Here is a 288,358-nt window from a genome sequence, read left to right on the forward strand (position 1 = left end):
CACAATTGGGGAACATGAGATTAGATAATAGCCCAAACTATAATTGCCCTAATTATCCATATAGAATGATTTTAGCATAAAAGTTAAATCCTATATCCTATATGGCATATAGAAAATTTCCATATCTATTAATAACACATTTTTTGAATTTACAATTCATACAGTGAAATGACCTCCCCCTCTTAAAAAAATGCTGCCTTATCCCAATCAAAAATATATTAGTCATACCTAAATCTTTTCAGTGGTTCAGTTTAATGGAATTGAAATGGGGAAAAAATTGGATTCCTTTTTCCTTAAAATTCCTTATGTTTGTTTCCAAAGATATATATGTATTTTTAGGGCTGAGTCAACTGTGTGGAGCTACTCAGATAACAGAAATTTTAATTATCCCACCAGTCTTACTAAAGTCTCAATGACTATTAAGATTTTAATGTTCTGATTATAATAATTCAGGTCAGGTCTCCACATAGTCAACATTGGGTTAAAAATAAGTTTAGCTAAATTATGTTTAAAACATAAGATATGCCAATGGTTGGTAATCAATAATTGTAGATTTATAATTAATAGGAAAGGTGCTGAACAGCTGCAGCTATGCACTACAATTTTTTCCAAAAGAGAGCACTTCACATAAGGTAACACTGTCTCTTACTGATAGATAAATATAACTACAGGATACTGGCAGTCTGAAAAGAAAAAAAGTGCAGGAATTTTCTGTCTGTCTATTCAAGTAATATCACAATGGTCTTACACCTGTCATCAATACTATTAGCCTCCACCCCAACAATTTTAATTTTAGTTCATAATATGTCAAAACTGTGCTTCAAAAAGAATTTTGTTCTGAGCTTTTTTTATGGCTAATGGAGTATATTGAAACTTACCTGGCACATACATATACGTCCACACTGCCAGTGCTAAATCCTTAAATCTCTATATATAATCAACCAGTCAAGAATGATCAGCTCTATACAATGGTCCTCTTAACAACACTGGCTAAGCAAAGAGTCCAGAACTAATTTCACATTTTTGCATTGAAGTTTCAGCACGACTACATTCCAGGGCAGAAGTGATTATTTTGAAAGCCCAACCTTTGTAGGAAAAAAACCCCAATAATGTCTCTTCATTTACAGCTTAAGCTGTCTAAAGTGACAAGTCACCACATAACGTATCTTACCTTTCTATGAGTTTCTGGTTTTTCCATCAATCAAGCTTCACATAGAATCAAGCTTGTTTTCACATAACATATCATTTTTATACCTATAGAGCTCAAATTTGCAATGGGGAAAAATGACATTTGTCACTTGTTTTACAGAGCTGCTTCAGCAGGAAAAACTAAGAAGCCCCACAACATAGTTCAGATCTGGGTTTTTTTTTGCTGAAGCAGCATTTTGGCTGCTTTAAAAACATGACTGTTTTTATTTGTCCTTTTAACTGTCTGTTTTTGCATCAGAATGCTTTTTTTTACCATGTCTCACCATTCTAATCAAAACTGATTTCCTCCAGCATTTAATGCCCCAGTTGCCTGTCTTTCTCACTTGCTTCATAATAGTGATCTCCTCAGGAGCAGAATTAGCTTCAGAAAAGTGTTGCTTTGCGAATACAGTTATCTCAAGTAAAAACATGTAGGAAGGAAGCTTCCAGATTTCTTTTTTAATATATAACACCAACATCATTGGCTTCTTAAAAATCTGAGTGAAAAAAGAACACATATCTTAAAAATCAAGCATAATATATATTTTTGATTCCTGGATTCTTCTTCAGAAGTCTTAACCATGTAGATTGGGTTTATAAATCTCAACGGAATCTTTGAAAGTCAGTAAAAGGCTGTAAAAATGTCTCTTTCTGTGTCTGTTTTTCCTTTCTCACCAAGCAACTTTCGGCCATGTTTAGCCAAAACAATAGGATGTGAAAAAAAAAATATCCTCCAAATCCAGGAAAATGTCATAGGTTGCAATGCTGCTGTAGTGATAGTTTTTTTGTTAAACAGCAACGTCGACTACTAATATATATATATATTGTAGATCCCTTTGGAATGGAAGTGTTCATGTGAGATTAAGGACAAAATTAAAAGTAACTGGAGTACTTTGGGCAGTTAGCCTATCAGCTCCTGCATCAGGCAAGTAAGCTGGCAAACACGGTAATTTATTGGTTTGGAAAATAAGAGAACTATCACGTGCCTACTCAAGAGACAGGACCGTTGTACAAAATTAAAACGGAGTAGGGCAAAATCTCTAGCATACTGACACCATCACGTTGGCACTGTTAATGGTAATTCTGTCAACTCGGCAACCTCCAACAGCCGACCTTGTGCACATACTTCATCTGTTCAGAGACGTCATCCTCAGATATTGCCTCAGCTGAGCTTCACCTTTGCAGCCTGGCAGCCAGGCACAAGTTCTGGAAAAAGGCAGCTCTTCTTCAGACAAAGGACATCCATGGAAGGAGTATACAACAATAGGAATGAGAAACGGAAAAAGGAAAGGGAAAGAGAGCAAAGCAAGAAGAATGCAGATTCCCTTTCAGGTCTTGTTCTCGTCGTAGATGTCCAAGACAGGCTCGATCGAAGAGAAATCATTCTCGTAGACCAGGCTCCGAGGGGAGAGAGAATTATGGTGGAAAAAATGGCCACCTAGAAAAGAAGCAATAATAAAAACTGTCAGAAACGAGAGAAATAAAAAGGAATGTGATTGACAATGTGTAAGCGCTGTTTTGTTTTTATTCTGTGTAAAATCATCCTGGAATTATGGTGTATTTAGTATTACTGGATACAAGAACTGGTGGAAAAACAGAAAACATTCAAACTACATTTGGATATATTCACCTGGAAACACTGGAAAATACAGCTTATAAGACAGTGATAGACATAAAGAAGTCTTATAATATTGTCAGTTAAATATCTTTAAAAAACAAATATGCTCATCACATCATAAGAAACCATTTTGGATTGATCAAGGTGAATAAGAAAATTCTTACATCAAGGCGGTATTATCCAGTCTACCACAACATACTTTAACAAACATTAATGTTAGATCAAAATATTTGCTTCATGTCTATTCTTCAAGAGATAATTAAAATAGTGTTTTTCCAACAATGGTATATAAAGGAGTCATACAATTCAAAACACCATTTTACCGGTAGTTACAACATTTATTCACCAGCTCCTTCCTTTTTTCTTCTTCTCTACAAATAGGTTAACTTTATAACTTTATAAAGGTGGTATTTGACTTACCACCATATGACAGACTCTGGGAGAAGCTAGTTGTTACATCAATCAACTGTTGTCTCCTTAAATTGATTACAGCATTGCACAATAGTAAGGGCATAAATTAGGGGAAATCTCAACGCTGGTAGAAATGAACCTAATCCTACCCCCAAAACCAAGGATATATTAATCAAGGATATATTCTTGTCCCTTGATTATTTGTGTATTAACAATATTGTTGAGCATTTTTGCCAAGCCAGAATTCCATCTTTCAACTTTTGTCCATTGATCCATTTTGTCATTCTTTATGCTGACAATATGGCCATCCTATCTCTGTCTCATGTGTGTAAATACGTTAAAATTCTATTGTCTTATTGCTTTAAGGTGGTACCTTTCGTTTAAATGAATTACACTTATCAATATTTACCATGTTAAAAATTAAACATGATGCATTCATATAATATGTATTGATAATGTAAAAATAACAAAGTTAAAACCCTTAGATATTAAAAAATATATATTTTTCATGAAAAAATCCTGACTTTCTAACAAAAAAGAGAGAAGTTTTTGAAAATATCTTCAATATCAGGCAAGTAATTTTGGTTTCATGGAGCCCCTGAGAGAGTGTTGGGGAACACCCAGGAGCCTTCAAATCATACTATAAGAAAAATTGCGCTAAGGAAGATTTTGGTAGTCTCAAGGAAGCATTTTAAGGATTTAATTGCTTGTAAATTTACCCAGAGATTTATTAAGCAGGTCAAAAACTTTAAATACTTAGGTGTTTTTTTCTTAAATCTTCTGCCTATTATACTACTCAAGAGAATGAGTTTAATCTAAGAGTTCAAACAGCAATGTTATTACTATTAAATGCACATATGGTATTAACTCAGTCACAGCAATTAAACTATTTAAAAGTAAAGTTCTGTATGTGATATGATATGGTACAGTACTCAGATATGCCTCTAGAAGCCATCCAATCAAAATTCCTAAAAGTTAACACATCCTTTTTTCAACTGTTAGTCCTCTCATATGGCTAGAACTGGGCTTCATCTGTTCTGGGCTTATCTGAAATTTTATCATCTCAGATTCTGGTTGAAGCTATTCCTTTTGGGAACTTCAAGTGTTCTTCAATTTTTATTTACTAATATTAATGATCTCCTGGGTTTAGCATCTTTCTGGATGGAAAGTTGAGCCCCAGGATAGTTTCCCTAGATTTACTTGCATACTTAATAGTGAATTTTCCTTGAGATCCCCTACCAAATGAAAAACAATTATATATCTAAGTATTCATATCTATTTGTTCAAATGTTGAAATGGGAGTATTTACCTACTTGGTTTAGCCATAATCTACCATATAGATCCTATTCTTAATCTTGCCAATACCTCCCCCCAGGTATTCCCCTCAAGTTTAGCCCCCACTATTATCATCTTCAATTTATTTCAAACACTCATTATGAAGATGGCTTCCTGGCATACCACTTGCTGCCAACTGACAAGAGGTTTATAATTGGAGGGATCAAATTTATTTCCTTCCTTATGAATGAGAAAAAAAATCTTGCTTTATATACCAATTGTCTGGTATTGATCTGGTTTTATTAATCTAAGTAAGGACGGCAGCCAGAAAAGGAGCCACCAGTCAGCATTAGCTTTAATTAATTTGGGCAGACTTGAAGACTTTCCAGGATTCAGTTGCTATGCAAGCTCTTAAGTTTTCAGAATGGAACTGGGGACCTATTCTGAGAAAAAAAGGATGGTGCCCTCTTCTGGTTTTGATAAAAAGACTTTTATATTATCGAAGATCTTCGAAAAAGGAAAAACAGATTAGATTGCAGTGATAAGGTTACCATGAATATTTTCTCATGCTTAAGCTAAACATTTCAGTCTTTGGTTTTGCTTCAGTATTATGCTTCCTACAAGCAATTAAAGGCTTATATTTTTAAGTGGAAAAAGGAATCTATGAAAAGTGGATGGATGGATGAATTTATATTGTCTGTATAGAACTAAAAAAATCAGACCCCACAATCTGGGGGAAAACGAATAAAAGGATGAATGCATTTATTTACTTATTTATTCTGTCTATATAGAACTAAAATAATACGCTCCAAAATCATTTGTGCAATCCTCATTACAGAGCAAGTTAAATCACTAGCCCTTTTGATATTAAAAATGAAGATTTATAGTGCCATACTTCAATTCTAATTTGAAGTGAATTGTTAAACTTAACATGAGTTTGGATGTACTGTACAACCGATCTTGGATCTGTTCACTTGGTTCAAATGACACATCAACCACTTTCCTGGAAAATTCTCTTATTCTCTTGCACTGACAGTATATAATTTGCTAATGTAACAGATAAACCAAACAGCCATTTATCCTGTTGACTTCTGTAAAGAAAGTTGAGTTTTCATTCCTGATTTTTTTTTCCCCCCATGAACTTCGAGAAATCATGGAGGATGAATGAATAAATTTTGAAGGCTTAATTCTTCCAAAATCTGAAGATGATAATGCTTAACATTTTTTACATACTGTCACAAAGAAGGTATTCAATGCCTACTCTCTATCATCCGATAGGGCTTGACACAAAAGAATAGGTGGCAGATTCCATTTGAATAATTCAACAATCCAGCTAGAGATTGTTATTGTCACTGGATGCATTGACTGGGGAGGCATCGATCAGAGATGTTTTCATTGGATCCTCTTTCAATTTGCTTTCTATGCCACACATTTCTCCATTTCATTTATATTTCCTCTGTATATTATTTAAATAAACCATGACCTGTGACCCCTTAGTCTTTAGGTCATTGCATCTGCATCTTGATGTAGCATTAGTCCTTTAAAATATTGCCCCATACTCTCAGTATTTTACTGTGCCCCTAAAAAAGCTTTTTATTCAATTATAGGCAAAGCTGGAGAAAACAAATTTTTGCTGCAGTCAAATCTCAGATTGCCTGAACTAATTTCAGAGAATCATTTTTCACTGCCAAGAAAGAATCATTATGGGCAAAACTGCACCCTAGCCAAAGCTGTTTCCTGGTACTTCTGATGGATTATAATCCTACTTATGTAGGGCAGCATGAAAAATGTTTTCATTAAATCTTATAGGAACCCATTTATTGCTGCTATAAATATGCTTATTATCTTAAACTATCATCCTAATCTGGGATTTGACCTCCTCACAGCAACTTCAATTAACAAAATATACTAAATAGCTTAGTAAGGGAAATTTGTTTCATTTTCTTTAACACAATGATATAATCTAAGACCATCACATAAGCACTCATGAGGCTTAATCATTTTGCCTGTTTCTTTAAAATGTCTTAGCTGCCTCTTTTAAGTTTAAAATGTATAACAAACAAGATGGTTACTATTTCCAAGCAGCTGTTCTGAGATATTTATATATAAGCAGTATGCAATTTGAACCTTAGTCAAATTCTATGATCCAAGTGCCAAAATATATGTTATATTGCAAAACACTTACTTTTTTCTACAAATCATTAACTTACATTAGGTTTTATTTTTGCATCTTAGAAATTCTATTCCAGATAATTTGAATATCAATAGCCAATTTCTTGAGATCAGATATCCAACTCTGTCACAAGACAGGAGGAGAGGGATCTCGTCAACCGCACTTCATAAAGCCTTTAATTCAAGAGTTTCAAATTGTGTGTTGTGATTAATTTTGGAAGGTTCACTTTGGAGGATTTGCACAGAGAAAGCTGAAGCTGGATACCATGTTCTTGCTGTACCTGAACAAGTCACGTGTTCTATTCTCATACTGATTCTTTTGGTTATTGCAGGCCCTGTATTTTGAAGATCTATCAAACCTGCTACTGTCTATTTCGCTCACTCCATCTTTTCTTCTCCTATTTCTCTTTTTTATTCTCTCCCAATTATAGGCCCTAGGTTCTGGCAGTGTTATCCAGCCAGGGTGCTCTTACTTTTTCCTTCCCTAATTTGCCTCCTCTTGTTTTTCCTCCATTGACTTAAACTACAGGGCTGAAAGTGATTAAGGTAGCAGAAAGAGCAAAGAACTAACTTCAAAGTTCAGGACTTTGATATTTTATAGTGTCAGTGCCACAAGACTAGGGGTAGTATAAAAATACAGGTACAGTAATCTAAACTCTTGGTTGCTTCCTCCTTGATGTGGGAGAGAGAAGAAATGAGACAGAAGAAAAAGTGGCAGTGGGCAGAATGGGCAGTGGTGTGACAGATTTCAGAAATCTGGGGGGTGCACTCTAGACAGATGCTGCTATAGATAGACCTTGCCTGCTGACTGCCTTGTTCAGTGACTGTTCAGTTACAATGGTGCTGGGGAAAAAATAACTTACATTTACGACTTTTAGTGTCCTGCAGTGACATGATTGCCATTATGGTTACCACATGTTGTCCTGTGTCTGCCCTGTTGTTTTTCCCTCCCCACTGCCAAAGCCACTTGCAAACCAGAAAAACTGGAGAGGAAGGGATTACAAAAGAGTAAGCAGACATAAAATGGGGAATGCACCAGGCTGTTTGGGTAGTAACTGAAGGCTGCCACACCAGACCATTGTCCCCATTATTTCTTACTCTTGAGATACCTTCCTTTCCAACGAATGTAAATACAACCATTATTTCCTTTCTTGCTATTTATCCCAGAGCCAGGATGAGCTTCCAAAGGGCAGAAAAAAAAGGGAGGGGAGAAAGTACAGTTCCAATCACATGATTTCTCAATTAGCAACCACTTCACTTAATGACAAAACTACAGATCCCAATGAGGACTACTGTACTGTGAAAAACCAAAACGATGAACTATAAAATAGAACAGTCAGCCAGCTAGACCAGGCAGAGCAGGAGCAAATTCTGACAGGGTTGCAGTTTTGCATCTGTGCTGCTCTGATAGCTTGCACACAGAACTGCCTTATATAAACTGAAGAGAATTTAATTCTTCCAGTAGCTATTGATATATTACATTATGATTATCAGTATTATCAATATTCTGAAGGGAGTCTAACTTATTATTATTTTAAGAAGTCATGGCATCACAAAATTGAAAATTAATCACAAAATTGAAAATTAAATTATGCAAATCTCTCTATTATTGCAAGGTTCTTTGGAAGCATAACAGTACACTGAGATAAGCGTCTGAATTCTGTACGAGCTAATGCATTAAAGGTGATAAAAATAAAAAATGATAGTATGAAATGTGGGATTTTGCCCTCTCTTCAAACTCTGGGTGTGTTTGCTAGCACAGCTCCTATAGAACTCTTAGCAGTTTAAGACCAAACTTAGTGCTTTCTTTATCACACTAATCAGAATAGAAGAATGAAGCAGAATGTTCTGTGTCACCTTAACATTAACAGCCTTAATGAAGATGATGCAATTGCTATCAATAAGGCAGTACCACACATGCATGGCATGGAACAATTACATTGGTTACAGTTACATACACTAACAGCCATAACATACCTTGCACCTTAAAAACTCTTCAAACAACTAGGTGTATATTTAAAGGCCTATTATAACATGTTCAGAGGAGTTCAGTAGGTATCTTGGAGGTTTTCCACATAATGCTTTCTCTATAAATCATTGAGTGGTCTTAAATTACATTTAACATGACTAGTATTACATTTAATATTAAATTTATTAAGACTAACCTTCCTAACATGGTTGTTACAAGAAATCTAGGAAATGTGAAAATTATGGCCACATTAAGAGCTATATAAACATTTTTCTTTTATAAAAAAATATTCTTTCTCAATTTCCTCTATATAAATTTCTCAACTTTTCAAAACCAAAATCCCTGCCTCTACTTTGATATTTTTCTCAATAATTGCCAAGGACTGTTTGAAAAATTTGTATTAGTTAAACAAGATACTTCATTTTTAATTATAAAGCTTTCCCTTATCTGAAAGCTTTTTGACAACTGATAATAACTTTTTAACATTTGCTTTGACTGCTTTTCCAAGTTGAAGAAGTGTCTTGATGTCTCACTTTCTAATCTTTCTTGGAAAATAATTAAATCCCATTATTAATTAGTTTTTTATAGGAAAAATGCACAGTAATGTTTCAATAAATGAAACATTTGCAAATATTTGAACAATTGCACAAATGATTGTGAATCTTCCAATTCATGTCTTGGTGTCTGCCTAGTTCACTGGTCACTAATCCTAGATTATGACTGGAGATCAGTGCTCTACAACTGTACATTGATGAGGATGCTACCCTGGTGAGTGAACTGAAGGTCTGAAGAAGCAACTATCTGTTCCTGTGCTGAATGACCCAGAACTGTCTACATTTCAGAAATTAAGTATCTTGGATACGGACTTCCAACATTATTTAAAAGATAATAACTGGAGAGTTTCTCTTATGAAATTATATTTCACACTAAATTTGGAGATTCCAGATGCTAGGAAGATAACAGTATTAGCTATTTAGAGAATCATTTAATATATAGAAATATCAGAGAAGGAACAATTATATGGTATATATCAAAGCATAAAGACCAAATACACTAAATGAGAGCACTGTAAGAGGCAACTAAACATAGTTTGTTGAAATGGGTGGCTACAGAAATAAAATATATATATATGTTATTTTGGAGTTTAGTAATATAGTACTTATGGGCACATTTGTACCAGACAATCAGCCCCCCCCAAGTTTCTTATGTTAGAGGAATATAACATGTTATAGGAGTTACATGTTAACTCTGTTATAAGTTATTCTGAACTGTTTTTTGTTTGCAACAGTTTTTAAATGGATTTACATTTAAATGGATGTAGATGCAGCTAGTGCTGTTTTATGTAATTTCCAGGACCATGTTTTTAGAAAAATGTGTGCATAGTTCACTTTAGTAGAATCAGCCTGAAAGATTTACAAGGTAAGAAAAGACATTTCACTGCAATTGGGTTAAATAATAAAGAAAAGTCAACCTTGGGCTAATTTTTTCAAAAAATTTATTAATCCTTTTCTTAGTACAAAGCTTTAGCGTTAGTAAATTATGAAAACAAAATATACCAACAGATTCTTGTTACATTATCAAAAAATGATAATGATTATTTTTAATGAAATAAGTGCTTTCTTCCTGCAGCATCTGATTAGATTATATCTTCAATACCATTCAGCTCTGTAAGAAAAAAATAGAATCTTAGTAATAATATTGTACTGTTAGTAAAACTGTGAAATTTTCAAAAACAGTTATAAGCACAGTATTCTGAGCAACAGTGTTTTCAAATCAATGGGAAGGAAGATAAATCTATTCTATTCTGTAAATATAAACCTATAGACATTAGGAGATAGATATAAAAAGCAGCTTCAGAAGATAATAATACAAGTAATGAATTTTATTGTTTTTTTTATTTGACATATTGGTAATTTCCCCCAAGTATGAATGCAGTAAATCAAACCATCCCAGGAAGAGTGAACACAATGTTAGGTGGTTCTCCCATTTCTATGTTGTGTCATCATATCAAATGCAATCTCCTACGCCTATGAAATTGAAGATGGGAATATAAAAATCATCTTTACCCTATTTTAATATGTCATTGTAAGATCATAAAATCTTAGTGACATTAAATATTTTACAACTTTTTATTAGTTACAAGGAAGTATTATGTGAAACTGATACGCTTCTAACTGGATAAGGTCAAATGATGTATTCACATTAGTGGAAGTATTTTAATCAAGGAATATGAGATACAATTCTGTTTTTTATCAAAACTGAAAGGTATATGGGAAATTGCATTATTCATTTCTAATTTAATATATGTTAATACTTATTGCCATAAAATTAATATTGAAGTTGTTTATTATCAAAACAAAAATACAATGATAAAAGTAAAAATAATTATTATAAAAAGTATTCATTACAAAGTAGACAGAAAAAGTGATAAAGAAAAGAAAATCATTCATGATATGACAGCCTCAAATGAATTGGGAAGGACTTATTCTACAAAAGACTAACCCAGAGACCTTTTTAAAGGATTTTAGTGGTCATCCAACTATAATGATAGGCAATTTGCAAGATAACATTGCCAAATACTGTTGATTTTTAAATAGCAATAGGAAACCAGTAAACCTGGTTTGGTAATTTGCAGCAGAGCTGTAACATGTATTTGTAGTACTTGTCAAAATAATTATATTGCATGTTCACCAAATTTAATAATTAGTGGCTGAAACTTAAAGGGAAAATGTACTGGCCTAGATAATCAATTCTGATTTCTTACCAGAAATTCTACTGGACTATTTCTAAGACTACCTAATGAAAAATTTTCCACTATTTAAAAAGTGATAGTTTGTAAAGGAACATTTGAGAAAAAACATTTCTCATTCTCTGTTCATGTACTTTGTAAATATAGAGATGCTATGTGAACAAGCCTTTGGTTAATTGGAAACTGGACTTCTATAAGTAAATTGAGAACAGGATCAGTGAAAACTCAGATATAACCATTGATATATGTCCAATTGGAATAAAAGTGCTGAATAAAATGTTGCCCTTGCTGTTCTTCATACTTTCTATAGGTTTTCTGACAAATTATTTCTTTTGCTAGCATGATAAATAAAACTCAGTTACCTTCCTATGGAGCAAAACAGGTACTTGTATGTTTTCTTTCTCCCAGACTATTGTATTTTACAACTTATACTTAATGCTAAGCATGATAATACTGAACTGTCTGCTCTGAACTGAAACTGAAGGGTGTTTGTATACCCAACTTAAATGGTAGGAAAATACTATTTGGCTTAATATGCAAATTTACCAAATCTTCTACTTGATGCTTCTTTGCAAATCTGTCATGTACACAAATGCAGCAATTTGTACACTTACTCATTAGCATTTAAGCTTGCAGTGGCTTTGATGATCATGTAGCAGAGTGTCAGGGCACTTAGGAGGCCAAAGCTGGCAATAATAAACCATTCTTCTGTTGACAAAGGAAAGGGAGGAAATCACTCGTAAAACACAGCCCTCAAAGATCAGAAGCAGAAGATAAAAATTCTAGTCATGAAGCACCAGGAAGTGAAGCTCCAGAGGAAAGCAGAAGTTTAGCAATGGAAGATACTAGGTGAAGAAGGGTAGCCAAAAAGTTATGGGGAAAAGTGAAAAAGTAGGCAGTATACTTGTAGACTGGTTAGCAGACCCAAACAATTCGTTATAAAAGATTTGTTTAATTCAAATGGAAAGGAAAGCAGAAGCAAAAATTTTACCTGCAATTAAAGATTGACAAAATTGATCACTTCCAAGTAAGTATTTAAGAGCATACACACATGACATGGAACCTGTAACTGTTCTTTGTTTATTTAATCCACTGAAAGGCAGAATTTCATGCAGAACCAACAATGCACAAAATAAACCATAATTTTAGTCTAATGTAATGCAACTTTACATAACAGTGTCTCTATAACATTTTTAACTGGCTGGTACATGGCTGATTGACCATATTTAAAAAACAAAACCTGAAAGCTTTCAGATAGAAATAAAATGCTTCATGTTTTTAATTATTGTCATCTGTATGCCTGCATGTCCAGGGTAGCAAACAAAACTGAAACAGGTTACTATGGTTGCTTTTAAACATGTGTTTTGATTACCGTATATACTTGAGTATAAGCCGACTCGAGTATAAGCCGAGACCCCCAATTTCACCCCCAAAAACTGGAAAAAGTTGTTGACTCGAGTATAAGCCGATCCGCCGTTCTGCAAGCCTCTGCCGCCAGCAGAGGCTCGATCCGCCATTTTGCAAGCCTGAATACACAGGAATACCCTGTGTGGCCGCGGCTCTCGGGGAAGCCCTTGCTGTCAGCTTCCTCGCTCCACGCTGCCATTCGGGGCCCGCGCGTTCCCCGGGCAAATCGCGGCGCCCAGCAGGCGAGGAAACACGCCCGCTCCAGTCGCCCCCCCTTCCCTCAGGAGACGCGAAGCAAGTGACCGCCCGGAGCTTACCGAGGACTTGCTTCGGTGCTTCCAGGATCGCGCGCACCTCTCCCAAGCCGCCGCCGTCCGGAGACCTGCCGAAGTTTGGGGAGGTGCGCGCGCACCTCCCCAAACCTCCCCAAACGTTGGCAGGTCTCCGGACCTCTGCGCCCTGCCTGCCTGCTTCTTTCCGCAGCGGAAAGAAGCAGGCAGGCAGGGCGCGGAGGAACGGAGACCCGGCGACGTTTGGGGAGGTTTGGGCGCCTCCCCAAACCTCCCCAAACGTCGCCGGGTCTCCGTTCCTCCGCGCCCTGCCTGCCTGCTTCTTTCCACAGCGGAAAGAAGCAGGCAGGCAGGGCGCGGAGGAACGGACACCTGCCGACGTTTGGGGAGGTTTGGGGAGGCGCCCAAACCTCCCCAAACGTCGGCAGGTCTGCGCGGAGGAACGGAGACCTGGGGAGGTTTGGGGAGGCGCCCAAACCTCCCCAAACGTCGGCAGGAGGAACGGAGACCTGGGGAGGTTTGGGGAGGCGCCCAAACCTCCCCAAACGTCGGCAGGTCTGCGCGGAGGAACGGAGACCTGGGGAGGTTTGGGGAGGCGCCCAAACCTCCCCAAACGTCGGCAGGAGGAACGGAGACCTGCCGACGTTTGGGGAGGTTTGGGGAGGCGCCCAAACCTCCCCAAACGTCGGCAGGTCTGCGCGGAGGAACGGAGACCTGGGGAGGTTTGGGGAGGTGCCCAAACCTCCCCAAACGTCGGCAGGAGGAACGGAGACCTGCCGACGTTTGGGGAGGTTTGGGGAGGCGCCCAAACCTCCCCAAACGTCGGCAGGTCTGCGCGGAGGAACGGAGACCTGGGGAGGTTTGGGGAGGCGCCCAAACCTCCCCAAACGTCGGCAGGAGGAACGGAGACCTGGGGAGGTTTGGGGAGGCACCCAAACCTCCCCAAACGTCGGCAGGTCTGCGCGGAGGAACGGAGACCTGGGGAGGTTTGGGGAGGCGCCCAAACCTCCCCAAACGTCGGCAGGAGGAACGGAGACCTGCTGACGTTTGGGGAGGTTTGGGGAGGCGCCCAAACCTCCCCAAACGTCGGCAGGTCTGCGCGGAGGAACGGAGACCTGGGGAGGTTTGGGGAGGCACCCAAACCTCCCCAAACGTCGGCAGGTCTGCGCGGAGGAACGGAGACCTGGGGAGGTTTGGGGAGGCGCCCAAACCTCCCCAAACGTCGGCAGGAGGAACGGAGACCTGCCGACGTTTGGGGAGGCGCCCAAACCTCCCCAAACGTCGGCAGGTCTCCGTTCCTCCGCGCCCTGCCTGCCTGCTTCTTTCCGCTGCGGAAAGAAGCAGGCAGGCAGGGCGCGGAGGAACGGAGACCTGCCGACGTTTGGGGAGGTTTGGGGAGGTGCGCGCGCACCTCCCCAAACCTCCCCAAACTTCGGCAGGTCTCGGACGGCGGTGGCTTGGGAGAGCTGCGCGCGATCCCGGAAGCACCAAAGCCTCGGCCGCGCACAAGTCCTCGGCAAGTTTTTTTGTTGACTGGAGTATAAGCCGAAGTGGAATTTTTCAGCCCAAAAAGTGGGCTGAAAAATTCGGCTTATACTCAAGTATATACGGTAAGTGCTTTTGACCACTGAGATTTGACCTACATTTTAAAATACAAATTTATTCCATTTCTATTTTTTTTTAAATCAGAAAATGGTGCATTATTTTCTAAGTGTAATATAAACATCCAAAACATTTTAAAAAATATTAATATGGTAGACATAACTTGATTCTTCATTCTGAACTTAGCCCAGTCACATGATTATCATATCCCTATCTATGATTATAGAACTGAGACTACAGGAAGAACAAGCCTGTACTTTCAAGCTAGATATTGACCTTGCAAAAATGAAATGAAAAGACAAAAATTATAATGCCGTAAGTAAAGCTTTCCAGCACCAAATATCATATTTTTACAGAAATCCTCTATGACAAAGATGTTTGTAACCAATTTGCAAGAAATATAGAAACATAAGTGGAAGCAATACTTCTCAAATTACTTGGCTGTCTTTTTGTTTCTTATTTTTAATAGAGGAGAATATTTGTAGCTCAGTCAGACTGAATTGAAGACTCTATTCAAAGCTGATCTATACACTTGTATAAAATTCACAAAGTTGCCTAGCAAGAACTACAAAGATATTTAATGTATACTACACTTTCCTTGAAAACTGCACTATTAATTGGTAAACTGAAATAGAAACCATGTGTTACTGCTAAATTCATAAGGCTCATAAAATATTTGAACTTTCAGAAAGCAGAATGGGTGATCTTACTAAATAGTTGCCATAAAGGAAAAGACTTAGGGAACAAGAAGCATCCATTTTTCAGAAGGCAAAATATTACTATTACTATTATGATTAATTTATTGACCTGCTTAGGAGTATAAAAAAGTAACTTAGAGAAGAAATTACGTACAAGGGATGAATGGGTCCTGAACATCAAATCACCCTACCATGCATAACACCTTTTTGCAAAAAGCAAACTAGCAATGCTTTGAATACATCAGCTCACATCAAGATAATACAAATTCAAAGAAAGAACACTCAGAGAATATAGATAATATTTTGTCAATTCGGTTATTTGTTTTTACTTATAGATCTCGAGGATGTCAACAGATCACATGGAATATTAAATCCTTGTCCCTTTCAGATATTTAAATAGTCCAAAATGTGACTGATCTCAAGTTAAGGTATACAATAAATGCCTCTGTAGGAGTGATATGTTCCCCATCTTATTCTTAAGTCAAATCCCCAAATCATACTTTCCATTGGATGTAATTATTTCAGGGCTCATTTCTTTGCTGCCATTTTCTCCATTCTAACATCTGCAGAGCTTGTTCCAGCAATATAAAATGCATTGGATTTAATGGCTTCAAGCAAATTGTGATCATTTAGCACTTGTTGTTCAATAACTGGTCACATTTTGTTGAATGAGTGGCTTGTCAGTGTATAATCAACACTGAACTAGCAAAACCAAGACAGAGCATCTAATGTTTGTCTAGCTTTAATAATGTAACAAGGTTTATTTAGATTAAAAAGAGTGATACAAGTATTAGAAAAACTGACTACTTGTTAGGCTGGCAGTTAAATTAAAACACAGGCAAAGCTCAGGACATCCTCTTCCATTTGCAGAATCAAAATACAGATCAGAAATTAAATCTCAAGTAGAACGAGAGATGATTGAATCACTATACAAACCTATATATTTCAGAGTGACCTCAGATCAAAAAGAAATGGATAAAGGAGGTTGGTGTCTTCTTTTATCAGTGCCCCTGGGAGTTTTGGGGATAACAGAGCTCAAGGCACTCACTAATTTGACTGCGAGCATAATAGGTAGTCAGTTTTTCTAACACTTGTATCACTGTCTTTAAATACCGTAAACCTCCTTGTTACATTGTTAAAGCTAGACAATTATCAAAGATGAATCTTCTTCTATTTGAATGTATTAGCTGACCATTCACTTCAATATTAAAGAGGAATGGTGCCAGCACCTTTTCTTCTGATAAGGCATTCCACTAAATTTATGGATGGTTGCCTGTATTTGCCTCTAGGTTCTATACTTACAAGTGGCACTTTTGGCTCTGTGGATATTTTGTATTAGTTCAAAATCCTCTTGTCAAATTGTACAACTTGCAAAGTAATATGTGATGATTAACAGGCTGATGTGCTGCCAAGAGATCAAAACAGCATGCATGATTTGGCATAGGAGTCAGATTGGCTAAAGGTTCTTTGGAGCTGAAGGACCTTTTCCCAGTTTCAACAATGCTACAACACTGATTGTCTCCATGTCTTGAATAGTTGTTTCAGATGCTTCTGAACCATTCCGGCAACTATTTTATGATGCCCAATCCAAGATATTTGCTCAATTTCCAGATAATTAAGACCAGAAACTTTACCAGACTTCATATACTTCATGGAATTTGCTACTTCTACCTCTTAAAATACTCATTTGATTCATTTTCCTGCCATTTTTCTGTATTCTATTTGGAGACTTGCAAGTTGAAACACAGAGGCACGTAGCTACCAATGTTTCATCCTTGACACTTATCTCCTATAGAAGTAATGTCTTCTAGTATAGTATATTTTAAAAGTTATCTATAATGGGGTGAGCATAATGTAAGATCATGAGTATAAAGGTGCCACAGCTTCTTGAGAGGTGCCAAAGTTTAATATTTTTCTGGGCCAGATCTTAGATTATTATTGCTATGTCAAAACCAGTGATGAAATGCTCAATTCACAAGTGGCAACTGTAGCGAGAACTTTCCCTCAATTATGCCTGCTGTGCAGTAGCATCCCTGTCTGTGACAGATATCACATTTGGCTTCATTTTGACTACTGCTATTCATTGTATATGGGCCTACCCTTGAAAATGGTCTTGCAATTAGTACAAAATACAATAACTAAGTTGCTAATTGGTACAAGATACAGAGATCATATGAATTTATACTGAAAGGTCATTTGCTTCCTGGGCACCACCTAAGAAGCTGGTATTGACTTTGCCCATTAATAACCTATTGGTCAGTAACATCAAGAGGCCAGGCCCTTCTGAAGAAGCCCTGCGCCCAAAGGCTTGAATTTCTACCACAGGGGCAAAGATTTTTCTTTTTTGCATTGTTTTTAACCTACATTCCATTGGGATATGTAGTCTCCACTTTCTCAGCATTTAGGAATTCCATAAATATGAACCTCTTCTGCCAGACTTCTAATTAATTGATTTAATTATATTTTTAATGCTAATTTTAACTTATTCTCTTAAGTTTTTATGTTCTCCCTTTTGCTTTTAAAATTTTGGTAGCCAATTTGAACTTTTACCAGAAAAGAAAGTTGAGGTAAAACTAAATAATAAAAAGTATGCTCTGTTTGCTTTGATTGTTCTCCAACGTCACTTCCCTCAGTTTATTTTTCTCTTCCCCCTCCCCCATGTTGTTCAGCATTCATGAAATAAATTTTATATCAACCAGTGCCCATGTGGATCCTAGATGCAGAAGTAAATATAGGGCTAGAACTTTAGTTTCCAGTATACTAATCTCCCATTTTTAACTACAAAACATTAAAAGATATGGTACAGAAAGCCTGGAAAGCACTACCATTTACATCAAGGTTATCCTCACAAATTGTTTAGTTTTTCAAAGCCCAAGGTAGCAAAAGATGACATACTAGACAAAGTTCAACTTCAGATTCCATCAAGCCTAGCAAGTAAAGCCAAGAGTGACGCATGATTCAGTCCAACAACATTTGGGAAGTGACACCCTGCTGTCTCTTGACTTAAACAATAAGTCCTCCTTAATGATATGCAACAATTGTTGATTATTATATTTTGTCATAAATGTTTTTGAGTTCAATATTTTGAGATTGGTCCTATTAAGATTTAACTTTGATCATAATAAAATTTCATATTTTCCTTAATTTGGGGCATTCTATAAAATTATGTGTATTATGTTAAAGAGAAACAAGTCTAAAGAAACACAAGATCAATGATTCTCATATTAAGACAAATGTTACTTACTAGTTACAGCAATATTGATCTCGCCTGTCCTTGGAGTCAGCTCTCCATCCTGGGGAAATTGTGATATACCAGAAGTACGTAGGGGCTCAAGAGTGAGTGAGCTGTCACTGCTAAGGTCACCAAGTACTGATCTCCTGTTACCTAGCTGGCCTCTGGTTAGTCTTTCCATGTCAAAGGCCATATTGTCAGCACATGGTACATTTGTCTGAAAATAAGTATTGCCATATTAATGTATACCATTTTTACGCTGCCAGCAAAATTATACATTGAGATAGTATCATGAAATTTAAAACATAAATACCGACACCTAACCCTAACCCTTAAGAACTTGGTTCAAAATATTATCAAACTGAGCATTCCACCACCCTCCAATGTTTTATTCCCAGTTATGTGCATGTCTTTCTTCATTATACAATCTATTAATTAATCAAACTTTATAAATACATTATACAATCTATTAATCACAAACAGCAGTATACAAAAAATAACTAATGAAGTAGGTGGCATTAGATTCTCTTCAACTTTACTCATAATATCTCCTCCCCTCCCCAATAGAGATGGGCATTTTTTATGCTTTAATTTGGTGATGTCATAAATGTGACAAAGGAAAGAAATTCAGCCCATTTTTTAAAAAATCTGGGAGGTTTAACAATGCAGATCAGATTTAATCTCTTTAATCTTTTTTTCACTTTCTTTCACTTTTTTTAAGTGTAACATTTGTGTTGCCTGCCACAAATTAGCAGGTTGCGCCTGGATTCAGTTACATGATCTGAAAGTGCTCCATGAGCCATAAAATACGGTTTATACTGATTTAGGACGCTCATGTGCGATCTAAGATCAGTTAAATACTGCAAAAGTATTTATCTTAATTTAATTTGCCCCATTTAGTTCATTTGCAGTTTTTCATAAGAGTAAAGAACAAACATAGAATATATTAACCTCAGGCTAAGATAAATAATTTTCATTGGGAGCATTAATGAAGGTTGCCTTGGTTTCAATCACCAACAACCCAGAAATAATAAATAAATCTTTAAAGTATGGAAATTAGATTAAAATCTGTTTCTTTAATGGATTAGACTAGTTTAAAGATGTTGGAATAGAATAAATTTGTTTTGTGAAATAGGTATGTTATAGAAAATAGCAATTACTTACAGGTTTCTTATGTCAAGATAATCAAGTTTTACTTTGGCTTTTTCATGACTAAGGATTTTAGCAAAGAATGTCAAACTGTAACTAATAAAAACAATCCTGAATGATCAAAGGTTTTTTGAGTTATTACTTGCAAATGTACTGTTGGGATAGCATGGCTGTTTCACGCAAACAACTAACACATCTTGGAACTTCTGTCTCTTGTTAGGTGAATTTGTGATTTGAAGTATTTTAGAATGCATACTTCAATAGTATTAACTTTTTCTGTAAGCTTCAACTCACCACAATTCCCAAGGCCTTCAAAATATTCAGTTTACACATAGGACAGGTACAGTGCTCACTTAGCCATGGGTCTACACAGGTTTTATGAAAAACATGCCTAAAAATAAATGGGAATAATTGTAAACCATGAATATATGGCAGAGGTTTTAATACTGTTGATTAGAATTCTGAATAATTTGTCTGGGAGTTTTAATAACTGACATTTGTACTTTTAACTATCTTAGTATATTCATTATAACTTGTGCATTGCATATTTCAAATATATTTTTGCTTCTATTGTTATTTTTCTGAAAGAAAAAAGTAAACATGAAGAAAGAAGTAAATGAGCTAATACCTGGCTATGTAAGGCTTACTAATGAAAAATATTTCACAGCTGTATATAAATTGCTTTCTTTTACATTGCCCAAAATATGTATGGCTATATATAATAATTCATTTGTCTCTATCTTGTGTTTATTCTTCTGCCTTATCTTTAAGCAATAATCCCATTGCTAGATTGCCTCATTCTATTTCTTTTTTTCCTGCTCTCTCACTCACACTTAGCAATGAAGAACCATGTAACATAAGTGTAGATAAAGTACAAGAAACTTGTTCCTGGACCTTTATCTACAATAATTTTGTAGATCTCTATTTGCTTTATTTATGGAAATGATTTTGAGACTGTTATTAAGTGCTGTATTTTAATAATTTAATTGTCATCTCACAATATAGTCTCCATTTAATTCCCAGTCCAATCCAATCAGAAGGTACCATGGAGTTCCACTTAAAAGAAAAACTGTCTATCTGTGGCATACCAGTTGTTGAAGACTTTGCACATATCCTTTTGATTGCAAACTATAATCTGCAGAAAGGACTGCTTACTTAGATTCTGATTTAAAAACTAAAAGAAGCCTGGGGTATCCAGGAGAAATGGTTTTACATTTTGCAGGGAATGAACCTGTAATCAGGGGTGTCAAACTGCTGGCCCACGGGCCGGATGCGTCATGCGGAAGCTGCACCCACCCCATTGCTGGCAATGGCAAATCCGTCCCGATACGTTGCACGACATCACGTGATGTCGCGAGTTTGACATGTCTGCTGTATATCATTACCAAGACTTCTTCCATTTAACTTAAGCCAAGGGCTAAGAAAAGAAACTTGCACAAACAGATTCAAATATCCTGTTCACATTTATACCATCAGTAGTTAAAAGTCGTCAAAATGTAAGAGGGAGAATGTATTAGTTAAGTGTATTTGCTTTTGTAAATTATCACAGCTTTTGGGGTATGCAGGACTATTTTTACTTATATGGGATAATTAACTTTTATTCTTTATTATTTTATTATTATTTATTTCAATGTACTGGCCACCTAATTCTAGTGGACTGGGGCAGTGTACCAAAGTAGAAAAAAACATAAAAACAACCACTTTAAATATTGTAAAAGTGCAAGATAGAAGAAAGAACTACCTAAGAATGAAAAAGAAATATAAAAAAACAATTATTATCTGGATAAAATAGTCAACCTTGCATGTTTTGATAAGTCCCTATAAAGTTGAAAGCTCAAGTCTAACAGTAAATGGAGACTGGAATAGCAATGGAAGGTATGATATATAAAAGTTGACTTCAAACTTGAACAGTACACACACACACACACACACACACACACACACACATTTGGTGGTCCCTGAACTTGTTTGTTTTCTTACAGATATTTCATTACCCAAACTAGATAACATCATTAGTGCACTGATGAAAATAGTCATGCTCATCAGAAGAAAACTAAGGCCCCCTAAGCCCAGGAAGAGGACAGGAAGGTATGGAGGAACGTTGTCCGTAGGGTCGCGATGGGTCGGACATGACTTTGGAACTAACAACAACAAAGCCCAGGAAACTAATGATAGGAGCAGCAAAACAATTTTAAAATGCAATTAATTTATTTTGAAGAATAAAACAAATATCAAGAGAAAAAAAATTGGCTTACTTGCATGGCAGAATGCGTACAACATCATTTTGCTTATAGCTTTCAATGCAAACAGCACAGTGGTCAAAGTCTGGATCTGTTTCCTAAAATGAACAGAGTGAAAATTCCAGTAAGATCTACCTACAGCAGATACTTATAGCAAGCAGCCAATGAGTGGAAGGGCTAAAACTATTCCAGGAAGAATGTTTGTTTACTTACTAGATTTCTATCCCACCTTTCTTCCAGAAGCTCAAGGGAAATTATTTTAGAATCTCTCATTTTTATTCCTGTGTCAGATTTTGCCAGGCATAGCTATCAAGTGTTTAGACCAGTTACAGCCTTTAATATGGCTAAGAGTGAAAATGAACAGAGTGAAAATTCCAGTAAGATCTACCTACAGCAGATACTTATAGCAAGCAGCCAATGAGTGGAAGGGCTAAAACTATTCCAGGAAGAATGTTTGTTTACTTACTAGATTTCTATCCCACCTTTCTTCCAGAAGCTCAAGGGAAATTATTTTAGAATCTCTCATTTTTATTCCTGTGTCAGATTTTGCCAGGCATAGCTATCAAGTGTTTAGACCAGTTACAGCCTTTAATATGGCTAAGATAAATTCTTTACTGCAAGTAGGAAAAAGGTCTTATGTATGCAGAAAATCTGTTTACTGGAGAATACAGGATCAAGCCCTGTATGCATAAATCAGCTTCAAGGTTTAAATCTGAGACCTTTTCCTTCCTTCTTTTTGAAACCTGAGCATCAGCAACCACTCATTTTCAGGTTTATATATCAGCTCTGTTTTGCATGAAATTGCTGAGTCCTGCCTACTTCAGTTTTTCCATCCTGAGAGCCAGAATATGACCCAGAGAGATCATAAAAATAAATCATACGATTTTTATTTAATACAATCTGAATTAACTATCATCCTATTATTAAAGGGAAGTACTTCTCACACAAAACTGAAACATTAGTTAGACCCCTTACGAAAGTTCCAGTGATGCAACTACCGCAGCGGTAAAAAGGAACACATGTCCTAAACGCTAGGTTGTTCAAACAAATATCTTTCTGCTGCCCAAATCTGTATAATCTTAAATGTCTTTCCCGAGTTACAAAATTTATCAGTAGGAGTGTACAAATACTAGGACTCAAGAAAGAATTTCCCATTTCACGTATAAACAAATCTTTGTTTATACGTTAAATGGGAAAGCCTTTTTTTTGACAAATAACAGCTATGTACTGCCCACATCAATCTGCAATCATGTTTCTAAAACCATGATTTTATGATTTCAGGACCTTTATTTTAGATTATAATCTTCAATTGTGGCATACATAACGTGTACACTTTTTCCACTTAATATAAGGGGAAAAAACCTTTCCCCCTAAATGCCATAACATTAGTAACCTCAGTGTTGGAAATAGAGAACTACTATTTCATACTCTGAATTTTGATTGTTAATACTGACGAATGGCAGATATGTCTGCCAACAGTAAGAACATCTACTGCTGCTTCTTGCATGATAATCTTGATGTCTTTTTATCTAGGATTTATCTCCCTTTTAAGACAACTCCAAAACATGCATTAGCACATTTTTGCTATTAAACTTTCTTTTAACAAAGGGGCTACAGGACAATAAAGTTTGTGACAATTCAACAACAAAATCTAGAACTGATTTGCATGCACAGAGAAGTCTTACTTATTTATTTTCCAGAAAAACCACATTGGATCAAAGCCTGACTGGTATATTTCCTGATAAAACTCCTAGCAGTCTTGTATATGATAAATAAAAACAGAGCCATTACAAAAAGCAATTAGTAAGTAAAAATTATGAATGGTAATAAAGTACCGTGTTTCCCTGAAAATAAGACCTATCCCCAAAATCAAGCTATGGAAGGGGTACGCACCCCACACCCACTTACCTTACGACCACTGCAGCCAGGTCTCCCACGTTCCGACACCTGTCACGCCGCTGCTCAAGTTCTTTTGTGGCTGCTTGCGGCCGCATGCCAAGTGGCGCATTGCGCTGGTGCCTTTGCCTACAGCAGGATGCCGTGTGGCTTGTCGCACCAGTGCTGCAACTTGGGGCAGGCCACGTTGCATCACGCCGGTGCCTCCACTTGCACACGCCATGGCACAAAACACCACACAGCCTGTGGTGAGCGGCGTGACAAGCTACATGGCCTCCTACTGTGAGTGGTGGCACCGGCGTGATGTGCCATGCAGCTGCAAGAAGTTGCAGAAGAACTTGGACAGCAGCATAACAGGTGTCAGGATGTGGGAAGCCTGGCTGCAGCGGTCCTAAGTTATCTCCCCAAAATAAGACCTGGTGCCTCTTTTGGAGGCAAAAAAAAATTATAAGACCCAATCTAATTTTTGGAGAAACACAGTATAAAACAGTAAGTCAATATCAATTATATAAAAATTATTTCAAAATTAGCTTAATCATTTATTACTTTTGTGCCCACCTTTCCTTCACGAACTCAACGGGTTATACAAGGCACTCGGTGAACTTCAATGGCTGAGGATAAACTTGAACCTGACTCCCCAATGCCAATCTAACACCATAATTACTACACAACTTTGCTACCACAAATCAGCAAGAGCAAATGGGTGTATGAAAATTTAAAATAACCTTTCTGGCTGTAAAGGGCATAACTAGGGCAATAGGCTAGGAAAAATATACATAAGCAGAGGAGATAGCTCTGTGAATAATTACTGAAAAATGGACCAATCACTGAAGTTAAGTAAATAAACTGGAAAGAAGACACAGCCAAAGGCTAATGACAGATTTTCTAATAAAGTAACAGTGATACCTTATCACCTTTCTTTACAGTTCTTGCTGTTAGTTTACCAACAGCTTTTTTGGCAGCATCTCCAAGACGACGCTTTGAAGAAAAAAAAAGAAACAATAATGATTAAATATTACAAAAACTGCACTTCTTACATTTGCTTTGATGCCTACACTAGAGGGTACTTTATAATATTTCAGTTATTCTATCCATCCACACACAGACATACATTCTAGGGGTTTTTGGGAATAGTATGTGTACAACAAGGACATTTTTGTAATTAAAATCTCTTTAACCAAAAATGTGAATCTATTTTATGGAATCCAAATTAGTAACAATGTAGACTGCTCTGTGCAACATAGTCCTCAACATGCCATTTAAATACAAGTCCAAGGGAAGCTCCAGTTAGTCTACTATAGATAATGAAGAATCAGTGTAACGTACTTGAAACAAAAAAGTTGAAAAAGTTGGGAGAGCGCATTTGTTGTTATTTAGCTTGTGGTCTAAACAGTTCCTTGCTTCATTTCAGTCTAATCTTTCTGTGAAGAACTTTTTAATCTGTCAAATCTTTCTCTAAAATCTTTCCCTAAAAAAAAATTAAACCCTTTTATCCCAATTTTACTAATCTTTAATTTTTTGTATCTGGATTGTTGTATCTTGGTTATTATTGGGAATTTTTTTATGCCATGTCACTACCTATCAATCCGAGCCTAGCTAGTTAGGGTTGTATGTATTCCATATAAGTAGTATTTTTAAATCTGTGAACCTCAGCTAAAGAAATTATTGTGTGATCATTACATGCATTGTGTCCATGTGCATTAGCTACATGCAACCAGAGCATTAACAGCTGTTTTCTCCTTTAAAATGGCTAAACATTTTCAAGTTCTTTAGCTGTTGCTATTTCTTCATGAAAGTTTAATAAGACAAGCTTTTTAAACCATATAAAATTTTCATTATGTTACTTCAATCTTTATAAAATACTGGAGAAAGAAAAGGTCTTAAGTTTTTAACCTATAGAATAACTATTTGATATGGATATCTCAAATGTAGAATACTGTATATATGGGATCACTGCGTTCCAACTGCTTACATGGTACATTTTTCAAATGGCAAAGAGATGAAAAAAATCATGATGAATTTTGAAAATAGAAATAATTAAACACTATGAACATAGATATTTTAGTTAGACAAATTGACTTCATCGCTATTGAAATGGGTAATTAAATAAGATGAAAAACAGTATGGTACCTGACTTCCCACACCTTTCCAATACACACTTCTTGTAGCTAACCCATCACAGCTATAAACCAGTAAATCTTGTCAGAATAGATATTATTTTAAGGTAGTGATTATTTTTAGGTAATTGCACACTCCAATTACACGCATGTTGTAATTGGACAAGAGACACTAAAGACATAAGCTTCTGAAGTTCATGAAATATGAAACTCACATACTACCGGTTTCCCCTGTTTGCTTTAATTAATATTTGAAGGATTTCCGATGTACATCATGAATTCTGATGTAGGAAGATAGGTTTTATTTATTTGTTCCCTATCATGATGCTACTCTAGACAGCTTACAAAAAATAAAAAGGAAGAAATGAACAGAAGTAAGATGAATAAAATAAAATAAACAATGAAAAATAACTTAACTAAAAAATCCATCTCAGTTTCTGATGGAAACAATGAGAATTGCAAAGGATTTTCTAATATTATTAGTCTAGAATTTTGAACATGAACAAAGTCTACTGCTTTTCCAAGGGGGATGTTTTGCTGATAATTGACCGAATAAACAGTATTTTATTTCACAAGAGATCCTGGCTCTTCTGCCTGGGAGCGCTAAAGTTCTCTTATCTAATGTGAAAGACATGAAAAAAAGATACCCAGCTCAAGGACATAGAATGAAGCACAAGAGAGAATATATCTGCAATGATTGCTCAGGGAATGAGAGAAATAAGGTAGGGAAAGCCTATTCTGATGCCAATTAATGCTTTATGCTCTATAGCCTGTATCCATTGTGGTATGACTGCCAACTAGAAAGTATCTTCCCCAACTTCACTCCTGTGAAGGGAACCAGGGGAAAAAATTGCAGTCCCCTAAATCCCCTCTTTCTTCAGGATTGCAGAAGAAAGAGATTCTTCTCCTGAATTAAAATGCCTCTTCTGCCACAGCAGTTGTTATAAAGAATGCTTGGATATTTATTTTTAGGCAGCTAATAACATCATTGTATCCCACAACAGTTTGAATGACAAAGCACTTTTTCTCAACCAATAGTCTGATTTTGTTTTAAGTATTTTTCCAGCACTCTAAAGAATAAGTGAAGTTGACATAGAATAAACCAATTTTATGTTACTATTGTGTTTTTTTCTTTCTCTGCTGGTGCTCTTCAAATCTGTTCATCAAATTCCCATTCCTCAACTTACAACCACAACTGGGACCAGAATTTCCAAGGTGGTAGTTGTGAGTCACATCTTTTTTATGGCCTTTTTTGCCAAGGCTGTTAAGCAAATCACTGCAATTGTTAAGTAAATCATGTGGTTGGTTAAGTGAACCTGGGTTTCCTCATTGACTTTGCTTCTTGGAAGCAGGCAGGGAAGGTTGCCAATGGTGATTCCATGATCCTGGGATGGTGTCATAGATACAGATTGCCAAGTGCCCAAATGTTGGCCATGTGACTATGAGGATGCTGTGACTGTTGTAAGTGTGAGGACTGGTCACAAGTCACTTTTTTCAGTGCCATTGTAACTTGAACAGTTGCTAAATGAATGGTTGTTAAGTTGAGGAATACTTCTATACTAGATCAGAGGTCCCCAACCTTTTGGACACCAGGGACCGGTTCTGTGGAGAGAGGTTTTTCCCGCAGACAGAAGTGTGCATGGTTTTGTGTGCTGCCTGCATCCCATGGATGGGCCTTTGCTCATTTGTGCGGACTGGTTACTGGCATGCCACGGACTGGTACTGGTCCACGGACCAGGGGTTGGCGACCCCTGTACTAGATTAAGTATTAATGGCAAACAAGGGGAAAGTTATCCATTGTATATGGAGGGAATTGGCTAAGAGACCAAAAACTCATATTTTGTGGAAAAATGAAATGCCCAATTGGCCTATGCTAATGTAAACAGTTAATGTGCATTCAGTATCACATACGATTGCTAAGCTTTAAAACTAAGGAATAATAATTGAAAAAAATAAAAAAAACTTGATATTTGTGTATGTGTGCATGTAGAGACAGAGATCTATATACAGTCATGAATATATATTTATGTGCACATATGAAAAATAGTAATTACATTCTAGTAAGGAGCTTTCAAAACTAAGAGTTAACTCCTCTTCCTACCGATTTCAATATGCTCTTACTCGTAGTCCAATATGTTTGTGCAGTGTATTTTTAGATGGGAGTTCTATCAGTCTGAAATGCCTCAAATTTGTAGCTGACACTGTAGAAATTTAATAGAGGAAAGCTGCATACGCAATGGCAGATCAGTGCTTGTACATAACCATGTTTTATTCTCTTTCGTGAAACTGAATGGGTGCAGCTAACTGTTCTTGTTGGCATTCCAAGTGCAGACCTAGCTGATATTTGGAGAACACAAGAAAACCTCAGGATTTTCAGCTGGAGTGGGAAGTAAAAAACCAAAAGAAGACATGAGGAAATGAAAACCACTTTTATATTGTTACCAAGAAAACTATAGGGATAGTTTAATTCATGAAGTTTTATATCACAGAATTTGTTTAATGTTTGAGTTTTTAAAGTTCAACTCTAACTAAAGCAGCCATTCTAAATTGTCAGTTATCAGTGATCTTAGTATTCAAGCTCCTTTTAATTCTAGATATTCCAATTCAAATTAATTATCGTACTTTAACATAGAGCCATAGTTTCTCTGGGATACAAAAGAAAACTAAGCAATTGTATAAAAGAAAAGATCTTTTTTCAATATAGCTTTGATATTGCTAGCCAATACAGTATATTTACAACGTTTTTAATGCCAGACAAATGACACCTGCATTTCACATCCATAAAAGTAAAGACTGCATATTACAGTCCAACTGACACTAAATTAATCCTTAACAAATGGCATTGTACTTTTCAGAACAATTAACAGAATCTGCTCTGTCTTTAATAATGATTCTCTGTTTGTCCTTATCCCTTAAAAACGTCAGCTTAAAGTCCCATTTGAACTTCCTTACAATTTAATGGGCAAATATAGGAGCTTCCACTCTGAAAGTGGAATAGAAGTTTTCACGAGTAGGCTAATGCTATTCTTTCAAATCCCTTCAAAGGTAGCCCATCCAGAGTGATTATTTTTTGCCGAGCAACAATAATACATAGTTACTGTGACTGATTTCATTCTTTTTACCAGAAACAGTGATTTTATAACATTAAAAACAGAATGGAGAAATAGCTCACCTAAGCAGGAGACCTTTTAAAATGAATACATTTCCTGCCACAAAAGCTTTGTTTTTGTTTTATAAATTAAAAAAACTAAACATTCAGCAAAGCTCCTTTCGCATTCTTAGTATACATACATATTTTTATCAAGGCATTGATAAAATTTCAAATTCTTTATGATTAGAATGATTACCTGATTTCGATCACGCGCACTGGTATATCTGATCTTCTGAATGAAATAAAATATTAGCCATGCTGAAGAAATTATCATCAAAACTATAAATGATACGGATACAAAGACAAGGGAACTTCGGTTAACATTTTTGCTTGGATGGCGTGTTCCCACGGCTATTGCAATTAGGACGGACATATTTTTTTCTAAATAATTCAAGATTTCTTTAACCTTCATTTCAGTGATCATGACCGTAACAATGTCTCCAGTTCCTACAATAAAGAAATAAATATACAGGAGAAACCATTTGAGTGATATGCTAATGTACATACATAGTGCTATTAGAAACCAAGAACTCTTTATTAAATTTAGTGCCTTTAAAAAAAGCTATAATTAGTAACATAAGAAACTAAGAAATAATCAGAATCTTCTAAGTAATATATTCATATATGTCACAAGTATCTCCTTAGTATAATTTAATTTCATAATGATATATGGTATATCTTAACTGCTAATTATAATATCCTCCTTCTATCATTAGGGCCTTGACGAGGCGAAGGGGTTTGTATGGGTAAATGAAATAATGGACTATGTCTTCAGACATATATATGTTCAGAAAGGTAACCCAAGGTGAACAAGCCATGATAGATACCTCAGACTAACACCAATCACATCTGCCAACCCGCATTGGACCAGGGTGACAGATTATGGTCTATTCCTTCCACATGCCAGGAAACATGCAGAAGAGGCCATCATCCTGCATTAGACAATAGCTAAAATGATGATGAATTATAATACCAGGAAAAGATGAAAATAAAAAAATATTCATCTTCTTAGTTCTAAGATCACCATTCTTTAATCCCACCATCTTCAGGAAATAAAAATGATTGATGTTTTCAGTTTCTGTCTAAAAGACATGGAACTTACTCCAATGTAAGGCAGCACAGAAAAGAACAAATTAAACAAGAGGAATACTTTTGAAAATGCAACAATTTCAAAATATTGGCTTTATGAATCCCCATGTGAACAAGAATCAGAAATTCAGGAAAACTGTAGCACTGGGACAGTTAGCAGAAAAGAACTTTGATTATGGATCAAACTCTTCCTTACTGAAAAGGCCCAATGAAAGCATGCTTATAAATTATATACATTTATATTAATATATTAGTGTGTGAAAAGTCATAGGAAAAATTATCTTAAAAAGCCAGAATTCAAGGTCATCTGATAGTATTGACTGGAAAAAGGGTGAAGACCAACAACAGTAATTATTAACTAAGATATTTAATTATTACAAAATAAACTGACAATATAACCACTGTTAAACTTTCACTTCAAATCTGCTCCCATCAAGGTAAACTGGTAGGAATGGGGAGCAGGGCTATCTCGGGCATTACTTGGCTCAGAGTGACAACCAGTAACATTTATTGATATAACTGATCACAACCTGTAGTTTTAATTAAATCTACTTTTTTAAAAGCTCCAAGTAATAGATGAAATGGACTGAGCTGAAAGGAAGGTCTGATATCTTAGTTCTTACCTTGATGAGTCATGGTAACAGGCTCATTGCCAGATACATTGTTGTAAATTACAACAGCTGAAGCATTATGTGAAGCTGCTCGCAGAATTTTTTGTTTAAATGTACAATTTCCTCGCTGCAATAGAGCAATCCACTGCTTTGTATTTGGAGGAACCTGAAACCGTGTTCGTGGATCACATCCTAAACGATCTGGAACTAAAAATATAAAATACAGGTTCTAATTTAATGATGTAATTTAAAAGAAAGTCCCTTGATACACTAACCAAAATATTTTCTAATTACCAAACCACATCAATTAGCATAATTTCCAAAGAGAATGGGGGAGAATGTTCCAAAGGGCAGGGGTAGCAGCAGAGACGGCTCTCTTTCTGGACCCCACCAATTAAAATTCTTTAACTGACAGAGTCCACAACATACCCTCCCTGCCTGACTGCATGGGAGATGACCAGGGTGTGAGTGATAAAATGAAGAGCCTCCCTATCCAGGAAAGGCTATAACTGGTGCACAACACAAAGTTGAGCAAAGGTCCTTGTAGCCATGATTGCCAGCTGCTCTCTGAACAAGAGCTGCGACTCCACGATTTAACTGGATAAGTCCGCTCCCTGAGCATCTCTACAGAGCTTAAATCATGCTTGGCATCCAACAGAGTGGATCTGGGTGATTTATCCTCCAGATGCAAGGAAAATTTCTTCCTTAAATACAAATAATTATGAATACAAACGCATCCAGAGAAAGTTGGAAAAACCTTCCAAAACAGCCACAGAAGCTTGGGAAAGGGACATGATTGCTTTAATGATTAAAAAGAGGTTCTTTCTACAATAGGATTGGATTGGGTGAAAGTTCATGAGAAAATCATTGCTAAACTGGGGGGAAAAACATCCCAGAAGGCAATGACTTTCAAGCTGCCAAAAAACCAGCATAGATATGTCTGTGTAATCCATCAGAAAGCAAATTTAACCTGAAAGTACATATATAGTACATACATCACTATATTTTAACTAGTTCATAAAATGGCAGAATTATTGCAATAATCTACAACCTTCCAACTTCAGCTGAACTTTTATGTAAAACATTCCATATCATTAAACCTCCAAGTCTGACTTGAATACTAATGAAACACTGCATTAGCTCTTATTGAATACAACACTGTTGTTTTCCACGTTAAGACCAATTTTCCAAGCTTAAGATTTTCCTAATTAAAGGATTCCACTGAATGTATTATTATAAGGGTTCTTTATTGTGACACTGCTTTAAAATCATATTTATAGTGCAGTGTTTCAGCTACTTGCTTACTGTTATATTAAATCAGCAACAGTTTGTTGCCCTACAATTTAAAGAAACACAAGCAGATATTTTCTTGAAAATAAGACTTTGTATTGTGAACTTAGTAATAAAGGAAGTGGAAAAGTGAAAAACAAAGAAGGAAAAATACACTTATCACCGCTCATAATGATTTCAAGGTTGTAAATTCAAAAAGAGAAGATGAAGGACAGATTGAATCCCACAAAACTCATAAAAACACCCCATACCCAGCACCTGATATTATACCATGGTATACGTTTGGGATATAAACTGCATGATTTTATTCATTTATGCTATTTGAACTTCTGTTATTTGTGGCCTTAACTGATAAGCTATCTTTAGGCTTTATTGCCTGCAATAATCCTTTTCCTCTATCTTCTTACATTTGAAATAATCAATACTGGAGTTAGTATTCATCTACCGTATATACTTGAGTATAAGCCGACTCGAGTATAAGCCGAGACCCCCAATTTCACCCCCAAAAACTGGAAAAAGTTATTGACTCGAGTATAAGCCGATCCGCCGTTCTGCAAGCCTCTGCCGCCAGCAGAGGCTCGATCCGCCATTTTGCAAGCCTGAATACACAGGAATACCCTGTGTGGCCGCGGCTCTCGGGGAAGCCCTGGCTGTCAGCTTCCTCGCTCCACGCTGCCATTCGGGGCCCGCGCGTTCCCCGGGCAAATCGCGGCGCCCAGCAGGCGAGGAAACACGCCCGCTCCAGTCGCCCCCCCTTCCCTCAGGAGACGCGAAGCAAGTGACCGCCCGGAGGATCGCGCGCACCTCCCCAAACCTCCCCAAACGTCGGCAGGTCTCCGTTCCTCCTGCCGACTTTTGGGGAGGTTTGGGCGCCTCCCCAAACCTCCCCAAACCTCGGCAGGTCTCCGTTCCTCCTGCCGACCTTTGGGGAGGTTTGGGCGCCTCCCCAAACCTCCCCAAACCTCGGCAGGTCTCCGTTCCTCCTGCCGACCTTTGGGGAGGTTTGGGCGCCTCCCCAAACCTCCCCAAACCTCGGCAGGTCTCCGTTCCTCCTGCCGACCTTTGGGGAGGTTTGGGCGCCTCCCCAAACCTCCCCAAACCTCGGCAGGTCTCCGTTCCTCCTGCCGACCTTTGGGGAGGTTTGGGCGCCTCCCCAAACCTCGGCAGGTCTCCGTTCCTCCTGCCGACCTTTGGGGAGGTTTGGGCGCCTCCCCAAACCTCGGCAGGTCTCCGTTCCTCCGCGCAGACCTGCCGACCTTTGGGGAGGTTTGGGTGCCTCCCCAAACCTCCCCAAACCTCGGCAGGTCTCCGTTCCTGTTTGGGGAGGTTTGGGCGCCTCCCCAAACCTCCCCAAACCTCGGCAGGTCTCCGTTCCTCCTGCCGACCTTTGGGGAGGTTTGGGCGCCTCCCCAAACCTCGGCAGGTCTCCGTTCCTCCGCGCAGACCTGCCGACGTTTGGGGAGGTTTAGGCGCCTCCCCAAACCTCCCCAAACCTCGGCAGGTCTCCGTTCCTGTTTGGGGAGGTTTGGGCGCCTCCCCAAACCTCGGCAGGTCTCCGTTCCTCCGCGCAGACCTGCCGACGTTTGGGGAGGTTTGGGCGCCTCCCCAAACCTCCCCAAACCTCGGCAGGTCTCCGTTCCTCCTGCCGACCTTTGGGGAGGTTTGGGCGCCTCCCCAAACCTCCCCAAACCTCGGCAGGTCTCCGTTCCTCCTGCCGACCTTTGGGGAGGTTTGGGCGCCTCCCCAAACCTCCCCAAACCTCGGCAGGTCTCCGTTCCTCCTGCCGACCTTTGGGGAGGTTTGGGCGCCTCCCCAAACCTCGGCAGGTCTCCGTTCCTCCTGCCGACCTTTGGGGAGGTTTGGGCGCCTCCCCAAACCTCGGCAGGTCTCCGTTCCTCCGCGCAGACCTGCCGACCTTTGGGGAGGTTTGGGCGCCTCCCCAAACCTCCCCAAACCTCGGCAGGTCTCCGTTCCTGTTTGGGGAGGTTTGGGCGCCTCCCCAAACCTCCCCAAACCTCGGCAGGTCTCCGTTCCTCCTGCCGACCTTTGGGGAGGTTTGGGCGCCTCCCCAAACCTCGGCAGGTCTCCGTTCCTCCGCGCAGACCTGCCGACGTTTGGGGAGGTTTAGGCGCCTCCCCAAACCTCCCCAAACCTCGGCAGGTCTCCGTTCCTGTTTGGGGAGGTTTGGGCGCCTCCCCAAACCTCCCCAAACCTCGGCAGGTCTCCGTTCCTCCGCGCAGACCTGCCGACGTTTGGGGAGGTTTGGGCGCCTCCCCAAACCTCCCCAAACCTCGGCAGGTCTCCGTTCCTCCGCGCAGACCTGCCGACGTTTGGGGAGGCGCCCAAACCTCCCCAAAGGTCGGCAGGAAGAACGGAGACCTGCCGAGGTTTGGGGAGGTTTGGGGAGGCGCCCAAACCTCCCCAAAGGTCGGCAGGTCTGCGCGGAGGAACGGAGACCTGCCGAGGTTTGGGGAGGTTTGGGGAGGCGCCCAAACCTCCCCAAAGGTCGGCAGGAAGAATGGAGACCTGCCGAGGTTTGGGGAGGTTTGGGGAGGCGCCCAAACCTCCCCAAAGGTCGGCAGGTCTGCGCGGAGGAACGGAGACCTGCCGAGGTTTGGGGAGGTTTGGGGAGGCGCCCAAACCTCCCCAAACAGGAACGGAGACCTGCCGAGGTTTGGGGAGGTTTGGGGAGGCGCCCAAACCTCCCCAAAGGTCGGCAGGTCTGCGCGGAGGAACGGAGACCTGCCGAGGTTTGGGGAGGTTTGGGGAGGCGCCCAAACCTCCCCAAAGGTCGGCAGGAAGAACGGAGACCTGCCGAGGTTTGGGGAGGTTTGGGGAGGCGCCCAAACCTCCCCAAAGGTCGGCAGGTCTGCGCGGAGGAACGGAGACCTGCCGAGGTTTGGGGAGGTTTGGGGAGGCGCCCAAACCTCCCCAAACAGGAACGGAGACCTGCCGAGGTTTGGGGAGGTTTGGGGAGGCGCCCAAACCTCCCCAAAGGTCGGCAGGTCTGCGCGGAAGAACGGAGACCTGCCGAGGTTTGGGGAGGTTTGGGGAGGCGCCCAAACCTCCCCAAACAGGAACGGAGACCTGCCGAGGTTTGGGGAGGCGCCCAAACCTCCCCAAAGGTCGGCAGGAAGAACGGAGACCTGCCGAGGTTTGGGGAGGTTTGGGGAGGCGCCCAAACCTCCCCAAAGGTCGGCAGGTCTGCGCGGAGGAACGGAGACCTGCCGAGGTTTGGGGAGGCGCCCAAACCTCCCCATACAGGAACGGAGACCTGCCGAGGTTTGGGGAGGCGCCCAAACCTCCCCAAAGGTCGGCAGGTCTGCGCGGAGGAACGGAGACCTGCCGAGGTTTGGGGAGGCGCCCAAACCTCCCCAAAGGTCGGCAGGAGGAACGGAGACCTGCCGAGGTTTGGGGAGGTTTGGGGAGGCGCCCAAACCTCCCCAAACGTCGGCAGGTCTGCGCGGAGGAACGGAGACCTGCCGAGGTTTGGGGAGGTTTGGGGAGGCGCCCAAACCTCCCCAAAGGTCGGCAGGAGGAACGGAGACCTGCCGAGGTTTGGGGAGGTTTGGGGAGGCGCCCAAACCTCCCCAAAGGTCGGCAGGAGGAACGGAGACCTGCCGAGGTTTGGGGAGGTTTGGGGAGGCGCCCAAACCTCCCCAAAGGTCGGCAGGAAGAACGGAGACCTGCCGAGGTTTGGGGAGGTTTGGGGAGGCGCCCAAACCTCCCCAAACGTCGGCAGGTCTGCGCGGAGGAACGGAGACCTGCCGAGGTTTGGGGAGGCGCCCAAACCTCCCCAAACGTCGGCAGGTCTCCGTTCCTCCGCGCCCTGCCTGCCTGCTTCTTTCCGCTGCGGAAAGAAGCAGGCAGGCAAGGCGCGGAGGTCCGGAGACCTGCCGACGTTTGGGGAGGTTTGGGGAGGTGCGCGCGCACCTCCCCAAAGCTCCCCAAACTTCGGCAGGTCTCGGACGGCGGTGGCTTGGGAGAGGTGCGCGCGATCCCGGAAGCACCAAAGCCTCGGCCGCGCACAAGTCCTCGGTAAGTTTTTTTGTTGACTGGAGTATAAGCCGAAGTGGAATTTTTCAGCCCAAAAAGTGGGCTGAAAAATTCGGCTTATACTCAAGTATATACGGTATTCACTGAATAAAAAGAAATAAGAAAGAACAAGTTAATAGTGACAAAAAAGTCATAAAGTTCCATACATTATGTGAGGCTTTGGAGGAGAGTGGGCTTTGCAATAGTCAAGCTCTGTTATATATTTAGATTGGATTTTTTTTCTGATCTGGAGTTTGCTGTTTTTAATTGCATGAAGACTATTAATGACTTCCACTACAATTACTACTATTGTCACAAACAGAAGGGGCTCCAGAATTTGGCAGTACATGCCATCATGGAGAGACAAATGCTCTGTGCATAATATCTCTTATCTTCTACCGACAGAACGTTAGCACAATATACATTTTATGAACCTTGGGACTACCAGATCAGTTTCCACGCTAGAATAAGAAGTCAGGATAGTTACCATGTCATCTTCTTCTACTCCTCTTATTAGACGCGCAAGAAACAGTTAAACGTTAAGAAAAAGGAAACATAAATTGAGGTGTGTTACTTAACTCTTAATACTTAAAAATCACCCCATCAAAGTACACATATTCTTTGACTTATGACCACAACTGAGCCCAAAATTTATGTTGCCAAGCAAGGCAATTATTAAGTGAGTTTTTGTCTCATTTTACAATCTTTTTTTCCATGGTTCTTAAGTGAATCACTGCAGTTGTTAAGTGAACCATGTGGTGGTTAAGTGAATCTGGCTTTCCCCATTGACTCTGCTGGTCGAAAACCAGCTGGGAAGGTTACAAATGGTGATTACATGTGACAGTGCAACTGTCATAAATACATGCCGGTTGCTAAGCACCTAAATTTTGATCACATGACCATGGGTATATGTAGCAATAGTCGTTCAGTGTGAAACCCGGTCTAAGTCACCTTTTTAAACACTATTGCAACTTCAAACGATCACAAAACAAGTGGTTGTAAGTCAAGGAGTACCTGTACAGTCCCATAAAAATTATTTAAGCAATCACTAGGGTATTCAAAGCATATTCCAATAGTTACTGGAAATAAGGAAAATTACTATACACCTAAAGTGCCTGATTTATCAATCAGCATTTTAAGGGACATAGACAACTATGTCAGCAAGTTTAATTATCAATAGTTTTCCATTACCATCTGTCATCTATGATCAGTTATTCAGAATCCATTTGTAACGTATATTTTTCCCAAGCTAGAGATTCTAGATATCCAAGCTGGAAAGTCTCCATGATATAATGAAAAGCAATTTAAGAGTAATTCCAAACTTCTACAAATCACCTATTTAAAAAGATGTAATCTGATGTCATTTATATCATTTTTACAGAAAAGCTCAATATATACATTTTTTCCCCATGAGATGCCAATTCCATCACTTGGCCTATTCAATCCCTAAGCCTTTCTGCACAGCTACGCCTCTAGGTAAAACCCTTAACTTTTGGAAAGATCAATTTGGAACCGCTTTCTATCTTTCTATATGTAACCCTTGGCTTATGACAGCTGTTCAACAACCATCCAAAGTTAGGATGGATTTGGAAAGGGTGCTTTATGTGGCTCCAAATGTCCTTCTGGCTGTCATAAAATGTTGCATCATCCCCTGCTGCAGTTATATAGCAGTTATAGACCGCTTCACAGTGCTTTACAGCCCTCTGTAAGCGATTTACAGAGTCAGCATATTGCCCCCAATAATCTGGGTACATGATCGCAATATGGATGCTTGGCAACCTATTCTCACAACCAGTTACAAAGTGCCCCACAATCATGTTTACAATCTTCTTTGCCAGCTTCCCCAGAAAGTCAGTGGGGAAGCCAGGAGGAAAGGTTACTGCTGCCTGCCAAGAAGAACTGTCTTGTCTCTGGGGTCTAACTGAAAGACCTGCACTGCTGAGTGGAGCTGAACAATTTTGGCAGGGTGCAGAAACAGCACAGATTCCGAAGATCTGAGCTCTGTTCCTGCAGTCCACCTGAGCCGTAAATGCCGGAGAGTCCTAAGTGAAGGACTGGTCATAAGTCACTTTTTTCAGTGCTGTCGTAAGTTGGAATGGTCACTGAACGAATGGATGCAATTTGAGGACTACCTGTAATATATCTTTCCTTGAAGCTGCACCTATTATCTCTTGCAGTGACACAGACATTTCATGAAAACAAATGTCAGGAAAAAATAAAAAATGAACTTCCCAGTGATATATATGGCTATGAAAGTTGGGGGAAAAAGCAAGAGAAATGTGATACTTTACTAAGAGCCCTTTAAATTATGGATTTAGAGCTGATTATTAAGAGCAGTATACCTGATTTACAGAAAAGGAATCGTAATAGGAAACAGCAAGGGAATATATGTCCCTTCAGAAAGGGAAACCACAGATAGATAACAGGACCCATGGACTAGATTTTGCAATCAAAACTGCTCTGCTGAAGAAAAACTCTATTCCACAGACTGGAATAAATGGATGTATTCTGTTTTTCTCTCAGCAAATCTACCTTATCAACATTGTCATTGTCTATAAATCAACTCTCTCAGGTAAGAAGTGTAGGGGAGACCATGGGAGGCTTGCTCTGGCACTGAAAATCCTGCCTACAAATAGAGAGACACTCACATGTGGCCTATATTGGACTTCCCCCAAATGCCTGAGGCAGCCTACCAGTAATCTATAACTGAAAATGACATTAAGACTGTTAATGAACTGCAAAAGCAAATATTTTTTATATATTAATTCAAAATTAGAAGTTATGGACAAAAGATTTTAAGTCCTTTAAAAAAAGAAGTAGAAACTGAATTCAGGAAAAAAAATGAATACCTTAAAGATAAGCATTTTGCTCTTTTTGATCTACTCTCCCTTATTTTAAAGGTACAAATGGAAAGAATCAAGACAGTTTTTAGGTTCCAAAAGTAGCCTCCATTCATAAGCAGATTATAAATTATATTAATTACCTCAGTTACCCTGTCTGTATATCTTCGTAAGTAGTCATCGTGGGAATCAAAGGCTATTAGATTGGATGGCATTGCAACTTCCTCTGAAGGCCTAGGAGACTAGTGGGCTTTCTTTTGTATTCAGTTGACCATTGTTAGAACAGACTGCTGGACTAGATGGACCAGTGTCCAATTTTATATTCAGATTCAAGCCTCATTAAGCTACACAATGTGGAAAGATGTGTCCTATGCAGTGCTATCCATTTCCCTAATGTAGTTGACTATGTTCCTTATTTTGTAATATATGTATACAACCTTTGGGATACAACTACTGATACTGATATAGGTACAACATTACTTAGTTTAGAGTCATCTAGAATGCTAGACATGACTTAATCCCTATTTTGCAAACTCTGCAATTTGTATTATTTGATTTTTAAGGCTGGATACACAAAACTGATTACAACTAACTTTGTTTGACTATATTTACTCCTCCTAGAGGCACAGAGGATTCAGATTCAACTGCATCATAATTTTTAAAGTACAATGTGTAAAAAAAGTTAATTTGCAGAGTATGTGTTACAAATAATCTAGATGAATACTCAAAGATTCTATTTAAGAACATGTCATTGCTACCATTGACATCTAAATATCATAATAGCGAAAATATTGAAAAACTACATACATTGAAACATTGAAGATAAATTGTGAAACAATATAAAGAGGAAAATTGCTGAAACCACTGATAAGACATAGAAAGAACTGATTTTTTTAAAAAAAATATTAGCATGGTCTTTGCTTGATCTCAATATATATGCAATTTTTTTCCAGCACAATTTACATAAGGCCTTATGCTTACATCTAAGACAGGGGTCTTCAAACTTGGCCCTTTATGACTTGTGGACTTCAACTCCCAGAATTCCTCAGTCAGGCACGCTGTGTGAGGAATTCTGGGAGTTGAAGTGTACAAGTCATAAAAGGGCCAAATTTGAAGACCCCTGTTCTAAGATATACATTTTCTAAATAAGTTTTGAGGTGTGATAAAAATATTATATCATGGTTTCCTAAATATATATGAACTAAACTAAACTAAAAATCTCGAGCAACATACTATGATAGGAAAGTGCTTACTGTCCCTATTACTGTCCCTATTCCCTATTCCCTTCAAGCTGAAAAGTTTTATATATATATACATATACATATACATATACATATACATATACATATACATACATACATACATACATACATACATACATACATACATATATATATATATATATATATATATATATATATATATATATATATATATATATATATCTCCATCCCTCGGGACGGTCAGAACAGTAGTCTGTTTAGGGCAGACTCCTATTACATTTCTTCCCATGGAAAAATAACAGCCATAAGAAGATTCTTTATTAGATCATATATCATGCTGAGCTATAGTTTGCTTTAACTATTAATTTACTAAACACCAGAGTTTATTACTGATAATGAGTCACTTAGGGAGGTTACTCTAAACCTCTACGAAATAATCCTGTTCCCTTTTAAATTCTCAATTATTTGACAATACAGTCAAAAGAAAGAATTTTAGATTTGTCTGTCCCTACATTTAAATAGATGAGTTAAATTCTAAGATTGAGAGGGACAAAATATCATTAGCTACATTTTTTCACACCATGTATGACTTAATATGACTCATTAGAGATTTATATAAGGACATTACTATATTGGTAGCCTTATGTTCACTTACGTTAATTCCAAGCATGAGATTTATCTTTTTAAAATACCAACTGTACATTGGGTTGACATTTTCACTAAGTTTCCCATCGTGACTCTATGATCAGTCCTGATCAGTCAGACTGATCAGTCATTACCAGCACAATTCCCATTAATGTATATGAAACCTCTAGGTTCCTGTGCCAATGTGCATCACTTGGCATGTGCTTATATTAAATTGCATTTGCCATTTTTAAACCCATTCAGTTTATGCCTTTATGGAACTGTCAGAGACTTGGACAAAGAACAAAAACAAAGCAGAAATAATTGAGGAACCCACAAACAAAACATTAATCCATCACATGAAGCCAACAAGCCATAGTTTCAAATTAGTTTACAGCCCTAGAAGAAATTCTCACTTATTCACAGGCCCCATTATCCTGCCAAAATCTCAAGCCACCTTATGGCATACTATGATGTTAAACAACTAAGGATGCTATCCATTGTACAGTAGAAAACATACCAGCAGCAAAACAGTCCATTTGGCCCCTCTCATTCCAGAGTCTTCCCATGCTACCCCCAACTCTTTTCTGGAGGCTTGAAAGATTTTCTAGAGCAGATTTAGCACACAGAACATAGAATCATAGGGCTGGAAGGGACCTCAGAGGTCTAGTCCAATCTCCTGCTCAAGGCAAGAGACCTTATACCATTTTGGTAAAATGGTTGTTCTGTGTGCTAAATCTATTTTTAAAACCTCCAGTTATGGAGCAGTCACAACTCTGGGAGGCAAGCTATTTCTTTAATTGTTCTCATTGTCAAGAAATTTATCCTTTAAGGTTGGGTTCCTCTTTAACAAGTGCCCACCCATTTACTTCTTGTCCTGCCCTCTAGTGCTTTGAAGAATAGGTCAATCCTCTCTTCTCTATGACAGCTCCTCCAGTCCTGGAAGATAGTTTATTATGTCCTCCCCCCATCCTTCATCACACAATTTAGCCTCCAGACCCTTTATCATCTTTGTTGCTTCCCCCGCCCCCACTCTTTCTAGGATCTCAGATCTGGTGTAAGAGAGAAGCTGGTTGCTTTCTACAAGGGGATGTTTGCTTATGTGCAGTGAGTATCACAAGTGTGTGTAAAGACTTTGCCATCATGACCTACTTCAGAAGGGACTGCACTGATGCATAATTTCAGTTCTCTTTCCTGTTAAACTGGATTGGAGAAAGACTACTGATTTTGGCACAACTCCATTAACTGAAAGTTCTCTTTTCTTCCCTCCCCTCCCAATTTCTTGCTTCTGGTAATTATCATATTCCAAATGATCTAGATTTAGCATATAATAGAAATCTTCTGAAAACCATGGTAAATGACATTTAAGAATACAGAACAGCATTTCTTTGTACCATGCTATAGCACTTCAAAACATTCTCTAGCCATTACAGAGTTTAGACCAGACATGTCAAACTCGCAATGTCGCATGACATATTGGAACTTTTTCCCCATTGCCAGCAATGAGGCAGGTGCGGTTTCCTCGTGACGTGTCCTGCCGATGGGCCGGCAGTTTGACACCTCTGGTTTAGACACATGAAAACTTTACTTTTAATTCTTTGCAATTAACAGAAAAAGCATTATCGTGTACAGCTGTTTTATGAAGCAATAATTGATTTATATGATATGGCATTTTAAGACACTTTGACTACTGAATCCAAAAGTGCCCCAGATGAGTATTTCTAGCAGATTTTAAATACAAAAAATAGTATAATACCTAATAGTGAAACAAAACCAGAAGTCTCAAAAGAATAGGAAATGAAATTGAAGTTCAGGCAATTAAGATTTTGCAACCTATGTATGCATGTATATTTGTGTATGAATATGTGCATGTGTAAATAAAATCACCAGGCTAGAAAAGTAAGCCAGTTTGGCCTAGTGTTTGAGGCACCAGTTCTAGTCTTGCCATAGCCATGAAAACCAGCTGGGTGACCCTGGGTCAGGCATTCTCTTTCAGCCAACTCACTTCACAGGGTACTATTGTGGGGAAAATACGAGAACAAAGGTATATTGGATATGTTCATCATCTTGAGTTATTTGTAAAAATAATAAAGACAGGAAACAAATAAATGAATGTAAATATAAACTTATTTTCCAAATTAGCTCTGAAACAACCTAAGATACAACTTCATGGCACTTTCTCATCCTTCAAGGAAAAAAATTACCAAATACTTTCTTACACTTTCAAACCATATTTGATTCCACAATACATTTTTATTTTGGTCTCTCATTTTCCTTCAGCTCATATTAGAAGAATAAACAGCTTCTAAGTAAATGTCAACTTATACTTTTTTCTTGTGTGTGAGGATTCATAAGCATTTTTACAAGCAAGCTAAATAAACTTCCAGGATAATTTAATCATTACTGTTTCTAGAGGCAGTCAGGAAAAATATGACCGTGTTGAATACTATACAAAGTTTGTGTTACTGAAAACAGCATAATTATTTTTACCTATTTGATTTATATCTCTGTTCTTTTCAAACAAGGTCTCCCAATTTCTTACCTTCAAAGATAGCAATACAGTTGGTATTTTATTTAGATCAACTGCTGCTATGCACACCACTCATCCCCACATACATTTTAATGCTATGCTCTCCAAAATCATGACAGTCAGCAGCTATTCAACTTTTTTCAACAGCCAATTTGATTCTATGGTTTTATTTTTGAAAAAGCTTACTTAAAAATGTTCTTCAATGACCTTGAATACTCACTAAAATTCATTCCATACTTTCTATGAAAATAAATCAAGATTCTTCCAAGAAGCAATTTAACGGGAAACTATTACTTATTCCTCTCATTGATAACATTACCAATAAAATGCACCATTGTAAGCCTTCATTATTTATGACTTTTATCCCACCCCTTATTACTTTATAAGTATCTCAAGGCAGCAAACATACCTAATACTCCTTCCTCCTATTTTCCCCACAGTAACACCGTGAAGTAGGTTGGACTGAGAAAGTGACTGGTCCAAAGTCATCCAACCACCTTTCATGCCTAGGATGAGACTAGAAGTCACCATCTCCTGATTTCTAGGCCAGCACCTTAACCATTACACCAAACTGGCTCTCAAGAATCATAATTTCCATGATTCATGCTTTCATGATACCAACACGGATATATTCTAGGATTATGATACACTATTCCATTAAACACATTTATATGGCCACTAAATTCACACACAGGTGACTCTTACAGCATTAAAACCTACAACATATAATCTATAAATGTGGTTTTATATGTGCATTTCTACTGTTTTATACATGTACACCTAGGTGTCATCTTAATTTACCTTAGTCAGCTTCAAAATACATTTTTGTTACAGTAGATTACTTTAAAAAAGATATGTAAAAATGCTTCCTGAACTCTTGGATTCTGGAATGAAGAGAGACTTCTGCACATACTTTTAATCAAGCTCAATTGATTAAACTGCAACACATAGTAACATGAAAAGAAGAAAAAGCTACAAAAAACAAAAAAACCCTTACCTCCATTGATTGGCAAAGGTGCCAGAAGTAGGCCTTTGACACTTATTTTGGGAGAAGTTTGTCCATAGCGTGCACGCTCAAGTGTTATTGAAGCAGATGTTGAACGGTCAGGATTCAACACGGTGACATTTATGAGAGCTGTATAATACATTAGGTTGGAATTATCTGCACTAGCTCGGAGAGGGTAACAGTTAAACAGGACCAAAATGGGCACAGAGGAGAAGTAGCTCCAGTAAGGCAAAATCCACTTCAGAATCATTTTCAGCTCTTAAAAATGGCTATTTTATTCTTAAAAAAATTCTTCTCAATGAGATGATGATCGGGTTTATTACGGGCACGTATTCATATTAATCTGCTCTACAACGAAAAGAAGCCCAAAAGTAATCTCGCAGATCACTCTCCATCCAGTCCCACTTCAATACTGCTGAAAAGACATAAAATGGTGGGAGAGCGAAGAAAGAAATTGTCAGGTTTTTTTTTAAAAAAGAAGGGAATAAATCACATCCAATATGCCCGGAGATACGGCATACCGTAGGTTAGGGGCTACGGGGCCAGTTTATTCCCGGGCCGAGGGAGAAACCTTCGTATCCCGCCGTTTGGAGCCAAGGCCAAGCAGTCCTTCCCTTGGGATGGTCCAAAGGAGCTCCCCTGCGGCCTGCCCGGGTGCCTCTCTTGGGGCTCCCCCCAGAATCGCAGCCCCTCAAGCCTGGGGCAAAGAAGCGCAGCTGAGGGCAACAGCTCCTCGGGAAAGGCGAAGAGGAAAACGGGCGCTGGGAGAGACAAACAAGGAGAAAAACACGGAGGGAAAGGACGAGAGCCCCCCCCCTCCCAGGTTTTAGCGACGCCGTTCTGCTCGAAGCCCTCCTCCTCTTCGTCGTCGTCGCCGGCGCCGCCGCCACCTCCAGGCTGCTGGGGCTGGGGTTGCTGCAATCAGTGCGGGAGGCCGTTGAACGTCGCTCTCTGGATGGCGCCTGAGGCTTCGCAGCCGGCGGTCAACCTTAGACTTCTGGCTGGGTCCCGAGGCGGAGCCCTTCTACGCACGTAGCCTCCACGGACCTTTCCCAACCGCAGGCGAGCGTCCGCAACCGAGGGAGCGGGAGCTCCATGAAGCCTTAGCCGACCGCTCCGGACGGCCCCGGGTCGTCCTCGCGCCCCAAAGCTACAGGCAGGTTAGCTACAGGCGCGTGGCCCCACCCACCAAGCAACCGCCGGCCTCTCCTTTCCTCTCAAAGCAACCGGCGCTCCTCCGCTCGCCAGCCACTTTCTTATGGCGGAACCGCCAGGCTGCCGACTGTCGGTTGGGGTGTCGCGCCCGGTGCGCAGGCGCACTGCACCAACCCAACTCTTCACCTCCCCCTTCGACGAGGAAGTGGGATTGGAGTCAGGCCCCCTCCCCTCCGAAGGGGCGGGGGGCGGGAGAGAGGAAGAGGAGGAAGAGTTGGGAGGGGCTGCACGCGAGCTCCTGTAGAAAGCGAGCTCCTGTAGCCCCCCCCAAGGCGGTTTTTCACGAGTAGCGTAGCCTACCGATGTAGATAGGGTGTTACTTTGGGTGATGACTGCAGCGTAGCCCACGAGGAAGGAAGTTGCGGTCCAAGAATTTATGGAAGTATAGATTGCCCTTCACGCTGTCTCTCGCCCCCCCCAACCTCATCTGATTCCCCAGCTGGGAGTAGAGGTAGTCCTAGACCACAACTGAAGCGAGCATTTATGTTGTTAAGTGAGACATTTGTTAAGTGAGTTTTGCTCCATTTTATGACCTTTCTTACCTCAGTTGATAAGTGAATCACTGCATTTGATAAGCTAGTAACCCACTTGTTAAGTGAATCTGGCTTCCCCATTGATTTGCTTGTCAGAAGGTTCCAAAAAGTGATCACGTAACTCTGGGACACTGCAACCGTCATACATATGAGTTAGTTGCCAAGCATCTGAGTTTTGATCACATGATTATGGGGATGCTGCAAAGATGGGCACTGTGAAAAAAGGTCATAAGTCACAAAGTGCCATTGTGACTTTGAATGGTCACTAAATGAATTGTAAATCAAGGATTACCTGTAATTCCTTGCTTGGGTGAATCTTTGATCAAACTTGCACAATTCAGTTTCAAACTGATTGGACAGCAGCTATAACCTTTTCAGGATTTTTAGGCATCACAATGTGCCCGTTGCAATTAATGATAGTTTCAATAAACCGTTGGTAGAGTAGATTATTCTTTAGGTATGTATTTTTTTATTGTGACTGAGGAGGCAAGGGCTTTCATGGTACCAAATACTGCTTCAACCCTAGGTATTAATGTCTTTTTTGGCTCTTACATTTTTAGTCCTTGAGAAAGGCAGAATAAATGCTGGGAGGAGTGGGAGAAGCAGTAAATATATATATTTTTGCACATCATATGGCTCATTGAGCAAATTATGGCTGTTTCTTAAATATATTCTACCATAGTGTTGGTAGGTAGATTGATATTGTATGTATGGATGACGCTTGAAATACTGTATACCTTTTCAGTGTTTGTTGACAAACATATTTCCTGAATCCTAGTGGCAAGTGGAAGGCTCCAACATTATAAGCGATGATTAATGTTCAGTAACTTGCTTAAATCTTCCTTTATTGCCAGTGTGAGGCAGCTAAATGAAAATTGTATTGATTTAATTTTCCCTTAATGAAGGCCACATTTCTCTTCCTTGTAAGGCTTTACAGTGTGACTTTTCATAGTGGACATGAAAAGTCCACTAAAAATGGCAGCTTGTGGCTGTGTAAATTCTCAGAAATGATGTTCATGCAAAACACTGTAGAAATATCTGTATAATTCAAGAAGCATTTCTGAGCCAGTAGCCAAACATTCTGCTTTCACAGCATATCCTTCTTTTTGCAATGTGGGACATAATGGGTGACAACCACAAACATTCCACTTTCTAAGCTTTTTTTGAAACCTGTCGTAAGTCCTTTAAAAGGGTAGCAAAATGACAATTGTTTCCAAGAAATGTGATTGTGTTTCACCCTAAATAGATTGTAGATATTTGCTTCATTTTATGGGCACTTTGATGCTTTTTAAGACAAATGTGGAGTGCTAGTAATGTTGCTGCCTTGAGTTGACTAAATATATAAAAAAGGCAAGATAAAAATACAAATAATAATTCATGTGTATTAAAGTCTGTTCATACATATATTTCTGGATTCTTTTTTCTTAGGAATCTCAAGTTTGCATTTTCACATGAAAATTAAAACAGACTTGTTAATTTACAAATAAACTTCTCCGCTTACCTGAACCTCCTCTGACCATATTTATATTCATATTGGTTAGTAAAACAAAACATTTTGCCTGGGAGGACATCTCATAGTGAGCCATAGCACTTCATAGTCCCTGAACTATATAACATTTTTCACCAGATTTAAATAAGCCACACAGTAGTTTAGCTCAACGCACAAGTCCAGTAATTTTCACACTCATTTTAGAAGAAGCAAGTTTAAAGTGTCAACACACCTCTTTCTTGCTGCTATACTAGACAGAATATCATTAAAATTGAAATTAAAAAGCAGGGCAAAAGAACATTGAAGGGATGCAGTCTAGTTTTTGTTCATAATTGGAAGTTTTTAAATTTCAATTTTATTTAAATATGTAAGAACTATTTATCACGCTATTTATTTATTTATTTATTGAATTTATATACTGCCCTATTCCCGAAGGACTCAGGGCAGTTCACAGGGCAAGTTAAAAACAATACAAAAAGAAAGAATAAAATACAATTAAATTAATACAAGCCCACAAAATTAAGATAACATTAAAATTCAAAATCCAAGTACCCTTGGGTCCGGGGTACTTGAGGGAACACCTGCTGCCAGCATCAAGTGCCCTTCGTCCAGTGCGCTCCAACAGGGAGGGTCTGCTCAGGGTCCCACCGGTAAGAGATTGCCGGCGGGTAACGCCCAGGGATAGGGCCTTCTCAGTGGGGGCGCCTGCCCTCTGGAACCAGCTGCCAGTGGAGCTGAGGACTGCCCCCGACCTCCGTTCATTCCGCCGGGGCCTGAAGACCTGGCTCTTCGAGCTCTCTGGCCCAGGCTGAGGATTAATTTATTTTAATTGGGGTTTTAGTTGCACAGGGTTAAATTTAATATTTTTTAAACTGGTTTTAACTTTTGTATTTTTGGTTTTTAATTCCCTGTAAACCGCCCTGAGTCCTCAGGGAAAGGGCGGTATATAAATGTAATAAAATAAATAAATAAAAAATAAAATCCCTCAGTCCAGGCCAGACAATTCAAACAACCAAGTTTTTAAGTCCCGGTGAAACAAGCGAAGGTCGGGGGCAGTCCAAAGTTCCATCGGCAGTTCATTCCAAAGGGTGGGCGCACCCACAGAGAACGCCCTCCCCCTCGGAATCACCCGCCGGCAATCTCTAACCGGCGGAACCCTAAGGAGGCCCTCCCTGTGGGCGCGCACAGGACGATGGGAAGCTGATGCTGGTAGCAGGTGCTCCCTAAGGTAATCCGGACCCATGCCATTTAGGGCTTTATAGGTCATCACCAGCACCTTGAATCTCACCCGGAGGGCATCTGGAAGCCAATGCAGCTCGCGGAGAAGAGGTATTACATGAGAGTATCAGGAAACTCCCATTACTACTTGCGCAGCTGCATTCTGCACCAGCTGAAGCCTCCGAGTGGTCCTTGAAGGGCAGCCCCATGTAGAGAGCATTGCAGTAGTCTAACCGGGAGGTCATGAGCGCATGAGTGACTGTGCGTAGGGCATCTCGGTCCATATAGGGCCGCAACTGGCGCACCAGGCGAACCTGGGCGAAAGCCCCCCTGGTCACGGCTCCTATATGATCTTCCAAACTGAGCCGTTGCATTCTTTTTAGGATATGTAGGAAACTCATTTTGTTTCAAAGATCAGACTGGCTCTGGATTAATGTGTTAGTAGCCACATAACATCACTGGGTGGGCAGATATGTAGCCCTTGATATTCTTGTCTAGGCAACACACAGATATTCACATAGTCTCCTGAAAATACCTGTCACCAACATTTGTGGAAGTGATTTTAAAGGCTACTTTTAGAAGGAAAATTGGGGTTGTCCTGATTCAAAGCCTCCACCATATACCAATCATAGTTTTAAGTACCTTCATTGACATCAATATATGGTATTTTAAAGCAAGAGGCAAATGCTTTAAGAGATGTTGCAGTGTTAAAGAGGAGACAATTAGCTCTTCTAAGAGCTTTTCTCTTCCCCACTCTGGGGAATGACTGGGCCAAAGGCCTTGAGAGATGTTCTCCCCCAGCAAAGGAGATGCAGGTAGTATGACTGAGCAGATCCAGATTCTTGAATTTGCTCTACTCTGCTCAGTAGAAGCAGCAGCCTTGAAAATGTGTAATCAAGCTTTAAATCCCCTTCACCGTCATCACATGGAGTATATTTTTAAAACTTTTACAGAGTTGGAAAAAAGCTCTCATCTTTGAAGTATTTTTTGTTCCCAGGCCTGTGAAGGGAAATCCTTGCAATGAATCATGTGGGATGAATGGAGATCTCCACAGTCTTAAGTTTCCATGCCGGCTTGAAATAATGATAGATAATCTGTCATCATGAAAAATGGACATTTAAAGCAATTGAAATATTTATGGATTTATGAAAAATTATTTTCCCTTTAGCATGCCAACATCTTTCAATGCTTTCTCTGGTCCCATTCCTTGATAATTAGAATAGAATAGAGCTGGAAGGGACCTTGGAGGTCTTCTAATCCAGGCCCCTGGTCCAGCAGGAGAACCTATACCATTTCAGACAAGTGATTGTCTAGTTCAGGGGTGTCAAACTCAATTTCATTGAGGGCCACATCAGCATTGCGGTTGCCCTCAGGGGGCCGGGTGGGTGTGGCCAGGGTGGGCATGGCCTACTGGGTGGGCGTGGCTAGAGTGCTTATGGCCTAGTGGGTGGGCATGGCCAGCTCTACAACATTCGCATGAAGGGTGCCTATGGGGGCCTGGGCAGGAGTGGGACAGATCTGAGGGTCTCTGGCAGAAGGAGGGTCTCTGGGCCAGGGCCAAGGCAGTGGGGGCCGTTCCCTCACTGTTTCCAGGATGGCTTTGCGGGCCACATGAAACCACTTCGCGGGCCGGATCCGGCCCCCGGGCCTTGTGTTTGACATGTCTGGTTAGTCTCTTCTTAAAAACATCCAGTGATGGAGCGCCCATGATTTCTGAAGGCAGGTTGTTCCACTTGTTAACTGTCCTCAGTTAGGAAGTTTCTCCTTAATTCCAGGTGCTTCTCTCTTTTGTCAGTTTCCAACCATTGTTTCTTGTCTTGCCCTCTGGTGCTTTGGAGAATAGTTTGACACCCTCTTCTTTGTGGCAGCCCCTCAAATACTGGAATACTGTTATCATGTGACCCCTGTTTCTTCTTTTCTTTAGACTAGCCAAGCCCAAGACCTGCAGCCGTTCTTCATATGTTTTAGTCTCCAGGCCTTTGATCATTTTAGTTGCTCTTCTCTGAACTTTTTCCAAGGTCTCAACATTTTTTTTTGTAGTATGGTGACCAAAATTGGTTGCAGTATTCCAGGTGTGGTCTTACTAGTCCTGTGATTGTCAATTAAATTTGCTATTAGAAGGAATGGCTATTTAGATTGTGATTGGAACTACGAGGAATGTGTCACCTTATTTTTTTTTTACTGATTTTTGCCATATAAAAATTTGCAAGATGCCCTAAATGTGGATGAAAGTGTATATGTATGCATAATTACTGTCATAACTATTTCCTTCCAAAAGAATCAAAACCTCCATTAGCAAGTTCTGATGAGAAGCAGATACAGAATGTCAAGCTGCATTTGTACAAACTAAAGCAGTTCCTTTTGAGAAACTTTGATTATTCAAAGGTAAAAGTTTGTATAGAAAAATAAAAAAGCTATCATGAAGGGGCATCCATGTTTAAAACCTCAGTTATAAAACCTACTGGGTATCTTATGTTAGATACCCAGATTTCTCAGCTCAACTTCACAAATAGAAATAAGTGTTATTGTTTGTCATGGATCCATTCCCCCCTCCAGATGTGAGTTCAGAGGAGGAGGGTGAGTCTGCAGAGGAAGCGCAGACCTGAGTATTGGTCAGAGAGTGCTAGTCTGATGGAACAGCCTCAGCTGGGTCATGAGTGACCCGGCTGAGGGTGGTGAGCCACAGCTGCAGCAAGTTGGCCAGGAGGCTTTCACTGGTGGTCAAACATCACCCACAACTGGGTGCAGAACCCCGCATAATCATCCAGGTGTGGGCTGGCCTGCATGAGCAGCAGGATCCCCCAATGAGCAAGTCAAAATGCTGATGAATCCCACCTTTTTGGGGTCTGGCTGGAAATCATCTGGCCTCAAACTTATGAAGAGCTGGCATTGACCCAGCAATTCCAGAAACTGCTCCAAGGTTCTGTCAAACTTGTCAGGCACCTATCCTGGGCATTTCCATCAAGAGCTTGTGGGAGCGGTTGCCTGCATTTGGGCCAACTGGGAGAACAGGGTCACTTGCTGTGCCAACAGCGCCTTGTCCACTGGAAGTTGTTTCATGCTCCCGCCCGGCAAGCAGCATTATGGGTGTGTGTTTGAATGTAAAGGCTGGATCAAACTGTGCTTCCCCACTCCTGCCCCCTTTTCCCCCCACATCAGGAGATCTATAGGTGTTTATTTAAACCCCACAACAAGTCCTTGGAAACAACCCCCGATGTGCAGGTCCAGATTCTGACTTCAGCATGGCAAGTCACTGGATAACCAAGTCCAACAGGTACCCATAATGTCCAGGAAAGCAGTCAATGATACAAATGAGTCAGGGTACATGGCACAAGCACACAAGGCACAGAACTGGGCATGGTGCTCCAGCAACACTCACATCCTTGGGGCCGGATTAAGTAGGCAACGATGGTGCAGCCCTTCATGAGAGGTGAGGTTGCCTCCTCATGAGTAGACTAGATAACTGACCAGCGTTGTGCCTGTCTCCTTTCTGCTCTATGTGTCCTTGGATCAGAAGGACGTGTAGACTCCACCTTCTCCTCATTGCTAACGGGCAGCAGCTGCTTCTGGACCTCTCCTGGAGCCTCCTGACCAACTTGCCACAGCTTGCCTTCCTCAGCCTTCACTCCTTTGATCCATCAGGTTAACACGCTCTGAGCCCTGATCTTGACCAATTCTTGGCCCCAGACTCAAACTCACCCTCCTCCTCTGAACTTGCACCTGGAGAGAGGTCTAGGGGTGGATCCATGACACTGTTAGATTTTTATCCTATCTTTGGATGGATGGACAGACAGATGGATAGATAACCCCAGGCGGCAAACATAACTAATATTCCTTATTTTCCTCGTGACAATCACCATGTCAAGTGGGCTGGTCTTAGAGTGAGTGAGTAGCCCAAAGTCACCCAGCTGGCTTTCATGCCTAAGGGAGCCCTAGAACCAGTGGTGGGATTCAGCCGGTTCACACCAGTTTGGCAGAACTGGTGGCTGATTTTTTTGTTGCCCAGGCCCAGAACAGACCTCCAGAAGCAGCACAGAGAACCAGCTGTTCACATATTTGAATCCCACCACTGCCTAGAACTTATAGTCTCCTAGTTTCTAGGCTAGTACTTTAACCACTACATGAAATGCATTCTAAAAAAAGGGGGAACTCAATATTCCACTGTAAACATCTGCGGGGAAACTGTACACCATAAATCATGGTTGCACAAGCTGAAACTTTTGCCCAAAGGCTTCTTGTTTAGCTCTAGTCTCTGTGTTTTTTAATAATTCTTTGAAAGGCATAATCTGCACTAGAATAATTTGTTTCCCTGATAACGTCCTATAATATTATTCTTAATCCTACTCAAGCCTCACTAGTTCCAGTTGCTAAAAAAAAACTGATTCTAAAAGAAATTCTTATCTCTGGGTAATTTTAGACATAAGCCATTTCAGAATTTGGAAAGTGAGCAAAAAATGCAGAAAGCATTTCTTGGTGCTTTACTATGTTGGAGCAGGCAAAGCAACACTATTATCAAAACTTAATACTCACAAAAACCTAATACTAGTCCTCAAGCAGGGTTTTTTTTTTGAAGACCAGGAGGGTAAGGACATGCATGGGGAAGGGTAGGGGCCACTATCAACAAGGAGTACTACTTAGGTCATGTTCTATCTGGTATTTAAGGGAAATGACTGAAGCTGCATTCTGGAGCAGTTGGAGTTTTCAAAAGCTATCCCATCTTCAGTACATTCTTGTAATTCAACCAACATGTGACCATGGCATGAATGATTGTGCAAGGCATCCTGATCCAGGAGTGGTCATAACTGGTTCAGAGTCCCACTTGAACACAATTGCCATCTATTACAAACTGGGAGTGTGACCTATCCAGAACTAACAGTGATATATTCCTGATCTCAGAAGGGTCTCCAAACCAAAATCACTCAGTCATGTTGAGATAGACTTTAAAGCTGTTTATCCCTTCCAGATCCTAACAGCTCCAGGCCATGGGACAACATCTTTTTTAAATAAATATTTTATTAATTTTCTAATTTTACAATCACGAGTACTTAATAAACCACGTATCATCTGGGTCCATTGGTAATTCAGTGGTAAATATTAACTTTCTCAATCTAGTTCCAATACTACACCATCCAGTGCTTCCTTGATCCTCTATTCTTCCGGTGGTATGCATTTTTCCACACTGGGCAAATACAATTCTTGTTACTGTTAATACATATACAATTAAATATAGACATCTTCATCACATTTTTCTGATATTATAAATAAATAAATAAATAAATAAACAATAATAATAATAATAATAATGATAATGATAATGATGATGATGATGATGATGTTGGAAGTGACCTTGGAGGTCATCTAGTCCAACCCAATGCTCAGGCAGGAAACCCTATACCATTTCAGAGAAATGGCTGTCTAGTCTCTTCTTAAAAACTTCCAGTGTTAGAGCATTCACAGCTTCTGGAAGCAGGTTGTTCCACTGGTTAATTGTTCTAACTGTCAGAAAGTTTCTCCTTAGTTCTAGTTTCCATCTGTTGCTTCTTGTCCTGCCTTCAGGTGCTTTGGAGAATAGCTTGACTCCCTCCTCTTTGTGGCAGCCCCTGAGATATTGGAACACTGCTATCATGTCACCACTTGTCTTTCTCTTCATTAAACTAGACATACCCAATTCCAGAAACTGTTCCTTATATGTTTTAGCCTCCAGTCCCTAATCATCTTTGTTGCTCTTCTCTGTACTCTTTCTAGAGTCTCAACATCTTTTTTATATCGTGGTGACATAATATTGATAGTGTCAGTTTATAATATCTAAAATTTCCCTTTCCTCTCATCGGGGAGGGTTCTTGACTTTGGGCATTTGTTTTTCCAGGAAAGTAGTGTTAAGGTCATAAAAAGAGGATAAAGTCTCACCCAGTTCCATCCACATTGCTCTAAAATAGCTAGTTAGTGATTATCTTTGGTTGTCAGCAGCTTCTGACTGGCCACACGAATGTAGCCAGTCTTTCCCCCGCCGGTTTGGAGGGCTTCCTTGGATCCAGCAGAAGGGCTGCTGCCCCTTTGCATTCGATGAGGGTCCTCTCCTTCTTCATTGCCTCTCCGGGGCAACGTTTGACCCTTTTTTAGGGTCCCCAGTGGGGTGAAATCGAACATGGAAGATGGAGCCCCATCTTCCTGTGCCCATCACCCTGCGATGCCTAACCGGAAATCTGGACAACATCTTAACCCCATCTTAACATGTATAGATCAAAATGTAGAACTGAGCATTATCAGCATATTGATAAATTCTGATCTTTGTCAATAATTGATGTCCCTCAGTGGCTCCAGGAGCTCTACAAGGACCCTAGGATTCAGCTACTCCACTACCTACTGGAACTATTCTGACAGAAATTAGCAGAACCATTCTAAACAGTGTTTTTCACTCTAAAATTCTAGAATTCATAGAGAAGGACACCATGACTGATAGTATCAAAGGCAGCTGAGTGACCAAGGAGGTTCAAGAGGACCGCACTCCCGCTATCCTGCTTCAGCCACAAGACATCAACATGAGGGACCAGTATGATCTTGATACTCTATCCAGGCCTAAATCTTCTCCCAGAAAGGTCTGGGTAATCTCTTCCATATTCTTTCTTGGCTGTTATGAAAGCTATGAAAGAAAGTTGGTGACTAGTTGATGGTTTCCAAAGTACCTATGTCGAGTGATGTCTTCATGAATACACAATTGCCTCTTTGAGCGTTGGTGATATCATTTGCCACAGCTCTAAGCCAGGTTTTTATCACCTCCCTGGAGGTTTTTGCCAACAAAAAATATAATGTTCTGGAAGTAGGGTCATACTTATAAGATACTTGAAGCAGGTTATATTTTTAAGAGTAGAGATGTAGTGGTTAAGCATTAGGCTGAAATGAAGAGACTGTGAGTTATAGTCCTGCCTTAGACACAAAGTCAGTCTCTTCGTTCAACCTTAGGAAGGAGGACCTGGCAAGCTACTTTTGAAAAATGCTGTCAAGAAAACTGCAGGGAACAGTTGGCAGGACTCAAAACTGACTTGACAGAACAATTCTTTTTCTCTGTCACTGCTGCACTGATGCCAACCACCAATCAGCTGATTGGCACACAGGGAGCAGCCACTCAAGTCCATACCCACCACTAACTGCTTCATTATTCAGCAGCACTGCCCTTATTGCTTGTACCTGGGCAGAGTTAATGTCTTCAGGGCTAACAGATTCAAACCATTCTAAATAATCTCATAGGATGAGATTTTCTTCAGCTCAGTTTGAGCTACGCAGTTAGCGTCTAACCTTGAATGGACCTAAGCAATATCCACTGAATGCTCTGCTAAACTCTTTACAGCCACTCCGCTGATACTCTGGTGCATCCTTTCACCAAAAGTTCAAGGTTACTTTTTAAAGAAAGCTGCCAAATAGCATCTGAAAATGTAAAAAGAGTAGAGAAGTATCGACATTTCACTGCTCTTAACCCCACAGAACAGCTTGAATCTGAGCTCTTACTCATGCTTAGTAAATTTCATTCATTGTCTTCTGCCATCTGCCATTGTCACTCTAGGTGTTCCTTTGCAGCATCTACCAGAACTTCAGTAAACCAAGGAGCTCCTTTAAATCAGTGAGCTAGAAAAAGCTACTCAGGTGCATTCTTGTCCCAGGCTGCTGCTATCTCTGCATTCCAGCAAGCCACCAGGAGTCAGCACAATTGCCTACCAAATTCTTGGGAAATTCACCAAATTCACCACAGAACACCTGAAAAGGTTCTTTTCAGCTCCAGGTCAGCCAAAGAATGATTTAATCCTAACAAAAATGAATATTAATTCTCCAAATTCAGGTCCTGTTGCCTCTGAGGTAAAAAGCAAATCTATTCTGCATGTCTTATGAATTATTGGTGCTGGAAGGGATTGATTTATATAATTTAGAGGCACTCAACTCCAAAATGACCCTGGCTTACACTTCAAAAAAAAAAAAGGAAAAATTAAAAAAGCAGAGAAATGAAGGATACAGAGGCACATAACTTCTAACAAAAAAACAACAAAACAAAAACATCCAGAGGAGCTCAACCGCCACTCTGCCCCAAGGCTTGGGAGACAGCCAAATTTTCAGTCATTTTCTTAATGTCATCAGGATAGGAGCTGTCTAAGTCTCTCTGGGGAAATGCTGTTCCAGATGCAGGCACCACAACAAAGAAGCACGTTTCCTAAGTCCTGATAAAGATTAAACAGTTTAATCAAAGGTACCTGAAGCACATCCACTTCTGCATGAACACACTTTACTTTTTTGGAAAATCTGCAGGCTAACATATTGTATCTCATCAAATAGAAGGCATATATTTTGTACCTAGAAACACTCAGAAAATATTTTTACTCTTCATTTACTCTTTATTCCAAATAAGGAAGAAAAATGTCATTTTCTTGGATCCATTTTCTTCCGTGAATCCCTGTTCAACCTGCTGCTTCTCTCCTGCTTAGCCTGACTTTATATGGTATATATTTAAAATGTGCCATCCAAGAATCTGTCTTTAAGATCTTTTCTCTGACTTGCATAAGGTCAGATTCTCTGTGCCTCATCTTTAGTATTGTTTTCACGAAACATGAATGCATCAAAATATGCTGATATCACAATGTTGGGATACTTGGTAGTTATAAAAATGGTTTGTTTTCACCATGATTTGCTCAATATAACTGTGGCTGAATGGTCAAAAGCTATGGCTCAGAACCACATTGGGCTTAGCTGATTTTTATTTTATTTATTTATTTATTTATTTTTTTATTACATTTATATCCCGCCCTTCTCCGAAGACTCAGGGCGGCTTACAAGTTTAGCAGTAGCCTTCATTCTATGTATATGCCTGCTTATTAGGGCTTTCACACACACACCCCAAGCGGCATTATTACAAAGTCAGCTTAATTGCCCCCAACAATCTGGGTCCTCATTTTACCTACCTGGGAAGGATGGAAGGCTGAGTCAACCTGGAGCCTGGTGGGACTCAACCTGCACTAATCGCAGGCAGCTGGTGTTACTTAAGGAGGCATCAGCCCACTGCTCCACCAAGGCTCTTGTACAAACTACGCCACTAAGTTGGGTTATACTTGCCTAAATGCAGAAAGATTTTTAAAAATGAGTTTCAGTTCTTGCCTAATTATGGATAATGCATAACTCATTTTAACCAGGTGGTTGATCTCTGGTGGACAATCCCATTCATAGTGAAGCCACACTGAATTAGAGAAGCTTACCGTACTTACAAATATGTAGATTTATTATTGTAATCTGAAGCAATCTTGTGGTACATAAGGCTCACATAAGAAAAGTCTCGTAATGACATGGGATAGCTACCAGCCTGCAGCTTTATATCTGAAACAATTAAATGGCTATAAATATGCTTAAAAAACAGAATGCGTTAGTGTGGATTTTAAGGCCTTCCAGCTCCAGAAATTTCCCTTCTTTAACTCTGCCTGAGCTTCACTTCCATTTGGAATTGGTGCGTAATTTGGGAATCCTGCAGGACTCATTGCTCCTGCTGAAAGATGAGGTGGCACCTATGGCTAGGGAAGCCTTTGCACAGGTTCATGTTCATCTTATGTACTAATTGTGTCTGTTCTGGATTAAGAGGCTTTGCTTACAGTGTCTCTCATTCCTTAATCACTTCCCATGTGAGTCACTGCAGTGGACTCTACATGGGCCTGTCCCTGAAGAGAATTTGGAATCTGCAGCTACTATAGTCCAGAATGCAGTAGCAAGGGCAGTTTCTGTGAGCTGCAGTGGCTCACCGTAGCCTCTCAGGTGTGATTAAAATTGTGGGTTATCACCTATATTGTAAATCTTACATATGGGGTTTTGTATCAGACCAATCCATTTGCACAACCACTGTATTCCATTATCTCTGCCCAATCCATCAAGTCTAGCAGTGAGGGTATATTTCGGATCCATTTCATATAGATCCAGATTGCCCAGGTCTTGTTAGCTTTTGTAATGCTTTAAAACCTGACAAGCTTTACTAGTAATTTGTTCTTTTAGACATCGGGTTTTTTTTTGTTTTAACATTAGATATCACATATTATATCTTGTGGTTTTAATTCTTGTGCAGGTCCAGAGTCACTGTTGTGAAATAATAGAAATAATTTAAATAAATAATACATAAAATTCTTACTCTTTGGTTGGCCTCCCACATTGTGTTAAGTCAGAGTTTTCCAATTTTGGTTTAAATCAAAAGTAATCAAACTAATTTGCGGCTTATGAAATGTAAAGCCAGTTTTTAATTACACTTACCCAGCTAACAATGCAGAGAGCAGATTAAAATATGTTTAGAACAGGCTGTAGCTGAAACTGTCTAGACAGGTTTCAGAATAGAACAAAATCCTGAACTATAAAAAAATAGTAAGAAATAAGACAATTACAAAAAATATTTCTCCGCCTGGTTTGTTTAGGCTTTTTGTTTCAGGTATTTAAAATTATTTGTGCAAAACTTTCCCCCCTTTGCTTTTCTTTCACATTCCCCAAATGATTTTCTGTAACAACTTTCCTTCACTCCCAATGCAAGAAACCTACATTTCATGATGTCCCCTATTTTTTAACCCAGTTAAAACACTAATGTGCTTTCCTTGCTACTACCCATGCACCAGCAGCTTCTTTAATTCACATATAAAAGGGAAATATTGTACTTCTAGTTGATTTTGGGTAAAACCCTATACAATCTTCTGAGTGAAGTTTTTTTTATTAATAATTTGGATTGCCTTGTGAAAACATACTTAGGTAAAGCTGGCTTGCTGCATCTCTCACTAAAGTGTAGATTGAGTTGACTATGTGCTTCAGAATGCATAATGTCAGAATTCTGGTCAAGGAAAGCTAAAAGTATAGGATACATCAGCTTTCTGGAAGCAGCTTTCCAAGATTGCCCATAAGGACACCATGGCACTACATCTCTAAAATCATTCTGTTATTGCAGAGTTATCATTTATAACCCTGAAGAATTATTGTTTAAAAAACACATATGGAAGTAAATACAGAACATTCTCAAGTTGATCTTTGTGTTCTATTAAAATAAAGGTTTTAGACTGTGGATTGGTGCTTCATAAGAAAAAAGTTTTTAATTCAGAAGTCTTGGATAGTCACAAGCCTAATACAGGTAGTTCTTGACTTATGACCACGACTGAACCTAAAATTTCTGTTAAGTGAGACAGTTAAGTGAATTTTGCCTCATTTTACCACCTTTCTTGCCACAGTTGTTAAGTGAATCACTGCAGTTCTTAAGTTAATAACACAGTTCTGAAGTGAATCTTTGCTTTCCCATTGACTTTGCTTGTCAGAAGTTTCCACAGTGTCCCTGGGACACTGCAAATTTCATAAGTATGAGTCAGTTGCTAAGCATCTGAATATTGATCACATGAGAATGGGGATGCTACAATGGTCGTGTGAAAAATGGTCATAAATCACTTCTTTTTCAGTGCTGTTGTAACTTTGATTGGTCATTAAATGAACTGTGGTAGGTCAAGAACTACCTTTATCAGAAAGCGTTTCTTGTATATTTTATATTAGGACTTGAGACAAGAAGAGAATTATTTTTGTCAAAAGAGTTTCTGAAATCGTAAATGATAATGTGTAAATAGCTCATTATGCAAAAATAATTCTTGATTTATGCCGGTTCATATTTTTGTCAGGTCAAGGATCATTTATACATTTCAGCTGAATAAAAAACTATTATCCCAATCAGAGAATAAAAATTATTTTGGTGAGCTAAATTGATCTAGAACATTTTAAAGGATTTTTGTCATCTAAAGTGAGGTTGGAAAATTCATTAGTGAGATTTGGTTCCATATACAGTCCCCTTTTGTTTACTTTTCTATAAAATAAATGAATATTACCATTACATTTTATTTCTTGAATGTTTGGAATTTTTTTTGTCAAAGGAGAGTTTTACATAATGCAGCATTTTCTTTTTGTATCATTTGAGTTCTAGAGTCTGTAGAAAGTTTAATTATTTGCCTATGCAGTTCTCCAATTATCTCAAAATGATGTGAATCTGTTCAAAGAAAATGCAAAATGTAGAAATGCCACAGCAACTTTTAGTGACTCAATACCACTAAATTAAAAACTTGAAGCTGTACTTCATAGAAGAAACGGGCTGTTTCCTAGAATTAACAACAGCACAAGTGCATATCAAATAAGAGGTAAGTTACAAACCAATTATCCTATGCCATCTCATGCCTCCAAAAGATATACTTCTGCAAAATGACTCAGCCAACCAGCAACGTCATGGTTTCAAAATATATCAAAGCCTGGGGAAAAAATGATGTGGATCTGGAAGATTGTACAGGTAGTCCTTGACTTACAAATGTAATAGAGCCTGCCAATTACATTTGTAACCTGAGGAATTCGTTAATGAGATCATGTTAATTGAATGTGATCCCTCCCTGATTTACCCAATGCATTTGCTAATTGAATGCTCAGGTTGTTAAGTGCAAGAGGTATCTCAGGGTGGAGAAGATAATGGGGGGCCTAGTGCTTCTGCCCACCTAAGGCATCCCTCAACCCACTGAGATATTTCATGCTTCCCCCTCCCATCCTGCCCCACTGGTTCTCCATAGGCACTGGGACTGTGGAGACTCACCTTTTGAAGATCTCGATGATCAGGTGAGTTATGTCCTCTCCCGCCTCTCTGCCACGGTTTCTTTGCCGGTGTCCCTACAGGCTCCTGTCATCTTTGGTGCAAAGAATGGAGGCCGGGAGGGGCATGCGTGCTGCTTCTGGCCTCCATGCTTGGTGGCAAAAGCCTTGAGGAAAGCAAGCCGAAGCCTTCAGGGACACAATCTCTTGCCCTCCTGGCTTCTGCAAGCTTTTTGCTGAAAGTTTTTGCTGCCAAGAATGCAGGCAAATTTTGCAAAGACAACCGGAGCCTGCAAGAATGCTATCTGTCACACCTGCAGGCTTTGGCAAGGAAATGGCAAATGGATGGAAGGCCTGAAGAAATGTCTATGGAGATTCTCAGTCATGCAGGTCATAGTTATCCCAAAGATGTTTTTCACGAGGCAACTGGACTTTCTTGTTTTTCCTTGAAGATGTTTTGCTTCAAAGGGGTGGGGTGATGCTATAACTTCAAATGGTCACTAAGTGAACTGTTGTAACTCGAGGATTACCTGTATATTCTTTAAAAGTACGCTTTGAAGGACATAAACACACACACACTCACACAGAGACTTGTATATACTGTATGTATACAATGTAAACAATTGTAGAACTGAGAATTTGAACAGAATTATAACTAACAAAAATAATAAATGTAAAGAAAAGGATTTCTAGTTTTGGTAATCTCTGCATACTTTCATTTTTATAATTGTTTTAATGAGCTACTGTTCTGAGAGAAGTTCTTGAGAGTCAATGTATGTGCACCTAATTGCATGTTGAAGTAAAAATTGGATAAAGCAAAGCTAGATTAATTAATTGCATCAAGAGAGGATATAGGATTTTTATCCCTTTGGAGAATTCATAGATACGAATTACAGTTGTTTCTCAGTATTTGAATATTCTATATTGTTGTATTGTAATTTTTTTCAGTTTTGACTTTATTATTAGAGGTTTGCAAACTAGTTAAAGTCAGATTATTTGGAGCAGTATACAAGCCTAGTGAACCACCTCCTCCTCCTCCCTCATCTTTTTCAGTAAATATACAAAACGGGTATGTTCATAAACATATTGTTAGTACACAGTGAGGCAAAATTGAAGAGTAATGAATTAGGGAGGGTCAAGTCAAACTTTGTATTAACTATGTGCCACAGACAAGGAAAGAGATCCCTATTGGGAAGGGAGTTGGCAAGCAGATAAGGAACTTTGAAAATATTATGTTATGTATACTCTGCTTCTTTGTTCACAAATTGGTTGCAATAAGGGACATAGTTGTTACAAATTCCCAATTTATCAGGATTTTCCTTATCATGCAAAATGGCATGTTTGCTATCTCTATTATCTTACCTTTTTTTGTGTGTGGGCAGTAGGTTTGCTTCCAGACAAAGCACTTACCTGTCTCTACTCTTTTTTTCTTTACTGAAGAAGCTTATTTCAATCAGGCAATTTAATTATAGGCTTAATTTTTCTGGCTGCCCACGTTCCATGACTGAATTTTGGAAATGTAGTATACCAATTTCCCCCATTTTTAATAAACGTAAATGTCAGATAAAAAATGAAGTTTGACAGTCATGCATGACATCTTGGGTTCAGAGTGCTATTCAGCATTTTCTGCAATGTTTTGGGGTCTTAAAGAATGGTTTCTTGGTGTGCATGTGTGTGTGCAGATATACAGAGTATTGTATTCTAAAACAGGGCTTTTCAACCTTTTCACCCATTGTACCACTTTTAGGATATGGCAACATCTGAGTACCACCAGTTGCCTAGCTCCAGCCATCTCTCACTTAGGCTTGTGCGGTGCTACCACCGGTTCAGCTCATTCCCCTCCCCCACTACCACTTTTCTAGGATGGTCACGTACCACCTGCCAGGTGCCAATGTACCACAAGTGGTACCCGTACCACTGGTTGAAAAGCCCTGTTCTAAAACAAACAATAGTCCAATATTACATGGAAAGAGGTCTAAAGAGCACGATATCTAAAGCTAAGTGAGGGACGTCATTCACAAAGCGATTTTCTATAGTGGGAAATTTTCAAATAATTACACCGGGTAGCTGAAATTCCAAATGACTTAATCCTTAAAATTAGGTGAAACAGCGCCAATAATATAAGTTACAAATGAATTCTGAAAAAGCATGTAGCCCAGTAATTTCAAAATATCCTTCATTTGTACATTTTGAAGAAACATTAGTATTCAGCTAAATGAAGAAGCTGTAATCTCATCTTTCTGCTTCCCGTTACTGGGTGCTAGAGTAGATCAGATTATGAGAGTGTTTTTGCATGCAGGTTATGTACAGAAAACATAGGAAACTTTATTTGCATGTGAACATTACAGTGTTTGAAATGGATCTGTTCTGTGTTGCTGTCAACTGTTTAATTCAATGGAAATTCAGGTAACAGGAAGGAATTCTGCATTTCTTCAGTGACGTCTTTCCCACTGTATCATTTATATGACATTTTAAATTTCATAAACTCTTTGACAGAAAGTATTGTTTAAATCAATCTTTCTGTACAGAATGACAACCTTTTAAATCTTCTGGAAATAATTAAGGTCACAGTTATATTCTTGTATACATAAGAAATGTAATAAACAATATATCACTGAGAGAACTTGCACAAAATACAAAATGATGTAGAAAAGACATAGAGAAAAACAGTTACAAAAAAGTAAAACCATAAAACTGCCTTATGGAAGATACACACACACACACACACACACACACACACACTATCTACAAAAATATGCCCAATATGGAAAGTAAAATAAGCAAAATTCAGTTTTTTTTAAACAGAAGCCTGGCCTGCAAGCAGAAATTATTTGATGTTGAAACACTATCAAGAGTGGCAGAAAAGACTGTCCATGATTCAAAAAGGAAGTATACAGGCTGATCAAAACCCATTTATAATGCCTTCATTAATATTTTTGTAATGTTTTCTTATAGCAATATCCTTCAGAACTGGAGCATAGATAGGAAGACTGGTAGATTATGTAAGGCATCATGAACAAGCATATCAGATTGGATATATCCGCATTGTTCCTACAAATGTGAAAACAAAAGTGTCTAAGCAACAGCTTCCAAGTAAAAATAGGAAATTTAGCAGCGCTAAAGTTTGTGTCTTTGATAGCAGGCAAGCACCTGCATATGCTCAGATATTCCCAAATTCTAGTATCAGAATAAATAATGCAAATTAGACAAATCTACATAAATTAATGTTTGAAATATTTATTCTGAGTGTAAAATTTGGATTTTTCTGTCAGGAATAGGACATATTATTTTGGAAAGCATACATAAATGAACAGAAATAGGAAAGAAAACCTACAAATGACAAAGGAGGAGAGAATTACAAGTTCATAAGATTCCTGCTGAGTGCTGCCATATTTTTCCCTATTATCTTAACAAAGAACTATATCTCTTGTTCTTAAGTAATATATAGATTTTACAAGGACAATACCAACTTTTCGGTAGGATCATAGATTATATTAATTTTCTGATCCCTTAACAGAAGTTACAATTAAAGAAAGCAAAAGCATCAAACCCAGAAAGGTAGATGTTTAGATGACAAAGATCCAGTACAGAATACTTTAAAAGATTCAGATTTGGACACATAAATGGATTGTGAATTTTAAAAATTTCATTCTCTATTTTTAGATATATATCGGTTATGCAATTTCTGTTTCTCAGTGAAAGTTGTATAACTCACATCAGGCCTCAAATGTTATGTAAACTCAGACAATTGTATTTTATTCAATAAATAATGTTAAACAAACTATAGTTTCTTGCAGCATGTGAAACTAATGAATGAAAATAAAATTCCCTTAAATTACCAAATTTCCTAACACACATACATAAATGAAATATTTCCCTTTGGCATTGTAGAAGTTTCCACATGTCTAAAACAGGGAAAGTATGGAAAATATTCAAGCTGGGGGACTACCTTGGTGTCTAATATAAATGAAATAAGTCTATGGAAGACTTAAATATAGTTACACCTTGAGTTGTTTATAGGAATGTCTATATCAAGTGAAGGATTATCCAAATTTGGGAATGTTGCTGCTTCACCATTGCCTACATTAATTTAATGGTTCTTTATTCCACCTCTCCTAATAGAGGGAAAAACAAGAGCAGAAACAAACAAAACTGCATATCAGGAAAAATGCTCAGCTGAGACACATCTATTTTTATCTGACCTGAAATAAAGCTCATTATGGCAAACTATTTCAATGGAGGCTGAATACTGAGCAGTGATTGAAGCTCTCAAAACAGATCCCACAGAACTGCATCTGAGATCTCTTCCTTAAAAGATCATCGGAGCAAGGATTTTCATTCATGTCAAAGGCAAGACTAGTGTTTAGTATGAAAGGCACAGCATCCATCCATCCAAGGAGTTCTCCATCTGTTCCACAGGAATCACCCTTGTGGTTTCTTCTAGGACAAAAATATGTATTCTTCACTGAAGGGTATACTGGTACAGAAAGAGAAGAAGTTGTGTCTCTCAGCAAGGTGTGTCCATGACTGTCTTCCCCTTTAGCATTGGTCTGAAAAGAATGAAGCATGAAGGAGGGAGGGACTGGTGCCTTCAGCTGGTGGAGTGCAGCTGCCTTCCTCAGACTGTTCCGATAGTTCCCCGTATTCACTATTATAAAAAGTCTGACCCCGGAGCTCTGATTGATACAATGGCCGACCTCTGCCCCTTGGTTTGGATTGATCCACTGTTGGGTCTGCGCTTTGATTGGATCCTTTACTACTGTTGGAGAAAAAAGGCCAGGAAATCAGTTCCAACAAAGACATATTCTAACGTAAGCTTTCTCAAAAAGCTTCTGAGCAACAGAAAGGTCAAAACAAGAACAAACCATTTTGCAGACCGGTTGGTCTGGAAGATGTCTAAATTTAGGTAAGAAAAAGAAGGAGGTTACAAAGTACAAAGGTTATAAAGATCTTTCCAAAGCCATGCCGTAACAAGCCGTAACTGGAATATTTTTCCAGTTACATCCATGTCAGCTACAGCCTTAAGCAATATTCTGACAGCTTTTATGACTACCTTTTCATCATTTTTTTGGAGCATAACATTTATAGCATTTGTTTAAGTTCCACTCTTCAACAAATCAAAATCATTTCCATAAACATGCCATAACTTTTATCTCTAACTCCATGTATCCTGCTAGGTCTTCTTGTTTAGCCTTTTTTATTCACGATTCTTTCCATCAAAATTACTCTGCATTTTCTCTCTTTCTTTTTACTACATCTGTGCAATAATCTTTCCATGTTATGTATACCTTTCAACCTTATTTTTTTTGTAGCACTAATTCTTTTATATGCATGCTTTTTTAACTGCAACCTGTTTCACCAAATGGCCTTCTGCACCCTTCCCATTATCATAACTCCATGCACTTCTGTGGCATTCTGTAACTTTTCATGATTTTATTTTATGGTTTATGATTTTATTACTGGTTTTATTGTTAGCCACCCAAAGTTATGTTGAGGATGGACAGCCATACAAATCTTTTAAATGGAAAAAAAAATCTATTCCGGGAAGCTTCCACATCCATGGTCCTTACATCCACTATTCACTGTTGGGAGATTAATGCAGTTTCTGGTATTTTGATATAAGACTCAATTTACTTTCTACTTGTTTAATTTTACTCCTTTTCCCAAGAGCCATTCTTGACATTCCAAAAAAAAAAAAGCCTATCTACATTCTTACCAGCTCTTATCAGCCTGGTATCATTCACTAATTCTCTCACATTTTCATCATAAACTTATTTTGTAAATAAATCAAAACCTTAGATTTATATTCATTATCTTGCCATGTCTACGTATGAATAGACTTATGCTTAAGTCACACATTCCAAACAGACTTTTTTCCTAAGCACATACTCATCAAAGAATCACTATTCTCTTCATAAATGGCCCATTTTTTCTGTATCACAATAAATACTGTCTAAACAATTTTAGTAATGTATCACCACTTCTTAAAATAAAATCAATGATCTCTTCTTCCCATATCCCATCTCTTATCTATAAATACATCCCTAAAGCCTCATCATTTCAGTCCTGATCAGCAAAAATTCATTAAGTTGGTTGGTAATGAAAAATTGTGTACTTTTACTATGATCAAATAAACTAACATTATATTGCTTTGTTTTAGTTTTAACAATTTTGATCTTTAATCCCTTCAAATATCCTAGAATTTGATTTCTTTCCTTTTTTTCCCTTTGTCCCTTCTTACAAAATTCTTTAAAGCATTAACAATTATTATAAATCCAATATAAGGAAATTATCAAGGTCACTCTTGGTTTGTTATTAGTGTATCCCTTTTACTGTAAGTATTAAGATATCAGCCGGTGTAGTTTATATGTTCAGTGTAGCATCTTTTTCCATATCATTTTTAAATCCTATTTTAAATCAGTTTCAATCTTGTCAGGTTAAACTTGTTTCTCCTTCATACCTTCTTTTAAACAGAATATTATTCAAAGCAGACACTCTTAAAATTAACTTTAGATCCATTGTTCAAAAATATCCTTCAAAATATCTAATATTAAAATATTTTGCTTCATTCTCTATCAGTAAGTCAATTTTAATATTAGATATTTTGAGGGATATTTTTGAACAATGGATCCAGAAGTTAATTTTAAGAGTGTCTGCTTCTTCTCCAATTTTTTTAAAATTGTTCTTTTTTTATTACAAAAGTACAGAAGAAAACAGTGGAAAAATAGGAGAGGAAAAAAGGAAGGGAAAAGTGTGGGGCAAAGGGAAAAAAGAAAGAGAAGGCATTGACTTCCGACTCCCTTTGATGCAGTAGAATAAGATAATAACATCAAACCTCAACTTCTTACTTTTACATAATAATATAAACGAGCCATTTCTACAACAACAAATATTTGGAATTAAAAAGAACCGGTCTACTTGTTGGCTTTTCATTCCACTCCTCTCATCGGCTCTGCTTTTAATGGAGCTTTTCAGTTTGCCATTTCCCCCCCAAGAAATCACATCTTATACGTCTTTATCAACTTCATTCTACAGGATAGACTAGTTTATTCAAATACTTCACTATTTTCTTAGTGCCATAAGTATATAATTGCCCTGTACACCGCCCTGAGTCCTTCGGGAGAAGGGCGGTATATAAATCAAATCAAATAAAATCAAATATAAATAAATAAATAAATAAATAAATAAATAAATAAATAAATAAATAAATAAATAAATTTCTTTTCTCCCTCCCTCCCTCCCAACTTACAGTTTTTTTCATATGCCATAGTCATCACCAGATACACCAGTGGTTATTGACTTCCACTATCCACTATGGCTTTGATCCAAACCCAGAACAGGATCATTCCATTTAAAAATCATGCCTTTGCTTGTTGTGTAAATGGCATCGTTTTCTGAGATTAGGGTTTCTTTCTTTGATTCTCATGTTTGTCCACTTCTAGAGCTCTTCTGCTGAAAGCATTAGAACTAACTAGTGGAAAGGAAGTGGGTAAGCGGGAGAAATCAAAAGGATTTTGCACAGCAGTAGGGAATGGCACAAGCAAAGATGCCTAATTTCATTTCTGGTGAAAGAGTTTATGCAAACTCTTGTCAATTTTTAAATATCCCCTCTGAACTGTGTCCTTCAGTCCACAGGCCAGGGAGCTTCTAAGCTCTTCAGTTCATAAATAAGTCAGTGTCTCCATAGTATTCCATCAGTATTAACCCTGATTTCTTGCCCCTGGATAGGTTTTCTGTATTAATAAAGAGCCTGACTGCAGATGCAATAAACAGATCTGATCTTTTGGCCAGGATGAAGTTTTTCTATATTCCTGAGAAAGGAGAGCACTTGGGCTGCAAATATATTCTATTTTGTTATTATTGACTTGGTCAAATTAAACATGTTTAAAATTTATTTCAAAGGAATACTAATTCAATTATTTCTACTGAAAATACTGAGTCCAAAGAATATCTATATGCAGATAATGTAAATATGTGTGCGTGTATATGTGTATGCGTGTATAAAATTCTTTCTCCACACACACACGTATTCTGACTATATGTGCTTTGTAGAACAAGATCACGACTAGAAACAAAACTCTAATATACCCTAATATAAATAAAATCAACCGTCTCTAATCAAAACAATTCTAGTTTTCAAGGGCAGTGTAAAAGAATGGCGCCTTGGCAGATTACAAGCAGTTCAGAATATGAAAGATTGTTCCACAGGATGGGAACTACCTTGAGAAAGCTCTGCCTTGTGCTCTCACACCCAAGGATTTCAGTGCAGTAGTCATAGCTACTATCTAATCGGTTTGTTACATACACACAACCACACTGCACAAAGTACAGCAAAGGTGCTACTACCCAGGAAAAGTTCAACCTTTTCCCTGCGGTTTTATCCTGAGCACTGAAAACATGTCCCGTGTCCCCAGGAATAGCAGTGCCATCTGTGTTGCCTTTAAGCAGTATTCACGATGACTTCGTTTTCTTTGCAGAATTCAAATACCATAGCTCTTTTCAAAAACTGTTCCATTCAATCACAAGTTTGCTTTAAGTGCGCCTTTAGCAATGCTGCCACAAGCACCAGTTTTCAGGAGGACATATATTTTGGGTCTCTTAGTCCACTGGCAGAAAGCATCATCGAGCATTTTGGATTACCGAGAAGAGAGAGAAAATCAATTGGGAGAGCAAGATAATGAAGTACCTGAATGCACCTTCTTTTCTGTGTCTGTTTTCTATCCTTTCAAACTCCTCTGACGCCAAAACCATCCCACTGTCTGTCTGATTATCCTGCAAGAAGTAAAAGCAATTGTTAAATGCATACACAACATACAGTATGCAATTATCTGTTTCTTTTTGCACTTTTGCACATCTGCTAATGCAGTTCTCTCTCTCTCTCTCTCTCTCTCTCTCTCTCTTTTTAAAAAAAAACATATTAGGGAAATGTTATACACTGGGAAAATCATTCCCAATATATAACTTATCATATTTGTGCATATGCAAATGACACAGATTTCAATGCAGACTTTATAGAGAAATAAGATGGAATAATTTTGTTCTTAAAAACAATCAGAAAAAGTGCACAGAGTCTCCCAAATCTAGGGAAAAAACCATTTATCCCTAGAGATGCCCACATTGGTCTCTGTATATGTTTCCAAACTGCAGAAATGGCAAAGTGACTGGCTATAACTTGGTGGAACAATTGCTGATGGACATTGATGAATACTTGAGAAGAGCACATGATAAAAATTATACTGTAAATTTGTGATGCATGTACCATCATTTTTTCATCATTGTGGATTGTATCACACACTTAATGCTGATGAACAGGAGCAGAAGCTTAATTCTTCCATTATCTGTAATGTTGTGGGTCCGACGCAAGGAAGAGACGCCAGCCGGAGTACGTGTTCAGCTCTTTATTGGGGGGTGGGTAGCGTACTGGAGAATGAGGGTTACCTGGCCTCCTTAAATACCTAGCCAGGTAGGCGGACAGCCAATGGGGTTGGCCCTAGGTTTCCCGCCGAAACTAGGTTTCCCGCCAAAACCGTTCAGGCCAACGCCCCCTGGTGGCTGTTGCTATGCAGGTGCCTGCATACATAACACCCCTCCCCCCTTAGAGAAGAACCACATAACAACTATAGAACAATATTACAACTTGTTACATAACTATATACACTGTGTGTTAATACAATGCAACTGTGGGGTGGTCACTTGCACACATAGTCCGCTAGGTATGCCGGTGCCCTGTGGGGTCTGGTGGACCGTCTGGGTGTGGCTTGGCCCTGGACTTGGGTAGCGGGCTCGCGATGCCCTTGTGCTGGGTTGAGCAGCGTTGGTTGTAGGAGGCCATCCTCCTCTAGTTCTGGTTCTGAGTCATTTTCGGTTGGGCTGACCTGCCCTGGGGGGTGGACCTCCCCTGGGGTGTGGCAGTCCTGTTCACCGTGGTTGGTGTACTCATGGACCCTTCCTCTGAGCTGGTCAATATGTCTCCTTATGTGTCGATCCCCCTCCACCCCCACGATGTAGGAGAGAGGCCCAGTTTTCTCAACCACAGTCCCCGGAATCCATGGATGCCCTGGCCCGTAGTTCCTTGCCCAAACCAGGTCCCCCACGTTGAGAACCCTGTGTGATGATGCTGATGCTGAGGACCTCTTCGTCTCTGCTGTCACACGGTCGGGGTGCAAACGGTCAAGCTTGGTGATGAGGCGCCGTCCCCACCGTAGTTCTGCTGGGCTCTTTCCAGTGGCAACGCATGGTGTAGTGTGTTGGGCAAGCAGGAATTTCGCCAGTCTGTGGTGCCAGTCCCCGCTAATGATGCGCCGGAGTGCGTCCTTGGTCGCCCTTACCATCCGTTCAGTTTGCCCGTTAGTCGATGGGTGGAAGGGCGCGGAGGTGGCGTGCCTAATCCAATTCGCCTTCAAGAACGCCTGGAAATCAGTAGCGGTAAACTGAGGCCCGTTATCAGACACAATTACGTCGGGGAGACCGTGTGTGGCAAAGAGGGCTCTGAGCACCTGGATTGTCCTTGCTGAGGTCACGTTGGGGACAGGGACTACCTCCAACCACTTAGAGTGGCTATCCACTACCACTAAGAACAGTTGGCCCTGGAACGGCCCCGCATAGTCGATGTGAATGCGGGACCAGGGTGTGTGTGTGGCTTCCCACCTGTGCACTGGGGTGTGAGGCATCTCTGGCCTGGGTCTCTGGCATGTATAACAGGCCTTGACCCAATCCTCAATGTCCTTGTCCAGCCCTGGCCACCAGAGGTAGCTTCTGGCCAGTGCCTTCATCCTAACCACCCCCGGATGTCCCTCATGTAAGGATTCCAATACCCTGCCCCGGACTGCGGTGGGAATGATGACCCTGCTTCCCCAAAGGAGGCAACCCTGGTACGTGGAGAGCTCGTGTCGCCTGGTGAAATAGGCCTGGAACTCAGGCCCTGGAGACTTGTCCTGCCACCCAGTGCAAACCCATGAGTGTACCCTGCTCATGATGTTGTCAGCAGCTGTGCTGGTTGCAATGTCCTTAACATGTACTGGGCATTTTGATAGTTCCTGCAGGGCTAGGATTTGTGTTGCTGGTGCCGGGTCTGGTTCAGTGGTGTCTATGGGTAGCCTACTTAGGCCGTCTGCGTGGCCCATCTCCTTCCCTGGCTTGTGCACCAGCTTGCAATTGTAAGCTGCAAGGAAGATGGACCACCGGAGCATTCTGGGAAACAGTATTTGGGGGGTCTGCTTGTCCGTTGTGAATAGGCCTAGCAGGGGCTTGTGGTCTGTGTAGACAGTGAACTCCCTGCCGTACAGATAATCGTGGAACTTCTTGATTCCGGCCACGATTGCCAGGGCTTCCCTATCAATTTGGGCGTAGTTCCTCTCTGCTCCAGACAGCGTCCTGGAATAGTAGGCTATGGGGATTTGAGCCCCATTAGGCTCGAGGTGACTTAGTACTGCGCCCACACCATAAGGGGATGCATCACACGCGATGCATATGGGCTTTGTTTCGATGAAGTGGGTTACTGTGGACTTATCCGACAGTAGTGCTTTTAAGGCTCTGAAACTTTGGTCGTGGGCGGAAGTCCAGACCCATGCTGCCTGCTTTTCCAGTAACCTGTGAAGTGGCTCTGCAATGGCTGCCTTGTGTGGAAGGAATGTGTGATAGAAGTTAAGCAGGCCCAGGAATGCCTGTAGCTCTGCCTTGTTCTTGGGTGTGGGTGCCAGTTTGATTGCCCTCACTTTGGACTCTGTGGGGTGGATTCCCTTGGCATCTACCCTGAATCCCAGAAATTCCATGGATTGGACCCCTATGCTGCACTTCTCCCTCTTCAATTTGAGCCCAGCAGTGCGCAGCCTGGATAGGACCTCCCTCAGCCTACCTGCCAGTTCGTCCGTTGATGCTCCTGCGATCAGGACGTCATCAAAATAAGGACAAACCCCCGGAATGCCCCTGAGCGTCTTCTCCATGATCTCCTGGAAGATGCCAGGAGCTACGCTGATCCCAAACTGCAGCCTGTTCACCCTGAACGCTCCCCTGTGAGTCACTATCGTCTGGGCATCAGCTGTTGCCCGGGTGACCGTGAGTTGCTGGTACCCCTGCGCAAGATTGAGCCTTGCAAAGATGGCGCCGCCTTGGAGGGAAGCGAGAACGTGGCTGACCGTGGGGACCGGGTAAGCGTGCGGGTTTAGGGCGCGGTTCACCGAGCACTTGTAGTCGGCGCAGATCCTCGCCTCCCTGTTGGGTTTGAGTGGGGTGACTATCGGGGTCTCCCATTCCCCCATCTACGGGCTCTAAGATTCCCTGGGCCACCAGCTTATCCAGTTCACACTCGATCTTGTGCTTGAGCGCGAAGGGAACTCGCCGCGGCCTGACCCTAACGGGGGGAACGTTCGGGTTTAGTTTGAATGAGATGGGGGGCCCTGTGTACCTGCCCAGCGTTCCATCGAAGACGTCTGCGAACTCTTTGCAGACGGCCTCGATGGATTCTCCCTGGATCTGGTGGATCCTGGAGACAACGATTCCCAGGGCCTCAAACCAGTCTAGGCCGACTAGGCTGGCTCTCCGGCCCTCTACCACTACAACCACCAGGTGCTCTTCACGACTCTTAAACCCCACGGAAACGGTGGCCTCCCCCTTTACCTTGACCGGCGAGTTCTGGAAGTCGGTCAGGGCTAAATTTGTACACCGTAATTTAATCCGCTGCTTGCTCCGGCCATTAATGTAGTTAAGGGTCTCGTCCGAAATGATGGAGACCGCGGATCCGGAGTCAAGCTCCATGCTGCAAGGAATGCCTTGCAAGCGGATTGTTAGTCTAATTTTGGGTTTGAGCAGCCGGTGGCTACCCGTGTGGTGGATGGCCAGCCAGCTCTCAACGTAGCCAATTCGCGTTTTGGTCGGGGCCCCAGTACCTTCGAACGGCGATTCCTCCGGTTGCAGCTCGTGGATCTCCTCTCGGGGGCGGCGGCTACGACAGACCGCGGCTATGTGGCCTGTTTTCTTGCAGGCCCGACACGTGGCCGACCGGAACTTGCAGAGGCTGCGCACATGGGTTCCGCCGCACCCTGCGCACTTCTGCAAGTTGGTTGCGTTGCTAGGGGGCCTGGGCTTTTCCGGGCGTCCGCCTCGATGGTTGGGGGTCGACTTCCGCTGGAGGAGGTCGATGCTCTGTTCACCCTCGGCTGAGGCGACCTGCTGGTGGATGCTGGCTGCCTGGCTGCTGGGTTTGGCTTCCTGGACCACCTGGACGGCCCCGCAGGCCGCCTCGTGGGCCAGGATGGCGTCCTGGGCTTCCTGGAGCGAAACCTCCTCCTTCTCGAACAGGCGCTCCTGCAGCCTTGTGTCCCGTAGGCCGCAAACCAGCCTGTCTCGTAGCCGCTCCTACAAGTTCGAGAACCTGCAGGCGACGGCGGCTTCTCGTAAGGCGGTGATGAAGTTGGCCCCGGACTCGTCGGGACGCTGGTCCCTCTTCTCGAACTGGGATCGCGCAGCCAACTTGGACCGGCAGGGCCGGAAATTGGCATTCAGCTTAGCGACGAGGTCCTGGTACGAGACGGTATTGATGGCCTCTGGGGCGAACAGGTTAGCGGCGACCTCGAGGAGTGCAGGTCCGCCTAGGCAGAGCAGGGCTGCCGCTTTTGAGCCGTCTTCCGAGATTTGGTTAAACCTCATGTACAGCTCGACGTGCAACAGGTACCGGGCCCATTTCTCCGGATGGCGGGTGTCGAACTCGCAGGGTTGCCCAGCTCGTGCCATCATCCCGTCGGTCGTTGTGGCATGTGGTTCCGTTGCTCGCGTGGCGGCCTGGGCCGGTGTCTTGCGGTGGCCGGTTGCGGTGGCTGGCGGTCGCGTTGGGGAGGAAGGGAAAGATTCCTCTTTTCCTTCAGCGTGCGGTGCGTTCCCCTAGTGATTTCAGCTCTTCTGTCGGCAGCATCCCACCTTCGTCGCCACTGTAATGTTGTGGGTCCGACGCAAGGAAGAGACGCCAGCCGGAGTACGTGTTCAGCTCTTTATTGGGGGGGTAGCGTACTGGAGAATGAGGGTTACCTGGCCTCCTTAAATACCTAGCCAGGTAGGCAGACAGCCAATGGGGTTGGCCCTAGGTTTCCCGCCGAAACTAGGTTTCCCGCCAAAACCGTTCAGGCCAACGCCCCCTGGTGGCTGTTGCTATGCAGGTGCCTGCATACATAATATTATCTATTGATATTTCCTCCAAATTTATTTTTTGTAAGTATTCTATGAAAGGTGGCAACACATTACAGGACAGAAATTATAGGCACTGGAAGGAACAAGTACCTTTCATAGCTGTGATTCTACCTTATGAAAATGCCCTATCATTCCTCTATTCACATTGTCTTGGCTAAGCCTTTCAGGGGGAAAAAAATGTGAACCTTCCCAGGGTTTTTAATTCTCTGTCTAAAAGGAACCATTTTTTGCAGCTTTGGGATTACAAATCGGTGAGAAAACTCATTGTCTGAGGGTTTCTTGCAAGTAGGTGAATACACATGCACACATGCACATGTGCACGCACACACACACATTAATATTTAGATATATCCCTGCATATGCATTGTCACTGACAGACAAGACACATCCAAACATTTTGCAATTTCCACCACTCCCAAAGCACTTAAGATAATTTTGTGGTGCCAGAGGAGCATGTGTAGAATGGAAATGGTGAAGATGGACTCTTGTGCATCATCCTCTGCATGTAGATTATTCTCCCAACCAAATAGCTGTCAAGTGTGCCAGGAAACTGGCATATCAGTTTGGTCTAGAGCAGAGGTCCACAAGTTATAAAAGGGCCATCATTCCCCACTCTTGGTCTAGAGGTTAAGGCAACAGGCTAGAAAATGATAGACCATGATTTCAACTCCCTCTTTAGCCATGAAAATTGGCTGGATGACTTTGGCCCAGCCCAACCCATCTCACAGGATTGTTGTAGCATGGAAAACAGGAAGAGGAGGAGGGTGTGTTGAATATGTTTGCTTCTTGAATTATTTGTAAAAACAGTAAATACAGAACACAAGCAAAAGAACAAACAAATGGAGCAAAAGAACAAACAAATGGAGAAGAGTTATATATGTTTCCATCCCCATTTTCAATTGTGCTGTCTACTGAGGGAAGAGTCTACTGGGATAATGTTACCATGATACTCATAAACCAGAAAGGCATCCTGGAAGATGTGGGTCCTGAAGTTATTATTTCATCAGCACTGAAATCATATATTCCACGCTTTCTGGCCAAAAGTTAACTTTTTTTAATCCCCAAAGTGCAATTGTGTCTAGTTGAATATAATGGGCCTGGTTAATGCATCTCTTCTTTATTTAGAAAGCGTCTTGGCTACCCAGACAAGCTAGTTGCAATTTATTTGAATATTGCCTTATGGCAGAAAATGAAACGTGCGCATATATCATTTGAATAAATCTTTAGACTGTTGTACAAATATCTGTCACAGCAGATGGCAGCACCTAACTGATCTTGACTGATTTAGAGAAAGCTAAGCAGAGTCTGATCTTGGTTGTATTAGGATGGGATATCCCAGGAGTAAATTGGGAAGTCAAGGCCAGGAAGAATGCAATAGCAAGCTAATTTATTTATTGATTTGATTTGTATAGCTGCCCATTTCATATATGTGACTACATAAAATAGATAAATAAAATTCATAATGTAAAATTAAAACATATAGCAACTGAGCTTCATAAAATAATTGTCAACAAATCTAGGAAACGGGGATCTATCACAATTCAGTATTTAGGACCTTGTGAAAGTCCAACATGGTGGTGGTGGAGTAACATAATCTCAGGTGTAATGAGGTATCACAGGGCAGGCACCGTGGCAGAAAAGGACATCCTCTTAAGCACTACCAACTGACATTCCATTGTTGATGGCACCTGGAGCATGCCTCTTCTATTGGACCAGATGGGACGGGTAGAAACAGTTGGGGAAGAGATGGTTCCATAAGTAGCTGAGTCTAAAGCCAGCAAGGGTATTGTTGAATATTTCTATGTAGTCAAAAGGAGTCACTCAATTTGAAGACATCTTTACTTTTGCAGAAAAATAAGTACAAAGTAAATGGCTTTTGCATTTCTTTTTCTTACTTTTAAAAGTATCTACTCACCGGATGTGCTTTATACATAGTTTGTGTCATAGGAAATTCTTCAAAAGTCTTTAATCTGGATGGACATCTTATTTGATTCCCGCCAGTCAAACAGCCAGGGAAAGACACACAATTATAATATCTAGGAGAGGAAAATCAGAAAAGATATAGAGTTCAGCTATGGTAGCCTTCATTTTATGTTCTTCCTTTGAATCAAACGCTTAATTACAGATACTAACTCTGCAGCAAATTATCAGCTTGGGCTGAAGGAATTCTTTCTCCAGGTTGCAAGATGTACCTGTACACCACATAATTATGTTTGCGGCAATCCCCTTTTTATGAAGTATACAACCTTAATGTGCTTAGGATCAAGAAAGGAAGATCAGCATGGAAGAATCAGTGTTTAAACTTCCCAGCTTACCAGGAGAAGAGGAAAACATTTTGAGCAGAAAAATGAATGGCAGAGAAGTTTTAAAACCTCCCTCCTCTCCTAGCTACTCCTCCAAGGCTGCTTTTCATTTTAAAATATAGGAATATATGAATTAGTATTCCAACTCGTATTATTTGTCCATCTAATACTGAATTATCTATATGTAATTGTATAGATAAATGATATTTCAGTCAATTGATATCTAATATTGGATAGAGATACCAAGGATTTTATGTCATACTTTTGGCATGCAAAGGATTATTTTACTTGTCATGATCCCCTTCCTTATATTAGGACACTTTCATACATCTTTTCAGCACCTCAGGTGTCTCTTGTTGATCTTCTAACAAACGACATAGAAAATTAATTTCTTGGCACTGGGAACATATAATCCTTTGACTGGAAATAGTGAATTTCTTTTTCTGGTAATGATTCTTGTCACTTTGTACTTTCAGTTGGCAATTTCCTTCTTAGTGCTTGAGGTAGCCATCTTTACTAATACAGGGAAAATATTCAGTGTCCCACAGGAAGTAAGACATGATAACTGTTGACTTGCTACAAAAGCACCCCTCTGCATATACATAACCCAAGTAACTGTGGGGTGTATTTTAAATAAACAAAATTAAAAAGTCTCCTTGGAAATGTTTTAGATGTGATTGGTAGTATCGAGGAAAGTTTTAATGCTATGAGAAAGACACACAATCCTTCTAAAATCTTTGTTCAAATGTTGGCTGACTTCTGGCTATTTCTGATTTCCTGTCATTTTTTTCAAAAACCAGTACCAATTTACTTACCTTGCTGCTACATTGTGACAGTGTATCTTCATGTCAAATTCTTCTTCATCAGAATTCTGCTGGATGGAGGAAGCCACCTGGGAGAAGCCATCATCTTCAGAACTCTGAGAGTCATTTAATGGGATATAATCTTTCCCCTCCTAACAGAATCCAGATAAATGTTTATGAGCAATGAGGATAGAAGATTTTACAAACAGGAAGCACAATAATGGATATAAATACAATTTCAGTATCCTCTTAGTATCTTTAATAAGACGTAATTGAAGAACTTCTGAAGAAGAAAAGAGTTGCTTATGCTTCTGTGAAATATAACAGACAGAAGAATTTTCTGAGGAAAGTAATTTAAACAATAATTTATCTCATAAAAATGATATATAGCCTTTAAAATTTAACTATTTGTATAATTTGGTATCAATTCCTTGGAATTTCATTTCTGGGAGGGGCCATAATATAAAATACCTAAAAAAGCAAGACTAGAATATATAATGTATATCAATTTCTAGTTTTAAGCTTCGTAACATTTGAAACTAAGGCATTCCATCCCAACCTTGTATTAACTGCTGATGGAACAACTAAAATTTGTTGATAATGATCTTAGTTGACAGATTGAAAATAATTTTGCAAGAATTTATTCATGAGGACCAATGTGGTTGGTCTGGATATTTTGGAATATTTGGAACAAGATACCAAAAACACGCTGCACTGATCTTTTTAGATGCAGAGAAGGCTTATGATAATTTGAACTGGGCTTTTTGTTTACTTAATTTTTTAAAAAAATATGAATTTTGGAGAGAATTTTACAAAACGAGTGAAATTGATTTACATTTCCTGGACAGACAGCACAATAATTGTTAATACAGATTTAACCTGCCTTAAGTTGATTTAACCTGTTATTTTTATTTCAGATAGTATCTGTTTTGACAACTGATGTTTCATTTAAACAATGGCAGAAGTACGTATCTAAAATTGTATGGCGGTAGGGAACCCCCCCTCCTAAAATAAGGTATTTCAAGATGGAAAGGAAATAGGAGGATTTCTACCAGATTTAAAATTATAGATTCAAACTGTGCTGCTGAGAAATAGTAGGTATTGAAATTAGAAGCTGAGTTTTGAGTGGTATGGATAACTGTGAAATGACAAAGCTAAGGTTAATGTAGATTTTAAGAATTATTACATTACATGTACCATTTTGAGAAAACGGAATAAATACAAATTTAGGTCGTGCTCCAAAATATCTTTGTAACTCTCAATACAAAAAGCATTTTGTAGTCAAGAAACTATAAAAACATAAATGTTTAACTCACTGTAATACCAGTATTTTAGAATGTTCCCAAGGGGAATGTAAAATAAAATCAAGAGAAGACTTTATAATGAAAAAACATATTTGTCAATAGTTTTCCTATGTACAGATATCAAAAAGATTTAAAGTGAATAAAAGATCTTATGTTTTTGAACAATGGAAGCTGGAGTTTGAAAAGAAATTAGGTATTAATGAAGAATATGTTATTGCTAAAATGTACAAACTTTTGCCGAAATTTGAGACAGAAGAAGACGTGAAAGTATCTATGATAAAATATTATAATTTTTTTATTATAATATTCAAATGGACCAATGTGAAATATGTGGTTGAAAGGATTAAAATTCACAGTGTGTTTTAGTCTTAAAGAGAATTTGTATAAAATGGGGCATCATTGATTGTTTTCACCAGAGATTTTTTTTTAGAATGTGTAAAGGTACTCAAATTTATCTTGGAAATGTGAGCAACATGCAAGAAAATTTTATTATGTCGTTTGGATATATAAAAAAGCCAAAAAACAAAAAACAAAAAAGATACAAATGCATACACCAATTCAGAAGATTTTAAAGACCAATATACAATTAAAACCAGTGGCTTTTCTTTTGGGACTCATAGAAGACAGCTAGAAAAAAAGACATAGAACTAGGCTGTTATATATGACAACTTCAGTGAGATTATTAGATGCTCAAAAGTAGAAAGCCTTAGTATACCAACAACAAAACAACGGTTGGTGAAGATGATGGAATTTGCAGAGATGGCTAAATCAACTTAATTGATTAAAGCAGGGCTTTTCAACCTTTTCACCCATTGTACCACTTTTAGGATATGGCAACATCCGAGTACCACCAGTCGCCTAGCAAGGTGTCAAAAACTTGATGACCCAAAAAAAAAAGGAAAAAAGTGATGAAGTACAGGTAGTCCTCGACTTACAACAGTTCACTTAGTGACTGTTCAAAGTTACAACAGCACTGAAAAAAGTGCCCCCCAAGCCACAGCTGAGCAAGACATCTGCCTGCCCACACAGCGGCGCTCTTCCTCCTATCCGAGGTTTTCATTGTTGTGAACATTTCTGTTGAGGATTGGCAGCAGGGGTGGAGTGGGGGGTAGGTGGGTTTGGTTTTTATTCCCCCCATCTGCTGGGTGGTTGCAGCAGGTTTTGATCACATGACCCTGGGACACTGTGTCCGTCATAAATATGAATCAGTTGCCAAGCATCTGAATGTAAATCACAAGACCCTGGAGATGCTGCAACATTCCAGCTGATTGGTGCTTCTTCTTGGCTCAGAAGCGCCAGGATCAGCACCGAGGTCCAGCTGGAGCCTGGTGCTGATCCTGGTGCTTCCGCTGAGCCCTGACAGCCCTGCAGCTCCAGCCATCTCTCGCTCAGGCTTGTGCGGTGCTGCCATTGGTTTAGCTCATTCCCCTCCCCCGCTACCACCTTTCTAGGATGGTCGCGTACCACCTGCCAGGTGCCAATGTACCACAGGTGGTACCCGTACCACTGGTTGAAAAGCCCTGGATTAAAGAAAAGATAACATATACATTTATGACTGATTGGAAACCCCTTATAGGTTATTGCATGAAACGGAAAATGTGTACTTATGACTTGTAATTTTGATGATTAGAAAAAAGTTTAGATAATAGAAAAAAGTGAGAGGGTTTTTTTTGTAACCATAGAGTAAGAGATAATTTTGTAATCATACTTGTATTTGCTGCAAAGGAAATCAGAAGCTTCTTTCTATTTCATTTTATCTTTTCTTTCTGCATGTTTGTTTTTCTCTTTTCTTCTTTGTTTTCTTTATTCTTTATTATATTACTTTTTGTTAGCTTTTATTTTCTCTTTAAAACTTTTAATAAAATTTACATAAAATATCATCTATCAGTTGAGAAGGCTGGTAAAATCACAATGAAGAGAGAAAGCATGTAAATTCTTTTGTGATACAAATAAGCCACCCAGTATGATGACATATAGCATCTGGGGTGGGATGGGAAGAATATCAAAAACAGGGTCACAAAATCTGTGACTTGTAAGTCCAGGGGGTTATCACTAGAAAACATACTGCATGATCTGATGCAAATAAATATTGTGAGTACATGAAGAGGGGAGTGGAAAAAAACCCCCTACAAATAGTAGGCAGTCTTTTAAAATCATTTCCAAATCGCAGTATCCATGTAAGTGGCTCAGCCAGAAAGTAAATAGATTAAAATAATAAAACTATAAATTATACAACTGAACCTATTCAGAAAACCTGTCATCCATGGATAGCAATCTGGAATACTGTAACAATATCAAAAATAATACTAATAACTTGGGTGGGTTTATAAAAACGGAAAACTGTCTAGTAGGTTTCAGAGGCTTCAAAATAGCATTACTGTAGTATCATTCAACAGCCTAATGCAATTCTTATCCTCTGTCTGCTTCCAGTTGCACGTTCTGCAGTATATAATAAACAACTATAATCTGAAACTAAATATTGAGTATAGTCAAGATACAGTCAATGCATTTCTGGTCATGATATTCTTGCACACAATTTACTAATACAAGGTCTAATTGTTTTCTGACTTTCTTAGCATGGAAGGAATCAACCTAGTACTACCACGAGTTACTTTTTCACTTTGTGCTTGCCTTCTTTGCACAAATCATTTTAAAATATGTGTATTTTAAATACATATACTGTATATGTATCAATGTAAAATACGTATTTCTACCTGAGGTCTGCCTATGGCAAACAGCAGTCTAGACTGAATAGGATATTTGTGGGATATGATAAGCTGCATTTGTTAAAAGGGCCAGAGCAAAGAAGGTTCTATACCAGAATGGCTGGAGCATAAAGTGGTTTCTTCCAAACTGATGGTTTTGCCTAGTTTGCAGCAATATATTAAACAGTTTTTACTTCTAGCTTTTTTAAATATAAGGACTATGAAAACTTTATGTGTCTGTCCAGTGACATTTAATTGAGAGCTATAACATTGCATTGGAAGGTATGCCACATATTATGTAAAGACAGAGTCGCTTGAACATGGGAGGTTTCTAAATATGATAAAATAAAAATAAAATGTGTGTCATTCTCACAAACTAATAAGCAGCCTACATGCCACACCACACTAGGTACGTATGTTTACTCAGTAATAATAACATCTGCCTGCAAGCAAGAACAGGAAAGACCAAAAAATAGAAAAAGTAATGGAAAATGAAGATGCTGAAAATCTCTGAGACTTTAGAATTCAAGCAGATAGGCACCTGTGACATAACATCCCAGACTTAATTGTTGATAAGAAAGATAAAAAAAAGTCTTGATAGTGGATGGGGCGGTACTTGGAGACTGCAGAATAGAAGGGGGAAAAACTGGAGAAAATTAACAAAATATAAAGACCTGCAAATAGAAACAAAATGATTGTGGCAAAAGAAAACAAACGTAGTGCCAATAGTAATAGGTGCCTTGTGTGCAATCCCAAAACAACTGGAGCACCACTTGAATACCACCAGCACTGATAAAATACCATGAGTCAATTGCAAAAGGCAGAATTACTTAGAACAACTTACAACCTGTAATGACACCTTTGATACCATTAAACATCAACATAGGATCATCCCAGGTCCCTGAGAAGGACTTAATAGATGGAGAAAAATGCCAAATCCATTCTGAACATCTGGCTGACTGTGCGACAAAACCATAATAATAAACTCTTTCCAGATATTGCCTTTGTGTTCTGATAATAATTGGAGACTGACCTGCTGAACATTCTCTTGAAGAAGATCTCCCAGGATCTCAACCAAATCAGAGAACGTTGGCCTTTCTTTGGGATCTCCATACCAACAATTCAGCATTATTCTGTAACTGCAAAGAATCAATTTTTGCATAGGGTTAATCAGGTAGAGACGAAATGGAAAAGCTCTGTAAAGGAAAAACCCAACCATAAGCTGGATGCTATACTTGAGACCAGTTGTGTTACTACAAAAGAGATGTAAGCAGTTAAGACTATAATTCACCTCAGTCTCCCAAACAAGAAGCTCTGAAACCTCCTGCAGATCTATAATTTGTTGATTTAGTATCTTCATTGTTGGCTATATATTGAAGTACTTTGACTCACATTTCTGCAGTAGCATATTCTGGAGCTCTCATCCTGGTGCCATCTTTTAGTCTTTGGCAAAATTCCTCATTGATTTGTACTCCAGGGTAAGGGGAGGCTCCTGATGAGGACGCAGTGGTATAAAGAGAAAGAGGAAGAAAAAAAATATAGATGAATTCTTGCAGCTGTACCTATCTACTGTTTTGATACAATGCAGTACAGTAAAATACAGGCATTTTTTAAATTAGTTCTGTAATGGAACTTATTTCACAATGATCGTTTTGCAGCTACTCAGAAGCCATTAAACAAGCTAAAACATCCTCTATGAAAGGGTCAGAATCACAAGATTTGTTTGCGGTTGTTCAATAACTACTCAAGACATTTTCAAGCCTTAATTTCTAAAATTGGCATTATATGGGAACGTTACAAACATTCTCAGAATTAAAAGTAAAGTGCACTTCAAACTAAGTTTGACTCCTAATGACTTTATGGATTATCCATGTAATTTCCTTGGCAAGAATATTAAAAATGGCTTGTCCCTGTCTTGCACGATGTTTTTTAATTTCAAAATCTAGCTTATAGTGCTGGTACCTCTTGTTGGTCTCTCATCCAAACACTGCTTAGATTTTTGAGATCAGTTAAAATCAGGTTGCCATTTTAATTATAGCCGGACCATTATTAAAACCAGGCTTATTATTTTTGAGATAACAGATCATTGACATATGCAGCATCCAGTCATAAGTTTTGCAATTATGAAACAAGTAGACTGGCAGATGATTTTTGCAATTGATCACTTAACTGTAGGAAATACAGGTGGTGGAACACCCCCCCATCTCCGAAATATGGGGAATCTTGCAGTCTACTTTTAGAATTGTATGCTCATAAAAACCATAGCTAATACCATGAAGAGAGTCCAAATATTTAATACTTACCTAAAGAGAAAATCTCCCACAAGAGGACTCCAAAGGACCAGACGTCACTCTGAGTAGTGTAAACTTTGTCAAAGATGCTTTCTGGAGCCATCCACTTGAGTGGAAGACGGGCCTATAGGACAGCGATATCAAGGTACATTATATATTACAGTGCAAGAGAAACAATATTTTTTTTAAAAAAAACAACAACAGGAAAGTCTCCAGAGATTCTATAATAGTGTTTGAAGATGGACAGAAAATATGATAAATAAGAAATCTTCATTTTCAAATAACAGGAAGTTGCAATCTGGTATAATCTAATCTGCCTAGATACTATAGCTGCATTTGCTGTGAGTTCCAGAACAAGGCAAATTTGGCTCACATTTAAATTCAAACAGTACCGATTACAAAAAAACAAAACAAAACAAAACAAAAAAACAACAACCCAGAAGTATTTCAAGATGGATGTTTAAATGTTATTTACTTGTTCCCTCCAAGCAGTTTTGTAAACTATGGAGTTGCAAGAAAAAAAAGTCATATCTTCTACTTCGTCTTTTTTTTTAAAAAAAAAAGTTGTACCAAGAGGCTTTTATTGATAAATGGAGACCATGCTCGACTCCCAGACTGCATCGAAGCCCTGCTAAAGGCTATGGAGACTATTAGTGGTGGGAAGCAAGTGGCTTCCAGTTGATGTTGACTTCCAATTCACATCAGCCCCAAACTGCTGTGAATTGACAGTGGCCAGGAATTGTGGTATGGCAGCTCAGAAATACCCATGAGGGCTACAGATTCTTCAAAGCAGGCATATTTTCCATCTTGTATACAGAATCAAATATTTAGTTTATATCAAGAAGTTACACTAGATCAGGGGTCTTCAAACTTGGCCATTTATGGCTTGTGGACTTCAACTCCCAGAATTCCTTAGCCAGCATGCCTGGCTGAGGAATTCTGGGAGTTGAAGTCCACAAGTCATAAAAGGGCCACGTTTGAAGACCCCTGCACTAGATAAAACATTTGTCTGCCTCATTCCTTTAGGTATCGTTCTTGGGACAAACATTTCCTCTGCATTGGGATGCCCAAAGGTCATGGTAAAAAAAATAAATCCAACATCCATAGAGGCAATATCTTCATTGGTCTAATTAACTATCTACACAATAGTACTCATTCCACTATAAATTTTGGATTTTTCCCCTCTCGTGTTTGACATACCTATATTGATTTTCATACAATAACACTGAAAGATACTGACTAGCAACTAACTTCTGAAACCAGTTCCTTTTTATCCCAAGTACAATCCAGAACTCACACTGCCCTTCCTGACATAGTCAGGGTCCTTGTAGATATCCCGAGCCAGACCAAAGTCACAAATCTTCACCACATTGTTCTCTGACAATAAGATGTTCCGAGCTGCTAAGTCTCTGTGGATACACTACAGGAAAATGGAGAAGGGAGCAGGGAGAAATCCAAAATAAATTAAATTTTAATACAAAAGGAAAAGGACAGAAAAACTGAAAAAAAAAGAAAAATGTTTAAATCATTTTCAGGCCTCTACTCTCAATGAAGTATACTAGTAAAAGAAGAAGTAATCATTTCCAGAAAGTAGTAAACACCTTATGTTCTCTCTCATTTATTTGCAAAACCATAGATATGACTGTAAGAAAAAAAAGTAAGAAATGCTATTCTGGATCAGATCAAAGGAAATCTGGTCCAGTATCCTGCATCTCAGGGTAGAATGGCAGGTGCTTCCAGAACTGCATAAGCAAACATAAGTAAACCTTGCTCTTAATAGCTTTAGGCCAGGGGTAGGCAACCTCGGCTCTTTTATGACTCATGGACTTCAACTCCCAGAATTCCTGAGCCGCTGGCTCAGGAATTCTGGGAGTTGAAGTCCATGAGTCATAAAAGAGCCGAGGTTGCCTACCCCTGCTTTAGGCCACAGGTCTGCAACCCGCGGCTCCGGAGCCACATGCGGCTCTTTCAGCCGTCTCCTGCGGCTCCCAGTCCTCTGCCATGTGCAGTCCAAAAAAAAAGTGGGACTAAAAAAAGTTCAACCAATCAGTTCAAATATGCAGGGTAGGTGCATATCTCACCTTGGCTCCACTCTTCAGTCAAACCCTGTTCTGCACATGCGCGCATGTACGCGCATGCGCACACATTTTTTGCGGCTCCCAGTTTTTCCTTTTGTGAGGGAACCGGTTCTGAGTGGCTCTTTCACTGTTTCAGGTTGCTGACCCCTGCTTTAGGCTGTCTCTGCTTGACCAAGCAACTGCAACAAAGTGGCACAGGTGGGACCTATAATAACACTGCAGCATGAAGTACCCCTGTTCAAGCTGTGCATTTCAAGGATGTTCCATTTCCCACTGCTACTTACACATTCTAGAAAACAGCTGGACAAATGATAAAAAGTGCCCAACTGACTATTTCTATGGGAGAGCAGTGTTGGCTGCTCCTGCTTTAGGCATCAATGCTCCACCATGTGAACCAATAGACGCACAGAAAAATGTCCTGACACCTCACATGGATGGGTTTCATTGGTCAAGCTGTCTGCTGAGTAGTCACGTCTAAAAATGTATTTCCCAACTGAAAGTTATTTCAGAAGGGGGACCAATGTTGAACTGCAATTTACTGGTTAAGTTCTCTCACTTCATTTTGCGGATCCTGACCGGCTCAAGGTTGACACCATCCTCCTAAGGTCAGTAAAATGAGAAGATTGTTAGGGGCAATGTGCTGATGTGGTAAACTGCTCAGAGTCTGTAAAGCAATGTGGTACAGTATATAAGTCTAAATGCTATTGCTATTGCTATCAGGCCTTACATGTGATCTGTGCAGTGGGTAGGAAAACAGTGTCTCTCCTTTATTGGATAACTCCTACCCAATCTATAAATCAGTATTGGTTGAACAGATGGTTCAACCCATAGTCAGGCCTTTTGTCAAAATTTGCATCCTACTTTTGCTCCATTCCTGCTCTCACACCATAAGGAAAACAGATTTGCTTCCACAGACAGTGGAATCCTCTGCTTTCCCTATCTTTTCCCAAAGCTTCTCTATATTTGTTTTCATCCTGCATCATCCTGTGGATTATTGATATTTCTCCCCAATCATAATTACCAAGAGAAGAAACATATTGAGATGGATCACTTACCTTTCTAGAGGCTAGAAACTCCATTCCACGAGCAACCTGAAAGCTGTAGCAGATCAGATCTTCCATTGTCAGAGGGCTTTGCCATAAATCATCCACTATATAAAAGTGCAAGTAAGAAGGTTACATTCTGTAGGCTGGCAACGGAAAAGAAAAGGTTGCTTTTCCCCAGGCAACAGGATATACAGTATACTGTACCACTGCATTTGGAGGAGTGGGGGAGATGTCTCACAGAAATTTTGCTAAGTAGAAAAAGATAGTGCAGGGGTAGGCAACCTTGGCTCTTTTATGACTCGTGGACTTCAACTCCCAGAATTCCTGAGCCAGCTTGACTGGCTCAGGAATTCTGGGAGTTGAAGTCCACGAGTCATAAAAGAGCCGAGGTTGCCTACCCCTGAGATAGTGGAATAACTGGGATCAATGACTATTGTCCAGGACAAAGTTATTGTTGATTATTTGTTAGTTAAAACAAACTAGGTGGCTGACAACCAAAGAACAAAAGCATCCTGTCATACAGCATCACAGTCTGGTTTGGAAGCATCACTGCTTCAGACAGGAAGTAGGTGGAGAGAGTGGTGAGGAGTTATTAGATATCTATCCATTAATTTAGGTAGATCTTTTATCTGCCAGGACTCAACAGTTTAATTATGAGTTAAACATGAGTTCTGTCAAAGAAATTGAAACTGAATTGAGTATGTCTTTTGGGGAGGTTTTCGGCATCTGTTTCCTGATTGAAAAAAGAAATACATGAGCAGTGAGATAACAAAACTGCTTGCCTGCAGGAAAGCTGTGTGTTTCTTTTTGCCCAGGTGATGCAAATGATTAAGCCATGGAATGATACTGATCTTTTATAGAATCATATATCTTTGCCATGTGTCCTTAGCTAAAATGATAAATACTGTATTTCTGGAAAGTTTTTTATATTCATGAAGTAACAGAAAGTGGTGCGCCCGGAAAGACGGGAGACTGTTTTGATAAAAGAGAACTGTCTCATACAAAATATTTGGGTCTCTAAGAAAGAATGGGGAGGGGCAAAATGTTGAATTCCTATGTTTGAAACAATATGAAAGCAAATATATTTTTATGACTGCAAACCAGCTTCTTATTTAATGAGTATGTTAGCATAATGATTATAATTACTATTCATATTGGTGAAATTTCTCAAAGATATATTTGAATAAAGTTGCTTCAGTTCTACAACTAGTAATAATAGTATTCATTAATAAAAACTATTATCAAACATAATTATAAAACAGGATGAGCACAGAGGTCTTTGTCAACATTATGCATATACTCTGATCCAAATAAACACACACACACACACACACACACACAATTCTTTCTCAAATTAAGAATTCAGAAAGAAGCAAAGGATTATCCACAAGATATTTCTGAAACTACATTTAATACATACAGTATATCTTAAATTCATTCAGTGCTCAATATTCTGAATTAATCTGTTTTTTTCCTAATTCTGTCTCTTTCAAATACCTTGTTCAAATATTGTTTCTGGTTGTGCTGCCCCTGGAATTCTAAATCTTTTTCCTCTGAATTTTGAAGACATATTTAATAAAAAATAAAGAGGGCTTTCAAGGCCGATACTATCAAAAGCTCTGAGGAAGCACATGCAGTCAGTTTCATGAAATCCTCAATCCTATTACAGGCATATCTTCAGTCATTTTTATTTGACGGCATACACTATATAAATTACATAGCACATAAATCCTGGGTTTTTCTTGGCTTTATTGTGACCTAATTCTTATGAAGAAAATCTTTAAATAATGACTCACTATTTCTCCCTATCCTATAAACTGCCAAGAACTCATACTACAATCTACCCTGATGGTGAATAGTCCAGTTCTTCAGGCTCCCTATCCAAAGCATATAAAACATCGAGTTTCTTGCTTGCCCGTTTTTTTCTAATAGCTAAGGTTAGGATAAATAGTAACCACATTAATTACCATTAGCTTTCAAGATTCATTAGGACCATGATTTAAGAAACCCTCCACAATTAATTATAGTCCTCTGAAGGAAAAACAGTCAGACACTATTTTTTACCTTCTTGTATGAAATGTGTTGATGATGCGGTCTGACTCTTGCTCATTAGAAGTCTGTTAAGAATTGCACTGTCACGGGTGCAAGACCGGCTTCTTTTGTCTGCTCGAACTGCTTCCACAATGGAACGAACTTGGATGCGCAACCTTGGGGATTTTTCCTGGGAGGATGACCAGATGACAAAAGTTACTATTAGGAGACAAATTACTCAGTGATTCAGACACTAGGGAGATTTCTTCTTATATTAGATCAAACAGTCTAAACATGTTAAACTTTATTTAGCATATAGAAAGGTAGAGCAAACATGGGGATAGCAGATATACAAGTCACAATACAGACGAGCCATACAGCTTAAAAGGTGGTGGTGAAAATAAGAAATCCCTATGTGTATCTTATAGTGCATTTATATGCCAGTCCCAAGCCCAGACAAATGGGAAGGGCTAGAGAAAGACCTGGTGGCCTATTCCTATTATTATGTGTGTGGCAGCAGTAGAAAAAGCTAATAAAATCCTTGGTTGTATAAACAGAGGCATAGAATCAAAATCACGTGAACTATTAGTACTGCTTTATACTGTAAATTTTTAGTAAGGCCACTCCTGGAATACTGCATCTAGTTTTGGACACCACATTATAAAAAAGATGTTGAGACTTTGGAAAAAGTGCAAAGAAGAGATGAACTAAGATGATTAAAGGCCTGGAGACTAAACATATGAAGAATGAGGGTGAAGGTTCGTTTTCCGAGCTTGTGGGTTAGGAACTTTTAGGAAATTCCAGGTTGCTTCTCTCCTTGATTAATTTCCATCCATTGTTTCTGCCCTGCCCTGCCTTACCCTCTGGTGCTTTGGAAAATAAGTTGCCCCCCCCCTCTCAAATACTGGAATACTGCTATCATGTCCCCCCCCCCCAGTCTTTCTTTTCTCTAGACTGGCCATCCCCAGATTCTGAAACTGTTCTTCTTCATATGCAATAGTGGTGAATATCTGTAGCTCGGGTGTAGGATGAAGATAAAGATTCATTCTCCAAGCTTGTGGATTGGTTTCTGAATGTTTCATCACCAGGCTAGGTAATATCTTCAGCAGAGTTTAGGGGATGTCAATGTTCTTCTGTTTATAAGGGTTTCAGTTGTGGATGTGTCAAGTGAGGGTCTGTGATGGGTCAGGTATGAGTCATCAATCGATCCACCAGAATCAATCAGAATAGAGCTGGGAGGGACCTTGGAGGTCTTCTAGTCCAGCCCCCTGCTCAACGAGTCTTGTGATGGGTCTTGTGATGGAGAGTTTACCTCAGGTGAGGGTCATTGGGAGGTGAACTGCTGGTGGAAGGGGGAGCTTGCATGGATTGGTTGAGGGTTGATGCTGTCTCTGCCTGGCTTTGCAGTTGATTTGGATTCTGAGGGGTTCGTAGGCTGGTTATAGGTCAATGTGTTTATTGATAGAATTGCTTGTGGAGTGCCAGGCTTTGATGAACTCACGAGTGTGGCAGGTGATAGTGTAGACCAGACATGTCAAACACAAGGCCCGGGGGCCGGATCCGGCCCGCAAAGTGGTTTCATGTGGCCCGCGAAGCCATCCTGGAAACAGTGAGGGAACGGCCCCCACTGCCTTGGCCCTGGCCCAGAGACCCTCCTTCTGCCAGAGACCCCCAGATCTGTCCCACTCCTGCCCAGGCCCCCATAGGCACCCTTGATGCCAACGATGTAGAGCTGGCCATGCCCACCCAGTAGGCCATACGCACTCCAGCCACGCCCACCCAGTAGGCCACGCCCACCCTGGCCATACCCACCCGGCCCCCCGAGGGCAACCACAATGCTGATGTGGCCCTCAATGAAATTGAGTTTGACACCCCTGGTGTAGACGATGATTTTAGTGTTGTTCCAATCGAACTGATGCTGTTCAGTGTTGGTGTGGGTAGAGATTAAGGATTTGGGATCATGGCATTTGATTGCCAGCCAGTGTTCGTGGATCCTGATTTTTAATTGATGTTTGTCTCACATAGAATTCGATTGGAGCAACACAAAAATCATTGGCCATGCTACCACCCATCATGCTCGTGAGTTCAAAGACATACTGCTTTTGAACCTGATTGAGGAAGAGGACAATTTAAAACATTGGAGCAGTAAATGAAAAAAAATATTTGTGTATTCTTCTTGCTTCCATAAGCCGTCCTACTTTGCCACATCAGCTGATTTTTCTCTTTGCCAGATTCCCAGAATATGCAAATCACAACTAGGGAAGGCAATTTGGAAGTGAAAGTTATGCTTTCTCAATAGAGAAACATCATTATTATCATAATCACTATTCTTCCAACAGGACAGTCACAAAGTATGTCCTACTCACGTAGTTAGTTTCCCATACAAATATCAAACAACAATTTATACATGCAGCATGCTTCCAATTTCATTGTTAAATTTTCTTCAGAAGATCATCATTTTCTCAAAAAGTGGGCATTACAAACAGTGCTAAGAAAACACCAATTACATACCCTGTAAGGGCTGAATCCTTCCCGTTTGGTTCGCAAATAATTGGAGAGGTTTCCATATTTGCAGAATTCAACAATTACCATGAGGGGACCTGCAAAAGAAAAGCCAATGGAGAAAGGAAGGAAGGGAATTTACACAGAAAATGTCAATCATCCAGGTCACGGTGCTGGACTTTTGCTTCTCATCCAAGAAATTTCTTCAGTTCAATTTCAGAACTGAAGAAACTTCTTGGATGAGAAACAAAACATTTTCAAAGAAAAAAAAAGCAAGAAGGTCCAGTTGCCATTCAGAAAAAGCATCTTTGGAGCACAGAAAAAGTTATAAACTGTAACTGTCTTTCAAGGGGGTGGTCAGTTGGTTGAGTTAAATATTACCAATAATAGTTAGCAGCAACTCTGCAGAGTTTCAGTTTCAATGATTTATTTATTTAAAATGTTTACATAGCCACCCATCTTATGGCAACTCCTGGTAGGATCTTAATATCTAAAGCAATTATTTTACTCTTGAATAGAGCGGCGGTCCCCAACCTCTCCAGCTTGGTGGTCCAGCCTGATTCAGGGAGGGGGCATGTAAGTGCCAGGCGCACATGTGTGTGCACAGCTCTATTTGTGTGAGTGGCCCGCCATGCTCTCCACGCATGCGAATGGAGCTTTCCATGTGAGAGGAGGATGCTTGTGCTTGCATACAAAGCTCCACTCGCACGAGCAGCAGGCACTTGCGCTCGCACACGAAGCTCCACTCGTGTAAGTGGACGGCGCTTGAGCGGAAGGTGTGTATGCCCGCGCACAACGCTCCACTTGGAAGAGTGGATGGTGCTCGCATGCGAAGCTCCATTTGTGTGGGTGGACCTTCATGTATGCGTGCTTGCCTATTTCTCCCAGCCCGATTTCAAACAGGCTGCATCCCAGTAGTGGGACGCAGTCCAGAAGTTGGGGACCCATGGAATAGAGGATACTACCCATCAAATCTTCATAAGTGCAATATTTGACATTTATGGAGATTCTCAGTCATCCAGGTGACTGAGAAAGTGCTTTTTCAAGAGGCAACTGGACTTTCTTGAGAAAGTCCAGTTGCCTCTTGAAAAAGCACCTTGGAGACAATATTTGACATCAGAACTTGTGCTTAATCAAACAAAAGGATTTTGTAGCATTGCTTTTATTTTTCCCATTTGGCACTCAATACTGATGAAGCATATTTACCGTTAGGTTTGGTGCAAGCACCCAGGAGATTTACCACGTTCAGATGGTTTCCTATGTGAATGAGGATCTTCAGTTCTGACATGAGAGCCTTGTGCTCACTTGCAGTAGCTCCCTCTGAAACAAGTCTGGCTTCAGTTATACATAATCAGCATTAGTCTTTCAATCATGCAAAGCTATTTATATTTTAGTTTCAGACGAAAGGATAAAAAACTTCTACATTATACAGGGAGAACAATTCATAGCAAACAAAAGATCCCTCTCTTCATGCATCCTGTTTTTAAAGCAGGTCTTTGCAACTGCATGCAACTTATTGAAATAAGGCCATTCATTTATATGGACATTGTGCCACTACAACAAAGCCTTTTTCATACAGATATTTTACTCTTGCATCAGAACCTTAAATGCATGTACTTGGGACTAAGCCCCACTATATGAGTTGGGATTTGCTTTCAAAAATAGAGGATTGCACTGGAAAACCACCCTAGCACTGAGATCTGTACTTGTAAAAGCAGTTTACCTGATGGTAGTTATTTACTGCAGCACAAGTTAATAGAAATAAATGTGTGTGTGTGTGTGTGTGTGTGTGTGTGTGTGTGTATATATATATATATATATATATATATATATATATATATATATATATATATATATGTATACATATATGTATACATATATGTATACATTTATATATATATACATACATTTATATATATATATAAACTAATAAAATTATTGACCTAAAATCTATTTTGATTAGTTTTCCTAAGTACAGATGGATAACCTATAGTGACTACCCTCAAGTAATTTTTTTCAAGTACAAAATTTAACATCATCTCAGTGCCAAAGTTTTCATGCAGTGCAGCTTTTTGGCCCAGTTAATTTGATTAATAGAAAGTTACAGAGATAGCTTCACCCCCTTCTGGTTCTGATTCTGAATTTAGCCACCACCTTTGCTAATCCTCCTAAATGGATTTTTCTCATGCATCAATGACTCTTCACAGGCAAAAGTGTTTTTCCTCCCATTACCTAATACTGCTCTAATGATGAGTTCCTTTGACCTGAATGAAAACATTACTACACCGAGACTGTTGTGCATATCTTTGTTCCATATTTATAGGAAAAATAGGGACATTTACAAATTTCCGTAAAAATTAATTAAGCATGCAAATTCATGATATTCTCAGTGTAAAAACATGTTTGTCCCTGGGCTATAAAATATTTTAAAGAAAATATATACTGTACATTTACTTACTTTTAAATTAAGTACTTTAATATTTAGAAATAAGGAGGAAAAAATTGTCCTACAGAACCTCACCCACAAAAGTGAAGGAGTGACAAAACATGTGTTTTGAATATGTTTTTTATGCTCTTAAATTACTTTTTAAGCTTTTATTGGGCACTTCACAAAGAATTTAAAAGGGTTGCCTGCTATCCTTATTAGGGTTGACCAAAGGGACACTTATGATATGATATGCACACTATTGTCCCATCTTGATTTTTTGCTTTTAAGTTTCTTAATTGTGGTTTGGGCAAGATTAGTACAGTTTAAGGTTGTGAATGTGAATCTGAAGTATAAGCCAATACTTTAGAATTTATTATTATATGAAACAGTATATAATGTTGCTCTTTTATAAGGGAAGGCATCTGTCATCCTGGATTTACTATCTTGGATTGATGAAATATGGTCACTTGGTGCTTATGAACTGAATATATTGATATAATGGAAAGACTGATCAATATTATTCTGTGTGATTGAGGTTTAATGCTGTGTTGTTTTCTCTCTATATATATGATAATAAAATTCTGAAGCATATTGCTTCAACCTAAGGCCATGATAAATATATTATGACAACTCAATACCTACAGGGGCAGCTACAAATGGATGGATGCATAAATAAATTGAAATGATTACTTCAAAATCTAGTTCCATATCAATACTATTTATAAAGACATCAAATTTCAGTTCAGATCTCTGTGACTCAGTAGCAATTTGCCACCATTTGAGCTCTAATTTCAAATCAAAGCAAAACTAATCAAAACAATCACTTATTATGTATATAATGCCAGTCATCAATTATAAATAAAAATTATATCAGCTAACACGTAAACACCTGTAAAAGTTTGATTTAATTTCTGATTATTATTATTTTTTGCATAGAGGTGGAACATTAACAGAACAGAAGCTCGAAGTAGAGCCTAAATTGTCCCACAGCTTGGAATTCTAACTATAAACCCTAGGACATAAAAAAATAAAATAAAAAATTCTTCTGATACACACCGAAGCAGATAGAATAAAAACGTCTTCCTGAGTCATAATCTAGCAATGCTGGTAAACAGTACTCTGTTTTTTTCCCAACAGCTGCTGTACAAAAGATGACACTTGAACCTGAGCAAGACCATAATGTTCTACTGAAGCAGATGCTGATACTACAAATACTGAATTGCAGTATGTCTTATTTATTCTCGACGACTGAAAGTTCTGAGTTGATGATGCTAACGCTGTCCATACTATCCCAGACACAATCTTCGATCATGGAAGATGCATCAGCATTTTATGGTCATCTCTAATATAATATATAATATTCAGCTCTTAGCTCTTTCCCACAGAGACTAGCAGTGTTACTTTAGTGCAGATTTTGGACTTGATTCTCTACATGACCTCTTTCAACTCTATGATTGGTTACTAATTAGTATTAGTAAATTTTGTAATAATAAGAGCGGTTAATGCAGGCAGACAAGATGATTCTTTCACAAAGAAGCGCTCAAAACTCCCAGAAAAATTAGAAGTATCGCAGCAAGGAGAAAAGTAGTCCTCTGCTGACTCTTATCTACAGTAGCAATAACGCTTTTCTAATTTCAGTGGAACAGCAACTATTTCTGTACAGTGGAGAGAGAATGGCTTTAAGACCAAACGCCAATTACTAAAAGGGCCTGATTCTGTTGTAACAGCTATTACTCAATGCTTAGCTTTTTGAAATATTTTCCTTGGTTTTCCCTACCCTAATTCACTTTGAGGTTAGTTTTAGAATCCCCACAGAGAATTAAAATGAACAGAGATGTAAAAGCTGCAATTTAAAATGTTAAGTTGATTAGAAAAACCTGTTAGCACTTTCAAGTGCCATAAGCCTTTTTATAAAAGGAGATTCTCCACCGCTATCAATATTCCATTACAGTGCTTAGGGGCTGAAAACATTAATCAGTTATATTAACAGCTAAGCTACAAGTAAGATATTCTGTTCTGTTAATTAAAATATTAAAATCTGTTGTCTCCAACCCTCTTTCCTTCATGTTTTTTTTTAACTTTTAACCTGCCAACAATTATTTCTGGTGGTTTTATGGCACACAAACCTTCAATGTACACTATGCCACATTTAGGATTTTGAAAAACAGAAAAGGATTTATCTAGTTCTCCTGCTCCTGAGCGGACAGGTCCAAATAGAACACAATGTTTGATCTGTTGCCCCAGAACTGCTCGACGCTCCTCAGAAGTCAAGTCTCCCTGTTGGCGTAATTCAGGGTCTTCAAACTTGGCCCTTTTATGACTTGTAGACTTCAACTCCCAGAATTCCTCAGCCAGGCATGCTGGCTGAGGAATTCTGGGAGTTGAAGTCCACAAGTCATAAAAGGGCCAAGTTTGAAGACCCCTGGTGTAATTGAATGACCATTTCTCTCCATTCTGAGATGGGAAATACTAGAACACCTAATATAAGCATATAAGTTTAAAACTATGACACTCAAGTTGGCTAATAATTTAGTACTTGCCTGATGGTAAGCTACACTCACTTCTTGTTCAGAATCAGACTATGTGTTTAAGGAATTGCTCTGAATTGAAGTGTTTTGCTGTCTGAAATCTAGCACTGTAAAGTGTGATTTCCACAGCGTTCTGGGACATGAACATTATTTTACCTTGTAGAAATGATGAACTCGTGTTTTTTTAATGAAACACCCAGTAATCATTATCCAAATATCATCCATAGTATTACTTATTTCAATTAATTCATTTTATTAGGTATTTATAAGTTGATTAGTTGGCTACAAGTGACTGCTTCCTGACCAATAATTGAGAGCTCAGTTAGGGAGAATGTTTAACAGATATGAAAAGATTATTATAGTTAGATGCCAAAAAATGGAATGTTCACAAAAAAGATAGCCAAAGATTATTTTAGTCCAGTAAGTTCAGATTTGTGACTTTTCTTGATCAAAGCACAGTTGAATATTCAGGAAGTGATGAATGATTGTTAAAATCATGGGAAAATTGTCTTCCAGAGACAACTACTAGCTTGATGGTTATTTCCAGATAGAACACCAATATGCTCATATTTATATAATCTATTTATTTTGCCTACCTTTCAGCATTTTAACTGCCACAGTTTCACAGCTATTGCTTTTGTTAATTCCAAATGCAGAGGCTTCCATTACTTTCCCAAAAGCCCCATGGCCTAGGACTTTACCTGAAAAAAAGGAAAAAAAGAGGGTGCAAATCAGGCTTAAAAAAATCTAGATTGCATTTGGAGGAATTTATGTAACTATTCACAATAACTTGAATGAGACCCACACAAAACAGGAAATCAAGACAACAAAGAAATAAAGGTATGAAAAGGAAGAAGAAATAATGGCATTTTCACCATTTACAGGTGGTGTTGCCTTTTCAAAGTAAGGGTAAGGAGAGGAAGTGAGAAAGAGGCAGTGTCAACAAAGCAAAAGGAAGGAAACCGGCTAGCTGAAGCAGGATGTCATGTCTTGCTTTTGAAAAGAAAATACCAGAAAAGTGAGGGCAACTTTTTGAATTAGACTGGAAAAGATAATTGCTGTATCCACTGTCCCTATACTTTCTGGTAGATCTACCATGTTGTATGCATACTGCAATCCAGAACACAATGGATGTTGGGTTGGGGCAACAAAAACTGTAGATCCTATGAGCTGCTATTACAGTACAACTCATACATACCATTATCAGCAATCAGAGCCCCCATGATTGCTAGAAAGTGTTTACAACTATTCCTCTCTCACCAGCAAGCACAATGTTTCTGTGTACCTAATCGAAGTCTCTCCCGAGGAAATTCCCATTTGTTGGAATCATAGGGCAGGTATTCACACTGTTCTTCCAAAGGGACTTCATTTGGATTCATGATAATGGAAAGATAGCCCGTCTTGATATCAGCATGAGCAGGCTGCAACACAAAGAAAGCTACTAGATTGTGGTCATTTTGCAAAGGACGTGTGTCATTGTTTAGTTTTCTTCGAATCCTGATCCTTGACACTGGCTGTGTTTGTCTTAGCAAAAAGACAAAAATGGTTCTGACATCCAGTCACTCTGTATAACATCTGCTAGAAACCGATTCATTGTGCAAAACGTTTTTCCTATCAGTGTGCTACACTGCATGAGCAAATGATAGACTAGGGGGTTCTATTTGGTTCTTTTCCACAGCAAGGCCAACATTATTCAGTCATGGCTGCCAGCCATTTTTTTTCCTGATAAAAAGCAGATAGTTCTTGCCTGAAGGGGAAAAAACATAACATTACTGGAATGGGACTACAGAAATTGTTATCCTATGTTATCTTCCCCAACGTGATGCCATTCAGATGTATTTCCCATTAAGTATAGTAAAATACAAAGGACGTGGTGGCTCAGTGGGTTAGGATGCTGAGCTTGTCGATCAGAAGGTCGGCAGTTTGGCGGGTTGAATCCCGAGTGCCGCGTAACAGAGTGAACGCCTGTTACTCGTCCCAGCTTCTGCCAACCTAGCAGTTCGAAAGCACGTAAAAATGCAAGTAGAAAAATAGGGACCACTACGGTGGGAAGGTAACAGCGTCCTGTGCGCCTTTGGTGTCTAGTCATGCCGGCCACATGACCACGGAGACGTCCTTGTACAAGCGCTGGCTCTTCGGCTTTGAAATGGAAATGAGCACTGGCCCCTAGAGTTGGAAACAACTAGCACACATGTGCGGGGGAACCTTTACCTTTACCTTATAGTAAAATATGATTCTGTTTGCTACTACACCAAATCAAGCTTGTTAGATGGAGAATGGAAAAGAAGTCTTACTCTCTTAATATTACAGAAGATGAGGATCAAGAGAATCCAGAAGAAGATGGCGATAACCCCAGTTCCGATTAAAATTACAATTTCCACATTGGTTCTGTCATCTGAGCCTATATGTGAGGAAGAATATGAACAAAAGAAATAGAAGAAAGATTATAATAAGTATATTACAAATCAAGAATACATGCAGAGAGAGCCGAGAAGGAATTGTTGGAAATTTTATATATTTTCTTTTGATTGGGCTAGTTAGGAATAACTTTTTAGGATGTTAATGATGGAGAATGAAAATTGTTTTACTGCATCAGCATGGCAAAAGGCCTTTCTTTCTTCCAAATTGTTTACCTTTCCTCTCCTGATACTTTCTTTCCATATATACCTCTCTCTCTATAAAATCAGAGGACTGTAATTAGTAATAGTACCTTCCACAGAAACACTGGCAGAGGAATTCACACAACCTTTGGCATTGCAGACATTACAAAGGTAAAGACCAGCATCTTCTTCTCTCACCCTTTGGATACTGAGCCTCTGATTGGAATCTGCCAAGTCAATCCCTGAAACATGAGGGAAGAGAAATGTATTCAGTTATGCATAATAGCATGTAAACTGACACCAGTCCCTTTGACCTTCATTCCTGAATTTATATACTATTTCAGGCAGCTGATTTTAAGCACCACTGTTCATTGTTGGATCTTTCCTTCCTTCCTTCCTTCCTTCCTTCCTTCCTTCCTTCCTTCCTTCCTTCCTTCCTTCCTTCCTTCCTCCCTCCCTCCCTCTCTCTCTTTCTTTCTTTCTTTCTCAAGTTTATATAGCTGCCAATCTCATGAATGTGACTTTGGGTGGCATACAATAAAAACCAAACAATTAAGAAATAAGTATAAGTAAAACAATGGGAGGGTATCTTCAAAGTCCTACATGGAACATAGTCATTTCATGGACTCCCTAAGTCCAAATTTAAGTTAATTTTTGAAAAATCAGTAGTTGAGTCCAATCTCACTTGGGGGTGGGGTGTGTGTGTGTGAGGGATATAATGTTCCACAGGGCAGCTGCTTGCCTCCCCTGTCCTGTCAGATGCCCCTCCTGCTTCATCTGATGAGATAGGTAAATGTATCTAGGAAAGGGGGTCCCTAATATAACTTGGTTCCATGCCACAAAGGTTGCAAAGGTCAAAACCAGGATCGTGAACTGAACCTTAAGCAGACTGGCAACCAATGCATCTTTGGAGCAGTGGTATAACATATACAATGCTGGAAGCACACCTAACTACATGCAATGCCACATTTTGCACCAGTTGAAGCTTTAAAGCTCCAGATATTCTTCAAGGGCAGCCCCATGGAGAGTGCATTATAATCGTCCAGTGCTTCCAAAACTTTTTCCTTCCTTATCCAAAACTGCTAATCAGAAAGTTCTTTTTACTTAAGTAAAATCTTTTAAGTCAATTTAAATATCCAGTTTGTTGTGAATGGATAATAGGTTTGTGTGTCCCTTAAAAACCCCTCACTTTTACGCAGGTTTGGGAAACACTGAAATAGTCTGTTTAGGATGTGACCACAGCATGAATAACTGAGACAAAACCTTATTATTATTATTAGTAGTAGTAATAGTAGTAATAGTATTATCTTTACTATTGGCACTTGGACAGTTTTAAAAACATATGTTCCCATACTAAAGTAATATCTATAAAACATTAAGATCCATCCATTTGGATGTAGTCAGGAAACAATTCATTTAGAAGATAGCATTTTTAAAAAATATATATAGTAATATGCACGTAATAAATTACATTCATAATGTGAGACTCTATTCTCAAATGATCAGAGGAAAACAACCTGAAAAAAACTGCCAAAGTGAGAATAAACGGAATCTGGATCTTGCATCCAAAAGAGGTCTTTCTCAAACTTGGTGCAGATTTATTTTCTGTTTTGTCTATAGATCACGTACCCTGAAAGCATCAGGTTGGTGAATGCTGCTTTTATGCATGCAAATAGTCTATTTGGATTGCTGCCCATATTTTAAGCATGGACATTAATGTGTTTGTGGGAAAGGGGAGGTTCAGGGAAACTGAAGGAATAAATTTTGAGTTGCCTGTTTGTTGCTTGGAGGTAGACGCACACTCTTCACAATAATTTATAATTTCTGCTGTTTGTTCAGATTCTACCTACTAATTAAAGATTTTTTCTATACATTATTGTATAAAGCTACAGGTATAGGCAAACCATTCTGAGGATACACGGTAGCACCAGATGTCTGTCAGTCCATCCCTCACTCACCCACCCATTCATCCAATCTTGAAAGATTTGAAACTTTCAAGCTTCTGCACTCCCAGTCATAGCTGGGCAATTATTTTGGCCATGAACGTTCCATTCCTTAAACCAGGGGCCTTCAAACTTGGCCCTTTTGTGACTTGTGGACTTCAACTCCCAGAATTCCTCAGCCAGGCATGCCTGGCTGAGGAATTCTGGGAGTTGAAGTCCACAAGTCACAAAAGGGCCAAGTTTGAAGGCCCCTGCCGTAAACCCATAAAACTAACCAACCATACCTGAGACTTTTTCAACCAGCTTTTCATCTTTATACCAATTGATGTTTGGAATGTGTACACCATCCACCTTGCAGCGCATCTCTATAGAATCACTCACATTTACCAGGATGTTTGACAGATTCTGTTTCAACCTGGGCATCTCTAAAGCTAAAGCAATAATATTAAGAGAACATAGATGAAATGCAAGAAGTGTGGGAATAAAGAACAGGTACCCTGTATGGTGGGAGCTGAACACTTCCTTGAAGACAGCATGTTACAAACTGCGTAAAAGTAGAAAATCAAAAATGAACCTTGGCCGTGGCAAATCAAAGGAAAGATTGCTCTTATTCCATAAAGCATTTGTGCCATTTCTAGTATACTATGTGATAAAAAGAGGCCAATTAAAATAACTTTCAGGTGATCAAAATCTTAATTTGCTTTGAAAGCCAGTGGAAATATAACATTCCTGAACCCTGTAACAGGGTGGATTTTTCTTTCTACTAATCTGTATAGCATTTTTTTCTAAAAACTGGAATATCTGGCTGATTCTAATTATCCATGCATCACCCCCCTGGCACTCTTTCAATCTCAATATGTAATTTTTCCTCTCCCAAACTCCTTTTGGGATTGCTTTTTTTGTGACTGTTGTTCCTGTGCACAACTGGCTTATGTTGCTCCAATCTAGTAGTAACATTATAATTGTTACCAATGCAAGTGGCAAGAAAACAGAACCTGTTTTACAATATTTTTCCTTATCTTCTCTTTTCACCAAAGAAATTCACAGGGAGGAAATCCATGGTTGCTCTTTTTTCACTGTGCAACATGAACGCACAGAGGAAAATTAAAAAGTCATTGGATTCTTCTGCATGCCTAAGCATCTGTTATCCAACTTTAAAAGAAAGCGAGAAAAAATGGTATTTTCTTCTTTTCCCCCTGCAATTACTGCCTTATAGGCAACCTGTAGCATGTGCACATGCTATAAATACAAATTTTGAAATACATACCACATATTTCTCTCTCATACATGAATAGTGTCCATTAATGATAATGCAATATTATCGTTATCATGACAAAAATTGTGCTGATTTCACTGTTGGTGATTTCTTAATATAATAACATATGTTGACTCACATCTTATAAGTGTATATTTTCACCAGGGTTTCCTCCTTCAATTAGGATTGATAATCGACTTTGGATTGTGATTTTGTGAAGCAAAAATTCTGGGTTGTCACTAACATTATCAAAGAAGTTATCGTGCTTAAGCTTTTTATGAAATAAGATTTGAATAAGAAATTTAATGAGTCTATTACCAAGCAAGTCTCCTCAGAAAAATCTGAATTTAAATGACTGCCAATGCATTTTGGGAAATGGTATAATTCTGGACATTTAAGATCACATCAATTCGCAAGACTTGCTTTGAAATAATCAGGGAGACATATACTGTACTTGGACAGCATTTTATTTCTCATTTCAGTCGTTACTTTTTTCCTCAGCATATCTACTTGCTATGAGGCCTCAGATTATTTCCATCATCAGAAATCAAATTCCATCTGCCTCAAGTCTCCAAGAATCATCTATGTTCCATAAAGAAGTATTTGGAGAGAGATCGGTAAGCCAAAGGTTATCTTCTGGCCATTTCAATCCCGAATGAATCTGATTGGTTAGAATTCTCCACAGTGTTATCTGTGGCTAATACATCTTTCAGCATAACAAGGTTTTCCTGTAAACTTGACTTTCTCAGTGGTCCTTACCATGTACAGAGATGTATCTTTTGTGGCAGTGTTTTTCATTGTTTTCTCTGTTTTGCACTTCACATACATAGTCTCCTTCGTCTTCTAGAGAGATACTTGGGATGGTGAGTGTCAAAGCAGCATAATTGGAGTTAGGTTTGAAATTCAGTTCACCTTGCAGCTTCATTGCATAGTGGTGGACATTCTTGCAATCCAGGACCAGAGGGTTGCCCTCTTCATAATTTAATCTTGAGAGATTGAGCCGGTACCACTGCAGGTTTTCATAGGTGTAGTTATCGGCATTGCAACTTAGTGTCAGGTCTTGTCCCTCAATGGGCTCCTCAGAAGGCTCGGACTCAATTTCAAATCCATTTGGTATGGCTGCCAAGAAAACAAGAAAAGAAAACAAATATTCAATCACTAAAACAGTTGTGGGTTCACTAATGCTAAAGCGTCTGTTTCTAATTCTGCTTACATAATACTGCTGCCCTTATTTATTTTATGTTTCATGTTTTACCATTGTAGCAAATCACTTAGCATTTTACACATTTATTTTACTACATGACCAACCAAAGATCTCTGAAATATGGGCCTCAAATATTCTGGTTGCACTTGGCTTTGCTTTGTACTTGTACACACACACACACACACACACACACACACACACACACACACGGAGGGAGAGGGAGAGGGAGAGGGAGAGGGAGAGAGAGGGAGAGAGAGGGAGAGAGAGGGAGAGAGAGAGAGGGAGAGAGAGAGAGAGAGAGAGAGAGAGAGAGAGAGAGAGAGAGAGAGAGAGAGAGAGAGAGAGAGAGAGAGAGAGAGAGAGAGAAGAGAGAGTTGTGGAGTCCTTGGTGCTCTGAACTTGGTTCTTTGCTTGCAGACATTTCATTAGTCAAGTAGGTAACAACATTAATGCTAGTAAGTGTAGGGTTTGCTTCTTGATTATATACAGTAGTTTGCTCCGCCAGTGTTGGTGGAGATGTGGTTTTCTCCTTGATTAGGGTACTGTTTTCTACTTGATTGTATAATGTTAATCCCACCTGATCTGGGTATTAGGGAACAAATCCCACACTCACTAGCGCTAGTGGTTTTTGTCGGGTAATTAGTTGTTTACAAGCAATCAGCCAAGCTCACAAAACATCAAGGGCTCTGCAGTTCAAGCCTGAGCTATATATAGTCTTGTCTGTTGGAAAGATAGAATTGAAATAAATGATCCATAAACAACTCTAATCCAGGCAATGATGAATGAATTACTGTTATATAGCTACAGCTTCACATTGAAATAATGTCAAGTTCTGTGAAACTAAAGGGAAATCCATTTACAGGCATTATAGGGTAGTACTGATTAATAGTTCAGATTAAAATCAAGTCCTACTATCTCATTGGCTAAAATCATATAACATGCTTATCTCAAATCCTAATTATGAAAACACAGTGGTTGTATTCACATAATACTGCATGCCCAAATTTCATTTATGGCTTAACATGATTGCCTGCTCAGTTAACATAATGGTGAGCTTTTCCACTGCACTCTAAAACAGAAACCATTAAACTACATTTTAGCTTAGCTTAGTGGTTGCACGAACTGCTGTCTGTCTGTCTGTCTCACATTTGTTCCATTAGTAAACAAAGATGTTTTCTAGAAATCCTAGGGGTTCAGTGAGCAAAATTCAAAAGGTCAGCTTCTAAAATTGGAATTATGGAGTTTCTATTCAATAGGCAAGGCACTAGGTGGTGCTACTGTACCAGAAACGCTTGGGAATTGGCAATACCAGCTTTTTAAGATAGATAACCCGATTGTGTGTGTTGATAGAAGAGCAAATCTTCTCTTTCCTTGCTCTAAAACAGGGCTCTTCAAATTTGGCCCTTTTATGACTTGTGGACTTCAACTCCCAGAATTCCTCAGCCAGTGTGCCTAGCTGAGGAATTCTGGGAGTTGAAGTCCACAAGTCATAAAAGGTCCAAGTTTGAAGGCCCCTGCTCTAAAACATCTGTTTGCTTTTCTACTTCACATGACTTTCAATGTATAAAGTCTTAGAATATTTTGTTATAGATGTTTTCATTCAGATAAAGCACTTTAAAATACAAACTGCAAACTCAAATGTATAGATTTTATAAAACGAAATTTTCAAAAGTCCAAGTTTTAAAATGAAAATTTCAACAAATTTTGGTTCTGATAATGATTTGGACTAGCAAATAATAAATATATGTTTTAACACTCTGAATTGCTTAATCATGAAGACACAATACTAGACATACTTTGATAAACAATCTCCATTCAGTGGTTTCAAAGAGTTTAAGGAGTCTTTAAAATACTTTAAATCCTTTAAATGTTATATAACAGGTTGTTTAAGTGAATTCTGTTTTAAGATACTCACTTGTTACATAAAAGTAAATCAATCGTTCATCACGACCTACTTTGTTGGAGGCTACACACTTATACATGACAGAAACATTGGCTTCTTGGATGATTAAGTTGCTGATGGTCTGGGGGGAAAAGAATATGAACAAATATTTTTTAAAATATTTTTTTATCTTGTCTTTATTATTAGTTTTTATTTTTTATTTTATTTATTATTAAATTTATATGCCACCCATCTCACTGTTACAGTGACTCTTGCGGCTTAAAGCATAATAATAAGATAACACAGAAAAAAAACCAATTGAAATTAAGAAATACAGTATTAATAAAGGATAAAAAACCAAAAGGATGGGCAACATGGGGTGGGGATCTGCTAACTCATCAGCTACCCTCATCATAGTATACCCCTATGGGGCACCTGGTTAACTAGCAGAAACAGGTCTTAAGGCTCTTTCTGAAGGCCAGGAGTTTATAAAGAACTCAAAGTGGCATATGTACCTAAAATTTCTTCCTTCTCCTATTTTCGTCACAATAACTCTGGGAAGTGAGTTGGGCTGAGAGAGAATGACTGGCCCAAAGTCACACAGCTGGCTATCATGATTTAAGGTGCGGCTAGAACTTGCCGTCTCCCCTGATGCCTTAACCACTAGATCAAACTGTATTGTAACTTCAAGTTTTTAACTTGGAAAGATATAGGGCTTTCACCATTTCTTACACATTTTTAAAGAAGAAGTACATCAGATGGTTGAAGAAGAAAAAATGGCTTTGGAAGAATATCTGTAGGACAATGATGAAGATGCACTGAAATTAGTATATCAGTATATCAGGAAAGCTTACTGACTACTGGAGAGACCAAACTGGCCTACAAGAAAGACCAAATGAAGAACAGAATAGAAGCATGGGAAGACAAAGCATTACATGGCCAGCCCATTAAAAAATAGCTGGGAAAGCAGATAATAACAAGACCTGGCAATGGCTAAGAGCAGGAAAGTTAAAGTTGAAGAAAGAGACTGAGGGACTAATTCTGGCTGCACAAGACCAAGTCTTAAGGACAAATGCATACAAAATCAAAATTGAGAAGACAGCAACAGACAGTAAGTGCCGCCTATGCAAAGAAGCTGAAGAAACAGTGGACCACCTGGTAAGCTGTTGCAAGAAGATCGCACAGCCTGACTACAAGCAGCAGCATGACAAAGTAGCAACAATGGTGCTACTTTGGAAGATCTGCAAGAAATATCATTTGCCTGTAAGCAAGAACTTGTGGGATCATAAAATAGAGAAACTCATAGAAAATGATAAAGTTAAACTGCTCTGGGACTTCGGAATTCAAAAAAGACAAGCACCTGCAACATAACACCCTGGACTTAACAATTGTCAATAAGAAAGACAAAAAAGTCTGGATAGTGGACGTGGCAGTACCTGGAGACAGCAGAATAGAAGAGAAAGAACTGGAGAAGATAACAAAATACAAAGTCCTACAAATAGAAATAGAAAGACTATGGCAAAGGCAAGGAGGATAGTACCAATAGTAATAGGTGCCTTGGGTGCAATCCCAAAATAACTGGAGCACCATTTGAACACCATTGGCATTGACAAATTCGCCGTAGTCAATTGCAAAAGGCGGCCTTACTAGGAACTGTTTCCATCCTGTGACAATATATGTAATACCATCAAACATCCACATCTCCCTATCCCAGGTCCTTGGTAAGGACTCGATAGGTAGGTAAAAATGCCAAATCCAGTCTGAACATCTGGCTGACTGTTGTTGTTGTTGTTGTTATTATTATTAATAATAGTTGGAATTTTTTATTGCTCAGGCCCAGAATGAACTTCTGGAAGCGACATCCACACAGAGAACTGGTTGTTCACATATTTGAATCCCACCACTGACATTAATCATTTGTTAAATTTATATGGTTGCCGATCTCAAAATACATTACTCTGGGCAGCTAACAACACTTAAAAAAAATAAAAGCAATATAATAAAATTATTTGAGGGATAATCTGTAAGCCAGAAGTTTACTCCCTTTCTTTCCATTCCTCCAAAGAAATATACCTTTCATTACATCACACTAATAAACATATTTTCTTCTATACCACAGTATTAACAATGTAATATAATGTCAAAATAAAACAATAAGACTGGAAAATCCACATACTAATAAAATTCTCCTGTTTGTCTGATTGTCATCTTCAATTAGCCAAAAGAGTGCATCATATGGGAAACAATTTTAAAGCCAGGTACCTTAAGTGGAGTTACTTAAATAATGTGTCCAAATCCAAAAAGGACCCATTACTCCTGTGGAACTGAAATCTGAAGGAACTTCAAACCAACTGTATTCACAAACCTGTAACCATTAAGATCTGGTATGCTGCCATGGTCAGCTGTGGTCAGGTGATTGTGATTTCTAATCCTGTCAGCATCCCACAAGTAAAGTCAGTGGGGAAGCTGGCAGGAAGTCAAAAGCTGATCCTGGTCCCACTGCTTTTTTCCCCATCTGTGGTCATTCTGTTTAGGTAAGGAAACAGCTATGAAAGAATGATCCAGCAAGTCATGGGTCATCTTGCTATAACTTAAAAACAACTGCAAACTAATTTTGGCCAAATTGTTAAAAACTATTTTTCCTTTCCATTTTGTAAAAAAACCCACACGAATAAACAAGTCCTAACAAATAAAGAACCTCAATGCAAATGTTGGAAAACAATTTAGATCATCAAGCTATTGCTAGAGATTGGGTGTAGTTTTCTCCTTTCAAGGTCATATACTATTTTTTTATACAATGTTATGCCTCCAAGGTCCTGATGTCTTGCTAAATTGCAAATGCGTGCATCAGAATTGCAAGATATTTTCAAATCTTTATGCATCTGCTTCTTTTTTTCACTTTCTGTCGGTACAGGATGGAAATCTAGACACTACAATATGCCAGCTAATTATTTGGGATAAATAAAAAATTGAGAAGAGAAATGTAGCAAATGACTATTCAAAGTAGTATTTCCAAATCCACTTCTTTTTTTCTTCAGATAAACGTTGGAAAACTTGGCATAAATCAATTTGAATTTTCCTTGGCATAATTCAAATCAAAGCAGAACAAGAACATGGTTTTTTCCTTCCTATCATCATTTCTCACCTTTTTGTGAGGAATTCATGACTGTAGTACTTGAACAGGAAGTAATCATGGAGGGACATATGAAAACAGGAAGTGACTTGAGGAAACTGTTCTTTTGCCTGCATCACTAACCTGGGCACAGCTTGGTAGCTGACACTGTCACCTAGAATAGGAAACTACTCACAGAAAGGCATGCATGATCCTAGCGCTTTATTATATTTACCAGCATAGTGGAAAGAAACATGCTGGCTACTTTTTTAGAAAGTAATAGATAAAATTAAAGATAAAATTAAAACCTCCCTAAAAGAAATGATGGTTGACGTCCATTGGAGATTCACTGGAATGTCTCATATTCCAAAATAACACCTCACCAACAAACCATTTGTTCAAAAATATATTGGCCAAGATGATGGCAAATTAAAATCAGTTTTAAGGCCGATGTACATTAAGCTTATGTGTAAGTGCGATATATAGAACAGTGGAGAATAATAGACAGGAGGAAGTGAAGAGCTGTTGCCTGTGCTTTTCACTCCTTAAGTAAACAGAAAATAATTTTCTGTATATAATAGATTTGCTTATGTTGTATTTGCCATAGAATTCTATTGTATTGAGGAAGCAGGTTACAACTCAGTGAATATATATGCTGCAAACATAAAGAAATGGAGGTAGTGACAGATTTTATTTTCCTGGGCTCCAAGATCACCGCAGACTGGGACTGCAGCCAAGAAATTAAAAGACGCTTGCTCCTGGGGAGGAAAGCCATGGCAAATCTAGACAGCACACTGAAAAGCAGAGACATCACCCTGCCAACAAAAGTGCGCATAGTCAAGGCTATGGTCTTCCCAGTTGCAATGTATGGCTGTGAAAGTTGGACCATAAGAAAGGCTGAGCGCCAAAGAATTGAAGCCTTTGAACTATAATGCTGGAGAAGACTCCTGCGAGTCCCTTGGACTGCAAGGCGATCAAACCGGTCAGTCCTAGAGGAGATCAACCCTGACTGCTCTTTAGAAGGCCAGATCCTGAAGTTGAAACTCAGATACTTTGGCCACTTAATGAGAAGGAAGGACTCACTGGAGAAGAGCCTAATGCTAGGAAAGATTGAGGGCAAGAGAAGAAAGGGACGAGAGAGAATGAAGTGGCTGGATGGAGTCACTGAAGCAGTAGATGTGAGCTTAAATGGACTCCAGAAGATGGTAGAGGACATGAAGGCCTGGAGGAACATTGTCCATGGGGTCGCAATGGGTCAGACACGACTTCACCAGGCCTTCAATACTATTGCCATGGTATCTTTCTGGATCAGCTATGGAGCTGGGCACTGTTTTCCATTCTTCCTCAGTTATGCGGTTCCAGTTGGTAGTGACTTGTCAGCCTTTCAAGGTAGACCAGCTAGGAAACCAAGTTATGAATACTAATACTACTTTTATTATAAGCCACTGGGGAATAGCCAGCAGTTTGATGTCCAGAATCATCAATATGCTGATGATTCTCAATTGTACATCATGACTCCAGATCACGCTGGAGAGGCAGTTGAAGCTTTGTCCTGTGGACTAAAGGCTATGAAGATCACAATGGGGAACAGCTTGAACTAAATTCTGACAAGGTAGAACTCCAGTTTGTACATTAGGGTTCTTCTCTGTCCCGTTTGTCTCATACGGCTCTCTGTTGGGAAATTTCTGTTGGTGCAAAATGTAGTAGCTCAAATGCTTACAGTTCAGCACATATTACTCCTGTTTTGCAGAGTCTGCACTAACTTTCTATTAACTTCTTTAACAATAGAGCAAACTGTCCACTACTTTTCTATAAACATTTGGATATCTTATGTGCTCCCATCCATTTTATTCTTCTTGCAAATGATAATAATGGCCTACTGGGACTAGCATGACTGATTAGAAATCAGCAGATAATATTACAATATTTTATAGAGATGGGACAATTGGAGAAATTTCTACAAACTGTTCCTGGCCAAGGACCAGTACTAGTGTTTGCTAAACAAATACCTAGACAAACAAATTCCTAAATAAATTGTTGTGAGCCACCTAGAATCATTATGAGAGGCAGCTATGTGAAGTCTTGTAAAATGAATGAATGAATGATGATTAAATCCTGCAATAATAAATTGGCAGATCCATCCCTATCTTGGTCTTTGACAAATTTATTTTCAGATCCACAATCTTTATTACTTTATACAATATATCGAACATTTGCTGTGAATCATTTGAGTTCTCCATCTTATGCCTGGCTCTTCCATTATCACTATTCACCAGAGCACAAATTTTAATGAGCATCAATGTCCCGTTCATATTTTTGTGTCCGCAACAATTTAGAGCACACCAATTCATTTTTTTCTTTACACAGTATATAATGCTTGAGTAATTCCTAAAGCTCACAAAATGTTATTGAAAGTATATTTGAAAGAAACTATGTTAAGAGGAAGTTAAACATGTTAAAAAAAGATGTGTTAGAATTTATTGATTTTATAAATATTCTTAAAGAAAAAAATAGAGTTTTAAAATGGATGTAATTTTTTTCCCTTTAAAGAATCTGAAAGTATAGTGAATTTTCCTAAGTACTTAGGAAGTACTTTGACTTATATACTGCTCCTTAGTGCTTTATAATACTCTCTGGACATTTTTCAGAGTCAGCATATTGCTCCAACAATCTAGATCCTTATTTTACCAATCTCAGATATATAATTTTATTTTCCACAGTGACAAAAAAAGGAGAGATGGTTACATTGATTACTTTATTACAAGAAAATAATATATCTAATTTTGTTTTATTTGGAAACCACTTCTGGATTTTGTGCTTGAGATGGAAAAAATAAAACTTTGATTTTGGTTTTGCTAATTAAACAGACTTGTTGTTACAGAAATAGCTAGTATATATTATTGCATAAAAATAAAAAAGTCGGGGTTGTAATTTTATTATCTTCTACTGTGCTAAACAGAATTGGAAGTCAAGGGCATTTTTCCTTCCCTTTTACCCTACATTTTTTCTTTTTTCCCTTTTCCCTTTCTTTAGTTCCCATTGTTTGTATTTTTCTTTGTATTTTACACTCTTATAAAGTAATAACATTTTGATACAAAAAAAAGAAAAATAATATTTTGAAAGTGGCACTTTAGGAGACCTGGAACTGTTTTATCAGAAAAATCTATTCTCAATGTCTTTTTTTAAATTAATGCACAGAGGTGTAGAAAGAGCAACAGAAAACTGGCAACTGAAGAATTTAACTAAAGAGTAGGTACTATTTTTCTGGCTCAACTTAGAAGAGATAAGCAGAACGTTTGTGTAACATAAGGCAGTGCCAATTTCAATAATCCTGGTACTAGATAATACCAATACTAGATAATTATATAGCAATACAGATTTTAAAGGGATTAAAAGACAAAGTCATCCTCCCACTGAATTTAACTCCTGTTGATACAACCATGTCATTTCATCATTTAATTTAAAATGTGGGTGATTTTTTAAAATTTTTTGTTGGATATTATTTCAACACTAGCTCTTTTTAAAGAACAGCAATTCCTGGCTTACTCATTTTTAAATGGAACATTCAAATGAGGAAGTTTATTGAGATTCCAAAGTACATAATGGTGCTTTGGCTCTGGTGTGGGCACCTCTCTCTATCTTATTGGCTGCGCTGATGGGTGCCTGTAGATGTATTGGCCCAGGGGATACACATCTGAATAGAGTCACTGCTCCCTTACTTCCTCCTTCATTTAGATGCATGCTTTCCTGAGCTCATGGGGCCACCACTGTCTAAGCTTAGGAATAGGCATAGTTTCTTTAAGAAGCACCTTACAAATACAGAGAAGGTGATGACACTAGGTCTGAGACAATTCTGCCTACTCTGGATAAAAATTCTGCACATTTCTACCATATTTTTCAAAAGTATTAATAATAATGATTATAATAATTTATTACATTTATATGCTCTGGGGAGCTTACTATGGGAAACAGGCAATCCCTCAGTAAGTTATGCCATGTAAGGCTTCTTAGGTAATAATTGGCACCTTGAACTGACCCAGGAAACAAACTGACAACCGATACAGGTCATGAAGCAAAGGTGTTACATGGGCATACTGAAGTGTACCCATCACTGCCTGTGCCACCACATTCTGGACCAACTGAAGCTCATTTCAGTGGCAAGCCTATGTAGAATTTACTACAATAATCAAGTCATGAGGTGACCAGGGCATGCGTGATCTTCTAAAGAACCCTCAGTCTAGGAAAGGCCCAACTAGTGCATCAGATGAAACTGTACAAAAGCCTTCCTGGGCACAGTTGCTACTACTTGCTAATTGAGCTGTGAGTTAGAGAAAACCCCAGATTGTGTACCACTCTTAAATGGGGGAACTGAAATTCTATTCATGTTCAGAGATGGAATGTCCCCAGATCTCGGTAGCCCAAACACACAACCACTTGGTCTTCATTGGATTGAAATGGACGTGGTTCCTCCCTATCCAAACCAGCAAAAGTTTTAGGATATGAGTTTTCTCACTGTTGAAAGGTATAATTGGGTAGCATCAGCCCTACTAATGCTGTATATTTTTTCTTTTACATGCAACATTTGTCATACTTTCCCTTGCCTTTTCTCTTTCTCTTATCTAGTTTATATTATTTCATATTTATCTTTTATTACTTTGTAAATCTTTAATTAAATTTATATACATAAAAAGCAAAGCCATCTCAGTACTCAGTATAATCAATTTCGGTCAGTTTGGAGCAGTGGCGTAGCGTGGGGGGTGCAGGGGGGGGCGGCCGCACCGGGCGCAACATCTGGGGGGGCACGCTCGCACTGAGCTGCTCAGGGAGCCCCAAGGGCTGCACAGAGTCGGCTTGGCTCCGCTCTCGAGCTGCTCTTTCTTGCAAAGCGAAACGAGTCCGGCAGGTGAGATGGGCGGCCACATAAACTGAATAAAATAAATAGAAGCGCCCAACTCTCCGTCCAGGCTCAGGCCAACCGCAAGCACCCTGCAGGCGCCCCGGCAGGCTTGGCCGAGCGAAGACGGACCCGCCGGCCGGCTGGCCTAGCTTCGTGCGCATGCGTGGCTTTATTTAGCGGGGCTCACGTGCGAGCTTGAATGCAGCGGCTCTTGCAGGTCGGAGCCCCGCCCAGCCGCCCTCGAGAGGGACCCGGAAGCATCCCGCATGCGCGCGACTCTTCTTGGAAAGTCTACGCCGCTGCGGGGCGCGTCTTTTCGGCGGTGCCATGACGTCACCGGGTTAGGGGGCGCAAATTGCCCCGGGTGCTGACAACCCACGCTACGCCACTGGTTTGGAGGGATACTAAGAATTTCATCTGTTTATCAGCATATTTGGCATACACAGGCAAAATATTCTAGTACTTTTGCATGTTTCTTAATTTTAGTAAACATTTCCTGTATTAAGATCTAGTCTTATAAGTTGCTTTTTATTGATCCCAGCTACAGAGTTAATTATGGATATGCCATGCATTGTTTATTGTAAACACTAAGCAGGTAAGAATCTTCAACTAGCCATAGTAAAGTAACACCTCAATAATGCCAAAGGGCTGTAGTATGAAAGCATCCTTGTGGGAATCCTTTTTGGGAAAGAAAGATAGGTTGATTCTCAAGACTTCAAAAACATGCAGGATAGTTCAGGAAATATACAAAGCATGGGTAGGTGTAACTGTGCATTGGTCTGATCAAATTCAAATCTTGAAAACATTCTTTTTTATGGGTGTATTCACTAGTGAACTATGAAACCAATTTCATCACGAGATTTTTCAGTAGATAATTTCATGACATTAGTATTCTTTTTTCATTAATCAATATGTTTGTTCAATCAAAAGACTGAATGATTGAGTTTAGTTTTTCAAAGCAAATTTGCTCAGTTCATTTCTCCTTCCTCAATTCTTCTCCTTCAACTTTGCTTTGGATGTAACATTAGTCTGTTGAAAGACTTGTTGAATGAACCGTTATACCAAAACACTGATAATATGGGAAAGCCAATACAGTTTGAATTTATGTTAAAAAAAACAAGCTAATACTCCATTTTGTAAGTCTGAAGGGTTTCTCTTTTACCTCTTTCCAATGGAGAAAGAAAACAGGGAAATGGCCTCACCTTGTTCCTTCCTTCCACAAACTCTGTCCAGGTGTCAATGCTTTCTATGGGGTTCACAGCATCCATCTGTGACACATCCTTCCAGTCCTTACACTCAGGCATCCGGTCCCTCTGATGGCGTTGTACAGCCCTTGGTCTGCTTCAGTTTACAGTTTATGTAGTACCCACCAAAGAGAAAGAGATGGAAAAAAATAAGGAGCCCTAACAAGGAAACAATGCTTTACAGGGAAAGCAGATAAATTTAGCAAAACAGAACATGATAAAATTTTGTATGCATATACCTAAAAGGGGTATTATATTCCCCCCCCTCTTTAATGAAGCCAGAATGTTGGGAACATCCACTAACTTTGAACAGTAACAAGAAAGGAAGAATACAAGTAGACTTTCATACAACGTATCATTTGTTATAAAATTTCTCCATATTTATTATGATGGCTGTTAAGTCAGGCAGTTTTAATAGGAGAATAACAAGTCTATGGCAGCTGTTAAAGATTTACAGAATCTTGATATTTTGGGGCAGAAAAAGAAGAAAACATACAAACAAAGAAGATAATTGAGAGTAGTGTACGTGGGCAGAGTCCTTGGATAATTTGAACAAACCAAGAACATAATGGTTATATGTGTTCATTAGATATGATGAGCAGAAAATGACTTCTTTGTACTTCAGTACATACCTAGAATAAGAACCTGTTTTTAAAAACAGGAAATCATTACAAACTGGGATAAGCAGAAAAGTTGTGGCCTTGGAAGACAGTGCTTATAAATCACTAGCTCCTCTTCCTTTAGACAGAGCTACAAAGAATTCTGGTGGGACTGGAAATGCCCTGATTTCCTTAACCAGTCAAACTACATAGTTATGACATCAGTATTTTTATAGACGCTCCACTTCCTTCTGGGTCAGTGGTACTTGCTATCACATTCCTTTCAACTGTAGAGGCCACTTTCTGTCTCAATAATAATAAATGTTTGCTGCCCATTGTCCTAACTGAAGGAAGAAGGGGACAGTTTGATTCCTGTGCATTAACCATCTTGAGAGAGAGAGATCCTATCATTGTCTTTGTTCATAAAAACCTTCAAAAATGAATTTCACTGTGTTGGGGTCTAACGTGTATTTTCAAACAATGCTTCTATGTGAAACAAAAATCTATTAACTGGACAACCAGGAAAAACCGTGGACAAAGCTAAAATATAAGAGAGTCATAAAGAACAGGACAATCACTATAACATTGAGGCTAAAAGGTAGCCATTACAAAGTGGCATTATCCATATATCTGCTTATGCTTAACTGACCAGAAAAAAATGGTGGTTAACCTCTCTGCTTCTCAGCCTACACAAAGTAGAGTATGAAAAATCATAACATTTCAGGAGCTTCTCTTAGTAACTTCCTGCCTTTCTGATTTATTTGATTATTTCAGTGCCAGTTCTTAATAACTACTCAGTAAATCTCTAGGATTAACTATTCCCAAGCTGGCCCTTCAGGTCTCCCAATGCTTCTCCATCACCACTGTAATCAAGACCATCCATCTTGCTACTGGTTATCATCTTCTTTTTCTTCTCACTTCTTCTAGCAGTATGGACTTCTCAAATAGTCTGACATTTGGTTCACACACACTGTGCTAAGCCATATGTTCCTGGTTTGGAGCTTATCAAACTATGAAACATCAGCCCTTTATTTACTTAATAAATTATAACAGAGCAAACTATGTGTTAACACAATGTATGTTTGTACCAAATAGTGCTTCTCAGCAAAATTTAATTTTTAAAATACTGACTGTTCAATTAGTTTCTTTTTTCCAAAACTGTTTTCCTCCATGTATCAATTTGTGGAGCTGTTTAGTTCCTAATATTATTCTATCTTTTAAAAATTATTTATTTTTACTCCTCTTCTTTGCTTTAGAAATAGTTATTTATTTTGTTTTCTTCTAACTCTTGCTTTCTGCTTTAAATACACACATCTCTGGGTCCAAAACCATTTTTGAGTTGAGATTTTACATTTCCTTTTGACAGGTAGCAACTGAATTTCCACCTACAAAAGCAGTGAAGACTTTCCATATGTATTTCTATTTCTCTTTTTACTTATATTTTTAGATATTATCCAGCCCTTAATATTGCAATTAATCATTGTATCTTTGCCTAAAACGTGCATATGAATGGAATCTTCTATAAGAACCCAGATGAATCAATCTAACTAATTCTGATTTCAGCTTCCCATCGTGGCAAGACGAAGAAGCCCAGCCACAGAACACAAGGAAATCAGTACTCTTTTGCTGCGATTTCCCAGCAACTGATATTAGTTTTGTTGTGCAATAGATTAAATTACAGTTCTGTGTGGTCCATTTAAGAGTTCCTCGGGAATGTTTGTAATATCTGAATTATTGTGCTTTGCCGATTTGACTGAGAAGCAAATAGGCTTGATGAAGCAAGAACAAGAACATTTTTCTTAAAAATGTCTTAAAGTCTCTGGAGAAAAACTCTTGATTTACACAAATTCTCTTAAGAATTTCATCAAACCACATTGAAGATTAACTCTAAATATCACCTTCCATTTACTCATATAAAAGTTTTATCTATTAATACTAATGGAATCTTTTAAAGTACATGAATCACAAATGGCATGCATGGATTGGGTTTCATGCATTATTTTGGTGAATAACAAAGCTACTGAAATACACCTCTGAAAACCTTCCCATTAATCTTCCAAGTCTGCTTTTAAATCGAACACTAAATCAAAACCATTACTTTCTATTTAGTAATCTTCAGTCAGCAGTGTGAATTTTCTATAAACATTTTTTTTAAAAATCCTACAGATCTCCCATTTCTCCTTTTTCTGTTGCTATGTACAAACAATTAAAAGACTGTTTTCTCCAATTAGAAAATAACAGGGTGCTGCATTATTTTGGACAAGAAGAAAAGGTGCAATGGACTACATGGGGTGCTCACTTAATTGCCAATTGGCAACTCCATAAACCTGCCACACCAACTTGGCAAAAGACCTCTTTGGTTTAAGAGCCTGATAGGAGGTGTTAGATTTTGCCCTTGATTGGAGGTGTTAGATCAGGGGTGTCAAACTCAATTTCATTGAGGGCCGCATCAGCATTGCGGTTGCCCTCAGGGGGCCGGGTGGGTATGGCCTGGGTGGGCGTGGCCTACTGGGTGGGCATGGCTAGAGTGCTTATGGCCTACTGGGTGGGCGTGGCCAGCTCTACATTGTTGGCATCAAGGGTGCCTATGGGGGCCTGGGCAGGAGTGGGACAGATCTGAGGGTCTCTGGTAGAAGGAGGGTCTCTGGGCCAGGGCCAAGGCAGTGGCGGCCGTTCCTTCATTATTTCCAGGATGGCTTTGCGGGCCACATGAAACCACTTTGCAGGCCGGATCCGGCCCCCGGGACTTGTGTTTGACATGTCTGTGTTAGATGATCCAAAGCACCTTGTCCTCTCTGAATCGAAATCCACAGTCCTAGAAACAGGATGTTTAAGGATGGAAGAAAAACTAAAATCCCCCGTGTCAGCAGCATGCTTTCAGTTCCAATCAGAAACTATTGTAGATATGTCACATTTTTTTTTATCTTGTATGGCTCTGAGCCATTTGGAAAGCATACAATTCACACTTGTAAGAGTAGTCAACGGACTTCGTCTATAGTCATGTACAGATTTTGGTCCAAATTTCCATAAATATACCAGTCTATTTTATACACACATACAAAAAGAGTCAAGTCTTTTCCATGTGAGTTTTAAACACAAAAAAGAGACCTGAGCTAGCTCTTGATCAATATCCTGACTCTATTAAGCCACGGAAAGATTATATAATGCAAGAGTATTCCAGTATCACTGTCCAAACCTCTTTCACACAACCCTCATAACATCCAAATGGCTTACTGTCCAGCCACGTGATACAACTGAAGTGGCTTCAACATGGTTGACTTAGCACATGTGCACTAGCCTGAGCAGACCTGTCAAAATTTTCCATCTTGTGCGGTATTGAGAATTCAGTATATATTTTAAAAAGAAAGACATTTACAGACTGTGCTGGGGAAACATTCGGCAAGGTGTCCAAGGCCTCCACTGCCATTGTATCTTTTCTGGAGCTGGAATGCCGTAGACAGTGCAGGTGAGTACATGCCGGTTTTTACGAGAATAAATGTTCGGTGAAGATGCTTCTTTCTCAAGGATTTGTGGAGGAACTGAAAGCATAATTGTGATAAAGTTATCAGCCTTATGATTTGCCATTTTGGGTGGCTGCTTATGCCCTTCTTTTCGATTCACATGTCAAAACCCCTCCAGGCCAACTCTCCCTATTTTTGGAGTGTTGCTACTGCTTTTAGTCATCCATATTCTTCTCTTGGGAAGAATTAACTCCCAGAAACTTATAAATATGCTCTCACACTGCCCAGTAAAAAGGCAAAGTACCCTGGTAAATCCAAAATAAAACAGAAATAAAAAAGAATATAGATAAAAATAGTAAATAAAGAAAGAAGATAAACCTATTTGCAGCTTTCATATAAAATTTTGTTCTATCCAAGAGAGAGAGGAAATGGCCTAGCAGCAATCAACTCCTCCTAGTCCAACCTCAGCATGCCATGCCTAATTTGGTAGATCTGGGAAAGCATTTTTGTGGAATAAAACAAATCGGGAATAAAGATAGATTTAACTGCTATATGCCTGAAGACTTTCTTCTCGTAAGTCATCTGGTTCTTCCTCACCATTGACCACCAGTTGAAGGTTAATGCTCTTCTCCAGTCCAGCTAACCCATTCTTCAGGACCAGTGTATAAGAGCCAGAGTTTTGCTCTGCCACATCCTTGATCTGGAGGGAATATTGAGATTGCCTGTTGGAAATTAACTTTCCATCCTTAAACCTGGGCAGAAGCAGAGAAAGAAGGCATGTATATAGCTTAGGCTTCTAAAAAGTAGCCATGGGACTTCAGCCAATTCACTCATTTTCTCCTAAGAAAAGCTTACTGTGAAATCTGCTGAGAAGCACCATCAATGGGCAATATATATATACACACACACAAACACACACACATATGTTTTAAATGTTTGTTAAGTATTTAGAATGCACTTGCTTAGGCCCCAAACACGGGACAAATCTTATTTCCTGTTTCAGCCTAACCCAAGGCCATCTACAGGCAGTAGTCACTTGCTTAGGCCTTAAGATGCAGTCGGCCCAGGTTCGAATCTGAGAAGGGTATGGCTGACAGGAAATAAGATTTGTCCCGTGATTGGGGCCTAAGCAAGTGCATTCTAAATACTTAACAAACATTTAACACATATCTCCCTTGCTTCTCAGCTAACAAAGAAAGACAGAGAGCCTGTGGCCTAGGGGTTAAAACAACTGCTTAAGATGCAGTTGGCCCAGGTTCGAATCTCAGAAGGGTATAGCTGACTGATGAGAACAAATAAGTTTGAAATGATCATATCTGTCTCCCTTTAATTCTTTGTTAGCAATCCAAAAAATTTACATGCACACACACATATATAGGTTGCTGAATGAAATAATAAGATGCCTATGTTGCTCGTTTACTTTGTATCTTGGTCAACACTGATAGAAATGTCTGAAATTCCTTAAAGCATCTGAACTCCCCCCTCCCAAGATCATGTAGCTACAGTCACTCCTCCAAAATACACAATGAATTTAAGTAATGATAAGGAGTTACTAGGTTTATGCACCTCTGCTCTCTGATTATTTTTTTTTAGCCTTCAAATCTGAAGTGGATCTATAACTGTAAATTTTGTATCACCTTATCTTCAAAGGGTCATTTAAATTTGACTGGCACTTACGTTGTTGTTAGGAAGTACAGGCTGAACCTGGAACTGTTGCTGCTTTGGTATTATTTCATTCAATAAGAAATGCCTCTGACTTTTAAATGGTGCTATAGAGCCATTTCTTTTCTGTGGGCTCATATATGAGCAACCGTGTGCTTTCATATGTTTGGCAATGGTATGAATAAAAAAAGAATAATCTTTCCACCACCTGAAATATCTTCCAGAAATATGGGCTGAGAAGGTTTATGTCTCTCATGACTTTCTTCCTTATGTAAGATATTAAATTATATTGGTAAAGGAGATCCACAGGGAACAAAGATTTTGAAAATAGACATCCAAAGCTAAGTCTTCCCATCACAGGAGGAAGCAGCTCCTCTTTTAAAATAGATATCTGCACAACCTTTTTGACAATACAAGTAGTCCTCAACTTGTGACTGGCCACTTAGCGGCTGTTCAAAGTTACAATAGACTCCCTCCAAGGTACTCATCATCCTGTTTCAAAGTTCTGATGGCTGACCCGCCCGCCCACAGTCACATGACTACATTTCAGGGGCTTGGTAATTGATCTCATTTACAGCCACTTGTAGCCTCACATGGCCAAGTGACCATAATTACCGGTAGTTAACCTTTCACTTTTTGTCCCATAATGAACAATAATTTGATTAATGACTGTAGATTAGCTTAATGATAGTGGTTACTCACTTAATGATTGCCAAACACACAAAATCGTAGTCAGGTAAGTTGAGGTACTACCTGTAGTGGTTTTTCTCTTTTCTAATTCCCTCCTCTGCCTCTAAATCCAAAAAGGACTTTTTGTGCTAAAAAGAATGTATTACCACTGGAACTCAGGCTGGGGATAGGCAACCACCTTTACTGGTAGCTTCACAATTTCATCTCCCACCGTTGCTTCTATCACTGGGCCCTTTTTCCTTTCCACGTAGATAAATGGCTTCTCTGTAAAATCAGTTGGATAAAGAAGAACAGGGGAGAGAGGCAAACAGAATAAGAATTGTTAAACACGTTTGCTGATGCAAGAGTAGAGATATCTATTCCACAGGAAATTTTTAATTTTATGGATGTAGACCAGGGGTAGGCAACCTTGGCTCTTTTATGACTCATGGACTTCAACTCCCAGAATTCCTGAGCCAGCTGGCTCAGGAATTCTGGGAGTTGAAGTCCACGAGTCATAAAAGAGCCAAGGTTGCCTACCCCGATGTAGGTAGACCCACTCATTAGATTTGTACATCTTTGTTTTTATCCAGATATAAAAATGATACACCAATTTACATTTCACGCCACAAAAAACACAGTGCTACACTGACTGCTTTTTTTAAAAAAATATACTAGGAATGCTAATGTACTTATTTATCCACTAAGAAGCTCCCAGTTATTCAGATCAGGAGAAAATGACCTTTGAGGAATGCTCCCAGAGTAGTGCCAGAAACTTTGTTATTGAGTACATGGAAAACAGCCTTCTCCTGTCTGATTCCCATTTGGTACCTGCTGTCCTAATATTTAGGAAGATAGTTAAAATTCTGTTTTGCTAAGGTTTACTATTAATTAATTGACTGGAAGATTTTAGTTTTGATTTTTCTGTTATGATTTGTATCCTACATTTTTTTATTTATTTTAAGCCACCTTATGTATTGGAAAAAATAAAAAGGGACATTACTTTGGTAATTAATAAATAAATATTATTTCATCATAGAAGTTAATTGAATGCTGTATACTTCTTTTGCCAGAATGTTCCTGTTCAAGCAAATAAGCATTTTTGAATGGGCATTTGTGAATGATTAATCTTACACATTTCCTGCAATAGTGTGCACAATGCTCTTTGGGCCAAAGGTTATCTTCAGTTGTATATGGTATGCTGAGCAATGTGCCAGTCGTAGATACTAACAGGAAAAATGGTGGTTGTCCAAAAAGGCCATATTACCCTTAATAAATTAAATACATAAATAAATATACTATCTGCAGCTCTTGGTCATGTAGATTTTTTTTAAAAATCCCATTTATATCCTGCCCTTCTCCGAAGAATCAGGGCGGCTTACAATCTAAGAAGCACAAATCAATGTGCTTAGCAATAGCCTTCATTCTATGTATATGCCTGCTTATTAGGGCTTTCGCCCCCCCCCCCCCAAGCGGCATTATTACAAAGTCAGCTTATTGCCCCCAACAATCTGGGTTCTCATTTTACCTACCTCGGAAGGATGGAAGGCTGAGTCAACCTTGAGCCTGGTGGGATGCGAACCTGCACTAATTGCAGGCAGCTGGTGTTACTTAAGGAGGCATTAGCCCACTGCTCCACCAAGGCTCTTATAGATGTTTCCAAGACACATAAGCCTTAACTTTCCTACTTTGGCTGCACCGTTATCCAATATGAGTGCTATATACAGTATGTAAAACTGAAGATAAACTGTTTTAAAACCAACAACATGGACGAAAAACACCAGGAAACTAATATACTTATTGCTTTTTGACATTAAAAGGGGTACTTAATTATTCAAAAAGACATTGCACTCAGTTCTCTGTAAAGTATGATGCACATACCTTCCCACTCCAATCCTAGGACCATGGAGGGCAACTCAACAACTTCTTGATACATTAGATACCAAGCAATACATCCTTTACTGTAGGAGATGACCAGGCTGAGCCTGAGGGAGGGGTCAAATGTGTCATCAATCATGAGTCCCTTCATGCCCACAGGAGATTTAAGTCCAGCCCACCTTGAATTTCTATTTCTATTTTTAACTCCCACTAATTGCCCTTGACCGTAAGTAGTTCAAATTCTTGTAGAAAGCTTAAGCTTGCAATGAATCTTTATACACATTTGAACTGCCTGGCTCTCCTGATTTCCCCGGTGACTGATATTTATTTAGCTACTAGACAAGAATAGTAATCCTGTACTGATGTTTCTTCTTGTAAGGTTATCTCATTAAATCTTATATGGAGAACAACATGTATGGCAACATACCACCTCAATTCCTTCCCAGGGTCACATTTTTTATTTCTTCTAGCCAAAGCATTACATACTTGCCCAGAGGTTAACTGTGCTGCGGGGAATTATAGTCCCATCACAGTTCTGATGGGGGCTAACAAGAATCTAAAAGAACTTAACAGGTTTTCTTAGCCTGAGTTAGTGGTTTTTACCATGCACGATGACATCTATGCTCTCCTTCAAGTTCTGCTCCCCACTGCTAGCCTTGCATGTGTATTTTCCCAGGTCCTGTTGGCTCACATTTTGGATGATCAAGATGCTGGAGAGTTCAGTATGGGTCTGCTGGGACCGCCTCTCAGGCAATTCTGACACTTTCCGATTCATCTGCCAGAAGAGATAGAGGGGAAAACAGAGCTGATATTAGAAGAAATGAAATTCAGAGGCATAAAAACACAGCTTTTCTTGTTACAAGATGGTTTGTATCTCTCAAAGGATTCACTCAAGATAAATTAATTAAACCAGTTGATACTATAGTTGGAAACTCATATGAATATTACTATCTACAAAATATTTTTCCCAAGATGTCAAGGAAAACTATGTCCTTATATGTTAACATTCTATTTGGTGAGTTTTTGAAGTGTATTCTTTTAATTATGTGAAAAATTGCCCAACAGTAAGGATATGAAATTCTAGCACGTATTCTGTAAACTCCCCTATATAACAAGAAGTCAAGAGGAAATAGGAATATTGAAAAAGACAATGAGGGATGAGTCAAAGGTCAACCAAGGTGCCCAAACTTGTCAGAGGGTGCTCTTGTCTTTTTTCCTATTCAGTCACCATCTTCTGTTGCTCCCAAAGAACTTTGATACATGAACACCCACCCACCCACCCTGGAGTTATTTCATGGCAAGTCCAGCCATATTCCATATTCAAAGTCATTATCTAAACAGAAATCACAAGGAACATAGTAAAAATGTGGATAGCATAGCTTTAGTGGAGTGAGTTCTTGGCCTGACAAATAAGACATTTAACTTGTCCTCAGTTGTGGCTGTACTTTGGAACATGTATTAAATGCTACAAACCAGCCAGGTTCACACTGAAAATAGTGGAAGTAGATGAAGGTGCAGTTTAAGAACTCTTCAAAAACTTAACCAAGTTGCTCTTGTTCTTGTTTTTACCTAGTTAAAAAAAACATTAGCATCAGAGGCTAAAATGATGTAGTTGGATAGCTGCACTTGTAGACAAAGCTATACCCTATTTTAGTGAAATATGCCCTCATCCTGAAAGAGCAGTTCAGCCATTGGGAGTGCTACTCATTCTTCAGCTCAATGGATTTGCAGGTGATGGCTATGATGAAGAGCACATTTCACAACATTATCCAAGCCTTGACTATTGTATCGTGTTCTACATGAGGCTATTCTGAAAAAGAATTTGGGAGTAGAAATTGAATGCAAAACTAGACCACCTGTGGCCCACTGAGTCTTTGTTTCAGAGATATTTCCTTGACTAAACAGAGAAACAGAAAGAACACACACTTGGGCAAAAAAGCAATGGGAGCAAGAGCAACTTTCGATTTCCTGCCAGCTTCTCCAATGAGTTTCTCTGTGGGAAGCTGGCAGGGAACATTGAAAACTTTTCCTCCCTCCCTCCCTCCCTTCCCTATAGACCACAGGTGTCAAACTCGATCGTGTGACATGACATATCACAATGTTTTTTGCCTCTGTGGAGCCAGTGTGGGCATGGCCTGCATGTGATGTATCCAGCCTGTGGGCTGCCACTTTGACACCCCTGCTACAGACCAATAACAAAAATGAGTTAGGACATATTAACTATAGAGGCTAAAAAGAAAAGAAAAGCAAATGTTAATTCATACCTGTTTTGCAGGGTAATCCCACTGGAAATCAACTCCTGAATTAAATTCAGCCCATACTGTGCAGTTAATAACTAGTTTTTCTCCCACCAATAGCTCCATGGCCTTCCTTGGAAACAGCTGAATGTCATAAAGCTCGTTCCCTGGTAGAAAATGTAGTTAGGAAAAAGACAGCTATTTAAACAAATAGAGTTCAACTTTTCCTTGTGAAACAGAATTTTTGCTTTAAGTGACTAAAATGTCACTATGTAAGCAAAATCACACATTGCAGATTCACTGGCATTCTAGGCCCGCTTACTTACATTTGATAAATTCTTTGCCATTGAACTGCGTTCTCATGCAATTCTTGGAATGAATGTTTAAATTCTTGCCTAAAAACAATAATCTCTTTCTTATATAATTATCATCATCCTACAATTGTCCAAAAGTTGTAGTGGCCAAAACCAGAGAACAAATGCATTTTGGATGAGGAATATGCCTTATAAAGTATGTTGACATGAAAAACAGTGATGAGTACCACTGTATTAAAAATATGTATAAAATTTTATTTGCCCCAATCCTTTTCTTATTTCCCTTCAATTTTAATACTATTTTACTTTCTTCTAATTCTGCAATAATTTCTGTCAGCAATAGTTGTTTACTCCTTAAGGTATGCATGCTTTTTTGTGTGTTTAATGTATAAGTCTCTATATTAGTACAACTGTATTTTTGTGGCAATATGCAAAAGTTAAAATATATGTGCTGTTATGGAAAAGTGATAGATTAATGATTGGGATAAGATGAGATGCTTCTTGGGAAGAGCATGTATTGGAGAGAGAGGTGAGGGACAGAGAATGAGAATGAGAGACTGAAAATTACAAATGCTCATTTGAGAAATAGAAAAAGAGGACAAAGAGTTAAGAGAAAGCGAGTTGTGAAGTTATATGTGCATTACCTCCTTAAGGAACATTCTGGGATAGAGGTATATGGAGAAGTAATGGAGGTGGGGTGAAATTAAGAGTGTGAAGGTGTCAGTGCCTATGTTTACAAGCATGCATTTCACCACTGAACACTGTTACCGCAATCTTTATCTGGAAACAGATAAATTTGGAGTTCTTTGTTGTTCTTCAGCATGAGAGAGAAGTATCGTGGGGAGGGACACATCTGGGGGGCAGCTGGTTGAAGAGGGACAGTTGCCACCTCCGAAGCATGGTGCGGGTGCCCACAGGGAGGGCTCTGCCTCTGGCACCCGTGCCATAGGTTCACCACCACTGACCTAGCCACTGCTTAAACCACAGTTATAACAACATGCCTTAAAGAAACTTCTTATTATGCACCTTATTAGTTGCAATTTTATATACCAGTTGCAAAACAAACAGTTCCAAAACTCACCTGCAATGTGGACAATGAAGAAACTAGATTTGAAAGATTTCTTATCAATGAGAGTTTCACACTGCACAAACCAGGAATCCTTGATCAGGAGAGTGGGGACTAGCATTCCTCGTTTGTTGTCCCAGAGAATGTTCTTTCCATCAGGATAGATGACAGAAGTTGTCTAGAAGTAACATTTTGGGAACTCTGGTTAGAAATGCAGGGATAACTTCCACAACTTCACCAAATGGCTGCTGCAGCCAGTTCCTGTTTTAAGGTTTGTCTTGTTGATGAAATAAAGCATCATTTATAGTTTTGTTCATTCTTTGCTCTGTCATTATGTCCACAGAATCTCCCTTTGTGAATTCTATCTACAGTAACTGTAATGAATCATTTATCAAGCAATTTATTATCTCAATGAACTGGAATTGCTTAGAGCGGGGATCTCCAACCCCTGGTCCATGGACTGGTACCGGGCCGCGGCATGCCAGCAACTGGGCCACACAAACAAGCAAAGCCCCATCTGCGAGATGCAGGCAGCACACAAAACCATGCACTCTCTGGTGCGCAGAAAAACCTCTCTCCACATAACCAGTCCCTGGTGCCCAAAAGGTTGGGGACCTCTGGCTTAGACAACAAAGCATTTTTTTAAAAAAAAGAAAGAAAGAAAGAGGAAAAGTGAAATATTTAGTGTGATCTAAATATTATCAGCAGATAGCAGTAATTCCTGAGCAGGAGACTAAAAATGAAAGTACTACATGGGTTGTGAACTCATATCCTTGGCTTCGGTCCGACTATCATTTAATATATTTGCCAATGAAAATTGGCTAAGAGCAAACCTGAGTTTGGTTTTTGAGTTATAAGAAATAAGGTCAAGGGTTGTAAGAAATGGTCCTTATAACCTTCTCAGAAACACTGCAGTTTCTAAAAACTGCCCTTCTTGCATTGCTGTGTCAGGCACTGTAGCACCCCCCTCCAAAAAAACAATACTAATGAAATATTTTTCTTGCTTCCAGAAATTTCTTCTCTTTTACTAAAAAACCTCTGTGTTGTGGTTTTAGGCTTCTCCAGGAAGATCATTAGCATAGTAACGTAATCCACAGAAAATCCAAAGGCAGCAATGCAAAAGCAAACTAAGACCAAAGGAAAAAGAAAAAGAAAAATACAGTATCTGGGGCAGAAATTTTTAAAGGTCATAGTTTTAGCAGACTCTAGAACTTTTCAAAGGCCATCATTTTAGCAAGTTTGCTTCCCCCCCCCCACTCTATTTATCTCGAGGATTTTTTTTTCTTCAGCTTCTGTTTGTGCTGGAAAGCCTGCCAATAAGGTAGGATCCTGAATCTTTCAGAGAAAAAAACCCAAAACAAAACATTGCTTACCAACAGCAAAGTGATGTTAAGATCTGGAACAGATACCAGGCATGGGACACAGATACTTTCCTTCTTGTAGATAAGAAGCGTCTCCGGTTTATTAATGAAAGGCTGGTCAAAATCTGAGAAGAGGAGAAAATGTGGAGGGTGGAGAGAATTGCAGCAAAGAACAAAGGAAATGTGATCAGTTTCTAGAAACTGTTTTGGTTTGTTAGCTAATTGCTATGAAGAATGATACCAAACTTGGAAAAAATAAAAAAGATAAGAAAGTAAATGCAAAAGCACTTTTATAAAACATGATCCGAACTGTGGATTAAGAGTGTCTAGATTTTATTCATATTTATGTTTGTGTTAGGCTCAGTATAATCTTACATTCTATGTCTATAAATACTGTATAGGGTTTAGGCTAGGTTAGGTTAGGCTAGGCATATCTTCATCGTACCTTCTCACATTTCATAGCCAAAGCACTTAAAAATCAAGTGAGATCATAAGAGATTTCTCTATAGTCAACTTTGCTTGGACCAAAACAAACTATTTTAATTCGTATGGGTTATGCTAATGCTTAGTGCTTGAATTATGGTATACAAGTTTCAGATGGTTCTCACAAATATACCGTCTCATGTGTCATCATCTTGGACTCAAGATTTACTTATAATATGGATTATGTGCTTGTTCTTATTTTGAATTAAATCATGTCTTTTCTACTATTGCCTTGGTTAGTGTTAATAAACAAAAATCATGCCCCCCAAGGTGAGGCTGGCTCCAACCCTGTTAGCCTTCTGGAAGATAGTCAAAACATGGTTTTGCCAATGAACTTGGGAATGCAATGTTTGAGTGAAGCCTTTAGATGGCTATATGATAGTTCAGAGGTCACCAACCTTTCTCAGTTGGTGGACCAAAGGGAAAGGGAGGGGGAAGCATTTATACGTATGTATGCATGTGATGCAAATGGGGCGGGGCTAGCACCCATTTGATACTAACCCTTCCCCCGTTCTTGGGTGGTGCAGGGCCCCATTTTCGTGCCCCATATCGCAGCAGCGTCCTGTTTACACACCCCAAGGCACATCATTGTCCCATTTTTGTGCCCCGCAGTGCAGCAGCATCCTGGTTTTGTGTCCCGCAGTGCAGGGGCCTCCTGTTTTTGCACAGCACAGTGGCATCTCATTTTTGCACTCTGTGGCCATGGTGCTACTATGAGTTGGGGTGTGTGCACGCACATGTGCACGCACTGGCCAGCCTGTCCTGTGGCCTGGTGGCCAGCAGGCCATGGCCTACTACTGGACCATGGCCCACAGGTTGGAGACCCCTGTGATAGTTAACCAGATGCACTCTTGTATGATTTCTTGACATGCTGTATCTTTTGTAGTTTTTACCTTCTTTTTATTATTAATTGAAATTGTGGTTTTAATATTTTTTATGTACTTTATTGGGTATTTCCCCCCAGAGTCACTATGTAAAATGGATGCCTATACAAATGTAGATAAATAGATAAATGGTAAAATCCATACTGTGCCCAGTTAAAACAACTAGACAATAGAAAAATCAGGCATTTCTGAATGGAGAACCTGAATGAAAATACTTTTCTGAATGAAAAAGGCTTTTCTTAACATTTCAGAGTTTTGTTTAGTATTTTGCATACAGGGGTTACAGGTTAAATAATAATTCTTACTGCACAGAGTACATTTTATGCAGATATAGTAAAAAGACAAAGAAACTCAAACACCTCACAATTGAAAAATAGTTATTTTTTATACATTGCTCTCTATAAAACACCACACACATAGGCCCTTTTATAAAAAAAATGATGAAACATATACTGGAGATTTTTTTTTTAATTTTAAAATGGATATTTTTTCCGCTAACAACCTGAGTACATATGTTCCTACTAGTTGGTGGCTTGCTTGCAAGGAAATCTCCATAATAAATTATCCAAGCTTACCTAGAGTAATAATATTTTTATTTATAGTCATTGACTAGTATATAGCATACAAGATACAACTAAAACAACCTTGAAAATTAAAAAATAACACTATAAAACATAAAATGGCAGAATCACTACTGAGAAAATGGAAAATAACATTCATCTGACAATTTTATATAAATAAATTAATTTGGGCATATGAAATTTCTCCTCTGATCCTTGGACCACAAATCATTTATCATTATTATTTTAAACCTGCAGAGATGGTATTATCAGCAAATTGAATGGTTTTAAAGCCAGATAAAATTCCAATGTGTTTCCTGATAGCTGTTAAACAAAATTTGGCTATGGAATTTTTGATGTTGTTCTGACAGTCTGATAGGAATGCAAACACACCTCAACTTCTGAGTCTGATTAATCTTTTCCAAGAGACTCATGTAATCTATAGAAATTGCAACACATTAATATATGGCCTATGCCCAATCATTCAGAGTAGAAGCTCTACCCATCTTCAACAACAGCTCAAATCCATTTATCAAGCTGGCTAGAAAGAGCTTTCAAGAAATAGGGTGAGCATACTCAAGAAAAAAATCAATTTTGGTTGTCGTCATGAAATACTGGCCAAATGTGCCAAAACTGAACTCTAAACTCCAAACTGGAGGTCAATATCTCTCACCTTCCTCGGGTGATGATCATGACTTTAGAAGATTACAACACAGAAGAATAGTAATAATTGTAAAGAACCTGAATTAAGGAATAAAATAAAGAAAAATAACTAAGTTGTGCTTTTATAAAACTAACAAAAACAAAAATGTTGTAACAGAATGGAATAAAATGATGGTCTGATTTTTTTGACAGTTGATAAATATATTCAGAGAAATAACGATGTGGATGTATGTATAAAAGGGCTAAAATGTATGTCAAAATGTCAATAAATTATCCTTGTTGCTGTTGTGGTGCTTCTGTAAATAGGACTTCACAAGCAAATGATAGAACATGTGAAATTCCAGTTGAATACTGACAATGGAAGAACCAGAGATTACATTTGGGGAAAATTGTACAAAATTTTGAACGAATGCTATCCAGCAGGTGTGGGGGGTGGGAATCAACTAAGTGACATGAATAGATGGGTAGGAATAAGATGAGAGAGTAGTGGGCTGTTTGGAGACCAAAGAATGAATGAAAATGGCTGAGTATCTGCTTAGAAAAAAAGTTTTATTGGAGTATGCAGTAGTTTAGGCATCACTATCATGTGGAGTGTCTTTACTTTACTACTGAATCAAGTCCTTTAAGAAGAAAGAAAGAAAGAAAGAAAGAAAGAAAGAAAGAAAGAAAGAAAGAAAGAAAGAAAGAAAGAAAAGCATCACTGCAGCTAGTGCTTCACTCCCTCCCTCTTCTTCCTTCCTTTCTTACTATGATTTTATTTATTTATTTATTTATTTATTTATTTATTTATTTATTGAATTTCTATACCGCCCTTCTCCCGAAGGACTCAGGGCGGTGTACAGGGCAATAAAAGCATTACATACAAAAGTTAAAATAAAATAAAATTAATTAAGCCCTAACAATAAATAATTAAAAAATGCCCCAACCCCTTAAACCACTCATCTTCACTGAGATCTGGCAAACTGGGAGGAAGAGGATGGTGACGCCAAGGACCAACGAAGCATTGACTTCAGAATGGGTGGGTGGAATTCTGAGGAAGCAGAATAAGGCAATCGTGTCTACCAAAAGGAACCTGTCCAGCACACAGCTCTACGGAAAACAGTGCAAAACTATCTTCACAACTTTTTCTCTGGAGCAGCTAGACTAGAAATTAATTGGCTTAGGTAGCAAAACCCTCATAAGCATCAGAGAATTTTGGGGAATAGAGGAATAGAATGCCAATCCCAGATCAGCAGAAAAGAAACTGTCCAAGGCTTCCTTTATCCTAAACCAACCTTCAAATTGCTCCCAAGTATTCATTCTTACATTTCTTTTCCAGAAGCTCATTATATCCCCGAGCCCTCAGCTTACTCTTTGATTACACTGACAAAGAGCAAAATGGATTTATAAGCTAAGAAAACAAATTTACTTCATCATCCTACAATTGCGCAAGGTTAATTTAAGGCATTCCCCTCCCCCCCATTGCCCTCATAGGCATTGCTGTACATCAGCTTCTTTGTTGCTAAATGCTCCTGACTGGAGGTTTTGGATTTTATTCCATCTCTGTGTTTTTATATAAATATTCCTCCAGGATGTATTTGAAGAGCAGCCACAGATGTTCATAGCAAAGACCAAGGGCAGATTAGATTAAGCGAGAACTAACATTTGTGAGGGAAAATTCCTGCCAAACTTCTAATGCCTCTGGCTATTGTTATTTTGAGTTTGTTATTGGAGAATGGTTTATTTTAACATACCAGCAACAGTTGCTCAGTGGGCAAACCACAGGGACTCAGTATTAATTGGCCATATTAAATTTAGATTGGTTTCTAAATACCCAAAGTCCATAGACCAGGGGTCAGCAACCTAAAACAGTGAAAGAGCCACTCGGAACCGGTTCCCTCACAAAAGGAAAAACTGGGAGCCGCAAAAAAAATGTGTGCACATGTGCGTACATGCGCGCATGCACAGAACAGGGTTTGACTGAAGAGTGGAGCCAAGGCGAGATATGCACCTACCCTGCATATTTGAATTGATTGGTTGAACTTTTTTAGTCCCACTTTTTTTTTTTGGACTGCACATGGGCAGAGGACTGGGAGCCGCAGGAGATGGCTGAAAGAGCCGCAAGTGGCTCCGGAGCCACGGGTTGCAGACCTGTGATCTAGACTAATACTCAGATAATTCAAAAGCAAAAGCACCTTTTAAAAAAGTGAGCTCTTGTTTTCTAAACATTGTGTTACCTCTATCCAAAGGAAGGGCGAGATGTTGGTAGGTGAGGCACATGAAAGGGATCCCGAGAGGTGCTTAAGGCTAAGGGAAAGAGATTCCATCTTGTGTATGGGAAGAAGTGGTAGTTAACATTGTTAATGCCCAGAATGCTTTGGTGTGGTTCAAAATTTGAGGGCTTCAATTTCTAATACTCTATGGCGATACACTGGCAATATCTGATGTGGGTTCCAAAATTAAAGTAACCTTGAGGGAAACGGGAGGTCTAGAAACATGAAATACGAGCTGTCCTCGGTGCTGTCTGAGCTTGGTTCTTTTCTTGCAATGTTTTGTTACCTGAGCTAGGTAACATCATCAGTGCTACTCAGTGATGATGTTACCTAGTTTGGATAATACAGTAAAACATCTGCAAGAGAGCACCAAGGACTCCTCATTTCAACCCTGAGCTACAAATATTCTCCTTTACTGGTAACATGAAATTTATTTATTTATTTATTTATTTATTTATTTATTTATTTATTTATTAGTTTTTATAAACCGCCCTTCTCCCGAGGGACTCGGGGCGGTGTACAGAGGAAGGAAGGTATACAGATCGAACAATAAAAATAATAAGAAACACTAATGAACACAAACTGGGACCCCAATTAACGCTATCATGCCAGGCCAGCCTGCTGAAACAGGAAAGTTTTTAAGTCGCGACGGAAGGTACGGAGGTCAGGGGCCATCCGGATTTCTGTTGGTAAGGTGTTCCAGAGGGCTGGCGCACCCACTGAGAATGCCCTCCCCCTGGGGGCCACCAGCCGACATTCCTTGAGCGGTGGCACCCTGAGGAGGCCCTCTCTGTGGGAGCGCACAGGACGGTGGGGTGCTGACATCGGCAGAAGGTGCTCCCGAAGGTAGTCCGGACCCATGCCATGTAGGGCTTTGTAAGTCATCGTTAGCACCTTGAACTTCACACGGAAGGCAGCCGGAAGCCAGTGCAGCGCACGGAGGAGAGGTGTGATATGGGAGTATCGGGAGGCTCCCAAGAGTGTCCGTGCCGCCGCACTTTGCACCAGTTGAAGCTTCCGAGTGGATCTCAAGGGCAGCCCCATGTAGAGAGCGTTACAATAGTCTAGGCGAGATGTCACAAGGGCATGGGTGACTGTACGTAAGGAATCCAGGTCCAGATAAGGCCGTAGTTGGCGAATTAGTCGAACCCGGGAGAAGGCCCCCTTGGTCACAGCTCCAATGTGGTCTTCCAGGGAGAGCTGCGAGTCTAGGAGGACACCCAGGTTGCGGGCCCTATCAACAGGGGGAAGTAACTTGTCCCCAATGTTAAGCAGTGGGACGTTCTGAATCTCCTGGTTTCCCGGTACATACAGCCATTCAGTCTTGTCCGGGTTCAGTTGAAGCCTGTTTCTCCCCATCCATTCCCGGACCGCTTTCAGGCAGCGGGACATCACGTCTAGGGCATCACTGATATTGTTTGGAGTTGAGATAAAAAGCTGGGTGTCATCAGCATACTGATGGTACCCTACTCCAAAACTGCGAATGATCTCACCCAGCGGTTTCATGTAGATGTTGAACAGGAGAGGCGAGAGGATAAACAAACAAACAAAACAATACATTTTTCAATGTCCTTTTCTCCCATTATAACTTATGCTCAGTTATACCTTAAAAGATTTGCTTCCTATAGTAATAAGACTGTTCTTCTGCTTAGTCCATAGCACTGAAGGTAATGTGCTAGTTGGCTTGAGCAGCATGAGAATCAATCATATATATGTGTGACTTCAAATATGTTTTTATCACATAATATTTGGCCTTGACATAGTTCCAGTGTGGCAATTTTGCTTCCCTCCTAGATATATAGAGTAGTATTGTTGTACAATAACAAACACATATATGTGGACGATGAGTAATGTGACCACATATTAGCTAGGTCCACATGAATGTGACATGAATATCCTTGTTTCATCACTTAACTATTCCAAATTGCACCAAGATATTTTCTCCTCTAGAAACAATAGAAAAATAGCACATGGAAGGGAAGCCACAGTTGCAGAAAGAGGATTTCAAAGAGAGAAGCGACAGGCAGGGAAATCTTCCCTTTTTTATTATGAAATAACCCATAATTCTTACAAAACAAAAACAGCATCTGAGCTTTATTACTAACTGGTTAGTAACTAACTAACTCGAACCTGCAATCAGTGCAGGTTCGAGTCCCACCAGGCTCAAGGTTGACTCAGCCTTCCATCCTTCCGAGGTAGGTAAAATGAGGACCCAGATTGTTGGGGGCAATAAGCTGACTTTGTAATAATGCTGCTTGGGGGGGGGGCGAAAGCCCTAATAAGCAGGCATATACATAGAATGAAGGCTACTGCTAAGCTTGTAAGCTGCCCTGAGTCTTCAGAGAAGGGCGGGATATAAATGGAATTAAAATAAATAAATAAAAAATAAAATAAAATAAATAAAAAGTAATTGGTAATGAATGAGATTTCTTAGGTTACAAGAAACCTGGAGAGATAAATACATAAGACATCACATTTGTCTCTGCCTTATTATGGACTCTTGTTATGGACACACAGAGCCTTCAGATGCATGCAGAGTTTGTACAGGACATCATAACTACATTATACATAAAATATGTATCTGGTTGTTGATGCTTATCAATGCTGCTAGTCTGGATTTGAGAATAGAGAACCCCACTGAATTATGTAACATATCATCTCAATTGTCTGCAAGAAGTACTCAGGTTAGCAAAGGATATGGAAAGAAGTTCAGTGAAATGAAAAACCTTTGGCAAACATTTTATTAACATTAAGTAACCATGTTTGTACTTTGCATCATTAAGTTGTCACTTCTTATCATTGTATATATTCATCTGTGGTTTATTTTTCTGATGCTTTCCAACATAGGCTGACTATTTGTGCAGTAACCCTTAGACAAATATCTGCAGCAAACAGTCCTTTTAGTTAGTTTTCAAAGTTCAAGTGAATAGATATGTTGGTATTTTTAGAACTATATTATATTTTTCATTCTATCTGAATAGCAACAGTGGTAAGTTGTATTATTTAACTGGATTTGATCAAACTAATATACATATAAGAAAATAATTATTCCTTCATGTCAAAAAACTATGTGTTTTAGAGAACAATTATAAAAATACAGATATGTTTTCCACTAATCCTATTATTATATATTATATTAGCAAGAAAGTTATTACAAGTTTACATACTGAAAGAGCTGCAGTGCACATTCTTTCTTAATTTCAAACTTGGATACTATTTGAGTGATACCTAGTTCATTGGGCATGTTAACATGGATAAAATTACAACATACTGAAAATCTTGAAACATCTATCATAAATTACTATTATTCAAAGCAATGTGTAAGAGAGGGGGAGGATAGAATCTTTCTTTAACATATCTAGCAATGCATTATTTCATCTCTTTTTGTTTCCATTTTTATCAAAACAACTTACTACTCTATATCCCAAACAATGTGTTTAATTTAGCAGCCAGTAAGCTGGGCCACTACTGTATTTGTAGGGCATCACAGAAGCAAAAGCTCCTGAATTCCAGGACAACAGAAACATCCACCCCAGGCACCAATGTAATTCAATCCCCCAGACGGGCTATGGCTACCATACAAGAGGATGGATACTGATTTGTTTTTAAAGCTTCGCCCTCCCTCTTTACTCCCCCAAATTTAACTAGTTGTATGCAGTTGACAGAGGGATATGGCACATAAGTATTTAGAATACACAGAGGAGGAGTGTAGTTATACATAGGAGCTATGTATAGGAAAGGAAAACTGTGTTCTCTTGCAACCTGGGATTGTGGGCAACAGCTCACCTTTCTTCAAATACTGCTTACAAATATTTCAAAAAATTCAGAACAATCAACAGCTACTTTGTGGTTTTGCAATCAACTCCCATGTTTTCTTTAGTTAGGCAGAAAGGATTCCACAAACACAAATTACAGGATCAGATAACGGGCTATATCAGGACCAATAAACGATTATCTCTTGTGTTTTTAAGCCATCCAGCAAGTGAAGTTCCCTATAGAGTGCAAAATCAAACTGAGATATGACAAGGCTGTGACATTCTGATTAAGTGGTTCTTGGGTCAGAAAAATGTTGTATTGAATGGGGGGGGGACTCCCTCAATTCCCCTTAGTCAGTGGAGGCAGATGTGTTCTTCTTCAAGCTTTGGTTGATCAACCAGGTGGGGCCATTTGTAGATAAAATTAGTTAAGTACTACAATTTCTTCTTTGGTAATTTCCTCTTGGAGGAATATAAACGTGTCATAGTGGGTAAAAAGTGGGATTAGTAGCAGGGAAATTGAGCTTTAAGTTCTACATTCAACCATAGAAACTCAGTGGGTGATTTGGGGTCAGTCAGTTTAGCCTATTTCACAAGAATTATTTTCCATGTGGGAAAAACTGGAAGATGGAACAAAATGTATGCCATCTTAGTACCTACAGAAAAAAGTGGGAACTAAATTCATGAAATAAGGTATTTTTCATTAAGCTTTCCTTGAAGACTATCTTAAAAACTCTAATTAGTGAAAACCTTACCTGCCAGAATTTTAACCACTGGGCTTGATGTTTCATATAATTCCAATATTAAAATAGTGCACTATGGTAGCTGCCAGTTTGTTTTCAGGCCTTTTCAGTATGTTTCATATCTCATAAGTATACAACAGGGTATCTCAAAAGGCTACACCCAAAGTGCTCTCCTTATCATAAGTGCCTTTCTTATCACACTTAATTACATTAATTACTACATAATTACAAATTATTCCTGAGCTGTGGAATGCCCTTCCTAAAGAGATATGCCTAACTTTTAATTTACTTTTTTGAAACATCCAAGATATATATTTTTTCCACCTGGGCATGTGTATGTATAAAACAACTCAGTAGATCTTCATAACTGAAGTTGAACGGAGAAGTTATTTATTATCTTTTGTCATCACTATTAGACGCTAGTTTTATTGTATTACATTAACTTTTCCAATCCTTTATTATATATATGTTATACATTGCCCATGAACCTGTTTGAAGAAAATTGTTATTACAATTGAATAAAATGAAAATAGATAAAGGGAGGAATCCAATTATGTGGTCTGACTGCATAATCTGCATGGAGGTTCTGAGCTCCCCTCTTGAACCCTATGGGGATTTCCCTGCAACACAACATCCCTTACTTTCAAGTCACGATTCATATATTGCCGGGGTCCCCAACCCCCGGTCTGTGGATCAAAGTAGTCCACGGCATGACAGAAACTGGAACACGCAAGCAAGCAAAACCTCATCCACGGGATGCAAGTAGCATACGAAACCACACCTCCTCTGGTCCACGGAAAAACCTCTTTCCACAGAACCGGTCCCTGATGCCCAAAAGGTTAGGGGCTGCTGATATATTGGCTCTGGGGTTGTGCAAATACTGCTTTTCCTTCTGGTGTAGTGCATGCAGCTGTTGTTTTGTTTTTTTGAAGTACTTTCTACTTACAAAAGCAACAAAGAAACAAGCTGGCACAGGAATCTGGCGGCGGTGTTGCTAGTTGACAAGTACAATGACGGCCAAATTTCAGGATTCTAGTAAATTTTCCCATGACAATTTCTACTTTGCATTGCTCAAACTGATGCTACATCTCCATTTCAAAAGGCAGGATCATCTCTTTTTTTCTAATACAAATTTAAAGTGCAAACAAGTTTTCCTTCATCAATCTACTTTTTGAATAGCGAATTCCCATCACATTGTAAAAAACGTTATTGCAGCTTTTGGCGAAGAAATATATTCACTTAGGAATTTAATCTGCATGGGTTGGCGGAGCAAGTTTTTCCCCCTTCTTACCTCTCACAAACACATAGGTGCTGACAGCAGTGGTGCCTTCTATTTTGGCATTGATGTACTTGTAGTAACAGCGGTAGTAACCTGTATCGTTGGCCTGAGTCCCAGTCAGTGTCAAGACTTTGCAATAGGGCTTTGTATCAGTGCCCTCACAATCTTCTTCCTTGACTATTCGGATGTCGTTGACACTCAGTACCACTGAGTCACTCTCCTTTCCCGTTTGGACAGTGTCTTCTTGAATGCCAGGCCACAACCATTCCAAAGGATGTTGTCCTCTTTATTCAGCCAAAAGAAGAGAATGAGAGTTAGATGGATTACCACGTTCCTCTCTAGGACAAATCCTGTGTTCTAATATTTTCCCCTCCCATTCTTTCTGCCAGCAAAGTCACATTGGAAAGTTTTCTAAACTGTAATAATGGCCTTGATGCTTTTTACATTTTCCTGTTGCAAAGAGGAGAATAGAACTACAATTTGCAGAATATACTGGAACGAACAGATGACAGATAGAAGGAAGGAAGGAAGGAAGGAAGGAAGGAAGGAAGGAAGGAAGGAAGGAGTCCATCCAGTCAAGTCTCTGCAGGAGCCGTGGTGGCACACTTAGTATTGCAGGCTGACTCTGGCCATAGCCAGCAGTTCAATCCTGACAGGCTCAAGATTGACTCAGCCTTTCCTCCTTCCAAGGTTGGTAAAATGAGGACCAAATTGTTGGGTGCAGTATGTTGGCTGTGTAAACCAGTACTGTTAAAGATTACTGTTGCTATTGTATAGAGACTATGCATGCCAGTTGGACCAAGCAGCAAGGAACTAAGGCAGACATACAGTAAGTGGTGGTAGTAAAAGAGTCAAGAAAGCTAGATCTCTACCAATACTAGGTTTCCATTTGTGAGGTGGTTTTGGGTTTTTTTTGCTAATCAGATTCCCCCATGTGTCATGTACCAGGCTTCAAAATACTGTGATACTGTAATTCAAGCATTGAGAATTCCTTCCATCCCTCTCTAAATTCTACAGCAGCTTTCCCCTACCTAGTGTCCTTCAGGTGCTTTGAAGCATAAGTCTCAAAATTTTTAGCCAGCATGGTCAAAGTTATATTGAACAATATTCATGGAGGATATCCAAAACTGTAAGACACTATAGTGCAGTTCAGTATTTTTTTTATTTTTTTTATTTTAATTCCATTTATATCCTGCCCTTCTCCGAAGACTCAGGGCGGCTTACAAGCTTAGCAGTACACATATTACAAACTTTATAGGCCTATTTCCTAGTTGTCAGCTAGAACAAAAATTGCAAAAGTTGGGTTCGCATCCCACCAGGCTCAAGGTTGACTCAGCCTTCCATCCTTCCGAGGTAGGTAAAATGAGGACCCAGATTGTTGGGGGCAATAAGCTGACTTTGTAATAATGCCGCTTGGGGGTGTGTGAAAGCCCTAATAAGCAGGCATATACATAGAATGAAGGCTATTGCTAAGCACATTGATTTGTGCTTCTTAGATTGTAAGCCGCCCTGAGTCTTCGGAGAAGGGCGGGATATAAATGGGAATAATAAAAAAAAATTACAGTAGGTATCCAGGGTATGATCCTTAGGAAGGGAGGGAGGGAATGAGGAAGAGAGAGCAGTTAAAGGCTCCTTGCTTTATAATTTTGAATACTGACAATTGCTCAGTTTTTTTTATAAGTCAGAGTTGTCCCAAACTTTCATGCTTCTAATAATATTTGGTTGCTGTCTATCCATGAGAAGTAGAGAGAGGAGACTGGTCATTTTTTTTCTTCTCTGTAATGACAGCCACAAGCTGCCATTGCCGTAATATTATCAAATTGTAGATAGAAGTAATTTGCACCACTTTTGGAGTATTTGCTGATTTGACTGACACATGAAGTTGCATAAAACGAGAGATAGGTAGCACCAGTTTCTTCTGCTCTCAGTTTCCATAAGATAATTACATGGAACTTTGATATTGAAAGATATTTTCATAAATACTTTTACCCAGCTTTAGAATGTCATGAAGTTATCTTCATCTGAAATGCTTTGAAGATTCAAGCCCTATTTGCATGGTATTAGAATATTTTAATACATAAAACCCTATTTTTCACAGTGTCAACCAGATGCCGAACTAGGATCAACAAGAAATATATTGGTGCCTCTGCTTATGTCTCCTGGCAATCAACAGTGACACCATTTTAATTTATCATGTTGCATAACCCCAGGCTCTATCGTTAAGTTATGTATATCATGCAAACATGGAAAAGTGTTTTAATTAAACCATTGTACACATCTATGGAGATTCTCAGTCATCCAAGTCATAGTTGTCCCATTTGGAAAAACCATGCCTCAGTTTATGATGGATAAAAATATCATGTAAGACCAGCTACTGAAAGGCTGTTTCATTTCTAGAGGCAGTCTGTGCTGATGGACTACTTCTCCATAAGTCCTCCTTTAATATAATTGAAGTTAAGGTCCATCACTATGCCTTATGCCAGAGAGCAATACAGTGAGCCAGATGCAATTACCAGAGTCTTTGTTATACCATTTAAATAATTGCAATTGAAATTTTAAAATTAATTGATTTTATTTCAATGCTTATAGGTGAAATCAGAGCAGAAAAGAATTCTGTGCCATTATGGTGTGGCGATTTTTTTAATGCAGTAGTATAATCAATGGACAGAATAACAAGAGTTGGAAGGGATCTTGGAGGTCTTCTAGTTATACCATTCTAGAATGTTTTGGGAGTAAAGAGATGTTTATATGTGGCACTTCACAAAGCTTCAGTATGCACTGCACAAAAATCTCAGGCTGGGGATACAAAAAATAGATGATTCTTCTGTAAGTGTTTAGAGAACAGGGGATCTGAACTTTGTAGGAGGCAAGACCTCATGGGCATAAATAATATTGCAAAATTCTTTCTCAGCAAATTTATAGTTTGGAAGCACAATGTAATCATATTTTAATTTTGTCTTGATCTGAGCATATCAGGTTATTATCTCTGGATGAACTGGATCAAAACAAAGGGAGTGGCGATGCTCTTTGAGAAGATTTAGAGAACATATCAGCCTCTTTACTTTGGCAATAGCAACTTTTCGTATGAGATTCCAGACTGGAAATTAGAAACTTTCCTGTGTCCTCTGAGACTTTGTCATGTAAATTATTGCTTAATGCAATTTGGACTAAAAATATGTTCATATAAATGTTTTCTCTTCTTTGGAGGAAATATAAAATAAAAGGCTTTGCTTGGTCAGGGGATAAAAAATGTTGCTTTACTTTTGCTGATGTCCATCCAAACTTCCTAATACAATGTAACTGCATGACCACCATTTGGTAACTAATTATGTATATACTCTGATGAACTCTGATTTTTAGGCTTGTCTACAGCAGGAACTAATCAGTGTTAATACTATACCCATACTGCACAAGAAGTCTCTTATTCAACAATTCATAATTTTTTAAAAAACAGAGCAAGTATCCCTCTCTCCTACATATGTAACTTTCCCTGTTATTCTATCATTATGCTTTGAATCTATGCAGTGTTCAAAAAGAGTTATTTGCATGGATATTTCAGTAAAATTAACACTGTCTATATCTCCTTGCTGCCTCAGTTTCGCAGACAGATATGGCAGTCCAAATTACAAGTCTATTTCAGGTATTCCTAACAAATCAATTTATATTCAGTCTTTTCAGCAGTGCTAAAGGTAACGGGATCTCTACCGTTTCAAATGTCTATGAATACTCTTTGAGAGAAAAAATGACCACATCACCCACAGATGAAGCCACATGAAAAACATTCTTATTTGACTCTTACCTGCAAGTAATATTTAAGGTCTCCTTAGCATTGATAATATATTCCTCTTCTGTGATACTGAGAATGGGTGGTGTCATAGAATAGCCACTAACCAGATCTGGGGAGAGAAATAAAAATATATACAAAAAAATTCACGATACTATCTAAATAGATTATCCAATAATGTACTCTTTAACATTAGTATTTACTGTTAGTAAATACGAATACATTACTGATACATTGGTATCAGCTCTATCACACACGTCATGGAATGGCTTCATTTTGACCAGGCCTCATATGCCTCAGCTTCTGAGTCCAGGCAGAATAGGCCAGATGCTGCCACATATCATGAAAAAGTTTTATGTAGAACTATTATAAAATACAAGCAGCATCAGGTTGACTGAATAAAACACCCACAAATTGTGCACATTCTTGCGGGTTTTTTTTCTTTTTGGCACACAGATACACACAGTGTAAGGGGGGATAGATATTTGTTTCAAATGACAGGCACTCAGAATATTTGATGACTAAAGAATCTTTTTATGCACAAAGATGGAAAGACACATTAATTCCCACAATGGAAGAATGGATGGTAAAGACGACTGATTGTTTTAATTAAACAGAAGAATTTATCTAGTTTGGTTTCTATTTGGAAACCGTTTCTGGACTTTTTGCTTGAAACTGAAAAAAAATAAAACTTTGAGTCCAGGTTTTGATTATTAGAATGATTTTGTCGTTATAGAAATGGCCTAAAATGTTTAGAAATGCAAAACAAAAGGTTGAGGTTATATATATTTTTAATTCTACTGCATTGAAAAGAGTTGGAAGTCACTACTTTTTTCTTTTATTCTCTTTGCACCCTTCTTTCTTTTTAAAAACTTTCTAACTTTTACTTCTTTTTGTAATTTTATCTTATAATAAACTTTAATATATTTAATGTTTGATGACTAGTTTAGTATTATAGATGGCAGAAATATCTTAAGTACTCTAATAATGGCAGAAATCTTGCCTCAATATGACCCCACAATGCCAAGTACCAATATCAGGGATCCTATATTTCTATGTGTGAATAGTGTGGATTTGATTTAGTGTATTTTGTAATTGCAGTCACTGTGATTAATAAACCAATTCGACTTATTGTTTACAATATAACTATACCTACATGCCTATGCATTTGACTAATTTTGGCTTGTTTAACAGTTAGGTTAAACATTCCCAGCTATCATGTGTGAACCCAACTATATTCTTCTCTCATCAGTGGAAAGGTTACTAAGCCTTTTTCTCAAACTCTGTTTGTTTTTATAAATATATTCTGTCAGTCCTGTAATACTGTATCACACATGTTATGGTCCTAGAATGCTCTTAATAAATTAGTTCTTTTAGACCAGGGGTGTAAAACTGCTGGCTCATGGGCTGGTTGCGTCATGTGGAGGCTGTGCCCACCCAGCTCCGGCAATGCAAAAAAAGTTGTGATACGTCACAATATGTCATGTGACGTGGCGAGTTTGACACCTGTGTTTTAGACCTTTGGCAAATGGAATCAAAGAAGAAAATGAATCACCTAATTCTGCTCTTTGCCTCTGACTGCCTCATGCTGTTAGAGAAAGTATGGAGGCAGGCTATAATCATAGTTGCCTGATTATGGTTACAATTCTCCATGCAATCAAAGATCTCTGTGAAGATATCTGCATTTTTACAGGAAACAAACCACTCAAATTTAAAGACAATTAATCTGCTAATCTGTTCTGAACTCTAAAGACCAGATTACAAAATACCGTTTGAGCAGAAAATAGAGTCCTGTCTTTATATACAAGGGTATTGTGGCTTCTGTGTTGGAAAACACATAAGGTACTAAAAAAAATTCCTTCTTTCTAGCAAGGAAAATTCGTGAGAATGAAACAGCCTGATATTAAAAGTTCTGGAAGATCAAAACTTTTAAATGGGGATAAAATAATGTAATACTTTATAAATATAATAATTAAATAAATAAATTGTCAATTACGCCATGGCCAAAAGAACTTTAAATATTTGCACTTTTTGGCCAGAGTATGCTTGCATGTATGAAAATGGAAGTTGATGGAACAGCAATGTCAAAGAAAAATACAGTTCCTGTCTCTACCCAAAATCAAAATGAATTGCAATCTGGAAAAATAATTTAAGATATTTCTGAGAAGCAAAATAAAGTGCATTTATTTATTTGGAAACTAGAATCCCATACATTAGTGCAGGGGTATCAAACTCAATTTCATTGAGGGCCACATCAGCATTGCGGTTGCCCTCAAGGGGTCGGGTGGGTGTGGCCTGGGTGGGTGTGGTCTACTGGGTGGGCATGGCTAGAGTGCGTATGGCCTACTGGGTGGGCATGGCCAGCTCTACATCATTTGCATCAAGGGTGCCTATGGGGGCCTGGGCAGGAGTGGGACAGATCTGAGGGTCTCTGGCAGAAGGAGGGTCTCTGGGCCAGGGCCAAGGCAGTGGGGGCTGTTCCCTCACTGTTTCCAGGATGGCTTCGCGGGCCACATGAAACCACTTTGCGGGCCGGATCTGGCCCCCAGGCCTTGTGTTTGACATGTCTGCATTAGTGAGAAATGTAATATGTATGTGTGTGTGTGTGTGTGTGTGTGTGTGTACACATACCCCAATGGTATTAAAATCAAAGCTATTTAATTAATGTTGATCCACTTTCTATAGATACATCATCAATCTTACATGCCTTTTCTGACTGACCTACTCATCTCTCAACGAAGTTTTTCTTGTAGTAAATGTTGAGTATTGCAGTAATAATGACAGCAGTAGCAGCGGCTACAAGAATATGAAATGGTAGGAAGGAGGCAGACACTTCCTGGATGGTTACAGTGTTGGCTAGCTATTCTTTTTTTAATCCTTTGTTCAAGGCATTTAGAATCAAGGTTGAAGTTGACTTCCCAAAAGAAGCAAACCAACACTCTGTTAAAGGAGGTAGAAATACTTGAGATACATTAAAGCCAAATACTAGGACATTTGCAGATTGCTGTAGTTTAGGTACTTGATTGGTAATTGACTAGGACTCATAGAGAGCAAATACCAGTTGAAATATTTGAGCTTAGATTGTCACAAGGGATGCCAATTTGTCTAGGGGAACTAAAGAGTGATATAAAAACAAATGACACTGTTAATAAAGCTACATGGACCCCAGTCTGTCCATTGCCTTAAGAGAAGAGAGTAAGCTGCTTGCAGTGCAATATAAATGTAACAACAAATATAAATGTCACAAGAATTCATTTTTCCTGCCTAGTTGTACTTAATACTATTAAATTTGGAGCACAGGAAGTTGTGATGTGGAAATATCCTCAGAAGCCTATCTGACTTAAAATGTGAATCAAGCATGCTATAAAAAGTATTAATGTTAATAATTTCAGCTGATCTAGCTACAGCATAGGACAGACCAGTTTGACTTCCTGTGGCACAGCACTGCATACAACCAGACAGCTGACAGCTAACATGGGCTGTTAAGCAGAAGTCTCTTTTTGATTAGACACTGATTACATCATGGGAAGATTAAACCATTTTTCTTTTAATATGAGAGCTTCCAATGGGTCCATCTGAAAACTATCGGTATGTTGTGAGATGAATTAACTTTTGAATTAACTACATGAAGAGAATATCCAGATGATATTGTGTAATCTCCCTGCCTCCTTTGCAGAATGTTGTAAGAGAATCCAGATGTTGTCTTTATAACTCTCCTGCACTTTCCCACCTTTTCTTTCATCTTTTTTCTTTCCATAAATATGCCGAGGAAAAGATGAAGCACTTGCACAATGTATTTACCTGGAAGCAGCCTAAATCTAGTGTTTCCTGTGAGCAGATGCATGGTTTATTCTTTTGATCCTCATTAAAAGTTATCACAAACTTGAGCATGTAGACATTTTCAGAAAATACCTCTACTGACATATGTTAGGGAAAGCAGAAATTCTGGACCAAGAATTTTATAACTTTCTGGACCAAACACAAAGGCTGAATCCATGGATCGAAAGACACCTAAAGCCTAACAGATGTTAATTACATCTTTCAGTATCCATCAACACTAGCTATGCTGACTCCGGCTGCTGGAAAGTGGAGTGCAATAACATCTGGAAAGCCATACTTTGCCCAAACCTATATTTATTTGTACTGTAATTGCAACTATAAAAGGATACTATCACTTGCTAGGAAGAGGAGGGCTACTGAATGAAATCACTGCCTCTTTCAGAGGAAGAATACCAGAGAAAATCTTAAAACTAGCTTAGGCTAAGTCATTAGCTAAAGAAAGATCAAAGATTTGACATTGTTTTTTATCCTCCAAACAGTAATCTTTTAATGTTGATTTTTTTACAGTGTTTAACTTGAGAGAATTGTTTCTGAGGGGACAGACTTAAAAGCTGACTAATTAAATAAATAAATTAAATGCACTTCAGAATGAATTCATTTGCCAGCTATAATATTCTGCCAGTGGTCAGTATAAGGCTGTTAAATTGTTTTTTTTAAAAAAAAATACTGAAATCATAATTGATTTCATGAAATAGACATGAATTGTATACTGATGACAGATCCTGCAACATATAGATGTACATGTACAGCATGTGCATCCATACATATGCTCATAGGTCTATGAATCTTGCAGTGGAGATTAGATTACATTAGATTATTATGACAGTGAAAAAAGAAAATCACTATGTGTGTTAACATTAACTTAACATTAAGAAAACCAAGATCATGGCATCTGGCCCACTCAATTCCTGGCAAATAGATGGGGAAGAAATGGAGGTAGTGACAGATTTTATTTTCCTGGGCTCCAAGATGGGGACTGTAGCCAAGAAATTAAAAGACGCTTGCTCCTGGGGAGGAAAGCCATGGCAAATCTAGACAGCACACTAAAAAGCAGAGACATCACCCTGTCAACAAAAGTGCGTATAGTCAAGGCTATGGTCTTCCCAGTTGCAATGTATGGCAGTGAAAGTTGGACCATAAGAAAGGCTGAGCGCCAAAGAATTGAGGCCTTTGAACTATGGTGCTGGAGAAGACTCCTGCGAGTTCCTTGGACTGCAAGGCGATCAAACCGATCAGTCCTAGAGGAAATCAACCCTGACTGCTCTTTAGAAGGCCAGATCCTGAAGCTAAAACTCAAATACTTTGGCCACCTAATGAGAAGGAAGGACTCACTGGAGAAGAGCCTAATGCTGGGAAAGATTGAGGGCAAGAGAAGAAGGGGACGACAGAGAATGAGGTGGCTGGATGGAGTCACTGAAGCAGTAGGCGTGAGCTTAAATGGACTCCAGAAGATGGTAGAGGACAGGAAGGCCTGGAGGAACATTGTCCATAGGGTTGCGATGGGTCGGAGACGACTTCGCAGCTAACAACAACAACATGTGTGTGTGTGTGTGTATGTATGTGTGTGTGTGTGTATGTATATATATATATAAAACCCCTCCAATTTAAAAAGATTTTAAATTTTCACCCTGCTTTTAAAGTTCTTCAGGATAAAAATATAGGGTGTTTTTAATTAACTTCTATTTTTCATTGGTTGCATCAATAGTAAAAGCCCTACCCAAGCCAAACTTCTGAAACTAGAAAAGGAAACTTTAAGCACAATAATGTTGCTCTATTGTTTATAGAGCAAAATGTTGGCTTCTGTATTCAGAAACTTTTCTGCTGAGCAAGCTGAGGGTGAACACTTCTAAACCCTTTCACCAACCACATGTAAACTCTGAGAGTCCAACAAACTAGTTTAGTACACAGAAAATCCTTCCCTTAATTCCTCGTTGAGATAGAAATGCAAATAAGAGGAAAAAAGCTATTTCAAACTCCCCAATATGAGAGAGAGAGAGAGAGAGAGAGGGGGGGGGGGATAGCTATACAAATGAAAGGGTTAAGTATCACTTTATCCCTGCAGCTATCACTTAACAAGTCTTAGAAGAAAAGAGACCAAACCTTTGGATGTCGTACAAAAATGCATTCTTAGCAATGAAAATAAATGAAAACATTTTTTAGAAATCCCTTGAAAATATAGTATTTTTAAATCAAAGTATTTCCAATTCATTCTGAATACCAATCTCCACTCCTAATATCCTGCTCTGGAGATATTTTCTTCACTTGGGGACCAATTGTGATGTCTAGAACAGAGGTCCCCAACCTTTTGGGCACCAGGGACCGGTTCTGTGGAGAAAGGTTTTTCTGCAGACCGGAGAGTGCGTGGTTTTGTGTGCTGCCTGCCTCCCACAGATAGGACTTTGATTGTTTGTGCAGACTGATTGTGGGCATGCTGTGGCTTGGTACCGGTCCATGGACCGGGGGTTGGGGACTCCTGGTCCAGAAGAGTCAGAACTTTTGGTAGTTGATTATGCCAAAGCAAATGCTTAACCGTGACCATTTTTGCCATTGCAGTCTTCTTAAGAGACATATTGTCACAGCAATAGTTGGATAACAATATAAATTTTCAGAGTGGAAATGCATATGGAAATTTGTAAATAAACTTCAATAGGGAATGAAGTAAGGATAGTATTTATTATAGCATTAGAGTTGCATCTTGCCCTTTATTCAGGACTTCAAGATGCCTACATAATACTCCATCCTTGATTTCTCTCCACAACACCACTGGGATGTAAGTTGGGCTAAGAGTAATGTTACCCAGTCAGCTTCTGTGGTGGAAAACATCAGTCTTCCTGTTCTGAATATGAGCCTCTGACTACTACTGCATCATACTGGCTGTCATGGTACTTTAATATAATAAAATATTGTGAAAAATAATTTTGTGATGACCTGTTTCCTCTTATATAAGCCTGGATTAATGTCTTCCTTCCTGCACTCATCTATACAATTGACAGGTCTGTGCCCTTCATATATTTCCCAGTTTTGCTGCAATGGCTTCTGTAGTAATACTCCTTAAGAGAAGAATTAGATCAGAAAAACAATGAGACAAGTGTTCACAACTTTCTTCTAACAGAACAGATTTTGGTTTTTCTACCCCTTTTAAAAAATAGCTCAGAAAATGTGTTCAGAAAGGCAACTGAAATAAATATATATGAATATATATTTACATTCTCTTTTTTCTCATCGGATGTGGAACTTAAAAGTGAGCATCAATTTTTGTTTTGTTTCCATTTTGGAATACACCTCCTAAACCTAATAAACTATTTCCTCTTGATATCAAGCAGGTTCCATGTCCTTGATCGACTCAGCTTCAAGCATTTACAGGACTGGCTGTAAAAGCTGTTTCACCACTTCTTGCTTCCTTTAACTAAAGGCAGACCATGAAAAACAATGGATGCTGACTGAAATAAGTGTCCCTCCATTCTGTTCTGAGAGATAATGAGATAGGTTACTACGGAGATGCTTGTCAGATACGGAACTGGGTGTGGACACAAGGAAGGATGCAAAGTAACAAAGAAATATATTTATCTCTCCCTCTCCCTCTCCCTCTTCCCTCTCTCTGCTTTTATGACCTGTTAGTCAACAACATCATGATAGCATGTGCAGGTTTAGGCTCTAGGATTCCTGCAGATGTATCCTGTCTAATGCTTTCCAAAAGTACAACAGGAAAAGGAACAAACTCTCTATTGGAATACACCATGTGCCATTTGGGTGGAGAGGGGGGTAACAAAGAGGAAGGAGAAGAGTGTAAACAAGCGTAGCATTGAGGACTTAGCTTAGAACTCTCTCCTGTCATTTAGTTCTATATAGTTTCTTCCTTTACAGCTCCAAAAGGGACAAGTATTTCAAAGACGTATGTTCCCCAGTATCTAGTTTCCTTACTAGATGCAACAGTTAGAAGGAAAAGCACCCATTACATTTAAGTTCCTGGCGTAGGTTCATATGAACCTTTTTCCAATACAAACTCATCTTCTGAATATTTAACAAGTGAGTCTGGTCCTGAGGCTTTTATTTACTGTCTTTCTCACATGTGTGAGTTCAAAGAACTCTTCCGTTTGTTAAGATCCAGTTTTCCTTGGATGTTATTAACATCAATTAGTTTCAATCAGAATAGACTCAAGTCAGAAATCACAGGAGCCTGTGGGGAATAAGTCAGGAAAAGGACAGAGTGCTGGAGGTAACCATACATTGCCACTTGCATCTGGGGTTTCTCAACCTTAGCCATATTAACTTCCAACTTCCAGCAAGCATCTAGAATTCTGAGAGTTGAAAGCCAAACATATTAAAATGGCTAAGGTTGAGAAACAGACTGTAAATGTGACTTTTGAACTGAGTGAGAAGCAGTCAGCTCAGAGTAGAGATGTGAAGGTCTGAAAACATCTTAGAAGGAAATTTAGTGTAGCATAGTGAAGAAAGTCCAGATTTTATCTCTCCATGTATGTGTATCCCTGAAAAATGGCAAATTTAAAGTGTTGCCAATAGTTATTGCATTTCTATTTCCCCAAAATAGATGTTTCCACAAAACATCTCTGAACATTTGGAGATCAAATCCAAAGTGCAATTTCAATATACATATTTATTGAGTGCATGTTTGCCATTCTGACTATAAAGTTATGATGGTGGAGCGCAGGTTAATTTATATCACTAAGCAACGTGCAACTTATGCACCTTTGGTTTAGAGCACGGGTGTCAAACTCAATCACGTCACGTGACATATTCATATTGTGATGTATTGCAATGTTTTTTGCCTTTGCAGAGCCAAGGTGGATGTGGCTTGCACGTGATGCATCCGGCCCACAGGCCACCAGTTTGACACCCCTAGTTTTAGAGTATCCAAGTTTTAAAGTAATGTCATATAGGTGCTGGATTTGGAGATCATCTTAGCTTGAAAGTGACAGCAATATTGTAAAAGAGACTTCCCCAATAGAGGGCACTTCAAATTTCTTTGATTACAATCCCTCTTATTCCACCCAACAAGAGCATGTAGGATGGATGGGAATAGTCTGGTGGATCTATGTTGCCAGGCTGAAGAAGGTTATCTTAGTGTCAAGGTACATGACCTTATGCCTAAGCACAACATACAAAGCTTCCCCCCACTCCTCCCCAAATTTGTGTGAAGCCCCACCCAAAAAGTTCATAAGAAATGATAGACTGGGTTAATAAAAAAATATCTCATGAGCACTTTAACAATGTGGAAACTTTCCTTTTTTAAAAAAAATCAGTCTTGAGGACCCAGATTGTTGGGGGCAATTAAGCTGACTTTGTAATAATGCCGCTTGGGTGTGTGTGTGAAAGCCCTAATAAGCAGGCATATACATAGAATGAAGGCTACTGCTAAGCTTGTAAGCCGCCCCGAGTCTTTGGAGAAGGGCGGGATATAAATGGAATTAAAATAAAATAAAAAATAAATAAAAATTCCTGGAATCTGCCCCAAGAAGACCCTGCAGATTTTTTAAAAAATTAGATGTTTGCCACTGTTTTTTTCCTAGGGCAGACAGAGAGAATGACTGGCCCAAAATCACTAAACTGGCTTTGTGCCTAGGGCAGAACAAGAACATAGTGGTTTCCAGCCTGGAGTCATTAGCCATTACATTCAGCTAGAATCTAGGAAATTAAAAATCATTGAGCTTATGCTACACAATTACTATGCATGAAACTTAGAATAAGCCATAAGTACAGTCAAGAATGAGACAATTTGTTTTTGTGATAATTTTTCAGTTAATGGGTACCTATAGGGGTGTCTATAGGTAGTTCTCAACTTATGACAGTAATGAAGCCCTGACTTTTCATCATAAATCATGATGGTCATGAATTGAGGCATTCACATAACCAGGTTTACTTTTCTTTTGCAATGATCATTAAGTGAATGCTAGTGTTGTAAAGAAAACTGCAGGTTAACCCCCTACATTGCCTTATGCCTCCAGTTCCCCTTAACCTTCTTTTTATATTTAATCTTGTTATAAAAAGTTCTTGAAAAAATTGACCCCATTGGGTTGCACTTATGACTTGTGTGTAAATTGGCTAAGCCCAATTCCTCCCTCCTAAGAGTAGATTCTGGCAACAATCTCTATTATTGAACATTACTGATGGATGTGTAGATAGTCTGTGTCTCTACTAAAAATCCCAATGTGTGGGATCTTTACTAGAGACACAGATTCCCAAAAGTGCATATATGATTCTAATTTTCTAATATTTGCAGAGTTAACATGAAGAAAGAATTGCCATAATTAAAAAATCATGCTGCAGTCTCAGCTATCCTTGTTTTTTCAAGGTAAGAACTGGCAGCAGCAGGATATTAAAATCAACAGAAGTGAGTTGATGGGATACTGAAAAAAAGCAGAATTCCACAGCTGCTCAGCTCTATTTTTGGAAGCCTGTATTTCTTATGTATTGGTTTCTCCTATTTTTGATCTTCCATTTTATGGTTATTTAAAGGGAAAACTGCAAGCAAGGGATCTTTTACAAACTATAGTTTGTCATTATTTAAATATCCCTGTTGCCAGCATTCTTCAATTAACAGATGTTGCTGATTCAGCATATATTCTGCAGTGACTATTACTACTGTATTATAAGCCTGGGATGTAATCCCTACTTTTTTTGGGTGGGGGGGAGGGAGGGATGGGTGCCTTTGAGTCAATTTTGGTTCCTTGGAGCTGCCTGGAAAAATTCCTGCAGGTTTCTTGGCAAGATTTCAGATGTGATATGCCATTGCCTGCTTCCTAGGACTGACAGAATGTCTGGCCCAAGTTCACCCAGCTGGCTTTGTGCCTAAGGGAGGATTAGAACTCATGGTTTTCTGGTTTCTAGCTGGTAGCTTAACCACTGTACTAAAAAGGCTCTCAATCACTACTTTACTCCATCCTTATTATACAATATTTGTTACCTGATTGCAGCAATATATAGTAGAAAGGGTTCTTGCTGTTCTGACAAACTGTAATACGACTTTTACTAAGACATGCACTGGCATTCCCCTGCAGTTACACATTTTCTAAGTGGCAGTTTTAAGTTGCTTAACTGACCGGAAATAAAGGTGGCAGAAGTACTCTCTTTCCAGATCCCAATCGATTTTTTTTGCTATTTGGTCCACATTGTGCTTACCACCACCTCCAATGGGTGGATTCCGCCCCTTCTTTTTTTTTTTACCCCTCCTGGGAAAATAAGCACCAATTGCTTCCCTTTCCAGGGGAAGGATTTTAAGAATATATCATTTCCACTGATAGACCTTTCTTCCCCTCATAGCTGACCTCTTCCCATCCGATGTCTCTATTCATGAACCAATAAAACAGAAAGGAAATGTTGGGAAAATTTGTCTAGGCCTGGGACATTCTGGGAAGTGAGTAGAGGGTCATTAAGGAAGACTTTGTCTCATCAGCTCAAGGTAGCAGCTCATGCCCCTAACAACATTTAAAAACTTAAAGAAGGGAAGAACTTTTGGGGACTTTATTTATTTTAATTTATTTTAATTCCATTTATATCCCGCCCTTCTCCGAAGACTCAGGGCGGCTTTACAAACTTAGCAGTAGCCTTCATTCTATGTATATGCCTGCTTATTAGGGCTTTCACACACCCCAAGCAGCATTATTACAAAGTCAGCTTATTGCCCCCAACAATCTGGGTCCTCATTTTACCTACCTCGGAAGGATGGAAGGCTGAGTTAACCTTGAGCCTGGTGGGATGCAAACCTGCACTAATTGCAGGCAGCTGGTGTTACTTAAGTAGGCATTAGCCCACTGCTCCACCAAGACTGCACAAGCCCCGAGAGGCATGTAGACACAAAGAAGATAAAAAATAACATGGCAACCTGCAAGGTATTTGCCATGTTTGTGTTTCTGCCTGAGGAAGATGCCAACTACGCCTGCACCAAGTGCAAAGTTACTGTGTTGCTGGAGGACAGAGTAGAGAGTAGAGAGGCAGGAAGCCCACTTGGCCACACTCAGATTTATCAGGGAAGGTGTGGGGTTTCTGGACAAGGGAAAAGGATGTCTCAAGAAAACATCATAGGAAGGAAGACATTACCTTGAAGGAGGAAGAATCGCAGCATGTTTCTCGGAAGAACAAAAAAACTAGGAGAAGGTCCCTGTCAATGGAATTGCACAACCCGTTTCAAGCCCTCTGACTGGAGGAAGACTCACCTATTTCTAGAGATTCCACTCAGCATCCTATTAAAACTAAAGAAAGAGATTGGACTGCCACAGAATCAAGGAAAAGACATGTAATGGTGATGGGTGAATCACAGCTCAGAGAAACAGACCTACTGTTTAATCAGCCCTACTGATCAGTATCTATTTCTCCTGTTTCATGTTGAAACAAATGGCACTGCCAGAAAAGATGGAGGAAGTTTATCTACAGACTACAAGGGTGAAGGTAGGAGAGCACTGGTGGCATTTTCAGCCATACTTCCAACTAATGGTCATGGTCCAAGGATGGAGGTTTCTGAAGATGAACCATTGGCTCAAAAAATTGTATTGTTGAGAAAATTTTGGTTTCATTAAAATGCAAACATCATCAATAAGAAAGAGGGGAAAAAATGGAGACACCTGATGAAACCTGCACGGTTGTATCAAGAGTTTTCTAATAAACTAAGAAACAAAAAAGACAGATTTGAAAAATGGAAAGGCAATATATCAGGAAATAGCCTAAATTTGCAAGGAAGGCATCAGAAAGAGTAAGGCTGAACATGAGCAAAGGTTTGCTGTGAATGCCAATTCTTCCTTTTCTTTTCTTTTTTAAAGGTTGTTTTGGTATATCCAGAACAGGAGGAAAATCAAAGTGGTCCACCTGGGAAAAGTTGGCAAGATGGTGACAGGCAACAAAGAAAAAAAAAGTGAACTACTTCATTCTTATCTTGTACTGTATGTACTGTTCACAAAAGGGGAAAAAAGTAATCTAGCTTATCGGAAGCGACATTAGAAAAATGCTGATCATAATAGGTAAGGAATTGGTGAAAGGACATCTTATTGCTCTAAGTGAATTCAGTATACTGGATCAGATGGATTATATCCCAGACGTTAAAGGAACTGCTGGAGTCATCTCAGCAACTGATTAAAATTATTGAGAAATCCTGAGACTGGAGAAGAGCCAGGAGTGTTCCAACATTTTACAAAGGGGAAAAAAGTGGACCCAATAAGCATCAATACCTGGAAAAATCGTAGAAAAAAATAATCAAGCAATAGGCTTGCAAACACATAGGAAAGAATAGGGTTATCACCAGAAATCAACATGGATTTTTTTAAAAATGGGTTGTGCCGGACAAATCTTATTACTTACTGTCTTTGACAATGTGACTATATTAGTTAACTAAGGAAATGCTGTGGTCGTAGTGTACTTAAACTTCAGTAAGGCATTTGATAAACTACAGCCTCCTTCTTGATAAACTGGAATAATGAGGGTCCTACAACCAGATGGATTCATAGTTGGTTCAACAACGTGGAGACTTTAATGAGTCTGTGTCCACATGAAGGAATGCAGTGGAGTACCTCCAGATTCTGTCCTGAGCTTAGTATTCTTATCACAGAATAAAAAGGATGGTCATAAAATTTGCCTACGATGCCGGGATGGGGTGTGGATTGTTAACACTCCAGAAGACAGGCTCAGCGTTCAAAGGTATTTTGATAGACGTGAACACCGAGCCCTATCTAGCAAAATATTAGTTGATTGTGAGAAATGTTAAGGTTCTGCACTTAGGCAGGAAAAGTCAGATGCACAGGTACAAGACGGGTGGAGCCTGGCTTAGCAGTAGTTAATTGCAAGAAGATCCTGGATTTCTTTGTAGACTACAGATTAAGCATGGGCTTGCAATCTGCCGAAGCTGTCAAATGAGCCGATGCAATTTTGGGCTGCATCAATAGTGTCAAGATCATAGGAAGCCATAGCTCTGCTCTTTGCTCCACTGGCTAGACTACACCTGGCATACTGTGTTCTGTTCAGGTCAGTACAATATAAAAAGGGCACTGAGGACTGGGAGAGAATATACAAAAGAGTGACAGAGACCTAAAGGGCCTGGGAGTCTGAATCCCAAAAAGAATGGCTAAGGATGACAGAGTTCTTCTTCTTGAGAAGTAAGAAATGGTCTGCGTTCCCACTGGGACAAGTCTGGCACAGCAACTCTAAATGGGTGTCCATAATATGTGTTTATTATAGTGAATAAGCCAAACAAGAACACAGCTGGTTAACATTACAAAAATACCATTATAAAGTAAGTTATATGCCAGTGAGTACAACCTTTGCATATTTTAGGATTAACCTTGTCACTGAAGCTTTAGGAGTTCAAAAATATAGTGATCTAGTTCATATCTCTAGGGTTTGTAAATCACTGCTTAATGTTTAGAAGGTTGTATGAAGCCATTAATGAACAATAGTTAAGCAAACCTTTCATTAAGTGATCTGCATACTCACAGTTTCACCCCTGCTCCAAATTCAAAGCAGATTAACATTCAAGTACTGAATGGAGGTAGCAGCTGTATTGTAAAGAAGAATTTAAAGAATCCCTTGAAGGATTGCAGTATAATTATGTGAAATGGAAAAGAGATGTATTGTTTAGTTTTCAGATAGGTGGCTGAGAGCTCAGAACTCAATGCTTATCAGGAATACAGACTTCAGAGAAACTTCAAATTCTGACCAGGCCCATAATTTCACCACTGTAAGTGAAATTTTGAAAAAGCATTTCTATTCATCAATTGTTACTTCATGATTTGATGGAGGATTTGAATATACTGAAGATCAAGAGGGTTGAATTTTTTAATAACAATTAAAAATTACTGCATGTGGTCCAAAATCCTGTGGAAAGACTTTATAACTGCACTTTTGTCCTCATCCCATTAATTTGATTTATTGGAACTTCTGCGTAAGAAACAGGTGGTGATAAACCTGTTTCATAAATGTTCTTGTGAAAATTTTGCACATTTTAGAATGTCTGATATTTGATTCTTTCACTTAAATTTGTGTATAATAGAGAATTCCTTCAGCACAACAAATCTTTTCTGAAGATAAATCATACAGTTATTTTATACTGATCCAGGTTACTAGCAGTCCACAGGGATTTGAAATTTTATACTGATCAGGTTACTAGCAGTCCACAGGGATTTGGTTCAAACATTATCCTATGGTATGATTTAACCATGATTTGTTCAATAAATCACAACTGGCTTAGTTTAGGCCACATACTAGCAAAAAAGAAGAAATTAAAGTGCGTGGAATTTGTATATGTTCTTTCATGTTTCTTGTAATGCAGTGGTCCCCAACCACTGGGTTGCAGACCGGTTCTAGTCCAAGGCCTGTTAGGAACCTCATCTGCACATATGAGGATCTTCTAGGACTAGGTAGTGTACAAACCATCCCCATCCTGCCACCATCACCCCCTCCGGTCTGTGTAAAATTCAGTTTCTCAGAAACTGATTCCTGGTACAAAAAAAGTTGGGGGCCGCTGTTCTACTGTGCTCCACTTTTTACTATAAATTTCTCCTATAGGTTGTTCCAAGCTACACTGTTTTCCCCTATAGCAGGGGTAGGCAACCTCGGCTCCGAGGTTGCCTACCTCTGCCCTATAGTGATTGCAGAAACATCTCATTCTTCCTGGGGCCCATATCAGCCCTAGCAGCTCCATGTGCTTATTCCCAACAGCTATTATAATCTATGGCCAGTCACTCAAAGACTCAGGATTTCTTCTGCTGGCAGGATATTTCAGAAACAGAGTGACGGAAAGGCCCTATTTCCTTGACATGCTCAGTAGGGCCAAGTGGGTAGCCAAGCTCAGTCAAAACGTCTTCCTGGTGGTGTAGGCTTCCAAGTGTTTTTAAAAGTTTTTCTTCCAGCAGGAAATCTCTTGCACCTTCCTTCCTTGCTGTCTGTATGCTTCAGCATTTTTCACATTTCCCTACCCCCAAATAATTTCTAGAATTGCTGATTAACAAGGTGTCCTCCCGGCAAGGTATTTACATTTTGTCCTTCTCACTTAATACCTTTCCAGTTCCCTACAAATTGAAACCACCAGCTGATTTTGCTCCAGAGTTAGAAGAATAACATGAATTTAACAATAATTTGTTCAAGGTTCCTCATAGGGGCTTGAATTTTCCTTGACATAGTCTATGGGGGTGCTGGTGGTGTCAGTAGCTAGTGTATTTTTATAGCTAATTTGCCTGTTACAGCTCCAGTTGTTTAAAGAAATAAACTTTGCCTTAGAACTATGAATTTCATAAACAACCCCTCGTTTCACAGCACTCTGCTTGATTCTAAAATTGAATTCACACATCACATTAAATTGCCATTTACTCAGAGAAACTCCACATTATGTGTTTGTTGCTCCGAATTTACACCGATAAGCAAAATTTTCCAGATACTACATACCATATTGCTTTCCTGTTTGGTGCTTCACCCAACTCTGGAATGTCAGACTGTCTCAATCCATCTGCTCTTACAATGATTGCAGTAGGTGTAGCTGGATTATAGTTGATGTCTCAAGCAGCAATAGTACTTAAACCTATATACCGCTTCACAGTGCTTTACAGCTCTCTCTAAGTGGTTTACAGAGTCAGCATATTGCCCCCAACAATCTGGGTCCTCATTTTACTGACCTCTGAAGGATGGAAGGCTGAGTCAACCTTGAGTTGATGAGACTCAAACTGCCAAACTGCTGGCAGTCAGCAGTCAGCAGAATTAGCCTGCAATACGGCATTCTAACCACTGCACCGCCATGGCTCGGTGGTGATAAACCAGTAGAGAATGGGGAACACAAATTATTGTCCATACTCAGCCAGAGAGAAAGGGTGAGCATGAGGGAGGAGGAGCAGTTTTAGTGATGGGAATAAAATCCATTTAAAAAAATTAAACAAGGGAAATGGCGTTTCCTTTCTCAGTTCTCCCTTTCCCCTCATTTTTGCCTCCAAGTTGATCTCTGAGCACTTTCAGATATTAGTGAATAAGTTGGCAGTCAACTCAATGTCTAGACAGCCCTTTGGGTTAGTTCCTTGTGTCAACAAGAACAGAGGTTATTGCTGACTAGTGATGTCAGCACCAGGAATGTCAGGACAAGGCCACAGATTTTGCTTTCCTGCTTCTGAGCTTGTGTGCTCTTCCGTTTCTCCTTTGCAGATGTAGTAACTGGAACTACACTGCAAATCTGTCTCCCGCCAAGTTACTGGTTCAACGTTTTCCAGAGTTGCATTTGGTCCTTAACATTTTACACCGGAGAAGAAAAGGAATAAAATAAACACCCCAGTTAGCGCAAAAAGCCAGTTTGGTGTGTGGGTTAAGGCATTAATCATATTACAAAAGAGGAACTGTCACTGAGGAACAAAAGGGAAATGTAAACGCATGCTGAGGAAAATTTAAGATTTCTAAACAGGTGTATTCTTGCACAGGGAAAAGGAAACAATCACTGTACAAATATTTTATTTATCTATCAATCATACACAACACATAATTTTAGAAGGCTACTAGGCAGTAGAATAAAAAGGCAATGTATCTGAAGAAAACATTGCAATCATCGCACTAAGATGGGCTTACTCAGCAGCCTGGCCCAGCACTCAGGGAAAAAGCCAGATGTTTCATGCCTTATGAAAGGACAGCAAGGTTGGGGTTCAAATCTAAGTGTGTGTGTGTGGGGGGGAAAATGCTGCTCCAGTAGGGAAGTGCCTCAACAGAGAAGACATGCTTCCAGCCATCCATTAGATGGCATTAATACAGAGGATCTGAAGCATCCTCTTGTGCTGAAATTCATGGGATATTATTGGACCATATATAAAACGTTTAGCTGATATACTGAAGCATTTAACTGCAGTTCCATTTGTACATATATTTCACAACATATTGATGGAAAGAAGTGGAATCAGACTGTCCAGCATTCCTTAATAGAGATGCTCACGTAATTTCTTGCCATTATCCCATCTTACTTATTTGTTGTATCCATAAGAACAATGCATTTTGAGACATGCAGCACTGGAGCAGAGAATGCAGCAATATCTGACTGAAAGTAAAGGTCAGATCAGCAACATAAAGACAATTGTTACATTCTACATCTGAATGTAACACAGTGAATACAAGCCAGTGAAATTTCACTTCTAAATAGCTGTTTTGCACTTGATTCACACTTAATAGCGCCAAAGTAAAAAATAAAAAACTGGTGCGCCAGTTGCGGCCCTATCTGGACCGAGATGCCCTACGTACAGTCACTCATGCGCTCGTGACCTCTCGAATAGACTACTGCAATGCTCTCTACATGGGGCTGCCCTTGAGGACCACTCGGAGGCTTCAGCTGGTGCAGAATGCGGCCGCGCGAGTTGTGATGGGGGTCTCCCGATACTCTCATGTGACACCTCTTCTCCGTGAGCTGCATTGGCTCCCAGTTGCCCTCCGGGTGAGATTCAAGCCCTAAATGGCATGGGTCCGGATTATTTAAGGGAACACCTGCTGCCGGCGTCAACTTCCCTTCGTCCTGTGCGCTCCCACAGAGAGGGCCTCCTCAGGGTGCCGTCGGCCAGGGAGTGCCGGCTGGCGGCCCCCAGGGGGAGAGCATTGTCTGTGGCCGCGCCTGCCCTTTGGAATCAGCTGCCTGTAGAGCTCCGGATGGCTCCCAACCTTCGCTCTTTTCGCCGTGACCTGAAAACCTGGCTATTTGAACAGGCTGGCCTGGACTAAGGGTTTGGGGTTTATTTTTAACTTAATTTATTGGTTAGGGCTAATTAATTTAATTTATTTTAAACTTTTGTATTTTATATTTTAATTGCCCTGTACACCGTCCTGAGTCCTTCGGGAGAAGGGCGGTATATAAATCTAATAATAAATAATAAACAATAAATAAAAATAAGCATTAGAACTAAGATACCGTAAGTTATATATTCAAAACATTTAACATTTACAAAGTTTTAACAAAACATTTAATACCCTAAAATCAAATGCATGCACCTCAATGCTGCATATATTATATTTTAATATAATAGCATATATATTGTATAAAATACTTCATAATTTTGTTTTATATCATATACAGTATATTTTATATAATATTTTGATGTGTGTATGTGTACAGTGTATGTGAATGCATACAATATATGTATGTATGTGTGTGTGTGTGTATAAACAATATTTCATTAAATGAATTTTAGAAACATATAACATATATGCTGATGTCTGGCAGATTGAATGTCTTTCCTAAACCAGAGCCAGCAACCATGCTGGGTGAAAAATAGAAGGTGTGTCTAAATTCACCAACTTTATTAATAAGGTTTTCTTTTGGCCTTCTGAGACATTTTATAGGAAATAGATTGCTTTGAGGGTGAAGGTTCATTCTCTGAGCCTGTGGGTTGGTTTCCAAACTTTATCAGGCTAGGTAACAGTTTGAGGGACGCGTCAGTGTTCTCTGTTTATAAGGCTTCAGGTGTGGGTGTGTCAAGTGAGGGTTTTCTGATGGGTCTTTTGATGGGCCAGGGGTGAGTCATCAGTGAGGGGCTTGTGATGGGTAAGTTACATCTGGTCAGGGTCATTGGCAGGTGAACTGCTGGGGGGGGAGATGGGCCTTGCGTGAGTTGATTGAGGGTCGGTGCTGCCTCTGGTTAGCTGTGTGGTTGATTTGGATTTTGAGGGGTTCATAGGCTGATTGTAGGTCAATGTCTGTTGATGGAACTGCTTGTGAGTGCCAGACTTCGATGAAGGCTTCATGAGCGTGGCAAGTGGTAGCGTGGATGATGATTTTTGTGTTGCTCCAATTGAACTGGTGTTGTTCGGTGTGGGTAGAGACTAAGGATTTGGGATCGTGGCGTTTGACTGCCAGCTCTTTAGAAGGCCAGATCCTGAAGCTAAAACTCAAATACTTTGGCCACCTAATGAGAAGGAAGGATTCACTGGAGAAGAGCCTAATGCTGGGAAAGATCGAGGGCAATAGAAGAAGGGGACGACAGAGAATGAGGTGGCTGGATGGAGTCACTGAAGCAGTAGGCGTGAGCTTAAATGGACTCCAGAAGATGGTAGAGGACAGGAAGGCCTGGAGGAACATTGTCCATAGGGTCGCGATGGGTCGGACACGACTTTGCAACTAACAACAACAACATGGCCTGCTAGCCCACCAGTTCAGTTTGGATCTGTTTATATCTTACATTCACACATTTTGATTATCTGACCATCTCAGAAACAGAGGGGGCACTGTACTTCCCTAAATTTGGCATGGATTAATGGAAAGCAGCACTGTAACGCATAGCCTTGAATAGTCAAATAGGTATGCTCACCTAGGGGCACAGTGTTGCATTTCAAATATCTGGTCCTGACTCCAGGCGTTCTTGGCATATTCTCAAGTACGGTATTATGAATAATGCTTTGTGATTAGAGGAAAACATGGGGGTGGGAGCAACAGTGACTTTGGTCTTGAGTATGTTTTTTTGCTGCTGTGTCCAAGATGCTGAAACCCCTAGGAGTTGTCAACGTAGCAGCGCCCTCTTAGGGTTTGGCCCAGGAAACAGCATAAGTTCTTTTCGCCTGCATTCTCTTGCCTGTTTATCTTTCTGCATTTCTTTCTGGCCTCTCCAGGAAACTCCTTCTCATCACACCCCTCCCCACTTCACTCCAGCCTTGTTTCCTGAGTTCTCTGGCCAGGTTTAGCCTTCATCACTGCTAGCCTATGTTTGCATTTCACACTGTCAGCCTTCCTTTCCTTGCCTCCAATGCCTTCCCCCTGCCCCTCCCCCACTCCATCCTCTCAGAGATGCCCTGAGCCAAAGTTAGCTTGTCAGGTAGCCACACATCCGGTCTGAAGCCATCAGGTCAGCTAGAGCCACCCTCCAGATCTCCTCTTGGACTAGAACTGTCAGCAGCCTTTCTGTGTCTCGGGAGTTAGGTACGTCCTATTTCAACTGTTGTGGGAGGGATACCCTTTACTCACTGGAAGCATTTCCTTTGGATCTGGCCTGCCAATAACTGCTACTCAAGGGGTTTGCCCTTCTTTTTTTCCATCCCTGTCAGTTTCTACAAGCAATCCGTTTGCCTGAGAGAAATTCAACAGGTGGGGCGTTCTCCTTTGCTGCACAGCCCTATTGGGATCCGTGTCCAGTTTGGTTCAGACTAGACAAAAGCCAGTGAAAACTTTAACAGAACAGAACAGAATAACAGAGTTGGAAGGGACCTTGGAGGTCTTCTAGTCCAACCCTCTGCTTAAGCAGGAGACCCTATACCATTTCAGACAAATGGTTGTCCAGCCTCTTTTTAAAAACCTCCAGTGCTGGAGCACGCACAACTTCTGTAGTTGGATTTCTTCCTATCATATAGGAGTTGTACATTATCTCTCAGAGATACAGGTAGTCCTTATTGGTCATAAAAGAACTGTTTGAAGTTATCACGGTGATAAAACGAGTGTTTTTTGCCCAGTCAAGCACCCCTGGCTGCCATAAATGTGCTACCACATGTTGAGCAATCAACTTTACCACCGGTTGCAGCACTTCACAGTCACATGACCATGATTTATCTTGGGGGTTTTTGGGTCAGTTTTGGGCAAAAATCACTCCTTCAAATGAATGGATTTGGTTAACCACAGCAGCGTTTACTAAACAACTGTCACAGATTCTGCCACTACAAAATTACTTCTGGTCATGTGGGTGCCTTGACTTACAACTGTAATGACTTACAAGCATCATTCCAGGCTCAGTTAGGTTAGTTATTTGAGGATTATCTCTAAAAATTGCTCCCTTTCTCAGCTCTATGATTCTTTAGGGATAGGTGGCCAAAACCATTTTCTTCTTTGAAATAGATTGTTTTCCTAATAGACATGTTTGGCCTTTTTTTTAAAGCTTAGTAAACTTATTGCGTGCTTGTCAAAAAATTTGTTTTGTGCAACAGTTACGCCCTTTCCGGTCACTCATGGCTTACTCACTTCCCATTTGGATTACTGCAATGCGCTTTACATTGGCTTGCCCTTGGAGAGCAGTTGGAAGCTACAGCTGGTCCAGAAGGCAGCACAACATGTTGGGTGTTCCTAGGTTTGCACTGGTTCCCAGTTTCCTTCTGGGTGCTGGTTATCACCTTTAAAGCCCTATATTGCACAGGATGAGATTATTTGTGGAACTGGGAATATCTACATGTCCTACCAGGTTAGATTAGTCACTTCCCTCATATTTTGCCATCTAGTGGGACCTCAGAAGCGTGCCTTTTCTGTGGCTTCAGCTACCAGTATTTTATGGAATACCTCCTCCAGTGATTCAGCAGCTCTCTCCACCCTTTTAGACTTTCTGGAAGCTCACCAAGACCTGGCTTTTTTCTCAGACACTAAATTAAAGTGAGGATATTGGGACTTGGTAGTGGGGCCTCTCAAGGGTCTGATTGAGGTTATGATTTTTTGGCTTTGTGGTTTATGATTTTATAATTATTGCTTTATTGTTTTAAATTGTGTTTAAGATGGGCAGGCCGTAGAAGTCTTTTAAACAAATAAATAAATTTGGAAGAATAATCAGACATCACACAGTAAGAAACCTTAATTTGAGACAGAGATAGAATCGTTCATGTAGTATCTTCTGAGATTAGTGCTGTATCCTTCTATGCTTTTCTCCCTCAGCCTCCAGGTTGAAGGCCTCCTTCATAGATTTTCCTCATGAATAAAATAGTAGAAATAAGAACAACAGATTTCACAATGTTAAAAAGGATGGTAGATGACCTGATAAGAGATATCCTGGGCATCAAATAGCTCGCAAAAAATTTGCACGCATAGCAAATCTCCCCCACTGTGCTTAAAAATATGTTAGCCAACATGCTACATATGACTATCTTTGTAGTCTTACTAATCAACTGTAAGCTAAAAAGAAATATTAATAAACATTTGTCAGATTGTTCCCAGAACATCATCAATCTTCTAACCACTTCTTTTTAAAAAAGACAAATCAACAATTGTTATTTTCCTTTCTAAAACTATTAAAAAGATCACTCAAACTCTAGCAATACTAAAAAAAAAATACAGAGCAATAGCAAGAAAATGTTTATATACACTAATTGTTTCCATTTTAGGATAGCAGTTACTATTAAAGATATAGCATTTAATAGTTGAGTAAGCTTGACACAATTCAAAAATCATTTAAACTAGTTCTGTGTATATGTTTACATTGTAGCGAAGGTACAATGCACAAATGCAAAGGGGCCAGAAATTTCTATACTGAAATGAATTTTGATGAATAAGACAGCATATTATAACAAGAAAAACCTGTTGAAGTATGCATGTTTCCTTATTTGAAGATTTCTAAATAACTTTTTTCTAAGTATTTAACTCTACATGTTGCACCATCTAACTCAAAAAAATATCCCCTTGGGACGTTGTAGAGATTTTATTTACAATGAGGTAAGGACAAGAAAGAAACTGATTTATTGAATGAGCCACATGAATTGAGTTCAAGGTAAATCAAAGTATACTCTTTATAAACTATAGTTCTTGGATTCACAAACCCAACTCACATTTTGGCTTAGAGTAAAATATGAGCCTATTCATAAAAAGCATGTAATGAGGCTATTCCCATATCTATGAGTTGGAGATTATGGAAGGGTGAAAACACACATAAACTAAAAAATAAAATAAAAAGTGCAGTCAGACAAGGTAACAATTTCCAAATTTTCAGATGGCAAAAAGAAACATAACTATTTTCTCCTCTGAATGAAGCGTACTACATTTTGGGTCAACCCAAACAAAATGACTGAAAAATAATTAAATGGACCTGGCAAGAGTTTTAGAGTTGGATTGTACAGAGCTAGCTTTAATAATAACAATAACAATAATAATAAAGTTGAGGGGACCTTATAGGTCATCTAGCCCAACCCTCTGCTCAGGCAGGAAACCCTGTACCATTTCAGACAAATAGCTGTCCAGTCTCTTCTTAAAAACTTCCAGTGTTGGAGCATTCACAGCTTCTGGAGGCAGGTTGTTCCACTGATTAATTGTTCTAACTGTCAGAAAATTTCTCCTTAGTTCTAGGTTGCTCTTCTCCTTGGTTAGTTTCCATCCGTTGCTTCTTGTCCTGCCTTCAGGTGCTTTGGAGAATAGCTTGACTCCCTCTTTTTTGTGGTAGCCCCGAGATATTGGAACACTGCTATCATGTCACCATTCTGAGAAGGTGACTGTAAGCCAGCCTAGAAGGGTCCATGGAGAGTGGTCAAAAAAGTCAAGAATGGGGCCACAATTGTTTTGATTTTTTTTAATCCTCCTTGTAGACAGCCTTGGACTAGCCACTCCTTAACTTAACAAGCTAAAAAATAAATAAATAAAAATCCCTCTCTTCCAGATATGTTGGACAAAATTCACATTCTATTTTCTATTTCAAATAACATTTCTGTTCTCATTCCTTTTGGCAATGCTTTCTTCATCTATATATTTATTTCCAAGTGGAAAAGTAAAGACTTACTTGATTCGAGTTTGACTCCTAACAGCTACATGAACATATTGTCTAAGTTTTTTTAGTGACAGTATGGAAGGGGATCACCACTGCCTTTTTTAAGAATGTTTTTTCTGTCTCCCAGCTAGCCAACAATCCTGGCATTTTATGGAAATTCTCCCATTCACGAATTAAGCTTACAAGTTGAAAAATCTTGTCTCAAGATAAGAGCTGCATAATACACATTCACAAACAATTGATTGATTATATATAGTCTCCCTTTAATTCTTTGTTAGCAATCTAAAAATTTACACAAATATGAGCTGTCACTATTGTGACTACTGCCTGTCGATGGCCTTTGGTTAGGCTGAAACAGGAAATAAAGATTTGTCCCATGTTTGGGGCCTAGCAAGGTAATCTAAATAGTTAACAAGCATTTACATTTATATATATATATATATATATATATATATATATATATATATATATATATATATATATATATATATATATGTTTTCTGAGGTTTTCGCAGGTGTTTGTATGTGGATCTTTGGTCATTCGGGTTTTTCCCCACGTAGAATTCAAGGTGTAAGAGCAACGTTTCGACGAAATCCCATCCGTCATCCTTAGGCTGGTGGCTTCAGCTTCCTTCTTCTGGGAGAAGCATGTGGTAGTGGCTGTTTGTTCCTCTTTTTTAAACTGCCAGAGGGGGTGTGTTCTGTGCGTGGAGGTGTGCTCTGATTGGGTGGGGGATTAGGTGTGTTCTGATTGGGTGGGAGTGTGTTTTGAATGGGGTGTGTGTTCTGATTGGTTGGAGGTGTGTTTTGAGTGGATGGGTTGGTCTCAGCTGCCAGCCTTAGACCTGAGCTGGTGAGTTGTGCTGCTTTTGTTCGGCTTGGTGTTTGTGGTGGTGCCACCACACAATAAGCAAACTGACACCCACTATAAAAACATGGTCGAAACGTTGCTCTTACACCTTCAATTCTACGTGGGGAAAAACCCGAATGACCAAAGATCCATATATATATATATATGTTTTAAATGTTTGTTAAGTATTTAGAATGCACTTGCTTAGGTCCCAAACACGGGACAAATCTTATTTCCTGTTTCAGCCTAACCCAAGGCCATCTACAGGCAGTAGCCACAGAAGTGGCAGCTCATATTTGTGTAAATTTTTTGGCTTGCTGTCTCCCTTTATTTTTTGTTAGCAAGCCAAAAAATTTACACACACACACACACACACACACACACACACACACACACACACACATACATTTGCAGTGGTGGGATTCAAATTCTCTGTGTGGATGCCACTTCTGGAAGACCATTCTGGGTCTGGGCAACAAAAAATTAGCTAACGGTTCTGCCGAAGTGGTGCAAACCGGCTGAATCCCACCACTTGACATTTTGTATACATTTATTGTACTGTTGGAAGAATAACTTATAAGCATAGGCCTGGATGACATAAAAAGCAGAGGAGGAATATGTAAAGAACCAAATATGTAAATCTGTGGTATTGGTCTGATGTAAATGAGAAGTTCAGGCTGCTAAAGTATCTACTTATCTGGCTGGAAGTAAGCCCTGTGAACTCAATGAAACTTACTTCTCATTAGACACCAGTTACTTATTGCACATTGCGAGATAGCTGTAACAGACCACAGATGCAGAAATTACATTGTGCCACAAGGTGCGCTTCTAATATATAAGACTTGGCAATTGCACAATGACACCAGCATTGTCATCATTTAACTTCCATTGCTTTCCCCCATGGATGTTCAGTGAAAGCACTGAGAACAGGGGCCTTGCATATCCCATAAATCACACAGAGCTCTGGCAGTTCACATATCTTTGTTTTGCAATAGTTTTCCCAAACCTTCCATCCTCCAGAGAGTACCAAGTCAAAAAACACATCTGGAGGATACCAGGGCAGAGAAAGCTATTCTACATCTTTGGGATTATCCAGGTTCTTCCTGATTTTCTCCTTAAGTAAAGAAAAGTGTAATTTCTATAAAATTTCTGATCTGCCAAATGTTTTTGGATAGGCCAAGCAATTCTGGAGTAGGTCTTTGAAGTAATTTTTGGAATTTTTATTCCCAGTTTCAATCAGACAATATTCCCTAGGAAGTCATTGAGTAAAGAAAAACGAATTTAGTATTTAACCCAGTAATAAAACTTCCTTCCTTCTTTCTGAGGCACACTTTACAGGACCCTGCTCTTTTTCTTTATGTCTACATCTCCGGAGACCACGGCTATTAGCTATTCTAGTAGTACAGCCACCATCTGCTAGATTGTCTTTATTCCTTCCTGCAGATGCTAAATGCTACAGTGGAAATGTGGAAAGCTTTCAGCTATGAGCAAGGAAAACAGATTAGACAGAGGGCTGAAATAAAGAGAAAGGGCACTGAACAGGCAGGAGTATCTTTCAAGGTGCATGGTCTGACTTAACAAACATTTATCTTCACACTTCCTTTTGAAGGTTATTTGCAGCAAACCCCCCCCCCCCAAAGTCTGATACATCATTAAACAATCAGGATGTAAATACAGGGTAACTCAGCAAAATCTGCCAGTGACATAAGCAGCGAGCATACGTAGGGACAAATCAGTGGACCAAAATGCTTATTTTTCCACCGAATTTCTCCCTGGATTCATGCTTCAGCCACTTTGGGACCAATCTGACATTAAAATACTAGCAAAAGCAACCCATTAATAATGGCTGAGTTATGATGGAAATAGGGGGACGCGGTGGCTCAGTGGGTTAGGATGCTGAGCTTGTCGATCAGAAGGTCGGCAGTTTGGCGGGTCGAATCCCGAGTGCCGCGTAGCAGAGTGAGCGCCTGTTACTCGTCCCAGCTTCTGCCAACCTAGCAGTTCGAAAGCATGTAAAAAATGCAAGTAGAAAAATAGGGACCACTACGGTGAGAAGGTAACAGCGCTCCGTGCGCCTTTGGCGTCTAGTCATGCCGGCCACATGACCACGGAGACGTCCTCGGACAAGCGCTGGCTCTTCGGCTTTGAAACGGAGATGAGCACCGGCCCCTAGAGTCGGAAACGACTAGCACGCATGTGCGGGGGAACCTTTACCTTTACCTATGATGGAAATGGGAGGATGATTTACAAAAAAACAAAACAAAACCTGGCACCCTTACCCAGACAGTATCCCATTTGAAAGCTCCCCTGCCCCAGCATTGAAGCCAAAATATGATGCTAATATTCAGTGGTTGTCTGGCTAAGAACTTGACAGGCAGAAATTTATACTGCTTTACGCTGCAACATCTCAATGACTCCTAAAGGTTTACAATATCATCTAAAACATCCACGGCAAAAGAAAGTATATCAATACAACCACTATAGATGTTACCATAGTTGATTTTCATGGCCCTTCAGAACTATTATTTTTAATAAATTTCTAAAACCAATCTTGCCTTCCAAAGGTTTGATTTCAAGAGACACCCCCCCCCCCCAAAGACCACGATGGAAAAACAACATTCTGGGCCTTGGCATCTTGCAATTCTACTGATTGAAAATATTTGCATGACTCATTTAGTTGGGCCATGAATTTGAGGGTTAATGTTGGTGGGGAGTAAGTGTGTTATGTATTTGTGCATTTGGTTTTCTTTTCTTTATTTGTTTAGATTTATTTAACTCTTTGTTTAGAACTCTGGTTTTTACCTATTAATCACCACGTCAAACCATTCATGACATGTCAACCTTTACTTCTGATTTTCTCAATTTGAAGCCCTCCAAAAGTATCAGGCTGCAATGACTAGATGTCCCGTTCAGAATGGATATCCTGGAGAAACCTAAGATGTGCTAAGTGCGCAAATGGATTGTGTTAGCACAATATGTTACTACTGAATTAAGCCATTTTCTGGATTTTCACAATATAGTATACTAGAACAGAGTGGCCAAACAGGTTCGGATCACCCAATATACTGAAGATAAAAAAAAAACTACCCAGTTTTACCATTAACCAAGCTTAGCAACCAAACATGCATTTATTTGGTTGACATATTATAAAACGTATTATGTGATTAAAGTCATGTTGCCTGACCTGCCTGTAGAATCTGTGAGGCATGCTGCTCCATAAGTAAATTCCAAGTTAACATACGCACAGTGGATACACATATTTAAAATATTTTTGTTTCTTCTCATATGCATTTGTAAATCAGTGTGTGGGTCTTTGCAAACAGATCCATGCTGAACATGTCACGAAGGTTTTTTTTTTTAATGCTGCTTGGTTATAGAATTCTGCCTGACCTCCAGCCAAAAAACCCTCCGTCACTAGATACCATGCCATTGTTAAGTGCTAGCTTACTAACATAAGTCAGTGGAAAACTTTGCCAGGTCTGGACACCTGCCAAGAAGCTATACTACATTTCAGGACTCTCCTCTTCTCTCCCCTAGCACTCCCCCACCCACCCACCCCGCATCAGCTGACTCAGCCCCTCCACCAGAACTTCCCTGGACAACGTCATCAGCTCACAGCCTCAATGGCTTTCTAACAAGAAGGCGAAGTGAGTCGCATACGTACAGTATGAATGAGTAAACCAAAGACCTCGAATGTACATGCCTCCTCCAGTGGAAAATGCTATTTATTAAATGGTCTACTTGAGCAATGCCTAAATGAGAAAACATGGGGAAGATAAGCCAGTCGTGTGGCTCTTCTGTCCCATCCAGCTATAATGAAAACTAACCCTTTGCCTGCCATAATACCTAACAGCACCCATCAGAAAAAGGTCTCTGGGCTGTTATCAGGCTAGGACAGTTTCCGCCACTAGATTTCTCCTGCCTATCAGGAAAGCTAAATAAGGAACGTAGTTCAAGCGCCTGCAGGAAGAGGGGAAATGCAGGATATCCGGCCCAGCTGCCAATTTTTCCTTTCCCATGAACCACTGCTGACCTCTACCACCAAAGGCTCAGACATCACGCCTGGCATCACAGCTAAGCTTCTTTATTTAACTCTTAGGAGGCTACCTATTAAAGAAAGAGTCTGTAGGTATGAAGCTTCATTACAGGTATATGAAATCTACAGTAGTGCGCCCCCTGTGCCAGTCGGTTTTGGGAGAGAACTATACTGCACTCAAGAATTTTCAGCAGCTTACAATCGTACCATGACTAAACAGTTAAAAAACCAGTCAAACGTTACACAGAAATATTCCACACTGAGCAGCTTACAAACCCACATAATATTATATTCCTACACAAGAGGAATCTCTCTCACTTCAAATGCCTCTAAAATGCCTGCTGAGGTGGTCACGTTCTGACTGTTTCCCTAAATCCTGGTAACACTGAGAGAAGTCAGTCTTCAAACAAGGGAGGAGGCCAGCCAGAAAGACTCTTTTAGGTAGGAACATTTGGGATCATGTTACAAAATGGTTGCTAGTACAGTACACATTCATTAATTGGCTAGAATGGGAAATGTAAATTGTTACGAAGCATTTCTTTACACTGTTTTACCTGCTATCCCTCTATCATACATCCTGGAAAATAACCCTACTATCCTTGCTTGGTTTAATAATGATGACATTACAGCAATATATAGTTTTTGTCTTTTGGTATCAACTGTGAACAGTAAGGGAATGAGCGGTGTAAAAATATGCCATGGACTAGGACTTGGTAGAGTAGCAATGAAGGCTTTATAAAAGATATTCAGATGTCAGGAGGTACCTATATCTACATGTCGGCAGTGAAAGTTGGAAAAGTTGGAAAGAATATTGATGTCAAATTATCATGTATTGAATACATTAATTGCGCTTCTATGTCACCCCAATCATGATTCTAAGCATCTTACATATGCTCATTCCAAGAACAACAGACTGCAATTGCCCATATATTTTAAATAAGAAAGATTTGAATTCTGAGACGTTTGTAAACGTAAAGATGATGCTGGAACATTTGCAGCATTCTGTACACCCATTATTTTTACTGTGAGAAATCTGATGAGGTGAGGAACCTAGTGGTCTATCTCAATCATTTTCTGTTAAACAAGCCACAATTGCTAGTTTACATTACACTAAACCACAGAGAAGCTATTATCAGAACAATTCCTGGAGTAGGACAATGCGTGCATCAAACTACTTAATGGGACTCACGTTTCCAGAGTTTCAAACCAGAGTACTCCCAGTCCTTGTTGTTGGGTTGTTGCATGGGTTGTTTTGCTACAAAGAATACATTATCATTGAGCTATAGCATATTTTTCAAACTTGCTAACTCTAAGATATGGACTTCAACTTCCAGAATTTCTCTTGGGAGGCGATAGCTTCAGTTTGAAGCTACATATATTATACATAACCTCATATATTCAAATCCTGAATTGCTCCACAACTGGTTCATCCAGCAGCCCATTGTTTCATCAGATCATCAGCCAAAGAGACCATTTTTATCTGAGGTGGAGCCAGAGTTAATAATGGAGGTGGATGGCTATCTTGAATGAAACGATGAAGCACTTAAGAAAGTAAACCACACTCTTTCAGCAGCAATACAGTTTTGACCTTCTGGAAAATATAATCACGGCACTAACTTGAATGTCCTCCTCATTGGCATGAAATAAGTTCTAAGATATCCACAGACCATAAAATTCTAGGATTAATTTTACTAGTCACTGGATAACTAAGCAGCTGCAAAAGTTCTTCAACGCCACAAAGGAGAGATTAGGACTGTATCGCACTCCGTAGGAATGCCTAGCACCAAGTCACAGGCTGCAGCCAGGAAGAACTTCTATAGAGCACAATATGTTAAGTATCTTTACTGAAGCAGGTGCCATAGCACTTGGGGATCTATCAAGGAAGAGGGAGGCAGTTATACATTCCATATGCCTCTGCATCGTATCAGTATGATCCAGTATGTCTGCTGCAAGGATTTGTCTGCCTCCGTCAACTACATTCTTAGAAGTGGAGGGTTTGGATTTTACTTGGCCTTTTGCCAAAGGATACTTTTAGAAGTTTTCTCATTATAAATGGAGATCTGATCCATAGAACTGGGCATGTCAATCAAATTAGTATACCTTTAATCATGTGGCTAGATTGGTTAGTAGGAAAATGAATTCAAGTGATGACTGCAGATCACATTATTTAAATATCAGATATCAATCAACTTTGCCAGATTGTTCAAATTAAAGAGCCATTTTAGAATAAATTTTGCTAAGCGGATTGTTGAGAAAAAGAGCAAGGAATCTTTTGAAATTACAAAAGTTACTATCTTTTTATAGAATGTGTACTAACTAATGATATTTTTAACACGTCTCCAAAGCATTCATGGTAAGGTATGCTGTATGGATTCTTTTCCAATATACAGTTTAATCTCACAATAAAATGAGGCAAATTAGAATGTTTTTGCAGGTAAGTGAACAAGGCTACCCAACAAACTTCATGGTTTGAAAACAGATTGGAAACTGAGCCTTCCTAATCCAGGATAATAGCAACAGAAATAGCACTTAGACTTATATACCACTTCACAGTGCTTTACAATTCTCTCTAAACTGCTTACAGAGTCAGCATATTGGCTCCAATAATCTGGGTTCTCATTTTACAGACCTTGGAAGGATGGAAGGCTGAGTCAACCTTGAGCCCCATCAGGCTTAAACTCCTGGCAGTGGAATGCAGAGTTAGCCTGCAACACTGCATTCTAACCACTGTATCATCATGGCTACAACTTTAATTCCTCCCTCTCTTTTTTTCCACAGAACCCAAGGTGACTAATATGAGAAAATTGGTTATTTCATCCCAACAATTCTGTGGAGTTCACAGACATCAACAAGAACCAACCAAACTAGTCCCCCCAGGCCCTCCCACCCAGTGAGGTCCCTGGAGAAATGAAAGTGAATTTGTATCTCTCTGATCTGAGTCTGTTTACCTTAACCACTGCAGAGTTATATTTGGGCTGCAGTCTAAGAAGTTATATGGCTCCAGATATGTACCTCAGTCTAGTCCCTCATTTTACAGTCAGAATTTTGGAATAAAAATCAATCTTCATCACTCTTCAAAGTGTACAGATTAGCCAAAAATAAAAACAATGAAACACTACAATGCAGTTTGTGTTTCATAGAAGCCAATCTAACTAACAAGACCATGTAACTTATTGTCATTAACCAGGAACGGTGCTGCCCATAGATTCATCATGATTAATTATAGGTAATTCACAACCTTGGTTGAAAGGAAGTGAGGGTGGTGGGGGAGGGTGTGGTATGGCAGTGATATGTCCATTTTTGCTAACTGGTTTAGTTGGCTCAGCATTGGGATAGTTAGGAATCCACTACTGTAGAAATAAACATAATCGATTGAATACATTTGACAAGCCCTTTTGACTTTACAGTCAATGATTGCATAGTCAATAGCACCACTGTGATTGGCTCCTTTCATTTACTCGGATGTCTTTTGGACTGTGTCCCACCAAAAAAGTCAAGCTTATTTCCACGTGCATTATCAGACTGTACTGTGAAACTCTTGCCCGTAATTTTGCTGCTTTAAAATATTTGTGACAACTGGAATGGAATCTTCAGAAATAAAACCCGTTTCTGATGCCAACATTTTTAACAATAATTGTGCTGTACAAAATAGTTTGATTCTATACAGATTTACCTGAAATTATATTTGATTAATATCCTATCACATAGAAGGATTTAAGTGTGTACTGTCATTTGCAGCTTTTCAACAAACATATAGTGTCTCAAAAGGGTACATTTTATCGCCATCTATCATAATTCTTCTTGCACATCCCTAGACAAATAACATTACAGTCAGTACAAAAATTTAAATGATCCATAAAACAACTAAAAGATGGACATAGGCCACAAATAGACAACTAACACATATCTCAGTTCAAGTTCCAGAACTGCATTAGGAAGGGGAAATGACTTGTTTTAAATTTGTAAAATATGAAGTGATAAAAAACCCCACATTTTTAAAGAGAATTCAATCAGTGGAAATACTTCTTTAATCACCACAGAATGGACCATTACCACAGGCAAGACTTTGGTTAGGACATGACTTATTTTCATTTTTCACATGCAAAGCTAGACTATTGTGGGAAAGTACATACTGAACCAGCTAAAGTTGAGTAGAACCATTCCTTATCCTTAAAACCACCATTTTTATGAATCAAGGAAGATTGCACTGCACACAGTCTCATCAAAAAACCTATCCATTGCACCACATCTCATCAAGAATCAGCTTTACTGCATGTACTCTCATCAAACTGATCATTGCTCCTAGTTTCAGCTGGGTACCTGCAAATCCTCTATTATTCAGCTGGAATGCAAAGATAGATCATAGGGTATATCAGCATGACACTATATTCAAATCCCTAGCTAATATTTTCAAGAAGATTCATATGGGCATTAACAAGCAAAGACAAGAGAACTCGGTAGGATACATAACCAAGAAACTATGGGGGAAAGCAGAAACCTTTGGTGGCAAACCAGAAGATAGAAACCTAATTATTTCAACAAAATCCCCCAATTCCCACAAAATTGTTCTTCTAAGGAATTCTGTCCAATGCTATCAAGTAACCAAGGGAAATCCATGAGGATCAGAAAGACAGCATTCTCTCAGTTCCTGTCCCAACAAAAGTAATTAATAACAAAGCTGTTTTAATGCATTAAGGCTAAAGTCTGATTTAATGGGCTTAGATATTTATCTAAGTTTTATTTATTCATTCTGCAATCTTTTATGATCACCCATTTACCAGAAGGAATTCTAAATGTGAAACAAGAGTAAAACAATATTTTTTTAAAAAAAATTGAAACAAACAAAAACAACATTGTGGCCACCTGCAATAAAACTTGCATCCATCAATCAACCACACCAGATTTCATTGCTTTCTTGAAGGCCAACAGAGTTGAGGTCATCCATATTTCTAGGAGAGCCTGTTCCACGAGGCAGGCACCATGACAGAAAAAAACTTATTTCTTTTATTATTTCTGAAATAGATTATATGGAGACCGGCTTGGTTTACACATTACATTAAACCTTAGGGTCATTTAGATGCTTTTGGCTTAGGGTGTTATGAAAACCAACTATGGTATGTAAATGTTATATACAGTTAAGTTCATTATTAAATACATGATAGTTTAGTTTAAAACTATTTCTTATGTAAGTAGCCAAAGCTATGTTTTACAATTTAACTCTAGGTGCCTAACATTTATCAGCTCAAGGGCCACATTATATTTTGTGTGTCCTGTTGAAAATAGCATTTCAAAAGTCGGTAGAGCCTGGATTTTGAAAATGTTAATGGACGAAATGGGAGCCTTAACTGCAGAAACTCCAATTTTGCCCCTTAAAACTGCCCCAAACTTGTAAAAATTCAATACACAAAATAATACATTTTCTTTTGGCCTGCTCTCTTTTGATGAAGAGGCCTCACATCTTGCACTCCTGTTCTAACTCCAATATCCCAATGCCTCATTAGTAAATTATCTTATTTGAATATGACAGCATGCACTCTGCATTCAAGACTGATATCATTCTTGCTATATATTACCTGCCAATTCCTAAGAAATGTTGGCAAAGGTATGTAAATTCAGTCTTCGTTGTAACATTAATTAAAATGTATTTTAATATTGTAGCTTGATCACTCAAATCCAGAGTATAACATCTATGGTATATGCATTAAGCTAGTATAAAAAAGGCAGCAGCATCCTCACATAATACACCCTTGGATTAAATTCCCATATGGCAGTGATCATTGTATAGTATCATAGTGCTGCATTCCATAGACATTTCAACTATTGCTCATTTAAGGATCCTGCTTTATATCACTTTTTGATAGAATAGCAATAAATAATACACTACAATCATGATGTTTCTAGAGCTGAGACTATCAGAAATGATCTTACGCTGCAAAAATTGATCTTACCACATATAAAGCTTCCTGCAGTAAGATTTTTCTGTGGTTTCTCTAGCTCTTTATGGCCTCTCAGCTGAACTCTAGGCAAATCATGTATCAGTCTGCTACAAAAGCATTTTCTCCATGTCAGCAAATGCAGCCTACAGATTTATTTTATTGTTCATTCCTGCGCAGACAATCTATCCACTTTCAGGTTTGTCTGGCGGTTTACAGGGCTAGATCCAGCTTATGTTTATTCAGACCCAAGTACCATTTTGCTTTATTGATAAGTGCTAAAATCACCAGAAGCAAGATAGGCACAGATTGTTGCAACATGCATCTGAAATAGCTATTTTCACCCATGTACACCTACTTTTGTCCAGTTTTAAAATTAGTCAGAAAGTATACATGTAAAAATGAACTTTCAAGAAATTGGACTGAAATTTTATTTTTCCACAACATTTTTCTACTTTAAAGAATTCTATAGCTTATTCACCAATTATTAAAGCCCAGTTATATTGCCAATCATTGAACTTGGTAATGTTTTGAGTCCCCTCTCCTATGGAAGTACATCTGGCAGGACCCAGAAGAAGGGCCTTCTCTGTAGTGGCTCCCTTCCTTTGGCACATCATCCCTACATAGACCAGCCCCCACTTTGATACTCTTTCGCAAGGTACTGGAGACCTGATTTTGCCACAGGTTTGAGAACTCAGACTTGTGGGTTGTTTGACTGATTGCCGTCACCGGTGGGATGGGGTATTTTTTGTTATTGTTGTATGTTGGGTTTTTATTTTTGTAAGCCTCCCAGGGTCACTGAGAGTGATAAATGTGACAAACTTGGGAAAGCCAAGTTTTATCAGAGACTTAAGTATGAAGTTTAGGTGGGAGCAGCTGATCCTACAAGGACTATTTTTTTTTAATCTTTACGTTTTAGGGTCACTTATGGTTTTATTTTATTGGGAACAGGCTAGAATCCATAAGGGCACGTGACATATACATAACAAATAAGAGCAAAACCTCATCTAGTCCCTTGAAAAAGGAAATACAAATGGATCCCTTCCCTGCAAAAACGTTTTTCAATCCCAAACGTATTCGTTTGGAAAGCCCATTGAATTAAATTAGACCAGGAGCAATCTTAAGGACCAGACTTGTACTTTAAAAACGTATCAGGTACATATAAACACAAGAGGCAAGATAACTCAGAACAGGTTCTCGGAAGAGATTTCCTAAGGAACCAGCACCCGGTTCTTCTTATCCTAAATCGACAAAGCAAATCATCCTCATAGCAAGATTGATAAGGAGGCGTCCTTTCCAAATCACCTTTTCTAAGGAATTGGGGCGGCCTGGACGAGAGGGGGGGGGGGAATAAAACACCCGAGAGTGCCCTCTGCCGGTGGAATGAAGTACAGTTCTTCAACGTCGTCGAAAAAGATAACGCGCTGGAAGAAGCTTCGGTTAGCTCAGGGGTAGGCAACCTCGGCTCTTTTATGACTCGTGGACTTCAACTCCCAGAATTCCTGAGCCAGCATGGCTGGCTCAGGAATTCTGGGAGTTGAAGTCCACGAGTCATAAAAGAGCCGAGGTTGCCTACCCCTGGGTTAGCTGGCAGCTGCCGTGCCCAGAATGGTGGAAAGAAACAAGAAGGGGAAGTCCAAGAGGAACGGAGTATACGGAAGGCAGCGAAGAAGACAAAAGCGGGTGTTAGAATCCAAACTTTGAGCGGCCCGACACGTTACGGAGATACCCCGTGTAAAATTAGTTAGTTAGAGCAATTAACCAGTGGAACAACCTGCTTCCAGAGGTGGTGACTGCTCCAACACTGGAGGTTTTTAAGAAGAGACTGGACAGCCATTTGCCTGAAATGGTATAGGGTTTCCTGCGTGAGCAGGGGGTTGGACTAGATGACCTCCAAGGTCCCTTCCAACTTTATATTATTATTATTATTATTATTATTATTATTATTATTATTATTATTATTATTATTATTATTATTATTATTATTATTATTATTATTATTATTATTATTATTAAAATGGCAAGAGAGATGACTCACACGGGGCGAGGGAGAGCAGGAAAAGAGGCAGCGCTGGGCGAAGGTGCTCGGGCAGAGCTAAAGGGGGACTGTCGGGGAAGCCTCTACTCCGCCCCGCTGGATTCGGATAGGGTCGACTGGAAGACAGCGGTCTGTCTCTCTTCTCCCACCCACCCGCGCGAGTCCTTCCATCCCACCTCAGCTTGCCACGCACGCTGCCACCCGGGGCCGTCCAGCCCGTCTCCGTCCCTTCCCGCCCCACCTGGCGCAGCCGCTTGCCGGCGCCCGCGTGCGCTCCGTCGACGGCGCGCCCGCGCTGCCTCACCTGCTTCCCAGGCGACGCCGATCCAGAGGCAGAGGCAGAGCGCGCCCAGCCTCTTCATTCGCGGCGCCGGGGCGAAGGCCCGTCGGGGTGGGAAGGCGGCGGCGGCGCGAGACGGACCCATCTTTTTCGCCGGCCAGCTGCTGGAAGGAGCGGCCGGTCTTGGCCAGCGCAAAAAACGCCGCTCCGTCCGCCCCAAGCAGAGCTGACGGGCTGTCGGGAGGTGTGGGGGGGCGGGAAGGGGAAAAAAACAACAACAAAAAAGGACGGCTCGGCCCCGCTTCCCTTTCCTTTTCCTCCCCTTTGCTGTCGCTGCCAGCGAGTCCTGGCCTGGGCGGCTCAGCCAACTTTGCCGGCGCGGAGGAATTCGGCCAACGGGCTCCTGCCCCCGGGAAGGTGCCGAGCCGGTGTGAGCAGCAAAAAGTGAAGGAGAGAGGAAAGAAAGCGAACAACAACAACAACCACCACCAAAAAAAAAAGGCGGGAAGGGCGCCGGAGGTGTTAATCGACGGCTGAGGGAGGTCGAGTGGGCGAACGGAAGGGTCGGAGAGGCGAAGAGCAGAAAGCGCGAGGTCGGGTGGAGGCGGCCACGGATTGGTGGGGTGGGGCTTGCTGGGGAGCGGAGCCGAGCCGAGCCGAGCCGAGCTCGGGGCAGAACGCATTGAGGAAAGCGGGGTGGGGGTGGGGGGTGGGGTGGGGGTGGGGGTGGGGGGTGGGGTGGGGGTGGGGGGAGAGGATGCTTCGAAGGGAGCTGACAAAGTGGCGCGGGATGTTGAGAGAGGAAACGAAGCGTGTCGGGAGGAAAGGGGAATCGGGGTTCTTAGCGGGAGACCGAGGTAACGAAATGGCTGGCGGGGCGGGGGGGGGAAAGAGAAGGAGCAGAGAGGTGGAACGGAGTAAAATAAGGCACGCGAAACGCCGACCCAAAAGAGCCCGAAACGAAGTGCAGCTGAGACTTTTCCCCACCAGCCCTGCGGATTCCCGAGGCCTCCAGCAAACCTCAGAAAAAGCCGCCTTGCGTGTGCAGGGGGAAATAATCTTAAGATTAAAATTCAAGAAGTCAGGGTTTTCCTGACACGAACGTTGAGTTAAAAGTGGCTTTGTGTTGCTAAAACATTTCGAAGGGTGAAAAACGACCACAAGCATAAAAATCACCAGGCTATCTATATCTATATCTATATATATCTATATATATCTATATCATCTATATCTATATAGATATAGATATAGATATAGATGGAAAGGAGGGGACTGTTCATTTAATAATAATAAAAAAATAAGACGATCCTTTTGGTTCTGTTCATTTGCTCTCTGCACCCGAGAAGTTGCTGCAAGTAATTGCGAGACTGGTGTGGATTGATCTCAAACTGAATCTCTCAGAACCTTTTCTGCTCACTTGATCACCCTCCAGCAAGTCATGAACAACGTTATAGAGTTGAAATTGATCATTTAAGCTTCTTGAAGGAAGGGGAGAAAAATTCATTGTAATAATAAGATACCACAACTACTTTGCTATGTATTCCTGTATTTGTGAATTTTGACCAAATTGACTTGGAAATCCTATAAAATCAGGCTGGTATGCATTTCATATTAATAAGCATATTCACATTCATTTCAGACAATAAAAATGGGTAACTAGAACTGTGGGATCACAAACGCTCTCCCAATATATTCAAAGCTTTGGAATACACAAACTTACATTTATATGAGTGTATGGATGCACATACAGCACGTATAATTTCTTACACTGTATAAACATTTTAAGCACAGGAGAGTAACTCTTAACTGCAAACAACGGTGTCTGGACCTGCTATTTCCTCTTCTGTTTGTTGTTTTGTTTCCTTTTTGTTTCTTACTCAGCAAAGCCCACTTTACGAACTGCACAACAAAGTTTTCAAAAAGAAAAAAAAACCCTCTCTTTTTATGACCCATGTAAGTCCCTCATTTGGGGTAGAGAAAAGGTGACTGAAAGGTAGCCAAAAATTCAGATATTGGTATCTTTTGCTATATAGTTTTTTTCTTCTTCAAGTCATTATTTTGCTATGAAATGAGCAATAGGTTCAATTGCCTTTTTGCTCTAGCCCTAATTCATGGAGGTGCTGACAGCCTACAAAATGCTAGATTTATTTGCATTCTTATAGGATGAGTTTTTCTTGTAGATGGTCTGCAGAGAAGACAATTGTTCTTAGTAGTTTGCTTTTTAAAGCCTCTACTGTATTAGACTGTTTGATAGTCAGGCATGTTTCCTTCTATATAGGGATTGTAGTTTTATCTGGAGAAAAATGCATGTCTGTAAGGGCATAAGAACAAACAATAATTTTGCAGTTGTTGGTTACCAGCTGCAATGTGTGTTTGCGGGTGCAAACATCTTCAAACTGAATGGCTTGTGTGAACAAAAGGTGAAAGCACATTTAGAACTGACATATTCTTCACTGATATAAAAGCAGAAAATGAGAACGATGCAGAAATTAAATTGCATTATTGACTTCTTTGTGTTAATACATTTGAATCTTTCCTTGCAATCCTTTATAACATATTACACTAATTACAGCTCATCTTTTCTCTGCTCCCTAGAAAGCACCCAAGTATTGGAATTGTTCTGAAAATAGTACTCTGTTTCAATTTTTCAATAAAAATGGGTTAAAGTTTTAATATTCACATTTAGAAATGTATGTAAATACATAGTATGCTTTGATGAAGTTTAGAACTAGTGTGTCACTAGATGTAAACATATGAATCCTGCAAGTTATTGGGGAAATGTGTCAAACTAAGTAAGAATGCATAGACTAAATTGCTTGTCTTTTACATCTCATGTTTATGTCTGTCTTGGCAGGATTGGTGGTAATTCAAACATTGCATAGTCTGATTTTTAAAAGTACAGTAACATTTGAAGTGAAATTAAATACTCAAGTAACAGCTGATGTGTTTTGAAAATGATACATGCATGGATAATTTAACACTTTCACCACTACAACTCTTCTAACCAAAATCCTATCAAATTGCTGAAAGCTGCCTAAAGATGCCCAAGTACAGGAAATAATGTTTAGGAATAGTGGCAGACCTGGGCAGTCTAGGATCTACTAGGCAGTCCCCTTTATCGCAGCTTTGATCTGGTTTAACTAATCTATTTGAGGGAAATGTGGAAGGTGAAAAAAGGAAGTGGTGGCCAGGGGAATAAATAAGCATAAAATAGCTCCACTGATTTCCCCACCAAACAATGCTTAGGAAGTGTATCTTTTTCTCCTGCAACTCTCAGGTAGACCCCACAGAGTTTGATGTAGCCTATGATTGTGCTCTAAGACTGGGCAAACTTTGGTACTTCCAGCATTGCTGAATTACAACTCCCAACATTTCTTTATCACTGGAACTGCTAGAAGTTGTCGTTCAATGGCATTTGGAAAGCACTACTCAGAATTGCGTTAAAGTCATCTGAATAATGGGAGTAGAGAGGTTGTATCATAGCCCTGACATATTGTGCCCTCCCTCCCAGTTATAATTGGAAAGAGACTGTAAATATTGCACCTAAGAAAGAACCAGCTGTTTACATTAGCTCTGCCTGGCAGATTTGTTAAATGCATGTACCAACGTAGCTCATGCTTCCTTTTATTCCCTATTGTTGGATGTATGTTGCTCTAGTCTAGAGGACTGCCAGAGCAAGGATAGGATTCTGATGCAGCAAAAGAGCAAAGTGGGTTATGATAAAGGGAGGAAAGAAACAAGCAAACATAAAAATCAAACAGAAATATGCAAATAGTGCTAATTTATCCATTTGTAAAGTGAGGACTTTGAAAAGATACAACATTATATAATTTCAAGATTAAAGTTGATTCAACAGGTAGGCAATTGGGCACCTGCCTTTTCAGATCAGATAGTATCTTTCCTAGCTTCAGTTGAACATATTTCAGTAAGTTAAGAGAATGGGTTGTGCTAGGAAAAACCTGCAATTTTGCATTTTTACACAGAAATATGCGCTCAACATTTCTGGTGATGTGTACTCAATTTCCTTCCCTTACTATTTTGAATATACATAATGTCCTGTTTCTAAAACCAAATGGCAAGGAATTAATATTACAGGAATTTTTTGAGATTCTGGAGCAAAATTCTGGAACCTAGTGATAAAAAACCTACATACTGTGGAATTTAGTGTAATCATAATTTTACATAGCTGATTGAGTCAATTAAAAATTTAAATATGTCCCATCATTTGGGTTGAAATAAACATGTTTAACCACTATTGCCTTAGAGAAAGCATTCATGATAAAACATATTAATACATTATCTAAATGTAGATAAAATATTTTTGTCATTCAGTTACTGCTTTATTCTCAGCAAAACGTATGCAGTCTTAATTGTTTAAAACTATTATTCTTAACTCTTGTCAAAAAATTAATAAGAACAGTTTGCTTGGGACCAAACTCCATGTGAGTAAATGTTTATAATACTGTAGTTAGATATTTCCTAGCTTTGATTACCAAACTTGTACAAATTTTGTTTTCTGTCATTTTTAATGCAGGCATTGCATAAACTTCTTTTATTAAAAAAATCTCCCTTTTCTGTCCTGAAGCTCTATTATTTAAAGCTACAATTTATATTTATCATTTCAATTTTCCAAAGGAAATATAGTTAAATTTCTGAGTCTTTTGAAGTGTAATAGCTGTTACTATATGCGTACATACTTACACTTATTAAGTATAATACCTGTTCGTATATATATAAGAGCCATGGTGGAGCAGTGGTGAGAATGCAGTTTTGCAGGCTAATTCATTGCTCACTCCAGGTGTTGGATTCTGACTGGCTCAAGGTTGACTCAGCCTTCCATCCTTCCGAGGTCAGTCAAATGAGGACTTGTTGGGGTCAATATGCTGACGTTGAAAATCACTTAGGGCTATAAAGAATTATGAAGTGGTATATAAGTCTAAGTGCTTTTGCTATTGCTGCTACATTCGCTCTGGAATTGTGAAAGTTTGTGATGCTAAGTGAAATTATCTGTGGATCACACTCTTGAGTTTTTGAAGAAGCTTCTTAACATTCTTTATGCTGAAACTATTTCACAAAACTATCATACGAGGACATACAATTGATTAATTGATTGATTAGGTGCCATCAAGTCATTTTTTACTCCCACAGTATTGTTAGTTATCTTCAAAAGCATCAAGGTATAAAGGCATTACTCTTCCCATCTTGCTTCTTTAAAGTATAATTTTACTTTCATAGAGTATCACAGGGAATACCATGGCACGCACTATTATCATCTTTGTAGACATAAACTTATCATGGCATAATCCAATCCAAGGTCTTCATGGCTGCTCTACCAGTCTGCAGTGTATTTCTTGATGGTTTGTTCCTTTACTGTTGATAATTTATCTTAAAAGGCAGAAACTATCCTTCATTACAGTATCTCCATTGTCAGTTGCAAGGCTGGTTGTTCTAACTGTTGTCATTAATTTGGTTTTCTTTATAGTTGGCTAGTATAGTTTGTCCCCACAAAACGCTTAGTGAAAATCTGGAAATCAAAATAATAGATATCGGAAAGAGGACCAGATTTTCAAGGAAATATACATGCAGGTAACCTGGATTTGCGAAGACTAAAGTTTGTAAGGAGGTGAGGTTAGTGATGAATAACAAGAACAACAAAAATACATACTTCAGATATATATAAAAGATTACTCGTTCAAGGAAGACAATAACAGATAATAAAGAAAAGGCAAAATTCAATCAGAGCTGGAAGGGACCTTATAGCAATTCTAGTCCAACCCGCTCTCAAGCAGAAGACCCTATACCATTTCAGACAACTGGCTGTCCAGTCTCTTCTGAAAGACCTCCACTGGATTCCGATTTTGGCTCAGTGATTTCTGAGTAGAGAATATGCATTCCACCAGGCAACTGAAAAAATCAGTTGAAGATGTTCTGTCACGTTTGGTAGAAACATAATCAGAAATGCCTGTTGATCCTGAAAGAGCTGAAATTTCCTGGGTAGATCAATCCTATCCTATGCCTCTACAGGAACTTGTGATGATTTGGCTATACTTCATTAATTTGTGAAATTTGGAGAAAGAAGTATCAAATGAGTGGAATGAGCAAACTCCAAAAAAGGGAAAGAAGAATTTGGGAAATTGTAGATCAGTCAAGCTAAAATCAGTAACGGAGTGTTGCAGAACAGATTATAAAGTGATAGATCTGAAAATAATGCAGTGTAGTTACTGGAAGTTAGCATAATTTTATCAAAAGAATCTCATCATAATTTCTCTTAACGGAGAAGTTTAATTTTCCCTTAACTATTTCTATTATAGGATATAGACAGGACAAATCATAAGATAAGGTCATATGAATGTTGCTTGTAAAGCAGGAAATACTTTTAGGAGTAAAACCTAAGATTATAGGAAAAGTTTCCAACAAGGCTTGAGTCTCAGATTTAAATTTAACATCTTCGTTTTGTAAACATTTTGATAATAAAATGACCCTGATTATGGGAATTATATTACACTCTTCCTGAATCTGTCAACATGCCCAAATGGAATAGTTAAACACTAAAAGCTTGTCAAAACAAGTATATTTTGAAAGTGTGTCTCAAATTAAATGGAGGGTGCAATAGAGTTTCCCAGCCTTCTCAAATCTGGTGTTCTCTAGAGGTTTTAGATTACATATGGCTTCATTTTCTAGCTAGAGTGCTCAAAGACTATGATGGCTTGTGATGATGGCTGTCCTAATTCAATATATCAGCAGGTCTCCAAGTCAAGGATATTTGGATGTTCAAATAGTGAATATTTCAACTTACTGATATTCTTTTTCCAAAGGGGATTTCTTCCATCAGTCAGTCCAAACAGAACAACTAATGATCGTTCAGCATTCTGTTAGCACAACTTGACCCATGCTTAGCTTCCAAATAAGATAGACTCAGTCTCCCCCATGAATAATAGCAGATTGTTGGCAGGCTTACCCTCTGCCATAGTTGACTGTGTGGCTGAACTACCAATTTAGCCATTTTAGCATTTGATTGAATGCTCTGCCTTTTGTGATTCATTTAGCTGAGACAGTGATGGATTGAAATGGCTAGTTATTTCTACTTGAACTTGAGTTTTCATCTCTTTGTGTTGCCAAAAGCTTAAAGTACTTTTCTGGAAGACAAATAGCTGTAAAAAAGTCCTTTTGCTTTACTTAGGACAGGGATGAGGAATTGGTTAAGACTGAGCAATTGCAAATAGGAAATAGAGTTTCATTCTACTTTAATTAAATATTCAAAATTTTCCTTTCTGATCCTTTATCAGTTTCTTCCAGATGTGTTAGATTAGAGTTGTGTTCCAAAACCTCTAAAGAACAAAATCATCAATTTGAGGAAAACAGATAAAGCTGTTGATTTTTCAGCATTTTCTGTTTTGCTTAATTGGTTGTTCAAGTGTTTAGCTACTGCTTGGTACTGTAGTGAGACAATGTGTTTATAAACAAATGCTAAACATTTCTGAATTAATATGAGATCAACCACACTTTAATACTTCCCAGTCCATCAAAATGTCAGCGTCTCTTGGAAGCTATTGTCCCACGGTCAGTGAAGACATTGAATCTGAAAACAGGTTAGCTATTTCAGTAAGACAACAATCTGACTCATACCTTCAAATAAATTAAGAATTATTTACAGGAAAGGAATAGTTTTAGATTAAATCAATTCTTAGATTTGAATATTACCAAAATTTGTGAGCTCTCAAACATGCAGTATATGCAAGGAAGCCTTGGAATATTTCTCAATTTAGAAAGTACCGCAAGGAAGAATAGGAAGAGAGAGAGAGAGAGAGAGAGGGAGGGAGGAAGGGAGAGAGAGAGAGAGATTGTTACCTGGCCACAGAAAACATTTAGAAACCATTGCTTCAATCTGAACAAACATTAAAAGCAACAAAATCTCCTTCAAAAGGTAGAAGTCTTCCTCAGGTGAGGTGAATAAAACAAAATATTTTCATGTTTAAAACAAACAAGGATAGTGTAAAGAACATCATGACCAACAATAAACTTTAGTTCAACAAATTTGATGCAAGAAATTGATCACACGAACCACTTTATTGGGAGATCTCAGTGCCTGAACTGATTTACTGGAGGAAAATCTGAAAAACTGACAAAACTGGATTAATAAGTGATGGAGTTGTGGATCTCTTGACAAACATAAATAAATCATGAGGTCTAGATAGCATCTACCTGAAATATCTTGAAGAATTTACTATAAAATTGCCAGTTTGTTAACAAAAAAAATTAACTTCCCCCTAAAATTGGTATCCTTCCCTGAAGACTAAAAACACCAAAGCATTTTTAATTTTTAAAAAAAGAATGTTGAGGTACGAGGGAGGGGAATTCAGGCAATTGAATGACCATTAGTTTGTTTGGGGTAAACTGATAGAAAATATTCTCAAACGTATATATATATATATATATATATATATATATATATATATATATATATGTATATGTATATGTATATGTATATGTATATGTATATGTATATGTATATGTATATGTATATGTATATATATATATATATATGTATATATGTATATGTATATATATATATATATATATATATATATATATATATATATATATATATATATATATATATATATATATATATATATATATATATATATAATGTGCTTTGCTTTAAAGAAAAAGACTGGTTTCAGTGGCCCAGATATTTTTTTATTTTTTTAAATTAAATTTTAAATGTTAATTTTGTTTAAACCATCCAGTAAGAATGACCATATGAGTGTTGTGTACTACAAAGTCCAAAGTCTCCAGAATAAATTTAACATCCAAGTGCTAATAAAATTGATCTTCTTATGAACTAGTATTTTCAGTTTGTTTATAGATGCCTTCAAGTTGGGCACGAGCAAAAGTTCCTTCCAGCTTCAAACCTAACATGCAATGTAACAGTGTGAAATTATGTTTTTAATTTTGCATCTGCTTCTTTCTATATAGATGCATCTTCTTGGGTGAGACATATATACATGTACTTTGTACTTGGGCATCCAGCGGAACTTGACTGATCTTGGCAGTTAAGCAAGATAAGCGAAGGTTATTTGAACCGGGGATCACTTCAGATATCAGGTCCACTGATTAGATAGATGGATCATAATTTTTTAAAAGTCCTTGAAGATTGTTTCTACACACTGCCCCAAAAACTGCATGGATGCAATCACCAGCTTGATCTGTGGAGAGTTTGGATTTCATTGAGAATGTGCCATCAGGTGAATATCGACTAAGGAATCACACAGATCTTCTCCAGAATGATCTACCCACAACCTGCCCTTAATCTTGGCAGCTTAAAGATGTGGGGACTTTAAGTGCCCAAGGTTGAGGAACACTGCAAAAATAATAACTGATCAGTTTCAATATGGAGAGGTTAGCCATACTGAAAATTAATATGCTTCAATTATCTTTGTTTAAAAATTACTGAAATTCCTGTCTTCAAAGAATATATAACTCAGTTATGAAGAATAACAGTGAACAATTCAAAAAATATTTCCTGTTCATCCTTTAAAAGCTGAGTCATGTTAATTTGATTGTGCGCCCTCCAGATCTAGTACATTCCAAATATGAAAACTATATCTCAGCTTGCTTTTTAAAATCTTTTTAAAACAAAGAAACCATTATTCTGTGGTATTCTGTTTCCTCTCCTAATTTGAAAACTTCCTAGTGTGACAAATGAACAATACTTTTCACTGCATTTTCACCAGTTTAAGTTTATTATCATTTAGAAATGTGCATGAACCATGAACTAGTTTAATAAATAATAGTATTTGCAGTAGTTTGATTGATAAGAATGTTATATTACTTTCTCCTTTATTGCTTCTAATTTATGTTCTCCCATGGTATCAGAGTTCTCCAGGAGCTAACCACTGTTAAATTATAATCTGTCTTCCAGGCTTGTACTCATCATAGAATCAGAATTATGTGTATGAAATATTTTTACTTTATCATTTCCCCTTTTAAACATGAATATTTGCCTTCTCCCAGTTTAAAAGGACTTTTCTACCATTTTTCCTATTCATTCTTTTTCTAAGTCCTTAATGTGTTTCTTCATCCATCATAGTATGGGTTACGTTATTGTATTTAAAGAATGAATCTGCTTATGTCGATCCAATTGCCAGTGGAATTCTACAGTTTTGAAACCGAAGAGAGCAGCATGATGGAACTTTAATAGGGTTACCATTTGTCTTTGAAAGTGTTCTTTACACTAAGATAACCACTTTAGGAAATAATGTTCATTCTGCAGAGGAAAGGATATTATTGTCCGGCTGTTGTATTACAAAATGTCCCATCTAAAAGAGCAAGTTTCTCTACTCTAGATACCTTTCTAATTTTGTAGAAAAAAACCCTACAATATTTACAATATAGCCATTTGTCACACATTAGATAGTGTGCAATCATGATTCCTACCAGATGTTATTAGGCTATGTACAGATAGTTCTCCAGATGTGACTGTAATGAAGCCTGCCCATTATGGTCACATGTCACAGTCATCATTAAATAAGGGTCTCACTTAATAATCTCCCCATCCTTCTCTCCCCAATGAATTTTTAAATGAATGTGTAGGTCATTAAATGTAACATGGGGTACCTCTGGGGTGGGGGAAGTGCTTGGAGGCCTAGCAAAGACCCAGGCTCACTTGCCTGTGCTCTCCCAAGGCCTCACCCTCATCCTCAAGACACATTATGCTCCATTTCATGTGGCTTGGTCCTCACAGGCCTTTTCCCACTCCCACTGGGTCCCACCAGGCCAAATACCCTCCTCCTCACTTACCTTTTGCACAGCTCCAGAGGCCTTCCAGAGTGCTGTAACAGATCACCATGTGGCACATCTCCAAAAGTGGTAGCAATATTTACACCATCCTGATGAGGGACAAAGCGATTCATTCTGCTTCCTTAACGTGATCTGCATAGCCTTTCAGAAATTTCTACCTGTAGATCATTTGAACTGGTGTGAGTCATCAAGCCTCTTCATGGATTACTGCCTTGTCATGGCAAAGGGGCTTGCATAATTCAATGAAGCTATGAGCTATGCTATGCAGTGCCACCCAAGACGGACAGGTCATAGCAGAGGGTTCTGTCGAAACGTGATCCACTGGAGAAGGAAATGGCAACCCACTCCAGTATCTTTGCTATGAAAACCCTATGGACAGTACCAAAAGACAAAATGATATGATGCTGGAAGATGAGCCCCTCAGGTCGGAAGGCGTCCAATATGCTACTACGGAAGAGCAGAGGGCTAGTACTAGTAGCGCCAGAAAGAATGAAGCGACTGGGCCAAAGCCGAAAGGACGCTCAGCTGTGGATGTGTCTGGTGGTGAAAGGAAAGTCCGATGCTGTAAAGATTTTTTCTCCATAGGAACCTGGAATGTAAGATCCATGAATCAAGTCAAGCTGGACGTGGTCAAACAAGAGCTGACAAAACTGAAAATCGACATCTTAGGAATCAGCGAACTAAAATGGACAGGAATGGGTGAATTTAATTCAGATGACCATCAGGTATACTACCGCGGGCAAGAATCCCTCAGAAGAAATGGAGTAGCCTTCATAGTCAATAAAAGAGTAGGAAAAACAATACTAGGATACAATCCCCCAAATGACAGAATGATCTCAGTTCGAATCCAAGGCAAACCATTCAATATCACAGTAGTCCAGGTCTATGCCCCAACCACCGGTGCTGAAGAGGATGAAATAGACCGGTTCTATGAAGCTCTACAGCACCTTATAGAAGTAACACCAAAAATGATGTCCTTATCATCATGGGGGATTGGAATGCTAAAGTAGGAAGCCAAAAGATAACTGGAATAACAGGCAAGTTTGGCCTTGGAGTACGAAATGAAGCAGGGCACAGGCTGACAGAATTTTGTCAAGAGAATACGATGGTCATAGCAAACACTCTTTTCCAACAACCCAAGAGACGGCTCTACACATGGACATCACCAGACGGTCAACACAGAAATCTGATAGACTATGTGCTCTGCAGCCAAAGATGGAGAAGCTCTATACAGTCAGTAAAAACAAGACCAGGAGCTGACTGTGGCTCAGACCATGAGTTTCTCATTGCAAAGTTTAGGCTTAAACTGAAGAAAGTAGGGAAAAGCACTAGGCCACTCAGGTATGAATTAAATCATATCCCTGACGAATATACAGTGGAGGTGACAAATAGATTTAAGGAATTAGATCTGATAGAGTGCCTGAAGAACTATGGACAGAGGTTCGCAACATTGTACAAGAGGTAGCAACCAAAACCATCCCAAAGAAAAAGAAATGCAAGAAAGCAAAATGGCTGTCTGAGGAAGCTTTACAAATAGTTGAGGAAAGGAGAGAGGCGAAAGGCAAGGGAGAAAAAGAAAGATACGCCCAATTGAATGCAGAATTCCAGAGAATAGCTAGAAGAGATATTAAATGAACAGTGCAAAGAAATAGAAGAAAACAATAGAATAGGGAGGACCAGAGATCTCTTCAAGAAAATTGGAGAGATGAAGGGAACATTTAATGCAAAAATGGGCATGATAAAGGACCAAAATGGCAGGGACCTAACAGAGGCAGAAGAGATTAAGAAGAGGTGGCAAAATTACACAGAAGAACTATACAAGAATGAGCGTAATGTCCCTGATAACCACGATGAGGTGGTCACTGACCTCGAGCCAGACATCCTAGAATGTGAAGTGAAGTGGGCCTTAGAAAAGCTGAGCAACAACAAAGTTAGTGGAGGTGACAGTATTCCAGCTGAGCTATTCAAAATCTTAAAAGACGATGCAGTAAAAGTGCTACACTCAATTTGCCAGCAAATTTGGAAAACTCAACAGTGGCCACAGGATTGGAAAAGATCAGTTTACATTCCAATTCCAAAGAAAGGCAGTGCCAAAGAATGTTCAAACTATCGCACCATTGCACTCATTTCACATGCTAGTAAAGTCATGCTTAAAATCCTACAAGCTAGACTTCAGCAGTATGTGGATCGAGAACTACCAGAAGTACAGGCAGGATTTCGAAGAGGCAGAGGAACTAGAGATCAAATTGCCAACATACGCTGGATCATGGAGAAAGCTAGGGAGTTCCAGAAAAACATATACTTCTGCTTCATTGACTATGCTAAAGCCTTTGATTGTGTGGATCACAACAAACGGTGGCAAGTTCTTAAAGAGATGGGTGTACCAGACCATTTTATTTGTCTCTTGAGAAATCTATATGTGGGTCAAGAAGCATAAGTGAGAACTGGACATGGAACCACTGATTGGTTCAAAATTGGGAAAGGAGTCCTGCAAGGCTGTATACTGTCACCCTGCCTATTTAACTTATATGCAGAGCACATCATGAGAAAGGCAGGGCTAGATGAATCAAAAGTTGGAATTAAGATTGACGGGAGAAATATCAACAACTTAAGATATGCAGATGATACCACTCTAATGACTGACCATTTATGTCATTTTACTTGGGGATTTATGCTATATTTCCATTGACCAATAGTAAAAATATTCACTAGTCATATCTTAAAATGTTTCATTACTGTTGTCAGAACTACCACCTCACTGCCAGTCTGCCATGAACATTGGGGAGAGGCTAGAAGGGAGGGTGAGGGCTCGGGGGAAAGTGAAACTGAACTGTGAGAACAGGTCTGTCTGGGAACCAACCAACTCTTTAAGACTTGTTTCCCTGGGAGAAGAATGCGAACATGTAGAGTGACCATTTCCAAAACATCGCTTTGGGTAATGAGAGACAAGCAATGGGAAAGGGACAAAGGGAGGAAAGTTAACTGGGAAAATGTGTTAGTTCTGGCTTTGCACTATTGTAATTCACTTGACTTCTAGTAAACTATACCTTTCTCAACAAATGGAGTTAAGGATCGTTTTTCCTTAGAAGACCAAGTTGAAGCAGGCCTGATAATTGTCTTTGTTCCCAGGTGGTGTTCCTTTGTAGCTCATTTTTGGATTCGGCTCTCAAGTTATTATATATATTAACATGAGTTTGGAGGGGGGAAAATAGTTCATCAAAGATGTAGGGGTGATGTTTACCTGCATTCCAAAATATGGAATCTGAGACTTAATGAAGAACCCTGGTTTATTGATCTTGGGGAATCAGTTGAAAGAATTATCCTACTAAGATGGGAAGGGAGACAATAAGGGAGATCAGACTGATGTTAGCAGGGTTTCAGTGTCATGGCCAAGCTCTGCCCATGTATGACAACACTGCACAAATGCCCCAAAGGATTGGATTTTGTGTTGCAACATTATAATGCCAACTTTGTTACTGTGATGAAAGTGACAAATTCCTGTGGATATTGCAGGTCCTAAGCAGGTGAAAGAAAGGACTAGATCCTGAAGAGTGGTCCAAGAGACATGTTCTTGGTCTGTTTGTTTTGAAATATCTTTATATGGTAGAAATGAGAAGATGGAGCAGTCTGTTTGTATATGGTGGCTGGGGAATTCTGGGAATTCTGGGAGTTGAAGTTCACAGGTCTTAAAGTTGCCAAGGTTGGGGACCCCTGGTCTAGACTTAAAAACATGCTGAAGGACTGAACTATTTTTCTTTTTTTTCCCTTTTCAAAACCTTTCATTCATATTTTAATGTACATGTATATTCTTACACACTTTCTAACTGTATTATTTTGGTTTGTTAAATTCACTAATAAAAAAACTTTCCTTATTAAAAAAAATACTGGCTGGTAGTTATCCCAGATCGGGATAACTTGATGTGGGTTGGTGCATTGTGCACTGTCACCTTAACAGCATTATGAACAGTATCTGGGTTCTCCAGCTCAAATCGTCACAAGTGTCATACAAGACTTGTTCGTTAGCCTAAGTGCAGCAATACTGAAATCTTGTCACACAGGGAAGCAAAACTCTTGAGTGAGTCAGAAACAAAGGGAACAAGGCATAGTGTAGTATGCCATCAAACATAAACTCATTAAGGAAAGAAATCTTTTATCAGCAGCTTATGAAATAGAGCTACAAAACACATTATCTTTTGGCCACTTAGCCGACAGCATTTTTTTATTAACTAGAACACCAACATTTGGATTTACGACTGGGCTGATACATAATATTTATCCCAGGATTATATCTAGGATGATAAAGTCTAGGCAACCATCCCACTGGGAGCTGCCCAAACTGCTTTCCTTTTTCTCTTCTCTCCGTATGAGAAGAGAAAACGTTTTCTTTTCTCTTTTTCTCCTTCTCTCCTCTCTCCTTGCATCATCATTGTAATAATAATAACAACAACAACAACAACAACAACAACAACAACAACAACAACAATAATAATAATAATAATAATAATAATAATAATAATAATAATAATAATAATAATAATAATAATAATAATTAATACCTGGGATGCAAAATCAACAAAGAAGAAAAACAAACAGTGCACCACAAAAATGGAAGGTTAGACTAGAAAATAAGATCAGCAAGTTATGATCACATGCAAGCAAAGCTAGAACAGATGAAAGAAAAGAAGCTGAAGAACAAGAAGACCAAAGAAGACCTAATCAAGAAATACCACTTAAAAACAAGGAAGATCAAGGAAGCACTGGAAATAATAAAGCAGCAAATAACAGCTGTAGCCAGGAAAATCAATAGATAGGAAGCTTGAATTGCAAATTATAGGCAGAACCTCCAATTTCAATCCAATCAGAAACATTTCTACCAATCCATCAATGGAGAAACTGCAATGAATCAGTCAGTACCTGACAAGGAAGAAACAGTGCAGTTCTGGAAGCAGGTATGGGATAACCCAAAGAAACACAACAAGGATGCGGTTTGGTTAAAAGAGTTGGATGCAAATAAAACAGAAGTTGAAATGAAAGAACTAGTAATAACAACAAAAATGCTAGAAAAAAGAGCAAGGAAGACCAAAAATTGGTCAGCACCAGGTGAAGATGAACTGCATGGGTTTTGGCTGAAACATCTGTTATATACCCACTCATTGCCAAGGAGTTCAACAATATACTACAAGGAAGAGAAATTGAAAAGTGGCTAACAACTGGGAAAATCTACCTAATAATGAAAAATCCAGCAAAAGGGGCAACACCAGGCAACTACAGGCCAATTACCTGCTTACCAACAACTTTCAAATTGCTAACTGGTGTGGTAGCTGATGCAGTACAACAGCATCTAGTTGAAAACAATCTCTTTCCATCCGAGCAGAAAGGAAACCGCCCCAATAGCAGAGGAACAAAAGATCAACTCCTAATAGACAAAATGATCTTGGGAAACTGCAAGAAAAGGAAGACCAACCTGAATGTGGCATGGATTGACTACAAAAAGTCATTTGACTTTCTGCCACGTGACTGGATAATCAAGTGCCTAGAAATAACAGGAGTCAGTAGAAACATCAGAAAATTTGTGCAAAGATCGATGGCACAATGGAAGACACAGTTGGAGGTCAATGGTGGAAGACTGGGAGAGGTTAATATCAAGAGAGGAATATTTCAAGGAGATTCATTATCACCACTACTATTTGTTATTGCACTGTTTCCTCTGTCAACAATACTGAATAACTCAGGACATGGCTATCAAACATCAAAAGCATCTGCCAGACTATCCCACCTCCTCTACATGGATGCTCTGAAGCTGTATGGAAAAACATCATCTGAAATAGAATTGCTGCTGAACACTGTCTGTATATATAGCCAAGATATTGCAATGGAGTTTGGCTTGGACAAATGTGCCACACTTACTCTCAAACAAGGAAAAATAGTGAAAACTGAAGGAATAAGGATGCCCCACAAAAAGAACATTAAGAGTCTGGATGAGGAAGATTACTACAAATTCTTGGGTATCCTTCAAGCTGACAACATCAAGCACACTGAAGTCAAGAAAAAGAATAGAGGTGAATACATCAAGAGAGTGAAGAAGATCTTAAAGTCCGAACTCAATGGAGGAAATACTATTGTGTAGTGGGTCCGACGCAAGAGAGACGCCAGCCGGTGTGTGAGTTCAGCTCTTTATTGGAAGGGGAAGTGAACTGGGGAATGAGGGCTACCTGGCCTCCTTATATACCTGGCCAGGTAAGCTAACAGCCAATGGGGTTGGCCCTAGGTTTCCCGCCGAAACTGTCCAGGCCAACGCCCCCTGAAGGCTGTTGCTATGCAGATGCCTGCATACATAACAAATACCGTGAAGGCAATCAACACCTGGGCAATTCCAGTCATTAGATACACAGCTGGAATAGTGGACTGGACTCAAGCAGAACGAAAGGCAATGGATAGGAAGGCCAGAAAAATAATGACAGTGAATCATGCCCTTCATCCACGCAGGGACATTGACAGACTCTATCTACCAAGGCAAATAAGTGGATGTGGAATGCTGCAAGTACCTCAGATGGTTGAAGAAGAAAAAATGGCTTTGGAAGAATATCTGAAGGACAATGATGAAGAAGTACTTAAATTAGTATATCAGGAAGGCTTACTGACTATTGGAGAGGCCAAACTGGCCTACAAGAAAGACCAAATGAAGAACAGAATAGAGGCATGGGAAGACAAAGCACTATATGGCCAGTACATTAAAAAAATAGCTGGGAAAGCAGATAATAACAAGACCTGGCAATGGCTAAGAGCAGGAAAGTTGAAGAAAGAGACTGAGGGACTAATTCTGGCTGCACAAGACCAAGCCTTAAGGACAAATGCATACAAAATCAAAATTGAGAAGACAGTAAGTGCCGCCTATGCAAAGAAGCTGAAGAAACAGTGGAACACCTGGTAAGCTTCTGCAAGAAGATCGCACAGACTGACTACAAGTAGCGGCATGACAAAGTAGCAACAATGGTGCATTGGAAGATCTACAAGAAATATCATTTGTCTGTAAGCAAAAATTGATGGGATCATAAAATAGAGAAAGTCATAGAAAATGATAAAGTTAAACTGCTCTGGGACTTTAGAATTCAAACAGACAAGCACCCTGCCACATAACACCCCAAGCTTAACAACTGTCGATAAGAAAGACAAAAAAGTCTGGATAGTGGACGTGGCAGTAGTGCCTAGAGACAGCAGAATAGATGAGAAAGAACTGGAAAAGATAACAAAATACAAAGACCTACAAATAAAAATAGAAAGACTGTGGCAAAGGCAAGCAAGGGTAATACCATTAGTAATAGGCCCATTAGTAATGCTTTAGTTTGGTTGGAGATTATTAGGTTAATAGAGATAGGCGCTTTTGGCGCGTAACTGAGAATTTGTTTAGAAATTAGAGAAAGGTTGGAGAATGTAAATAGTAGGTGAAAGTTTTTTTTCTTTTCTTTTTTTTGAAATTAATATGAATAAGGACTGGGATTAAGAAAATCTATTCTGAGTAAAGCTCTTTTTCTGTTTTCCTCTTTTTCTTTTTTACTTTATTTGTAATATTAATGTTGTTTGTATTCATTTTACATGAGCTAGAGGGAGATAGAATTAATAGTTTATTGCTGATAACATAGGGGTGCTTATGTTTGTTTTTTGATTTTATACCCTGTATTTAGCTCTGGGAAGTCGGGGGGGGAGGAGGGAATGGGGGAGAGGGATAGGGAGGGTTGGGTGGGGGTGGGGGAGGGGGGGATTAAAGTCAAAATGTATTGTAAAACTTTTTAAATAAAAAAAAAGTAATAGGCCCCTTGGGTGCAATCCCAAAACAACTTGAACACCACTTGAACACCATTGGCATTGACAAATTCGCCATTAGTCAATTGCAATAGATCGCCTTACTAGGAACTGCTTCCCTCCTGTGACGATATATGTAATACCATCAAACATCCACATCTCTCTATCCCAGGTCCTTGGTAAGGACTCGATAGGTAGACAAAAATGCCAAATCCAGTCTGAGCATCTGGCTAACTGTGCGATGATCAATAATAATAATAGAGTTGGAAGGGACCTTGGAGGTCTTCTAGTCCAACCCCCTGCTTAGGCAGGAAACCTTATACCATTTCAGACAAATGGCTGTCCGGTCTCTTCTTAAAAACTTCCAGTGTTGGAGCATTCACTTAGTAGAGAGCTCTTGCATTCTCCTCTTCTTCCCATTCCTGGCCCTCTTCCTCCCAGCCACTTCAAAGCAGGGCCTACCAAGGTGCCTGACAGCAAGCAGGCACAAGAGGTCTCAGGGCACAGCTTGCATGACCTGGCTGGAAGACCCTTTAACTGGATCTCCACTCCACAGCCTGTAAGTCTACAGTGGTCTTCAGTTTTCTGATCTTGCTGGCAGCATCTTTGGCTCTGACAAAGTCTTGTAGAGATTCTTGTAGGACCTCATGTTTGAGAGCCTGAAATGGTGTCCTTATTCATGGAAGATACAGTACAGGTGGTCCTCCACTTACAACCACAGGATCTTCCTGTAGAGCTTGCTAAGTGATGCGATCTTATGTGAGTCGTGCCCAATTTTACAACTCCCCCCCTAGTGCTTAAGTCAACCACCATGGTCATTAAGTGAATCCAGCTTCCCCCACTGACTTTGCTTGCTAGAAGAACCTTAGGATGTTGCAAAAGGGAGTCATGTGACCCTGGGATGCTGCAAGCATGTAAGTACATGCCAGGTGCCAAGTGCCTGAATTTTGATCACATGACCACAGGAATGCTGCAATGGTCTTATAAGTGTGAGGACCACTTGAAAGTTTTTTTCCAGTGCCATCTTAACTTGCAACAATCATTAAATAAATGGTGGTAAGTTGAGAATTATCTGTATTTTCAACATTTGTTAAGATCTATTGCAGTAGATTTTATTGTCCAGAGTGGAAAAGTTCATTTCATTTGTGGACTCCTTTAACAATTAAACTGTTCTTTATGTCAAATAATGTTTCCTTTCTGCCAACTATTGGTTGCCTGGATTTTTGCAGCCCAGATCTGGTACCTCTAATTAAATCACCTAATTTCATTCAGATACTTCATTCGGACAATCGGTATTATAATGTGAGTATGTAAGTATGTGTTTTGTATGTATTTGGTCACAGCCAGTCTGACTCTTTAACAGCTTGTTACACATTTTATTTTTTATGGAAATTGATGATGTTCTATAAATTAATCCATTGCTGCAGAGACTAAAGGTGTGAAAATAATGGAGTACTTTTACAAATACGTTTATTATTTAAGTAACAGGAATAGAAAAATGGCATTGAAAGATATTAAACACAGAGGGAAACAGTGACGTTCCATTTGAAAGAGTGGTAATGGGAGTGGAAAGGAAACGTGGGAATCATGAGACCTTGGCTTCAGCTCCACATACAGTATTTATTTGATCCCTTGGGTGTGAGGAATAGTTGATCCTTGGCAGTAATGTTGTGGTGGGGAGAGATTTGTATGATACCTGAAGAACAGAGACCATGTAAGTCACGACCCAGTTTGTCATTTGGCATTGCCTTCTGTGCAGAACAGTCCTTGTGACCACCAGTTACCACACTGCCATCTAATGGTAGGAAGTGAAGTCTGGGAGTTTGGGGGTTTTGTGCAGGATCTTAGCTGTTCATAGCACTGCACTCTTTTGTTGTGTGCTACACATGTTGTTCCTGGGATCTGTTGGAGCCATTCTCCCAGCTTAGGAGTCACAGCCTTGAGTGCTCTACCATCATTTCGTCTTTTACTTTCCACATCGGGTCTAGTTCCTCCTTCAGGCCCTAGTACTTCTCCAACTTCTCGTACTCATTCCTGATGTTGCTATGTCTACATCTATCGTCATTGCTGTCTTCTGGTCCTTGTCTGCTACCACAATGTCTGGCTGATTGGTCAGTACCTGCCTGACTGGATTTGGAAGCCGCACAGGATGTTGGCTGTTCTGTAGTGAGTTCTTTGGAGGCAGGAAGCGAGATGAGAGGTTTCAAACAGGAACATTGCTTTATTGAGGCAAACAGGAACAGAACTGAATCAGAGGCTTCTGCGCAGCTACTTACACGGTTGGCCACTAGGCGAGGCCAATAGGTTTAAAGGAACCCATTCCCGCCCCAAATCATCCAATGATCTTCTTGGAGACTGCATGTCTGGCTAGCCAGCGACTGTTACACAGACACCTCAATTGAGCAACCTTAAACTGCATTCAAAAGACACGTGAAAGCAGTTCAAGTAAAATCCCAATACATTACATTGGCCTTCTTATTCTATACAAACTTCTGTGGAATCTCCCATTTTGTCTTGGGAGGGTCTATCCCATACACTCTGCAGATGTTCCTATATACAATGCTTGATATCTGATTGGGCTGGTTAGTACATGCCCTTTCTGCCAGCATCTTTCATACTGCCTCTAAGCATTGGACTGTCTCTGAGGCCTCTATGAATAGTCTGCACCTTGGGTTCTGTTTAGTGTGGTAGATCCCTTGGTGTGGAAATTTCCATACATTGTGAGGAGCTTTCAGGTCTTCACATCAGCAGCCTCTATGTCCTCCTTTGTCCAGCTCACTATACGGTAGAGTATCTGATGACTGGCAGGGCATCCATGTTGATGGTGTGGATCTTGTTCTTCTCATTGAACTGGTTGTTCACTGCCTGTCTTATCCTTTGGTGGTTCTTGGATGTTGTTGCCTTCCTTGCCTCCTCATTGTTGTTCCTATGTGATTGTGGGATACCAAGCTACTTGTAGCTGATCTGTATGTTTGCTATGTGGCCTGCTGGTAGTTCCACCTCATCAGTCTTAAATGTCTTCTCTCTCTTGACTACTATCCAGTCATTCTTTTCCAGTCCAAAAGACATTCCAATGGACTCACTGTAGATCTGTGTCAGATGGATCAGCAGGTTGATGTCTCACTCACTCTTAGCACACAGCTTGATATCACTCAGGTAGAAGAGGTGTCTGATGGTAGTTCTACTCTTGGACTTATATCTGTATTCAGTCCATATGATTAACTGACATGGGGTTTCAATTATTTGAAGAACAGTAACAGTACATCACATTGGTGCCACACTTGATGACTGCTTGTGTGAGCTGTCTTGAATTGACTTCCAGTGTTGTTTTCCACACTCCAATTGAGTGAAGAAGATCTTTAGTGTCTTGTTGACTATGTATTGCACCAGGCATTCACAGATCCATGTGTGTGGTACTGAGTCATAGGCTTTCCAGTAGTGTGTGTGTGTGTGTGTGTGTGTGTGTGTGTGTGTGTGTACATGATTTCTTGCTATCTCTTCAGATTTAGACATCTGAGTATGTCCTTCAGAAGACCTGAAGTACCTGGTTTGGAAAAACAAGGCAGAGAGAAGAAACAACTGCCCAAATTGAGCAATCAATTATTTAAAATATTGTACAAGCTGCATCACTAAATAAGAAAATATTTAGTATATTTTGAGCAAAATAGAAAATTTTTATAAATCATTTGATTAAGGGAGTTTCCTTAAGAAACCAAGTATTTTTGTACAGTACCTAGTAAGAAAAATATTTATTAAGTTGTATTATATCTAGATTGATAGAAGGCCATGGCCAGAGATAGATAGTGATTTGATTAAATAGATCATGGTAGTCTGGACTTAAGTTCAGTTTGTGTGAAAGGTAATTAAAGAAAAATAAGGAAAATTAATTTAGGCATATTTTTTTTATTTAAAAGTTTTAAAATACATTTTCACATACAAGAAAAAAACTCCCTCCTCCCCCTCCCCTCTCCCCCACCCTCCCCTCCCCCCTCCCAGACTTCCCAGAGCTGAATACAGGGTATAACAATGCAAACATAAGCTAGAATATGCTAACAACAAAAATAAAACATTAAATTATTTTTTCCCCACTTTAACTCTCCATAATCATAATATTAATAAAATAATAACTAACTAATAATACATCATAAAAATCCACTAACTATTCAAATACTAAATGAAAATTTTTAGTCCCATATTTATTTATTTAGGCTTATTTTGAATGTGCCAACTTGAGTGTGTGTCAGTATACTATATTGCATTTAGTATCAAATGGGAGAGATGAAGGAATCCATTTGCTTTTGCAATACAGAGTTTTAATAAGATATACTAATTTGCATAGTATAGTGTTAGCCTTTCTGTCTAGGCTTTTATTGCATATTTTGTGGTATAATTGGCCAAGATTGACTAGTAATGTCTTTACTGTTAGCAGGGAATGCTATGTAGATATACATTAAGAACTTGATTTTAAAAAAGATGAGATTAAGAGAAAAATGTTGTATAATGTCTATAAACAGAAAATGATAAGGATGTAGACAAAAAGGAATAGTTAAAAATAAAAGAGACAAAGAAAATACAGAATGATTTTGAGGGAAGTAAAAAAAAAGTTTGGCAAATGATTGAAAAGGGCTAAAAAAGAAGCCACCAGGAGGCTACATCAAATTTAAAGTACAGTGATTCTCATCATTTGCTGTAATTATATAAAGTTGTTGCAGACACCCAATTAGTGAATACTGAATCATTGCTCCTAGAACACCTGCTTACAACATGAGAAAAGAAACAGGAAGAGAGAACATCATTTTGTTTGATCACAACTAGGAATGTGCACATCGGGTCGTTCAATTTTTTTTACCAATCTGTTCATTTCTGCAAATAAATGCAAAAGTGAGTTTGGATTATGGATAAATTTTAGCAAGTAGGCAAATTCTCAAATATGGAATTCATAAATAATGAGGATTGACTGTATTTGAAAAAAATGAAAAACAATTATATGCTGAAAGGTATATTTTAGATATTTATATGGAATGGTATTTATATATTGCAGAGTAGAACTGAAATGAATGATATGCATGTTAGTTTTAAAAATATTGATGAAAAGGAAGTCATAAATGTTAAGAGAATTATGAAAAATTATAAAGCTGCAAGTAATGAGAATGTACTTGTATAATTGTCAAATTATGGATGTAGTTTTCTTGTTGAGTTTCTGTGCAATTTGTTTCATATGTGACTGAAGTCTGTATTTCTTTCTTTATAGAAAGGCAAAGAGTGTATAGAAAAGCTACAAGACGATTAGTTTAAGCCTGCTTGGAATATGTTTGGCAGAATTCTGTTTGAAAGTGTACAAGAAGTGACAGAATTAAAGAAGTACAGTAATGTAGCTTTATGCAAATGATGTGTTGTTGGTTGAGAACTCAAGTAATTTAGAGAGTGTTGTATAATGCAATAAGGAGTATGGATCTAAAAAATTAATGTGTGAAATATCAAGGAAGAAAATTAGATGACCGTTCACAAGATATACATGAATGGTGAATAACTGGAACAACTAGTGTACTGTGGTAGAAAGCACACTAAAATAAGAAAATGGAGAAATGTTAAGATGTGCAAATACTTGTAGAATTATAGTGAGTAATAGGTAGCCTATTGTCATGAAGGAATATTTATCAAATGAAGTATAAATGTCTATGTGTTAAACGTATGCTTCTGCCCATTTTGCTATACTGAAATGTTAAATGGAAGTGAAAGTTGAGTATGTCTGGAAAAACATAACAGTAAGTTGAATGTAGCAAGAATTAGGTACAGAAGAAGCTTGTGCAGAAAAACAGGTGATGTGATCATCTTGAGCTGGGTAGTGAAGTAAGGTGGTGAACAATATGAAATTCCTATGGTTTGGTCGCAGAATAGTAAATGGGTTAAGAGGAAAAGGAAAGAAAATACTTGGATGGAGAGGTTCAGATCATGAAAAAGAGGGACATAAGAAGCTTGGTGTAGTCGTTAAAGGCAGCAGACCAAAAACTGGAAGATTGTGAACTTGGGGTCCTTGGTGCTTTCTGAGTTTTCTGGTTTTCTTGCAGATGTTTCATTACCCAAACTAGGTGACATTTTCAGTGCTAGTAAGGGATGGGGTTTGTTCTCAATTTATATTCTAGTGGCTTGCCATGGCAGTGTTGGCGGGGGTGGTCTTGGTGGTTCTTTGGTTGTGTTGTGTACTATTAGCTTGTTTGGCAGTTCCTTGATTGGGGTATTGTTTACTTCTTGATTGTGAGTTCTTGTCCTACTTTAGGCATGAAGCCAACTGGATGACTTTGAGCTAGGCATTCTCTCTTAAAGTTGTCAACAATGCTTTAGTTTCCTTTTAAAATGTGTTGGATAACTATGATCTAAAAATGGTTTATTCTGCTTGATTCCTATCCCTGTCCATAATCTCAAAATCCTAGTCTGATTGGCTGCATTTGTTCTCTTTTGTGCACAATTTGTCCAGCGTATATCGTTAGTTGCATTCTCCCACACATTACTAACTTTGAAACAGAAGAACTGACTGACATAATACTCTTGATCACCTGGGGACGACAAGTTAATGCATGGACATTTTGACATGTGAGGGTTTTCTTTTAAATGCTTGTCAGCAATTCATTTCCTGACTGTGTCCCTAGCAGGGGCTTCAATGTGCTTCCTCCCCTCCTGACCCAGGAGGCAACTGGGTCAAGGTACATCCAGTGAATCAAAGCAGGCCATCCTGAAAGTGGGAATCAGTCTTTTCAAGCCCATCACACTAAGAGGTTGTGATATTGTTTAAAACATCCTTTAATCTCCCGCTCAAATAACGGCTAAATCCAGCACTGTGCATATTCAGCGAAAATCAGTAAAGTAAAATCTTTTAAAATAGTCTCAAGCTTGCTTCAGGGATTTAAACACTCATTTTGGGGGAGGGGTGGGGAGAGAGATTGGTGAATTTTGCCATAATCAGAGTTTCTAATCCCTGTGATTTTGCTCCATAGATATTTATGCTAAATCTATTGATCCTGCAGCAAGCAGAGAGGATTTGGGTAACAAAAAGAAATGCATAGAGATAATCAAGACAAGGAAGAGAGGAAGGAGATCAGAAGTGATGAATTGGAACTTATGTGAGAATGAGATGGGAGAGAAACAGGGGAGGGAATGAGTTACTTGACATTTGTACATTCTCAGCGTTCAAGAAATGTTCGAGATAAGGTGGATATGATGCAACAACAGAATACACCATATAGCTATATTGTATTATGTCCCTAAGACAATTAGTTTGCTGTAGTAGTTAAGGCATCAGGCTAGAAACCAGAAGAAACTGAGTTCTACTTTTGCCTCAGGTACAAAGCCAACTGGATGGCTTTGGGCCATGTTCTGTCTTTCTCAGCCTTAGACTATATATTAACATCATTGGCAAAATTAGGCCAAACCCTAACTTTCTCTACTATAGGATCCATGCATGCTTTTACTGTTTTGGACTGGGAATCCCATCAAAGAATATAGTAGTGTGTTTTGGTTGAAAGGGAGGAAACTGAACCAGATGAATGGCAGGCAGGAAGAGATCAAACATATCTTAGCTGCTCGCTGCTAGCCAATGGGAAAAAAAATGCCTTGGAAGATTATTTTCTCCTCAAAAAACCATCCATTGGGGTTCGATGTGGGCCACCTGGATGGTCATGAGTGCATGTAATAATTCCACTGAAAGGTCTTGTATTTGCAGCTTTTCAATACCCATTACATGGATTTCTAAACAGAGCTAAACTATCTTTTCAGCCTGAATGACTTTACTCAGGGCCAAATGGAAGGTCACATGTAGACTTGCATTTGTGTACAAATGCCTACATGTGAATTATACATGATTGCATGTTTAGACAGACCTATAACTTTGGCAATAGGCAGGATATTGGAACAGTACTGCAGCACAAAGAGGCACACAAAAAAGTAGCGTAAAATTTGATTTGAAGCTAATTCAGCTGAATCTCCAAAATGATTGATTTTCCAAGTAAAATCAGAAAAGCCAGTTTGGTGATTGAATTGAATTAAATACTTGAGACTGAACCTGACAGTTTGATCGTACAAACTAATTGAGGAAATGGAGTCATTTTGATTTGAATTGTGGTGTCAACATTATAACCTAGTAACTATTTGGCTAGATACAAAATAGATTTTATATCTGCAAAATGCAGCTTAGAATCCTGAGGAAGCCGCTTTGCATGCAAGACTTAGAAGAAACCATCCAAGCATAACTGCTAACCTATATCCCTGAGGCAAAGGTGCAGCCAAAAAAACTGCAGAAAAGGATTTTTTTTCCTGATCTAGAGAGATTAGTTATTTCATATGGGTCAGCCAGCTTCTTCATTCAGTCGAAAGACCTCACCCTTTCTTATGGCCTGGCTATGGACAAAACATCCCCAGGAACTTCATTTTTTCCCCCTCCCCACAGGAGATCTCAAACAAACAACCCTTTTTCTATTCTGTTTTCATTTCATCCATGGCCAGCAGGCTGTGAGAGAGCTGTTCCAGGATATCCGTGGAGAAAAAAAAAACCTTAAATGGATTGAGCAAATTCCCTGGGTCCAGCATAAGCAATGTTGGGTGTTGGTTAAGAATATTTAAGAGCTAAAAATGGCTTCAAGCACTGGAATGCAGGGATAGGCCAAGATTCAGGGCCTCTGTTAATATTTCTAAAGCTGATTCTTGGAAGAGTAACTAATATATGACCTGTGAAGATGATAAAATCAAATAAACACTTAGCACAAAGATTATCCCATACCAAGTGGAGCCTCTTGTTTCTAATGTAGTTGACACTATAATTTTGGCAAAACCTTTGTACATTGATGGGAACGATTGTCTATTGCATGGGGCTAAGCTTGAAAATATCCTATGCAGTGGGAGAAGAACTGTTGGATTTCATTAAGGCTGAAGGTTATGCTTCATAAGAGCTGAAAATTATGCTATTTTAATATAGATCATTTCAGCTGTGTCAAACGTTTTCCTGCTTCAAAAGGATGGAATAACTGAAGAGAAGCTTAACCTTTCTTTTAACTAAGTTGCTTCAGACATTCTGTGTGCCAGTTACTAAGGCTTTATTTCAGAGCTAGATGGCTTGTTGAGTGTACCACTAGAGCTTGTTCAACAAATCATGGTTAAAGCAAACTGCAGCATGGAAATTGAGAAATTTCTTATCTATATAGAGACTAAGACTATATTCTTTCTCTGCGCTGTTACCCAATTCTTTGTCTTGACTACAGCATCAAGAGTTTAGCAATGCAGCTTGCAAAGTGTTGACCATGAGCTTCCAGCCAGAACATTTCAGTGCCTTTCTGAGCCTTCTCCTTTCAGTGCCTCTGCCACCACAACCCAGTGTGCAAATTGTGACCTGCACAAGAATGCCATTTGGGAAGTGCGACACCACTTGCAATTAAAAATAATAATAATAAAAAAATCAAGAGCCACGTGGCACAGTTACAGTATGTTGAAAGACATAATCCAAGAAACAGAAGGAGATACAATATTTTAAATGTATATTTTCACAAGACATCTATCAGTTTATGGTCATTCAATGAATCTGGAGGACATCACATTAAGGGAAGTTGGACTGCAAGAATTACATCTACAAACTTTGCTGATGTTGAAACCATGGCTACAATATGCAATAAGCCCCAGACACATCATAGTATTAAATAAAATGCCAACTGGCTCCAATAACCAATTGGATATGGATATCATCCATTCTTATTCCCTGTGATTAGGAATTATGTATTATTTATGTATTTAAATCTATGTTCATGTTATTTAAAACTTTTATACAGTGCTTGTGAGAATGGCATGTTATATCAATTTTTTTGTACATAAGATTCATCAGCATTCTTATTAATCTACTGCTTCAAACAGACCTTGATCTATTATAACTATGCAATCCTTTGTGAGTTGTGATAAAAATGGAAAAATGACTTGTTTCTGAATAGCCTACCTCTCTTGGCTCTCTCCCAACAACCCGGGCAGTTGCTTAGCTGGAATTTGGTCCTTGATTCCCAATCATTTATTTAGTGGCAGTTCAAAGTTTCAGCCACACTGAAAAAAGTGACTTATAACCAGTTTTCACACTTACAAACGTTGTAGCATCCCCATGGCCATGTGATCAAAATTCGGATGCTTGGCAACTGGCAGGTATTTATGACGGATGCACTGTCCAAGGCCATGGAGTCACCATTTGTAATCTTTCCAGTCAGCTTCCGACAGGCAAAGTCAATGGAGGATGCCAGATTTGCTGAACAAGTGCACCACTTAACAACTTCAGTGATTCACTTAATAACTGTGGCAAAAATGTTAATAAAATGGAGCAACGCTCACTTAACAATTCCCTTGCTTAGCAGTGGAAACGTTTGGCTCAATTGTGACCGTAAGTTGAAGACTACCTGTATATGGAATCCCAATTTTATCTGAGAAACGTATGTTTGGAAAATGCTGATGTCAGCAGCAAATCTAATTGCTATGTATTTCAGTTTCTATCATCTGAAAGTAACCAGTAGAAATGGATGAATCCAAGTTAGGTGCCATGATTAAAAAAAAACTATTGCAATTATTGCAAGCCTAGTGTCAAACACCAATCACAGATTACTTAGATGAAAAAGCTATAGTGATGGAGCCAGCAAGGAGGATGTGATAGCCTGAGTGTATCATTGGGTTTTGACAATGCCTTATTGTCCAGCTAAGATACATTTTGCCCAATAAAAATAAATAACTGATGCTTAAGACTGGATGAACCTAATGTAGCAGATTCCAATAAGAGTAACTTTTTAAAAATTTTCATTTGAGGATTGAATGTGATTAGGACATACTGTAGTACCTGTAGCTTTTATTCTATTGCTAGAAGCCAAAATATCTGGGAATAAGATATATAGTTCTGTAGTGATTTAGAATAAGAGAAGAAGCAGGGTGGGAGGCATTTTTAGGCATCTGTGAAATAACCTTCGGTGAGAATAAGCCATTTATGAGCTTACCCACAAAAATAAATATTGGAATCAGTTTCACCTCCTTGAGGCATTGATTTATTGTGGAAGTTCATAATAGTATCTAAAATCTCTTTTCAACACAAGTTTGAAGAAGCATTTTTGCTCCCTGAGGCATAAGGTAGAATCTCTGCCAGAAGGCATAAACTAACCTCAACTCCTTGAAACAGTCCAAAATCCTGTGGCCAACTGTGGTTTGCAATCTGGAAATCCAGAGATATCAACAGGGTCATACTCCCACTGTCTCTTTCTAGTATAGATCATCTGTCAGGATCATCAAGTCTGTCTAAATGCAAAAATACACTTTTTGATCTAAAAGCTCTAGGCACTGCAGGACTATCAAGTTTTCTACCAACCTGGCCTGCATGTGAAAAGCATTTGAGAGATTATTAGGAAAATGGAGTTCCTACAGGACTTAAAAGCCAAGTTGAAGGGGTTTGACATAATGTATACCTGATGATGCAAACATATCCAGGAATCACATTTACTTCAGGCAAATTTTAATAAATAGTGTGGCATGTCACAGAGTTAGAAAGTCTATTTAGGCCAGGGATAGGCAACCTCGGCTCTTTTATGACTCATGGACTTCAACTCCCAGAATTCTGGGAGTTGAAGTCCATGAGTCATAAAAGAGCCGAGGTTGCCTACCCCTGATTTAGGCCATCAGAACGAAACCCTGCTCAATGCAGGAATCTGAATTTCAGCATCCCAGATGATCCAATTAAGAGAAGCTCACCATCTTTCTGGATAAATGGTTGCATATCATTATTTTAAATTTTATTTACAATACTTTACCCTGTCCTACCAACTGGAGGAAACCCCATCTCTTTATAGTTTTCTGGTAGGCAAAAATGATAGAGACCTACTAGATCACTGGAGAAGCTGAAATGTCTTTTAATTCCTATGTTCTGCTTGATGGCAGCATTTAAATGATATGGCCTATTTAGCCTAGTGGAGTGGGTAGATACCTGAAGAAGAGATGGTCCTGCAAATAACCTGATCCCACACATTGTAGAGCCCTAAGGTAATAACCAGCAACTTGAATTACATCAAGAAAGAAACTCAGACTCTGTGCAGTTCACACAGCAGTGGTATAACATGGATATATACCTATTTTATTTTCCAGGTGACAACTTGAACAGGGTTTAGTTTTGATGGCCCTGTATCTTCAAGGACAGTCTTATGTAGAATGCATTGCGATAGTCTAGCACAGAAGTAATCAAGACATGAATTATCGTGAGCAAGATCTCCCAGTCCAGGGATGGGTGCAATTGGCACACAAGACCTAACGTATAAAGGCCCCCTCCTCGAGCAGAAGCTGCAAGTCCAGAAAGACCCCCCAATTATGCATCAGCTACCTGATGCTACCCCAATAACAGTCAAACATAACACCTCAGTGGAGACAGGAAGGGGGGCAAAAACCCAAAGGAAATTCATCTTGATAGGGTTGACTTAGATTTGGAGTTGGTCCTTCCCATCCAGACCCTCACAGTCTTCAAGCAGTGGGTCAGCACCAAAATAGTATCGCTTGCCCAACCAAGTGTGGAAATGAATTACTGCATGCTGTTATATGAGCTTAGGTTTCATGTAGACCTTAAAGAGAAGTGATGAGAGATCCAAGCCCTGAGTCATCCCACATTGCAAGGGACTTGGGCTAGACCTCTCCCCACCAACTAGAACTAGCCACAGAGAAAAGAAGACAGGCACACAAAACAGTGGCTTCCACTTCCAATCCCTGAACCCAGTCCAGAATACCATGATTGATAGTATCAGAAACCACCAACAGATCCAAGAGTACCAAGACAGCTTTACCAGTTCCATCCCAAGCTTTCCAGATCAGCCACAAGTGAAACCAGTGTCATCTCTGTTTTTTAACCTAACCTGAACAGGTTCCAGATAATCCACTTCATCCAGGATCCTTTGTAGTTGAGAGCTAACCACTCTTTCCAGAGGGAAGGTTGAAGACTGGATAGAAGTTCTCCAACGTGCTCAAGGTCCAAGGATGGCCTCTTGAGAATGGGGCATATCATTCTTATTCTAGCCTTTAAGAGGTAAATGCTCTTACTTGTCAAGGTTTTTTTTGGTAACTTTCAATTGGACTTTGTCTTCCAGTAATTGAAAATCTGATATTCTGCATCCTGTACTCTGGAACAAGAAAGAACAAGTCCTAGCCTTGTGTGCGAGATCTTTTCAGGTGTCTGAAGAGTGTTGCAGTCACTTTTAATTGTCACTTCTTAAGACTAAACATGCCAGTTAATTCAGTCTTTCTTCTTAAGACTTAGTTTCTTATCCACTTATTCTCTTCATTGCCACCTAAACGCTGAAGCGCAGCATCACTTATGTTAAAAAAAAAATCAGATACTGGACCGGTATATGTCCTCAGGTTACAGCTGGTCACAATATGATCTACAGTTTGATGTGGTTACCCTGCAATCATATTGAGGGGAGGATACCATGCCCCATTTATACAGAGAGAAATTTTATATATATATATATATATATATATATATATATATATATATATATATATATATATATATATATATGAAAGGGACGCGGTGGCTCAGTGGGTTAGGACGCTGAGCTTGTCGATCAGAAGGTCGGCAGTTTGGCGGGTCAAATCCCGAGTGCCGCGTAACAGAGTGAGCGCCTGTTACTCGTCCCAGCTTCTGCCAACCTAGCAGTTCGAAAGCACCTAAAAATGCAAGTAGAAAAATAGGGACCACTACGGTGGGAAGGTAACAGCGTTCCGTGCGCCTTTGGCGTCTAGTCATGCCGGCCACATGACCACGGAGATGTCCTCGGACAAACGCTGGCTCTTCGGCTTTGAAACGGAGATGAGCACCGGCCCCTAGAGTCGGAAACGACTAGCACTCGTGTGCGGGGGAACCTTTACCTTTACCTTATATATATATATATATATATATATGCATGTATGTATGTATGTATGTATGTATATGTATACCGGTAATTTACATTTAAATTATATTTCTGTTGATGCAGCCGGTAACTGCATTTGGTTTCTTTGCAGTCACCTCAGACTTTGCAATCCACAACTGTTCCAAGACTCTGTTTTACAATTACCATTATCAAGCCAGATATTTCCCATCCTACATGAGTTCAGCAATGCCCAGGTATCATCAAGGTCACCATGGCTCCGAGTGACAGCTTTAAACTGCACACATTGGAACTGAGATGGTATCGGGATATTGGCAACATCCGGGAAGTTCATTTGTCTGGATCTTCACAGCTGCAACCCAGGAGCAAATCCATCATGTTGTCTGCTCCCTGATTGTTAGGATGATGCCTCCTTCATGCGCAGCAGGATTTGCTCTGGATCTGTGCCAGAATCACTCCAGCTGCCTGCCATTAAATGTCATTGCACATAATTGCTGTTTATATAGCAGACCTGTAGATGGACCTGGGTCACTTCTGATTTCACCTTCCCATCAAAGGAAGAAAGTAATTTTATCATTTTGAGATGGAAGTTTTAATCATAATGCTTAGTACTGGAAAAGCACATTTAAGCATTTGTGGGGGCATTTGAATGGTCAAAACAGCTACTGTATTTCACAGCACTGAGAGAAGATTGTAGTAAAGATGAACCTTTAAGAACCTCTTGAACTCCAGTAGCTCTTTGTAGTGGCTCAGTGGTAGAGTTTGTGCTATGTATGATATCTCCTTTCTTTCTTTCTTTTTTTAAAAAAACAATTATATTGAAATGTTTCATCTTGGTCTGTTTTTCTGCTATACACTACACAACAGACAGAAAGTTTAAACCTGTGTGTGTTAGTGACACAAGCTAATCTTACTTCCTTTCCTAATGCCTTAAAATGATTCTAAATTTTACACACACACACACACACACACACACACAGAGAGAGAGAGAGAGAGAGAGAGAGGGGGGGGGGTCTATGCATGCATACATGTGATGGGGCTGGTGTATTGTTTGAACAGGAAAATCCAGTCAACTTTGTGGTTAAACAAAATGTCTTCCCTAAACAGTTCTGGGATACTTCTGCATTAGATCAGTCAGAGGGGTCATGCAAATAAACAAGGAAATACAGTATTAACAGAGGAACATTGCTGTCTTCTGGCTGTCAGCACAGGAGTGCCTAGATCAGCTCTGCAAAAGCATGTCATCTCTGGGAACACCCTATTTTCTGTTTTTTTCACAGCGATCCTGGCTGGTGATCATGGTGAAAAAAGAGCAGGAGGGGGTGTGGGTGAGCAAGCTATCCCCTACTCTATGTAAAGGGGTTCTGCCTCTCTCAGGCCTAAGTGGACAATTTTATATTTGTCCTTTACAGAGGCTGGACTTTCTCCAAAGGTTGCTTTTGGGGGTGGGAGGTGGGTTGTGCATCGTTGGCCCTCTGCCACAAGCACACTGAATGTTTATCCAAGGATAGCAGCAGGTTAGGTTAATTCTTTCACACAATGCAAGCCTTGAGTCTCACAATTGACAATTATTACATCCGCACACTTGCCTGATCTTTTAATTCAAACACAGTACTGCATTTTAATTTGGACAAATGGTAAATTCGATGCATGATTTTGCAAGAGATTCGCATCCAGCATTCTTCTGGGCTGAGCAAATGTACAGAGAGCCTGGAAGGGTGCTATTTCACAAAGGTCTGTCTCTGAGAGCTTGAGCTTCTGAGGAAGAAAAAAATATATCTGTCATTCAGTGCGAATGCAAACCAAAGTAACATTGGCTGCCTTTGGCTTCTGTAAGATTAGATAATGATGCTGCTCTGTTGGTTGAAGGGCAATGTTGTTAATTGATAGGAAACATTGAGCTCTCAAAGGTGAGGTACAAAAAGCTTCTGAAGGTTCAGGAGATGAAGCCAATGGTTTTGGAGAAGTGCCTTGGTTATGCAAACCCAGCTTACATCTGTTATGGAGACACGTCTGGTACCCATTTTTGTCTGCAGTTTTTTTGGCTGAAGTTGTCCTTCCTCCATACAATAAAACTGCTCTTGGTTTGCTGACAGCTATACAACAGAGGCCAATCCCTGAAATTAACCCAAGAGGAAGTCTGCTTAATCCACTTTTGAACCTCAGCTCTAAAGGTTTTGGAAAATCTGCAAGTGGCTTGCAATAAGAGGTATTATCCATTCAACTTTGGAGACAGAAATAGCAATTTGAACTAAGAAACTTGACATTGTAATTCAGTGAACTAAGGCTTGCAACAAATGTCAAAAATAATAATAAAAGTTTCTTTCAACATATAGAGACATGGTGGCACAGTAGTTAGTATGTAGTATTGCAGGCTAACTCTGCCCGCTGCCACTTCGATCCTCACCAGCTCAAGGTTGACTCAGCCTTCCATCCTTCCAAGATTGGTAAAATGAGGACCTAGATTGTTGGGGGCAATATGCTGACTCTGTAAACTGTTTAGAGAGGGCTATAAAGCACTATGAATCTTTTAAAGATCCTGGAGCACTAGGGAACTACCAGAGACCTGGAAAACAGCTGATATGGTTCCCATCTTAAAAAAAGGGGGGGAACCCCACAGATCCAGGAAACTACAGACCAATCAGCCTGACATCAATACCTGGGAAGTTCCTGGAAAAGATCAAGCACCACATCTGCGAATACCTAGAAGCAAACAGAGTTATATCCAGAAGCCAACATGGGTTTGTCAAAAACAGATCATACCAAACAAATCTTTGACGAAGTGTCTAAATTAGCAGACCAGCAAAATGCTGTGTAACTAGTATACTTGGATTTCAGTAAGTCATTTGACAAAGTACACCACAACCTACTTCTTGGTAAGCTAGAAAAATGTGGGATCATCACCAGATGGATTCATAACCGGCTGATAAACCACACTCAGCATATAATCCTTAATGGAACTACATCTACATGGAGGGAGGGAAGCATGGGGTACCACAATACTGTCTGAGGCCCAGTATTATTCAGTATCTTCATAAACAATTTAGATGAGGGAATAGAAGGGGAAGTCATCACATTTGCACATGACATTAAGCTGGTGGGAACAGCCAACATCCCAGAAGGTAGGCTCAAGATCCAGATGGCTCTCAACAGATTTGAACGCTGGGCCCTATCTAACAAAATGAAATTCAATGTAGAGAAAAGTAAGGTTTTATAACTTAGGCAAGAAAAGCAACCTAAGACTAAGGAGAAATTTCCTGACAGTGAGAACAATAAACCAGCGGAATGGCTTGCATCAGAAGTTGTGGGTGCTCCATCACTGGAGGCTTTTAAGAAGAGACTGGACAGCCATTTGTCTGAAATGATATGGGTCTCCTGCTTGAGCAAGGCATTGAATTATTGAAGATAACCAAGGTCCCTTCCAACTCTGTTATTCTGTTAAGCCTTATTCAAGTTTCAGAAACACGATTTAATGCTCACATTCAACACTTCTATCAAGTTTTCATCCAGATTTGCAAATGGATTTAGTCATTTTTAACTTTACTGATTTACTGTAGGTTAGAGGGATTAACTGTCCAAAGGAGGCAGCTTGAAGTAAAGGAAATCACCTATTTATAGGATTTGTGGCCTTCTAAAAGCAGGGCCCTAAATACGTGAAGCAGAGTTAATGCAGCTTCCTCCTTAGAAGGCCAACTGAATGTCATTTGATACGGGGTAACTGTTACGAGCTATTTGAGCTTGAAGGTTTGACTAAGTGAAGCTATTAATCAACTTGCTCTGTTTATTTAATCAATGTCACTGAAAACACCCAAATGATTAGCTTCGGGGCAGATGCTCCTTTTATGTGGCACTACAGAGGCATAAAGCCCCCCTCCCCCTCCAAAGCAACAAAACCTACTAGACCACAAGGATGTTAGTAGGTAAGCAAATTCATCCTCTCAAAAGCCTGGCCAAGTTCATTTTGGCAACACAAGGAGAGGAAAGCAGCAAGTTTCCTGAGTTTCCCCTTTTAAGATGGTTAGACCTTTTTTTTGAAATATTACCTTGCCTAGTGCAAGGATTAGGGGCATGTCTGGAAAATATATCCACCGAGGACTGGGAAAACATTGGATCCTCTAAAGCAAAAAGCATTGGTGTTTTTTTTTGTTTTAGCCAATTTTGGATTTCTGAGCCACCAAAGGGGTCCCTGGAAGCGAGACATTCTTCTCTTTAAAAATTGTTCCTATTTGCAATTGTTTGAACTTGGAACTTTAAAAAAAAAAGTAAATCCATTTTGCAACCAAGAATGACAGGTATGAATCAAATAGGAGGAAGATTATGTATGTTTGCTGCCTTGAGTTATTTATAAAAAATATTGATACTGGGATATAAATAATAGTTCAGGGCCTGTTAAAATGTTCTATTGGCAGACACTACCCTCTGCTGGCAACTCCAGAAACTACACAAAAACTGGGAGAAAAAAAATCAAAAGGAATTCTACTCATGAATATTCTTTAATGTCAATCTAGACAGAAAGCTGATTTGTTAAAACTATGTACCCTATTGCACAAAGTGGTAGAAATAGAGTGTGAAGTGAAAAATTCCTGAACAATTAGCAGAAATATACATTTATGTTTATTTTAATATTGTATAGCAAAATGGTTCATTTGACTTTATTGTAAGGAAAATATGTAATTGTACAAAAGTACTACTCTGTACTAATTGTGCAGATGCTAGGAATAGCTTTTTATACATCCCTTGCAAACACTAATCTATCTGTGAAATTTCATCACATAGCCTCAAAATTTCTCCTTTCAACTGTGCAGAGCTGCATCTCCCATTTCCTAATGCAGCAACCCTCTCCTGCAATTGGCTGTTATTACCAAAATCAGTTTGTGCTGCTATTCTGAATCGCATGTTGAAGAACTACAAGCTGACGTACTGCTTCCGGTTCACAGTCCCCCATACATTGATCTTGTTTTCATGTCCATAAAACACACATGTACAAAATGCTCCTTTAAAGTGATTTTCAAAGAACCTTTTTAACATTGTATTTTGAAATAAAATAAAAATGCCTTTTTTTATTTGAAAACTGTACAGCAAAATTGGGAAAATCTTCCTCTGCACTATAAGCTGTCCTTCAGTCTGGGACCTGTGAATCTGGCTGGTTCCTTTAAAGATAACAGCATAATCTAATTCTTCAGCATCTTAGCCCCACATCATGGAAAAGGCTGCTTTCAATCTCTTTGACTGACTGAACCTCCTCAGAATCCAGGACAAGATGTGATATTCTCATGCCTGCTGGTGTTATGCCCATTGTCTAATTTGTGGGTTATTTTAAAAAAGCTTAGAAACCATTTCTTCTTCATGTTCTGTCTTTAAACTTAAGCTTCCTTCTGAGACCGATTTTTGTTGTTGTTGTTCTTAACTCAGAATATAAATGAAAATTAATAGCACTTTTGGACAACTGACTCTTACTAACAAGGATTTTTTTCTTCTTCAGGCTTGTGTGTGTGTGTGTGTGTGTGTGCGTGCGCGTGTAAGAAACATATTTACACTTGGAAAAAGTGGTAATAGGAAATAGAAACTTACACCTATCATTTTTTCTGATACACAGTCAAGATCTTTTGCTTTTTGCAAGGTTGAACCTTAAGTGAATAGCAACCACCTTGTTAGATTAAAACAAAAAAGCCCACCTTAGAAAAGACAATCAGGGACCACTTTAAATAAAAATGGTCAACATCCCTTCATTTTTCACTACAGTTGGCTGGATCTATATCACAAACATAAATGGTTTGAAATCTCAACAAACCCTTTTTCAGTGGCAGTTATGAGGACAGAGAAACAGCATTATAATGCTGCAAAGGCAGAAAAAAAAAGGAAAGTGCCATCAAATCTTGTGAAATGAGAAGATTTCAGAGCCTGAGAGGGTGGCAGATCCTCATGGGCTCTGCATTCTTCTCACCATGACTGAAGCCAGTACTGAAGAAAGGATAGAATTTGCCAGCCCACAACTGGTGGAAAGTAAAGAGGAGTGACATCTCCTCAGCGTTATAAAAAGTCAGCTTTTTGGCCTTGCAGTCCAACAACACCCCCACTTTCCTCAGCAAGTGCTGGGGCCTCAAACGTACCCAGGGAGTTGCTGCAGCCCAATACTCGGAGTCGTTCCACAGTCTTATTGTCCAATAGCCATTATCTGGGCACAGCCGGACTCTTGCTGCCCGGTCCACATTGTCTGAAGCCACTCCCAATTCCCACTTGGTCTTGTTGCCCACCCAGACTTCCCAGTAATGCTGCCCGCTTTCAAAGGACTCCATGGCCAACACATTCACGCTCTGCAGGAAACGTCTGGGACTTCTGGGAACTGCCTGAGGTGACTCCTTCTCTGTCACTGAAGCCAGATCTTTGGAGATGATGAGGTTGGGGTGGGCCGATTCTGGATCCAGGGTCAGAGCAGTAGGAGCTATGGGAACAATGCATAGATTTATTTATTTATTTATTTATTTATTTATTTATTTATTTATTTATTTATTTATTTATTTTCTATACCGCCCTTCTCCCGAAGGACTCAGGGCGGTGTACAGGGCAATAAAAATACAATAAAAATACAATATACAAAAGTTAAAAATAAGATTAAATAGAACTAGCCCATTACAATAAATAATTAAAAATTACTAATTAAAATACCCCAAACCCATTAGACCAGGCCGGCTTGTTCAAATAGGTAAGTTTTCAGATCACGGCGGAAAGAGTGAAGGTCAGGAGCCATCCGGAGTTCAACCGGTAATTGATTCCAAAGGGCTGGCGCGCCCACAAAGAATGCTCTCCCCCTGGGGGCCGCCAGCCGGCACTCTCTGACCGGCGGCACCCTGAGGAGGCCCTCTCTGTGGGAGCGCACAGGACGAAGGGAAGTTGACGCCGGCAGCAGGTGCTCCCGTAAGTAATCCAGACCCATGCCATTTAGGGCTTTATAGGTAATCACCAGCACCTTGAATCTCACCCGGAGGGCAACTGGAAGCCAATGCAGCTCGCGGAGTAGAGGTGTTACATGGGAGTATCGGGAGACCCCCATCACAACTCGCGCGGCCGCATTCTGCACCAGTTGAAGCCTCCGAGTGGTCCTCAAGGGCAGCCCCATGTACAGAGCATTGCAGTAGTCTATACGAGAGGTCACGAGCACATGAGTGACTGTACGCAGGGCATCCCAGTCCAGATAGGGTTGCAACTGGCGCACCAGGCGAACCTGGGCAAAAGCCCCCCTGGTCACAGCTCCTATATGATCTTCCAGACTGAGCTGTGAATCCAGGAGGACACCCAAGTTGCGAGCCCTATCTACGGGGGGTAATAACTCACCCCCCATGGTTAAAGATGGAATAGCCTGAATTTCCCGAGATGCCGGCATGCACAACCACTCAGTCTTGTCGGGATTGAGCCGAAGCCTGTTCCTCCCCATCCAGACCCGAACCGCCTCCAGGCAACAGGACATCACATCGAGGGCATCACTGGGGTGGAGATGAAGAGCTGGGTATCATCAGCATACTGATGATACCCAACCCCAAAACCACGAATGATCTCACCCAGTGGCTTCATATAGATGTTGAACAGGAGAGGCGAGAGGACCGACCCCTGAGGAACTCCACAAACGAGAGGCCTCGAGGCCGACCTCTGCCCTCCTGCCAGCACTGACTACGAACGTCCCAGGAGGTAGGAGGAGAATCACTGGAGAACAGTGCCCCCCACTCCCAACCCCGAGACGCCGCAGTAAGATACCATGGTCGCTGGTATCGAAAGCCGCTGAGAGGTCTAATAGGACTAGGACAGAGGAACAACCCCTGTCCCAAGCCCGCCAGAGATCATTCACCAGCGCGACCAATGCCGTCTCCGTGCTGTACCCGGGCCTAAAGCCCGATTGGTACGGGTCCAGATAATCAGCTTCCTCCAGGAACAGAGGGAGCTGATGCGCTACCACGCTCTCAACAACCTTCGCAAGAAACCGAAGGTTGGAGACCGGACGATAGTTGTTCAAAATAGCTGGGTCCAGGGCAGGCTTCTTGAGGAGGGGCCTCACCACCGCCTCCTTCAAGGCGGCAGGAAAGCTACCCTCACTCAAAGAAGCAGTTATCACTGCCTGGAGCCAGCCTCGTGTCCCCTCCCGAGCCACATAAACCAGCCAGGAGGGGCACGGGTCCAATAAACACATGGTGGAGCTCAGCTTCCCCATGATCCTGTCCACACCTTCTGGAGTCACAGGATCGAACTCTTCCCAGATAACATCACCAAGACCGCTCGTGTCACCTCCGTCAGACTCTGCCCAGTTGGAGTCCAGACCGGTCCGAATCCGAGCGATTTCGTCCGCCAGATGTTGGCTAAACTCCTCGGCACGACCCTGCAAGGGCTCCTCCCTCACCTCCTGATTGAGGAGGGAGCGGGTCACCCTGAACAGGGTGGCTGGGCGATTATCTGTGGAAGCTATGAGGGTAGCAAAGTAGTTAGACCTTGCCGCCCTCATCGCCGCGAGATAAGACCTCATAGAGGACTTCAGTCGCAATCGGTCGGATTCAGACCGGCTGGATCTCCAACAGCTCTCTAGGCCCCGTCTCCGACGCTTCATCTCCCGGTGCTCCGTGGAAAACCATGGAGCCCACTGGGATCTGCGCCGGGTCAGGGGCCGCATGGGTACAACGCGGTCGAGTGCCTCCGTGGCTGCCCTTTCCCAGGCTTCCACCAAGGCATCGGCCGTGCTGTGAGCGAAGGCAGCAGGCGGGGACCCAAGCGCCACCTGAAACCGCTTAGGGACCATTAGGCGCCTGGGGCGGAACCATCTTATTAGTTCCGTAACCCCGCGACAGGAAGTGGCGAAACGGAAGGCCAGCCGCAGGAGATGATGATCGGTCCATGACATGGGCATAATAATTGGAGAACCCCCACCCAGATCTAACCACCATCCAGATAGAAAAACAAAATCGAGCGTGTGACACACCCCCATGAGTCGGGCCCTGAATTACTTGCATCAGGTCCATGGCCGTCATGGAAGCCATGAACTCCCGAGCCAACTCTGATGATCCCCCCAGGGACGGCAGATTGAAGTCCCCCAAAACCATAATTTTGGGGAACTCAATCACCAACCCCGAGAGGATATCAAGAAGTTCAGGCAGGGCTGCTGCTACGCGACTAGGCGAAAGGTACACAAGCAGCAAGCCCAACTGAGCCCTAGGGCCACATCTCAGGAGGAGTGACTCACACCCGGATATCTGGACAATGGTGGCCTCCCGCGGACATAAGGTCTCCCTTACAACCACCGCCACACCCCCGCCCCTACCCTGAGGCTTTTGCTATCTGGGAGCTCTGTTTTATCTTTTTATCCCAAGCTTTCCTGAAACAGGGAAACACACCTGGGCTGATGGATTTCAGCATCTTTTGCCAAATTATGTACTGCAAGGGTCCGTCACATAGCTCCTTGTACTGTTTTAGACCCAAGGCCAATGTTTCTAGTTGCACTGCTGGTCTGGAATAGAAAGAAACTTAGCTAAGCAAGACAAGAGTATAGAGACATCACGGCATTCCTCCATTATCAAGTACATTGTCTCCAGTCTCAAAGCTTTCCAGTCAATTCACCAGGACACTAAGCAGTACTTTTACTGAGCACAACGTGCTCCACACTTTTACGTAGCAAATCACTGTGTTCCCATTTTTATAAAGAGATGGCAGTAAAACTATTATAAAGTGGCTCAGCCGTATCGGTTTGCTGAGTCCACATAACAGATGGAATGAGGGGGATCAGGACGAAATGGTGTTTTTAATTAAATCCACCAACCCTACTGCTTCTTCCCCAAGATCAGGAAACCATGCAACTCCTTATTGCCCTCTGAAAGCAGTGGCTAAGGAAAGAGGCCTGGGTTCTTGCTTCTGATCCCAGTACTACTAGGAAACCATACAATTCATCGACACCTGCGATTGCAGATATTTGAAGAACGAAGCTTCCTTGGAAAGTGCCAAATTCCCACAATGTCTGTTCAGCTTAAATCAGAAGGGAAGTTTCTGACCTGGGCCTTCTGCTTCCTTTTCTCAGTCAAAGTGGTTTATCGGCCCACAGCCTGGATGGCCAGGAGAAAGTCCTAAGCATCATGCAAGAAACTAGTTTGCAGACAAACAGAAACATGCACAGTAATGGACCTAATAAAAAATAAGCCAAATGCTATTAACAAATTGATTTTAAACTCTTGGTTCCACAGAAAACTCCAGCCATTTCCTTACACGTAAAAATGTCTCCCTAGCTCAGTGACAATGAGAACTGCACAAGCACTCTTTCCCTGTCACCAGTTAACGCGAAGGAAACGGATGTCACACCAATTTATACATTATAGCAACTTGGCAGCATCACAATAAAGCAGAACCGCAAGGTGCACACTGGGATCCAACAGGACCTTGATAAGTGAGAGATTTGTGTGTCTGTGTATGTTTCCTGCCCAAATGGGTGAAGCTGGAAAGCTCTCCAGGACTGGCAAAGCAAAAGCAAAAACAGATTAACTGAGCTCATATTGGATCTGATATCCTGCCAATCTGGCAGGCTAGTCTTCAGTCCATTTAGATTGCTAATCGGTTCTGAAGAATTGCAAGTGGAGCTCACTCAAATAGCTCAACCATTTCACAAAAGCTCCTCCTAGCACATCTGTGCAACTGTGCCTAGCATGCACATCCTTGGGCTATTCACTGGCTTCCTCCAAACTTTCAGTGCTTTGAATACTAAGGTGACGATACCCCAGTTTCCACCCTGCTGAAATCATCCCCTTATCAGAGCAGGTGAGAGAAGAAGAAATTGCAAAGGAGCTTTTTATGTTTCTTTCCTGGACACATACCTGACAGGCACAGTTTCCACCTGCAAAAAAAGAAGCAGAGAAAATTTAAGAAATATCTCACTTAATTTTGTGTGGACTAGTTTCAGTAGATCCTACAGTATTCAATCCTGAAGTTGGAGAGAAAGACAACTACGATTAAGTGAACATTAAACACAACTCCAAAGGGAAGCTAAACGCTAAAGGAATATATTCTGGAGTTGACAAATAAACATTTCACAAAATGAATGAGGAGATGAGTTAGTTAAGCTTTCAGTCTTTCATTATTCAAGAAACATAATTTTTGGTGTCTTTCTGGCTCTCGGTCGTGAAGGAAACCTATAGTATGTCACCAGCAAAGCAGAAGAGCTTCATCCCTATCTGTACATTATAACTTTAAATTAAACTGGAACCAATTTAAAATACAAAGATGGCTACGTGGCCGTCTGCTCTGTGGCCGTCCCGCCAAACAGCTGATCGGCACAGGGAAGCAACAGGAAGCCAGAAGCTTGGGAAACGTGGGAAAACTCACGAAAGGGACAGGTAGAACTGCAGCTCACCCCAGCCTCAAGGACTTCTAACTTAAGGTTAAAACCTAAAGCAAGACAAGCCCGGCTACAATTCAGTATTCCAGTATTTGAGGGGCTGCCACAAAGAAGAGGCCATCAAACTATTCTCCAAAGCACCAGAGAGCAGGACAAGAAACAATGGTTGGAAACTGACCAAAGAGAGAATTAAGGAGAAACTTCCTAACAGTGAGGACAATTAACCAGTGGAACAGCTTGCCTCCAGAAATTGCGGGCGCTCTATCACCAGAGGTTTTTAAGAAGAGACTAGACAGTTACTTGTCTGAAATGGTATAGGTTCTCTTGCTTGATCAGGGGGCTGGACTAGAAGACTTCCAAGGTCCCTTCCAGCTTCTATTCTATTCTTATTCTAAAAGTATAAAGTGTTATCCCATGTTGAATTGTCCTGCAGCAAGTTGGCTCGGGGTGGTGGTGTGTGTGTTGTCGAGTTGTCCTACACTCCAAATATAAATGATTCCTCATCAAACTGATATATTTCTAGGTCCTGTCGTCTTCAGTTTTATATTAATGGATGAACAGATGATAGGAATATTTTTATAATATTTGCAGGTGGCAAAAACTGGATAGAACAGCTAGAAGAGACAAATAAAACTGAAAATTATTATTATTATTATAATATTAAACTGAAAATAATCTTGGCAGACCAAGAGAAATGGGCTGAAAGTAATGGAACAGGAAAGAGAAATCAAATCCACAAACACAGCGTAGGGGACAGAGAAACGGACAATAGTATTGGAAGAAATGATATTGGAATAACACTTGATATGCGGTAGTTGCAAAAAGAGGAAAATTTTGCTGCATTACTAGTACATGCAGTCCTCAACCTACAACCACAGTTGAGCCCAAAATTTAGGTTGTTAAGTGAGACATTTGTTAAGTGAGTTTTGCCCCATTTTACGACCTTTCTTACCACAACTGTAAGTAAATCACTGCCGTTGATAAGTTAGTAACCTGGTTGTTAACTGAAGCTGGCTTCCCCATTGACTTTGCTTGTCAAAAGGTTGCAAAAGGTGATCACATGACCTTGGGCCACAGCAACAGCCATAAGTATGAGTCAGTTGCCAAACATCTGAATTTCGATCACATGATCATGGGGATTGCTGCAAAGGCTGTAAATCTGAAAAACGGCCATAAGTCACTTTTTGCAGTACCATAGTTAACTTTGAATGGTCGCTAAATGAACTGCAAACCTTTAAATTAAGGTTGACTCAGCCTTCCATCCTTCCCAGGTAGGTAAAATGAGGACCCAGACTGTTGGGGGCAATAAGCTGACTTTGTAATAATGCCGCTTGGGGGGGCGGGAAAGCCCTAATAAGCAGGCATATACATAGAATGAAGGCTATTGCTAAGCACATTGGTTTGTGCTTAAATTGTAAGCCGCCCTGAGTCTTCGGAGAAGGGCGGGATATAAATGGGATTAAAAAATAAAAATAAAAATAAATAAATAAAATTGTAAGCCGCCCTGAGTCTTCGGAGAAGGGCGGGATATAAATGGGATTAAAATAAAAAAATAAATCACATTGGCCAGCTCCCGCCTAAGTATTATATCTGGTTCTGTTACCTCACTTTAAAAAGGATTGAGAAAAAGTTGGAATATTCACGCAAAGGTTCAGATGAAAGGAGCGAAGACTAATCCCATGATCAGGCTGAAGAAATTGCTTCACCGCAAGAAGAGCAAAAATATGGAGGGGGAGGAGGAGATGTGACTGCAGTCTTTGAGACCCTCAAAAGGCAAGCAGCATCATTCCACAGGCAGGATGTAAAATAATAATGAAATATCTGGTTGCATGCTGAAAAAGCTTCTTAACAATAGGATTACCTCAACTGTGCCTGACTGTGCTCTAATTCTTACACTGCACAGATTTATAATCTGGTTGAATGTGACACAGGAATGTTTTATGAATCCATGGCTAATAGATCAATCGTTGCAGCTGGGTCAATAATCCACAATTAAAATAAACCATGCTTTACCGCAGTATGTAAGTTTAGCGCTAGATTATTTTCTTGTGTACTGGTAGCGGATAGATATTCTCCAGGTTTTCAGAGAGGAGCTTTTCTCAGTTGTCTGGGACGGCAAGGATTAAACTTGTGGTCTTTTCAATACAATGCCTGGGCTTGAACCTCCGAACCTCCGCCTTTTCCCTCATCATCAGATTATTGTCAGGAGACTTTGGGGGCGATCCTCCGGCTTTTCACCTCCAGTATCAATCGTGATTCTTTCCTTGAACAGCTTTGCTGGATAGAATCCGGAGCCAACGTGGCCTCTTTGGGCAGTACAAGACTCAAGGTCTTGGTATGGCAGAGTTTGCAGTAATTTCTCAAGGCAGACAATTTCCCACACGATTTGTATTAGAGGGAGAGTCAGCCATTCGTTTTAACAATCCTGCCACAGTAGCCATAGCAACTTACTGCGATGTAAAAAGATGGCATTAAAACCATGGGTGATCAATCGTGTTACAGGAAATGGAAATGAAAAGAGCAAAAGCTCTCCCCTGCTGGGGAGGAGGAGGAGGAAGGGAATGTCAGGTGAAGTTTACCTTGCCATGTTTGTCAAGACTGCAAGAAATGGGACAGGGAGGGAGGGAAGGAGAGAGAAAGGAATCCTCATTGATCACCCTGGAGAAAAGGAGAAGACAGGTAGAGGTAGCACTACAGATGCCATTAGACAGCCAAACAGAAATTCACCTGCTCTGGCAGCATGCTGCGAAATGTCAAGTCTAGTGACGGACAAAGACAGTAAGACACACAAGTCAAAAAAGACAAACACTTTCAGGTTGTAAATTGGTACATGGGGACTTTTGGGAGCCCACGTTTCTCTCACTCAGGAGATAGCCCACTCCTCTGACTTGCCCCACGCCCTCCTGGTCTACCACTTTCCCTGCACCTCGGTGTGTTTTTGTAGCATGAACAAGACCGAGGAAGGGTAAATTTGATCTGGACTCCTAAGTTCAGCCCTCGTGTCTCAAGTGAAGTGTAGGAAGTTTCACCTGCAGCACTGACGAGTTCCCCAAGTTGTCGAGTTGGCGCTCTGCCTGCTCCATGCTCTTCTTCAACTCAGCAATCTCTTCTCTGAGTTGTACAGAAGCGTTTTTCAGTCTCAGCATACACTGTCCTTCTTCTCTAGCCAGTTCCGCCAGCATCCTTCCTTCCTCCTCTTGGAGGATCTGATGCAGATGTTGAAATGCTGCTTGGATCTCCGAGTTCAGTTTTCCAGATGTTTTCTGGACAGAGATCACAAGAAATAGAAACGAGGTGTATGTTTGATATATTCGACAGCTATCTACGTTCCCAAAGATATTACATTGCATACTACATCCATAAAAGTTTTGTGGGCAGCGTATCATCACTTTGTTCAAGAGGAGAGCAAAGCATGCTTTTAAAGCTTTCAGCTATCTTTCTAGTGATCTGCACAGCCACAGGGCAGCAGTTCTATCTATGCCACTGTTTAATCTGGAATTGTCCTCTCACTTTTACAGAGAATCCAGATGTTGCAGTTAATTCATCGCACCACAATTTCCCCAAGCTATTCCTTGGCCTTCTTTCAAGCAGACTTGAAGAATTTTCTCATTTAAAGGCAATTATGGTGCTATTCTTTTAGCATGGTCTGGCAGAACACTATTGAGTCTTTTCAGAGCTACTGCAACTTTAATTTGAAGCTTCTTTTTTGTGACTTATTTCTCTAATTGCTACTTGTTCGGTGTAACTGCAAGATTACTTTGTTCCTTGATTGGTCTTTATGTGAACAGTTCCTTTCCCACATGGTATAGTTATAATAATTTGACTCTTCTTGTTCATTTTCTCCTATCTTTTATTGAAAAATATTGCTGTATTCTTACATTAAAAACAGTCCTATCACAACAGGGTATGACAGAAACGTATAATAACCACCTATCCAGCAATTAATCAGTAATACTATGTTAACAGTGAACAAGAGGCAGAAGCTGAATGTATGCATTTTTCAAAACACCTGGAGGAGGTGGGCCTTTTCTGCTAAATGCTTGCATTTATTTGGGTTTTTTTTCCAAAAAAATAATCAGATTTATTAAAGGCTTTTTACCATCTTTTGTAAGCTTGTGAGCATTTTATTTGCCCCTCTCCAATTTTCTGTAAACACGGCAGTCCACGTGTTTTGAGGATCCAATACAGTGATAAAAAAGTCTTGTCTAGTTACATTACTACTGACCTCCTCTCTCTCCTGCCATTTAATTTCATTGTACACAAAATTATAAAAAGAGATTACACAATGCTTAAATTCAGGGGCATCAAAACAAGCCCCAATGTTCATCTGTCTTGTATTATTTGATTTCTTTCTTTCTTTCTAACACTCCTCTGGTGTACACTGATTGTGAGGCCTTCTATAATGAGCCTCAATGGGCTCAAAATGATTAGAGTTAATTTTGAATTCTAATTACTCCTTTTGAAGTGAACATTACTTGCTACTTACTGTCATTTCAAACTAGCAACAATTAGACTACCAAAGCCTTTCAAACACTGTCATTATATATTATATATATAATGAATGAACAGCTAACAGAATGATTACAGAAGCTTCCATGAACTTAAATCTAATGCTTCTGATATCTGCCTGCTTCCAAACTTTACCCTAAATTTTGTTGAAGGTGAATTAGATGTAGTTTCTCTGATAAACTGGAAGACTATTATTACTTATCATGTTCCTTCACCTTGATGACTTCAAGGGTAAATTATAGTCTTTAATTTTTAAAAAAGCCTATTTAATGATTACTTAGCTATTCAGAAACTGCTGCACAATATTTAATATTATTTCTGACAAGACATCAAAAGGAAAACTAAGATGGTTTAGCAAATATCTCTCCCACACCCAGAAGTATGTGTGTTTAGATTCCTTGGTTATTAAAAAAAAACCTTAATAAAATGTTGGAGTCAAATTTCAGTCCAGAAAGGGCATTTTCAGATGATGTACAATTTAATATTCTAATATATAATATATCTGAATGAAGTACATGAGAAAAGCAGAAAGTTGAGTGTTTCTATTTCATTTTAATTTTTAGATTATTAGTGATTGCTGTATTATCAAGGTGGCCAATGTGGCACAGTCATTTAGAAGATTCAAGTTCAAGTCTCATTCACTCTCAGAATTTGCAATTCCTGGCAAATCATCATTCAGAGGGTCCTGTTACGGATAAAATGGATACCCTACATATCTTGGTACAGAAGAAATGCAAGATCATAATAAACACAAAGCAAGCCAACCAATATTTAATATTTTACCTAATTAAACAAGAATATACCCCCTCCCATACCAACTTAGTTTTCTTGGGAGTAGGACATAAACAATTTGTGAAAGTTCATACAAATCAAAGGTTCATGCAAACCAAGGCAGTTCTTTTCCATCAAGCTCAAGTTTAGGGCTGTTCAATGACAAGAACCAGCATTTTTAACTGGACTTAAAACACAATGAATGGTAATGCCGTTAAAAGGGTAGAGTAATGTGATCAGCAAACCACATGTCAGAAAGAATCAACTGCAAATTCTAAATATTCTATATTTTAGTAGTTTAAAAGAGAAATAATCACAAGATGAAGAAAGTGGACAAATATGTCTCCTCTGGTAAAGGGCATACTAGTAGACAATGACATCCTGATCACAATAGCCTCATAACTGGGATGAACGCTAAAGCATACCAAGCTATAAACTTGATTCTTTAAAAGGTGTTATATCTACTCCTACTGCGCATTAGGTTTAATCCATATTGTTGTGAGCTTAATTCTGTTAATTTATCTCTGATGTATCACTGCATCTAGACACCAATAAAGGACATGAATACTGACTAAGAGGGGAAGAACTGGGTATCATCAAGCACGATGTTTTCTCAGCTTCGTGTGGGTCAGATAAAAGCATAGGGAACAAAACAGACCCATAACAACCTGTCAGGTCCCCAAATCTTAATTGTTTTCCTTGCCTATATACTCTTGTGCTTTTGTTTTGGGGACTGCCATTCTGCTGGGGGAAGGGGGGATATTTGCTTTCACTTGGGATAACTTTCGCTTTCTGCTTTTCTTCTCCCGCCTTTATCCAGTTGAGAAAAGAATATGTCTCCCTGATAAGAGAAACAAAACTGGAGAAGACCTTGAGATGCGCGCCAACTGTGCCAGTATAGTTAATATTCCTCCTCCCACCAAAGTCGTAATGTCCATTTGAAATCCAGCCAATCCACAGGTGGCACGATGTGCGGGTGGCACATCGTGCCACCTGTGGATTGGCTGGATTTCAAATGGACATTACGACTTTGGTGGGAGGAGGAATATTGCCTGGTTTAACTATACTGTTTAAGCAGGATTTCCCCTAGATCTCGCCTTGACTTCCCTACTGTCACTAACCTCTAATGATAGTTTCCTTTTGAAACAATGCCTGTTTCAAGATTTCTACTGTCTCAGGTGGTTAGCTGAGATGGGTCCTTACACAACCCCTGACATTAAGCAGCAGCCTCTTCCCTAGCAAGGTTTCAAAAACCTGATGAGCCCCCCCAAAAAGGGAAAAAGTGATGGTCCTCGACTTTCAACAGTTCGCTTAGTGACTGTTCGAAGTTACAATGGCACTAAAAAAAGTGCCCCCCAAGCCACAGCTCAGCAAGACACCTGCCTGCTTGCCTGCCCGGCAGTGCTCTTCCTCCTGTCCGAGGTTTTCATAGTTGTGAGCAGTTCTGTTGAGGATTGGCAGCGGGGGTGGGGTGGGGGTGTTTGGTTTTTATCCCCCCCCCCCGTTTGCTGGGTGGTTGCAGCAGGTTTTGGTCACTTCACATGACCCCGGGACACTGTGATCATCATAAATATGAATCAGTTGCCAAGCATCTGAATGTAAATCACAAGACCCTGGAGATGCTGCAACATTCCAGCTGATCGGCGCTTCTTCTGGGCTCAGCAGAAGCACCAGCATCAGCGCCGAGCAACAGCTGGAGCCTGACACTGATCCTGGCGCTTCCACTGAGCCCTGACAGCCCCGGAGAAGCGCTGATCCTGGCACTCTCGCTGAGCCCTGACAGCCCTGCAGCTCCAGCCATCTCTCACTCAGGCTTGTGTGGTGCTGCCACCGGTTCAGTTCATTCCCCTCCACTGCTACCACTTTTCAAGGATGGTCGCGTACCACCTGCCAGATGCCAATGTACCACAGGTGGTACACGTACCACTGGTGAAAAAGCCCTGGTTTAGAGAATCCGCATATTTTCCCCAACAATCTAGGTCCCCCTTTTAATGACCTTGGAAAGATGGAAGGCTGAGTCAATCTTGAACCAATCAGGATTGAACACCTGGCAGTGAGCAGAATCAGCTGTAATACTGCATTCTAACCACTGCGCCACCAGGGCTCTGCCAATTTTTTCTTTCATCTGCACATGCATGCATGCATACATGCACATGTGCACAGACACACACAGATAAATAATTTTAGGGAGATTTGAGAAAGTTTGCTCTGCTTTTATCCCATTATTATTTATAACACTATTATCTCAGCGTTTGTTTTAAAGGCTTTTCTTTGGCAAATGTATTTCAGTAGTACAATATTATTTTTTCTTTTAAGATGCCATCACAATCAAATGTCTGTGTTATTTTTTATGCTACAGTTTAAAACTTTGACATGGAAGAGCCTTCTCCTCCGACTTATTTTTGTTACTTGGGAGAGATTTTGCTGGTTTTCTTCACAGAAATCACTCTGTGAAATATGACTTCTATGCCTTATGGCACAAAGCAGGAAAAAGACTGGCTTAATGGGGTTAAGCTCTTTTTCCATCTGCTACTCTCCCCAGTAGTTCCCCTCTTGCTTTGCGCAAAATCCATAATTAGAGGTATTAATCTTCTATTCTGCTGAGAGGCCTCAGCAGTTCAATAATTATCTGGGCAGATGATTAGTTTGCCTTGTGACAACCCAGAAGCAACTGTTCTTTACTGACTGGTTTATCTTCTTTTGTAATTTAAGAATAGTATTAGGAGGAAAAAGCCGTACAATGCAAGGAACCCAGCTCTGGTCCTGTCGATTGGATAAGTCTTACAATGCTCAGGCCGTGGGTAGTTTTTCCTCTTCCTTATATATACTTTCTGCAATTAAGATTGTCTGATTGTTCAATTTCAGTGCTTCCTGGCAGGTGGCCAAAATGCTCCATCCCTCCCAAACCCCAAATGTCCCACCTCTGACATCATCTTAGCCATTTGCTTCTGACCCTAAACCAGTATATTACCACCAAGTTCTTGATATTTTCCTCATTCTTTCGCTTCATCTTCAACAGTTGGTCGCATTTCATCTGGTAGGCCTGAAGGACCTTTTGGAACTCCATCTGAAAGTGAATGAATAAATAAAGCATTTGCCTCAATACGTATGAATAACTTCCAATATTAATTTTGGAGTCAGTACAATAGAGATTTGCAGCTTTATCAGAAAGGAAGGGTTTTCCCCAGCCTCACCTATCCCATGAAGTTGCTTGTTAGAATTCCTGACTCTCCCTTCATTTTCCTTAGAGAAACGATGATATGAAAATAGTGGCATGCTGTTGTTTTCCCCCCTCTTTATACATTTTATTTCCAGCCACTAACCTCTCCAAAGGCATCCAGAGGTGGAAAGGAATGATAAACCATGTACAGTGACATTGTGATACAAACCTTGCAACCCTACCTCTTTGTATCCAGTGCCAGGAAACAAGTATGAAAAGGGCGAGATTTAAACATGGAAGCTCCCACTTGGTAATGACAATGGATGCAAACATTTAAGTTGCAGAGTAGCACTGTGGCTATGAGCCCCACTTTAGTTGCTTTTCCACTGTTCCCTAATCAATAATTATTATCACCATCTTTTTTATTCATTTGCTGGGAGACCTCTCTCTCTTGCTTCCTCCACCCACCCCACCTATGAGCTAAAGCAGAGGTTCTCAACCTTTTGGGCACCAGGGACTGGTTACGTGGAGAGAGGTTTTTCCGCAGACAGGAGGGGGCATGGTTTCGTGTGCTACCTGCATCCTGTGGATGGGGATTTGCTTGTTTATGCAGCCCGGTTACTGGCGGGCATGCCGCAGCCTGGTACTGGTGCACGGACCAAGGGTTGGGGACCCCTGAGCTAAAGGACCATGCCTAAAGGGCTTTCAGACAAAATGTTGGCTGCGGTCTCGTGTGTGGAATTTAACAAAGGTTTCTAATACTGTTTTCTTTCACTTGTGACTTCTTCTTCTTCCATCTTTTTTCTCATGCAAAAAGAAAAACCAATTAGTAAAGAATGATGAGCTACCTTTTCACTGGCAGTCATGTCCTGACTATAAAGAAGCATCTTTACAAATCAATATTGGTCAAACGGTTGGGAAATCAGATCCCAGAAACATAAGAACCTTAGTCCCAATCTTTTCCTCAGGAATTTTCCTTCTAACCTTTGTTTGTCCCAATGGCAGATCAGGATGCTAAACAAATTCTTGTTCTTCAGTATTGCGCTGCAAAGAACAGCATTATGAGGTGAGGTGAAGGAAATTAAGCAAAAGATTAGAACTTCAACCCAACTCTGCCAGGGTGGTTATTGTGGGGAAAATAGGAGAAGAAAGGAATATTAGGTATGTTTGTTGCCTTATTTATGAAAAATAATAAAAATATTTAGAAATCATAAAAATACCACCTGTTGCCAAAGTAGACTGAAAATGGGCTAGGAAGGATGGAATTTAAAACAAAAATATAAATATCTTGATCCAAAAGTTATCTGACTTTTCTTCTGCAACTTCATGGTTAAGTATTTGCTAGAAGATAGTAGGCATACCACGAAAAACTACACTTCAGAAATGTGTGATATGTCCATGGACAATGTTTCAGAACATCTGTTTGCGTATAGCTCAGTAACATCCTTTGATGATTCTATCTGTAATGGATGTATCTATCTTTTCATGTGAATAGTTCTGGCTCGTCTTCTCCAGGCCAACCAAAATCAGAAGCCATACAAACCAAGAACAATCCATGATGAATTTGTGAAAGAGGAAGAAGCCACAGTTCACTGTGATACAGACAGATAAATCATAGATGGAACTAATCAAGTTCACTGATCATGCCTGGAAGAGGCATATTGGCTTATTGCAGGCTTTTTCGGGTGGCTTTGAGTCACTGTTGCCTGCCTGCCCTGCAGTTTTCTTGGCAAGGTTTTTCAGATGTGGCTTGCTCTTGCCTGCTTTTCAGAGCTGAGAGACAGCACAGTGACTGCAGGCTTTGTACCTAAGGTAGGACCAGAATTTATAATCTTTCAGTTTATAGCCAGAGGCCCATACTGAATCTCTATTGCAATGTGCCACATGTTAAATATGCTACTTGCCAAATGGCCGAGGAAAATTGATTTCATCACATGGTTACTTACTTTGGTTTTCCTTTTGTGCTCCTCAGAGGCAGATCTTCGAACTGTCTCTGCTATATTAGATACAATGAAATTGGGATGAAAGGATCGGGAAGGAATTTTTTGCCGACACTGAGGGCAAGTGGCAATTCTGGGGCATCTATTCCAATATTTTTGGATACACTCTTTACAAAAATGGTGCATGCATTGCAGCATGACAGGGTTCCTGAAGAGGTCACAGCATATGGAACAGGTTAATTCCTCTTGAATGGTCTGCTCCTGGCTCTTGCCAGCCATTTCTGCAAAAATATAAAATAGGGCCTAAGTTTCAGTTCTACGCAGAGTTTTACAAGTGGAACATACTGAAAATAATGCATGATTAGTTTAAATACTTCCCCCAAACACATAAATAACCATTAAGCAGGACTGCATATCCTCCCCTTTGTATAAAAGTTCCACCTTTAGGCAAATGTGATCAATAAAAGCATTTCTTCATATAAAAAAGTAGCAAAAAGAAATGCAATACCTTTTGATTTTTTTTTACAGGTAGCAGGTACCTACTTAGAATCTGATGCCCTCCCAGTGAATTCAATCTTAACCACAATACATGGGATCTCAAAACCGCCAATTGGCAGGGTTTTTTTCCTCTTTACTGCCCGCTGGTGGCCATTTGGAGTTTTGCAGACCAGATTTGCTCGCTCTAGTCCAGGGGTAGGCAACCTCGGCTCTTTTATGACTCGTGGACTTCAACTCCCAGAATTCCTGAGCCAGCCAAGCTGGCTCAGGAATTCTGGGAGTTGAAGTCCACGAGTCATAAAAGAGCCGAGGTTGCCTACCCTTGCTCAGTCTAGTCTAAACAGAAATTACACTCTGAAAAGACAGTCCGGCGTAGCAAGCTGCCTTGCCAGAAAAAACAAAAAAAAACCAAACAGACATGGCATCTCGGAGACCAAGTTCACATCTCAACAGCCGCCTGCACAGTTTCTTTAGTATTTTCTCTCCAAAACAGCGCGATGCCGAGAATAGTGCCAAGAACACGGGGACGGAACAATTCAGACAATAGCCTTAACACTTAAGGTTCCCTAAAGAAAAGCAAATGCACCTCCCAACCGGCCCGTGGAGCGTAACGCCTGGCTGAAGGGGTACCCGGGGGCTTTCCCACCCCGGCTTTGTTCACTACGGGCCGAGACAACGACTGGGCTACCACCCCTTCTCAGCACCAACGTTTTCACTAACCCGCCACGTCGCGCCTTGGCCGAGGGACTCGGGCAAAGTCCCCAACTCTGACTCCAACCTGCACTTCAGCCTGCTTGAGCGGTGGCGCTTTACACCAATCGGGACAGTCCCTGAGGGCCGACCTCGCTCTCTATTGGTCAACTCCTTTGTCTGGCCCCGTCGGTGCTTCGATGCTGCTTGATGTTGCCGCGAAAGGCTTCCGGGCGCTCGCGGTTGCGTCTGTTCGCCTCTTCCGTCTTTATGTATTTGCTGCAGAAGAAAGACGTTTGCCGTGACGGGCTCAATAGTAGGGGCTTTTTTCTGTTGGCTGCAAAACCCGAGGAAGTTTGCATTCAGGACTTAATTCTCTGAACTCTTTTAAGAAGGGAGGAGCATCTGTGGAAGCCTGCGATTGGTCATTTTCCAAACAAACAACTTCTATCTCTTGCGGAGTTGGCTAAATTGTACAGTACTGTGCCGCGCACCTTCACCCCATTTTCTTATGTAAGGGGCAAACTCAAATGACAGCGCTGCAATCTTTCTCATGGGCCAACATTTTGAAAGACCTCGGTAAATCCTGCCCTTTTTCTGTTCTTCTCTATTGCGCCACTAAAAATGAGAAATATAAATACAGCAAATAACAGCTTAGAGGGCTTGTTTTATGCATTGAAATAAACTTTTTTCGATTTGCATACCATCTGACATGTTTTATCTCTCTTAGCTACCAAAATGATAACTTTGCATGCCGCCTTCTTGCTTGTAAAGCTTTGAGCTGCTAGTTGCAAAGCTGACAAGTTTCTCATGGTGACGTAGATGTGTTTTTTTTTACTAGGTTGGCTAAACTGTTCCTCCCCCCACCCCATCAGTTACAGGTGTCATTAGAAGTACATGCATAGCAACAAAAGCATTCGGAAAGGGGGGAGGGGAGAATCATCATCTTTGTGCTTCCAGAACAACTTTCGTACTAGTCCTGCTGAAATGGATCTTAAAATGGCTTCAGTTCACCATTCAATTCATTTGTGCATCAGATGAAAATACTGTCTCTGTTGGTTTGTGTTTTTAGTGTACTTCTTCAGAAGTAGAGAAGAATTTGGGAATATCGTTGATTGATGTGCCATCAAGCTGTTGTTGACTTTTAGCAAACACATAGATTTTTCTCCAGGATGATCTATGACTAATCTGGTCTTCCTACAATGCACTCATCATTATTGGAAGTGAGACTACCTACTTTGCTGCTGGACATACTTTTTCCTTCACCTTTTCTAGCATTAGAGTTTTCCACAGAGCTGTTTTTTTTCCCTACAATGTATCCAAAGTAGGATAATTTGAGCCTGGACATTATTATACCTTGAGTGAAAATTCTGGGGCAGTTTGTTCCATGATCCATCAATTTGTTTTCTTAACTATGGAATATCGTATAACAACCCAAACGTGGAAGCCCTTGAGCTACAGCCACTTAGCAAATTTAAGTCATTTTTTATTTATTAAATTTATTTGCTGCCCATCTTGCCCAGAGGTGACCCTAAGGCAGCTTACAACCAAATAAGAACAACACAGAACATTCAAATAATAAATATTAACATTAAAATTGACTTAAAAATTAAAATATGACACCCACATTTGAAGGTGATTCTAAAGTGTTCTTGGCATATAGTGTTCAACTCTATGAGCAATTCACACGACTTCACCAGCAAGGTTTGGAAATTAAAACTGGACCTGGATGAGACCACAAATATGCCATAGGTTCACCTGTGTCCTCCATTGTGGCCAATCTATATGGAAGAGGTAGAAACCAAAGCCCTAAACTCCTTCACAGGAATTCCACCCATTCCTTGTATAGGTATGTGGATGATACTTGGTGTTATGTATGGGGTAGGTGCAGCAGCTCTGCAGGTACCACCAGGTGGCGCTGTGTTGTGGCTGGATTGGCTGAAGGGTTTTTGGCGGGAGATTCGGATGGATGGATTGGCCAGAGTGATACCTGGCTAAGTATATAAGGGGTCCAGGTAACCCCTTTTTTTCAGTACGCGCTTACCACTAATAAAGAGCTGTTATGCGGTACTCATCCGTTTCTTCCTTGCCATGAGGTCCAGAACCCACTACACAATACTTGGGTCAAGATCAAGATAAAGGAATTGGAAGCATTCACCAAACATATCAACTCGGTGGACAGATAGATCAAATTCACATGTGAAGATGTTAAGGAAAACAGTCTAGCCTTCCTGGACTGGGCAATATACATTAAGGAAGACAGAAGCCTTAACTTTGAAATTTATAGAACCCCCCCCCCCCACACACAGATCAATATTTACATTTTGATTCTCACCACCCACTGGAGCACAAAATGGGGATTACCGGAACCCTACATCACTGAGCTGAAGGCCGCTTACCAGCAAAGATGGAAAAGAAAAAGAATTAAGACACAGCCAGAAAGCCCTCAGAACTTGTGGCTATCCCAAGGGGTCCTTCATCAAATCCCAAAAAAGACCCAACAGAAGTTTCTCCATAACAGATAAAGAAGAAAACAATAAACGAAGCAATGTAGTAATTCCATACATTGCAGGAATATCGGAAAAGCTCAGGAGGATCTTCAGCCAACACAACATATGTGCACACTTCAAACCCAAGAATACACTCAGGCAGAAGCTTGTCCATCCCAAGGACAAAACACCCAGACACAAACTGAGCAACGTGATTTATATGCAGTACTATGCAGTGAGCCATGTGCAGATCTGAACATTGGAGAAACAACAATCACTTCATAAACATGGCACAACATAAGAGAACAAACCCAACAGGACAAGATTTATTGCCCTGTTCACCGCCCTGAGTCCTTCGGGAGAAGGGCGGTATACAAATTAAATAATAATAATAATTAATAATTATTAATAATAATAATAATAATAATAATAATAATAATAATAATAATAATAATAATAATAATAATTTAGCAGTACATCTGCATTTAAAAAACAAAGGACAGAGAGGACCATTGGTTTGAAAGAGGGGTCAAAGAGGCAATCAATGTCAAAACTGAACAGCCTTCTTTCAATAGAGGGGGAGGGATACGACATAATCTATCTCCAGTCTACAACACAGTCCTTTCAATATTTCGAAGAAGGCTCCACATCCATTTGCACTACTCAGGTGACCCTGACGACACAGATAAGACTCCAGGTGGCATCAATGACTTTCTAAAAGAATGCAAATGACCAGCTGTCCGCAAGGAGTATTAATCCTGCCATTCCCCACCATCCAGTCAGAGCTGAAGAAGCTTCTTGGATGAGAAGCAAAACATCTTTAAAGAGAAAAAAGAAAGTCCAGTTACCTCATGAAAAAGCACCTTTGGGACATCTGTAAGCAATTCCATCTTAGGTATTTATAAATAAAAGGTATTTAAAGTCTAGTGCTCTGACAGACGAGCACAATTCAAAGCACACTGAAGATGTCCCCCACCCCAATGGAGACAAAATGTTTGTAGCCAAATGGCCAAGCTAAGAAATCAAACCAACAGCCCAATTCTATCTTAGTTTGGAGGTCCCAAGACAAAAGGCCATACAAGATATGTCTACATTGGGCCTCTCTCATAATCATTAGTCCTAAGCATAACTCTTAAGCACGTGAAGTTGTGTAGTCGGGGCAGACTTCAATAAGAAGATATTAACATTGGATTGTAATGAGTGTGGGACAGATAAATTCCTAGAGCTTTCCAGTTACACTACGGGGTAATAATATTATATTCCCATTCCAATAAATTGTGAGATTGGGATGTACAGTTTCATTAATTTCAACATTATTGTTTTTCAACATACTATAGAAGTGGGAAATATAAACCCCACTAAACTGCAAAGCAATATATTCCTCTCCTACTTTACTTTCTGAAGGTTTATTTGCAAACCAATTTAAATGTGATTTCAAGTTTTATTTCTCTTGATCTCTGCAAAGAGGGTGAAATGTGCTTTTTCTAATTGCTTTTACTTGGCAACAGTGGAAAGAAACAAATAATGACAATTATTCAAACCCCGTGAGACAGAGAATCTCCGTTGTACAGAGAAAAACTACCCAGAACCACAGAAAGTGCCCTTCGCAAATAAATTTAAGAATGTTATTGCTTTCTACTACTTAAAGCAGTGTGGTTAATAGGAAAACCATCTGGAAAAAGCAGATCCAGAGATTTACTTAGGCACAGAGGTCACTGATGCAAGAAATTATAATTGGCTTTGCTTTGAAGACGATACTAAATGATTATTTAATTTTACATTAATTAATATAGGCAACCCTCAACTCATACACTTTCCTCTTCTTTCACCTCTTCTGACAGTGGTTGTAGGAGCGCAGAAGTGCTTGCTTTCTGCTTTCCAATTTATTCACAGTACACTGAATTCTTTTAAAAATGCAAATCTTATATCCAAGAGAGGCTAGTCTCTCTCAGCCTAACCTATCTCATAAAATTGTTACAAGGTGCTAATGAATAAACCCCATTTAGGATATGCTGGGTTCTAGAAATTAGGACATGGGAATTACAGAGTTCGTTGATCCACTATAGCCCAAGATTACTGATAGTGAATCCGTTTCAATAAGCTTTCAAACAGGGTATGGTGTTGAAATTCCTGTGGTCAGCTTGGTGAATTGACCAGTGCTGGAAACTGGATATGACAAGCACAGCATTGCCAGTTGTACTTGCTATAGGGTTTTTTTTTTTTAAAAAATGATGTTTGTAGCCTTTCCTTATAGGGAAATTGCTTTAGCTCCAGTATCGCTTCATCTACCCATCCTCGCACTTTCCTCACTTTCCTAATATTATTTTACAGAGATAATTGTCAGAACTGTGCTTGTTGTTGTGTTGTTGTTAGCTGCGAAGTTGTGTCCGACCCATCGCGACCCTATGGACAACGTTCCTCCAGGCCTTCCTGTCCTCTACCATCTGCTGGAGTCCATTTAAGCTCACACCTACTGCTTCAGTGACTCCATCCAGCCACCTCATTCTCTGTCGTCCCCTTCTTCTCTTGCCCTCAATCTTTCCCAGCATTAGGCTCTTCTGTAGTGAGTCCTTCCTTCTCATTAGGTGGCCAAAGTATTTGAGTTTTAGCTTCAGGATCTGGCCTTCTAAAGAGCAGTCAGGGTTGATCTCCTCTAGAACTGACCGGTTTGATCGCCTTGCAGTCCAAGGGACTCGCAGGAGTCTTCTCAGGCACCATAGTTCAAAGGCTTCAATTCTTTGGGCTCAGCCTTTTTTATGGTCCATCTTTCACTGCCATACATTGCAATTGGGAAGACCATAGCCTTGACTATACACACTTTTGTTGACAGGGTGATGTCTCTGCTTTTTAGTGTGCTGTCTAGATTTGCCATGGCTTTCCTCCCGAGGAGCAAGCGTCTTTTAATTTCTTGGCTACAGTCCCCATCTGCAGTGATCTTGGAGCCCAGGAAAATAAAATCTGTCACTACCTCCATTTCTTCCCAATCTATTTGCCAGGAATTGAGAGGGCCGGATGCCATGATCTTGGTTTTCTTAATGTTAAGTTTCAAGCCAACTTTTGCACTCTCCTTCTTCACCCGCAACAAGAGGCTCTTTAGTTCTTCTTCACTTTCTGCCATTAGAGTGGTATCATATGCATATCTTAGGTTGTTGGTATTTCTTCCGGCAATCTTAATTCCAATTTTTGATTCATCTAGCCCTGCCTTTCTCATGATGTGCTCTGTGCAGAATACCCCAAATTATGCTTCATTGTAAATTTATATGAAAGCATTATTTTGGGGGTAATTTTATTTTTTGTTCTCTCTTCCTAATGATTCCAAGCACAGATTTCACACTTGTTAGATCTACATACTGAGTTGATCTTTCCCCTGAGATATGTGCCATGGTTCTAAGATTTCTTAGCTTGGTCATTTATATACATGTGAAATCTTAACATACAATATTTTATAGCTGCTAATTTTGAAGGTCATTCTGGGAAAGTCTTGATATGAAGTGGGAACCCAGGGCATAGCTAGTCATGTGTCCATGTCATATGTTAGTCTGTAGCTAGTTTGGAGAATGTACTGGTTTTCATTGGCCTGTAACCTAGGTTTTTTGCTGGCAGCTGGGTAGCTCTGATCCTAATACCCAGTGGATATGATTGCATAATATTGTCAGCCTCGTGAGGTAGTCCAGACAAGAAGCATACCAAGGAGTACCAGCTCTATTTTTATTGCAAGGTTACATCAACAGAGTTTTGCACTTCTCTCTTGCCTTTACAGCCAAAGAAACGGAAGGGTTCCTTCTGAGATGTTTGCCATGCCTAAATTCCTTCTGTGAGCTCAGCTACCTCTTATTTGACCATTGTCTAGTCCAGGGGTCTTCAAACTTGGCCCTTTTATGACTTGTGGACTTCGACTCCCAGAATTCCTCAGCCAGGCACGCTGGCTAGGAATTTGGGAGTTGAAGTCCACAAGTCATAAAAGGGCCAAGTTTGAAGACCCCTGGTCTCATCTGTGTCTCTTCCTCCTGTCTCCCAAAGTCATTCCCACATATCATTATATATATACAGTCATGGCCGAAATTGTTGGCACCCCAGAAATTTTTCCAGAAAATCAATTATTTCTTGCAGAAAAGTATGATGTGGCTACTAGCATGGTGACTAGCCAGTTGTTGAGGCGGGGGGAAAGATGCCTCTTTCCTCCAGCAAGCGATGCCATCTCCTAGTGACTTTCAGCTCTTAAGGGGAAGCAGGATCCCACCTTCGTTGCCACTGTTGTGTAGTGGGTTCTGGAGAGCAGGAAGGACGCCGAGACGATGAGTACAGCATGGCAGATCTTTATTCGGTGGAAGTGACTATACTGGGGAATAGGGGTTACCTGCCCTCCTTTTATAGCTGGCCAGGTGAGCAGCCGGCCAATCGGTTTGAACCTCTGTTTCCCACCGAAACTGGGTTCCCGCCAAAACAGTTACAGTTCACCGCCCTCTGGTGGTGATTGCTATGTAAGTGTATATGTGTTCTCTTCACCTGGATACATAACACTGGTCATGCTTTTTTTTCTCTTTCTGATCACTGGATGATATCCATTGACACAAATTATCTTCAGGTATATGCATCTCCGATAGGATTCCTCATCATTTCCCCCTTTGAAAAATAATAGGATACTCAGCTACATACAGAAGACCATTAACGTTCCCAATCTATTTCTCATTCTGTTGCTGTGCATCCTTCCTGCTAAGCACTATCTCAACACAAAATTGCCACCAGGAGTGTACACAAGGTATGATAAAAAATGATGATGCAATTAAAACTGTTTTTTATGGGTGCTGAGCAGGCAATGCATGTAAAAAGCAGAGTTATGTTTGTACAGTTGCAGATGCCATTTTGACTTTTGTGATCACATTCTGCAGGATACTCTGGACTATTTTAACATATCTCAGAGAAAAATCAGAGGGAAAAATAAGCATTTCGAAAAGGCCAAGTTTCTTTGGCTTTCTGAGGTAAGAATAATCAATTTGTTTTTCAAGCACACATGTGAGACTTTAAGCACAAAAATATTACATATTGGTTTATGACCATGATAAATCCACCCATCCATCCAACCACCCATCCATCCATACTACAAATTTAAAATAAAATTGAGGAATAAGAATGGGGATGACAAACGGTGGTGGATTTGCATAGAATTGAAATGGTGCAAAGTGAAATGATATCAGAATGAAGCAGTCCCATTCTTCCTTGTTACAGCATCCTGATTTGTACATTTATTTTGTGTGGACAGGTGATGTTGAAGAACAGAATATCATTGGGAGGCAGGGAGGGACAGGGAGAGAGCTGTTGCGTGTTCCTGCCCACCAATGAAGAAAGCACAATTCAGCTTCAAGATACTGCAGAACCATGGTGGAACCAATGATTTTGACAAGTCAGCATGGGTGGTAGTGAGAACAATGGAATCTTTTCATGTAAAAAACTTTTTTTAAGTCAAATTCTATACACCGCTATATAAATATGTAGATTCACACACAAACACAATTCACAACATGCAATCATAGAGAGAGCAATCCATCTCCATGGTGATGATATGGATTAACAATTGGAATCAAGTATATGATTCAGTGATGGGTGCACTGCTGGGGATAGATCATCCTGAAGATGGTCTGTGTATGTAATTGCCACTATATGGCACATAAGCAATAGTCAATTATGTGAACTCCAAATTATCCAAGATATTGATAAAAACACAATTTGAATAACTTCCCTTTTTAAAATGAATAATTTCCTCTTTTAAAAATGAATTGCCTCAAAAACTCTCTAAAAAGGACATTCTCTGAAAAGAGAACTGGTTTAATGAAAACTACCCTAATCCTTTTCTGGAAAAAGATCCATATTTTGGTTTTTTTTAAGTGAGCAACACACTTTTAAAAATATACTGTTTTCAAAGGAAGTGCTTCTAACAACTGCAAACCCATGAAACAGTCTTAGACAATGGCATTATTTCCTTTTCCCATTCTCAAAGCACATGTACTTGTTTGACTTCAAAATTTTTGTACTTGTGTTGGAGTGTTTCACAAATATTAATTTTTGTGTTTGCAATCAGTCAGTGGAATTGCTATTTCTCAGGTGACTTCTTCTCTCTTTCCTTCCCAGATAGAAGAGTTCTGAGCAAATGTGGCTTTGTTAGGCATTTGAAACTGTCAATCTTACTCAAATTAGGGAACAGAGTCAAAGAGTAAACGTTTATTTTCTTTGAATGTTTGTGCTGGTCATGTCCAGGTATATCCTATGCTAGGCATAGTTCCCAGAACAGAGTCCTTCTTATGATTTATGAGGCTTATTCCAAAGGAAGTTGATGCAGAATTGCAGCCTTTAAATGAGTCGTTTATTTATCCTGTCATAGCTAATTTAAGCCTCACTGAAATTGATGAGGCAGTTTTTCTATTTGTCCTGGATCAGGCTACAGACTGTGGTCACATGCCACATGACATGTTTACTAAATACACTGCAACAGCTACTAATTTCATTCAGGAAGTGGTAGCGGGCTTGGAGGCAAGGAAGAAAAAACATAATTGCTTCTTAGGGTAAGACAGTATATGGTTTGTACATTAAACATGATTTGCTTCACCTACCTCTAGCTGCCATCATAATGAACCTAGCACCCATTAATTGTCTTGTTTAACTCTGGCGTAGGCTAAATTGGCATATTTATTCTATTTTTAATTGATCTGCCCTTCTTTCAGGCTGAATTTTTCCTAATGTTCAATTCAGGAATCTCTTATTTGGCATGTGATGGTGATATAAAAAATTAAAGTAGTTCCCCTGTTTGTAGTCTGTATTTTGTTTTATTGTTGAAATACAGACTATATGACATAGGATGCCTTCTCTTAAAGCAGGTGATCTACAATGATTTTATTAATGTCATGGTATGCTTTTCTTTCTGCAAAAAGACTAATGGATAACACATTAATGCGACTATCGGGCTTGCCTCTAATTCTGTGACAAACAAAACACTTGTCAAAACCATTTGAAAAAATCACTTCAGTAAACCACTATAAAATTGTCACATTGAGCAAAGTAAGCTTTTGAGTGATCTGAATTGACAATCAAGTCATTGCTGTATTTAAGACACTTGTAAATAGCAAATAAAGTCAGGAGGGTTCATTTTCCTCTAATACAGCTATTAGCTTTGAACAATTTGTTCAGATTCTTATTTTTCAAAGAGAGGCATTACCTCCACATGTACACAATTTTGGGACTGCAGATGACTGGGTGGTAACTCAGAGTTAGCCTAAAGCTCTGAATGATAGTTGCAGAAGCGGAGACGAGAGAAAGATGATTACAGCTATCATTAAGAAAATGACAGGGGTCCTAGTATTATAGAAATTAGATAAAATTGGGGAAAATAACTATATGATGGTTGCTTTAAAAAATAAGGGTAGCAGCCATTAATGTGGGTTAGTGACAGTTGCAGTCTGTTTTAGGGATAAATGACAAGTAATATGTTACCATGGGAACTATATACTCAGGAGCATTTGGGAATGTTCTGGATAGAATGAAAGAGCAGATTTATTTTTTGTAAGATGGAAAGTTTAACCAAATCCCGGGAAATAGAGCTGAATCTTGTCTGTTGAACTTCATTATAGTACTGGCTATATTTTTACTGATCTGATAGAAAAGCAGGGCATTATTTGACAGATTTAAGCAGTATCAAATGTATTTGTCAATAAAGAACAAGTGTTACAAAAATCATTTTGAAAAACCTTTAAATAGGCTTGTGTGTTTTTATTTTGGCCAGGCATTTTAAAAACTCCATAGGAGTTCACTGTAGCAGGCCTGTCTAGCAGCTGGGATAAAAGCCGGGACAGGATTTAAAAACTCTTAAACTGTCAGATTCAGAAATACTTTATTAAAAAAATGGACAAACAATTGGATGATGCAGGTTTGCATTTGTGAGAAATTGGCTTTGTCATTACAATTTATGTTTTCACTCAAACATGTTTACAAAAATAAACCCCTACTGAGCAATAGCTATTTAATTGCAGTTTGGGACAACTCTACGTAATTCAGTCATTTGTGTTCTGTCCTTATATCTCACTGACCTACAGGATAATGTGAGCTTCCTTGCATTCTTCTCTATTCAGGGAAATACTCAGCAGAGAAATTTTCTTAAATCACATTTTTCTTAATTATAATTGGTTTGTTAGTTGCAATGCAGACTTGCAACTATGTCAAGGAATAACTGGCTGTGAAAAATGCCATGAGCTCTGGGTTTATTTTGAATCTCAACCAACAACTAAATATCAAGGGACCGGAGCAAATTTTATCTTCTGTACTAGTTCTAGGCCTCCTTTTAAGGCTAAACCAAAATAAAGATTTTGAGGCCAGGCAATTGTGAGGCTAGGCAATGTCTTCGGTAGTGGAGGGTGGGGGTGGGGGTGAGGAATATCTCTCTTCAGAAATACTGGTGTTAGTGTTGATGGCACATAACAGAATAAAGGGAACATGAGATTACTTCCCTCAAGTATTTATAACCTGATTTTCAACAGCATGAAAAGTAATAAAGGTAGGAAAAAATCACAAAGAGTGAATGTAATATATAATTTGTCCGTTGGTGGTCCTCGCCATTTTCTTTTTATTCAGAAATAATTTCAAATGCTCTTTCCCCTTGTGTGCATACCTCTCAAGTAAACCAATCTATATTCAAAAGAGTAAATGACGATATTTTGAAAGAAATGGCAATGTGAGGGGATCTTTTCAAACTCCAGGCGTTTTATACCTCCATGGCTCTTAGTGTAAAAAAGCCATTGCATAAGTATTACAATTCGTCCCTCTTCAACTTCCTTTTCTAATTAAAAAAACCCCAAAGCCTGGCAACAATGAAAAAGTGGGCAAAGAGCTGAGAAAACACACGAGCTTGCAAACGAAACAAAATTCATCATTAGATGAAGTTCAGCACGAAGCAGGAAGATTATATGTTTGTTCAGAAAAGTGTCTGTACAAGGGCCCTTCGCTTGCCAAAGGGCATGGAAAGGGCAGCAGTTTTTTTAGCTTCAGCCAGATCCAAGTTTTATTTTTATTTTTTTAAAACCTCTCATTAATCAGCTTTAAAACTTTGGAATGCCGGGGTGGAGGAGAAAAGGTACAGGAAAGGGCAGCCCTAATAATTGGTCAGCTGCTGTTGCTAGTAGCTCTTCAGAGAAGAAAGGCGACAAAATTATGATGTTAGCCTAGCAAAAAGGCAAATGAGTTATATTGCTATTAACAAGAGTCACTCAGCAAAGGGTGATAAAAACATCCAGGACAGAGAGAAGGATTTTTTTTTATATGATACACAGGACAATTGTGAAAATTGCTGTAAAAAATGTGGTGATAACTACTATTATTGATGGATTTTAAAAGGGGAATCACACAAATCCATGATGATTACCATTGGTCTTAGGTAAATGGGCTCCTATCTTTGGACTGAATCACAATGAGTGGAATGCAGCTGCCATAATGAATGGAAAGAGTAGGTGGTGGGTATCATCTACCTGCCTTGCTTGTTCAGAGATCCAGAGTTGCATGATTGTGTGTGTGTGTGTGTTTGTGTATAATTTGTTGGTGACCTATCTTACCACAGGGTAACTCTGGGTGGCTTACAATATTAAAAAAGATTAAACTACGGTATATAAATAAAATACTACAAAAATACAAAACACAATACATGGCCCTAGCTAAAAGATGGGGAGGAGGGAGGGAGTAGGATGAGTGGGGGTGGGGGGGCGGGGAAGATGGGATCTGATTTTAGTTTATCAGCTACCTCAAATGTAATGCTCATTCTAGGTCTTTAAGCTCTTGTGGAAGGTCAGGAGGGTTGGACCCATGCTCGCTCTGAGGGTAAGAAGTTCCCAAGAGCAGGTGCAAGAACAGAGAAGGCTCTTCTCCTGGACCCCACCACCCAGAATACCTTGGCTGATGGAGCCTGCAGTATGTCTCCTCTGCTGACACTGGAGGGGCAGTCCAATTCCAGTAGGTTGAGTAGCCTGGACTTGAAGGGCTTTAAAATTGATTACCAACACCTTGAATTGCATCTGGAAGCAAACCGGCAGCCAGTGCAGCTCAAGGAGCAGTGATGTTACATGGACTACTCTTGGGGGACAAGAACTGCCTGTGTCATTGCACTTTGTACCAGCTATAGCTTCCTGTTGATTGAGCTGTTATTTCACTACATGCTGAATGATGTGTATATGTGCAGAATTAGGAGGACTTGTCCTTAGGGACACAGGAAGAGGTAGTGGAAATGTGTCTGATGGATCTGATTTGTGGGAAGAAACATGCTCCTGACAAACTACGCTGTAGTTAAGCAGGGACACCACATGCTTATTCTCTCTCATGTATTGGGGGACATACAAAACGGATTGCCTGATTCTACTGCTTTTTAGAAAGTCCTTGGTTACTGGGAAGCTGTTGGCAGGAAATCTCCATTCACACATTTAAGTCTTCCTAAACTTTTTAATTTAAATGTTACTGCTTCTTGATAATGGTCTAAGACTATGGTCTATGACCACTTAGGACAGGAGTAGGCAACCTTGGCTCTTTTATGACTCGTGGACTTCAATTCCCAGAATTCCTGAGCCAGCATAGCTGGGTCAGGAATTCTGGAAGTTGAAATCCATGAGTCAAAAAAGAGCCAAGGTTGCCTACCCCTGACTTAGGAGATCAACATCTACTAAGAGCTGAGGTTTATTTTATTTTTAAAAAGGGGACTACTTGCATTTACTATGAATCATTTTGCACCTGCTTCTTTTTCTTAAAACAGGTACAAACTCACCAACAGTACTGTATTCTTTATTATTTGTACTGAAGACTGCTATTTCAATAATATGATTGAAATTGTTACTAGTAATATTAAATCTTATTTAAATTTTCATATTTATTTGTCTTAAAAAGTTTACATTTATCTATAAGTCTGTCATTATGTAAAAATACTGATAACTGTTTATAATTTGCATTGATCAAAGTGTAGTGTATTTTGTGGATTGGAAGTTTTAATGCAACTTAAAATATCTCATTCATTTCTAAAGAGTAGAATAACTCTTTAGACATTTACTGACCACTGTAACAAATAATTATTTGATTGTTTGGCACTAACGTGCACTAGCTATTAAGAGTGAGTTCAGCTTGTCTCTTAAATATTCATGTGTTTCCAGCATTTCTGTTGGCATGGCATATAATAGTATGATAGTCTTTTACAGATATGAATATCTTTTACAGATATTCCAAGATAGTCTTTGGAATATCTGTAAAAGAGAACAGATTGGTGAAGATAAGTATTTTTCCTACTTGTGTGTGTGTGAATATGTAACAGTAATAATTTACTTACCACAACCAAAGAAAAATAATTCATTAATGTCTTTCCCAACTCTTGTTTCAAAACAGAATTCCTGATAATGTTGTTTCCTCATTTTCTCATCCGTGTGCAAAATGTATATGAGTATGAGCCAGTTTGGTCTAGCGATTAAGATACCAGGCCAGAAACCAGGAGACCATGAGTTCTAATTCAGCATTAGCCATGAAAGCCAATTGAGTGACCATGGGCCAGCTCCTCTCTCAGACCGACTCACCTCACAAGGTTGTTGTGGGGAAAATAGGAGAAGGAAGGAGTATTAAATATGTTCGCCACCTTGAGTTGTTTATAACAATGATTAAAAAAAGGTGGGACAAGAAAGAGAAAGAAAGAAAGAAAGAAAGAAAGAAAGAAAGAAAGAAAGAAAGAAAGAAAGAAAGAAAGAAAGAAAGAAAGAAAGATTTAAGAGAAGGCTAGGAGCCCAATGATTTCATTTGTAATATTTTATTCATCCAAATCAAGGATTTCTATAGTTGTTGCTATACAGAACCAACAGAGATGACAAACAAATAATGAAGGAAAAAATGATAGCAGCTATCTAAAACCCAGATTGCAGGAATTATACAAAATTGAGCAAGCCCAACCTTTCTATTTAAAATGCACATTAACATTTTGTGGACTCACATATTGGAAAATTTGCTAACCCCTGCTTTATGGGCTTGGAAATATGTGCCAGAAAATGAACTGTTGGCTGTAACTGAGTGAATGATTGAAAATAAGTCCTTTACTTTTAATAAATAATATTATTAACAAAATCTGGTTGTTTTTCAGGATAGGATAGAGCTTGTTGTAGGAGCTGTTTGCATGAACATTGTAATATTTTCCTATAATTTTCCTTGTATTAAGCCTTCTTCAACATAGTGCCTCAGAGGAAATGAGCCTCACGGTGAATGGATTGATAGATCAAGTCTAAGGAGGGCCCCTAAACCACCCTGGGGAAGATATTCTTGTATTTCATCTAGCTGTTGTTATATTTTGAGTGCAGATATTGACAGGTGACAGTTTGGTTTCTTTGTTCTTTATGCACCTTCGTTCAGTCTCTAATTCAGTTGAGCATATTACATCTATTATATAACTCTTTCCCTGAGATATTTCCTGCTCCCCAAAATAATACTTTCTATATTTAAACACAAATGCCAATCTCTATTATTGCCTGAAAGAAGCTTGGCATTTGTCGTAGATGGAACATGGTATTTTGGGGGAGGGAGATGGCAGCAGGGGGCCCCTTTGGCATATAGAGAGATTGGAACAGTTTGCAAAAATTGTCAGATGGATCATTTTCCCCCCTTTTATCTGGTAGCTTTTCCATTTCAAGATAATGAGATTAAAGGAGTCCTAGATCTTTGTTAAGGGACGCGGTGGCTCAGTGGGTTAGGACGCTGAGCTTGTCGATCGGAAGGTCGGCAGTTTGGCGGGTCGAATCCCGAGTGCCGGGTAACAGAGTGAGCGCCTGTTACTCGTCCCAGCTTCTGCCAACCTAGCAGTTCTAAAGCACGTAAAAATGCAAGTAGAAAAATAGGGACCACTACGGTGGGAAGGTAACAGCGTTCCGTGCGCCTTTGGCGTCTAGTCATGCCGGCCACATGACCACGGAGACGTCCTTGGACAAGCGCTGGCTCTTTGGCTTTGAAACGGAGATGAGCACCGCCCCCTAGAGTTGGAAACGATTAGCACGCATGTGCGGGGGAACCTTTACCTTTACCTTTACCTAGATCTTTGTTGTTTCAGGCTAAGGTACCTGAATATTCTTCCAGATGTGCAAAGTGCTAATGAGTTGTGCTGCAAGCTCAGCAAATTATTTGAGAATGCAAGGAAGCCAACAACCTTAATTGTATTTCGCCTTAGCCAATAGTAAGTGACTATTAACTTTATAATTTTGCATGGATCTTCAAGTATGTTGTCATTTCTGCATATTTGTTGGTGGATTTGTATATATGTGTTGTTTGGCACCCTTTGCCGGAGGTCTTTTTTTTTTTAAGTTGTAGTGTGCCTTTCCACTTGCACAAGGAAGGGATTCATTATTTTGGTATTTTATTTCCAGAGCTCATTCTGAAAGAGAATGGTGAGCTATCCACAAACAGGGCTTTAGAAATCAATAATTTATGGGATATTCTTGCATGCTTCAGGGCGCCAACTTTATGTACAACTGCAGTTTATCCAAGATTTTGCAAACAAGCAAGTATATTCAGTCAGTGCTTTTTTTGTAAAAGAAAAAGGTGCCGGAACTCACACACGTCATACAACCCGCCTTGCCTACCCTACAAGGTTCTATCCAAAAAAGGTGCCGGAACTCCGTTCTGGGCATTCTATGAGAAAAAAGGCCCTGTATTCGGTAAACCAGTGGGAAGGCTGCCCTCAAAGCTGAGTGAAACTGCAGAACTGATGAGCTATTAAGAGGAACCTGAAACGTACTGAAACTTTCTTATCAGCTTGGCGTTTGACCACCTGTTCTATACGCATTTGGCATGTTTTTAAAGAAAATTTCATTCTCCCTCACTGTCGCTTTCTCTGAATGTATTGTAGGTGGTACATATTGTTAAATCTTTCATTAACCACAACGTTATCCAGAGAATTTGTATAAGAAATGAAATCTGTTATTAATATTGTTTATTTTTTAAAAAAATAAGAGTGATAGTAGCAGCACTAAAAACGAGGGATAGGAGCATTTGTGGTAATCCCTCTATCTCTGTGTAGTAATATAAATATTTCCTTCTGTGAAAATCGAGTCAGTTTCAGTGATGGAACAATTCAGCCAAAGTAGAACAGGGTAACGAAGATCTTTGAGGGTCCGAAAACAAGGCCTCATGAAAACATCTGAAAGAAATGGTTATAGAGATGGGCAGAGATGACTGAGCAGGATAGGTCAGTAGTCTTCCATTTCCTGATAGGATGTTACATAGAAGATCAGGACTGATTCTTTCATTCCAGAGTACAAGACCATGGATTAATGGGAAGAAAGAGTTTGATTGAATGTTAAATAAAATTCCCTAATATCCATAATAACAGCAGTTCAACAATGGATTTAGAGTCAGTGCTCTAAATCAGTATTTCTTAACCTTAGCAACTTTAGGACATGTGGACTTCAGCTCCCAGAAATCCACAGTCAGAATTCTGGCTGAGGAAACAACAACAACAACAACAACAAAGTTGGGAGGGACCTTGGAGGTCTTCTAGTCCAACTTTCTGCTCAGGCGAGAAACCCTACATCATTTCAGACAAATGGTTGTCCAGTCTCTTCTTAAAAACTTCCAGTGTTGGAGCATTCACAGCTTTTGGAGGCAGGTTGTTCCACTGGTTAATTGTTCTAACTGTCAGGAAATTTCTCTTTAGTTCTAGGTTGCTTCTCTCTTTGATTAGTTTCCATCCATTGCTTCTTGTCCTGCCTTCAGGTGCTTTGGAGAATAGCTTGACTCCCTCTTCTTTGTGGCATCTCCTGAGATATTGGGGGTTGTGTCACCCCTAGTCCTTCTCTTCATGAATGAATGAAACTTTATTGTCAAAGTACAACCATGTATACATTGAGATTGGCTGAGCCTCCCTTCATGGCCCCCCAACTCACAGTGACGACAAACCCTCCATCTTATTACACCATGTGAGCAAATTGCACAACACACCGGCCTCGCAAGTCAATCATACATAAAGTTTATAAAATTATTTCCCATTCAAGACCCTAACAGCCCATGGATAAAAGCTGTTCTTCAGCCTGTTGGTATGGCTGGCTATACTCCTGTGTCTCCTACCCAATGGTAGGAGAGTAAAGAGATACCGACCAGGGTGTGAGTCATCCCTGAGAATTTTCCTCACTCTTCCAAGGCAGCGAGCCCTGGCGATGTCATCCAGTGGTGTCAGGGGACAGCCCACAATGTCTTGTGCTGTGCTCACCACCCTGTATAATGCCTTCCTATCCGCGGCTGTCAGACCAGCATACCAAACCACAATACCATACGAGAGGACACTCTCTATAGTAGACCAGTAAAAGAGGGTTATTAGCCGTTGTTCTACCCTGTTCTTCTGCATGACCCTGAGGAAGTGGAGTCTCTGTTGGGCCTTTCTGGCCACCTGGGTTGTATTAACTTTTGAGGTAAGATCTTCACAGAGGTAGACTCCCAGAAATTTAAAGGAGGAAACTCTCTCCACACAGCCCCCCCCGATGTAAAGTGGGGTAGGTTCCTCTTTTTCCCTCCAGACGTCTAGCACCATCTCTTTCATCTTGCCGATGTTCAAGTGCAAGTTGTTCTTGGAAGACCATATGGATAGTTTTTGTACCTCTCCCCTGTATGCTGTCTCATCCCCACCTGTAATAAGACCCACTATGGTAGTATCATCCGCGAACTTAATTATCACAGTAGATGGGTTGGACGATACACAATCATATGTTTACAATGAGTACAGATAGGGGCTAAGCACACAGCCCTGTGGCGAGCCGATGCAAAGCTTCAGGGGGGTGGATAAAACAGACCTGATCCTCACTGTTTGTAACCAGTCCCTGAGAAAGTCTTGAATCCAATCGCAGATGGAGGGGGGAAATTTCAAGTCAGTCAGCTTTTCAATGAGAGTGCTTGGCAAAATGGTGTTGAAAGCCGAGCTGTAATCAACAAAAAGCATCCTGACATAGCTTCCAGGTTTCTCAAGATGGCTTGCTACAGAGTGTAGAGCATACTGAGGAGAAATTTTAATTGGGGTTTTAAGTATACAGGGTCAATTTAATATTTTTTAATTTGGTTTTTTTAACTTTTGTATGGTGGATTTTTTAATTTCCTGTAAACTGCCCTGAGTCCTCAGGGAATAGGGCGGTATATAAATGTAACTAAATAAATAAATAAATAAATAAATAAATACCCAATTCCAGCAACCCTTTCTTTTTTTTTTTTAATTGAAAAGTTTTAAAATACAATTTTCCTTTAAGAATCCCCCCTTCCCCCTCCCTCCTCCCCCCCCTACCTCCCCCCCTCCCCCCCTCCCCCCCCACTTCCCAGAGCTAAATACAAGGTATATATATAAAAAGCAATCATAAACAATCATATACTAACAACTATAAACTCTAAAATCCATCACTCTCTAGCTTATAGAGGATAAAACAAGCCTTAATAATATTGAATATGTATAAAAAGAAACTAAGATAAGAAAAGAAAAAAACAACGAAAGAAGACTTATTCAGCAACCCTTTCTTATATGTTTTAGCCTTCAGTCCCCTAATCATCTTTGTTGCTCTTCTCTGTATTCTTTCTAGAGTCTCAACATCTTTTTTACATCGTGGTAACCAATACTGGATGCAGTATTCCAAGTGTGGCCTTACCAAGGCATTGCATTGGCTTTTTGGGCAGCTGCAGCACACTGCTGGCTCATGTTTAAGTGATTGTCCACTAGGACTCTGAGATCCCTCTCACAATTATTACTATTGAGCAAAGTACCACTTACTATAATTGTGCATTTGTTTTTTGTTGCCTAAATGTAAAACCTTTCTTTTTTCACCATTCAATTTCATTTTGTTATATAGCGCCAATGTTCAAGTCTGTCAAGATCCTTCTGTATCTTAAGCCTGTCTTCTGGAGTGTTGGCTATTCCTGCCAGTTTGGTGTCATCTGCAAATTTGATGAATTCTCCATCTATCCCCTCATCCAAATCATTGATGAAGATGTTGAAGAGTACTGGGCTCAGAACAGAGTCCTGGGACACCCCACTACACACTTCCTTCCATGTAGATGCAGTTCCATTGAGGACCACATGCTGAGTACGGCCAGTCAGCCAGCTATGAATCCATCTGGTGGTGATACTGTCTAACCCACAATTTTCTATCTAGATTGTGTCTATTTTATCAAATGCCTTACTGAAGTCCAAGTAAATTATATCCACAGCATTCCTCTGGTCCACTAATTTTGTCACCTGGTCAAAGAATGCAATAAGATTTGTCTGGCATGATCTTTTTTTGACAAACCCATGTTGGCTTTTGGTAATGACTTTGTTTGCCTCTAAGTGTTCACTGATTCATTGCTTGATTATCTTTTCCAGAATCTTTTCAGATATTGAGGTCAGGCTGATAGGTCTGTAGTTTCCTGGATCCATTTTCCTCCTTTTTTTGAAAATGGGAACTACATCAGCTCTTTTCCAGTCCTCTGGTAGTTCTCCAGTGCTCCAGGATCTTTGAAAGATATAGTTCAGTGGGATTTCAATTTGGGACTTGAGGTCTATACATCTTAAACTTATGGTTTAAGGTTGAGAACCACTGGTCTAAATGACCCCCCTGTATCCAGCTCCATCTATTCCTGTCTGTCTGTCTGTCTGTCTGTCCGTCCGTCCATCCATCCATCTATCCATCCATCCATCCATCCATCCATCCATCCATCCATCCATCATCTATTAAATACAGAAGGCTAGTCAACTTCATAAGACCCTGGGGGTATCCAATATTAAAGTGGTAAGAACAAGAAAAACAAAAACAAAAAAAGAAAGAACAAGAAAAACGTTCCTTATAACAGCTAAAATCCTATAAGGGGCTTGACACCCATGCTAACCCAAGGCCTAGGAAAACAGCCAGGTTTTCAAGGATTTCTTAAATATCATTGGGGTGAGAGCCATGTGGATCTCAGCTTTGACTGGGACCATTAAAAAATAGCAATAGTTTATGACAGATGATCTTCTGCATTATGTGAAAACCTAATTTCCACTAAGTAGCAACCCTTTAAAAAAGCCAGGAAAAGGGAAAAAGTAGCATGGTTGACTTATATAGATAAGGCTTTCATTTCCACAAGAAAGTAACCTTTAGATAATTACTCTTGCAAGCAGAATAGCTGAAAGAATGTTAAATGAGTCTAGTTTAGACCAGATTAGCATAAAAAAGGGTGAAAAAGGGGGATGATTTTATGTTACTTGCTTTACTTTAAGCGCCTGTCAGTATGATACAAATGACGGCAGCCATTTGCATTGGAAATGTAACATGGATCTTGCCCAACCATTGAATTCTGCAGTTATTTCCAGTGTTTTTTCAAGAGTTCAAAATCAACCCTAATTCGTGATTCTGTCTCTGGTGAAAATAATTTGTAGCTCATTAAACATATTATATATTAACTTACATTAACTTTGCACTGATAAAATTTTCAATTGTAAAATATGGAACTATATTATTTAAAGCATTGGGCTCATTCTCCTACAGCTACTGTTTCCACTGTGACATTCTCCTACCAACTATACATTTATGCAAGTATGCATATTTAATTCTATCCGTGCTGCTTTTAATTAGAGCTGGCAAATCTAGCTATATCATTACTACAGAATAAAGCCCAACATTCCGCTTTGAATCTTGCTTTGTTGTGTCATTGTGACTGGTATGTGTGTGTGTGTGTGTATCTCTGGAAGGGACAAAGAACACAGGAATATACGCCAAGAACAGGGTCACCCATGGCAAGGAGATTATCCCAGCTTCCCAAATTCAATTCGACACTGACAGAACATGCAAGCAAGATGTGCTGCTTGTGAGTGGAGACTGGAATGGCAGAGTTGGAAACATAAAATAAGAAAATGCAGTTAGATTGTATGGTTCAAGAAACTGAAATGAAGCAGGAGAGCAATTTATCATATAAAGATATTGAAGATGGAAACAGACATGGAAAAATAAGGAAAGTCTTCCAAAAGATCCCTGAACCAGAATTGGTATGATAAATGACACTCGTTAATTCATATCTGTGATCCCATAGCTGCCAGAATCCCCAGATTAAAAAGTCAGTGAGGAATTCTGGGAATTATATTCCCAACGGATCAAGAAATTATCAAGTTGAGGATAGCTATTTTAGGCAGAGCACCTCAGATGAACAGCTACACTATTAAATTATTTTGAAGTTTGCAAAGAACTTATAGCAAGGAAGTTAATATTTGATACTGTAAAGTAACAAGGATGGTGCTGGAAATTACGATGTGGAACCTAAAAATATGATGAAACTTGAGGGACAATTTTTAAAATGAGAATTAGCAATGTACTTCCAAGGGTAGACAGAGTTGGCAAATGTCAGCTTCAGGGGAAGGGGAGGGGTTGAGGAGCTAAAAGAGCTTTGTGCTGGGACTAAAATCCAAAAATGTGGGTATTCATTAACTGTGGAATTCTGGGACTCACATATAGCTTAATACTTGATCCCATTTTTCACTACAAGTAATGTTTGTTTATAGAGGCTACAAAATATAGAATCTGAATCCAGCCACCAAATGGATCCATTTGTAGAACCACTTTGGTCCATGTAACAACACTTTTCTTTCTTCACAAACAAAGGGCACAAACATCCCTAAAAACAATTCTGAAGGTCTTTGGTCCCAGGATTCATAAGTGAAAGGATTTGGCTGAATGTGGATGGATTTTATCCCAAATCCTTCAAAATTATTTGCCCTACATATGTAGTAAACAACCTTATAGGAGCTATAGATCTTTATGCTGTGGAGACTAGCATGTAAAAAAGAATGGCTTTTGCCTTCTAAAAACAGGCAAAACTAATGCTATATGCAAGGGTCTCCTCTCTTAATAATCATAATCACAACAATAGTCACAGCGCTAACGATGGTGCTCTTTGAGAGAATGATAGATTTGCTCCCTTCCGTAACATGGCATTCCCACGTCAGAACTGCTCTAGCATCAGTTGCAAATAAAACCTTTTATCCTTTGTATAACTTTAGACCAAAGTAAATATTAAAGCCTTGTTCACAGCCTTGCTTGGTTGCCCAGCTCCATCAGCCCAAAAGAGCTTTTGTTTGTATGAGTTATATTTACTGATATTTACCACATTAAAAATTAAAACCAATGCATTATCTGCCACTACTGCTTCTTCCAACTGTTTGATGGGATTTTAATATTGTATTCTTTTTTTAAGATAAGCTGCCAAATAATTTTGATTTTGTGACCCCTGAGAGGGTCTTAGGGAAACACTGCAATAAACCAGCATTTGCAATGTCAACAAGAAACCCAATTTTATTATTACAAGAATGGATGCCAATTTCTCTGTCTCCATGTTTTTCCCTGTAAGTAATTCCATGTCTGGGTATGCTGCTATGGTTGCCAAGAGAAAAAGTCCTGCTTTTGATTGATTTGCATCCCTGTAAATATAAATGTTCGGACACGCAAGCCAGAGCATCTTCAGACATAGCTGTTAATCTAATTATTCCCTCTGAGTAGGATTGTGAACATTTTCACATTTTCTTTTTCATATGCAACAAATCATGATTTTATTATAGTAACCTGAAGAATTTATCATTTTTATTTATTATTTGTATTAATGATTTACTTAATTTTTTTATATTCACCTAAATTTATTAGTTGCTATGGATTGGTTTGACCAGCAATGGGAAGATAGAAACATTATAAACAACAACTAAACCTTCAGAGTGAGTTTGAGAGAGAAGAGAGAAAACACGATTTTGATGCCATTTTATGTGCTATTTACTTTATAGAATCATTTAATTTCTCCCCATAACAAATTCTCTACCTAATTCATAATATGTTGTACAAGGAAAAAGTAGAGAGCCATAGAGGATCTTGGAGAAAGTATGCAGGGATAGTTTCAACAACATATGCATAAATACATTTCAAGCTGTGGAAGTAAAACCTTAGGAAGAAACTCAGACTGACTTAGCCTTCACTCTCTGGAATATAAGAGGGAAGGAAGGAAAACACCATCAGATTATTCTACTTTAGTCTTTCTTATTAAAGTAATATTCCAGTTAATTTAATGGAGTCAGTTTCCTGGTCTAGCCTGGCTCGAAGGGCTGACAGAAAAACTGAGTGAATATAAATTACATTAGTGTCAGGTCAATTTGTACAATTTATTCAGAATTTTTCATTCCAAAAATTAATTTACACATAGAAATAGCTTATACTGGATTGCTTGGTCTTCTATCTTATGTTTGCATAAATTCATGAGATATGGAGGCCTCCACAGCTGACAAAGTTTCACCAAAATGACAAAACATGGAAGACATCATGAGACGAACTCAGCCTCTTACATTTACTTGTGGGCAATGTTGCGATGCAAATGTAAAAGGGGCAGGGCTTGTATTGTGACATCACAATATAAGTTTTGTCATTTGGCCACTTGCTTCTCCTACCCCTCCCCAACAACCATGTCAAAAAGGAAGTATGTTACGCTCTTGGGAAAAAAAAAGTCAAAGGAGGAGTGAGAGGCATTTTTTTTAAGGGCTGCTGCTTTGGGTTGCCAGCCTATTTTTGGAATGTGCATTTCTATCCTTAAGTATTGAACTGAAAAGTTACAGGTCTTTTGCCTGGCATGGCTTTTCTTCTCCAACAATCACAAAATGATCTGTCAAGGATTTTGGCACATTAAGGAGAAAGATTTGCCTTTCCAACTCTTGCCTGGATAACTAGACATTTATGTCTGTATTCCGTGTGGAATCCTCACAGTGCCTTGATCTCAGCCACAGAGTCAATATTTAGTATTGAGAGTATTATATGAGAAAACCTCCTCACTATCTATATATTTTTCCCTATGTTGCATTATTTCCTAGGTACCATTCAAGTTAAATTGGACATTCTGGGTTAGGCTTCGCCAAATTCAAACTAAGAAACCTGGGTAGGCTCTCCTTAATCTTGCTGCACCCAAGTTCAGCAAAATTTTAGGTTTAAGATTATTTATTTATTATTTATTTATTTATTTATTTATTTATTTGTTTATTTATTTATTTATTTATTTATTTATTTATTCAATTTCTATAGTTGCCCAGCTCAACCAAGTGAGTCTGGGTGGCTTACAGTTTTAAAATTATAAAACAATGAAAACAATTTCAAAGACATTAAAACAATAAAAATACCCACAAAATAAATAAGTATAGTATAAGCAGCAGCCATGATAATTAATTGACAATGCAATTTAGGATTGCATTGGCTTTTTTGGCTGCCACCACACACTGTTGGCTCATATTTTAATTGTTGTACACTAAGATTCTAAGATCCCTCTCACAATTGCTGCTATTAAGCCTGATTTCACCCAATTTATATGTGTACTTTTGGTTTTTCTTGCCTAAGTGTAAGACTTTACTTTTCTCTACATTGAATTTCATTTTGTTAGATAGAGCCCAGTGTTCAAGTCTGTCAAAATCCCTCAGGTTCTTGAGCCTATCATCTAGGGTGTTGGCTATTTTTGCCAGTTTTGTCTGCAAATTTGATAAGTTCCCCTTATATAACTTATCCCCTTTGATAAGTTCCCCTCATCTAGGTCATTTATGAAGATGTTGAAGAGTACTGGGCCTACGACAGAACCATGTGGTACCTCACTGCTTACTTCCCTCCATGTAGACGTAGTACCGTTAAGGACTACTCTTTGAGTGTGGTTTATCAGCCAGTTAAAAATCCATCTGATGGTGATGCTGTCTTTCCAAGAAGTAGGTTGTAGTCTACTTTGTTGAAGTCCAAGTATACCATGCCCACAGCATTCTGCTGGTCGACCAATTTAGTCACCCGATCAAAGAGTGAAATAAGATTGGTTTGGCGTGATCTGTGCTGGCTTCTAGTTATAACTTGTTTGCTTCTAGATGTTCATAGATCTGTTTTTTTATTATCTTTTCCAGTTTCTTCCCAGGTATTGATGTTAGGCTGATTGGTGTGTAGTTTCCTGGGTCTGGTTTTTTCCCCTTTTTGAAGGTGGGAACTACATAAGCTCTTTTACAATTCTTTGGTAGTTCCCAGGTGCTCCAGGATTTTTGAAATATATGGTACAGTGGTTCTGAGATGACATCTGCCAGCTCCTTCTGGACTCTGGGGTGTAGTCCGCCAGGTCCTGGTGATTTATGTTCATTGTGAAGAGAAGAGAAGAGGAGAAGAGAGGAAAGGAGAGGAGAGGTGAGGCAAAGAGAAGAAGAGAAGAGAAGAGAAGAGAAGAGAAGAGAAGAGAAGAGAAGAGAAGAGAAGAAGAGAGAGTTAATGTGGGCTAAGTTCATAGGTTGAATAAGTCAGCAAATATTTGGCAAGAATTCACTAGGACCTTTTAATTATTTGTTTATCTGAGACTTCAGTGCTTATTTATTTGCATTCCTTTGATCCCAAACAAGATATGCTAAATGCAAGAATATTTGTTATGCTTTCCCTCTCTAGCTCTAGCTGGAGATGACGTTTCTACCTCTCTTGATTTCTTATAATCACAGTTCTTACTGTCTGATTACTCACAGAAGATGTGAATGGATTGTATCAAAAGGCTTTATTTATTAATCCCATCTTTATTACTTTTATAAGCAGTGCTTTTTTTGTAAAAGAAAAAGGTGCCGGAACTCACACATGTCATACGACCCGCCTTGCCTATCCTACAAGGTTCCATCCAAAAAAGGTGCCGGAACTCCGTTCTGAGCGTTCTATGAGAAAAAAAGCCCTGTTTATAAGTAAGTCAAGGTAGCAAATACAGTATACATAATACTCCCATTTTCCATTGTGGTATACTCTTAGTGTGGTTTTATTTTACCTGTGTGGTGAGTTGGACTGAGAGAGGAGCACCTGGCTCAGTCATTCAGTCAGCTTTCATGCCTAAGGCAGAACTAGAACTCACAGTCTCCTGATTTCTAGGCCAGCAACTTAACCACTGATTTTACAATTCATTCCATAAAGTTTGTCTTTGGATGGTTTATTCATATATAGAATAGTGACTTGCACAGCAATTATTGACAAAACAAACGATCTGAAATCATGATAAGCTGTGAAACATGCTTTGGAAAAACTGTTTAGAAATTTTGCCTTGGTATTTTTTTTTAAGAATACTTCTGAGATATAATTTTGGCAAGACCTACAGTACAGCTAGCAAATAGTTGGGGAAGATCTATGTAGGTGTCTTAGCATGTCCATGTGCTATCTGTTCACCTGGCACAAGATCCCACCTTTTCTCCTGATACCAGTTTTCTTGACTGCTTTTATGGCAGTTGTGGCAATTACAAGACCCATGCATTAGTTAATGCAATATATTTCTAAGCTGTGGCATTCATGAGAACCTCTCTGTGGAAGATGCATGCTAAGTATTTAAGCAAGGAAAATAAGCTGGGCAGTTTTGTAGCGGGACTTTGTACTTCACTCAAAACTGGTAAAAATCCATTGCAAAATTCACTAATAAAATAAGGGAAGAGTGCAGACTTCCAGTTTTGTGCCGTAGCACATGGCTGAGGGATTGCAGAGCTCCACACCCCATGGTTAGTTTCGCCCTGCCAGGGGACCCTAAATGGGTCTAAAGTTGCCTCAGAGAGGCAACGAAGAAAGAGGGGCACCCTGATGATCGCAGAATGATGGCGGTCATCCCGCTCTATCCAGGGGAAGCCCTCTAACCCAACAGGAGAAAGGCTAGCCACACCTCGGTGACCAGCCCAAGCTACTTGCAGCCAAAGTCCAAAGGCACCAACCAGAACAATGGTGAACAACATGTCTTGAAACTGGGTGAGGAATTCAACCTTCTCTCTCCTATTTTGTACTGATTTCCTGGAAAAGATCTCCAAGAAGCAAAAATCCTCCCAAAGTGAGAAGGGAGTGAACTATATACCCACCCTCCCATAGACAGAAGAGGTGAATTAAACCCTTATGGAGAACAAAAATATATTGAAATGAGGTTAGAAATACTATAGTCTGGACAAACCTGAAAACTAAGAAAACTTAAAATTCCATACCTGAAAAAGTATTGATGAAATTATAAATAATAATAACTCTTTGCTTTAAAAGTTGGAAAATGAACAGCTACTGACACCTAGTAGAGGACTAGATTAAACTATAGCTGCATTGACTCAGAATTTGGCAAGATGCCCATAAATAGCAAAAAAAACAGCTGGGAACAAAGCATTGGACTATCTAACACAGAGTGAAACTATATACATTTAGAAACTGTTGACCTGGGATTATAAACACACTGAGCTGCATTTTTAAGTTTAAGAATTTGTTTGCAGAGGGAAAAAACACCTTGGCCTTTGGCTAATCTTCTAAAGAGGAAGTCACTAGAAAGCTTTAAGGTGGTTAAACACTTTGGACTGAAACTCTTGACTGGCTGATAATCATAAGATCCCTGGAAAAAACCTGTTACAAAACACTGTTTTTAGTGGTGCTTTGATAATTGGAATGTATTGGATTACAAAAACTATATATAAAGATAAGAACTACACAAGATTTGGTTGTTTGGATTTTAAGATGGGCTGGTTTGATAAAGCTAATTAACGAGACTATGGCACCAGTGAAAGACTACCTAGAGGAGGGAGACAAAATGGATGTCATATATTTATCTAAAAGTGACAGAAAACCACACCTAACACCTCCTCCTGAAGACCCCAGCATGGAACATTAGAAATCTGCAGGAATAATGACTCAAAACAAAGCAAATAATTCCAGGAGAAAATATATGCAATGCTGCAACAGATTAAAATGACAATTGTCTTAAATCATGATGAGATTAAAAACAACTTTGATAACATAAACAAACATATCTCTAACCTAAACTCACAATTAAACAACACTCAAAAAATGACAATAAAGAATGAACAAATAAATCAGACAATAGAACACAAATCAGAGGATAATGACTTAAATAGGAAAGCTACAAATGAAGAGAACTGCAACTTAATATAAACAAAAGAAAATCTGCAAAATTTTGCCACAACAAAAGAAATAAAAAAGGTGTTTTATCTTCCAGGACTTCAAAGCAAACATGAGGACAAAAAGAAGATTTAATAAAATGGATTAAAGTGCTGTCAGGAGAATCATTAAAGTGTGGGAGACAAAAAACGCATATTGTATTCAATTTGTCTTTTTTATCCCCAACAATATCTACAAAAATATAACCTGGCAAGCTAAACCTACTGATTTGGAGAGCGACCTGGCAAAAGAAGTTTAGAACTAGATTTAAGAGATGTGATTCAACGTACCAGATGGAATACTATATGACTAAACACCTGTTTGAATATGGTTAAAAAAATATAAAGTTTGGATATAAAGAAGCCCTATAGTAAGATTGCTAGATGGTGTATTATATGATTAAATACTTGTTTGAACACGGTCAAAAGAATAGATAAAGCTTGGACATAAAGGGGCCCAGTAGTAAGAGGGATAAGATATATAAGTAGTATAATATTTTTATAATATATGAAATGTAAAAATATTGAGATGGTGTATTTGAATAAAAAGTTTGGATATTCAAAGGTAATGAATTTTGAGAAAATTATGACTGATAAGAGTGGTTTCAATACCGAGGGGAATCAAAGCTTAAATAATAGGATATATAATGACTTAATAAGATGACTTCTATAAATACAATTAAAACAAGCTGATTAGAAAAGATATTATATGTTGATGTTATTGTTATAGGTATAAATACTAGAAAAATGTTTATACTCAACTCTACATGTATTGAAAAAGTATTACGAATTATGTTCCTTTAATGTAGACAAAAGGAGAATCTTGCTGGAAGAAGAGAGGATCAAGGAAATATATTATCAACTAACATATTGATCAACTTTAGAAATTACGGTAATTATTACTGATTGTTTTTAAATATATGAACCCAGACAACATATTGTTCACTAAGCACTAAAGATTGTTATTGTAAAAATTAATAAAATATATTAAAAAAACATGGGGAGAATGCCAAGAATATGATAACTAAGGGGGCTGTATTGATTCTTCCTTCAAGGACTGGAGCTCCAAAAGTTTTCATTTCCTTTTTTAAAGAAAAATATAGTTAAAATGAAAGCACAATGGCGTCTGTGTCCATCCGCAAACATAAAATTGGACTAAAACCAATGTACTGAGAAACAAGCAGAGCCAGCTTTCAATCACTGAAAGCATATGATCTTTTTAATAGCTTTATTTCTGCTATTATTACAAGGGGTGAAACCTGCATGCATGTACTGATCTACTCACAGCAGATATCTGGACTATTTGTCATGTGCCTATTGAGCTGCTACTATCACTGCAGTTTCTCACACAGGAGAATCTAATATAAAACCTGCCCTGGATCAAACTCTGGGTTACAGCTGGATAATTGTTCTTGTTGCTATCATTGTTGTCATCATCATCATCATCATCATCATTATCATCATCATCATCAACAACAACATCTTGTCACCATCATTAATTAGACTTGGATGACTTACCATAAGAACAAAGAAAAAAACCATCAAACCAAGTTAAAACTAGGAATATTATACAGAGCGAGAGGTATATTTCAAAACATGGGACAGCTACAGAGAAGGCTTGGTCCCCAGTGACATGAGAGAAGCCCACAGCAATTCTAAGTCAGCTTTCTCATCTGCAAAGAACAAACATAGTGGTCTCCAAGGTTATCATAGATATTCTGCATTAATGCTTAGATATCTCTATAACATCAAATGATAGTTCCAGAGTTTGAAAAACAATTCAAAGAACAATAAAGGGCCTTTTCAGGAAAAGTAATTCTATTTCTAACTTATAACAAACAGAAAGTTTTATGTCACGTATGACCTTCCAGATCTAGACATTATGGTCAGATGAAGTGCTTTCTTTGGGTGAATTCAAGGCAGCTGATTCAGAAAGCAATACAAAAATTCAGCTCAAGGTTTGCCAAAAATAGGGTTGGGAGAGAAAATGTACAGTTACAGAACCTACAACTATGTTATTCGAGCGATCACATTGCTAAGTTGTACACCAATTGTGTTTGGTACTGAGGAACAATTTCATGCCTGGGGTAGATTCTGGGAAGACTGTTTGGCCATTTCCCCCAGGACACCGGTTAGACCCTGCAATTACTGGCTGACATCAGCAGAGTCTCAAAGCCACTTCCCCAGACTGTTTCCTAAAGTGGTTTTGCAAAGGGATCTGTCAATCATTATGTGGCCTTTTGTGAATGAGGATGGACTGACCTTCTGGAGGTCAAAGGGTGCTGAATTTGATCAACATTTGAATCACTGATAAATATGCTTTACAAATGCATTGTGATTTTAGACGGTAGAAAGGAATCTGTTCCACTCTGTAGAAAGATAGCCCATAAAGACAGCCTAGGTACATTTCTATTTGTTGCCTTAGGAAAAAAAACCCTGTAAACCTACATGTGGCAGGATTCTTGGTTTCATACGAATTAACTCCAGAAATTATTCCAGTAGCCATGGGAACCAGAGGTCATCACATATGCTAAAGACCTGTTTTGTTCCTTTGTGGTGTTATACTTAGAAGACAGGGCAATATACCAAGAAGCAGTGCTTTTTTTGTAAAAGAAAAAGGTGCCGGAACTCACACATGTTATACAACCTGCCTTGCCTACCCTATAAGGTTCCATCGAAAAAAGGTGCCGGAACTCCGTTCTGAACGTTCTATGAGAAAAAAAGCCCTGCCAAGAAGGTACATTCTCTGTATTTGCAGACGGTGAAGGTGGGTGGCTAGAGAGAAAGTAAGTTTTAAACGTGCTTGGCTGAGGAATTCTGGGAGTTGAAGTCCACCAGTCATAAAAGGGCCAAGTTTGAAGACCCCTCTTCTAATCTATAAGAATAGAATCCATTTATAAGATCTTCTTTACTGAGCTATCTTTAAAAGTCAACACCTGGAAAAAAATATGCTAACCAACCTTTCTACAACCTTGGCTGGCGTATTTAGATGAACTTGAGTTGCAGAAGGCTACATTAAGATGTTGGGGCAAATTGTTCCTTCCCTTTGTCACGCAGTGTATATTGTTGGTCGTTACTCTATTAATTCAACAGATGGACCCTCCATTGATATGAAAGGTTTCAAGGTTGTTTCCTATGTCTAGATTCCTATACTGCATGTAGCATATCAGAAGTATTACAAATTTTAAGGAAAAGGAAAAGGTTTTGCTCTTCATCTTGCAGAAGCCTTTCAGGGATTTTTCCAAACAAAGCAAACTCATCTGTTTCCTGTGCTTTGGAGGAAATTCTGTGCCAAAGCAAGAAGGAATGTCTCTAAGGCTATTGGATGTCAAGCACATAGTCCAGGATTCATTCTGGAAATGGCTTTCCTTTTACTAGCATACCCTTCTGAATAAAAAAATGGTTCAATTTGTTATTGCAGAGAAAGATCAAATCAAGAGGGAATTTTGTTATATAATACTTAACAGAAAGATACATCCCTGTTTTTTTTGAACCTATTAGTGCATCTTTCCATATATACAGTAAATCAAAATATGTTGTAATGCTACATGCTTTTTTCATGCAATTTCTATGAAGAGCTTTTTTTTGGTTCCATATATTATGAAAGCATGAAAATTACAAATTGCTGTTTGAAAAATAGGTGTACTTTTCACAACCCCTTTCCTAAGTTTCAAAAAAGGGGTGTGTGTGTGTGATATATATCCAACTTTTGCTTGATGAGCTTCCTAGGTAGCAGTTTTTTAAAAAAGGAGAGGCTCTGATTCAACTGAAGTTGGGATGGAAGGGGAGAGAGAGAGAGAGAGAGACAGACAGTGTGTTTGAAAAACTGATGAATTTTACCAGCTCACTTATTTCTCTCCCCATAGTTTCAAGCACTACAATCTCTTCCAGTGCAGACATTTTATGCATAGGAATAGTATGTGTAGATGGAAACCATACTGTAGCCATTTCTTTCTTATTTGACAAGTATCTGTTAATGTGTTTTCAAATTTGATTCGTGTAATGTACATCTGCTCTGCTTCAGAGATACTTGTTTTCATGAAGTCCAGACATGTTTTTTCCAAGTTATAACCTTACTCTGTCCATCATATCTTTTGTTTCTTTTCACAGAGTAATCTAGAATGGATTACTAGCTGTCTGTCTGTTTATTTGTGTATCTATGCACCTATGTGCCTATCTATCCATCTGTCTATCTGTCTATTTGTTTGTCTATCTGTCTATCTATAATCTATCAATACTGGAGGTATTTAAGAAGAGTTTGGACAGCCATATATCTGGAATGCTACAGGGTCCCCTGCTTGAGCAAGGGGTTGGACTAGAAGACCTCCAGGGTCCCTTCTGGCTATTATTCTGTTGATCTATTATTCTATTATTGTTATTCTCTTATCTGTCTACCTTTCCTCTCTGTCTCCCTCTCTCTCCCCTTCCTTCTCTTTCTCTCTCTCTCTTCTTTGTGTATCACTTTCATCCAAGACCAGTGTGCATGTATATTTGTGGGCATTTGTGTGTCTTTTTTGACAGGTGAAGCAGAAGGTCATAGTATTTTGTCATCTAGCTGTTCTGAGAATAGTATTACTGGAACTGTATTAATGATAGATCTAAGCTGGAATCCAACAGATAGTGAAAACCTTGAAGTTTTTAATAAAGAGATAAAGAAAAATGAAATACAATACTAATCAAATCAAATCAAATTTTTATTATGGTTACAGTATAGACTAGCATGCTATAATACTAATATATTCATTTGCATATTATAGATATAATTGTTTCTAGGTTTATTAGAAAGGAACAGTGTAAGGAGAAATTTGCCATCTAACAAACCTTTCAAAACAAGTATTGTATATTGCCATATCTACAAATGAGTTTTTGAATCCAGTTTGTTGTAGTGACTAAGGCACTGGGTGAGAAATCAGGAGACTGTGAGTTCTAGTCCTGCCTTAGGCACAAAGCCAGCCAAGTGACCTTGGGCCACTCATACTCTCTTAGTCCTAGGAAGGAAGCAATGGGAAAACCACTTCCAAAACCTTGCCAAGAAAACTGCAGGGATTTGTCCAGGCAGTCTCCAGGAGTAAACAGTGTCTCGGAGAACCAAAAAACCCTTGGATAAGTTTGTATGTATGTACACTGGGAAACAAAAATTTTGAAGATCAGTTACACTGGAAATTAATAGAATGTGCTTCTTTAAAAATGGTTTCCTTGCTTGCTGCATTTAATGAATACATTTGTACATAATCCTAGTTTTCTTATCTGAAATCCATGGCTTTCTAGCTGGGTAGCTGTTGTGTATTTACATGTTTATTAACGTTAACATAATTATAATAGAATACGGGGCTGAGGTAAAGCCGCGGCAGCTTTTGACAGCTGTCAAAAGCTGCCGGACAGAACCGCGCAGGCGCCCGCCGTCTGACAGCTCTCGGCTGTCAGAATCACCTGGCAACAGCACGCGCTACCGATGACAGCTCCGAGCTGTCAAAACTCAGCCGGCTTGGATTGGCGAAGCAGACGGCGCGGGAAACCGGCTTAGCCCTGATTGGACAATACGTTGACAGCTGCGAGTATAAATAAGAGCGCTGCTCTTCTGTTCCTTGCCTGGTTCTTAATAAAGTTAAGTTTACTTAACTTTGCTGTCACGCCTGCTCTCTTCACTAAAGCACTGGCGACGAAGGTGGGATGCCTGCTTGCATAGCTGAAGTCACCGCCTAAGGGGAGAAGAGATTTTTCCCCTTAGCCTGAGCTAGTCACTCGCTGAAGTCACTTGGAAGCCTAGCTTCCACACAACGCAAGCAGCAGCACCCACGACAAGACAGACAGCATGACGAACCACGGCCATATTCGCGAGTTTAACACTCGCCACCCAGAATGCTGGGAATCTCATCTAGGCCAGGTAGAAGGATACCTGGTGGTGAAGAAGATTACGGACGACCGGGCGAAGGCAGCCGCCCTCCTCTGGCTCAGCGGGCCCGCCGTCTACGATGCTGCTGTGGGACTCTTCAGTCCAGAACCCATCGCTACAATCTCCTACGCTGAACTCACCGAGGGGCTGAGTAAACACTTCATGCCCACGAAGTCAGAGCTCTTCTGGAGGGTAAATTTCGCCCGATGAGTACAGCTTCCTGACGAGCCCGCCAATGACTTTATAACCTGGGTCAGACACGCCGCACGGCGATGTCGGTTCCCTGATTTAGAGGACCGAATCCGGGACCAAATTGTCATAGGGCTTAAAGATGAGCGGCTGAGGAGGAAGCTGATCGCCAAACCCGCTCTGACACTGGCTGAAGTGGCGATGGAAGTCATCGCCTACGAGGACAGCCACGGTGACAACCAACGTTCCCCTGATAGCGGGCCCAGCGGGTCCGTGCACCAGGAGGACGGCGGTTTCAGCGGTCCAGAGGATGACGACATCTCCATGGACATTGATGCCGTGCAGCGGCGATTTGAAAGGCTCAGGTTGCAACGCAACAACCGAGGGGGCCCTGCCAACAACCAAAAGAGCACCAGCTACCAGCCGAACAGGGCTAAATGTGCCAGCTGCGGCGGAAGCCACCCGAGAGCATCGTGCCGGTTCCGCAGTGCCAAGTGCCATGGATGCGGGAAAACAGGTCACCTCAAAGCCGTGTGCCGTAGCCGGAGTCGAGAAAATCTACATGAATTGGAGGTGACGTCTGCAGGTATGAACCAACCCACACCCAGGGTCAGGCACAAATCCAAACCCCTAGTGCAAAATGTGAAGGGAAAAGTGAGGGAGCACACAGTCCACAGCACCCTTAAGCCCAAAGTCAAGGTGGACGTCCTAATTCAGGGAATTCCCTGTGAGATGGAAGTGGACTCTGGGTCCTCCGTCTCACTCATTTCTTGGCAAACTTACAGGGACATTTGTAACCGCAGCCGAAAACGGCCTGTCCTACGTCCCACTAAACTCCGCCTAGCGGATTTTCAAAAAACGCCCATTAAACTCAGGGGGAAGGCTTCCGTCCCAACAGAGTTTAAGCAATTTAAGGGACCCCTTACTATACTAGTGACCCAGGAAAACAGGACCAGCCTGCTAGGGCTGGACTGGTTCGAGGCGCTAGGGATAGCGTTGACAGGCGTCAACGCCACTCAGCTGTCAAACTTAGAATCCGTCTGCCTTCAATTCGCGGACGTTTTTGACAGCTCACTAGGGAAATACACAGGACCCCCAGTATCATTAAAACTAAACCCGAATGTAATGCCTGTCAGAATCAAGGCGAGAAGAGTTCCCTTCGCCTTGAGAGAAAAAATAGAAAATGAACTAGATCGGTTAATTAACTTAGGGGTCTTAGAACCAGTAGAAGGGGCCGAATGGGAGACACCCATAGTGACCCCAATTAAGCCCAATGGCCAAATCAGATTATGTGCTGATTATAAGGCAACCCTAAACCGCGCATTAAACGCCCATGCCTACCCGGTCCCGGCTGTCAAAGACATCCTCGCGGCCATTAAGTCAGGCGAGATTTTCGCAAAGTTAGACTTGGCGCAGGCGTATTTACAGCTGCCTGTCACCCCGGACACCGCCTTAGCACAGACAATTGTCACGCACAAGGGAGCGTTTAAAATTAACCGCCTTCAATTCGGCATCTCTGCAGCCCCAGGGATCTTCCAAGAAATCATGGAAAAAACACTTAAAGGGATCCCTGGGGTCTGCCCATATTTCGACGACATCCTAATTGCAGGGGAATCAGAAAACGATTTAGCGGACAAATTAACAAAGGTGCTCCTTAGATTCAGGGAGGCTGGCCTTAAATTAAGAAGAGACAAATGCTCCATAGGGGTGCCCTCAACAGAGTTTCTAGGTTTTAAAATTGACGCAAAAGGAATTCACCCCACTGAATCAAAAATAAAAGCCATCAAGACAGCACCCACCCCCCAAAATAAGCAGGAACTGCAAGCCTTTCTAGGTTTAGTTAATTTTTAACATACCTTCCTGCCTCACAAAGCCTCCATCGCTGAACCCCTCCACAGGCTATTAGACAAAGGCAAACCCTGGATTTGGTCACCTCAGCACGACAAAAGTTTTAAACTTCTAAAAAACTTACTGACTAGCAACGCTACGGTGGCACTGTTCAACGAACAGCTACCTTTATGTCTGGCTTGTGATGCCTCTCCCTACGGCATTGGAGCAGTCCTAAGCCACTTAACTAAGGAGGGAACGCAAACCCCTGTAGCGTTCTATTCCAGAACGCTGTCAAAACCTGAGCGCAATTACGCTCAAATTGATAAAGAGGCTTTAGCTATAGTTGCTAGCGTAAAAAAGTTTCATGACTACCTATATGGTCGTCAATTTACCATTTTTACGGACCATAAGCCTCTATTAGGAATCTTTACAGTAAACAAACTGACACCCCAAATATTATCTCCCCGCATCCTTAGATGGTCTACCTTTTTATCAGCCTATTCATTCACCTTAGAATACAGACCAGGGAAAAGCATGGGCCATGCTGACGGGCTTAGCAGACTGCTCCAACCAATAATCGACCCAGACCCTGCACCAGCTGGAAAGATACTGGCTATCTCTGAACTGCCAGAATGCCCATTATCTGTCAAGGACATTTCTGCAGCCACAGCTGCAGACAAAATCCTGGGCAGAGTCTTAGGCTATGTCACATCAGGCTGGCAATCCACACCCCCAGACCCAGAATTCCAACCTTATATTTTGAAACAAAAAGAATTATCCACCCATCAAGGATGTTTATTATGGGGCAGCAGGGTAGTAATACCCGAAAAGCACAGATTAAAGGTGTTAGAAAGCCTCCACGAAGGTCACCCGGGCACCGTCAAAATGAAGGCTTTGGCCAGAAGCTACGTCTGGTGGCCAGGATTAGACAAGCAAATAGAAGCACATGTAGCTGGGTGTTATCCCTGCCAACTTGTCAGAGCAGCCCAGCCCCAAGCTCCCATACACAGATGGGAAACAACCAAGACACCCTGGTCACGCATTCACATAGACTTTGCGGGTCCATTCCAAGGACAAACATTCCTAATAGTCGTGGATAGCTATTCCAGATGGCTAGAGGTGGCCCCAGTTACAAGCACAACTTCTGCAGCCACAATACAAGTCTTAAGGGGGTTGTTTGCTACACATGGGCTTCCGGATGTATTAGTCTCCGATAACGGCCCACAATTTACTTCCTACGAATTCCAGAGTTTCACAACGGCGAACTCTATTAGGCACACCACCACGGCTCCGTTTCACCCATCCACGAACGGCTTGGCTGAGGTGATGGTGAAGTCGACCAAAGAGGCACTGCGGAAAATCATCACCGGCAATTGGCACCGCAGACTTGCTCAATTCCTTTTATCACAACACACCACCCCCTGCACAACTACAGGAAAGTCTCCAGCAGAACTTCGCTGGGGCAAGAGACTAACTACCAGACTGGACCGTTTACATCCTGACAGATCCCCACCAGACCCAGAACTTCCCCTCCAGTACAGAACTCTCAGCACCGGGCAAGCTGTCTGGGCCAGGGACTACGGAGGGGGCAATAAGTGGACACAGGGGGTCGTCTTAGAACAAACAGGTCCCCTATCATACGTCATTGACACGGGAAATAATTCCCACATCCGCAGACACATTGACCAACTACGGCGTCGCAGCCCACAAAATATGGGGGAAAGGGGGAACCTGGAAATGCAATCTGAACCACCGCCGCAGGCAACTGCACATCAAGACACCCCTGAACAATTGACACCACTACAAAACCCCGCACAACGGGACTTCTTCCATCAAGGAAACCCCGAAGCAAGAGAATCAAGCCCCCCACCCCCCGAGCCAGATTCCAACACATACCAAGAAAAGGAACAAACGGAAGAAACCATTCCCCGACGGTCCGAAAGAATAAAAAGACCCCCCACTTATTTAGAAGACTTCGAATGGGGCAACCCCAAAAAGAAACAATCGGGGAAACGGCAACTCAATCAGAGGGAGGGGTAAGGGGTGTTGTGTATTTACATGTTTATTAACGTTAACATAATTATAATAGAATACGGGGCTGAGGTAAAGCCGCGGCAGCTTTTGACAGCTGTCAAAAGCTGCCGGACAGAACCGCGCAGGTGCCCGCCGTCTGACAGCTCTCGGCTGTCAGAATCACCTGGCAACAGCACGCGCTACCGATGACAGCTCCGAGCTGTCAAAACTCAGCCGGCTTGGATTGGCGAAGCAGACGGCGCGGGAAACCGGCTTAGCCCTGATTGGACAATACGTTGACAGCTGCGAGTATAAATAAGAGCCACCGCCGCAGGCAACTGCACATCAAGACACCCCTGAACAATTGACACCACTACAAAACCCCGCACAACGGGACTTCTTCCATCAAGGAAACCCCGAAGCAAGAGAATCAAGCCCCCCACCCCCCGAGCCAGATTCCAACACATACCAAGAAAAGGAACAAACGGAAGAAACCATTCCCCGACGGTCCGAAAGAATAAAAAGACCCCCCACTTATTTAGAAGACTTCGAATGGGGCAACCCCAAAAAGAAACAATTGGGGAAACGGCAACTCAATCAGAGGGAGGGGTAAGGGGTGTTGTGTATTTACATGTTTATTAACGTTAACATAATTATAATAGAATACGGGGCTGAGGTAAAGCCGCGGCAGCTTTTGACAGCTGTCAAAAGCTGCCGGACAGAACCGCGCAGGCGCCCGCCGTCTGACAGCTCTCGGCTGTCAGAATCACCTGGCAACAGCACGCGCTACCGATGACAGCTCCGAGCTGTCAAAACTCAGCCGGCTCGGATTGGCGAAGCAGACGGCGCGGGAAACCGGCTTAGCCCTGATTGGACAATACGTTGACAGCTGCGAGTATAAATAAGAGCGCTGCTCTTCTGTTCCTTGCCTGGTTCTTAATAAAGTTAAGTTTACTTAACTTTGCTGTCTCGCCTGCTCTCTTCACTAAAGCAGTAGCTTTCCATGATAGCCACCAAAAGACCAGCCTTTCACAGGCACCTGTTCATTAGCAAGTGCTGATGCAAGTCCTTGAAGCTCCTTTTCAAAAAAAGCCCAGCAACAGGAAACCAGGCTTTTTGAGAAATAACCCTCTCTCAGTCAATCAAGCAGTCTTCCTGAGCATTGCATCTGAAAGACTCATCAAGTTCCACTTCATGTCTAATCATCCCGACTTTATATGTAAAACTCTCTTTCTGATAGGGTTTCTGCCAGCACAACCTACTGCCAGCGTTCCTGTTTATCCATCTATATTGTGCCATCATGATCTGTTGCATGGAGCAGTTGACTTTGCTGTCCAAATAGTTATCAGGGAGTCATAAAGTCAGCTTTCAAACTTAAGGGAATGACTGTGATCTCAGTCAGTAGATACAAGACAGATCTCTACTTTGTTGGAAGAATTAAAAAACTTTAATTCTTTAGACTTTAGAAATACAACTTCATAAGAAAGCAAGTTGGGCATCTGGAAGAAATAGAACTCCAGAAATAGAACATTTTATTCTGAAAAGTTTGGTATTCCTTTAGAACATTTTGTTCTGAAAAGTTTGGTATTCCTTTATTAATGAAATATCTACTGAAGTTCTCAATTATAGATAAATATTTAAAGAGTTGGAAACCCTGTTGAAGAATGGAAAATTTGATTTATTGTAAGGTCTTTAAATCAGTGTTTCTTAACCTTAGAAACTTTAAGATTTGTGGACTTCATCTCCCAGAATTCTTAGTTGTTAGGATTGGAAACAGTGCTTTAAGTGGTCTGTGATTACAACAGATACCCAGCATTGTAGCAATGGGAGCATTGTGCATATTCATCCTGATGTGCAATTTGGCAAATGACCTATTAAGAACAAGCCCAGTTCAATTTTTTTTCCTATGGTTGCCTGAAAGGCCTATCTTTTCACAAGATCCTGCTACTGGTTTGTTTAACAGATGACTAAACATGAGATCCAGGAAAAAGCTGATGGGACAAAGAAAATAAACTCTTACATTTTGAATCTTTCAGAAGGATCTGAAAGGGTCAGGTACTGATACAGTTTAGATGAACTGACAGAGCCTTCAAAGAATAGAATCCAGAGAAACTCCTGTCTGGACAGAAATAATTTTCGAAAGGGGATATCAGACCCAATCAATAAATCAACACATAAAGAGTTGAAGTTGACTATCCCAAAGTTGCTTTTCAAAATACAACTGGATTTTCTTTGCTTTTTCCTTGAAGATGTTTTGCTTCTCATCCAAGAAGCTTCTTCTTCTTCTTGGATGAAAAATGAAACAGCTTCAAGGAAAAAAGCAAAGAAAGTCCAGTTGCCTTTTGAAAAGCACCTTTGGGACAATCATGACCTGGATGACTGAGAATGTCCATAGACATTGAGGTAGACTACCTTATTGCAAATCTACCTGTAATACATGAATCTCCCTAGACTGTTTGCCTTCCCTTAGGAATAGATAGATAAGGTTTCATGGAGTTGGGGAGGAGGAAACACCTGGATCTCCTACAGTTGCACAACAATTGTAAGCTAACTCCTCACTTAATCCCTCCTCCCTAACTAGTTGGACATTTTCCAACATCCCACAACTAAATGTGAATCTGTACTCTATCTAGACATCAAAAGAAGAGCATGGCCTAAGAGCCTAGGTGTTTTTTGGTTTTTTTTGGAGATTTTTTTTTAAAAAATCCCATTTATATCCTGCCCTTCTCCGAAAACTCAGGGTGGCTTACAATCTAAGAAGCACAAACCAATGTGCTTAGCAATAGCCTTCATTCTATGTATATGCCTGCTTATTAGGGCTTTCCCCCCCCCCAAGCGGCATTATTACAAAGTCAGCTTATTGCCCCCAACAATCTGGGTCCTCATTTTACCTACCTCGGAAGGATGGAAGGCTGAGTCAACCTTGAGCCTGGTGGGACTCAAACCTGCACTAATTGAAGGCAGCTGGTGTTACATAAGGAGGCATTAGCCCACTGCTCCACCAGGGCTCTTGAGATTAGTATCCCAACTGATGGGTAATTGGATGATGTGACTTGTTATTTTCTGCGATAGGACCAGATCTTCATGCAAGAAATTGCTGTATTGTCTGACAGCTTATCTACTGTACTGCAATTCAGAATCAGTTTAAAACATGAAGCTTTGGAGATCAAGCTGTGAGTAACCAAGTAGCTCTTCTAAGTTAGCTTCTTCATTCTTGTGCTTGTTATTTTAATGCTACGAAGGAGTCTCTTATCTTCTATACCAGCTTCCTTCCCTCCTTCCCCCATCTTCACTGATGCGAAGCACTAGCAGCAGGAAGCGAAATCCTAATCTATTATTTCCTTCTTATGCTGGTTGCCCCTGCAGATAACCTGGGTAATTGCAGTACATTGCAGAAAATGAGTTTCTAGTATGGATTGTTCTGCATAGGACCCAGTTAAACATGTTCCAGTTAAAGGCCTATGAGATCTCCAGGCAATATTATAGAAGTGAAAGGAACCAATTGGAATTGATAATCTATTTTATTTTCTTAAAACAGAACAATTTCTATCACCTTAGGCATTTCCTCTGAATATTTGTCCAATATTTTCTTTTGTAAGATTTTACAATTGATGAGGTAACATATTTCATTGATGAATTGTATTGTAGACAAAGGTAAGAGAGCAGGGTTCTAACAGGCTACTTACTTCTTTGGAGTATTGAATATCAGTGAGAGAAGAGGAAGAAATGGAGGATAGCAGAGTTAGGACATTTCAAGAATATTTTGCTAGGATAGCTCAGTTTACAGCAGCAGTGTATAAGTCTGTTGAATCCTGAAGTCTCCTGGCAGTTTACAATAGTAGAATGGATCACACAGATAACACATAGAGAAGTCAGCTGCGAAAAAAATATTAGCCATTAACAATGGCTAAATGAAGTTGAAAACAAAAAGCTAAGGACACTTCCATGTAGCAATATTTCTGTTCTCCAGTCCCTAAAATAATTTTGAATTTGGCTGTGAAACTGTCCCAGACTTTGAAATGTGGAGAAGTGGGAGAGGATACAGGAACATTCCCTTTTCAGGGCTTCTTTCCCCCCCTGACATGTTGGAACTAATTAAGCCAAATACCACATTCTAAGTTATTTTGCTTTGCAAAAAAAACAACAAAGCAACAACAACAAAAAAAATCTGAGCAATTGCAATAAAGGGAAACTGCGAAGTTTATTCCACTTTTGTATTTAACTGCTAGCTGTGTAAATGAAAGGAGGCCGTGCTGGCAATTTTGAAGCTAGGCATTTTTCTCAGCATTTGTAACCATGGTTGCACATTGGTACCACGGTTGGAGGTGAGGAAAATGAAAGAGACATTCTAGACTAGAGAATGCCTGTTGATAAGCAGTATGAACAAGTCGCCAATGGGTATGAGAGAGACAATCCCAAAGTGATAACAATCCCTTCAACTCCACTGCTTTCAAAACAGGAAAAGCAGTTGCTTGGGATGGCAGAAATAGACAGAAGTATGGCACTTAGCAGCAGACTATTCCTCTGAAGAAGAGATGGGGAAGATTCTTCTCAATTTCACACCTGGCATTTTTGTTTGGGCATAATCCTAGAAGTCTGTTCTATTTCCTTTCCCTGGTCCACCAATGAATGCACTAGGTGGAAGTGCCTCAAAAAGGTGGAATCATATAAAAGATCTATCAAAGTGTTGTGACTCAGGGTCAGCCTGTGGGTCCGACAGCCGGCTCCGATGTATCGGAGGACTCAGATGTGGGGGAGGAGGGAAACGAACCGGCTGATGATGATTTGGAGACTTTGCAGAGTCCTCAGCCGGGAACCTCTGCTCAGCTGTGTGAGCCCGAGAGTGCGGAGGATGATGACCCACAGCTGGCCCTGTTCAAGGACGCCCGACGCAGGAGGCAGTCGAGCAGGGACAAACAAAGGAAGGCTATGGGACTCCTCGGGAGGAGGCACAGGGAGACCACGCCCTGAGCTCTCTATAAAAGGAGTGTTTGGGGAGGGGCTGGTTGCTGAAAGCAACTCTTTTGCTTGAGAAGATAAGCTCTTGTGTGTTTACTATTAAATCTTGGCAGAAGCCTTTTAGCCTTGGACGCTTTCCAGTCTCTTCTTTTGATTAGGGGTGCGAGAAGAGGGCTGGTTCAGAACAGTTTGCTTTCAGCCACCCACCCCTTAATACTACGATGGAGCAGCTTCTTGCCGAGAATGCCCAGCTCAACCAGCAACTCACCTTGCTGGCCACTCAGGTGGCACAACTGCAGGCTCAGGTACATGCTGCCCCCCCACCCAGGAGGAAATGTCAGATAGCTATGCCGGATAAATTTGCTGGTAAACCAGAACTGTTTCCTGCCTTCCTGGGACAATGCCAGCTTTATATCAGCGTGAGAGCAGCTGATTTCCCCACTGACCGAGATAAGGTGGGATTCGTGTTGAGCCTTCTGTCGGGAGATGCAGCTCGTTGGGGCACGCCTCTGTTGGCACAGCCTAGCCCTTTGTTGGATAACTTTGGGGGGTTTTGTGACCATATGCGCCTCATGTACGAGGACCCGATTAAGGCGCAGACCGCCACCCGACGCCTGAAAGCTTTGAGGCAGGGTCAGCGCCCTCTACAGGCCTATATCAGCGATTTCCGGCTGCTTAGCCAGGATTCCGCCTGGAATGAGGCTGCGCTCGTGGATGCCTTTCAGGATGGCTTGTCAGAGGAGATGTTGGATGAGCTGGCCCGCGTGGACATTCCCTCAGACCTGAATGGGCTGATCCATCTTTGTCTGCGGATCGATGCCCGGCTGCAGCAGCGTAAGAGTCGCCGTGCCACCCCACAGACCCCTGCCGCCCCTGTTGTGCGTGAGCCCCCAGTCCAGAGGGAGGAGCCAATGGAGCTGGGTGCCGCCAGGTCCCGTCTATCGGTGACGGAAATGGACAGACGACGATCGGAGGGGTTGTGTTTTTACTGTGGGGACCCTGGACATTTGGCTGCTTCTTGCCCGAAGAAGCGTCAGCGGGCGTCAGTGACCAAGCCTGCCCCGAGAAAGTCCCCTGCTTTGCTATCGGGAAACGGCCCGAGCCCGATCTAGACGGTGTGAAAGATCGGGCGACCCACAACGATCACGCCGAGCGACGCCGTTCCGACGGTGCCTGTGAACCTCCACGGCATTTGATTCTGGAGGCACGACTGATCCTCCCTGGCAAGCCAGAGGGGATTCCGGTCCATGCCTTAATTGACTCTGGGGCTACCACTAACTTTATGGATTCGGCCTTTGTGGCCAAATGGGCTGTTCCCCAGTGTCCAGTGGATCCGCCCATGCTTGTGGAGACCATCGATGGTCGAGTGCTCCTGTCCGGGCCTATCACGGCCGCCACGCAACCCGTGTGTATGGCCATCAGTACCCATGTGGAGGCCATTCAGTTCTACGTCACTTCGGATCTGCACTTCCCCGTGGTCTTGGGACTGGCGTGGCTCCGGGCGCATGATCCACAGATCTATTGGTCTCAGAACTTGGTCACCTTCCCAAGTTTGCAGTGCGTGGACCACACCCGCCATATCTGTGCCGGCCAGGTGGAGGGTTCCCCAGGGGTTTCCTTGCCTCCCGAACTGTCCGACTTTGCTGACGTGTTCAGCGAGTCAGAGGCGGACCAATTACCCCCGCACAGGCCCTACGACTGCTCCATTGACCTAGTCCCTGATGCGCCTCTCCCAGTGGGGCGTTTGTACTCCATGTCGGAGCCCGAGTTGGCTGCATTGCGGGACTTCCTGACAAAGAACTTGGCTCGTGGTTTCATCCGGCCCTCGTCCTCGCCAGTGTCTGCGCCCGTGCTCTTCGTCAAAAAGAAGTCGGGCGAGTTACGGCTTTGCTGTGACTACCGGAAACTCAACGCTATCACGGTGCGTAACCGCTACCCGCTGCCCCTCATCCCCGAGCTCTTGGACCGACTCCGGGAGGCTAAGATCTTCACGAAACTGGACCTGCGTGGAGCTTACAACCTCGTCAGGGTTCGGCCGGGTGATGAGTGGAAGACGGCGTTTGGTACTCGCTATGGACATTTCGAGTACACGGTGATGCCGTTTGGCCTGACCAACGCCCCCGCTGTGTTTCAGCATTTTATGAACGACATCTTTCGGGATCTGTTGGACCAGTTTGTTGTGATTTACCTGGACGACATCCTGATTTACTCCCCGTCGCGTGAAGCGCATCATCAGCATCTCCGTCAGGTCCTGCAGCGCCTCCGGAAACATCGGCTGTTTGCCAAGTTGGAGAAGTGCCAGTTCTACCAGGTGACCATTGATTTCTTGGGTCACCGCATTTCTCCTGAGGGCATCGCCATGGAACCGAGTAAAGTTGAGTCGTTGCAGAGTTGGCAACCCCCGCGTCGCGTGAAGGATATTCAGCGACTTCTTGGATTTGCCAACTACTATCGGACATTCATCCCTGGCTTTGCTGCCTTGACAGCCCCCCTCACCCGGCTCCTGCAGAAGAAGACTCGGTTCCAGTGGAACGCCCCCGAACAACAGGCGTTCCAAGCTTTGAAGGACGCCTTCATGAAGGAGCCCATCTTGAAGCATCCTGACCCGCAACGGCCGTTTGTCGTGGAGGCGGACGCCTCCGACATTGCCATTGGGGCCGTGTTGCTCCAGGCAGCGACGCCCAACGGTACCCTATTCCCTTGCGCGTATCACTCTCGGAAATTGAATCCCTCGGAGCGCAACTATACCATCTGGGAGAAGGAGCTGCTGGCCATCAAGGCGGCGTTCGAGGCTTGGAGGCATCATCTGGAGGGGGCGCGGCATCAAATCGAGGTCCGGACGGACCACAAGAATCTGGAAAGCCTGCAGACCGCTCGGAATTTGAACCAACGCCAGATCCGGTGGTCCCTCTTCTTTGCGAGGTTTGACTTCCGGGTGCGGTACATACCAAGCGGGCACAACCAGAGAGCGGATGCTCTGTCCAGGAAGCCCGAGTACACCCGAGTGGAAGACAAGCTTCCGCCCAGGACCGTGATCCCCGTCGAGTCTTTTGCTGCGGTGCGGGAGCCGGTGGATATACGGGCTCGGATCCGGGAGGCGCAGCAGCAGGAGGCGTGGGTGGCTCAGCGGAAGGAAGAGGTGGGGCCAGATTCGCCTTGGTCGGTCACGGATGGACTCCTGTATTATCGTGACCGGCTCTATGTTCCAGGAGGGCCACTCAGGGGACTCGTCCTCAGCCAATGTCATGATAACCCGGCTGCGGGGCATTTTGGCCTGTTCAAGACTCTGAACCTGGTCTCCCGTACGTTCTGGTGGCCCCGAGTCCGACACGATGTCCAGTCTTATGTCACCTCCTGCGTCCCATGCAGGCAGGCCAAGTCAGCGACAGGGGCCCCGCCTGGTTTACTGCAGCCTTTGCCAACGCCCAAGAGACCCTGGGGGGCTGTGTCCATGGACTTTCTGACGGATCTACCCCCATCCTCCGGCTTCACGACAGTGTTTGTGGTGGTGGACATGTTGACCAAGATGGCGCACTTCATCCCCTGTCGCGGCTTACCGTCAGCTCGCGCCACTAGTCGCATGTTCATCCAACAGGTGTTCCGGCTGCACGGCCTTCCCGATAGAGTCGTCTCCGATAGGGGGGCCCAGTTTACAGCCCGCTTCTGGCAGGAGTTGATGCGGGCGTTGGACATTAAGGTTTGCCTCTCGTCCGCGCATCATCCTCAGACCGACGGGGGTACCGAGAAGGTCATCGGCATCTTAGAGCAGTATCTGCGCTGCTACGTTAACCTGCAGCAGGACAATTGGGTGGACTATTTGGCCATAGCCGAGTTTGCTTTTAACAACTCGCAGCACACCTCCACGCAGATGACACCGTTCTTGGCCAATGTGGGTTATCACCCCCGGTTTTTCCCCCTTTCTCCCGTGGACTCACCGGAGCCGGCAGCGAACGAATTCATGGCGGAGTTACAGGCGATCCATCGGTTGGTGCGACGGCAGCTGGAGAAGGCCAAGGCCGACTACAAGAGGTTCGCCGATCGGTCGAGAAGGGATACGCCTCCACTATCGGTGGGGGATCGGGTCTGGCTGTCCACCAGGAACCTACCATCCACTCGGCCGGCGAGGAAGCTGGACCACCGTTACCTTGGACCGTTCCCAGTCGAGGCCGTTATCAACCCGGTCGCCTATCGTTTAACTCTGCCATGTTCCCTGCGCGTGCACCCCGTCTTCCATCGGTCCTTGTTGGTCCCCGAACAACCGGCTTGTCCACTTCGCCAAGCGGAACCTCCCCCATCAGGACCTCGTGATGGCGACAGCACCCCCGAGTACGAGGTCGCCAACATCAGAGATTCCCGCTGGCTGAAAGGTCGCTTCCAGTACCTGATCGAGTGGAAAGGGTACGGGCCGGAGGACTTCACATGGGAAGACGCGACCGCCGTTCATGCCCCTGTTGTGACTCAGGGCCAGCCTGTGGGTCCGACAGCCGGCTCCGATGTATCGGAGGACTCAGATGTGGGGGAGGAGGGAAACGAACCGGCTGATGATGATGATTTGGAGGCTTTGCAGAGCCCTCAGCCGGGGACCTCTTCTCAGCTGTGTGAGCCCGAGAGTGCGGAGGATGATGACCCACAGCTGGCCCTGTTCAAGGACGCCCGACGCAGGAGGCAGACGAGCAGGGACAAACAAAGAAAGACTATGGGACTCCTCGGGAGGAGGCACAGGGAGACCACGCCCTGAGCTCTCTATAAAAGAAGTGTTTGGGGAGGGGCTGGTTGCTGAAAGCAACTTTTTCCGCTTGAGAAGACAAGCTCTTGTGTTTTTGTTAACTGCGTAATTAAATCTTGGCAGAAGCCTTTTAGCCTTGGACGCTTTCCAGACTCTTCTTTTGATTAGGGGTGCGAGAAGAGGGCTGGTTCAGAACAGTTTGCTTTCAGCCACCCACCCCTTAATACTACGATGGAGCAGCTTCTTGCCGAGAATGCCCAGCTCAACCAGCAACTCACCTTGCTGGCCACTCAGGTGGCACAACTGCAGGCTCAGGTACATGCTGCCCCCCCACCCAGGAGGAAATGTCAGATAGCTATGCCGGATAAATTTGCTGGTAATCCAGAACTGTTTCCTGCCTTCCTGGGACAATGCCAGCTTTATATCAGCGTGAGAGCAGCTGATTTCCCCACTGACCGAGATAAGGTGGGATTCGTGTTGAGCCTTCTGTCGGGAGATGCAGCTCGTTGGGGCACGCCTCTGTTGGCACAGCCTAGCCCTTTGTTGGATAACTTTGGGGGGTTTTGTGACCATATGCGCCTCATGTACGAGGACCCGATTAAGGCGCAGACTGCCACCCGACGCCTGAAAGCTTTGAGGCAGGGTCAGCGCCCTTTACAGGCCTATATCAGCGATTTCCGGCTGCTTAGCCAGGATTCCGCCTGGAATGAGGCTGCGCTCGTGGATGCCTTTCAGGATGGCTTGTCAGAGGAGATGTTGGATGAGCTGGCCCGCGTGGACATTCCCTCAGACCTGAATGGGCTGATCCATCTTTGTCTGCGGATCGATGCCCGGCTGCAGCAGCGTAAGAGTCGCCGTGCCACCCCACAGACCCCTGCCGCCCCTGTTGTGCGTGAGCCCCCAGTCCAGAGGGAGGAGCCAATGGAGCTGGGTGCCGCCAGGTCCCGTCTATCGGTGACGGAAATGGACAGACGACGATCGGAGGGGTTGTGTTTTTACTGTGGGGACCCTGGACATTTGGCTGCTTCTTGCCCGAAGAAGCGTCAGCGGGCGTCAGTGACCAAGCCTGCCCCGAGAAAGTCCCCTGCTTTGCTATCGGGAAACGGCCCGAGCCCGATCTAGACGGTGTGAAAGATCGGGCGACCCACAACGATCACGCCGAGCGACGCCGTTCCGACGGTGCCTGTGAACCTCCACGGCTTTTGATTTTGGAGGCACGACTGATCCTCCCTGGCAAGCCAGAGGGGATTCCGGTCCATGCCTTAATTGACTCTGGGGCTACCACTAACTTTATGGATTCGGCCTTTGTGGCCAAATGGGCTGTTCCCCAGTGTTCAGTGGATCCGCCCATGCTTGTGGAGACCATCGATGGTCGAGTGCTCCTGTCCGGGCCTATCACGGCCGCCACGCAACCCGTGTGTATGGCCATCAGTACCCATGTGGAGGCCATTCAGTTCTACGTCACTTCGGATCTGCACTTCCCCGTGGTCTTGGGACTGGCGTGGCTCCGGGCGCATGATCCACAGATCTATTGGTCTCAGAACTTGGTCACCTTCCCAAGTTTGCAGTGCGTGGACCACACCCGCCATATCTGTGCCGGCCAGGTGGAGGGTTCCCCAGGGGTTTCCTTGCCTCCCGAACTGTCCGACTTTGCTGACGTGTTCAGCGAGTCAGAGGCGGACCAATTACCCCCGCACAGGCCCTACGACTGCTCCATTGACCTAGTCCCTGATGCGCCTCTCCCAGTGGGGCGTTTGTACTCCATGTCGGAGCCCGAGTTGGCTGCATTGCGGGACTTCCTGACAAAGAACTTGGCTCGTGGTTTCATCCGGCCCTCGTCCTCGCCAGTGTCTGCGCCCGTGCTCTTCGTCAAAAAGAAGTCGGGCGAGTTACGGCTTTGCTGTGACTACCGGAAACTCAACGCTATCACGGTGCGTAACCGCTACCCGCTGCCCCTCATCCCCGAGCTCTTGGACCGACTCCGGGAGGCTAAGATCTTCACGAAACTGGACCTGCGTGGAGCTTACAACCTCGTCAGGGTTCGGCCGGGTGATGAGTGGAAGACGGCGTTTGGTACTCGCTATGGACATTTCGAGTACACGGTGATGCCGTTTGGCCTGACCAACGCCCCCGCTGTGTTTCAGCATTTTATGAACGACATCTTTCGGGATCTGTTGGACCAGTTTGTTGTGATTTACCTGGACGACATCCTGATTTACTCCCCGTCGCGTGAAGTGCATCAACAGCATCTCCGTCAGGTCCTGCAGTGCCTCCGGAAACATCGGCTGTTTGCCAAGTTGGAGAAGTGCCAGTTCTACCAGGTGACCATTGATTTCTTGGGCCACCGCATTTCTCCTGAGGGCATCGCCATGGATCCAAGTAAAGTTGAGTCGTTGCAGAGTTGGCAATCCCCGCGTCGCGTGAAGGATGTTCAGCGACTTCTTGGATTTGCCAACTACTATCGGACATTCATCCTTGGCTTTGCTGCCTTGACAGCCCCCCTCACCCGGCTCCTGCAGAAGAAGACTCGGTTCCAGTGGAACGCCCCCGAACAACAGGCGTTCCAAGCTTTGAAGGACGCCTTCATGAAGGAGCCCATCTTGAAGCATCCTGACCCGCAACGGCCGTTTGTCGTGGAGGCGGACGCCTCCGACATTGCCATTGGGGCCGTGTTACTCCAGGCAGCGACGCCCAACGGTACCCTTTTCCCTTGCGCGTATCACTCTCGGAAATTGAACCCCTCGGAGCGCAACTATACCATCTGGGAGAAGGAGCTGCTGGCCATCAAGGCAGCGTTCGAGGCTTGGAGGCATCATCTGGAGGGGACGCGGCATCAGATCGAGGTCCGGACGGACCACAAGAATCTGGAAAGCCTGCAGACCGCTCGGAATTTGAACCAACGCCAGATCCGGTGGTCCCTCTTCTTTGCGAGGTTTGACTTCCGGGTGCGGTACATACCAAGCGGGCACAACCAGAGAGCGGATGCTCTGTCCAGGAAGCCCGAGTACACCCGAGTGGAAGACAAGCTTCCGCCCAGGACAGTGATCCCCGTCGAGTCTTTTGCTGCGGTGCGGGAGCCGGTGGATATACGGGCTCGGATCCGGGAGGCGCAGCAGCAGGAGGCGTGGGTGGCTCAGCGGAAGGAAGAGGTGGGGCCAGATTCGCCTTGGTCGGTCACGGATGGACTCCTGTATTATCGTGACCGGCTCTATGTTCCAGGAGGGCCACTCAGGGGACTCGTCCTCAGCCAATGTCATGATAACCCGGCTGCGGGGCATTTTGGCCTGTTCAAGACTCTGAACCTGGTCTCCCGTACCTTCTGGTGGCCCCGAGTCCGACACGATGTCCAGTCTTATGTCACCTCCTGCGTCCCATGCAGGCAGGCCAAGTCAGCGACAGGGGCCCCGCCTGGTTTACTGCAGCCTTTGCCAACGCCCAAGAGACCCTGGGGGGCTGTGTCCATGGACTTTCTGACGGATCTACCCCCATCCTCCGGCTTCACGACAGTGTTTGTGGTGGTGGACATGTTGACCAAGATGGCGCACTTCATCCCCTGTCGCGGCTTACCGTCAGCTCGCGCCACTAGTTGCATGTTCATCCAACAGGTGTTCCGGCTGCACGGCCTTCCCGATAGAGTCGTCTCCGATAGGGGGGCCCAGTTTACAGCCCGCTTCTGGCAGGAGTTGATGCGGGCGTTGGACATTAAGGTTTGCCTCTCGTCCGCGCATCATCCTCAGACCGACGGGGGTACCGAGAAGGTCATCGGCATTTTAGAGCAGTATCTGCGCTGCTACGTTAACCTGCAGCAGGACAATTGGGTGGACTACTTGGCCATAGCCGAGTTTGCCTTTAACAACTCGCAGCACACCTCCACGCAGATGACACCGTTCTTGGCCAACGTGGGTTATCACCCCCGGTTTTTCCCCCTTTCTCCCGTGGACTCACCGGAGCCGGCAGCGAACGAATTCATGGCGGAGTTACAGGCAATCCATCGGTTGGTGCGACGGCAGCTGGAGAAGGCCAAGGCCGACTACAAGAGGTTCGCCGATCGGTCGAGAAGGGATACGCCTCCACTATCGG

The 288,358-nt window shown here is 40.3% G+C and overlaps 3 protein-coding genes across 10 annotated transcripts; all 3 read right to left on the reverse strand.

Moving 5' to 3' along the window:
- Window positions 1–10,117: 10,117 nt before the first annotated feature.
- On the reverse strand, window positions 10,118–45,761 carry RNF130 (ring finger protein 130). 3 transcript variants are annotated; one of them, XM_081318617.1, is made up of 10 exons: window positions 45,602–45,746; window positions 44,404–44,827; window positions 30,877–31,071; window positions 29,361–29,611; window positions 24,803–24,874; window positions 22,016–22,098; window positions 20,055–20,151; window positions 18,624–18,828; window positions 11,997–12,090; window positions 10,118–10,298 (listed from the first exon to the last, which is right to left on the reverse strand). In XM_081318617.1, exons 2-10 carry the CDS (start codon window positions 44,660–44,662, stop codon window positions 10,283–10,285), a joined length of 1,272 nt encoding a protein of 423 aa, XP_081174743.1. In that variant the 5' UTR covers window positions 44,663–44,827; window positions 45,602–45,746; the 3' UTR covers window positions 10,118–10,282. The 3 variants fall into 3 exon arrangements, with proteins under 3 accessions (XP_081174743.1, XP_081174742.1, XP_081174744.1); XM_081318616.1 differs by having other exon boundaries at window positions 44,404–45,759; XM_081318618.1 differs by lacking the exons at window positions 10,118–10,298; window positions 11,997–12,090 and adding an exon at window positions 16,638–16,784 and having other exon boundaries at window positions 44,404–45,761.
- A 20,128-nt stretch (window positions 45,762–65,889) lies between these two features.
- On the reverse strand, window positions 65,890–180,984 carry FLT4 (fms related receptor tyrosine kinase 4). Its single transcript, XM_081316397.1, has 30 exons — window positions 180,834–180,984; window positions 143,467–143,563; window positions 139,680–139,951; window positions 129,061–129,173; window positions 127,703–127,865; window positions 126,335–126,474; window positions 124,674–124,845; window positions 122,360–122,477; window positions 120,459–120,613; window positions 119,777–119,939; window positions 115,760–115,898; window positions 106,582–106,690; window positions 104,222–104,581; window positions 102,492–102,638; window positions 100,375–100,506; window positions 99,959–100,065; window positions 98,950–99,085; window positions 98,261–98,365; window positions 93,915–94,028; window positions 92,718–92,806; window positions 90,240–90,396; window positions 88,185–88,279; window positions 86,349–86,471; window positions 85,064–85,175; window positions 84,153–84,252; window positions 83,794–83,899; window positions 78,764–78,903; window positions 77,561–77,681; window positions 70,154–70,239; window positions 65,890–66,226 (listed from the first exon to the last, which is right to left on the reverse strand). The coding sequence occupies exons 1-30, from the start codon at window positions 180,952–180,954 to the stop codon at window positions 66,007–66,009; spliced, it is 4,212 nt and encodes a 1,403-aa protein (XP_081172523.1). The 5' UTR covers window positions 180,955–180,984; the 3' UTR covers window positions 65,890–66,006.
- A 30,547-nt stretch (window positions 180,985–211,531) lies between these two features.
- LOC308663803 (nuclear factor 7, brain-like) lies at window positions 211,532–236,506 on the reverse strand. 6 transcript variants are annotated; one of them, XM_081320514.1, is made up of 9 exons: window positions 236,274–236,506; window positions 235,062–235,336; window positions 232,927–233,022; window positions 227,705–227,938; window positions 224,155–224,174; window positions 222,691–222,803; window positions 219,430–219,761; window positions 215,979–216,022; window positions 214,896–215,077 (listed from the first exon to the last, which is right to left on the reverse strand). In XM_081320514.1, the coding sequence occupies exons 2-9, from the start codon at window positions 235,332–235,334 to the stop codon at window positions 215,041–215,043; spliced, it is 1,149 nt and encodes a 382-aa protein (XP_081176640.1). In that variant the 5' UTR covers window positions 235,335–235,336; window positions 236,274–236,506; the 3' UTR covers window positions 214,896–215,040. The 6 variants fall into 6 exon arrangements, with proteins under 6 accessions (XP_081176641.1, XP_081176640.1, XP_081176639.1 ...); XM_081320515.1 differs by lacking the exons at window positions 214,896–215,077; window positions 215,979–216,022 and adding an exon at window positions 211,532–211,625; XM_081320513.1 differs by lacking the exon at window positions 215,979–216,022 and having other exon boundaries at window positions 214,896–215,074.
- Window positions 236,507–288,358: the final 51,852 nt, after the last annotated feature.

This window comes from Vipera berus (assembly GCF_964194415.1).
Source record: "Vipera berus genome assembly, chromosome: 2".
NCBI classification, from domain to species: Eukaryota; Metazoa; Chordata; class Lepidosauria; order Squamata; family Viperidae; genus Vipera; species Vipera berus.

Coding starts and splice junctions, on each gene's coding strand:
- RNF130 (XM_081318616.1), bottom strand. CDS start 44,662: ATGATTCTGAAGTGGATTTTGCCTTACTGGAGCTACTTCTCCTCTGTG. Junction 29,612..30,876: donor TGTTACCATGACTCATCAAG/GTAAGAACTAAG, acceptor TCTTTATTGTAG/GAACTGGAGACATTGTTACG. Junction 24,875..29,360: donor GTGCGCGTGATCGAAATCAG/GTAATCATTCTA, acceptor TTTTCTTCAAAG/CGTCGTCTTGGAGATGCTGC.
- FLT4 (XM_081316397.1), bottom strand. CDS start 180,954: ATGGGTCCGTCTCGCGCCGCCGCCGCCTTCCCACCCCGACGGGCCTTC. Junction 88,280..90,239: donor AACACATTTCATACAAGAAG/GTAAAAAATAGT, acceptor ACTTTTATATAG/TGGATGATTTATGGCAAAGC. Junction 85,176..86,348: donor ACTATGTCAGGAAGGGCAGT/GTGAGTTCTGGA, acceptor GCTGTCCTATAG/GCCCGTCTTCCACTCAAGTG.
- LOC308663803 (XM_081320510.1), bottom strand. CDS start 235,334: ATGGCTGGCAAGAGCCAGGAGCAGACCATTCAAGAGGAATTAACCTGT. Junction 233,023..235,061: donor AGCACAAAAGGAAAACCAAA/GTAAGTAACCAT, acceptor ATTCACTTTCAG/ATGGAGTTCCAAAAGGTCCT. Junction 222,804..224,154: donor GTGGAAACTGTGCCTGTCAG/GTATGTGTCCAG, acceptor TTTCTATTCCAG/ACCAGCAGTGCAACTAGAAA.